This window comes from Calypte anna, chromosome 2 (assembly GCF_003957555.1).
Source record: "Calypte anna isolate BGI_N300 chromosome 2, bCalAnn1_v1.p, whole genome shotgun sequence".
In the NCBI taxonomy this organism is placed as follows: domain Eukaryota; kingdom Metazoa; phylum Chordata; class Aves; order Apodiformes; family Trochilidae; genus Calypte; species Calypte anna.
In genome coordinates this window covers 60,485,644-60,774,001 of record NC_044245.1, presented here as the reverse complement: position 1 = coordinate 60,774,001, position 288,358 = coordinate 60,485,644, and the positions used below count along the sequence as shown (strand labels likewise).

Below are 288,358 nucleotides of genomic sequence, written 5' to 3'. Positions count from 1 at the left end.
AGCTACTAAATAGGGGTGGCTAGAACACAGATGAAAAAATTTTGAAGCCTTATATCCAATCATATTGGATTCAAGTATTAAAGCTTCTGTGTTACAGCATTAAATTATTTTTCAAAAATGTAAGTTAGAATTAGAAACAGAAGAAACAAAGACTGATAAATCATCTCATTCATGTCTAATGAGTTATACATTTGCTCTAGACACATTTTCATTTCATCCTACATTTATTTTCTCTTCTTTATAAATTGATGACTCTTAAATAGGTTACATAGCTTAGGAAGCCAGCTACAATACCCTCTATACTGATTTACTTGAACTAATATTCTGAGCATAGCAAGTCCACTCAGGCACCCTTGCATGAAGCAACACAAAAAAAAGGAAAAAAGTTGTTAAACTGGGGAAGACGGTATCAGAAGTCATACAGAGAACTCTGCAGGCCCACTATTCACTTCTTTCTTTTGTTGCCCTCATAGTTGTGAAGAAGTGCTTTATAAAGCTTCTTCATTTGGAATTTTAACTTATGGAATTATAATTTATGGAATTTTAATTTATGTGTTTACAACCACAGCTGACTGTAGATATGGTTCTTTCTTCTATTTATCATTTCTTGACCATTTAGTTATATTTACCTTTATGTTAAATATAACCTCGGCTAATTGTACTTTTTCCAATTAAATTTGAAATCATGAGAGTTTTCCTGTCTACAAAACCACCTGTGAAGATTTAGAAGCAGTGAGCTCTCCTCTTTGGAAATTACCTGGACATGGCTTAAGAACAACTGTGAAGACTGATCAGTTTCAGTGATGTTTTGGTTGACTTTGCAACCTGTCAGCTTCAGGTTTACTGGTAACTTCTTAACTTCAGCACCGGTTATTTTCAGAAGTGCATACCTATGTCATTGTGGCATGTGTCTTAAGTTTTTTCTCAGTGAAAAACTTTTTTCCAAGCCTTTCTGCAGTGATGGAATATTCTGAAGAAATCCTAGCTTCAGCGAGTTTATTCATTACCTCATTGTGCCTGCTGTTATAAGTTGCCTTCATAGTATCAGAATATCCTGTGCTTTAAACTCACATTTTCTTACCCATTTAAGCATGGAAAAATGGTAGTTTCCACTGTTGCTATGAAAGAGAATGTTAAAAGAAGAAAAACTCCTTACAATAGGAGTCCAAGAACTTACCAGACCTCATCTAGGCTAAACAAGTCCAGTTCTTCAGCCTTTTCTCATACCCAGTCATTCCTCTTCTCTCTAGACTCTTTATGGTGTTGCACATCTTTTCTAAAGTGTGATATCCAAGAGAACTGCAGAAGTGTTATTCAACAGTGTGCTGTTTTGCTGTGGTGCTTACTATAAAATCTTATTCTTGTCCTTGATGAACTGTGACATGGTTTTTTTCCACACATTTTATCAAATATGGTAAGATTGGAATTTTGTCCTTGTTCCCGTTACACTGCTAGTCCTTTCTAGCACCATGACTTCTGTATGGGCAGCTGAGATTTGATTTGTGGTTGACAGTCTGTGGTTTTAGACTTACAGATATCCATAAAAGAACTAGAACATGAAGTTATTCTGAATACATTAAATATTGTATAAAAGTATAGTGTCACAAATTTATGTGGAAACCTGTGAGATTTCAAGGATTGTCTTGAACACTAGAGTGGCCCAGGGTCCCTGTCATATTATTCCTAAAATACTATTATTGATTCTGACATTAAACAGGTACCTTGTAACCCAATCATTTCAGTTTTTCTGTTGGAAGAGACTGACTTGTAATGTGCTTTGAGATCAACTGTCAGTTATGTAAAAAGAAATTAATGTTGTTGCATCTGAGCAAGACTGAAATGTTAATGTTAGTCTAAGTAACAAATTTTAATAGATCCCATTTTCAATGTTTAGCCATTTCCAACCTCAAATAAAAGACTCAAACCAACAAAGCATGACAGCTCCCTCAGTACTCTTCCAAGGCTGTGCATTCTCTTCTGTACTGTATCCTCTTTTGGCCTGCTGAAGTAGGACATCTGGATATTCCACAGTCAGTTTTCGCAGTCCTCGGTGGTTCCACTGGTTTTTGATAGCCACTCAGAAATAGAGCAATATGCAGTACTTTGTGTAATGAAAGAGGGAAGGAGATTCTGGAAACATGATTGGGAAATTTTTTCCTGTTCACTGACTTTAGAATGAATTTTTTGGCATAGGGTGGGAAAAAAAAGAAAGAGAATTTGAATAGTACAGATGTTTTACTTTGGCTATAAATATTTCAAATTACATCACGATACTGGAATAAATGCAATTTGTGAAAAAGCATTTAGTCCTTCAGTTAATTTTAGATTTTGTTTAAAACCTTTAACTCTCACAGCTAAATGTATATTGCTTTCATCCTTGTCTTCAGATATTCTCTGTGTTTTGTTGCTTGCTATATAGCCACAAAATACACGTTCAGGAATCTGTTGGAGGAAGACGTAATGTCACAAAGTGTCTGATTTCTGCACCTTCACTGTTGTGAGGAAAATCTTTGCATTAGATAAACTTTAAATTTTAAATGAGCCAGAAGGACGCGCATTTTTTGTGGGAAGTGGTGAAGATAATGTGGGCGATAAGAAAGGAATGTGCTAACAAGTTACCTTGTTTACCAAAGGGATGGTGGAAAACTACTGAAAAACAGTGGAAAAATACTGAAGCCTTGGTGGGAGGTTCTTGGCGGAGGGCACTGCAGAAAGGGCTAGGGTATATATATATGGACCTCAGTGTCTCTGTCTCAGCAAGGAAAGCTTCTGAGGCCATGAATAGTTTGACACCATTTTCTAGATGAAGTCCAGAGCAGCAGTTGGAGCTTTGTAGGTTTTCAGCAAGCAAACCAAATTCCTTTTCAAATCAGCTATAAAATATTGAGGAACACTTGCAAAACTGGAAAGCAAAAGTTGGGCTTTTGACCTGATTGTCAGCAAAACAGCCTTAAAAAGCTGTGATGCTAGCAAGCTGTCTGTTGACCTTGTACAGATCATGAACAGCTAAAGTGTAGTTATTACATGAGGGAGTGATGAGAGCTTTTTATTCCTAATATATCCATCAAGTTTGTAATTGTGAGTCTGATATATTTCTCTTCTCCCTACAATGGTATGTTAGACCAACTAACCATTTTGCTTTCTGGAAGGACAAGCTGATTCTTTGGAAGATGGCTATGGAGAAGCCACAAGCAACTAATGAGTCACAAAGTGAGTTAAGAGTCCTAATGAAGTTGCAGTCCTGTTACCCCCTGACTCCAGGTAACAGAGTGCTGTGTGGGGTGGGGGACATCCCAGGGGCCAGGAATGTAGTAGGGCAGAGTCTGGCAGCCAGAGTCCATCCTGCTATCCCAGCCAGAAGCAGGGCAGGAAGTGAGCGGAATCTCCCATGACTTGATCCACTCTGGGACTTGGGATGGTTGGTTGAGAGGGAGCTGAACAGTGAGGTAACAAATCCTGCTGACATGACACAGTTAGTGATTCACAGCTGAAACCGAGCATGGTGGGCAGCAGCAGGGTTTGCATGGTAGTAATGACTCAGCTCGGTGTCCAAGCATGGATACCTTGTGCTCTTTGAAGCTCTCTTGTGCATCTGAGACACTACCCACAACTGGTAAATTTTCCACATGACTTTTGGCACCTCTGCATTCTCCCAGTGGTGCTGTGCACCTCTATTTTAGCAACTAATGATAAAGGCATAATTATAAACATAGAAAAACCAGTATCAAATGTAAGTTGAAACGGTTTCTAGATGACTTAGTGCTTGTTGGAAGGGATGCATTTAAATCATAGCTAAGTTCACCTAGATGTGATAGAGTGGTAATCTTTTTAGTGAACTTCCAATCTGCCTCACTTTCTGTAGCTGCCCATCTTTCTACAGAATAAATACAGCATGCCTCTGATACTAATCTGCGCAAATCATCTGGGTTTGAGCTACCTGGGAAAACATAGGGGGCCATGGAAGAAGGTGTGCAGAATTGCAGTGGATCTGAAATTATCAGTCAGCTGTGACTATAACTATCAAAACCAGAAAAATCTGTAACAAACTTACACTGCAGAATATTTGCATAACTTAGCAATTAGAAGCTCTATTAAAAAAAAAAAAATACCTTGTAGAGGAAATTGACTGAAAGATTGTGATCAAATTTAGCTTTCCATCTGTGACCTAAAATAGGCTCTCATAAATAAAATAATTTCTCTAAAAAAAGAGGCATAAAGAGATCACATTGTTTGACATTGATTTGCTTCTGTCTCTGAGGATCCAGATCTAGTTTAGATTACTAGAGAAATTAATTAGACCATCTTAGCATCCTCCCCAGTGGACAATAACACTCCTGTACTATTTAGCAAATACTTTCTTCAATGGAAGGCAGGTATAAATGCTTTTAGAAACTGAATCTCTTCTCAAATTTCCCAGGAGACTTAGCCTCAAAATTGGCCTGATTGGTAGTTTGAAAAAGTGAATTTCTTTTCATTCTTTCACAACCTGACAATTTTGAATTACCACAGTTGAAAATAATTTTGTGTTATATTCTGTTTGGTCTAAAAGTTGATTAAAATTACATTTCTGACTTCTCAGAGAGCAAGACATTTGATATTGAGGTTCAGTAGATGCTTTTCTGGTTTCTCAAAGGAGAGTTTGTGTAGAGCCCCTGAACAGTGTACCTGAATTGTGCAGGGTCAAAATAAATTAAGTTTCACATCTCTGCATGGACTTTGGGAAATGCATTAGCAGAATTTTATGAGCCATTTAAACCCAGAGCATGCTGTAAATCTCATGAAGGAAATGCATTATCAACCTGGTGTCTGGATCAGGGAAACTTAGAAGTTTTCCCAGCTATATAGATTTTCATACTTTGTGAATAGTGAAGAAAGGATAACTGAGGATGCAAAGAGGAGAAGTGTATGCACCTGTGTTGAAAAAGGAGAAGTATATGCAGCTGGGTGAAGGCACTCCCATGCACCAATACAGGCTGGGAGGAGAAAGGATTGAGAGCAGCCTTGAGGAGAAGGATTTGGGTCTTGTTAAAAATGACTGAGACTCAATATTCTGCTAATGGTTTAATTTAATTAATAAAATGGTGGGCCAGAAGTTTAACATGACCCATCCATATATGCTTGCAACACAGAAATCCAACCATGTCCTGGGTTGCATCAAAAGAAGTGTGACCAGCCAGCCAAAGGAGGTTTCTCCCCCTCTACTCTGCTCTTGTGAGACCCCACCTGGAGTCCTGTGTCCAGTTCTGGAGTCCCCAGCATAAGAAGAATGTAGAGCTCTCTGAGGGCCTGTGTTTTAGCTTGGCTCAAACATCACCAGCTTGGAGGATTTTTGCAAAAGACTGCTTGGGAGGTTGTTTACTAGAACTGCAACCACACAGAAACATCGAGACATTCACTCCACTTCTACCCAACCACAAAGGAGCAGCTCCTGCCTCAGAAAGTACCAGTCCTGGTTTTGCTGAAATACACTGGACTAAGCCTTTGACAAACTGAAATGCTATGGCCTTGTCCAAATCCAGTCATGACCCAGCACAGAGAGATGTCCGAGCTATAGTATGCGAATACTGTGGCTGAATTTTAACAATGTGATGCATGTTCCTGTATTATATTAGCAGCTACTTAGAAGTAGTTATGGGTCTTTCCTTTAAGTGACTAGAATTTCTTTAACAGCTGAAGGCTGCCAAAAGCTAAGTATGCACTGGGGAACAAGAGTTTATGACAACATATATGTAGTAAGTACTGTTCAATACATGGGTTCTTTTTCATGATATATGGAAAGTTTCAGTCTTTGAATTGTTCTGAAAAGTTCAGTGCACTTTCCCAGGCAAGTTGGTTGGTGCAGCAGACTGCAGAGGAAATGATATCTGTAATACTGTCCAAGTAAAAGTTTTGATCTATCAAAAATTCATTTGGTATTAAAAAGAAGAAAAATGCTAAGTGAGTATAGTTGAGGACTAAAATATTAACAAAACTAATTATAATTGCTGTCAATTATAATGAAAGGTGAACCATTTTTCCAAACAAAATCAACGTGTAAAGCCTCAAAGATTGGGTTGTAAAGAAGATACACTAGAAGGGAATGTACATTGCAAAGAAGATATCTGAATGCCTACTGCAATCACTTTTGGTACTTGTTTTCCTTATAGCCTTCCTCCTTCAGCTCCTTATTTTAAGACTAAAGATATGAAGAAGTCTGTTCATTCTTCTGCTGTTCACATTATCAGGTAATAGAGTCATAGTGTGAATTGGGTGAATTTGGCATAGACTTTGTGTAAGGAAATGATGAACCAAGACAAAATCTCCAGAGATACTTCTGAGATGTCTGCCTGTGCCCTGGTGCTGGAGGGGCACAGGCTCCTTTGATATTTCTTGTCAGTCTGCAAAATAGTGGGGTTGGAGTTCCAGAACCTTCAAGAGGCACAATGGAAAACTTCTTGGAAAGAAGCTGATGAGAGACACCTGACAGTGAAATATCTAGGTGAAGCCAACGTGATTATTTTATTTTATATATAAAAATATATATATATATATAAAAATATATATAAATATATATATATATATAAAGGCCTTTAATATATAAAGAGGCCTTAAGAGAAAGATGGACAAGAACTTTTGACCAAGGCCTCTACTGACAGAATAAGGGGCAATGGTTTTTAAATGGAAGAAGGTAGGTTTAGATTTGGCATAGGGAAGAATTTTTTTTATAATGAGGGTGGTGAGACTTTGGGACAGGCTGTTCAGTTCTGGAAATTTTGTATGCTTCATTGAGTGTTCAACCCATGATGGATGAGGCTCAAAGTAACTTAATCTGGTGAAAGCTGTCTCTGTCCATGACAGAGGATTTGGACTAGACAATCTTTAAAAGTCTCTTCCAACCCAAATCATGATATGGTTCTATTACTCCATAATTCTGTGAATTTCCTCTGGTGCAAAAACCAGTTTGTTATGAATAACACTACATTGTCTCATATAGGCATACTCATATAATTGCATCCTCATGGCTTTACTTAAAAAATGCTTTCTGAAGTTTAACTTCCTTCAGTTTCATTGGGATTTATGGATTCTGAACGCTTCTCCAGCCTTGAGTAGTGCCAGCTTTGGCTGAAAACTAACTGAAGGAACTGAAAGGCTTACAGATTTATCCCTTAAGGAATTTAATATTTAATGACAAGTAGTTTGTTTTGATGTTGACTGTGTGAACTCAGAATGAAAATAAAACCTTTAAGCATGTCAAAGATGAAAGAAAATTCAACCACAATATAAGCTTGATTTTTATGCATCTCCTAATGCTCAAGTGTAGTTGGCTGTCCCCTTGTCAGCTGCTCTGTGTCTGACACAAATATTTTTTGTGGGTGTCATGTATTTTCCATTTTTTCAGAATACGTGCTTAAGAGAAACACAGTACTTCTGCCTTTTTCCCAGAATATTTTCCAGAGCAATCTGCTATGGAGGTGCACAATATTGTCTGGAGACTACGACTGCACAGAGCAGAAGGTCACCTTGAGGAATGGTTGAAGTTTAAATAAGATTGTAATAAATATGAATTCAACCTCTGAGCTGTTGATACATTTTGAAGTATGTAGCCAAACAGTAGGATCTGGAAGGTATCGTTTACAGAAATGCTGAAAATTTCTAAGAAGGAGGTACCACCCCTTCCTTGTCCTTGCTTGACTAGTGAGAATGTATCTAGGAGTATCTTTAGATCATTCATTCAAGGATAAAATCCTTCGTGTCTGATTTGGAAAAACTCTTGTGAAGTGAGTAGTCTGTTGAATTCAGGTAAGATATTCTCATGTTCGAAACGAAGCATCTGTTTACTGCCTCAGACATATAGTGCATAGAATGGATTTTGCAAGTTGCTGTTGAGGAATAATTGATCAAGCAGTTTGGGATCTGCACCTATGTCACTAAAATTCTAGTCCTAAATAATTAGTCCTAAATTCAATTCAACAGTGTCTTTACACAACCTGCCTGCTTAATAATAATTTGAAAATAATTACATGACATGCATCACTGTTTTCTGACTCTAAAGAACCATAGCTTAATCGTGTTAGCAACTTCCTTTGATTTCCTCTTTTATAGTGGGCATGATTTTGCATAATAGCACACTTAAATAAGCTTAGGCTGCTGCAATGGTTTAGTTGTCACACTATTACCCTTAATTTAGTTGTAGTTTTAAAATTGTATCTGCTTGTCCTTGAGAAAGTGTGCATTGATTTCTCCTGTATTTTCTGAGACTAAATAATTCTTTTAAAGCACACTGGAAGGCACAAAGGTTCTTATGATGAAATGATAGCATTGTTAAAAAAAAATCCGGTGTTAGGAATACTGAGGAGAGGAGATACCTACACTAGAGAAATATTTTTCAAATGTTTCTTTTTTACAGAAGTCTTGTGCATATTTGTAGACAATTATCTGTTACATACATGTATACTCATTTTCTGTTGATAATAGGAATGCATGTTAAGTGTAATTTTTCTGAAGGCCAATGGCATCCTGGCCTGTATCAGGAACAGCGTAGCCAGCAGGTCCAGGGAAGGGATTCTACCCCTGTACTCAGCGCTGGTGAGGCCACACCTCGAGTTCTGTGTCCAGTTCTGGGCCCCTCAGCTCAGGAAGGATATCGAGGTCCTGGAGCAGGTCCAGAGAAGAGCAAGGAGGCTGTGAAGGGATCCAGCAAAATTCCTGTGAGGAAGGGCTGAGGGAGCTGGGGGTGTTCAGCCTGGAGAAGAGGAGGCTCAGGGGAGACCTCATCACTCTCTACAACTCCCTGAAAGGAGGGGGTAGCCAGGGGGGGGTTGGTCTCTTTTCCCAGGGAACTCTCAGCAAGACAAGAGGGCATGGTCTTAAGTTGTGCCAGGGGGAGTTTTAGGTTGGATATTAGGAAGAATTTCTTTACTGAGAGGGTGATCAGGCATTGGAATGGGCTGCCCAGGGAAGTAGTGGATTCTCCATCCCTGGAGATATTTAAAAAGAGACTGGATGTGGCACTCAGTACCATGGGCTGGTAACTGCAGCGGTAGTGGATCAAGGGTTGGATCTGATGATCTCAGAGGTCCCTTCCAACCCAACCAATTCTATGATTCTATGATCTGCTTTATGAGGCTAGGCAAAATAGAATGTTTTGTGTCAGTATGACTGCAGCAGCACCTGCAGCAGGCATCTTTCTACAACAAATAAGCGAAGCTGTTGGTAATATCTCAGACATTACTTTTTTTTGCATGCATATCTCTATTATGCATGTGTAGAAAAAAACTAAATGTGTATTGGTCTTGAAGCAAGGTATAGTGAAAAGTAATTTTAAGAAATGTATTTGTTTTCTTTTCACAAGAAGGTGCAGTTAGCCTTGATGGATTAATGAGATAGAAGTGTCATTGGTCAGGGAGATTTTTGGAAAGGAAAACTATATATTATTAGTTTTCTAGTGCATTTTACTTATACAATTTACTTGTAATCTATCAGTGTTGCATTATTGGTGCTTGTTGAACTTTGATGTCTGAGATTCATCCCCTAGTCAGTGATAAAACTGAAAGGCTGTTTGGGGAATGGAAGCACAGTGTCTCTGCTTTTCAAGGCATAGTTCAGAGCAGAAGTAAGTCAATCTGAAGCTACTGCTTAGCATCCTATTAAAGAAGGGGTCAAAAAGGCATAATAAAGCATCTTTCATGAACAATGTTTAAATTAGAGGACACTTTTATTCTCTGTCCCAGGACTCAGATTATGTCTGCGGGTTAGTCTAGTGCTTTTCTGACTAAGAAGGAAGTTCTGCCTACCTTTTTCCCTGAACTGCAGTGCTTTTTTCTAAGGAATGCCTTATGTTTTCCAGGAGAATGTATTTCTACAGGTAAATTTCTATTACAGCTAAAATCTGAGAGGAGAGGAGAGGAGAGGAGAGGAGAGGAGAGGAGAGGAGAGGAGAGGAGAGGAGAGGAGAGGAGAGGAGAGGAGAGGAGAGGAGAAAGGAGGGGAAGGGAGAGGAGGGGAGGGAAGAGGGAGAGAGGGGAGGGGTGGGGAGGAGAGGGAGAGGGAGAGGAACCTCTTAAAGAGGTTTTCTGCCCATAAAAATCTGTGTACCTTTGTGTGTTGAAATCTGTAACACACTGAAAGTAAACATGCCAAATTTCAGATCATACTGGTATAAGAATTTTAGTGTTTGCAGTTGCTGACTTTTTTAATGCTTTAACAGCAAAACAGTGTATGTGCTGCTTTGTAATCTGACCCATAAAGACAAATATTTCGATGTGTGTGAATATGCATTTGCAAGAATTAACACTGAAATGCATCAGGAGGCTAATCAATCCTTGCATAATCTGGGGGAGCTCTCTTCACATGTAAGTGTTGTGATAAACTGCTTACCTCACAGGTAAGCTGTACCTAACAGCTTCTTCATGGTTTGTCTAGCATAGCTGTGAGAGTTTGACAAGGGCAGCGTGTGTCTGATAGGCCTGACAAAACAAACAAGGCTAAAGGAAGCACTGAGAGTTGAAGTTTCTTGAATAAGTGGAAAAATTAACATTTTAGAAACTGGATCCTACAGTGCTAACAAAATACCACGTCTGTGCTGAGATCTATAATGACTGTGAGTTGAACATATATTTTTGTGGGAATAACGTGAGTGGTTTTAAATCAAGCTGGAAGACAAAACAGGGATCTGCACTTAAGTATATGCATTGAAATGGGGTTGAAAGGGAAAGGGTAAAAGTAGCCAAAGTATTCCTGAAGAGTGTATGGGGAGGGAAGAAGGATGAATGGCCCAAGTATGAAGTCTTTCATTCCTGAGGTGATTTAGGCATGCAAGATTCTTTGATTCTTTGATTCCTTTAATTATGCACAGACCCTGAAGCCTATGCAGTGTGGATGCAATTTGGCCTGGAAATTCAGGTGCACTGCCATCCTACAAAATACTGTTTAAATATAGCCTTAGGGAATATAAGGTTTGTACCACTGACAGACTGAAATAAACTTTGTGCTTCCTAGTTTGCATGAAGGGAAAAAGTTTTCTTTCATATCATTCTGCTTCTCCTTGCCCATCCTCATGGTCACTTTATTTTTTTTTTCTGGATCTGACACTTGACATCCAGCAACACTTTTTTGTCTTTCTGACTCAGTTAAACTTTTACTGCTAGTAGAGTTTGTTCTTTTTTCTTTTTTTTCCCTTCTGCCAAAGACATCCCATTTAATTTAAAAAATAAAAAGTAGAATTTTGCTTCGTGTGTTTTATAAATATTTTATCAGCAGTTCTGCTAAAATGCTCCTAAGTGGGTGCTTAAAGTGGTCTGACATACTGTGTGAAAGCCCATAAGGAAAGAAAAAAAAAGCCTACAGACACTTAAAATGCCACATCCTGCTTGTCCGAAACTTAATTTTTATTTGGCAGCCCGATCTACCTCTTCCCTGCTGAAGGACTGTGTGTGCAATTAGTATATACTATAATGCATCTTACATGGATACATGTGCATTCATGCAGAAGTCTGGTTGCATCCTGGTGCTAACACATCTTACACTACCATTAGGGCTGAGTATCATTTTACTGAACTCTCACTGCAGTACACAGGTCATAGGCTTATAAATTAGCAGAGAAAAGGGTATGACTGCAAAAAATGCTTTTGCCCTGATTTAGGCAACTCTAGTCCTGATTTAAAGGTGATAATCCCAAAACAAGGTGTTCATTATTTTGCTAGGTATTAGCTTTTTGTATTTGAATGTTTCTAACAATGTGTGATCAAGAAGGTTGGTGTCTGAGGAGGAGCTAGGAGATCATACCACTTTCATAGTTTCACTTAGATTATCACTGGAAACGGTTTCCTCAATAATGCAAATTCCTCTTAAGGGCTCTCAGTTTCCTCATATATAGCATAAGGTGCAGATGTCATTCTGCATGTGCATTAAGAGGCCAATCCACATTACTGGGTACTTATTAAATGAAGTGTACAATAATGCATACAACAGTGTGCATTTACCGTGCATTACGGAAAGGATATTTACAACTTTGAGGTTTCTTTGTTTTAAAATATAATAGCAGTGGAAGACAAATGTACAGATTTATAACAAATATAATGTGATCACAAGATGTAATCTAAGATCCACAGCAAACTGCTTATTTCCCATGCACAGTGTGCCTGCCACTCTGGAGTTAATTCTGGGCATTGGTTGAAGGCAGCACAGTAGATACATGTTCCAAAGAACACAAAATGCTCCTGGCCTCCATAAACTCGACTAGTAGTAATTTTATAACCAAAGACAGGTAAACAACCTACTCATCTGTTCACCATCATTTGCAACCTTTTTTACTCAATGTTCCTATTTAAGAGGATGTAGTTGGGAAGAGTTCCTTCCAAGACTCTGCTTTGTGTGGGAGCCACTCACAATTATTGTGAACTGTCCCAGAGTTGACTTTCTTGCTCCAACAGACTAAAAAAGAACCCTACAATGACTAAAAGCTAAAAGCTTTTAGTTTCTCATAAGGTTAGACACAAGTCTAACCTTATCTAAAAGCTAGTTTCTCATAAGGTTAGACACAAGTGTAAGGCATCATTTGTTATGTCGTTAACTGTTATTACTGACTGTCTCCTGTCTTTCTGAAGTAGAAAAAAGATTGGCAGTCACCCTTATTTTAAGTATGAAATCCTCTTTCAATAAAGTTCTTCAGTTAAATTGTCAAGTCCCTACCCAGAAATTATCTCTAATAAGCACTCTGCAGAGAAACAAAACCCTGGCACGTTTCCATTTTTTAAGAGTTTGCAGCATCTATTATGAATCAGACTCTGTCAATATTAAGAAGCTACCTTATCCATTTCTGTAGTGTTTTTGAAACATTTAAGAATAACTTTCTTAGGAAAAGTGGGTTGTGCTGTCTGTTAGCATTAGCTCCCTAAATTTAGTGCATGCTGTTACCATCAAAATCTCCAGATTTACCATACACCTCCTCTAGCTCTAACTGCTTATTGCTGAAGTCCAGAATCCACTGACAACTTGCCCAGCATCTTGAAGACTCTCTGCAATTGTCAAGTGTATTTTAAGTCCATTAGGACTGAATAACCTGGTCAGCAGTCATCATTTAGAGATGACAGTGCAAAGATGTTCTTTTCCAAGAGACCAGGATTGGCACTGTCTAGTACTTCAAAACCAAATATATTCCCATACATCATTTCAATGGATCTCCAGTGTTAATCTGTTTGAAAGGCTATTTGTTTGCAGCACTTCAAAGGTGATTTCTTGCTGGTTTTTACTGATGTGATTAGGCAGTGTAACCTAAAACTAGGCAGCAGAGAACTGCCTATAGAGGAGTTAAGTAATCTTTCTAAAGCTCTTTTGCAGCCATCTGTGACACTTTCTGGTAAATCTGCTTCTTCTGTTGTATTAAATCAATGAGTCTGTTTTTAAATAGAGTTGTGTCCATTTGAGTATAAAAGCTGAGAAGCTGTAATCTAGGGAAGTATTTTCCCTTCTTTGCATGTCAGATATTGATTTGGTGACCTCCATATCACACTGTAAGATCCATCCATTTAATTCTCTGGGCTTTTTATTTGAAAAATAGACAGGCAGGAGGGAAAAGGACAGCTGAGGCACTGATGGTAGTGAGAAGTCAAGCTCTCAGATGTTATATGCTCTTTCTTTTTTGTGGTGGTGTCCTGGTTTGGGCCAGAATAAAGGTAATTTTCTGTCTTGTAATTTTGCTTTTGGTTAAATTTCTTGTAAGTATTTGCACTTGCTGAAATTAACAGCAAGTTTCTCAGTCAGTGTCTGCTGCTGGGACTGATAACACTCAATGCTTATAGTTACAGCTAGAGACTGGTGTGCAGAGCCAAGGACACTGCTCAGCTCTGAGGAACATTTTACCCCCCCGGAAGGAGAAAAGGAGTAAAGAGGTCACACCTGAAACCCTCCCTTAGGGAGGAACGGGCAAGATAGATGGCCAAAACTGACCAAACAGAGTATTCCATCCCCTATGCATCATACTCAGTATGAATTTGAGGAATCATGAGGGTCAAACCCCTTTCCTTCCTTCCTTCCTTCCTTCCTTCCTTCCTGCCTTCCTGCCCTCCTGCCTTCCTGCCTTCCTGCCTTCCTGCCTTCCTTCCATCCTTCCTTCCTTCCTTCCTTCCTTCCTTCCTTCCTTCCTTCCTTCCTTCCTTCCTTCCTTCCTTCCTTCCTTCCTTCCTTCCTTCCTTCCTTCCTTCCTTCCTGCCTCCCTTCCTGCCTCCCTTCCTTCCTCCCTTCCTGCCTCCCTTCCTCCTTCTTCCCCCCTTCCTCCCCCCTTCCTCCCCCCTTCCTCCCCCCTTCCTCCCCCCTTCCTCCCCCCTTCCTCCCTTCCTCCTTTCCTCTTTTCCTCCTTTCCTCCTTTCCTCCTTTCCTCCTTTCCTTCCTTCCCTTCCATCTTCTCCTGTCCCTGTTTCCTTCAGCATCCTGGGAGGATTCCATCCATTCCTCTGCCTGTGCTCCTGATCCATGCCAGCCCATATCTGTGTGTTCCTGCCTCCAGCTCCCGACTGCTGCCGACTCCAGGAATCCAGCCTGGACTCTCCCAGGACTGCCCTGCAGCCTCAGTGGTGATGTGAGAGTTACTGGGGGAAAAAGGGGGAGGAACGTGGTATCAATTTTCCTGTATATTTGTATATATTTAGTAATTTTTCCTTTTTATCATCACTGTTTCATTAAAGCTGTGCAGTTTAGTTTCCAACCCATAAGTCTCTCTCCCTTATTCTCTCTCTTTCTTTAACAGGGGGAGGGGGATTAATAGAGAGCATCTGTCATGTGGTTTAATTGCCGGGCCAGTGTTAAACCATGACAGGTGATTTTTTGGGGTTTTTTACTTTTCCTCTTTTTTTCTTCTGTTTTCCTTCTCCCTTTCCAGCCTCCTGCCCATCTTAGTCTGTAAGTCTGGAAGATGAAATCATCATACTTTTGTAAAAATAAATAGGTGACAGTTATAACAATTGAGCCTGTAAAGTCTTCCACTGCTCTTCACATATGCATGCCTGTATATGGCTCTCTGTATGTATTTCTGTGTACACCTCCTAGTAACTTGGAGACGAGCATAGCAGATAAATAACAGGATTCATACTATAATTTCCCCAATGGTACTCCTGGGGGAGTAGGATCCATTTCACACAACCTCTAGAACTGCATACAGCATAAATTCTGCTCTGACATTTAGCTTTAAGTTAGTACATTGCATTATGCTGTCTTATGGTTAAATTATGAATTAAAGCAATTTATGAATCCTTTTTAATGAATTAATGTAAAAATTCAAATATATTCTTTAAAAATAAATAAATACACATTGCTCACAATTTGCAAGTGATTCTTGGAAAATAGTTGTTGCTGTCATCTTGGCTCTTGATAAAATACTAACAAAGTTTCATAAGATATAAAGAGACATTACTTCTGCCAGATTTCAACACCTACTGCAAACAATGGAAGTGTGAAGATAATTTAAAACACAGGCATGAAGACCCCTTTTGCACAGTAAAAATGTGACCACATTAATCTATTCTTCAGAACTCCTTATTTCCTCTTTTACAGCAGTGATCCCTCTTCTTGCAATGTGTTTGTTGTTGTTGTAGTTTTGGGGGTTTGTTTATTGTTTGTTTGTTTTTTGTTTGTTAGTTTTGTTTTGTTTTATGTAAAGCATTGCATATGCTAAATGAATCATATGGTACAGACAAGCACACATATGAATGTGATACATGTGCCTCCTGCTCTATATATGTATGTAGCATATAGCATGACCCAATAAAATTTTTTAGTAATGACTTGAATGTATCACTTTTCAGGCCTGCTCAGTGGCTAGAATGCAAACAGATGTACACAGTGCATGCATCTGCATGAAAACCAGCATTTTGAAGCAGGGAGACAGAATGACTTAAAGCAAAGCTCATCGTGTTACTAATGCACAGCAGCCATCTTTAAAATGCATTTAAGTGCTGCAGAAGTTTTAGGGTGCCTGCTGTGTTATGTTTCATTTTCACAGTTCATTTCTTTCATGTAATTGGCCTCTTAACTTGTCTTTTCAGCAGTCTGGAGTAAGGTGTGCAAGCAAATGTGACGCTCAATATTGACAGAAAATCGTTCCCTTCCTCAGGATTAGAACTTCTGGGGTAGCATTTTAGAGTGACTGAGCTGTTGTAAAAAAGGGAGGAAGAAAGATTCTTGCCTGACATAAAAAAGGCAGTTGAGTTGTTAACTGTCTGAGAATCTAGGTAAGGTCTAGAAACAGTATCTCAAGGAGATGTTGGTGTGACTTGGCAGCATATCTCTATGCAGGCAATCATTGCACTCATAGGAATTCAGTTATCCACTAAACCAGAGACACCAACACTTGAAAGTAAGCAACTTGAAACACACTGGCAAGTATCTGGAACAGCAAAGGAACCATTCAGAAATGAGCTGGGATCAGATTTAGGATGTCAGTAAACTGATACCAAACATAAACGAAATGAAATAATGCCTCAACATGACGTTCAGTTGGAATATCAATAAAGATCTCTTAAATCTTGGCATACTGGCATGAGAGAAATGCCTTACATATAAAATACCATTTCTTGTAGTCTTGTTCATGAAGCATTACAGTGGATTCTGCATAACACTTCTTTTGCTAAAGCAAATTTCTGGTCAGACATATCCCACCAGAGTCTTGTAGGTCTTGTAAGGAATACTCTCCAATTCCTTGACTCAGCAGCTATCTGAAGACAAGAGTTTGATCTGATTCATGCAAAGGTGAAGGCAATCAGATATTGACTGGCAAATTGAATGAAGGTGAGGAAGGGATAAAGGACATTCACATGATCTGCTAATAATGGTTCACAGGTAATGATATCTAACATACAATTGGCGTGATTATGCATGAGACTTAGGAGTTACCTGCATCAATAAGCTAATGTTCAATTAAAACAAAAAAAACCCACTTCTTAATTTCATACATTTTTCCAGTGCATACATACATACATACATACAAATAATTAAAAATGGGGGGAAAACTGAGTGAAAAAGAAGATACAAACTTTGACTGTAGGGAGAAATGATGTGCCTTTGTATCTGTGCTTTTGGCAGTCCCACATGACATCCTGGTCTCCAAGCTGGTAAAAACATGGGTTTGATGGATGGACCACTCAGTGGATTAAGAACTGGCTTGATGGCTGCACCCAAAGAGTGGCTGTCAGTGGGTCCATGTCCAAGTGGAGGAAAGTGGCAAGTGGAGTCCCTCAAGGATCAGTGTTGGGACTGGTTCTGTTTAACATCTTTGTTGGTGACATGGATGGTGGCACCTCAGCAAGTTCACTGATGACACCAAACTGTGTGGTGCAGCTGACACGCTGGAGGGAAGGGATGCCATCCAGAGGAACCTTGACAGGCTGGAGAGGTGGGACCATGCCAAGCTCATGAAGTTCAACAAGACCAAGTGCAAGGTCCTGCATCTGGGTCGAGGCAATCCCAAGCACTGATACAGGTTGGGCAGTGATTGGCTTGAGAGCAGCCCTGAGGAAAAGGACTTGGGAGTGCTGGTGGGTGAGAAGTTCAACATGAGCCATCAGTGTCCACTTGCAGCCCAGAAAGCCAACCAGATCCTTGGCTGCATCAAGAGAAGCGTGGCCAGCAGCTCGAGGGAAGTGATTCTCCCCCTCTGCTCTGCTCTGGTGAGACCCCACCTGGAGTACTGCATCCAGGTCTGGAGACCCTGTTACAGGAGGGACATGGATGTGCTGGAGTGTGTCCAGAGAAGGGCCAGGAGGATGATCAGAGGGCTGGAGCACCTCTGCTATGAAGAGAGACTGAGAGAGTTGGGGTTATTCAGTGTGGAGAGGAGAAGGCTCTGAGGAGACCTTATTGTAGCCTTCCAATATCTGAAGGGGGATACAGGAAAGCGGGTGAGGGACTTTTTAGGGTGTTCAGTAGTGATAGGAATAGGGAGAATGGTTGCAAACTAGAGGAGGGTAGATTCAGATTAGTTATTAAGAAAAGGGTCTTCACCGTGAGGGTGTTGAGACACTGGAACAGGTTGCCCAGAGAGGTGGTGGAAGCCCCATCCCTGGAAGTTGTTAAGGCCAGCCTGGACAGGGTTCTGAGCAACCTGATCTTATGGGAGGTGTCCCTGCCATGGCAGGGGGTTGGAACTAGATGATCTTAAAGGTCCCTTCCATTTGAAAACTCTATGATTCTATGATGACAGATTACTTCCCATGATTAAAACATCATGCAAACTTTTTATTTTGAAACTCTTATTTACATATGAACTCCATACATCACATTTCTAATGAGGAACAGGAAGCTATCCCCAGTGTCAAACTGAATAATTTGGCTTTGGTTTTCAGAACTGCCAAGGAGACTCAGATATCTAATTAAAATTAATGTGAATAAGATGTCCAACTCAAACTGCAGCTCTAAAAAAATACTCTCGTCTATTTGATTTTATCTTCCAAAAAAGATGAATTCCACAAGTTCAGAACATGACCTAATTTGAGAGAACTTAATTCCCTCTCTAGGTAATTCATATGAGTAAAATCTTAAAGGATATACCTATGTTTATAAACTAAAGCAAGCCTTGATACCATTTTGAACACTGGTATGCTGTTGTCCAGTATTGTTAAACTGCTGGCATATGCCCCATCATAGTTCTGGTCCAGGTCTCCAAAGTAATTCCCAGAAACAGCCTGGGGAATGGAATGGGTCCTGTTGGGTGAAGGCTCTGCTCATTTGGTGGGCTTCCTCTAGCCCAGTCATCAAACATTCAACTGCTACTCCCTTATCCTGTTCAACTGCGTATACACCACAAGCCTCCTCTTCCCTGTCCACATGGTAGAAATCTTATCTTGTTTTTTTTTTTTGAGGGCTGGTGAAGGGTCACAATAAAAGGTTTGTAAATGATCAGTGTCCTAAGCAGTGGTATGCTGTTATAGCATGCTTGTGGTACATTCTACTAACCCTGGGCTAGAGGTAGCTTGTGAAGAGGATGTCTGGCACCAACACAAACAGTGGAAGTGGGAGCAGGAGAGGTGCCAGAAGCCACTGAATTTGGAACTGTGGCAGGAGCCACAGGTGACATGCAGGAGTACCTACCCCTCTTCTGGGGGTGATAGGATGCAACAATCTGTTTTTGCTGTAGGAATGTAGAGCAAAGATGGGAGAGAGATGAGGGGCAGAGATGAGGAGAGTGTGGTATGTGTTACGGTCTGAGGTAACATAAGATTTATTTTTGTTTTGGATACACGAAAGTCCAACCGTAGAAAGGGTCAGGTGCAAGCAGATTTTATTTGACAATTGACACAGGCAAAAATACAGAGCCAGGCAAAAGAGGGAGAGAGGAAAAGAAGATATAAAACAGAGAAGAAGTAGTAAGAAAGAGGTAAGAAAGAATGAGAGAGAAAAGTGGAGAAATAAAGGGTAAGAAAGAGGGAAGAATGAGAAAGAGAGAGAGAGTCACCACCAGGGGTCCAGCTGTCCAGCGAGGTTCTTCAGCATGGTGCTGATCCTGGACAGGGTCCTGTGCAGAAATGGCAGTGGGTCAAGAGATGATGCCAGTCAGAGCGTGGACAACAATATATACCCCTGAGTGCCTTTTGTTCCAAAGGTCAGTCAGCCAGGGTTGTTAGAAAACAGGCTGTCTGCAGGAGAGCAGAAGGGTGCAGTCCTCCACCCAGTCATCAATTCTTATCTTCTTCCAGATACCATTCCTCCTCTGTTCCAGCCACCTTAGCCAGGTACATAATCGTGCCTCCAGGGGTGTCCCAGCATTGCAGGCTGGCCCTCAGGAAAGGGGAGTAGTCTCCACCCATTCATCAGTTCTTATCTTCTTCCAGGTGTCATTCCTCCTCTGCTCCAGCCCCCTTAGCCAGGTACTTTGCAAGTACAACCAAGGTGGCTCAGTCGTGCCTGGAGGGACCACCCAGCACTGACGGCTGGTGCTCAGAGTAGAGGAATAGCCTCCACCCAATAGGTCTTACAACATCCCGAGGTATCACCCCTGCTCAGCTCTGGCCAGCCAGGTCCTCCACCCAAGCCAGGGCTATTCACTTTAAAATTGCTCCTTTGAGACAGTTTCAAATCGGTGAGGTCAGACTCACAAGCATGTATATAGGGTTAGAAAATCAAAGAGTAGAACGATGCAGAGGCCTGTAGGATGAACTTCCAGTTAGGGCTTTGTACACCACTTTGCAGTCAGTATATGACCACAGAGGAAGGAGAGTTAGTGTATAAACACAGGGCATATCATGCCATGTGGCCTCAGGCTGAAGAGCATTCCTAGACCCATTTCTGTTACTCAGATGTAACTTTCTGTTACTCAGAAAGGTGCTGAGAATGACAGTGTAATTCTGGTGAACCAAGAAGGCTGATTTTGGTCCACAGAATGGCAGGAAGGACATGACAATGTAAAATCAGGCATGGAAAGAAGGAATGTGTATGGAAGGAAAATGAGGCTGGAGAAAGATAAAATGAACAAAAGAATGGTGGGAGAGAAGAAGAAGAGGGAAGGAAATAAAAAGGCAGAAAAAAGAACAGAAGGTAAAAAAGAAGGTAAATTCTTACTTTCTGGTTAATGAGCTTTAGTTTATTTATTCATATGATTTATTATATGATATTTCCACAGTGTAAGGCTCACATTCTTATTTAGAGAGAATGGAATGACAAAATACCATGCAGCAGGGATTTGCACATTACTTCATCCATTACTGGGCATACTACTGTTTTTCAGTTTATGCATTTTTTAAAACAGCATGCTCCAGCTGCAGGAAATTCAGTGTTTAAATTTTAAACAGCAGATTTGAGTGAATTTAGGACTTCAGTCTTGACACTCTCTTATTTTAAACAGCAGATTTGAGTGAATTTAGGACTGCAGTCTTGACACTTTCTTATTCCTCTCTGTATACAAGTCTCCTGTGGCTGGATCAAGAACTGGAGATCTGCAGAAAAAACACTGAAGGGCAGTGTAGATATAAAAAGATATTGTCATGCTGTTGAAGAATATTTTAATGCTTTTCTCAACTTGCTCACAGTACTATCTGTTAGGGGTCATTGGGCTGTTAGTTAAAGGCTTGGTTAAAAGGTTAAAAGGCTTGACTGTGATTCTTTTATGGAAGGGGCACCTGACTAATTCAGGAGACAGGATTCTTATTCTAGCTTCTCTGTTAAACCCTTAGAAATGTATTGACCACTCTGGAACTTAGAATCAGGGGATGTATTTGGAAAACATACTGATGTAGAATCATAGAACAGTTTGGGTTGGGAGGCACCTTAAAATCATCTAGTCCCTCCTCCCCTTCATGGGCAGGGACACCTCCCCCTAGACCAGGTTGCTCAAAGCCCCATCCAACCTGGCATTGAACACTTCCTGGGATGAGGCATCTACAGTCTCCCTGGCCAACTTCTTCAAGTGTCTTAAGTGTCCCCTAAAAAATTTCTTCCCCATGTCTAATCTAAATCTCCTCTCCTCCAGCTTGAAATAATTTCTGCTTGTCCTTGTAAAAAGTCCCTTCCCAGCTTTCCTGTAGGCCCCCTTCAGGCACTGGAAGGCCACTGTAAGGATCCTTCTCTTCTCCAGGCTGAACAACCCCAACTCTCTCAGCCTATTATCCTATTATCCTATTTATAAATCCCAAATCCCACTCAAGATTTTTGACACATTTTTTACTGATAAGCACTGTTTCATGTCAACCTAAGTCCACCATTATATAGCTCGTTTCTATCCAGGTACTTGCAGTCTATAAAAAAAAGTGTTATTATTTCCTATATGCAATTCTTCTTCACCATGGTGGAGATATGTACTGTAGGTATTAATCCAAAACCTGTAGGTTGCCTGATTTAAAATATTAAAGAGTGTACAATATTCCTCAAGAGGCAGCAGGACAAATGCTTTCTTTCTAAACCTTTAAAACTGGCTCCTTTTCTTTTGTCCGCCACACAAATCAGTGGGCCATTAGCACATCCCTGCAGTTAGATGAACTGATGAACTGGTCAATTCCAGAAGTACATCAATGTTATCTCTTTTCTTTTTATTTTCCTTTTTTTTTTTTTTTTTTTTTTGTTTGTTTGTTTGTTTGTTTTGGTTTTTTTGGGGTTTTTTTTGTTTGTTTTTTTTGTTTGTTTTGTTTTGGGTTTTTTTGGTTTTGTTTTTGTTTGTTTGTTTGGTTTTTTTGTTATTTAATATACTTTATTGCCATTCTCTATATAAAGATTTTAAAAGTCTCCTTCATTTATATGAAAGCTCTCTATGGGAAAGGCAACTATGGTATTTGCTGTTTTTCAGCTCTCAGTTGTCTGTCAGCTCCAAAATACTCTCATAGCCTGTAGGAGATAAAGACCTTTCACAGTCGTTGATACAGTATCTTGATGAGAATGGGTTATTGGATTGTTTATAACTGCATATTTCAGTATGCACTGATAGAAATTGTTTTGGTAGAACTTCATGCTGTCTGAAGCATTTTTAATTTTTTTTTTTTTTTTTTTTTTTTGAAGATGCAGTAAACTTAGCTGGTCAAACAGGATTTATACTAGTTAGTTTGGAGCAAGAACACCTTAAGAGTGAAAAAGAGTGTTATATCATAGAATGGTTAGGTTTGGGAGAGACCTTAAAGCTCATCAAGATCCAACCTCCCTGCATGGGCAGGGACACCTCCCACTAGACCACGTTTCAGAAGGCTTCATCCAACCTGTCCTTGGACACTTCCAGGAATCAGGCATCAACAACCTCCCTGGGCAACCTATTCCAGTACCTTACAACCCTCATGGCAAAGAATTTTTTTTCTAATATCTAACTTAAATCTATCCTCTTTCAGTTTAAAACCATTGCCTCTTGTCCTGTCACTACTTTCTCTGGTAAGAAGTCCCTCCCCAGCTTTTCTTCAGGCCCCATTCAGGTACTGGAAGGCTGCTATAAGGTCTCCCCAGAGCCTTCTCTTCTCCAGGCTGAATATTCCCAACTCTCTCAGCCTGTCTTCATCGCAGAGGTGCTCCAACCCTTTGATCATCTCTGTGGCCCTTCTCTTGACGCTCTCCAATAGGTGTATGTCTTTCCTGTGCTGGGGGCTCCAAAGATGTAAGGAAGATATTTTTGTTATATAGAAAACTGTTCTGTGTAAACTCAAACCCAAGTCAGGAGCATCTCTCTGTATATCATGGCCTTAAGTGTCATTAATTCCGTCTGTCACAACTGAAATGAGATTTGCAGCTGAGCAAAATCAAAATTAATTTCCCTTCAGTAATATAGGATACAAGTATAAATCCTGACAGCTTTCTGCATATATAGAAACTGAGAAGAAACCATCTCATTAGGAAAGTCTCAGAATGGGTATTTGATGCTTTTTTTATTACTGTAAGCTTGATTATCTTTCTGTAAAAACTCACTGTCATCCACTGTAAAGGAACCTATTTTTTTCAATGTATTTTTCTATATATCAACTAAAATATACTGTTGCCACATTCTATGACTTTAACATTCATTTTGTAGCATTTACAGTCTTATCTTAAAGCCTCAGTTCCTGAAAATATGAGATCTCCCAGAAATCTTAGCTTTCAATATGAAAAATGTGAAGACATAGATTTCATAATTGTAGAGAAATAGCCTGAAAACGAGAAGTTAAAGGCTTACATTACTTTAAAAATTCAATGATTTTAAATGTGTCTCATTAGTACAGGGTCTGTTGGGGGAAAGAAGGTAAATATGATTCATGGTTTTGAATGAAACAGTATTATAATACTAAAAATATAAGCACAATTGTAAAATACAGATTCATGCTCAGTTTTCTTCCCAGATGTTTCTGATACATTGCTAATACACTCATCTTTTTTTAACTAACCTTCAACAGAGAAACAGTCTAAAAACACGGTGGATTCTTAAACACATAAAGACTTTAAGTGCTAAAGAATCTCTTTCTAAAATATTTCTAATGGCTTAAACAGAATTTAAGAGTTTTCTGCATACGTTGTGTAGCACAACTTCACATTATCTGAAAAGCTGGAAAAGACTCTGCATGTGACTTCTAGCTCCAAAATCTGTTAGCTGAGAAATGTAAATAGTGATACCTATAGTTGTTGCTTTTAGAAGCATTATTCAAAGGTGATTAAAAAAGACAGCAGCATTTCATTATATTCCAGGCAATTCTGCCTGAATATATTCAATTAGCCATCAGGAAATGCAGATCTGTATCCTTATTAAAATTATAGCATCTTATTTTTTAACAAAACCACATTTTGCATTCACACACAGGTATGTGCTTTAATACACTAACTGCAAAATAGTTGTAAAAACTGACTATTTTTCATGGATGGGGAAAATATAAGTCTAAAAAATGTTGTCACACTCTTTATAATACACTGCTAAGAAAAAGCCTGTGGAGCATTTTAGTCTTATACATGGCACAGTGTATGTCTGCTAACCATTGCACATGGTTTGCTCCCACTTCTGTAGAAACCCTTGTTAGAAGATACAGGTTTTAAAGTTTCCATGGGCTCAAAGGAAGACTGAGAAAGGTCACAGAAGAGAAAGCCTATAAAATACAGACCAAATACATCCAACTTGGTATATGCCTTCAGTGAACAAAGATACTTTCTGGGAGAGTATTTTATGGTTTTAACCATGTTACTTTTGCCTGTTGTCAGAGACATGGTACTGGACTAGATGGACCTGTGGTCCGACCCAGAACAGCCATTCCTTTCAATATTAATTTCCTTCAATTTTCTTGTTAATTTGATTAAAAATTAGTATGCATAATCACTGGTGTGACTGGAGTTTTACCGTTTATGGTAGAATTTACTTAATGTATTACTATATTCTGATGGATGAATATAAATAAACTTAAGCAACAGAGTCAAGGGATGCAGTGCTTATTTATGTAAATGAAAAACACACTCAGAAAGAAAACACCCTTGTTTTTTTGTTCCTGGGAAGGCTTATGATTGATTCACTGAACATTGACAGCTGTGGGAAAAAGATCATCATGCAGTGTCAGGCCAGCATCTTCATTAAAACCTGTCATGTAAAAATTCAGGGGTGAGAATCAATTTTTTAATGTTTTCACAGCTAAAACCAGAGTATCTTAGTTCTATCTTAGCCGCATTTAAATAAAAAGAATTATAAATATGTGTGTGTGTCTGTGCAAAGAATACAATTCCAGAAGCTATTCTTGAAAATTGCTGTGGAGGTGAAATTCTGCTCTTGCATTCATGCTATGATGCATGATTTTTGATGGGAGTTCTAAAGGCATTTGCACATTTTTCAGGCATATACATGTTGCCAGACAATCCCAAGAGAATCTCCCTAGGATTTTTATTATTTCATGCAAAAGATCATGTGTATTCTATGTGTGCAAAAACACCCATCTGTATGCAGCTTTGTGAAGCCTGCCTTGCTTGGTGTCCCCTACCTTCTGCATGCAGGTGTAATTGCCTACAAACACTTCCGACTTCCTCCACTGCTGTGTGGTTGATGCCCAGACTGAGAAAGGACTGGTTGTCAGTTCAGACTGGGATGTCTGTCAGATTTTTTACTCTGATGTCCAGAGAGGGACCTCAATTTCAGCAACTCTCTCAGAGTTAACCGCCTTACTAACCCAACGAAATGTCCCCGTTTGTCTGTTTTGTTTCTGTATACCAGCAATACAGCTGAACCTAAAAAGAGTCTGGTTATGTTCAAGTAACCTAGGAAATAGACAATTGTTAAACTAATAACTCTGTGTTGAAAAATGGAGGGGGTTTTGAAGCTACATGATATCGGTCTCCTGAGGCTTTTCAGATGATGGGTTGAAAGAATGGAGGAATCAGAGCTAGAATGATTTTACCTGTGTTGGTCATGAAGCATAATATTGTAAGGCACAAAGGCTAACTCTATTGTAGTAATTTTTTTTTCCATTCTATATTATCAGTTTTGTGGTAGGTTTGACAGTCACCTGTCATAGACCAGGGAGCTGCTAGAAAGTACTTTCAAACAGAAACAGAAGGGGACTCCTGCTCTACACGAATGCAAGGAGTGTAACTGAGTTTGGGGTTTTAGCATTCAAGAAGCTGAAGACTTGCACAGAAAGCATTTGTTGACTCAGTAGAAGGCATGAGAATAACAGATGAGGAACTGAGGCACACAGTGTCTCATTGGGATAGGTAACATCTTAGGGGATGTCTCTGCCAGAAATTAACCTACTCATCTCCTGGAACTAAGCCAATATCACATACTCAGGATCATGGGAAATCTTAAGGCAACTTCCTCCATAAAGCATGACAGTAATCAGATTTCATGCCATGGAAAACATCAGATAACACTAAAGAATAAAGTTTCCAAGATTTATCAGAACTAATTTCCATGTTGCAATGTTCAATGGATAGGTGTCAAGTCAGCTATACTCGTAGTTTTTGTTCAGGAAATTTCTCTAAATTCTCCACCAACAGATCAGCTTAGTCTGAAATAAATCTGAAAATATTGTAGCTGATCATAAGGAATACTTTTCATCTTTTTATTATAAAGCCACAAACATAGCACTTAATCACATTCTTTTGTGAGGATGTTTGTATTTATTTTCCATACCTTAAGGAAAACACTGCTTGGAAAATCAGATGACTTTTAATAAGGGACTCCCACTTACTTTTTATTTAATTAAATCAAGCAGTTATGCTTGGATCACCTTGCTACTTAAATTTATCTTTTTACTCTTAGACATGCAGTACCTTTTCAGGAAATAAAGATGAAAACTATATCAGTATATAAATGTTTAACATCAGGGTAATAAAATATAATTTCCTTCCATGATATTGATGAAATAGAAAAGTTGCATTTCTCCGTATCAGAACTAATTTTCATACTGAAAATAGATACAATGAAGATAGAGTAGGGAAATTATGCTCTGGAATAACTGAAATGTCCGCAAAAAGTGATAAAGGAACGGAAATATCAAGAAGAGTATTTTCTTCTTGTTCACAACATAAAATATAGCTTGCTGTTGAATAATGCAGTATGGTTTCAGCTGGAAACCTTAAAGGAATAAACAAAACAAAACTTCACCAACAGTAAATTCTTTGAAATGCTACCAATATCACAAGCACAGGCTTATGACTTTCCAGCATCTGAAGGGCACCTTCCAGAAGACTGGGGGAGGGCTTTTTCCATGGGTGTGTAGCTAGAGGACAGGGGAAATGGTTTTAGACTTGAAGGGGGGAGATTTAGGCTGGTGAGATGCTGGAACAGGTTGCCCAAGGAAGTTGTGGCTGCCCCCTCCCTGGAAGTGTTCAAGGCCAGGCTGGCTGGGGCTCTGAGCAACCTGGTCTGGTGAGAGGTGCTCCTGCCCATGTCAGGGGGGTTGGAAGCAGATGATATTTGAGGTCCCTTCCAACCCAAACCATTCTATTATTGTCCCTGGGGTCTGAACAAAATTTTTGTCTTTTTATGTAAATTATTTCTGTCCCTTTAATTAAATTGAACCCTATATAAATGTCCATGACACTGGAGTACGTATCTGAAAATGCTATGTAATTACATGAAAAAAATGTACATGACAGCAATTAGAACTACTGTATTCCCTGTGCAGAAATACCACCTAAGTATGGATGAGGGGAAAAAAGAGTTTAAATTCATTATCTTGGACCGCTAGTAAGTAATAAACATCTCAGTCTTTTCCCTTCCATTTCATAGTTGAGTAATTCAGGCCTTTACTTCTTGCTTCTAGTTAAATGAGTAATTTTAATTACAATCAATTGCTTGAACTGTGTAAATACACTTCAGTTCTACTTAATATGGTTGCATTATGGGGTGTATTCTACATATGCATCTTTTGTTAATGTTTCTATAGGTTTTCACCCTCTATTCGCTACAATAAATGGGAGTTTCTGGATGCCTTTTGTTTCTTCAGAAAACATGGTGTTAAGTGCTCTAGGATGTGGTATTGTAGCAAATTATTAGAAGGTTATAACTGAACATGTTTTAACAAGATAAGGTTCTTTTTACTACAAAAGCCTTGAATTTTTCCATGTGTTTCTTTGAGTATCTTTTAAATTTCAGTGGGAAAAAAAAAACAACTAAAAGTAAGGCGGGGTTTGACTAATGCATTATATGATGTGCTCTAATGCATACTGGCTAGTCATAACATTTTTACTGGACATGCTATCCCACTCTCCATTTGGTCTGAGGAAATTCTTTATTAATTTTTTTTCACCCAGGATTTCCTAGTTGAATAAGGATTACTATGTTTTCTGCTTGTCTTGATGCTGCTGTGAAAAGGGCTGTATTTAGTATTAAATTTGACAACAAATTTATGCCCATTACTGCAAGTAGTCTACAAACTTCTCATCATTCCTCCCCTCTAATTCTACTCAAGGTTTTTTGTGCTTGCATTTGCTGGTCATTATATGCTAGCCTTTATACATGAGGGAGGAAAGGGTGAGCAGCAGTGATTTTTGCTTGCATTTTAGTGCTTGAATAACTTTGTCTTCAAAATGTTTCTTTCCCCTTCTTCTCACAATCATCTGGGAGATGTGGGAACCACAGTTATTCTAGTGTTATCTACTTTCATTATCATCTTCCTTTTACCAGTAGGAATAAAACCTGATTTCCAAGTGCTCATATAAAAGAAAAGGAAGTTTACTATCATTAGAAATAGAGAGTATACAGAACCATCAGGCTGCTTTCTCTGTTTTCACAGAACACTATTACTTTTGCTTACCTGATGTATGTTTGCCTGCCTTTTCATTTTGTTATCATATACTTTTATATAAATGTATCATATATATAATATATATCTCATATACCTGACACTAATTTGTAGACTAGGCCATTTATGAAGGATTTGGTCGTCTGTTCCTATGACACCTGAAATCTAGAGTGCTATGACCCTGTTGCTTTTGGATACTGTTATACAAATAACTGACCAATAGCATGTTGACAAATGCATATTTGTATTCTGTGTTGGGCACACTTCCCTAAGACAATAGTTCAGAAAGTCCTATAAGTAAACGTGCTGGAGTCTTACAGAGGATATGATCACCTGGTTTCATATGAAGGGAAAAATCTAAGTAAATTTCAGTAGACAGCAAATACCCTTACCTTTAATTTTCCTTTAATCGTTCATATGAGGTAAACAACTGTTTGGATAGTGCTTTTTAGTAATGCTGAAATTACTAGTTCATTTTTTTATCATTATTTTATCACCACACTAGAAAGTTCACTGTAGATTGGCCTCAGAGAAGTGGCTGTGCCCTGTTTTGATGTCAAGTGCTGCTAATGAAAGGATAACAGGAAGCAATCTGCTCGTGACATCTATTCTCTGTCTCTGGCAATTTAATGCCATTGTGTAACCTCAGTCTGGATTGCAGACTTAAACTGCATTTTAAATTTATGCCAGAGCACATACTGAAAAGTTTCTTCAGTGACAGAGATGTTCACGAAGAATTTTGTGATACTTAAATAATACTTCTAAAGAAACTGATTTCTCTTTCTCTTTCCTACCCTGCTTAGACACCACTGTTCCCAGCTCTGTCAAAACTCATGCTTGGGATTTGAGAGAGACTTGAGATAAGTCTTGGGTTTCAAAGTAGGAGAAAGGAGGAAAGAAGCAAACAGGTAACAGAAGCCTACATTTTAGGTTCATTTGGAAAAATAGTGTTTAAAATATATTTAGTACTTTTCTAGGGCCTTCAAGTGATCACTCAAGCATACCTTTCACTCTATTAAAAATTCTCATATGGATAATGAAGTTAATTTCTTCCAGTATGCATCCAGTTTTGCCTCTTTGAGTTCATCTCTTTGAAGATATCTCACCAGATCATCTGTGGTCAGATGTTATCAGGAGACAGGACATCGCGGCACTGATATTTTTAATGTGTTTTTATATTTTATATATTTTATATATAATACATACATTCCATATGTTGTCATTAAATAGCAACTACAGAGAAAAGTGTAGCTTCCTCTGTGTTTCAAAGGCACTGGCCTGGGAAGGGATGGAGTTACTATTTCAAAGAACTAGGAGGCAGAATCTCCAAGGCAGCGCTGCTGGTGAGACAGCATAAATTATCCAGTATTTTTTAACTACTCCATATATATGCTGCATACCCATGATAATATAAGAAATTTCAGTCTAGTGGTTCGGAGATGTAAGTAACACTTGCCCAGATGAGATGATCACTGAATCAATCACATGAAACTGAAGAAGCTTGTAAGGTTGGAAGTCCTTAAAGTTACTCAAAAGGCCTGACAAATTTGTGGGATTTTGAGGGTTTTATCAGCTCCCCAAGGACTATGAACAAGGTACAAATGCACTTTGTCTTACAGAATTAAAATGGATGGAATGTGTCAGAGCTAAAAATGCTAAAACATTGTCAGCAGAGAGCACACCTGTCTGCAAAGTTGTGACATAATTTTGTAACACAACACTAAATACACTTCTTCAGTGTGTGTGGCATACTCAGATGGAAAGGGACGTAACTGTACATTAGTGGGTTTCTTCTTATCTTCAAAAACCTCAAAAGTCCTGAGGTAGAAATAAAATCAGAGAACAAGAGGATTCTCACTCATCTGTAGCATGAGGGAGATATTCACTCTGAAATTTAGTCACATTTCTTTGACAGCTTTTCTGATTTTCAATGCATACTCTACAGAAAAAGCCAATGAAAAAAAAAATCTTTCACTGCCTTTACTAATAGTTCTCAGTGGGTTTGAATTTTTATAAATGCTAGAGATATTGACTTCTTGTTTAAATGAATATCAAGTCTCAGAAAGTTTCTGACAGTTTCATCTGTAATGTCATATGATGCTCTCTGTGTCTTTCTCTTCAGGACTTTTTGTAGTATCTTTCTGTTAGGGATCCCTGGAAGACAAAACGTGTGAACCATGCTGCTAAGTTTAAGAGTCTGTTTCACATTGTGTGAACATCCAGGCCTCAGGATGGCCACCCTAGTGGAAATAAGGCACTCCATCTACACTATTAAGCTTTTTTGTGATAACTGTGGCTGAGTGTTGGCTTCAAGTTGGTTCTAGGCCACATGACATAGTTCAGGGAGGAATGGACTGAAGTGAATACAGAAAAAGTGATGGAAATTTCCAGATTATCCAAGATGAATATTTCCAAACTTCACTGATGTCTTTCTGGTTTTGAAGTCTTTTAATTCTTTCATTATTTAAAATTATAAAATCAAACCTTGAGCTATATTTTGTAATCTCTGTATTTTGAGGTAGAAACCTTCTGAGGAATTTTAACATTTCCTAAAGCTCTTGAGGTTTAATGTCCAGTGGCATACACAAAACCACAATGTGATTGTATTCCATGTATCAATGTAAACTTCACTGTAGACTTTTGGTTCAAGTTCAGTCAGAAAAAGGAAAAAACAAAGTTATTCTATTTTTTCCCAAGTACAAGGATGCAAAAAATGGCCATATCTGATTCACTTCACTTTTGTCATCTAATGGACTGACTTAAATCTCCAATAATTTTCTATCATTGAGAGTAATGCATGAACTGTAACTAACCCACTAACTTGATGGGTTTCTGTGCTATAGATTTCATTGCTATAGAATGTTACTGTTACAGTGAGAAATTTTTATCCGTAGTTCCTGTAGATATAAAAAATATTATTTTGCATTTGTGATGGGGAGGTGTTTTTTTCCTTGTACAGAAACAATCCCTTGCTGTTTACAGGACCTAAAGTGTTCCTGTGGAGTACTTGAACTACTGACATAGAGTAACATGTCTTTTTGTAGACAAGCAAAATAAATGGGAAAGCAATGAGCATTCTTGGTAAAACTCGTAATTCCTTATTACTTTGTCTTTAGTCAGAGCATAACCTGCTTCCATCATCTCACTAGAACAAAAAGAAGGAAAAAAAAAAAGATAATTAAATTTTTTCCTTTTATTTTAAGAACTTCATGTTAATTTCATCACTGGAAATTGGTTAGGTGTCATTTTCTTCAGCTGGAGTTCACTGGAATTCTTAAAGTTCTTTTCAAGTCCAATTTGTGGAATAGTTAAGCCAAAAAACCCACCAGTTTACTCAAGGAGGTTTCTTTTTGTCTTTAAAAAATCATTGCCAGATCAAGGTGACAATAACTTACCGTAAGTCTGAAGGTTTTTTAGAGTCTTTAGATGTTAGAAGGTTTAGAACACTTCAGTTATTGTTTGCATTGCAGGTTGAGTATGAAGATTGGTAGGATAAATACATGTTAGGTTCTCTATTTTTAGCACATGTACTTGTGCTTACTTTGGCAAGCCTTTAGTATTTTCGTGTCTACAGGTCTTTTCTATGTGAGTCCTTAAAATAAGTCTTCTGTCAGGACATCTGCATGCCATGTGGCAGTGAGTTTTGCAAAACCAGTTTTATAAGTATGCATACATACATCCATATTTCTTTTATCATCAAAAGGATTTATTTGTATTTTCCCAGTTTAGGCCTGATGTGATTCGAAGTGGCATAGAAGACTGTGAGTAGGCACATGAAGAGAGCTTGGGAAAATAAATGTATATTGTTATGTCTATTCAAGAATGACATTAATAGAGATGGGACTGAGTAGATTATATCAGGTTCCATACATACAAGTCCCAGAGAAGAGGTGAACATCCGTAGCTCCCTGCTATAGATGAGGGAATTGAAGACCACACAGTAAAATGTTGGGCCCCTGCCTCTTTGGTAGCCACAGTAATAGAATGTGCCTTCCTGGTTAGCCACATAAAGTGCTAGGGAAGAGAAATAGCAAAGAAAGCACATTGTGCCTCTCTAAATTCAGATGTCAGGTATATGCATGCCTGACCAGAGAAAATTTTTAAATGTATGCATGTGTTACTAATTATTTATATACTTCATCAAACATTTACTGCATTTAGCTATGGTGAATATACAATTCAGCACATTTGGCCACTTATTCCCTTCTTATATTTATTTAATACTCTTTCCAATAAGAGTAGCTGAAAACTGTAAATGAAAATATCACTCTTCTGAAGTCAGTGGAGTTGATAATTTACTGCTGGCTTCTAAACCACTGCCTTGTGGTCCAAGTAAGTATAGTTTAACACAAAGCCATAGGGGATTGAATGAATGGGCACTGCTGGTCTATGTCTTGAAATTACTAAACAGATAAACAGACACAAGACAATTGTTTGCTTCCCAAACGCAGTACTTTATGCTTAGTATAAATATTTTTAAACATGAAATTCAGGTAAGGATGAGAGACTTTTTAAAATCCCTTCTAATCCTTCTCTAGAAATGACTAACAAATTTTCTAATATACAAGTTGGGGGATAGATAGTTGCTGGTTTACTTGTAATAGTTTCATCTGTCCTTGTGTGTTCACTACATTGTCAGTGTTCAAAAGAACACACACATAAATAAAAAGAATACAGAAGCTATCTAATTGGTCCATAACAGTCACCAGCTGTTGTATTCTATTTCTCTGAGCAATACTGTTGGAAACACAGTCATTAAAACTCTTATTCTTCATATAGAGAAATATCACATACATGCAGTACCATTAAATGTCAAAAAAAGAGGCACTGACCAAGTGTCATTTGGGAAACTTGTTTTCTTTCAGCTTGTGATTCTTATTTCGCTTTTTTTGCCTATAGAAACAGTTTCCAGAAGAAAAATTATACTCTTTGAAGTACATTTACAGTTCATATATGAGAGCATGGATATTTTTATTTTGTTTTTCTTCACACTCACATATCTCTCTATAGTCTCTCCTTCCTGCTTGAAAAGCAAACCTAAACAGAATTACACGAGATGTGCCAGCTATGTAGTCTTGTAGTGCCTGTTCTTACATTCTTGTTAGTTTTAAACAAAGTTGAATAAAGTATAACGGCTGGGAGAAACTTTCCATTTCATAATTTTTTACTTGTTTTTTCTTTCTCTCTTGCAAAAAGAACTTAACTGCTATATGATGCCAGTATTTTTTTTTAAGTAGCGGGATCTTCTATCTTTCTTACATTTTTCCATTTAGATTTTTACAACAACTGGATATTGATGCTGGTTATGGATTGAAATTTTCTTTTTCCCAGCTATGACAATGTTCTTCATCAATTCACATCCTGTGATCAATTAATGAAGGCCACATCTGCTTTTTTACTACTGCTGACAATTAGTGGGCTCTCACCTTATCATTTCATTCAAAGGGCATGAACCTGTATTTTATAATAAAAAGATCCATCCCATTCCCATGGCTTCACTCCTCAAGGTCATACGGTCTCAGACCTCAAGGTCCTCAAGGATTCTCCAAGAGTCCTTTGCAAGGACTTTTCTCCAGTTCCACAGTGCCAGCAAATTTCATGAGTGAATATTGACTTGTGTATCAATATCATAAAATGAAAGTGTCAACAAACTTCATCCCATGTTGTTTTCTCAAGAAACTCAGTAAGTGCCTTACAGTCCCCAAATTTCCTTTTTTCAGTATAACTCATTTTGAGCTTTCCCTTCAGCTAGTTGGTCATTTACCTTGTACTTCTTCTAGACACCTATACATGCCAGATTTTACAATGATTTCTCATTTGTCACAATAGAAACATAAGATGTTTAGAGAAATTGTATTTTCTAGTTCCCTGTATGAAAGTAAATGTCATAGTGAAGAAAATACTTATAAAATATCAGAATTATCTTTCTCTGGTAGAATCCTATTTATATAACATCACCTGCCATTTATCTCCCAGTCTTCTGAAGAGCAAAATAACAGACCTGTAGTAGAGAACACCTCTGGTGCTTAACTACTCTCTGCTTATACAAAATCATATCTGATTTGGATTAATTTCAAAATATTGTGGTTCAACCTGAAATTTCAAGTGCCAGGGTTATTTATTTATTCAAATAAATAAATAAATAGAAATATATGCATTTATTTTCTTGCAGCACATCTCTGCCCAAAAAGTCATTGTCATTGTGCTGAGATCAAGCAAAGTTTTGTACTTCTCTAACAAGGTACTTTTTCTGAGACGAATGCAAACTTGATTGTGAAGCAGTATTTCAGAACGTCTGCTTCAGAAATTGACATAGACACCAAATTGGCTTGATTTTACTATCTAAAAAGATCTTCTATGAGGCAAACTAGAAAAACTCAACTGAGGCAGGAAAAAAAGAATCTTCCACCTTTCACAGAGAATTTTTCAAAGTTTTCCTGCAGCTTTTGTTCAGAGCACAAAGGTGGAGACTTGCTGGCTAGAATATCTCCACGAGGTACCTATTTATATCAGAGCTTTTGTAAAATATTTAAAGGTCTACTGAGATTTCTAGTGATTTTTATGTATCCTCTCCAATTTATGTTCGTGTCTAAGTAGCTACTTTGACCACCTGCTAAGTAGTAATAGAATGTGGGAACAATGCTCTCAGTGATGGCTTGACTTTTTAATTTTTTTTAATCCCATAGCATAGCTCCATATTTTTTAATAGCGTGGTGAAAGCTATGTAAAGACTATGTATAGTGTAAGATGAAATGGAATAACTGAGTATTTCAAATATTAACTGCTCAGAATGAAAAAAAAATGTCAGAAATAGCTGGAGACAAGGCTAATGTATTCAACCAGTAAGAATTTTTTTTTTCCATTTTCTTTCTCCATCTACAATGTGAGAAGGAAAAACTTAGAACTTTCATCCTTGGATCTTCTCATTTTCGAAAAAGTTATTATTTCTTTTTGTCTTTTTGAATGGAACTGACTAGCATTAATTTAAATTTTACTGAAAAGTCTGCTTCGAAAAAATGGCCAAAAAAAAAGATCAGCTAGGTTCAGAACACCCTGGATGCAAGAAAAAGTAATACTGATATGTCATTTCCAAGCAGTGCTGAAGCAAGCCCTGCTGAAGCTTGTGATTCATTGAGTTGTGATTATGAATTTACAGTGTCAGATACTATCTTTAACAGCTTTGTCTGGCTTGATGTTTTCTGTGACATGCAGGAAGGTTGTGGCACTGAAGATGCATCCAGCAGTAAGTCTGTGGGAATGCAGAGATGGCAGCAGTGGTCTTGATAGCAACTCGTATCAATGGCAATGGTTGATTCTTGCTCTGCTCTTCTTGCCCTGCTTGTGGCTCCCGTTGTGGCTCCATTTCCCTAGGATAGATTAGTTCTGTAACTTCACTTTGAAATAAAGACAGTGGTTTATTTATTTAAAACTATATGTGAAGTCTCTAAGCCCATCTCTGTGGTTGCTAACTCCATGGAACACTAGTCAGTATCCACTAGTTCACAAGTCAGTAGAGAGTAAGAAAAAGAGCAGTTTTTTTGTTAACTTATTCAGCTTTTAGGAGTAATGTGTGTCTCATACATGTAGGACAATCATTTTTTGTGGGCTAACCCCAGTAGGTAGCTCAGCATCACACAGCTGCTTGCTTCTCCCACAGATTGAGGAAATAATCAGAAGGGTAGAAGTGAGAAAACTCATGGATTGAGATAAATGCAGTTTAATAGGTGAAGCAAAATCTGTGCATGCAAGAAAACCAAAATATGGAATACATTCACTACTTCCCAGAAGCAGGCAAGCACATCTTCAGCCATCTTCAGGAAAGCAGGGCTCCATTAGGCCTGATGGGCACTTGGGATGAAAAACATTGTTACCTCTGAGTGTAACCATTTCATTCCTCTTCCCACCAGATTTACTGAAGAGCATAACATCTTATGGCATGGAATACCTCTCTTGTTAATTTAGGTCAACTGTCAGAGTTTTATCCCCTCTCAGCTTCTTGCCTACCTCTAGCCTAGATGCTGAAGGGGCAGCATGAAAAACAGAAAAGGCATTGGGGCTGTGTAAGCATTCCTCAGCAATAGTGAATTATCAACACTGTTTTTGTTACAAATTCCAAACATAGCACCATACAAACTACCATGATGTATAGCAGTATATTACTTCAAAAAACAGAAAATCACCTTCTCTGGTAAGGTGGAGGATAAATTTCTTTGATTTCACACAACTTTTTTACAAAGACTACATGTGCTAATAAAAATTAAATAGCTGTATATTTTTACCTGAAGAGTCCATATTGTGAACAAGTCACCATTATCTTGTATGAAGAGATATGGTATCACACTTTCTTCTGCCAATACATCTTCTTATAAGAGCCCTCCGTACAAATTTTAGTCTTGTGCCAGGGCTTACACTGTTAGTGTATTTTAGGTGGCTTTCTGTTTAAGAACTATTCTTCCATTTTAAGAACAGACATAATGAGTGAGTGACATAAGTTTTTAGAAATAATATGCTTAAAGCAATATCAAAGCATATAAATTCAATATTGTGACTATATAATGTGAGATGGATCAAAACAGGTAATATCAGCCTGAGGTGATATCAGGAATAGCGAAGTTTAGACAGATAGAATTCAAAGTCATGGCTTTTACTGTTTTGTTTGGGTTTTTTGACCTGTGTGCTATTTAAATCACTAAATGAAATATTAGTAAGGCTGCAACTCAGCTACTCCTTTTCTGCCATCAGTGCAAGTTAATTAATTACCATTGGGGCTAAGCTGCTCTTCGAGTTGAAGCTTCAAGTCAAGAAAAGTTGGTTGCATATACAGCATGTCAGAATGGGATGGAAAGCTACCCTGGTCTGAATTTCACAGCCTGATTTCTCCTGTTGGAATGCATGTATGTGTCTCCATGAATAGAAGGTGCTGTCTGGGGACCTGAACCTTGAGAAAAGAGGTGGGCAGAAGAAACAGGATGCATGTATGGAAGTGTATGTTCATAACATACTCTCTCAAGTTGCAGCGCAGTGACCCTGGCCAGCAGTTACCCTCTCACCAGTCACTCACACACTTTCCAATGAGAAAGGAATAGCTTAGCAATAGCTAAAACACCTTTGTGTTGTCACCACTGTTTCAGCCACAGCTGTGGAAATGGCAGAGAGAGAGAGTGCTATATTATTGCACAAGAACTGTGAATTTATCAGTTCCTTGTACCATAGAGAACAAACATAAGGCAAAGGTTTATGACTGCAGGTAATCTCTTTAGTACTCAGGTGTGGCAAGACTACAAACATGCAAACTTCATTTCATGCCAGGCAATGACAATGACAACTTTATTAATAGCAGGCTTATTTTTATATACTTTTTCTTCTGTTCATGCACATATATGTTGTATTTCATTGGTTCTCTGTTCTTGTCCAGCCCTCCAAACTCCTCTTCTGATAGGTGGTCTGCATCCTTCTGCCTGCTGGCAAGTCTCAAAACAACACCTGTTATTTACCTCATTTTCTCCTTTCTCCTTGTACATATTCACATTCTCTTAACAACTTTACAATTCCAACTCGAGGCCAAAGCCACCTGCAGCTAAATCAGTTCCTCCAATCCCCCCATTTTGTTTTACTGCCACGAAAGCTGAATTTATCATCCTCTGTGGGGCCCTTTGCAGAAAGGATAGTAAACACAGTAGCAGAAACACAACTATTATGAGCACTAGGAAGCAATAAAGGCCTAGTTTTACCAGTTGTTTAATCCAGGCACTAAGACCCAATCCATTCAACCACCCATCAATGCCAAAAAATCCTGTGTTATCTTTTGAGTTGCTGCCTGCAAGTCTGCTATGCTTTTATGTATGGATTCAGAATGATCTGATAGATTCATACAACATATTCCTTCAAAATCTTGACACTCGTGCCCGTGTGCTAAAAGCAAAAAATCAGTAGCAACTCTATTTCGAAACATGGCATACACTATCTACATCTGTTGCCAACTGGTACAAAACTTGAGGGGTTTTACTTGCTTGCTTGCTTACCCAACGAGCCATTCTATTTAATGTTCCTAATGCTTGAGCTGCTGTTACTCCGTGGGCAAGCACTGAAGAAGTTACAATTTCACCATGACTCCACAATCATATATCATCTTTACAAGTAAGTGTCAATACTAAACTACACTTATATTGTGTATGTGCATGAAAATGTGATTTAATAAAAGTTTGAGTTGGTTTCAACATGTCAACAGTCCTAGGCAACCGATGGTACAAGGTCCTCCTCTTATTTTTCTGTGAATCCTCGGCCAGGCTCTGAGTCCACATGTAAGGAACAGGCCACAAGGTAATTGTCTTGCAATGGCAACTCCTGGGAGAGGGCTCACCACAGTACACCCCAGGTGCTGACACCAAGAAGAATAATTTAAACAAAGGAGTATGTTGGGGGAAACATCTTGTATAACTGTAACATGATTTTCATGTATGTCATGGCCAACAGTAAAGCTGTTTTACTTTTGACTGCCCTTCAACAATTACTGCCATCAGTCATTCTGAATTTTTGCAACTTTTCTGTTTTCTACTTTAGGGTGAGTCCATTCCCTGGAAGTACCAATTCTTCTCAATTTATTATAAGTAGGCCTAAATAATCCCATCAGATCTTTCAAAAGGTAGAAACTACTAGTGATGATGTGCTCTTGTAGTTGGTGAAACTGATTCCCACAGGAAGCACCAGACTTAAAGACTGCCTTAATTTTTAGAAGAAGGATTTGAATTCTTTTAGAGCACTTAAAAGAACCCATGTGACTCTTGGAAGGCATTAAAAACTTACAGTAAACCCAGCTTTCAGCTGGCAAACTCCCTAATATGTCTGGCCCCTGAGGCTCCAAGACAACTTTAAGGGCATGGTCCCACAGATCCCAATTAGGTGTGCAATTTTACATAGCTTTGCACAAAATCTTTGTCAAGTGCTTTTTCAAGTCAGCAACAATAAGGCTGGATTCACTGCCATTTAGCAAAACTCCTACTAAACAGGTGTGAAGAGGTTGTTCAGGTTGTGCAAGTGAGGCACAAAAGGTGGTTTAAGGCCTTCATCAGAGTAACCTAAACATTTTTACTGTTCCAAGGAGTCAGATGTTGAGGGTTCAGATTGTGGAAGTTCAGATCACTTCTGGTGGGGTTCAGGTCACCTTTGATCACCACCATGGCTAACAGCAGGATGCACACACCTGGCAGGAACCCACCAGGGTCCAGCATCTGGAAACACAAGCATACCCATGTCCCCAGTAATAAGCTCCCACAAACTGTCCCACTCTCACATTTGGAGATTGCAGACCATTCCTCCAGCCTTAGTTCATCCCCCACTCTCTGTAACAATAAGAAATGTGTTAGAATTACAGAATTTTCTGCATTAGGTGGTACCGTTAGGGGGTTTAGCATGTACACCACTTTCCATATGCAATTCTGTGGTGTTTCACCATGCATTCCCCCTTTTTGTTTTTCAAGCATACATTTGAGTGTATGATGCATTTGTTTAATCGTGGCTTGGTCTGTGGGGAACGTGGGATACCTGTAGCATGAGAAATGCCCCACTGGCTAAGAAAGGCAGAGGTTTTAGTTGCAGTGTAACCTGGACTGTTATGAGGTTTATCGAGATGGAGAACACCCACAAGGCTACAAAGGCTTGGTGCCAGTGTGAGATGACATCTCTGCTGTTTTCTCCAGCATGGACAGAGGCCCACAGTGCAGCTGAATGAGTGTCAACTGACACATGGACATCCTTGAGACGACCAAATTCAGGCATGTGTCACATCAGTCTGCCAAATCTGTAGACTCTGTAAACCACGGGGATTAACACCTGTCAAGGGTAAAGGCGTGTGATGTTGACAGTCTCCATAACACACAATAATGTCCCTCACTTCACCTTTCTTATGGTCAAACTGATGCTGCAAAGCACGCTCACCTTTATGAAAAATGGCATGAGAAGATACTGTTTGTTGCCATTTGTCCAGTTCGGGAGCAGCCCACGCAAGAGCTGCCAAGGCATCAGCCCATGCATTACCCTCATAAATGAATTCAGGCATACCGGTGTAGCTAGAGATGTGCAGAACACCATAGGGCTGTACTCGATGCTGTAATTCGTGCCAAAGTAGCTTTAACAGATGAAACAATTGCTGGTTATTTACATCTTTCAACGCAGCACAGTCTAGGAGCTGTGAGCCACCTGCCACACAGGCAGAGTCAGCTACAACATTCAGGGCCACACAAGGAAATGTTGGGATGCCACCAATGTGGTGTGTACCTCTAATTGAGGGAATCCATCTTCCTGACTATCTTAAGGCACTGAGGGGATCCATCTTCCTGACTGACTATCTCATGCCACTGACCTTGCTCCTGACATGTAACCACTGCTTTCCCTGTCCTTCCAGATCTGTCAGTAAATACTGTTAGTACCTTAACTGGGACAGGGGATAACAAAGGCTTTTCTATCACATGTAGTTGCAAATGAAGCTGCAAAAATTTGTGAGAGGACATGTGAAACAAGACCTCTCCTGCAAAATGCTAATTGAAGATCAGTACTGTTTGCCAAACACCTTTCTAGGCAATCCTGATGCATGGGCAAAACAATATTTTGGGGATCTCTGCCACTAAGCTGAAGATCAGGTAACACAGGAGTTGTAGTCTGCCACTGCAGCTTAAGGGTAGATTGCTCAGTGCCATCACACACAGTGACCCCCAGGAAAAATCCTTTTTGTCAATTCCAAAAGACACTCCCCACTAGGTCAAAACATCACTCCCCCACAAGTTTAGTGGTACCATGACAACAAAAGGCCGTGTCGTTGCTACTTGTACACCAGGGGTCACAATTTGCACATTTACTCTGAAATATTTGAGTAGCTCCGCATACTCCAGCCATCCCAGCTCCTGCTGACACCATGGGCCAGCCTTTTGGCCAGTCTGTATGTGCTATGATAGTAACATCAGCTCCAGTGTCAATCATACCCTTTATTCACATGGCTTTTGAACTTCCCTGTGTTTGTCTGACCACACGGGTCATAGCTGGCCTATCAGAACTGATGACTGTCGTCCAGTAAATATGTGGAGCACCTGTGGACCCAAAACCCCCTGTATTTCACACACATGAATCTGCTACCGGGACTTTCACAACAAATGGTACCAGTTGTGCTATTCTGCTTCCTTCTGGTATAACAACTGGTGGGGAGGGGGTCCATACCACGGCTTGGATTTGGCCCATATAATCCGCATCAAAAAAGAACAAAAAGACCCTGTATTGTGGCACTAGAGTGTCCCACTAGTAAGGCACTTAATCCCTATCCTAGTGGCCCGCTGCTTGTAACAGTAATTTATGCACCTTAGAGTCTTTGATTGTAGTTATTGCTTCCATTTCCCAAAGCTGACTGACTGCTGCTCCACGGGTTGGCCCTGGAAAGTGAACTTGGACTAAAACTGTTTAGCAAAGCACCCCGCGTTATGATATCACACACAGATGGCATCAGCAGATGAGTGAGTGGCAGGGAATTCTCTACAGGAACATCGGTTTTTAAAGTGTCCAATTTGTCCACAATGAAAACATTTCTTTTCCACTCATATCGCAGTGGCAAAGGTTTTAGTAAGTTCCTTCATCTGATGGGCTACAGATCCAACTTTAGCGCAAGCCTCAATCACATCAACTAGCCTAGCATTTGTTGGAAGAGGCAACAGCCCACGTTCACAGTCCTCTTCATGTAAATAAATGGTAAAGAAACAGTCTTTGAGATCAAAAACATAAGATCGACAATTTTGAGGAAAAGCAGTAGTGGAGTCAAACCCAGAACCCTGGCATTAAGAACCCTGTGCTCTACCAACTGAACTAACCAGTGGGCAGACAGTCCACGGAGCAGCATGGTTAAAAACAGAACGCGGGAGCGGAGTGGGTGAGAGGCCAAGAGAAAGAGCGCAGAGAAAGGAAGGATCTCACACACAATAACACTCCCTTTCTGGCTCGGCGGGGTCTGTCGGGACTGGGGGAGGTGGCGGGCGAGGTAAAGGGAGCAAACGAGAGGCGGCTCATCCCGCCGCCGGGCGCCATCCCCCTCTCAGAGGCACCGGGAGCGGCGGCGGCTCCGGCGCGGAGGGGGCGGCGAAAGAATCGTCAGTCGCACCCCCTCGGGCCCCCGCTGCTGCGGGGGAAGCGGCCGCGGCTCCTGCACTGCCCATTGTCACCATTCCGTCCCCCTTCCCGATACTGCACTGGGAAAGCTCGGTCGTTCGTGGCGTGCGGCGGCAAATCAATTCTAATTTTTCCTTGGTCGTCTCCGTCAGTAATTAAATCAGTTATGGCAGTTTTCAGTCGAGAAGTCACAGGCGCTCCCAATTCACGTGAAACTTTTATTGTTTGCGTCAGCGCTGAAAGCGCAGACCCCTTTTCGGACCCTCCCCCTTCTCTCCGCCGCTGTTCTCCCCCCGCTCTTCCTGGGGGCTGCTGCGGGAATATTTTTTGCAGTCACGGCCACAGCAGCGGCGGCTCTAAGGAGCGGCGGCAAATGTTAAAGAGGCGAGAGGGGTATACAAGTCCGGCTCTTTTTCAGGATCCATTACCCCTGGATCAAAAAGATCCTCATCGCTTGAAAAAACAGTCCCCCGTTGCAAAGTTTTGATGCAAAGTTTTAGAGTCAGTCAACAACGCATCGCTAGCAGCAGGTATACCAGAAAATGCAGTCTGTGCAGCTGCGTCATGAAAAAGCGGCTTGGCCGCGGCTGCCACGTCCTCTACAGCAAATGACATGAGCTCTTTTTCTGGCTTTTCTTCATCGCCCGAGATCTGAGTCTGCCCTGCCTTTTCCCAAGTATCTATGTGAAAGGCAGTTCCAGCATTTGCATCTGACCCATTTCGCTTGCACCAAACAAAAGTACGGTGCGGAGCGCTCGTTCCTCGTAATTAACACCGCTCTTTTCGAAAACCTTAGCCAAAATAGTCACAATGGATTTTTCTTCTATAGACGCTTGCACTCCCATTTTGTCCCACCGACTCACCTTCTCCCCAGGTGTCTGCAGTAATTTATATCCGGACTTCCAGCTCGGAGATCCGCCGGCTGCTGCTTCGCTGGGTTCTCGCTGCCCCCTCATGTCTCCGCGGTCCTTTCCTGATCCGTCAGCTCGGGGTTCACCACTTGCGGCGAGACTACAAAGGCGCAAACTTCATTTCTTGGCAGGCAATGACAATGACAACTTCATTAATAGCAGGCTTATTTTTATATACTTTTTCTTCTGTTCATGCGCATGTATGTTGTGTTTCATTGGTTCTCTGTTCCTGTCCAGCCCTCCAAACTCCTCTTCTGATAGGTGGTCTGCATCCTTCTGCCTGCTGGCAAGTCTCAAAACAACACCTGTTATTTACCTCATTTTCTGCTTTCTCCTTGTGGATATTCACATTCTCCTAACAACTTTACCATTCCAATTTGAGACCGAAGCTGTCTGCAGCTAAATTGATTCCCACAGTCAGGTAAATGTGCATTTGCTTCAGGGTAATGAAACCCAAGAAGAATATATGCTTTTCTGGTTAACATCTTGAAACAGAGGACTTAAGCGACCAAAGACTCACAGTCTGTCACTGAACAAAAAGCTCAACTTTGAAGGCCCCCAGTCTCTTCTGAGGTGAACTAGGGATGTAGGTCAGGCGAGGAAAACTCCCTTGCTATGGAGGTTTTTGCAGACTCTATTTGCTGAGCTGTCTGTGGGGTCAGAGGGCTCCTGCTTGACACAGGCTCTGACTGAAAGATGTCCTTGATGCTCGCAGAATGTGATGCTCACAGAATGTTATGCTCACACACCAGTGTGCTTCATGCTGTTTCAAAGAGGTGAGCACTTGAAAGTACTGCATGGCATTAACATCCATTGAAAGCAGCAATGGGGAATAAGAATCAAAATGACCTTTTGCTACTGGCTTTATGCTGTGCCCATATAGAGTTATACTTAATTTATGTAACCCAGTGCTTCCGTGGTCTGTTTTGAGAGGCAATATCATAATTTCTATTCACAGACAAGGATAGTCCGCTACTGTGGCTGCACTGCAGGCATTCAAAGGATAAAGCTGGAAGCAGAATCTAAGTCATCTTGATATCCCAGGTTCCATCTTTTATCATCACAGGAATCCGCTGGAAGATAAGGTTTTTTTTCATCACTGAGAACATGAATATACCCACAACTTCAGAAGTAAATCTAATGTAATTTCCTATTGCTTTAATTTTCCATGTAATCAAGGCAGCTAGAAACCTGGCAGGTATTAAAACTTGTAGTCTTATGAATTTTATCATAAGCTAAGTATACTTTAAACTGTTTTTCAGCAATTCTTGCACTGTGATCTTGAAATTTTGGCACTGGGTGTTTTGCTAGTCAGATTGACTGAGGGTGGAGCAGCTCCAAGCCGCTATACCAGCACTGAAGTAGCACTGAAGTCAGTAGGTGATTGTGATAATTCTGTGTGTACTAGTCACACGCTCATGAGTAGGGTTAATCTTATATTTTACCCAAATTAATATCTAACCAACGTTAATTAATGAGATTAAATTATTCTGTATCTGAATAAGCAGATAGTTAAAGCTAAAAATGTGAGATAGTATGTGTAAAATGTTCCTTTTTCCTTGCAATTAGACTTGAAAGGCTTAACATTTGCAGTAACTTACCTTAAAACTCTAGAACTTCAGTATGACTGGACTAAAAAAACCAAAGCAGCTGATAGAGCTGAGTGTCAAGCACTGTTTTTGGAAAAAAAACTGGGTGCAAAAATTTTTGATGTGCATGAATCATGTTCAAGGACAGCCATTCACACTGTGCCAGCTCAAGATGCTCATCTTTCCAGGAATGAGTTTCATCCCAGTTAACATTAGTGAAAGAAAAGTTTTGCACTGCTTCAGCAGTATAAAGTCATTGGGGTTTTTAGCACTGCTGTATGAAAACATAATTTCCTTTCATATTCATCCACTTGTTATTATCTGTCTGGTTACAGATGAAATAAAACATTTGTATTTCAGAAGGAATAGTAGTGCTTTAATTTCTAATTAATTTTGAATGCTGTTTGCAAGATTAATATGAAGACTTGCTTTGGTAGGTGGTGATGGTTATAATACCTGATTTTATAATGTTGCCATTTACAAACAAAAAAATAATCTTTCCCAGTAAATATTTTCATTCCTTTTTAATGTTGTTCAGTGGAGGATAACCCTTTTCATTCTGATATTTCCAATATACAAGGATTACAATGACATGCAAACCTGTAAGTCAGTCTTGGAGATGTTACAATTAACATAGCAGAATAATTCAAGGAATCAGAAATACTGTTGGCTATATTAAGAACCAGGAAGGAGTGAAGATACAATTAATCACATAATTAATTATTTTATTAATTTTGACATTTTGCCTATATCAAGAACAAAACTCTGGGTTTTAGTTCACTGTTAAGTGGCAACAAGGTCAGTTAGGAATTTATTGAGTGGAATATTTGGTGCTGAAAAAACCTGATAATTACCTAAGACCAATATACATGAAACAGAAGGAAACCAACACAAAACTTGCCTGTTGTTCAGTTTAAGTTGCATTGATTTCTAAGCAAATTATGTACTGGCTTCTTTCTAAAGTTCAGTGAACAAGAAATTTTAAAATAATAATTAAAAGGCCAAGAACGATCAAAACTTTTGCTTGGTTTTAGACCTCAATTAATGTCCACATTGTAAGGTAGAGCAGAATTACAAAATACAAGAGATATTTTGATGAAGAACAAGAAAGAGTTTCTCATAAATATGTCATAATAGGACATTTTTATATTTCAGTTTGGGGACTGTTTTTTGTTTTGTTTTGCTTTTCTCATTTAAATACAATGCCAGGCAAATTAAGCTCCTTTTACAGTGATTTTCATTAGATGTATTTGTCCATTCCATATGAACAAGATTTCATCCATATTACTCTGAACTTGTTCCTTTTATCAGAAAGTGACAGTTTCTACAAGAGAAATAGTTTTGCCTTTACTTTTTTCTTCCTCCTTTCTTTTTGTGTTGAGTTTCTGTGGTGAGTTGACCCCAGCCTGTTCTTTTTCCAACCCCAACCAAGTTCTCTCTCAGGAGAGAACAGAAGGACTGAAAGAAAAAACCTCACTGAGATAGACAGTTTAACAGGCATTTCATTGAAAGGAGGAAAATAAATACTAAACAATGCAAACCAGTCCTTCACCACCTCCACCAGGCAGACTGATGCCCAGACAGTCTTCAAATAATGGCCACTTTGGAACTCCATGCCTTGTCCTCCTGCCCCATTTTTAATGCTAAGTGTGATGTTATATGGTAGGGAATACTCCTTTTGCAAATTAGGTCAGCTGTCCCAGTATCCCCTCCTAAATTCTCTCTGACCTCTGTCTTACTTTCTCTGGAGCAATGGAGGTGAAGAATGGGAAAGAAGGAACCACTGACCCTGTGCAAGCAGTGTTTTAGCAACAGTCAAAATACTGTTGTGTTATCAAAACTGGTTTAGCCACAAACCCAAACCACACCACCACAAATGTAACTACAAATACAGTCAACTCATTACCAACCAGAACCAGTACAATCTTGTCAGTCTTACCAGTACAGCTTGACAATTTTCCAGGCCACTATGTGACTGCATATTACCTACCTATACCTTTTTTTAGCTTCCATTAAAAAAAGCATACACCACTCTTTGTTTTGAATTCAAAGTCTTTTTAAATTTTTTATTATTATTCCAGGATTGAGAGGTGAGCTGGTGTGATCTTTTGAGATGATATTAAAGAAATCTAGTAAGTTAGATTTGTTTCAAGTAAAGTTTACTCCTTCCAGGTCTGATGCTTGGTTGAAGAAGCATCAGATAACCACAGTTTTGGAAATGCAAAAGCCCTAGAATAAAATAAAAACTAATTTTCATATTTAAATTTATGTCTGTCTTAAAGATATGGAGAGATAATGGAAATGGAGAGATAGTGGAGATGAAAACCATTATCATTCATGTAGCAGCCCTTACCTACTCAGATAGTTTTGACACTTTCCAGCACCCAGGGCTGCTGAAAGGAGAAACTGGGGAGCTCACAATTACCAGAGAGCTGGGACAGACAAATGTGGGGAAGGTGAACTTCCATGCTGTGCAGATTAGCACTGAAATTACACTGGCCTCTTGTAGCTACTGTGTATCCAGCATTTGCTGCTTTTTCCATGAGCTAAAATGAATCGTAATTGAGAAAAAAAAAGTGATAATTGACTGCTGTGTTCTGCAGCTGAGCTTCATTAAAATCTTTAATCTAAAGCACTGCTATGGGAAGGCTCACAGAGCTAAAATGGGAGGTCTCCTAAGAATTTTTCATCTCAAAGCCAGGTCAGGCTTTGTAAGCACTATTTCTCGCTCTTTAGGGTTTGTGATGACTTGGGGATTTGTTGTGGGGTTTTGTTTTTTCGGTTGGCTGGTTTGTTTTTCATGCGTATCTTCAGCCCTTCTGAACATTTAAGAAAGAATCAAAGTCACTTTTGAAAAATAAGGCTTAGTTCACAAAACTCAGCTTTAATGATGGAACTTGGAATTCTATTCAATTTAGTACTGAGGACATATTTCTTAAAAGGAGAATAAGAATATTTTAAAATACCCAAAACCCAGTAGCTCTCTTTTATTTTACACAAGGCTATGCATAAGTAAATAAAAAAAGAAAATAGCAGGGCAAAGCTTGGTAAGGCAATATACTAAAATCACGGGTCAGGCAACAACTGAAAATGCTGTACAGGTATAATAAAATTACATCAACAGCTAAGAAATCCTAATAGTTTTGCTGACTTCTTAGGGCAACAAAGTATTGCAGTACAATGCAGTACATTTATTAAATGTATTATCTGAATGCCATGTAGAATACTGTTATGAACAACAGCTTTCCTCAGAGGGACAGAAAGAATAAATCTGGGAGGTGAGGTAGGGACTAACCAAAGCAGGAGCTGACTGTGGTTCAACATTCACTGCTATAGAGTTGGATACAATCTGGGGGAGGAGAAGATGGAATGGTCACTCTGTGATAAATATATTTCATTTCATTCCACATTTCTGGGTTCTTTGGGATGGGAAAATGGAGAGTCCTTTTACTAGTGTGGGAATGGTGCACCCTTGACTGGACTTGCAGATAGAATAGGACATTTTAATCTAAAATTAAAAGCTGGTAGGCCAGCCTCATGATTTTTAGGTCTGATACAGTGGAAATACTTAAAAAAGTGACTGATTTGCTGTTTGATCAGATATTTTGATTATGGCTTACTTAATTCTTCCAGATTGTCTACCATTGTTCGACTAACAGGTCACCAATTCTTCACATTGCCTATGCCCTCCTAAGCTTGTATTTCATGCAGAGAAGAGATAATAGAGAACTCAAGAAGATTCCGTGTTGCCTTGCAACTGAAACAGCAGCCTGGATTTCACTCTTACCAGAATTCATCATCTTGTACTCATTTTTCATGTATATAAAAATTAGTATCTTCTGTAATACACATATTATTGATCTGCTTATCACCATGTTCTGAAATCCATTTCCTCCTCTTCTACTCTGCTCTGCAGGTCTCTTTTTTTCATATTTTTTGCAGTTTTGTTTTCCCTTTCCTGAATATAGTACTTACAGAGGCAATCCACATTATCGTATCTGCTTGGCCCTGGGCAGAGGTGGGGCAGGGATTGGAACCAGGGGAGCTTCCAGCAGCTTCTCACAGAAGCCACCTCTGTGGCTCTGCCCCTCGTCCCCCTTCCTCACCTTCCCTCCCAAAATACCTCTGCAGTTACCCAAGACAATTGGGTACATTGAAAAGCCATGTACATTTCCAATGGGGCTTGAAGGGCAAATTCTGGACAAAGCTGTCTAGAACTCTTGAGAACAGATGCACTTTCTTGGAGGCTGAAAATCCTCCCTTCCAATATCTGTGTTAAAAATGAGGAAATAACATAGACTAGGCTTACAATTCTTTAACATAATCAGGGTGTATTCATGTGAATACATAAGTACCATTTATTTTAAAACCCCCAAGGTATGATTTTTATTAGAAGAAGCAAAGAGGAAGATGGAGTGATGTACGAGTGTATTTTGAATTTTAATGGAAAAAAATCTATATCAGATTAAGGAATTAAATTTTAGAACTAGTTTCAGAGTTACTTTTCAATGATATTAATGTGATGAAAATACCAAAAATCTTTGAGTTCTCATCATGGCTTCAGTGGAATAGGAGAAATCTTGATATCAGGTGAACAGGCAAAATAATTAGCTACCCTCTTATTTATGGACAGATATTGGTTTAGTATTTCTTAATTATATTAATTTTTAGCTTGGATGTTGATGGTATTACTCACTTTAAATTAGCCTTCTGGCTAATGTTACCTCATTCCATCTTTGTTATCCTTAAATTAGTATCAAAAACTAATTTTGATTACTACAGTGGTCTGACCATTATTTTACATAGGGTTTGGGGTTTGTTCTTAAATGCTTAAATGCACATTGGCAGCGTGAACAAGACATTAAGGGGAAGTGGGGGTGGAACAAGGCTGGCAAAATATTGCTAGGACATCCAGCAAAATACTTACTATCCAGAGTGGAAGTCCTTTCACAAAGTACTAGTCTTTTTGGAGCGTTTTTTCTCAGTGCTTGAAACATGGACTCTGCCTCTCTGGAACCTTTGGAAATAATTGATAAAATAAAGCAAAACTGATAGATAGATAGATAGATAGATAGATAGATAGATAATAGTGCAAAAAAAGGTAGAAAATAATCACAATATTGATTAATCCATGACAAAAATCAGCATGAGACCATTACTTGAAGGAAACCAGTAGTTATATGACTAAGAGAAATCCAGTTATGTGATACTTTGCCCCAGATTACCAAAATGTCCTGTTTACCCTTCTGGGTGTCTGTGAGCAATGTCAAATGCCTGTTTTTTAGTCTTTCATTGTCTTTCAATGACATTTATAGCATGTTGACCTACAACAACAACTCTCTGAGTAACCAGCAGATCATACATGACTCATACAGAACTTCCTCTACATAGAACTTTCTATCTATGGCATCACTCAGAAACTACCTGTCCTCTTTCAACCACTTTAAGAATAGTTTTTATCTGCCAGTTCCATGTAAATCAGTCTCCACGTGTGCGTGGTACCTCTGATGTTGCTTAAGGTAAATGTGAGAATCAGACTTTGATTTTATATTGCTCTCATTGTAAAAAGGTTATGTAATTTTGAAGTTAAAATAATAAAATTCTCTCAAATACTTGCATAACAGGTGGAATATATGATGGTTATAGAGTGTTTATAGTTGTTAACTGCCTCCCAAATCAGAGGGATTATCTTTTCCCTTGAATTAGGCACTATGCATCAGAAAAGCAGTACAACTTGACTCCTTGAGAAAAGTTCTGTGTGTCTTTGTTTGTATCATAGACAACACCACGTCTCTTGTTTGGATTCAGTGCTTATCCACCGGTGCGAAGAAACATTGCAGTGCACTTGGGTTGGACAATCGAAAATGAAATCTTAACCCCAGGGGAATTTTTTATTTTCAAAAGCAAAAAATACCAGTTTTAGATAGAAACTTACTTGCTGCTTGTACGCATATATGTCAACCACAAGGGAAGCAGTATATAATTTTGTAATAACAGATAGGATTATACTGGACTTGTGTAATTATGTAGTAAGCCACAAAGTGCTCAGTGGAAATCCCTTCTCCATGGAAGTCTGATTTTGCTTCCAACTTAACCTGTTGGATTTTCCCTTCATGACATGAGCAGTCAGGGACAATCCATAGGCTGAGATGTACTGATGAAGACTTTGCACTGTAAAGGCATTAATAATGCAGAAAAGATATTGAAGCAAAATCTGTGAATAGGAAGGAAGGACCACAGTTAAACAGAAAATTGTGTTTGCAGTGATTAGTACAGGGAAAAACTACTTATTGGCAACCTGTTTAAGTCAATTAGCACATTCATTAGAAGGCAGATCACCAGATCACCGCTACTAATTTATTAACATTGAAAACTAAGATAAGTCAACCCTGAGGGTGCTGGATGAGATCAGTTGGGTGATTATAAAACTGACCCACTACTGCTTCATGAATTATCTAATAAGGTTAATGGTGGAGGTGGTATTTCAGAAATACTTGTAAAGGTAACTGTTATAATGTCCAGGAAAGCAGAAATTCCAGGGATAGTATCAAAAAGCAGGAATAGGAAGATGTGAAGCTGGTGGTGGAAAGAGAAGATATGGCTGAGAAATCTATCATATCATGACATTTTGAGAGAACTTTTAAGCTACTCTAAGTTGGGGTAATTCCCTTGACTTCTGTGGAACTGTACACATTTAAATGAGCTGAGAAGCTGGCTTGATATTTGTCACTGTAACTGGGAATGGAGGTAGGGTTTTTGAGAGCAGGGTAGGGACATTTTTCTATAGCACTGGTGAGACTGCAATCTGGAGTGCTGGGTCCAGAGAGTCTACACCTCTCAGTATGAGAGATGGACATATTCGAGTGATTCTATTAGTCCAGAGGGCCACAAAGATGGTCAAGAAGTATCTGATATACAAAGAGAGGCTGAGGGAGTTGAGACTATTTAGCATGGAGCAAAGAAAAATCAGGGGATCTTAGCAAGGTGCTTAAGTGCCCAAAGGGAGGGAGCAGAGAAGATGAGCTTGAGTCTTACCCGTGGTGTCCAGTGAAAGGGCAAGAGACAATATTTGCAAACCAAAATACAGAGAATTTAAGTGTAAGTAATACATCCTGTCTAAGTAGTGTAAGTTGTACATCCTATACTCAGCATTGGTGAGGCCATAGCTTGAGTTCTGTGTCCAGATCTGGGCCCCTCAGTTCAGGAAGGAGATTGAGGTGCTGGAGCAGGTCCAGAGAAGAGCAAGGAGGCTGTGAAGGGATCCAGCACAAGTCCTGCAAGGAAGGGCTGAGGGAGCTGGGGGTGTTCAGTCTGGAGAAGAGGAGGCTCAGGGGAGACCTCATCACTCTCTACAACTCCCTGAAAGGAGGGTGTAGCCAGGGGGAGGGTTGGTCTCTTCTCCCAAATTGCTAGCAGTAAGACACAAGGACATGGACTTAAGCTCTGCCAGGGGAGTTTTAGTTTAGATATTAGGAAAAAATTCTTTACAGAGAGGGTGATCAGGCATTGAAATGGGCTGCCCAGGGAGGTGGTGGATTCTCCGTCCCTAGAGGTGCCATGGGCTGGTAACCACAGTGGTAGTGGATTAAGGGTTGGACTTGATGATTTCAGAGGTCCTTTCCAACCTGGATGATTCTGTGATTTTTTCAACTGGAAATAGGTGTTCAGAGAGACTGGACGTTCAATGCTTGCAGACTCTCAGAATGCTGGATGGGATCCTAGAGACATTCTGCCTAGAGTCATTGGTCTGGATGATCTCCAGAGGCTGCATCCAGTCTCAACCATTCTGGTATTCTTTCATTTGAGAAAACTGATAAAGGGGTGAGGGCTGAGGAGGTTATAGGGTTTTTTTCCATTGTGAAAATTTTTATTCTTTTCTTGGTAAAGAAATTGAAAACTGATTTTTTTGAAGCTTGATATGCAAGGGTATGAAGGAAATGCCTAGATTTTTTTTCTTTGTTTGCTTCTGATATGCTTTTGGAAGGTTTTCTAGAATTGCAGATGGCTTTTCTAGAATTGCGGATAGCTTTAGAAGTGCTTACAGGCATGTGGGCAGAAATAAAAAGTAATTTGAATTGCAAATTAAGCAAGTACTGTACTTATCTCTTTCAGCTCTTTCAGTTTGCATTGTGCTTGTACAGTACTTACTGCCAAAATTAAAGAGGCAATATCGGGGAAAAAAACCCTGTTTTTTCAAGTGACTGATACGCTGAGCAACCACCAATAGGAAATGTAGGGTATACTGAATGGCTTGGAGAAGATAGCACAGGAAAAAGAGGACATGCACTGGAGGCAAGATATATTGTTATCTGCTCCAGTCACAGAAAAGTCACTGAAGAGAAATGAAGATGCTCCTATTTTTTCATGCACAGTAGTAGAGAATTCTAAACAATTCAGGTTTGATCCTCTACTTCCTGGAAAGTAAATTTGCCATTCATTTTTGGGGCATGTAAGATTGTCTGGAATTCTGATAGCCTGTGACTGGGAAGGAGTCTCCCTGTTTTAACTTTTAACTCCCTGTCTAATGTCCTGTCTCATCAAACAGGATGCTTCCTGTTCTGTAACACTCATATATTTAAGCAGAAATAAAAGAAAACCAGTTTTAGCTGTTCAGTCCAGTGAGGCAAGCAATCCACCTAAAAATTTTCTTCTTTCCATATGGCTGCCCATGTTTTTATAAAGCATTTGTTCTCACAACACATCTGTAAGGTGCTTTTGGTAAGTCTTGCAGGCCTGTTCCTGTGCAACAAGAAAGCAAATGATTTGCTCAGCATCCTATGAATAAGTTATGATGTGCTGACTTGATCTTTTTGGTAACTGGGGTACCAATTCAACAGAGAAATCCAGACAGGTGGCTACCTACTAAATATTTACTCTCTCATTACCTTCCCCCTCTGCCCCATTCCCAGCCTCTTTTCCACTCTCCCACCAACAACAGGGAGAGAAAGTAAGGTAAAAAGACTGTGTGCCAAGATAAGGGCAGGAACGTCACTTATCAAATGCCATCATAGGCAAAACAGACGATGTAGATTAAAAAACCAATTAATTGATAATTAAAATAGAGTTGGGTGGTTAGGAAAAAAAGACAAAAAATGAAAACACTATCCCCCATCCACTACCACACCCTTATATCCAGGTTTATCTTTACCCTTCAACCGCTTCATTCCTGATTCCTCTACTTTGTCCTCCAGTCCCTGAATGCCACAATGGGAGTGGATAATGGGAGGCTGCAGTCAGTCCAGAGCAGATTACAGTCGGTCTATTACAGTTCCTCTCTGCTAATCCTTCCTCCTTACACTTCTCCCCTGTTCCAGTGTGGGTCCTATCCATGTACTGTAGTCTTTCAGAATAAACCTGCATCATCATGGGCTGTATGTGGGCTATAGTTCCCCCAGGAAATAATCCACTTGCTTCAGTGTTGGATCCTACATAGGCTACAGTGTGGATATAGGATCCATCGCTGTTTCCTCCACAGGCAGTGAAGTGTATGACTAAGTACTACCCTTATTTCTAAAGAGCTGTCCCATTCCAAAATCTGGAAACATGGAAGTTCTTGTTGAATCCCACCAGGACAGAGTAAAGATAACACTGCATCAGGTGTAATTACACAACTTTATTGAACATACACAGTACTGATAGGCATTAAAACTGTCATTTTTACAGGCAAATGGTAACTATGAAAGCTAGTTCTATAGAGAAAGAGAGAAGAGAAAGGGAGAAGGAGAAAAAAAAGTAAAAGTGAAAGAATTTAGAGAGGTAGATAGCAGAAAATTACCTGTCCTTTGGCCATCATAATGGGGGAGGTTTGTGGAAACTTCCCCCCCCCCAAAAAAAAAAAGAAAAAGCCCACCATCACAACTCCTTCTGTACAGCACTCAAACAATTGTTTTACAATGATAAGACATATCAGATTGAGCAACTGATGGAGCAGACCTTTGCCCTCTTTGTTCCTCAGGTGTTATCTCTACCACTGTCTCCATATGCAGGCCCCAGGACATATACCGGCCATTATTTCCAAAGGCACCAGACAGTCCTTTAGGAATGTTAACAAGTATTTATTCGAGGGCTTAAAATGGTGTTGCAACATCCCTCCCTGCAGATTAGTCCCTTAAAATCATATCTGTAGAAGAGAAAAGAGAGGAAGAACGGGACATGACGAATTTATAATGAAGTCACCACCTAAAGTTTGCACATCCAGATCAAGGATTTATTCCTTCTCAGCAGAATGTCTTTGTTGCCTCCCTTCTTATCAAGGAACTGTCTCTTCTTAAGGCCTTCAGACTGTTCAAGACAAATGCATAATGCATCCTGTCCATTACATCACTTCATGGCTCAAACAGTCTGATGCCTTTATCTAGGTGGCTGTGAAATAAGAATAGAATGGGGAAAAGAGAAAAGGAGCAACCCACTCTTTGCAAAAGTGAACTTTTTTTTGCTATGCAAAGTCTTGAATTTGGAGCTATATAATGCTCATTGATTAGACAGAAAGCAGTAAACTGTATAGATGGGTGAAATGCTTAATCAGAGTGTTGAGAAACAGGAAAATATCTTTCCTGGAGAAAAGGATTTCACTTCTGTAGTGAAATGAGGCAACCAGGTGCCACTAATTGCCAGGTAGAGGGCGTGAGCTTGTGTCAAGCCCACCTGTGCCTGATTAGGGCAGGCCCCCACTGCGCATGAGCAGGATTAGGGGGCCAATAAAAGGTGAGTCTCGAAGCACAGGCTCGGTTCAGTCCTGAGCACGCCTGCAGAGAGGTCAGTTGCTTCTCTCAGCACTGCACTACCTTCATTGTGCCACTAGCACTCACCGCTCTTAGGGTGAGGCTCTGATGAGTCTCGCACCCACGGCCTCGGCATTGCGCTACTGCGTGCTAGCCGGCTGCGCCACTCAAGCCTCACTCATGCCCACTACCTGGCAATTAGTGGCACCTGGTTGCCTCATTTCACTACACACTTCCACTGTAAAAAGCTTTCTGTTGGAGCAGAAATATGTGGCAGAATATCACTGTATCAAATCAACACTACATTTCCAATGTTCATGGGCAATGAACATCCATATGCCATCCATAATCTTCCTAGTAAAATTTCATGCCCTCCGTATAGCCCTTCAAAGGCAGAATTTGGCCTGAAACGCCTTTATTTTTTTTGTTATTATTGCCCATTTATTAAATTCATGTACTGCTAATTTATAGCCTGCAGAAGTTCCAACTAAAAATTGAACATCACAAAAGCCTTGCTGAATGTTGTTTGTTTTATTGCTAAAGTTGAACCATACTGTCTGGTTTGCTACAAATAGTACAATTATTCCTAATGCTGTGGGGTGTGTTGATTGGCAAGTGATAACTCCCTCACTAAAACTATTTCCTTGGACCACTTATGGCAGCCATAAAACAATGATTAATTGATTAGTGTCTGTTCTGTAGATAAAAAGTCCTTAATTCATTTAGAGTTTCATCCTCTAATGCTCATTATAGTCTGGAACAAGAAAGTCAATGCACTGCTAACATTGCTTTACTGCAAAAACAGTATGCTTCTGTACTTAAAATAACCAAGCACTGATGACTGTCCTGGTTTGGGCCAGGACAGAGCTAATTTCCTGTCTTGTAATTTTGCTTTCAGCTAAGTCTCTCATATGTAGCTTCACTTGCTGAAATTAATAGCAGATTTCTCAGTCAGTGTCTGCTTCTGCAACTGATAACACTCAATGTTTATAGTTGTGGCTAGAGACTGGTGTGCAGAGCCACTGCTCAGCTCTGAGGAACATCTGATCCTCCAGCAAGAGAAAAGAAGTAAGGAGGTCACACCTGAAGCCCTCCTTTAGGGAGAAGTGGACAAGACAAATGCCCAAAACTGACCAACAGAGAATTCCATCCCATGTGTGTCAGACTCAATATAAATTTGAGGGATCATGAGGGTTAAAACCCTTCTGCTCTCTTCCTTCTTCCTTCCTTCCCTTCCGTCTTCTCCTGTCCCTGTTTGCTTCGGCATCCTGGGAGGATTCCATCCATTCCTCTGCCTGTGGTCCTGATCCGTGCTAGTCCATATCTGTGTGTTCCTGCCTCCAGCTCCTGACTGCTGCCAACTCCAGGAGTCCAGCCTGGACTTTCCCAGGGCTGCCCTACAGCCTCAGCGGTGACGGAGGAGACCACCTTTCCTACTCTTGGGGAAAAGGGGGAGGAACACAGTATAATTTTTCTGTAAATTTGTATATATTTAATTTTTTTTTCCTTTTTATCATTATCGTTTCATTAAAGCTGTGTAGTTTAGTTTCCAACCCAGAAGTCTCTCTCCTTTATACTCTCTCTTTTCTTTTTCAGGGGAGGGGGATTAATAGAGAGCATCTGTCGTTTGGTTAATTGCTGGCCCAGCATTAAACCATGACAGATGACTCTTTCTACATTCATTTATCAGAAGAAAATGGTGCAAATAGCGAATATACTCTTCTGTTTCTCAGAAAAAAAAAATCTTGATGAAGGGAAGTATCATGGAAGACATTATTCTGCATTCCTGATGAAGATCATAGATTTCTAAGGGGCAATGCTTCTGTCAATTATTTTATTCTCAGAGGTTTCCTTTAAATCAGGTTCTTAGACTGTTGCATGTCTATTCTTCACCTGTAAAATAAGAAACTCAACATCTCCTACGTTCTCCATTCCAAATATGAGTTGCAGTTAGGAAGATATCAAATACAATAGAAATAGCTGTTATATTGACTGATTAATTAAAAAAGTCTTAGAAGTTACAGAAAGGCTAAGCAACACAACTACAAACATACTATCTAATTCATGTGACCTATCAAAACCATGCTGCTTTGTTAAATGTTATGGGAAGATGTAAAAGAGGTATTTTTATATGGATAAAGAGGAATTTCTAATAATACCAACCAGTTTTGCAGTTTTTTTCCTGAATATTATTCACTTTCTGGAAAGCGCTGAAAAATTCTGACTGTGATAGTGCTAGAAATGAATAGCTGTGAATACTGAGGGGCTTATTAGAAAGTTTATGTGTGAATATCTTGAGTTAGTTGAATGGATGCTGAAAGAATAACTAACAAGAAAGTAAGCCCATTCTCAGCAAACACTTCAGAGATGTTACGAGACCAGGGTAGGACTGGTAAATACCTTGGAATCAGAGCAAGTACAGCTGAATAGGGGTCTTTGTCCTCTGTGTGGAGACAGTAATTCAGTACTAGCATCAATATACTTTTCCTGCTGTGGTGCCTACACAAACTAATAATCTCTAGGCTACCTCCAGGTGCTTCTAAGCTTATACTATCATATATAAACAGTATGCTGTTTAGAATATGTTTTTCTTGCAGAATTAGTCCCTTCTGTTTTAAATTCATGGTCATTTCTTTCAAGGCTAATACACATTACCTGAGCTGTACTAGACTGCTGTTTTTATTTCAGGATACACTCCTTGTATGGCTTTTGACCTTCATGATCTTTTTCGAAGGATCAGATGGTGTCACAGACTTCACTACTGCTTTCCAGCTATGGAGACGTGTATGGAGATGTGTATTTTTTAGGACAGCACAGAAAGAACTGGCAAGGGTGTTTTACATGTTGTATTTTCCATGGCACAAATTACTAAAGGACTTCTAAAACCAGATTTACAGTGAATACTTGGCTGACTGTAGTAATGTTTTTTAATTGCAAGAAGCTATTATTTAAAAGCTTAATTATTATTTTTTTATACCCAAGAGTTGATTTTACACTGATAACATGAATATTGTCAGTGTTATAAGATCATGACAATAAAAGGAATGTTTGATACTTGATCATGACAATAAAAGGAATGTTTGATACTTGTGACTGTTAAAGAATGGGTAGCACCTGCCCTAAGGAATTATAGCTAGATCTCATGGAAAAGGGAGATTAAAGGCATAGCTTCCTTTTGGCAGCTCACCAGTAGTGGAAATGTGCAAGGACCAGTGCTTGTAAAAGCAAGCTTTAATCATTGTTTCATGTACAACCTATGGGCCAGTCTATTTCAAGTTTAAAATAGGAATATTTATAGACAGAATATAAGAGGGTTTAATTTTTATCCAATGAAATTAGGGATCAAAAATTTTATGCATAAAATTTCCTGCTAAATAAACCAATTAAAGTTGTAGTAAAAGAAAAATGGGATGTTTCTTTCCTTTCACGGCTTTTATGATCCCTTTATGGATCTGTTTGGTTCTCTGCCTCTTTTCTGTTCTTGTTCCTTCGCCTCCTTGGTTTTTGTGAATATTTAAAAATATATATATTTAATGGTGTTCTTCAGTCTTCTTACTACTTTGTCAACCACTTACCAAAGATTTAGAAAACCAACATCTGATCATAAACACTGCCTGCCTGTGATAGTTCATTAGACCAAGGAAATGAAAGTAATAGTACCTAACTAGAATTAAACAATATAATTATAAAGATAGCATAGCCTTTTATTTGTATTAAACATGAATTTTTAATAATAAACTTAATAAAATCAAGTCTATTCAGGAACAAGCAGTAAAACTAGCAGTATTTGATAAGATGAGTGTGGTGCACTCATCTGTGTTGAACTGTATATTCTGTATAATTCCATCATCCTCTTCTTGTATTCAGAAAACACAGAATGATGTAAACTACCAGTATAAAGTAAACACAGAGAACTCTGGAAATAGCAATCATTAAATACCATTCTCAAATGTTCTTCAAATCTGTTGTCCCTTCTACCTTGCTTTCTTACAATTTCTTTTTAATATTTGTTTACAATTTAAAGTGAATCTTTTAAAATCAACATTAAATTGGTGTTTATTGAGAAGTGGAAATGCTTGTTATTCCTTATAATACAAAACATTGGGAAAAAATTATCCTCAGTGTGCACTACATTTGAATGACAGATTCTCTAGAGAAATGTGTTGCTAAAGGAAACAGCTAAGTAGCAGAGATGCTGTGTAACTCAAGATAGTTGATCATTACGAGGTAACAAATGGATTTATTAGATTTATTTTGCATAATGTTATGAAATATAGTATCATGTTGTAGTAAAAAATCCTGGAGGCAGTGAATGACATTGTAACTAAAATTGATGTAACTACTAAAAACCATTCTACCTCCTGTAGGAAATAAATGTATAAGTAAATAAATAAGAAAGATAGGAATACTCCAGGGTTAATTAAAAATGTTATTTTTATGCATCATGAAAAGTTATATTCCTGAAAAAAGATTTTGAAAGACTTTGTGATCATCAATAGATAGTACCAGAAATTAAACGTATTCCTCACAGAGTACTTAATGCTTTATCCTTTTCCCTTACAGACTACATCAGATCTCGTTGGTGTTAGACTGACAGTTTGATCAATACCTGTCACAAACTGCGTGTTCAAACATGTGTTTCCTTAATTTCTGCTCACTAATGGGGCTTTATGCTTTTCTTGGGCTATTGAATATGTCTATACTCACTGTATTTTCTGGTTCAGCAACTGCAGACTGAAAACCTTCCTATAGTACTCCTTAACTGAGATACTCCAAGATCAGCCTCTAGTGGGACTTTGTTAGCATTTCTGGCCATGGAAGTGGTAGATTAAAATGTCAAAAAGCTACAGAACCATGATGATGTCTTGCTGCTACTATTACCGTTTTTTTTTTTTTTTTTTTTTATTGCAAAGAGAATTCGTTCCTTACATACTCTGGGAAATACTAGAATTTGTTCTTACGACTTGACAGAAATCACTAAAAGTTCTTCAATAAAAGACCAAATTTAGCTCTGGATGAAATTGCAGCTTTATTGAGGCAATGACAGTGTTATTGTGACCTCTGTGAGAAGGACTGTGATGTCAGATGTTTAGTCATTCTACTTTGCCTTTCATCTAAGGGCACAATACAAGATTAAGTACTGTGTTAAAAAGTCTACTGTGATCAAATCATAGAATGACAGAATGGTTGATGTTGGAAGGGACCTCTGAAAGTCATCTGTCCCAACCCACCTCATCAAGCAAGGATACCTATAGCAGGATGCCCAGAACTATGCCCAGAGTTGTCCAGATTTCTAGAATTGTATTAGCAGGTACTAATGTGTAAAATCCAAGTGACCTGTGGTGAAGGCCAGGAAGGTGACTGGAACCTTCACTGGTTGTATTGCCTACCTGCCAAAACCCAAACCATTCTATGATTTTATGATTCCTCTCTTTTTCCTAAGCATGAATCTGAAGAATGAAGTGCAGAAGACTATGTCACTGAGGGGATTGTTGTCTAATATAATTTTTTATTTTACTTTTTAAAGCACATCAATTTTGATGACTGAATAAACAGACCATATATATATGCATATATATGCAGGATTTTATAGATATTTACTCAGTACAGTTCTGAGTTTCATTTGAACTATACCGTGTGCTAATTATTAATTAATTCATTCATTAAAAATACAACTCTATCTTGTATTTTCTGCCTTATGAACATGATGACTCATGACATGGTACTAAACTAAATCCTTATTACTATGAAGTTTTATCAATGAATTATGCTTTCAGTCAATAAGCATGGGGTTCTTCTTTTCAGTATTCTTTACATTTGCTGAGACTTTTTATAACTTATTTCTCAGATTATGCCTTTGAAAGGTAAGTTTCTTGTTATTTCACACTTCAGTTCAAGACCTGTCTCTCTTGCTTGTGGCAACAGACTCATTTCTGTGACCATCTGGCAACATCAATGAACACAGGGAAACAAGAATCACTAAACCTCACCACTACTTTTTTGGGGTGAGGTTGTTTAGTGGGGTTTTTTTGTTTGTTTGGATTTTTTGCCAGTCTACCTTATGGTCACAAAAGACTTGTGATGCCAAAACCAACAGAGAGAGATGTCTGGATGGAACAGGGAGGAGACAGAGAGTGGACAGTTCTGCTTCTTTCTGTGAGTATTCTGAGGTAGTGCATACTGACATTGTAGCAATAGGTGTTGAATTTTAATCTTGTTTTTGGATTGCACATCATAGTGGCATTTTAAGAGACACATTCAAAATTAATCCAGACAAGTAATTTCAGTGTGAGGGGATATATCCAGAGCATCCCCTTTGGGGCAACTATTCTAGTGACCTAGTTTCCATTTGTTCCTCCTAACTTCTCCAGGTTAGAATCCCTATGACAAGGTGTGTGCACTGGGTTGCAACCTAGAGAAGCCATGTTCTCTCTTTAGCCCATGAAGAAAATGGAGAAGCTGCAATATGGGCCCTGAAGTCTATGCTTGTTAAGTACAGGAAATATGCTCAAAGCTGAACCTGCAGCACATGACATCTGTGCTTTCCTGAATCTGCACAAATGCTCTAATTGCATAAAGACTGCATCCTCGTGCAAAACACCTGTGCTTCGGAGTTAGCCATCTACCTGAGTGTGATACCTCATTCCTTCAAGGAACTAGACTCTGTTTTTGAGGACACCTGTGCAGAAGAGGGCAAGGGGCCAGGAAAAAGATAAGAACTAATGGTTGTTTGAAGATTTTTTATCTTTTAAGCACTGCCTGAAAAAAAAAGACTTCTTGAAGAAACTCACCAGACAGCTGGACCCCTGGTGGTGACTGACTCTCATTCTTTCTTTCCCACTTTTTTACTCTTTTCTCTCCCATTTCTCTCGCTCTTGCTCATTTTTCTCGTATCTTCTTTTCCTCTGTCCCTCTTTTGCCTGCCACCATATTCCCCATACTTTCACGGGGTTCTATCAGTTTGCTGATGCTAACTGTCAAATAAAAGTTTGTGCTTGCACCCGACCTTTGCTGGTTGGACTTTGTTCTCATGGATCCAAACCAAAAAAATAATTTTAATGTCAGTCCAGACCATAACAGATATGCTGGAGCATACTAAACCCATTCACAGTGTTACAATCCTGTTCAGCACCTCAAAGAGAGAAAGTGAAAACAAGAAAATATCAGTTCCTTAAACCTCCTTGCTTCTGCCTGTGAGTGCTCATGCCCTGGGCTATTTCAGAGCAAAATAAAACATGCTAATGCAAAATCCTTATGTTTTTAAATAATGATATTTATAACTAACTTGGCATACTTGGCACAATTTTAGCAGTAGAAGCCCTTGCACTGTCAACTATAGTGGGGTAGAAAATTTCTTTTAAAGACTGTTTCCAGCTTCCAAGCTAAACCACATTATTAAAAGGTTTCACAGTCCCTTTTATCTAGCAGTTATGTTACGCTAAGTTATGCTGGTGAATTTCCACCCTCTCCACTGTGCTATTTCAGTATTGTTGGGCACCAAGTTTTCCACAGTGCAAATGTGTAAATGCAAAATGTTTGAAAACAGCCGTACAGTCTATTTATATGTGCCTGTGAATCTGTAAGTGTATGTAGAAAAGGCAACAAGCTATTTAAAGATACAGAAAAAAAGAAGAAAAAGTAAGTACTGTAAGTGAGGAACAGAGAAGGCAGTGTAGTTCCCAAGGCAACTAATCTTTTCTCTTTTTGTTAAGCTCTAGAGCTCATGTAGGCAAAGAGCAATATTCTCATCTCCTCAAATGTATTATTAGTTTTTGAAGAACAACCTTTGTCATCGGTCTAACATTTTTGTCCAAGACAGAATTTGTCTGTTTAAAGTGAGAGAGACTGCTGATTCCAGTGATGATGTATTCCATGTTTAGTCTGCTCTCTTTAATCCATTATTTTTCAGTTCTTGAAATTTTCCCTGTTCTAGCGGTACCTATCTGAAGGCAAGAGGGATTTTAACAAAGTAATATCAGTATGTCAAATTAGGTATTCTCATTTAGATTATTTATTCTGGGTTGGTTTTTTCTTTTGGTTGTTGTTTTTAGGGGGGGGTTTTTTGTTTGTTTTTTTAATATAAGCCAGGTAAGTGCTACTGCAAAATCCCATATGTGTAGAACATTGCTAATTATTCAAATTACTCAAATTGCAGTACAGCTTTATTAATTCTGTCACCTTAAACTAGCAAACATTATGATTCCTATCATGAATAGGTGTTTCTATTTATATTCAAAACTTCAGCCTCCCTTCTTGAACTACTTTTATTCCATGCAAAGCGTGTGCGTGTTTAACTTTCAATGGACAAGAAAGTGCTTTTCATTTCTGACTGCAAAACCACATTTTTACCTGCATGAACAAAAACTTACTTTACTTTCTGCACTGTGTTTAATGTGACGATAGTGAAAAGAGAATGAAAATCAATTGATCTTTTTAAAGTTACCTTGGTTATTCCTGTTGAATGCTTGCTTTTAGGTGCTAACATAAATGTAGAGAACACAGTAGAGTAACGGAGCTGGTGATAGCACAGACAGTTTGGAGCATCCATCTCATGAAAAAGTTATGAAAGTAACTAGGATGGAAACAAATTTAAGACAGTATGGAGAACCTGTCTTAGAGACTTACTTTTGAGGTTCTTGCATATGTCTTTCCAGCCTTCTGGAGGATAGATCAACTTCAATATAAACTTGTAAGAACTCTTGGCATTTTGGTCACTCATCTGCTTTTTGCCAGGACCCTTAGTTTACTTGTTGGCACCTTGCTAGATTTTAGCTCATGACATTCAGATTTTAATGGAGAAGACTGATCTACAATGAAGTCAGTGAGTTGTTAGAGAATCAAACTGCATAGGCTACAATGTGTAGAAGGAAACCCATCAGTACCCAGCTTTTAGTCCTTTCTTTCTAGGACTGAAACCACATGAGTCCAGGTAATACTGTTCCAGTAGTACAGCTATCACTTGCTAATCTAAGCTGTAAAAACATCATAGTGCCCCGTGTTGAGATAAAAATTCTAGAGAGCAAACACAGGTTTTTCACTGACCTGACAAAGTATATTTAAAATACTAAGCAAAAGTAAAGCTATTTTGAACTCTGCTTTTCTCTTCGAAATATAACTATATGTAACAAATAAAATGTTTACAATTTCTATATTCTTCAATTTAAAGGGAGCAAAATCTCTATAAGACTCTCAATCTGATATTGCCTTATCAAAAATGCTCTGTAGTTTCAAAAGCAGATATGATTTGAAAAAAAAGAATTTTGGAAATGAAGTGTTTTTCAAAATCAAATCTGAATTGCAAAATCAAGTCTTGATCCAGATTACTCCACCATGTGTAGTTGTCATGGTTTAACATCGGACTGGCAATTAACTGAACAACAGATGCTGTCTATTAATCCCCCTTTCCTCCATGATAAATAAAGGAGAAAGAATAAGGGAGATACTTAGAGGCTGGAAACTAAACTACACAGCTTTAATGAAACAGTAATGATAAAAAGGAAAGATTATTAAATATGTACAAATAAACACAAAAATTATACCATGTTCCCCCTTCCTTCTTCTCAGTAACTCTCACATCACCATCAAGGCTGCAGGACATTCCCCAGAAAAGTCCCAGGCTGGATTCCTGGAGTCAGCAGCAGTTGGGAGCTGGAGGCAGGAACACACAGATTCAGGATGGCAAGTATTGGGATCACAGGCAGACAAATGATGGAATCCTCCCAGGATGCCAGTGATGGACTAAGGAGCAGAAGGAGGAAGAAAGAGAAGGAGTTGACTGTCGTGATCCCTCAAATTTATATCGAGTACAATGCTTATGGGATGGAATACTCCATTTGGACAGTTCTGGTCATCTATCTTGTCTTCTTCTCCCTAAAGGAGGGTTGCAGGTGGGGCCCCTTTACTCCCTTTCTCTTCCTGGAGCATAAGATGTTCCTCAGAACTGAGCAGTGGCCTTGGTTCTGCACAACAGTCTCTAGCTGTAACTATAAACATCGAGTGTCATAAGTCCTAGAAGCAGACACTGACAAAAAAACTTACTATAAATTTCAGCGATTGCAGCTTCTTAAAAGCAACATAGCTGAAAGCAAAATTATAAGATAAATAATAAGTTCTGTCCTGGTCTGAACCGGGACAGTGGTGGTTTTTGCCAAATTGTGTTAAGTTTATTTAGATTTTTTTTGGTTTATTCTTTATTTTCTAACGCAGATAAGGCCTAATATTATCAACTTAAATGATCATTAAAGCTGCAATTCTCCTAGGAGCATTTTTAAGTAGAATTTTGCTTTGTGTAAGTTGACTGCCAGGTAAGACACAGCAGAAATTGTGGACGGAAATACTAAGATTTCCTCAAGTAACAATACAAGCAAGACATTGATAAAACTTGAAAATGTGTATCATGGAATGGACTTCTAAATAATTCCCAGGATAAAAGCATTAACTGGCATTTAATTAACCTGTGGCAGGAAATGCTAATGCTAGGTTTTGTCTCACCTTTATCTGTTAACTGCTGAGGTGCAATAGTGCCTCATGTGTCCTGGGCTTCACAAGGATGAGGCTGTCCACACGTGCCTCTGGAGCCTATTGTCAGGGCTCTATTTCTACTGACTTTCTACAGGTCAACCAGGTGCTTTCATAATTGATCTGATACAGATCGTGCCCTGGTACATTCAGAGGTCACTTGCTTTCACTTGCAGCCTAAACCAGAGTAGAAGAGGATTTCTCATAATCCAAAATAAACATACAGGTCTCTTAAACAAAGTGTACCTGTAACCCTCTTTAGGTTTTTTTTCCACTAGTCCTTAGTAGAGAAAGAATTTACTATTACTACTCTCTGGATTATCATACTAGTAATTCATTGTACAACTATAAAAGCTGTATTTATAAATGTCTTTTAAGTGGGACAGCAACCCTGAGGGACTGCCTGTTGGAGACCATGGTGAGTTTGAGTGATTTCAGCACTGAGAGACAGCCAACCCATTGCCAAATGGAGGCAATCTTTTACTGTTGTGGTTGCTTCCTCAATGCTGCAATCTGGCTCAAAGCCTCATTGCTTCAGGACTTTGGCAGGCATGCTGTTTTGCTGTAGCTTTCCTAGCATCACTTTGTCAGTGGCTTTACGTATCAGTGAGAGATGGACTAGAAGTCAATTACATTCCCATTCTTTCCAAGGGGGCAATCCAGAAAAATGGAAGTCTGAAAGCATTCTGTTTCTGACCTGCAATTTAGAAAAAGTCCTTTGGTTTTCCATGTGTCCTTTTTTATTTGTTCGTATTGCAGCTCACTATAGGGATTTCATGAGAACAGACGTCTGTAGAGATTTTTTGGCCCAGTCTCCCACACTTGAGAGGTTTGGCTGGTTCAGATAAACATGAATTTCTGAGGCAAAAGCCTCCTACACTCACATACTTAAAAATTACTGTCTGGAATACAATACTGCATTGACAGGAGACATTCTTGTTAAATGCCATCAGGATTAGTGATGATGCCACATACAAGGAAAGTGGGTGGTGAAACAAGCAAGTAGGCTCTTTGAGCTGTGTGTATCTGTAGGAAGTGGCTGCAGCTAAGTAAATGTGTCATTAATGTTTAACAAATGTATCTTACCCACATCATTATTGTTAATTTCTTAAAATGGAACAAATCATAGAATAATCTGGATGGAACTAATCTGTATCTCTGGGTCATCTTTGAGTGGTAAAATCCCTCCTTTTGTCCTTCTCAATCTACTTGTGAAGCAGATCACTGACACAAGCTACACAGACCAAATCAGAACATTCAGTAAAAACTCGTTTTACCCCTTGTTGTTAGGAATAGAGAAGTCCATTTAACTTCTTTCTATTTGAACATTATTATTTTTTGTCAGTTTTAAAGACTTTAATGTTCTTTGATATTTCATTGTGAAAATGACATCTGAATTTATAACCTTCTCACAGAAAGTGGCAATTTTTAAAGGACAGAAACTCAGTAGTGACAGCCTTTATTGTGTCACTATATATAGGTCAGTGGATTATATTTGACAGTAGATGTCTGCAGAGAGTATGTAATCTCCCAGTGCTTTTATGCATTTGAAGAGACTAAATGTGGATTTGTGTAAGGATGGGGGTGGTTACACAGCCATGTGTACATAACAAACACAGAGTCATAGTACTCATTAAGTTGCAAGGTTCCATCGGAGATCTAGAGTTTAACCTCCAGATCAAAGCAGGACTAACACTGACCTGAGGCCAGGTTGCTCAGGGCTTTATCCAGTTGAATCTTGAAAAACTCTGAGGCTGGATACTGCATAGCCTCTCTAGGTAGCCTGTCCTCACAGGCAAAAAGTTTCATCAAACTGAATCTCTCTTGTTTCAGCTTAGATCTATTGTCTCTCATCTTCTACCAACAGGAGAGTTGCTCGATAGCCTTCAAGTCCCCAGCCTGTACTGCTGCAGGGTTAGTGTACACAAAGTTGCCAGAAATATTTTTGTTGACTTTCCTGCAATTCCTGTTGGCCCATTTCACCAGCCTGTCTTGCCATGCCTTAATTTCTGCCTTGCCTCTGAACATAGTGCCAGTTTACCTCAGTTTGGAGGGCTTTACAAACCTGATGGCAGGGCACTCCAGATGCTCCAGGTAACCAATAAAGATATTAAACTACTATAGGCCCCTGAGCTACTCTGCTTTTAACCAGTGTTCAAGTGCAGCACAGAACTGTTTATCACTAGAATTTTGAACTGTTTTTTACCTGTCTAGTAGTCCTATCTCAATTATAGTGTTCTAAGTTCGTATTAAGGATGCTGTGAGGGACCATGTGGAACTTGGCTAATGCCAAGGTAATCAATCCATTGCTCACTCCTATGTTTCAACATAGTAATTTCATCATAGAAGGCAAATAGGTTATGTTTGCCTCTTTCTAGTTACCTTTCCATTCCATCATCTGGCTAGAAATGTGCATCAGTGATTATCTGGGAATTAAAATGAGGCAAAGCAGCCTGGAGGTTCCCAAGTCATCTTTCTTGCCTTTTTTGAGTTGAGTGTCATGTTTGTTTTTCTACAGTCATTGCGGGCCTTCCCCGATTAACTGACCTTTAGAAGATGCTCGAGAGTGTTACAGAGATTTCAGTCAGCTTTCTTAGCACCCCCAGATACATCTCATCAAATGCAACAGACTTGCATGGGTTGGGATTTCTCAATCAATCAACAACTTGATCCTTTTCCACTCCTGGTAGACTGTCTCTTTTCTGAACCTCATCTCTAAGCAGAAAGGCCTGGGAGATTTTGAGGGTGAACAGTGAGATGAAGAAGGCATTGAGTACCTCAGCTTTAACTGTGTTATTTATCATACAAATAAACAGGGCAATATCCAAGAATAAAAGGTTGAAGACGGACTCCAAGTCCTGTACCATAAAATGTGTCCATTTTACAAGACAATTACTACTACAAAGTTTCCATGCTTTTGGAAAGCAGGAACAAAAATGAAGAACACTTTCAAAGCTTAAAATATGCAAGCCAGAAGTAGGATTTTCTGCCCACATTTTTTCTAAGTGTTAAAAGATCCCCTTGCTCTTAAGTTTCCAAGACAGCCTTTTCCAAAGAGGGACATCCTCACTATATGTTGGATGTAGTCAAAGACAGAATTTGTTGACTAGGTGTCTTCACATATCTTCCTGACATATTATCTGCATTATCTATCCATGTGTGTACATTTATATATATAAGCATATACTTTTACTTACATACTTGTATGCTTTATGTATATGTATCAGTGTATATAGACAGGTCTTTCATGCATGCTGAGAAGCAAAAGGGAGTAATAGGATTATTAAGGTTGGAAAGGACCTCTAAGATCATCAAGTCTAACCATCAGTACAAGACAACCAGCTAACTAAACCATGTCTCAAAGTGCTACGTTTTTGACACCTCCAGGAATAGCAATTCCTCTGTATCCCTGGGAAGCTTGTACCAATGTATGATCACTCTTTAGTAAAGAAATTTTTCCTTATATGCAATCTGAACCTCCCCTTGTGCAACTTGAATCCATTTCCTTTTGTCTTATGACCAGTTAAGTGGAAGAAGAGACTGACACCTACTTCACTACAACTTCCTCTCAAGTAGTTTTAGAAAGCAATAAGGTTTCCCCTCAGCCTTCTCCTCTCCACAGTAGACAATCCCAGTTTCCTCAGCTACCTCCTTGTAGGACTTGTGCTCCAGACCCTTCAGCAGTTTTGTTGCTCTTCTTTGCATGTGCTCCAGCAACTCAATATCCCTCTTCTAGTGACAGCCCCAGAACTGAACAACGTATCTGAGGTGTGGTCTCACCATTGCAGAGTACAGGGGAACAATCACCCCTCTTAGTCCTGCTGGCCACATTATTTTTCATGCAGGCCAGGATCCTGTTGGTCTTCCTGGCCATCTGGGCACACTGCTGGCTCATGTTCACCCAGCTGTCACCCAGCACCCCCAGGCCCTTCTCTGCTGGGCACTTGGCCTTGTAGAACCTCGTACTGTGGACCTTGGCCCATCTATCCAGACTGTCCAGGTCCTTCGGTAGAGGCTTTCAGGTCTCAAGCACATCAACACTCCCACCCAACTTAGTATCATTTGCAAACTTACTGAGGATGCTCTCAACCCCCTCGTCCAGATCACTGATAAAGATACTAAACAAGACTGGTTCCAAAACTGAGCCCTCAGGAACATTGCTGGTGACCAGCCACCAACTGCTTTTAATTACATTCTCTACAGCTCTCTGGGATGTGCTAACCACCCAGTTTTTAATCCAGAAAAGAGTACACCTGTCCAAGCCATGAGCTGCCAGCTTCTGTAGGAGACTGCTGTGGGAGACACTGTCAAAGGCTTTACTAAAGTCCAGGTAGACAACTTCCAGAGCCTTCCCCTCATTCCCTATGCAGGTCACCTGGTCATAGAAGGAGATCAGGTTGGTTGAGCAGAACCCGCCTTTCATAAACCCATACTGGCTGGGCCTGATCCCCTGGCAGTCCTGTACATGCAACGTGACCACATTCAAGAGGAACTGCTCCATAATGTTTCTCAGTATTGAGGTCATAAAGGTGGGGTTTGAGCATGTTTTGAGTCAAAAATGAGTCCTGGAGGGGTAGCACATGGCATAATTAAGACTTTTCAACTTATAAATTACTCTTGTCAGGAAGTATTCTGAGCTTACATCTCTGTAAACCCAACTAGGGTGCATGAAGCCCAATCCAACCTAATCTAGTAAGTACAATAATACTAATATAATAATAACAGATAGACACTGTAGTGAAATGAGGCAACCAGGTGCCACTAATTGCCAGGGAGTGGGCATGAGCTTGTGTTAAGCCCACCTGTGCCTGATTAGGTCGGGCCCCCACTGCACATGAGCAGGATTAGGGGGCCGATAAAAGGTGAGTCTCGAAGCACAGGCTCAGCTCAGTCCTGAGCGAGCCTGCAGAGAAGTCAGTCGAATCTGGAGCAGTAGCACTGAGCTAGGCTAACCAGTCCTGAGGGCTATAGACTCAGAGCACTATTCATGAGTTTCGGCTGGAACACCTGGTTGGGCCTTGGAGTGTCGTACCCTAGGAGAGGTTTGTCTTGCAATAAGACACTGTTTGTGGGGCTTAGCAAACCTAAATATTCTCTTAGGACCAGTCATCAACTTTACAATATAAATATACACAAAGATCTGTATTCTTATACAGTTCAAAAAAGAATATAGTCTAAAGAAGAGTAGAACAAAGGGGAAATGGAGAGGGGACAAAATACGTCAACTAAGTTCATTTCCACAAAATGGTTCTGCAATATGTAGGACAGAGGGGAATTTAAGACACTGAAAATTCTTTCTCATGTTACTGTTCATTAGTCCACCTTACTTGCTGCTCCTTTATTCCAGGCCCCCATGTGTTGCAATGAAAATTTTATTAACTATTTCAAAACTTTCTTATGAGGAATATTTGTTGTGAGCTACATCTGCAAATGATCATTAGAAAAATAAGAAATATTTAAATGATGTAATCTCCTATATTACTGAATGTGCAAAATATTACTATAATGGCTTTGTGACAAAAGTCTGACATAGTTACAATGAACTAGCCTTGTTGCAGAAATAGTGCCCTTGTGGGAGAGGTTTTGACACACTTAAAAATCTGTGTAAAAGAAAAGGTGATAAAATGAGTAGGGATAAGTGTTGTGATTAGTTTGGTAGTTTAAAATCAAGCTTAAATCTATGTCAGGAGTTGTATGACCAATTCCTCCAGAATCCATCAATCTGTGTTAAGGTTTATATCAAGATTCAGATCTCAATGTAATTTCAAGAGTCTGGATATCATTTTATGCACCAGCATAGATAGCCTGTAGTGTAACAAGGCAACCAGGTGCCCCTAATTGCCAGGGAGTAGGCATGAGCTAGTGTTAAGCCCACCTGTGCCTGATTAGGGGCACCTGGTTGCCTTGTTACACTACAATAGCCAATCTGCTTATTTTTGTGCACCTTTATGCTAAAGAAATATCGAATCAGAAATTTTTGCCTCTTACTGAAAGAGAGAACATACTGAGAAGACTGCCATTGTTGTTGCATGATAAGAAAAATATGGGCTGCAGAAATCTGGAGTGCTACTGTGTCTTGGCTCATCCATACCCTGCTACCATCTGCATGCACAATGCTGTGGCCTTGTGAGTAAAGAGGAAGAAATTACCTCAGAACTGGATGGCTCGCTGTTAAAGGAACTACTGGAGAGAGCTGCATGTACACTGCCTAGTTAAGCTGAATAAAACAAAGCAATAGCCCATGGAAGAAGGCTGTAAAGATAACCAAAAGCATCATGCCATTCAGCTGTTTGACAAAGACATCCAAGCTCAAATAATAAATGTTTCCTTCTGAAGTATCTGGATTGCATATGTGAATTGCATGTCTAAATTGAAAATTCTTTCTGTGGAGCAATAGTTTTCGTATTCTATCTATACCTTTTTATTTATCCTATTGGTATGGAAGAAAGAGTGGATACTGAAGAAAAAGAGTATTATTCTGAGAGATCTTCTGCTTAACCTGTAGCTTCCTGTAGTTTTTTTCTCTCATTTCTTCTCTCATAATCTCATCTAATCAGATCAAAATTGCTGTAGTTATTGGAATAAAACAAGAAAATAGTGGAGGTTTAACTTTTAACTTGATGTTTTCTTCTACAGTGAACGTCTTGTAAGATCACAACAAAAGGCTCCCAGCATAAGGGAGATGATCTTTGTGTACTGAATTTAGAAATTAATATGTTGATCCGTCCTAAGATACCACTATTGTCATATATTAAGAATGTCCTCATCATACTACTTATTTACAGTACTTCCCAGTGTATCTAGGGATTCTTAATACCTGCAGAGCTACTCTCAGCAACAGGAGTTTGATTCTGAGATGATAAAAAATAGGATGTGAAAGTAGATGTTTCATCTAGAAGATCTGGTCAGAGGGGCCAAACAGTGAAACCCAGTGGAGCACCAGGAAAGCAAAAATAAAAGCTACTAGAGCAACAAAATAAAAAAATACCTGTATTTAATATATACTGAATTTGATGGAAGACTTCTATTGATTTTCATAAGCATTGTATTTGTGCTGTCAGTCTTTCTTACTTGTCTGAATCTGTGTGCCAATACTACCACTGTCCATTACACGTTCACATACTGTGAAATACATTTTATATACCACATTTGCAGCTGACATTGGAGGCACTCTAGCTGGTCTTATAATTTCTTGGGCAAAATGCTAAATGCTATTCCAAGTTCCCTTTGTCCATGATAACCAGTTATCATCTAGTACTTTGTATAGTCTCTTCTTAAGGCTTGTTTGAAATAACAAGGAGGAAAGGGAAGAAAGAAGCAAGGAATGGTAGGATTTCTGCTGGCAGGCTATTTATTTATTTATTTTTAGCTCAAATTCTACAGTCAATTGCTAAACACCCTGATACATAGGACAGGCTAGGAACTATATGCAAGAAATTTCCACTGGTGTGATGTTTACGATGTGAATGGTCAGCAGAAACAGGTATTCTGATGATTTTAAGTGGGATTCTACTCACCAGTTCTGATACCATGTGACTGCAGAATTGTTCTTACTTTCTCTTACCTTATACACAATTTTTAAGCCCAAAGCAACAAAAAAGTAACCACTCTATATTAGAAAATATTTTAAAGGCCTACTATTATTGTCAGGTGATCCAAAAATCATAGCTCTCCCAGATTCAGACTGGTATTTCAGTGGATATTTAGATTAAGTGCCCTGTTCTTATTAATTGTAATCCTGCTAGAGACTTGTCCCAGCTTACACAGGTGGGGGTAGTATCACTTCTGTCCTCCATTCTGAGATTGCTTCTCCCATACTCCCTGGCGTAGCCAGAGTGAGGAAAACGCTTCTTTGTACCTTTTTTTCCCAAGTCAGAAACTGTTTGTTGTAGAATTTTTGAAATTAAGGTAGTGATAAAAAAATGAGAAACTCATTGCACCTACAGCAATTGTATTCCCACTACTTAGTGGCGAATTATCTCCTCCCAGTAAGTCAATGTAAAACCCATTGAAAAGAATTCATTATGTGAGGATGAGAGTGATCTGCATACACCAATTAAGAACCCAAGCCATCTGGCTCTTCAGCAATACTTTCTGCTGCTTGACTTGGTGTAATACATTAAAAAGATGATTCTGTGTTCATACTCAGGCCAAATGCATCTTCTAAGGAAATATCTGCCATCCTAGCCACTCATTAGGTCAAACAGGAGTTTTTTTATCTTGTGTTTGTTACTGTTCTGCATCCTCCACATTCTCAGCTGACATCACCTCATGTTCCCCTAGATAAAGATGTGAAACTCAAGGCTTATTTTTCACACCAGAAACTGTTTACTCTTACGTAGCGAGGAGAGTCTTCTGTAGTGAGGAGTCACAGTCCTTAAGTTTCACTGTTACATCACAGGGGATTTTCCTAGAACTGGCACTGATTGCACTACATCATCCTTGAATAGTTATGCAAAGCTCCAGTTTCTTTCAGCAGCTGAAACATTTCAGTATATACCAAAGCTAAACCCACCTCACTACTTCATGTAACCTCCAACCATAAGCTAGGCATCTGTATGCTTTCTATGAGGTACTTGTCTGAAGTAACAAGTAAAAGATGATAAGGTAGAAGTGGGACTTCAGTAGTCAAGTGAAGTACTAGAATAGGATGCCTCCTTTCCCTCGGTATTGACAGACAGGACGTTTCTCCTTGACTTACAAATCTGCCTTTCTTACATAAAACGTAAGTTCAAGCTAGTACTCAGTAGCAGAAAACGTCTTGCTGTATTAAAAGAATTTGAATTTGGCTTTCCAGTAAGAGTGCTATCATGACCTGCTGATAGACAAGTGTGCACTAGGCTCTCTTGCTGAAACTCTTTAAAAGTTAAGTATCCAGCACACCAAAAAGTTAAGTATCCAGCACACCAGAAAGAGGAAAGAACAAAGCAACTCTTTGTGGCTAAGTGCTGATGTGAGTGGAAAAAGCCTGTGTTTTGATGAACTTCAATTTTCAAAAGATTTTTTAAAAATAAATTCAAAAGAAGAATGGTTTTGTTGGGTTTGAGCTGTATGTTAGATAGCCTGATGATTTCTACTTTCTCACTGGGTTGAGACCCCTGGCCCAGAAGAAATTTTGAACCTTGAAATGTATGTTTTCAGCAGGTGCTCTGATGCCTGAGCTATATGTGATGACACAAACAGCTTTCCCTAACTCTGTGAGGGTGTGGGAGAGAATGAGAGTAATGGAGAACCAGTAGTGGGGAAGAAGGAGTAGCTTTTACAGATCTTCACCCTGGAGCAGGAACTATTCAAAGGACAGCTAAGCACATATATTCACAGCCAAAGAGCAGCAGTCATAGCAGACTTGGGTAACATAATTCAGCATCCATTAAATCTAAAATTCCAGCCCAGAGCACACTGGTAAGGCTGCAGAGCTCAAGCTGTGTCCAGTTCTGGAGCCCCCAGCACAGAAAGGAAATGAAGCTATTGGAAAAAGTCCAGAGGAGGGCCACGAAGTTGATCAGAGTGCTGGAGCACCTCTCCTGTGAAGACAGCCTGAGGAAGTCTTCAAGGCCAGGTTGGATGGGGCTTTCAGCAATCTGGTCTAGTTAAAGTTGTCCCTGGTCTTACAGAACTAGATGACTTTTATTGTCCCACCCAACTAAAACCATTCTATGATCCTATGAAATGACTCCTTCCATTTTCATCAGTGATGGAGTACTAATTTCTCTAGTGATATCATCCCAGAACTCCCATTCCCTGAGGGTTGCAGTAGGTTGTTTTGTGGTTCTTAGCTATGAAAAAATATTAGCTTGCAGATCAGGAGATCAGGAAAGCTGCTTACTCTGTGAGAATGCATAGAGCAGCTAATGCACCACAGATTTCCATTTATTATTCTCACTTCATTGGTGAATTCTGCCTGAAGCAGAGCAGCTTAATGCAGTTGGAGGATGATAGTCTTGCACCTTTAGAGCAATGTTGTCTGCCTTGAGATGTTAAGAAATTTGTGCCTGTGGAAATATAGCTAAATGCTTCTGGGGCAATGCCTGAATAGGAGCGTTAAGGTTTAAATTTTGAATATTGATATTTAAAGGCAAAGTTTGTTATTATCTTCTTGTTCATCCATTTCAAAGAGATTTTCCAAATTAGGCTGGAGGCCAGATTTAAAGACTCCGGCTGCTGCTGTTTTGATCTACTTCAAGTGAGACTTTAAATCATTTTTAATACATCTCCAAACCCTGACTTTTTAAAGTCCTCTTGGGCATACCATCTCTCTATGGAAAGATGTATTTCAAGATTTGTGGATGGATAAAGAAATCTTCTAGCATGTTTCTGTCCATTTCTAAAAAATATTTGGATGCCACCAAATATTTGGGCTTGCCCATCTTGAAAAGATTTAGATCCAAAGCTTCTCTTTCTGTGGCACTACTTTCAAAAATAGTGAACAATATCTATAAGAACAGTTCCCACCTAAAACAGAGATTTGAGGCTTGTTGCTCATCCCTAGCAACACTACACATTCATGGGACTATGTCAGAATTTTTTTATCCGTTTCTAGTTAAGTGTATCAGTTGTGTAAAAAAAAGAAAAGTAACAAATAATGCTTCAAGGAAATTATGACAAGTGGGATGTGGTCACCACCCAAATAGTTTACCAAGGGATAACAATGCAGTCTTTAAAATTTTCAGCTATAAACTTGGCTAGATTTAATGTTTACAATATATATGCTACTCTTCTTTCTCTCTTCATAACAGTCAGCCCTATTATTATGACTCTGAAAATAATATGCATGTAAATAGGAACTGTACAAGTAGTTTAGAGGACATATTTTTTTACCTTAGCCACTGTTTTCTGGTGCTTGGATGTATATGACAACAACTCAGACTGGTTTTGTGATATTTGAAAATAAGGCTTAACAGGCTATGACACAATATGTATGCTAATGAGTCTGTCATACAACACATACTCCAATTTTGTCCCTTGTAAGAGTTTGTGTTAACTCTTATGGCAACATAAAATGTTAGAAGGAAGGAAAAAGGAGTTTTGTATAGATCCCTCAAAACCATACAGGAGGATTTCTGTCACCCAGTTCTACACTCTAGAAGAGGTTGTCGTGTTTGCTGTGCTGGAGCCCATGTTTCCCAGTCTTCAAGAAGTTCTAAGCATAGAAGTAGATGCTCAGTGCACACCACCACCACCAAAGATGGATCTGTCCTCCATGTGGACAGATCAAAGGACATGTATTAAAGGAAATATCTTCCCTCTAATATTGACAGAATTGAGTGAAAAAGTAGTCTGATTCCATTGTCTTCTTCAATAAGATCCCACCATGTCCTTCCTGGAGACCCCTTGCAATGCAGTGAACTGCTTAGGTGATAAATAAACATAATATTAAATTCTGGAAGGCATCACTATTTGACTGATGTTTTTAGGCAAGCAGGTGCATCTTTAAGTTCATTTTACTGCTCTGCTTTTGAAGTTAGTGTTTCACCTGCATATCTCAAAAAAGAGAAAATAACAGAAGAGATGGGGAGTGTTTCAATGTTTGTATGCAAGGACTCATCTTTATCTGTTTAAATAAATAAATCCTGTTTTGATCTCTGAAATGTGGCTGATTTACAATCAACAATATAAATTAGTCAGAGGGCATTTTAAAATTTTGACAGAGCTATTGATAAAACAGGCAGCCTTCAGTGAAGCAGGAATAAGGAGGCCTATTAAGGCTGCTGCTTTCATAGTTTGAGCTTTCTGCATTGGCAAAAACAAGTCATCAAAGGACAGTCCTGTGTTGTGTTTTATTTGTTCAGGAACCAGGTGCAGCACATGTTTGCAATTTTAAAGTGCTGACATTCTGAAATTTCTGCAGCACAGGTGAAATCTGCCACAAAACAGACCTCACTGTCCAACTCATTTTTCTTTTGGTTAGTCGGCAATGTGCCTTTTAACTCACTAGAGTTCTCTGAAAGAATGACTCTCTAAAGACACTTTACACAGAACAAATTATTAGCTTAGCTTTCCAGTTTTCCTGGATATAGATAGTCATGGCTTTTGTATTAATTTTCTGTTACCTTATTAAAAATATGTGAGGAATCATGTCAAGTCTGTTTTGTGGAAAATGGAATAATTAGTCTCTGACATTTTGGTGATAAATAACCAAATAGTCATCAATAGAGAGCAATAGTGATACATAAATAAATATTCTCAGTTTCTAGATTTCTACACCTTATAAATAGTATTTACAAAGACGTCATCTAACTAAAGCTGACTTAAAATTAATTCTGTTTTGCTTAAGTAAAAGCATTCATTTCTGGCAATTAGTTAATTAGTAGTCTCAGCACAATAATGTACAGTACATATTCATGGAGTTATTTCAAATATTTTCCTCTTGTTTATAGTATCCATCTTCATAATTAAAAAGCACACTGGGATGCTCAATTATGAATTGTTTTCTTCTAGATTAGAAATCATTAAACAAGGAGAATTAAGACTTCACAGCACTAGGTGAAATAGGTATGCAGGGAGGTAGGAGTAGGTGGGAGGTAGAAGGTAAGACAGCCCTGCAGTAAAGCCAGTGGGCAGTGTTTGCACTGCACAGTGTTTGCAGTGTTGGCACTGGGCTCTCAGAACCCTTCATGAGCCATGTCCACCTCTACTCTCTTCAGTAGCATGAAATGTCCTCATCATGGGATGGATGGGGTTGAGAATGAGGAAAACAGAAAAGTTGAGCATCAAAGGAAGACACACACCATTTGTGACTGTTTTACTGCACATTTTGCCACATTTAGTGGCTTTCCTGCCTTTAAAGAAAAGTGCCACTTTTACCTTAAATGATGCCTTTAAGAGGAAACTTTTAACACTAAGTATTGCTATTAGTTTCTAAGCTTGACTTCTAAATAATCTTAAGTGTAAATTGTAGGAAAGGTAAAGAAATCCTGAGTTCACCTTGTTAATATTCATTTAGACTGGTGTTTGAGATTCTCTGAATGAAACTAGCTTATGAGAGTAGCACAACTAGGTCAGCATCTTTTTAATATTTACAACCACCAAGATATAATAGAAAGAGCTTTGCTAAAAATGCTTGTATCTTGCACTAGATGCAAGGTTTTGAAAAATATTAGAGAAGCCACATTGAAAAGAGGATTTGGGGTCCTCATTTGCTACTTTACTGTTGGGCGTGCCAGCTTAAGGGTTTAGCATTTCTCAGAATGTACCAGAAGGGTATGCCTAATTCTGCAATAAATCACCTTATGTGTGTAGTGCCAGGTATCTTTATCCCTGTCCTTATGATGAACGAAATCTGTCCCAGTCTGACATGCTATTGAACCCAACTTGACTAAAACAACTCTTGGATTTTTTTTGTTTCTTTTTCTATTTTTTTCTATTTTCACAAATGCAGACTTTCGTGCTCAGTATTAAGAACAGTCTTACAACACACTGGGGAGCATTTAAAATTAATTAGGAAGTAAACATCTATTTTAAATGATCTAAGAAGGATCATTTAAAGTAAGTGTAAGTGTATCTTATAAGTACCTCTATTAACTATTTCCAGAAAGGTTGCATGATCCTAAGTGCATTAATTTCAGAGACTTAAGAGCAGGTTCCATCAGACTACCAACGTGTGAACAGTTAAAGATCAGTGACAATACTGCAAAATAGGAAGTTAAAGGACAAATGTTCTGAAATCTGTATTTTCATGGTCATTATGCCTGCTAAGTGTGTGTTGGAAATGTTGTTTGTTGCAGGTGCTCAGTGAGGCTAGGCTATACCCTATTTACTTAGATATTGTAGAAGTCTATATTTTTAAAATGTAAGACCCTAGAAATTTTCTTGAAAATTTTAAGTTGACCATGATACCTGCTGGTCTACTAAAATCCCATTACCCCAGCAGTTAGGATATCTAAGATTCCTCTAAGGTACTGAATTATTAAAAACTGAATCACAGGTGTGTACATGGGCAAGACAAATCCTTTTGACACCTCTTCGTAAGTGGAGGAGCTTAAACGCAGAGGCAAAACGCAGAAGGCCCTTTCTTTGAAACTGCTGAGATGCTGGATGTGTGTGAGAAAAAGACATGAGACAAGTGTTTCCAAGCTTCAGGCAAGCACTGAAGTTCCTTATCTTTTCTTTATACAGACCTTCTTAGAGTACAGCTATTATTTTCATCACTGCTTCTGCAATACATGAAGGGTGAATTGCCATAAAGCCTTTTATTGCTGTTTTTAATGTATATCTATTTGTAAAAACAATATTCCTCATTTTCTTTACAGTTGTTGAACATGTGCAGATTACAAAGTTTTGTTGCCTGTAAATGGTAAGACTCAAAACATTTTTAAGTAAAGCCCATCTTATTGCCACAGGCTTATGTGATTTCCATTATTAATTATGAGGACAACCGTGTAGAATCCTTTGAACTCTAGATATTGAAGTAAACTGTAGCGGGAGGAGCCATTCTTGCTCCTGAAGCTCGACGAGCTGCTGGTCTCTTCCAGGACTCCAGCCACCACACAGCGCTTCCAGGGTAGAAGTGTAGTGGGAAGAGCCTTTCTTGCTCCAGAGGCTCGACGAGCTGCTGGCCTCTCCATGCCTCGCACCAGAGTGAGCTGAGGTCTACTCTGTGGGTGTGTGTCCCACCTTTATTGGCCCCCTGGCCTTGCTCATGCCCAATAGGGGCCTGTCCTAATCAGGCACAGGTGGACTCACACCCACTCACTGGCAATTCAAGGCACCTGATTTATCTTATTTCTCTACATTTCCCCCTTTTTTTTTTTTTTTCTTAAAGCTTTCCCGGTTTGCCCTAGCTTACAGACATTTTAACAAACATACAGGATTTTTGCACAGGATTTTTAAACATACATATTTTTTTTTCTACTGACACACAGGATTTTTTACACAAAAATACACATTTTTTCTTCAGGCCCCGCGGGACACTCAGCTAAGAGCATCGAGGGGGCGCACAGAATACAGACATACAGGATTTTTCTTCGGGCCCCGCAGGACACTCAGCTAAGAGCATCGAGGGGGCCCCGAGTACAGGACTTTTACACATACATACAGGATTTTTTACAAAAATACACTTATAACTTACAGGATTTTAACCCTAGCTTAGGCAACCAAATGTCAGCCCAGGCACTTTTTCACAAAGTCTCTGCCTTTTGTTCTTCTCCCTCCTGTTTCTGCTCTTCTCTTGGTTTCCCTCTGCTCAGGGGCTTCCAAAGAGAGAATCCTTCTCTTGGCTTTCCTTTGCCCAGGGGTTTCCAAAGAGATTTCTGGTTCCTCATGGGTTTCTGGTTCCTCCATGGGATTCCATACTTTTACTTTTATTTACTTTTACTTTTTTATATTTTTTTTTTTCTTTTTCCTCCGTGGGATTCCATACCATGAGATTCCATCCTCCTAGCTTCCCTCCGCTCAGGGGTTTCCAAAGAGAGAATCCTTATCTTGGCTTCCCTCTGTTCAGGGGTTTCCAAACCAAAGAGCTTTCTGGTCATACCTTTCAGGGAGAGTGTTAGCCCAGGCATTTTTTCAAATCGGGGATAATGTTCCTGTTGCCAGCTTCTCACACTGCCGCTTCTTTATGTTGCCCGCATTCTCCACCAAATGTAGCGGGAGGAGAGCGAGGTTGGCGTCGCCGGGCTGGATAGATGAGCGACGTAGCCTAACGTAGAGTTGCTGCGAGATTAGCCTGCTGCTGAGGATGCAACCAGCCACGCTCGAAGCTAGCTCTGGAGTGAGCTCCCTGGTGGATGTGAGACTCACTATTTATTGGTCCACGGCCTCGCGCATGCTCCGTGGGGCCCTGCCTCAACTGGGCACAGGTGTAGTGGCTCACACCCACTCCTTGGTGATTAGCAGACTCCTTATGTTGTTCCCCTACAGTAAACATTGTGTGAGTAATGTTTCAAAGTCAGAAACTTGCCTGAAAGTCCTCTAGGCCTTGAAACAGTTTGTCAATTTCAATGGACGGATTGAGAAATTTCTCCATTTGTCCCTTGTATTGTTTGATCCTCCTGTATTACTTAAGCAGCTTTTCCAGTTAGAAAGCAAGCAAGCTAAAAAAGTAAATGTTTCTGCCTTAAGATGTTTTTCTTTGTATTTAGGCCTTTATGAACGATGATGTGTGATCGGTGCATACCTCCATATTCTCTGCTCGTACCTCTCCTCCTCAGCCGTGACTGAGTTGCACTCTGGTGCTGGGCCAGATTAATTTCTCTCTGCCAGGGGAACCACCTCATGGTGCACCCAGGGAAACAGGAGAGCTGGTGGCAGGGCAGGAGCATCTTGGGAAAGACATGAGGAAAGAGATGGGACAGACAGTTGTGCAGGCTGCAGGGCTTTTCAGCAATGCAAGTAGACACTTTCAAGTCGTTATCAACAGAACATCTTTTTCAGAAGGTGAAACGTGTGTGCCTGTGATAAAGTAAGATCTTGAGGTATGAAATTAGTGCCATCATAAAGGAGATAAATTAAACCTTGCATGAGGGATGTGTGGAGGAAGGGGATATTTTTAGGTTGGCAATCACATAGTATAAACTGTTACTGTGCCTAATGAGCCCCAGCAGTTTTACTGGTCTTGCTGATTGTGTGCTAAGCATCCTTACTGTTAGTTGGCTGTGGATTATGTTGCTCACCACAGGAATTATTATCTCTAGCTATGAAACCTGCAGCACATCAGAAGGCTCTAAATAGTTTTCTGCAATGGACACCTGAAGGAACTGCCTTTTTTAGTCTGACTGATCTTCAAAAAATCCAAAAGCCTTTCAAAGAATTGCACAGGAAATACCTACCTCGGTGATAGCCTGTATATTATTCTTTCCATCTATTTGTAGCTGCTAGTCTTTTAAAAATTGTATTCTGGTAAAATCTTCTTAGGCACTCTGAAGCTCAGAACTGGGGGAATTTTAATAAAGTAAAACATTTTTTTTTCCATTCTCAGGAACTCTTACTGAATTATATTTGTTTATGAGTCTTCTGCTGACAGTACCAATTTGTATGTGAGGCCAAGATGTTAAAAAGAAGAGATGCTAGGTACTTATGCACGTTTCATTTCTTACCTCTTGTAAGAACCACAAGCAAGTATCTAATACTCAGAAATCAGACAACAAAGCTCAGTTTTGTGCATGAGGTTTTATGGAAGTAGTAGTTATTAGATATGTGAGGGCATACTTGGTAAATAATATCTTGTCAAGCGTATTACCTGCATAACATTGTGTGGCAGTAGAATGAACACAAAATATTTTATGGTCTGTACTGTATATGGCTAGGATCACATATGATATAAACAAAGACCAACCCTGTTTGGCAAAATTGGGCTTTACCCTGTGGAAAGTTAGTTGAAAATTTTTAACAATTTTTTTCTTCCCTGTTTTGTACACGGATGACAAAAAGTATACCTCTTAGGTACTCAAATATTTTAGGGCAATTTGCAACTTGTTAAAATACTCTTTCTGCTGTCTTCACTATCATGAGGATTGCAATGTCAAGACACTGTCATTGCTATGGCTGGAGTATCACAAAAGTCATATTTGCATTCTGAGTGTAAAATATACAGCAGAAATACAGTGATACTTCTGAACAAGATAAGAGGACTATTGTGATGTCTGCTTCCAGCATGCCTGCTGTCCATGCAGGATAAAAAGTTCAAGTCAACAAATAAAGTCTATGTCAGGTCTGGGGAAATAAATGCAGTAAAATTTCCAGGTAAAGTCTTAGGTCTAACACAACTTTTATCTGAAAAGACCTTTAGAGGGTGATGGAAAGATACAGCAGGCAGCCAAGACTGAAGAGAACAACACAAAACCAAAGAGATTATATTTAGCCACCTGCCATGCAATTCTGAATGTATATAGTCACAGTTTTGTGTAGCTGTGCAGAAAAGGTTATGACAGACTCTCTGGTAAATTAAAATGCTTTAGGGAGAGAGAGAGAGGGAGAGAAAGCTGTCTTTCTGCCTGTCAGCCTTTGGTATACCATGCATGACTGAACTCACATGCTGGAAGAAACAGAATTAAATCAGACTTCCAAAAGTAATTGCAATTGCAATGTTCATACAAGAGTCTGAAATCAGCTCTGTCTCACTGAGGGACACTTGAGTGTTATTTTCTGTTGATGACAAAGGTAATTTATTTTCCATTGTTTGCTGTATTGAAATGACGAAGCTACTGGAAAAAAAAAAAAAACTTTTTTTAGAAGTGCATGCATTTTAAGTGGTCACATTCTGTGCTCCTGTGATTCAGCATCAGAACTGTATTCCTTTCTCTCCAAACTTGCAGGGCCTTTAACATGCAACTCTTACAGAAGTTCCCATATTTTTAACACAGACGATGTCAAATCACAACAGAAAGGAATAGTATGTTCAGTTATGCAGAGCAGGTTTCTTAATTTCTCTGACAATGCAAAGCATGCACTAGTAAAATTGTAAAACATGATCAACTAACATAAATGGTCATAAATGTGAAATTAGGCTTTACTGCCAAGAAAGCATGGTAGAAATAGACCAGATTTTTACTTTGGTTGTCTGGCTGAAATCCCATAAATTCATTCTAGTTGCCTATGCCAATAATTATTCCAAAATAAAATAGTCTCATCCTCATCTGCTCTTAGTGACACATTTTTAACCCTATTGTAGCCAGCTTCAGTTCTGTGGCATTACTTAGCATCTAGGAAATGACTGACAAATGTGTAGGAATACAAAAAATGATGTGGGACCTGCTGTTTGTCTTGGTGCAAATATAGCCTGGACATTATAACAATTCTATTCTAATTCTAAGTGCTATTATTCTATAGTACAGACAGGTCAAATGCTAAAGTAGATCTAGTAATGACTAAGAAATGTGACACTGATACACTGTATGACAATTTTGATGCTGTGGAAGTAGAATCAAAACTCAGTAGTCTGGAAGACTATTAGGCAAGGTATTCTTTATGGCAGTGCTGGATGCACAGGGGACCTCTCCTCCTAATGTGAGCACTGATATTAGTTAATTACATGGTTTTTGTACAGGTGTAAGATAAGATACATATTCATATACTTTCCCAAGAAATTATTAACATATCTGTATTTTTTCCAAGAACTAATCAACATAGGTTGCCACCCTTTTCTGCATGTGAATTACAGTCTCCAGGTGGTCTTGGTGGTTATTCCTTCATCATCTTAGTCTTCATTACTGTGTCCTTTGGATGTTCTGCAGCATTTTTCTTCCTTTTCTTAAAGTCTGAAACCCCCTAATTAGTTTTGCTCAGTTTTGGCTCTTGAACCTCGAGACATCCCATTATCTGCTCTCATAGATAAGTTTTTCATAGTAACTACATTCCATTATCAAATACACCCTTGCCATACACACATCTACCTATGTTAGTCAGCCAGTAAATTTCCATGAGACTCCTTTAAACTATTGCTTATGCATTTTTAGTACTTCTATTTCTGCAAAACCATTGCATATATATTTCTTTAAACTACTACTTTTATTTCTGTAAAATTGCTGCTTCAATTTGAATGATGTGAATACTGAAGCAATGGTTCATTTTTATTCCAGTCATGTTTCTGGTCATATAATGTTCTTTTATTTATTTATCTATTTATTCATTCATTCATTTATTAAACAGAGTAGTGTGGGTATATAGTCTCTCTATACAAAGGAAAGTCCTGATGAAGAACAGGGGAAGAGTGGGAAGAGAAAACTGATGCCTAGCTGCTCACATGGAAAGTTCTTAGTGATATCAGATCAAATTTTTCAGTATGTCTTCTCAAAGTTCAGAAAGTCAAAATCAAGAGGGAAAGACAGCCCATTACTCAGATCAGTGTAGCATTGTCTTACTGTCCAAATGACAAGAAAAAAGAAATCTGAACAAAATGCATGCTTTTTCTAGAGCAGGGTGTATTTGCTCTGTTTTTCATAATGTGAGCCATTTGCCCATCTGAGTAAGCCAAGTCTTGGCAGATGATATGGTGAGAAATAGAGAAAGATTTTAACATACATTGATTAATCTCTCAAACTCTGTAACTGACTTAATTGGAAAAAATGCTTGGTTTAGGATTTATCTTCACTTTGGAGGAGGATTATTTACAAGAAATATTGCCTGAAGAACACCTTCCATAGGTAAACACAATACCTACATAGCTTCCTGTTGAACTCCTTCTACTTAAAATCCTGGTGTTTGGGATTTTTCCCCCTCCCTTTTTCTCCTTCTTATTAAGCAGTCAATAAAGCCATGTCTTTGCTTTTTTTTCCTAGAGATTTTTAAAAAAAGTGAATATTTTATTTTAGATAAAGGTACTGGTAGTAACTGTGTACATGTGCACCTGTGTCACTAATATGACCAGGATAAAATTGCTATGGGACTCCTTAATAGTTTTTTCTCACATGTACCCATTTTTCCATAACCACAATGTAGAAGATCAATGAAATTCATTCTTCCTATATATATATATATATGTATTCTACTAAGTACATTTGACATACTTGGAAATGTTCAAAATATGTAATGGCTAATATGTCCAGCATAGACAGAGAGCTTCTATGTCCCCCAGCACTGGTAGCATTTTAGAAGGTGTTTTCAGTAATTTTAAGCAGATGAAGAGAAAGAAATATGTCTGTCTTTCTGTCTGTCCTTTTTCTGTTCTCAGACTAGCACAAAATCCTTGCTTAAGTGCCAGAAGAAGAGCTAGAAGCTCAGGTAGATCAGAATTTCCCAAGAAGGGCAAAACTTTCTGTAGAGAAACAAGATAAACCAGGTGCCTTGAGTTGCCAAAGAGTGGGTGTGAGTCCACCTGTGCCTGATTAGGGCAGGCCCCCTATTACCAGGGGGCCAATAAAGGTGGGACACACAGAGAGGAGCTCACTCTGGTGTGAGGCGATGGAGAGGCCAGCAGCTCATTGAGCCTCAGGAGCAAAAAAGGCTCCTCCCGCTACAACTTTCATAACCTATCATAGATAGAAAGCAGTATGTGGTTATGAGGTGCCACTGAATCATTTTGTCATCTCTCTCAGGTTGATGCTCACACCTTCTAACCCTTTCCAGTGCCCTAACTGGTTCATACCTTACTTCTGTCAGTCCTCTCACAGTTTCACACTGTTTCTCCCTTTCTCACCCTACTGAGGATCCCTCTGTAATTCAGTACAGAACTTCATGCTCACCTTTTGTATTTTTTCTGGTGGTGATTTAGCAGTGTGGTTTTATTCTCTTTGAAAATAGAGTAGCAGCCTTCTGACTGGACTCTAGCAGCAAAATAAATAAATAAATAAAGTTACACAAAATGAAGCCAAACTCAATAAAAAACTGAATAGGAAGAGTTAATGGGAAACTGCTGATACTGTTCAGCCTTGTTCCAAAGTCAGGTTCCAGTTGACTGTACCTAGGTCTTGTTGGTGCTGGTTTGTCTGGGCTCAGTGGCAGCCACGTCTTGCCAGAACACACAGCTCATGTCATTTGTACTTGGTGAAATCTTTTTATATCATTCAGCTGGTCTCTGAATATTTTTGTTTTACTTCTCTAAAATAAGTATAGGCAAATATGTGGCAGAAATCCTGCACATTGAGAGTTTTCTTTAGCTTAATGTTTGACATTAGGCAGAAATTCTTTAATTTGAGGGTGGTGAGACACTGGAACAGGTTGCCCAAGGAAGTTTAGACTGCCTCCTCCCTGGAAGTGTTCAAGGCCAGGTTTGATGGGGCCTTGGGCAGCCTAGTCTAGTGGAAGATATTCCTGCCCATGCAGTGAGGTTGGAAATAGTTGATCTTTAAGGTCCCTTCCAACCTCAGCCATTCTATGATTGTATGATGATTGATTCCTGTCCTACTGAAGCTACTGGAAGTAAATGTATGAGCAACTGTCCTCAACTTGGCAACACTGAGAGATTCAATCACTTCTTAAAATGTGAGGGGGAATAAAAATAATGTTAAGTTATATTGTTTTAAAAATTAAAACATTATATTTCAAAAACACTGATACAGTATTTGGACCCTTCTACTCTAAGCCTACCCAGGTTATGGTAAGTATAGCCATAGTCCAAGAGAGCATGATTTGCAGGTACTCAGCAATTAACTTTTAAAGCCTTTTCTATTGGAAAGCAGAGCTCTGAAATCATGCAAAAAAAATCATGCAAGGTGGCATTATGTTATGTTCCTGTCCTACATTGCTCAAATTACTGCTAATCCTACCACGTAGACTACCAAGAGCAAACTCAAAACCCAGAGGTCTTCAACTGGTTTTGTGCATGAGTTGCTCTTGTTTAAAATAAAATAGCCACAAAAATTTGAAGTTCAAGTGATGCTAGTTTTATATTCAGAGGAGATTTTTATGTGTAAGAGTGCTTGAAGGCACTCACAGTTCCTTGAATTCATCCTCCTCGCTTTCTCACTGTCAGAGAAACAAACCTAAGCTGTGAAGATAGAACACCTTAAAATGAAAGAAGAGCCAGCTTTTCAACAATTCTGTTCTGGGTTGATATGATGCCATTTCTGGTAGTAGGAAAGGTGTCTCCCAGGGGGGTGGCTCATGTAAGTAGCTCCAATTAGCTCTCCCCGCCCCAAGAACTCCACACAGCAGAGAAGAGACAGTCTAGGAGATTCCTAGAGTGTATAGAGGATCATTCCCTGCTCCAGCTGGTAAATGAGCCTACCAGGGATGGGGCCCCACTAGAGCTTCTTTTCACAAACAGTAAGGGGCTGGTGGGAGATATAGTGGTAAGAGGCCATCTGGGGCACAGTGACCATGAAATAATAGTTTTCAATACTCAGGGATGCAAGGAGGGCCCTCAATAAAACCTCTACACTGGACTTTTGAAGGGCAGATTTTGGCCTATTCAGAAGACTAATTCAGAGTGTAGCCTGGGAAACAGCCCTTGAAAACAAAGGGATCCAGGAGCGATGGACATACTTCAAGAAGCAAGTCTTGAATACTCAGGAGCAGCTGTCCCTGTGTGCTGAAAGGAAACCTGGCAGGGAAGACAACTGGTCTGGCTGAACAGGGAGACACAGAAGGAAATTAGGGTAAAAAAGAGAACTTACAGACTATGGAAAAAGGGCTGCCTACTCAGGAAGAGTTTAGGAATATAGTTGGGTCATGTAGGAAGAAAATTAGAGAGACAAAGGCATGATTTAAATCTTGCCACTTCTGTTAAGGATAGCAAAAAGTCTTTCTACGGATAGATCAACAGCAAAAAGAGGGGCAAGGAAAACGTCCATTCTTTGTTGGATATGGAGGGAAATAATTATCAAAGATGAGGAAAAGGCTGAGGTATTTAACACTGGGTTAGGAACTGCTGGAGGCCCACAGAGAGTGGTGCTGAATGGTGCTGATCCAATTGGCAGCCGCTCACCAGTGATGTCCCCCAGGGATCAGTGCTGGGCCCAGTTCTGTTTAATATCTTTATCGATGATTTAGATGAGGGGATTGAGTCCATCATCAGCAAATTTGCAGATGATACCAAGTTGGGGGGGAGTGTTTCTGCAGCCAGGCAGAGAGGGACCTGGGAGTCTGGATTGACAGGAAGTTGAACATGAGCCAGCAGTGTGCCCAGGTGGCCAAGAAGGCCAATGGCATCCTGGCCTGTATCCAAAACAGCATCACCAGCAGGTCCAGGGAAGGGATTCTGCCCCTGTACTCAGCACTGGTGAGGCCACAGCTTGAGTCCTGTGTCCAGTTCTGGGCCCCACGGTTCAGGAAGGAGATTGAGGTCCTGGAGCAAGTCCAGTGAAGAGCAAGGAGGCTGTGAAGGGATCCAGCACAAGTCCTGTGAGGAAGGGCTGAGGGAGCTGTGGGTGTTCAGTCTGGAGAAGAGGAGGCTCAGGGGAGACCTCATCACTCTCTGCAGCTCCCTGAAAGGTGGGGGTCGGTCTCTTCACCCAGGCAGCTCTCAGGAAGACAAGAGGGCATGGACTTAAGCTCTCACAAGGGAGGTTTAGGTTGGATATTAGGAAGATCAATTCCAGTGATCAGGCACTGGAATGGGCTGCCCTGGGAGGTAAGAAGAGACTGATGTAGCACTCAGTGCCATGGTCTGGTAACCACAGTGAGTGAGGTTTTCCACAAGAATTCTATGGGGTTAGACTTGGTGATCTTAGAGGTCCTTCCCAACCCATCTGATTCTATGTTTCTAATATGCCTGTCCCTGCCTTAGGCTATGAGTGAACAATAAGGTTGTTGCCTCTGCAATTAACATATTCAGGAGGGAGAGAGTTAAGAGCAATTAAGAGCAGGGCAGAGGAGAAGATGTAGGTAATAGAAAGCAACTCAGAGAGAGAAAGCACACAACCACAAGACACATCACCAGCAAAGCCAGAGCAGGGATACCAAGGCCGCTGAGGAAGAAGAGGGAGAAGGTGCCTTTAAGGGTTGGACTCGATGATCTCTGAGGTCCCTTCCAACCCAGCCAATTCTATGATTCTATGATTCTATGAAAGAGATTATTCCATACATCCCATGGTGAGACAGCAGCCTGTCCATTACAACCCATGGAGAACTGCAGTGAGGCAGACCCTGAAGGATCACGGTGGAGCAGATTTTGTGTACCTGCCACCCGTGAGGAATCCTGTTTGAGCAATTGTGGACCTGTAGCCTGGGAAAGGTCACAGAAGAGATGTGGAGCTGCAGCCGTGGAAGGGACTGATCCCCAAGCAGTCTGTGGCTCTGTGGGCCACCAGCACCGGAGCAGTTTGCTCCTGTGGGATTGTACCTTGCGGGAAGGACTTGCATTAGAGGGGTTAATGAAGGACTTTCTCTCATGGGAGGGATTCCATGTTGGACCAGGGAAAGACTGAGGAGGAAGGAGCAGCAGAGAACAACATGTGATGTCTGTACTGTAAATCCCTCTCTGTTCCCTCTGTGCTGCTTGGGGGGTGGAGGAGGTATAGATACTGAGAACAAAGTACTTTTTGCTCAGGAAGAAAGGAAGGGTGTACGAAGGTAAGTATTTAAGCTCTGGTTTGTGTTTTCTCTTTGCCCTATTTGATTTGATGGATTATAATTTAAATAGATTTATCCCCAAGTTGAGTCTGTTTTGCCCATGAGAGTAATTGGTGAGTGAAAACCTCATAGGCCTTGTCTTGACCCACAGGGTTTTAGGTGGACTTCTTCCTTACCATACTGTAATGGGGAAGAGGGAGTAAGCAGCCACGTGGTCCTTTGTTATCAGCCAGGCTCAAACCACGACAAATACTTTCAGAGTAAATACCATAATACCATCAAACTATATTAAGGATGATATTTAACTTTTGGTGCAGAAGAGCATTTCAATAAAGCTTTTTTTTTTTTTTTTAAGGTAGAAAAACATCAGTGTACATTTCATATTTCAATGGTTTTTATTAGTACCACACCTCATGTCTGGGGATGTGAGGATGTGATGATGGATTGACCCAATACATAGTGAAGAACATTTTTTTTCTTAATGTTTAGGGAATTTAGTGAAGACTTGTAAATGTCAAGAAGAATGAGTTCCCTTGCAAGCCAGATATGTTCAGGAAACAAGCTAGCAACATATCTTACATGCGCATGTATCTGACAGCTGTTGTCTGACTGCAAAATTTTATTTTCTGAAGAGATGCCAGCAGAGCTTTACTGAATAGGAAGGAGTTTTGCAATGCCTATGTGTCAACTTCATTGCATTGCACTCTTAACCTAGATATTTTAATGTTAGAACTGTCAGTTTGGTTGTGATGCAGAACATCAGAAGACCAAAGGAAAGGTATGCCAGCTTTCCTCATTTCTGTTCTGTAAGGTCTGGATGATAAAAGGCTTGGACAAAACTGATCTTCCTGATCCAGGAATGGTGAGAAATCTGGGCAAGTTAAAGATCTGGACAGTTTCTTCCCTTGCCATAAGCATCTTCCTTTTAACACTCATGTAGTAGAATGTGTTAAAACATCTTCCCCCTACCCCTTCCTGCTTACCAGGCTCAATTTCACTCCCATTTTCTCTACCTCCTCCCTACCAGCAGCTTAGGGGGAAGGGAAATGGGGACTGTAATCAGTTCATTACAGTATCTGCCGCTCCTTTATCCTCAGGGTGAGGACTCCTCCCACTCTTCCCCTACTCCAGCATGGGGTCCCTCTCGTGGAGACAGTTGTCCATGAACTTCTCTGACATGAGTCCTTCCCACAGGCTGCAGTTCTTCACAAACTGCACCAATATGTATCCTTTCTAAGGGGTGCAGTCGTTCAGGAACAGACTGCACTTGTGTGGGTCCCTCAAAGAGTCACAGGTCCTTCCAGCAAACCAGCTCCAGCACAAAACTCTCCCAATGGGGACAGAGGTCTCGTCCAGAAGCTACAGAGGGGTGAGACTGCCTCACCACAGACTTCACCCCGTGCTGCAGAGGAACCTCTGCTCCAACAACCTCCTCCTCATCCTTCACTGACCTATGTATCTGCAGAGTTTTTGCTTAAACACACTCTCATTTCTCTCTTGCACTGCAATATATTTTGCACTTGCAACCTCAACGTATTTTTTTCATCTTCTTAAATAATTTATATCTTCTCATATCTTTAATTGCCATCACTGATTGGCTAGGTCTTGGCCAGCAGCTTTGTCAGACACAGGGAAAGCTTCTAGCAGCTTCTCACAGAAGCCACCCTGGTGCCCCCCTCACTACTGAAACCTTGCCACACAAACCAAATACAGCTAGAAAATCTTCCTTCTCCTGTCATGGCTTCTCCATTCTACTGATATTTTCTGTTCATAACTTCTCCTGCTTCCACTCTTCTATCCTAGATCAATAACCTGCAGCCATTCTAAGCACAAATATTTTGAGCACAAATATTGTACAGCAGACACGCCACATTCGCTTACCTTCCAGAGTTAGTCTATTCGGTTTACAGTGTGAGCAGAAAAGAAACATCTTCTCTAATAGATTGAATTGTTTTTTCTTTATGTTTCCAAACAGAGCCTTCATATTTGTTCAGATTTCCTCTTGACTCAGTAGCAAGTAGCAGCAGTGCAAGAAACTGCTACAAAGATACGTACAAAGATAGAAAATGAAAAAGTGTTCATACTGGCTCTACAAGAGTAAAAAGTTGACTTATTACAGGGACCATTACTTCCCTTCATTATTGGATGTGATGCTGTGAGACCATAGGGTTTCTGCAGGTGGAGGAAGTGCTTAATTCATACAGTGAAACCTAACATCAGAAAACTATCTGGTATCAATTTGAACTTTACCATTCTGTCCAACAGTAATAAAACTTACCTGAACTGTTGTGTTCTCTCAGTAGTTCATTTGCTTTACAGCTCCAAGAAAGAAAAAAAAAATAGTGTATCTCAATCAAATTAGTGTATCTCAATTAAATAGCACTCTTGTAGTTTGTAGTAAAAGATGGCATAGCCTGACTTTTCATTTGGATGCCAGTTTTCTTCATGTTTTCTGTCACAATTTGCTCTAGCTTTTAGTAATTAACAGTATTCATGAAAAATGCCTCTCCAGATTGAAATATAGTCTTCTATATATGTATTAGACATTAAAAGAGAAAGCTTAAAAGTAAACTTCATACCCGAGTAGGATATCGGTATCTGAATATTTTAGGAATTAAATTTTCACCTACGCTTTTCTAGCTTTCAACCTCTAAAATCGTTGCTATAATCAGGAATATAATATATAATGGGGTGTAATACATTTCTATAAACAAGTAAAATAGGGATGTGTCTGGGAATCAGACTTGGTTTTCAGTACAAGATGATGCAGACCATGTAAACTTACAGAACAGGATACAAGTATGCTGTAAATAGAAGATGTAGAAGCCAGAGAGTTGTAGTCAATGGGATGGAGTCCAGTTGTAAGTCTGTTTCTTTTGGAGTCCCTCAAGGGTCAGTACTGGAACCAGTGCATTCTGGGGTGCATTAGAAGGGGGGTGGTTAGTAGGTCCAGAGAGGTTCTTCTCCCCCTCTACTCTGCCCTGGTGAGGCCACATCTGGAATATTGTGTCCAGTTCTGGGCCCCTCAGTTCCAGAAGGACAGGGAACTGCTTGAGAGAGTCCAGTGCAGAGACACCAAGATGATGAAGGGAGTGGAACATCTCCCTTATGAGGAAAGGCTGAGGGAGCTGGGGCTCTGTGTGTTCTCAAAGGAGGCAGCAGCGTTATGGATGGTGTCTCTCCATGTCTCCCGACTGGAGGCCAGAGTGGACCCCTGATGGCAGTCAGTATGGCCAAAGCTGAGGGATTGTTTCAGGGAGTCCTTGGATCTCCTCTTTGGGGTGCCTCTGTTGCAACAGCTGGTGGCAAGTTCACCACAGAGCACAATCTTAGGGAGGAGGTGATTCTCCATCCTGGAGATGTGCCCTGCCCAGCACAGCTGTGTCCTCAGTAGCATGGCCTCCATGCTGGTGACCCCTGCCTGTTCAAGGACAGTGACATTGGTCACGGGCTCTGTCCAGTGGGTGTTTAGGTTTGTATGAAAGCAGCACTGATGGAAGCATTCAAGGAGTCACAGGTGGTGGCAGTAGATGACCCGTGATCCAGACCCATATAAAAGTAGACAGTACAACATGTACTGTCAAGCACAAGATTGCTACACTAATCTTTGTACTTTTCTTCAGGTGTTTGTTGCTCCAAACTCTTTCATGAAGTCTTCCAAATGCTCTGTATGCCTTTGCTAACCTGTTGTCTATCTCTTTGTCAATCTTTGCATCCAAGGAAATAATGCATCCCAGATAGCTGAACTGCTGGACTGATTCACCTATGGTGATGTGGGGATGGTGGAAGTCTTCCTGTGGTGGAGGTTGGTACAGAACTTCTGCCTTCTTCAAGGTAAATTCCAGCCCAAAAAGGTCTGCAGCCTCTGCAAAGCAGGATGTTATGCACTGCAGAGCTGCTTCTGTGCGAGGAACAAGGATGGCATTGTCAGCAAAAAGCAACTCTCAGACATGGTGATTTAGGGTCTTGGTGTGGTCCTTCAGTCACCTTAGGTTGGATAGGCTTCCATTGGTATGATATCAGGTGTAAATGCCATTTTCTTCATTGAAGTCTGCCATGGCCCTTTGGAGCATTGTGCCGAAAAAGATCATGAATAGAGTGGGTGTGAGAACCCAGCCTTGTTTCACACCATTGATTATTGGGAAGGATTAGAGTGCATCATTGACTTGTCCCCACTGATCTTCATGTAGCAGGATGATCAATTTGAGGAACATGGGTGGGCATCCTAATCATTCCAAGATTTGCTACAGGCCCTTTCTACTCACAGTATCGAAAGCTTTAGTGAGGTCAATGAATGTCACATAAAGACCTTTGTTCTGTTCCCTACACTTCTCTTGCAGTTATCTGAGAACAAATACGGTGTCTGTGGTACTCCTATTGGCTCTGAAACCACACTGGCTTTCAGGTAGAACTTCCTCTGCTATAGCAGGCACTAATCTATTCAAAAGTATTCTTGCAAGGATTTTTCCAGCAATGGAGAGCAGAGTTATACCTCAGTAGTTGGAGCAGTTTGACTTTTCTTCTTTCTTCTTGTACAGGGTGATGATGACTGCATCATGAAGATCTGGTGGTAGTACACCTTGTTCCCAACAACTCACAAGGAGCTCATGAAGTTTACCATGGAGTGTTTGGCCTCCATGATTCTATACTTCAGATGGGATTCCATTAACCCCAGCTGCCTTGCCAGTTTTCCGATGCTGTATGGCCTTAAGAGTGTCTCCCAAAGTAAGGGCTATGTCCAATTCAGTTTTCCAGCCAACTGCCATGGTGGAAATAATGCATGAGTTCAGGGAGACAGTTTGTGTGTAGGCTTCAGTCCCTGTTTATGAAAACTCAGGCCTCTCTCTCCCTCCTGCATCAGCCTTGGAGGAGTAGAGAAACTTCTAATATAGGGTGACTGGCAGAGTTCCTTCAGCAGGAATACAGGTGTGCTTGCTGCCTGCACTGTATTTTACACTTGTTCCTAGTTCTCTGCATGCACCCTTCAAGGTGTTAGCAGCATGGATAACAGAAGAGGCAGCTGTGAAACAGTTTTTAGTTGTGTTTCCAATGACAAATTTTGCTATGGTCTTTTTGGAGGATGTTTGGATACAAGGGACCATTCCTCTAGGCATCTGTCCTTGAAAAAAACCATATGCCACCCATCAGTTTTTGTTTATCCCTGCTGCACTTCCCATAAAAAGGAAGCTCAAACTTCTCTTTTATTAATTTAGGCCAAAGAGCTAATGCAGCTCCAAATTTGCAGGAGAAATAACCTTGAACTTAAATAGCTGGATAAAAATAGGTTTTTAATACAGTGAGGCAGCCACCTGAAATATGCTTTCTGACTGCCACTTCATCAAACAACCTTTAACACTGCTGTTATTGCCTCTCAGCATCCTGCAAGCAGGTGAGGAGGGATTCCTTTTGCCTCCTACTGCTGGAGGCAGAGCAAAGGCCAGCAAAGCCCTGCATGGGGTGCCCTGCCTGCCCATGGTTCATGCCAAACAGAAATATTTGTGTTTCCTACCCATCCAAAGTATGGTCTCATACTTTTCAATCCCCAGGTTAAGTCACTTGATGATAACCCAGGTAAAGATGTAAGAGAAATAGAATGCTAACCCAATTTGTTCAAAGTCATCCAGACAGCACAGAAGCTATGCATAGTTTCAAAGCCTCCTTACTGATATTACTATGTCTGCTGCAAACCTTGTTGCTTAAGTTTTAAAAAAGAAAAAAATTTCTTTTGGAAGCCCTCCATCTCCACTGTCCACCCTCCCTCATTTCTCCTTTCTCTTCTCTGCACCTTCTGTGCCAGATGCTGAAAGAATTGAAACTCCTGTACAAACTTCTCCTTGCACATGAGATGTAGAAGAATGTGAGTCTACATTAAGCAGATGCTGTCTGATGTGCTAACAGTGTGGAGGTCTTTTTCTGTCTTTTGCAAGAGTTCAGATTTATTACCTTGGGCAATGCAAACAGCCTTCCTGTGACCCCATTTCCCCTCCTAGGGAAGATGATTAATCCTAACACTGGGGATTTTTTTGAAGCGTAATCCAATGACTATCATGAAATATTTCTGATTAGAGGAAGTAAAGATATGAAAAGAAATGAAACAGTTCTAATGTAGCTGTCTTTTTGTCACAATATTAAAGAATCTGATCATGGGCCATGGGCACTTAATTGAAGGAAATAAGAATTATTACTAGTTAGCACTGAAGCAAGTATGCAATCCGCAGCCTGATGAGTATGTAATTCCACACTTTCCTGAAAATAATACAGAGCCATGACATTGGCATATTTTTATGTGGTTGAAGATAACTTTGATAACTGCATCTAGGATTTGCTTTTTGTTTAACTTCTGTATTGGAAGACCTTGTGAGCTTCTGCAGTGCACATCCTACTCCACAGAATGAACTGGAGCTGCAAGTACAATTGCTGAGCTTACAAAAAGGTTGATGAGGGAGAGAGACAGACTAAAATTACATGTATTTGAACAAGAAACATTGCTCTTGCCTTGATGTTTTGTTATGCTGCTCACAACCTGACCTCCAGTCAGACAATCAGTGATCTTGCAGCTGGTGAAATGGTCACTTCCACAAAATTGTTTGGCTAGAAAGGACCTCTGAGATCACCAAGTCCTACCATAAACACACACAACAAGAAAAAAACCCAATCCCCTACAATCTCAGCCACTAGAGCATGCCCTGAAGTGTCACATCTATATGTTTCCCAAATACCTCCAAGGATGATGGCTCAACCAACATCCTGGGCAGGCTGTTCCCATGCCTGACCACTCTTTCAGTAAAGAAATTCTTCCTAATATTTAATCTAAACGTCCCCTGCCACAGCTTCAGACCATTTCCTCTGGTTCTGTCATTATTTACTTGGGAGAAGAGGCTAACACACACCTCCCTACAACCTCCTTTCAGGTATTGGTAGAGGGCGATGAGGTCTCCCTTCAGCCTCCTCTTCTCAACATGCTCAACATGCCCAGTTCCCTCAGTCACTCCTTGTATGACTTGTTCTCTAGTCCCATCATCGTCTTGGTAGCTCTCCTCTGGACAGGTTCCAGCACCTCAATGTCCTTCTTGTATTGAGGGGCCCAGAACTGAACATGTTATTTGAGGTGTGGCCTCACCAGTGCTGAGTACAGAGGCACAATCACTACCTTACTGTGTTCTAAAATCTCCACTGTTTTGGTGGTTTGGTGGCTTCTATCCCCTCATTTCCTTTGTCTGTGCACAGCCAAAAGTTTACTAAAGGAAAAAACTCCAGCAGGGAAGCATGCCAGTGTGTCAGTCCTGCTTCTGGCTATACTTGTAGGCTGCTTCAGGATGTTTATCTCTGTACACACATGGTGCTTTGTACTTTTGCTTACTGGTGTCTTAGACTGATATTGTCTGGTATAACATAGATACAACAAAGATGTGGCAAGATGTCTGAGAGCTGAGCAACACTATTCCACAGACACAAGCAGTTTGCACAGTAGGAGTTTAACATTCCTCCTCTAGTCAAATGCCTGGGAGAAATTAGGGCAGCACTTTGGTCTCCCTTAAACTACTACTGAATCCCAGACATCTTTAAATAGTATAACAAGATGTATTTGAGGATGGAAGGAGGAGATTAAAAGTAAAATAGATTAATTTGTTCATATCACTTTTATACAGTAGGTTATGGACAAGTTATGGATGAGCTGGAGCAAGTCCAGAGCAGGCCCATGAAGATTATCAGTGGGCTGGAGCACCTCTCCTACAAGGACAGCCTAAAAGACTTGGGCTGTTCAGCCTGAAGGGGAGAGGGCTCTGGGGAGATGTTATAGCTGCCATCCTGAAGGGGGCCAACAAAGAAAATGGAGAGGGTTTTTTTACAATGGTGTGTGATGATAGAATGAGGGGGAATGTTTTCAAACTGAAAGAGGGTAGATATTTTTAAGAAATTCCCTAGTGTGACAGTGGTGAGGCACTGGAACAAGTTGCTAAGGGAGGTTGTGGATGCCATCCTTGGAAGTGTTCAAGGCCAGGCTGGATGGAGCTTTAAGCAATCTGGTCAAGGGGGAGGTGTTCCTGCCCATGCAGGGGGGTTGGAACTAGATGATCTCAAAGGTACCTTCCAACCCAATCTATTCTATGATTCTTTGATATGCCTGGAGGGTTGAGTCTGCTTGACTGAAATATAAAATGTGAAAGTACTTCATTAGTGTTTTTCTTCTCATTGGCAGATGCCTTCTGCCTCTGGGCATCTTGCCATACTTCCTACTCACCTTTCATCCTTTTGTTGCACAAGGCAGTTTTGGTGCCCTTCTTTGCTCATGATCCTCTAAACATTAAGCAATGTTACATAGAACAGAGGAAAAGTGATGGCCACTTGAATAGTCTTATGCTAAATGTTCGCTTTTAAATAGTTATCCCAGAAAACTTTATAACATTGTCCATTCCACTTGTGTACCATCTGCTAAAGATTTCCATCATCAAGGCTTGTGATATCTTGGCATGATATCCAGGAGAAGGCTTCCAGACACTTGCTGATATTTTAAAGCCCGTGATAAGGAGGAAGGAAGAATTGTCACCAGCTTACAATTAGGTTAGTGACTTTTTATCATGGTAAATTTGAATTAATTTTGCATCTCCAGTCAATGAAGTAAATACTGAGTCTGACAGCTAAAAAATTTTTGGATTTTAATTCCATAGTGTTGTCACTGTGCTCACATACATTTTTTAATAATATTTCTTCAGACCCTCACATGTACTTTCTTCAAACACCAAAAGACCTGCAAACAACCTCAGTCTGATTTCATGATCACCCCATCTGTCTTGCATTATGTTTCCATTTTACATTGACATAAGTAGAGGAGGAATGGATTTGGAGTGAGGCTTATTCCCTTCCCTTATTCTGAAGCACTGACAGAGAGATTGATTTTTCTTTATTCATCTTCAAACGTTGTTTTTTCTTTAGGTTTTTACCACTTCCTTAGGCCTTTGATTTTCCTACGCTAGATTTCTTCACTTCTCATGTCTTCCTTAGAAATGCATTTTCCCAAGTACATACTGTTCTATCTGAAATGGGCCAGAGATATCTCTGGTGTAAAACATTTGTTTATAATTCCAGTCTCTGGAATTGTGAAAATATAATAACTTGTGCCGGGCTTCCATTGCACTGTAAACCCTGTCTGCTTTTTTGCAGAACCATTCCATAGCTTCATCTTGTGTTTATAGACTTGAAGATTCACAGTAACCAAAATTTACAATAATACTGAGAGACTGAACAGCTTAAACATTACATAATTCCAATCAAAGAGTTACCAGTGGAGTTAAGAGTATCAGTATGGCCTTTCTACCTTTGTGCTGTGCAATATGCTGCATCTGTATAGAAAATAAAAGCCCATGGGATGCTTTGAGGTTGAATTTGTCAGTTCTGTAGTGTTTGAGCAGTAAGTATGATTTACTGCAATGAAGAGTAAATAAGGAGTCATATTTTCTCTCAGTTTTGAAATCTGTTGCAGTGCAGTTCATTTGGTTTATATTTTCTGTTTATTATTTTCTGTTAATTATTTTTTGTTCTCTCTTTATTTCTCCTTTTCTAGTGAAAGAGCCAGCTGGGATAGAGGCATTAGTTTCTGAGGTAGTTACTGATTGTCTTATGGTATAATGGAGCTAGTTCAGCATCAGGAAACATAAGGCGGTGTCAACTGCATCAGCCCTGAATGACAGTAAGACAATGTTAAGAATACTGGGAAGAATTAGGAACCCAGTTCAAAATAATAATATGAAAGATATTTGCAACAGACAAAGCATTGTTTTTTAATCAAGCTACTGCTGAGAAAATTTAAATTTTTATTTATTTTTATATTCTGTTCCTAGTATCAGAACCTTTATATTCCACAAAACTTACTTTGACAATAAGGGATGAAAGTATGCAGCAGACACAGACTGCAATAGACCAGTTCTTAACAAAATCCTGTGTGTGTACCCATAACCTTACTGACTATTATTTGTTTCTAATAAGACCAACAACACAGAAGACTAGTCTTCAAACTATAATGCTAATTTAAGAGTACAGTTAATGGTACTAACTGCAAATAAAATAAAAACTTTTGATATTATGCACATAATTGCATAATTATATTCATACATGTAACAATATTAATACACAATACATAATTATTCAAAGACATAAAAACTGAAGAACCAGAATCTGGATGTTTCCATTCCTTTCCTGGCTTCTGTCATCTCCTTATCTTCTCCCTTCTTAAACCCAGAAAAGGATAAAACCCAGTGTAAAACTGCTCGTAAAACACTGCTTCATTATATGTAAACCAGCAATGACTCCTGCATGCCCACAGGAAAGAGCAGGACACCTTCAGTTCTGTCAGGGCAGCATAAATGTGCTTTTCAGAAAAGCTTATTGTCATCCAGCTGAATCCTCCTTTCCTTTTGTGTTGGAGACCACTTGGAAATGGGTATTTTTTTGCTGTTCTTTTCCTAGAGTGTTTTGGGCTCTGCTGACACTAAGGGCATTCACTGACTGTGTCACTTGAACTGTTTCTTCCTCAGGATTTCAGGCAACATCACATCAGCTGGTATTTCTGGTGCCTGGCTGCCTGATAACACTCAGAGCCAAATTCGTGTCTAATTTGGTACAACCATTTTGTATACATATGTCTGTATGAAGAATGCATTAGTTGAGCCTAATGGTGAACACAAGGAAGAAAACCTAAGTGGAAGGGTATAGGGTGTGATACTTGGAGCTGCATGCTATCCAGCAGATTACAACCTCTCACTAGCACTGGTGGTCATGGCATCCATTTCTTGGTACGTGAGATGGATGAGCAGGTGATGAGCCCACAGCACAGCCTATGGGAGCTTTTCACCACCAGGACAAGAAGCAGAACTGGACTGTGGCTTGCACAGTCACAGGACTGAGAAAAGGATGGGAAAGGCTTGTAATGTGTTTGCGTAAAAGAAAGTTGTAAGACAAGTATTGCCAACCTGGAGAATTTAGTTGAGAGAAATTTAATCTCAAACATTTTTTGTGTATGAGTGATTATTTGCTTGTAATTACCCTTAGCTTCATTTTTAGGGCTTTTAGGAGAGATTTGCAAATTTCTTTTGACTCTACAAAGACTAGATTATTTTTGCTTTTAATAAAACTTGAGATGTTTATGCAGTCACTGGAGGTTTAAGAAAAATGTCAGATAATGAAAAATGGCTTCAAAATCTTAAAAGGGGAAATAAGCACTTTTCTGCCTTTGTGTTTTCTCTCATTTCATGGTAGGTAGTCCAAACTGAAAGGCAAATCCTCACAGCTTTGAAATTAGTAATACACAGATAACACTACATTGCTGACAACAGTTTTATCTTTTGCTTCTGGGTCAGCCAGACCAGGCTACTATTTCAAATTTTCTGCACAAAATCTGTTACTATCAGCTGGAAAACAGAAAGTGATGCAGAGGAATAAGCAGGGGAACTTTGCCTTTCAAAAATCTGTGGTATTCAGTATCTATATAACATAGTATAAGCACTGTCATAACAATAATGTACTTCTTAAGAAAATCTTTTTCTTACATCTTTAATTTTTGTGACTAATTTTAGGTTGAGCTATAAAATAAGAATAGTTGTGTTTCCAATGTTAGAAATAAAATTAGAGTTGGAACTTACAGTAGTTTTTTGGTCCAGAATCAAATTTTAATACATTTTGGAACTAAAGGAAAAACCTACATGGAAAAAAAAATTATTGTTGTTTTTCCTTTGGAAGCTTATTCAAGACTATGCAGTAAGTGTGCAGGGCTATGAAACAAAAGAGCTGATCTCCAGGTTTCCCTCTTTTGTTCAACTTCAGTAGGTAATCACGGTCACAGAAGCTTACACTGTAAGAGAATCCTTAAACAGAAAGGTTGCTGCAAGCAACAGATAGCTGTGACCAGTATTTGATGTTTCCTCTTCTGTTCCAGAAAATATGACATACTTTTCTTTCTGTACCAAAAAAATCAAGAGCTGGGCTTTGAAGAAGTCAGAAAGCATTAAACAGGCACTTTTCACTTTTCTATCTATGTATGGATGCTTTCCTTTCATGCTTTACTAGCAGTAGTTGAGTAAATTTGGACAAAAAATAATAAAAAAAGGAATAGCTGCTTCAGGAACAGACTGTGCTCTTACACATATGGTCCCAGCATGCTCTTAAAGCACAGGAAAGCAGAAGGAGCATGTTTTCAGAGTGCTAAAGTCGTATTAGCTCTATGCAAAAGTTGCATGCTGAGTTGCAACCCGTTGCAATGGGTAAACAGTCAGTGTTAACAATGTGTTTTCCTTGAGCTCAGCCCCCTCCAGTGAAAGGTTGACTGGGAGGGCTGAAGAGTTTGCAGTATGTTTTGCAGTGCAAGCCTGAAACTCCAGACCCCTTTGGAATATCCTGCTAGGAAATGCAGTATTTTAGTTTGGATCAGAGTCAGAGTATGAATAAACTGCCAAGAATACAAAGCAAGTGAAGAGCAGCAGCCTCAAAAGTGTCTAGAAAATATCAAGGCAGGAGCCTTTGCAACATCAGTAGTGTCCTGGGAGAAGAATTGATAATGGAGTGTGAAGACTGGAGGCAAAGTGGAAAGATTAATGGTCAGCAGCACTGGTTGTACTTCCATAACCATATTACAATTATTTGGGTGCAATATTTATTTGATGTGTGCTCATGAGTCTCTGATAAAATCCTCATGTGCTGAGATAGGTGAGCCTTCTCATTCCAGTAGACTCAGTGATGCATATAGTGCTCCATGGTCAAAGAACCCAAAATCTTGCTGATGACACCAGTCCCTGAGCCATGACTTCTACTGATTCTTCCTGTCAGTTTCCTCATCCATCACTGTCATTAGAGGGATGGAGGAGAACACAAGCTGTGCTCCTGATCCCTTAACTAGTTGCCCCAGAGCCCTTAAATCCCTCTGATTCCTTTAGTTGATCTTCATCACCTCCTACCTTGAAGCCCAGAAGTGGTTAGTAGTCTGAAGGCCTCACCAGGGTGGGAAGTTTACTTGTGACATCCTTTACCCTGGCCCCCAGGAAGGCAGCAGAACCCCCTGTGAAGTGGGTCCAGTCTATATCTTGGGCCCTCTGCACCCCTCAGCAGGGAGTCACCTACTACAATGACCCATTGATTTTTCTTACCAGGGTCAGTTTTCATGTCTGGCCTGAGGCGAGTCAGCCTTGGTGATTCTTCTGGTCTTTGTGAGCTCTCGATCCTGCTCACAACCAGATCCTCCTGCAGAGCCCCATACCTGTTCTGGAAGGGTGCTGCAGGTGGTTCACTTCTTAGAGGAACACGTTTGCTCTGTTTCTCCTTTCATTGGGCAGTGACCTGTTCCCATTGACCCTGGAGGGCTGGGGGGCTTGCATATGAGAGGATATTGGATCCTCTGCTCCACTGAAAGTTACCTTCTCTTCTGGTTTTGGAGAGATCATTTGGTGACTGTAATCAATTTCCCTCTCACTCTCCCTGGTGTTTCTTAGCCTACTCACCTCTTCCCTGAGCTCCATCACCTCATCTTGCCATCAGGTCACCAGCCTGCTCACACCACACACAGCCACAGTCTGAGATGTCCCCTGCTGCCAGTGCAAGGCTGTGGCATTCCTCATAGCCTGTGTCCTGGATACCAATATCTATTTTGGTGGGTGGTGGGGGCACAGTCTTCCTCTGAGTAGCCACCATCCCTCCTGGAGTAAATTGCAGCTCCCTGCTGCTCTCCTTGCCTGGGCAAACTGCCCGGTGCCATGTCCCTGTTCACCACACTCCTTGGGGATGTTTAAATCTCCCACAGGGCTCCTGACCAGGCCTCTTCTGCATCCACATGGCTGCCACAGGGGTCCTGGTCCCGCCGGGGTTCGGCCTGTGCATGGGGTGATCCGTGAACTTAGAAAGCCCTTAGCACACGTGATCAAAGCAGCTTTGTGGCCTCTTGAGGAAACACTTTCACACTTGAAAAGTTTTAAAATAATGCGTAAGTTCAGAAAGACTGGAAAAATGCTACTGCTGTGATTATGTCACAGGGCATGCAAATGATACAATGAATTAAAGACTGTCACCAGCTCAGGCAAGGGAGTAGAAAAACAGATATGAGAATCATTTGATAGAAAAATTAAGGGATCAGACTGTAGCTGCAATCAGCAACATAATTTTATGGAAAACAGATATCCACAAGCAAATCTGACTGCATTCTTAAAACTCTTTGGTCAATAAAGGTACTTACAGTCAGACTTTAAATGAAGTATTTGAATAGTAAATTCTGAACAAAGGACTTTGAGGACTTCTACAAGCTCTAATGAAGCTTGTGTACCTAAGAAGGTGTGCATGCTACCTGAGATTCTTCTCTCTTTTGTATACTCTTTGATGAAAGAGTAGTAGCTCACACTAAGGCTTTTTTTTTTCCTCAGCCAAACCTTTGAAACAAGCTGTCTCTCTTGTCTCCAATAAGTCTGTTTCCACAAAGCTATAGAAACCTTTTAACCCAGACAAAGCTAAAAATGGTTAAATTATCCAAAATTAGGTTGTGGGCACACAGGTGGATGAATGACACAGTGAATACAGAAGTGAAATGGAATAGCTACAGTAGTAGCCAACTGTAGTATCTATAAAACTGTGATAATTTTTTCCACATACAGCTTCAGCTACCATCTTCAAAGCTATCTCTGTGCCTCACATGGTAGGTTATCTCTGGTGTTCCTAGTAGAAATAAATAGGTGCTATTGAAGATTCAACATGCTGAAGATAACACACACACATGCAAGCATTCATGCATGTGATAATGGCATTAATGTTGTGTCCCAGGGTAAATATTTCATGAGGCTTTTGTTACAGAACATGGTGAAAGTACCAAATTCATCTGAGATTTCTCATGGTTTGATATATGAAAGTGTTGATGACCTGACTTCACATGTCCATTGACTTCTAGAACAAGAGAGATTTTTTGTTCTTTCACCTTTGGCTTTACATCTACTGCATCACAGAAGGTCTGGGATCTTCACCTTTACATCACTGTGGCTCTTCCAGGGGTTTGCTTTGTCATATTCTCTTTCAAAAAAAGAAAAGCTGCTGACCTGTTAACATGGTTTGGTACTGAGAAGAGTAAAATAATGCAAAAAGAAAACTTTTAAAAAGTTATCATGGTACTGAAATTATACTTCAAGCCCCTGTGAAACAAACAAAAGTTTTGATACATATACAATTTGTGCACATCTTTTTTGCTTACCAGTATTTTGTTCATCATTCCACATCATGCTGTCAAACATGAGTATCCATGGTATGTTTTATGTATGTGCCAAAAGCTCAGTGTAGGTTTGTGTGCACAGTAAAGAGGGGATCACATCTCTGACTCTCTGGAGGCTCTTGTTTTCTGGTTTGAATTTAGTCTTCTCCATAAACTGAAAGAAATACAGACCTCTCATTTACATGGGTTTATAAATTCAAACTTATTCTTCTGGGTAGAAACAGCTGGGATTCAAAGTTTATGCTCTCTTGCCCAGCTAAGTACAGCACAAAACAGGGTTTGTCCCTGTTGTTTAGGTGCCTTTCTTCAGATAATCCAACTGAGTCAGGGAAACCAAATTTCTGCCTGGTTTTGTTATTCCAGCTTTAAAGCAAATGAATCAGGGAGAAGCAGAAAGTGTTAGGGAAGTGATTCTGCCCCTGTACTCAGCGCTGGTGAGGCCACACCTCAAGTACTGTGTCCAGTTCTGGGCCCCTCAGTTCAGGAAGGAGATTGAGGTCCTGGAGCAGGTCCAAAGGAGGGCAACCAAGCTGGTGAAGGGACTCGAGCACAGACCCTATGAGGAGAGGCTGAGGGAGCTGGGGGTGTTCAGTCTGGAGAAGAGGAGGCTCAGAGGAGACCTCATCACTCTCTCCAACTCCCTGAAAGGAGGGGGTAGCCAGGTGGGGGTTGGTCTTTCTCCCAGGCAACTTTCAACAAGACAAGAGGGCATGGTCTTAAGTTGTGCCAGGGGAGGTTTAGGTTGGACATTAGAAAGAATTTCTTTACCAAGAGGGTGATCAGGCATTGGAATGGGCTGCCCAGGGAAGTAGTGGATTCTCCGTCCCTGGAGATATTTAAAAAGAGACTGGATGTGACACTCAGTGCCATGGTCTGGGAACTGCAGCAGTAGTGGATCAAGGGTTGGACTTGATGATCTCTGAGGTCCCTTCCAACCCAGCCAATTCTATGATTCTATGATAATCTCTGCTTTTTAAGCAGGTGGCTCCTAGATATATTTTATTAGCAGACAGTACTACTCCATAGAGTCCATATTTAGCCAACCTGTAAAATGCAGCTGCTAATCAGGGGTTAATGTAGTAGTGCTGGCAGAGTCCCAGTGGTTTCCTTCATTTGAGTCAATAATCAGTCATCCCTGCACCAAACAGACATGTTGGAATATGTTATACAGATGCCAGTCACTGGAAAGGTGTTTTACATATAATGAACTCTGCTTCTCAGGTCAGCAGTTGAGAGAAAGGTATTTGGCATTCAAAAGAAAGTATATTTTGGAGATATGACAACTCTATTGACTACACTGTGCCAAAAACAAAAAAAAAATACAAAACCCAAACAAACCCAAAGAGAAGTACTTAATGCTATGAATTTCCCTTCTTAAATTCTTTTCCTTTCTCCTTTCCATAATCTGTTCTCTGAGTGTTTTCTGAGTAGTTAGGTATTGCCAACATCTGCTTGGTTTGTGCTGTCATAGTAGATTGTAATGGCAATAGTAGTCATGTAGATGACTGGTTTAGCTAATGTCAATAAGCTAGACTGAAACATATGCTGAATACTAGGAGTTACTCCTGTGTCCAAGGGAATGGATTTTGCCTGACAATTCTGTGTGTTGGCCTGCACCAGGTGTAACTATAAACTGAGAGAAAAATGCCACGTAGTTCCTCCAAATTCTAAGTATTATAGAAGGAATCTGAATAGTGGGGAGTCAGCTGAGCTGTGGTGGACACTCTGCTTTTAAGAGTAGGGCAATTAGTGCAGGGGGAAACTCTACCAGTAAATGGCATATCTGGTGAAATTTTCAGCAGCAGAGTTTTTCTGAGTTTCTGTTCTGGACAACGTTTACAACTTCTGTGCAGTTTATGCATGGTATTGTGTGTTTACTAGCAAAACATCTCATACTTTTTAACAGCCTATCCCCAAAAGAAAACCTTGACGTTAAACTTTCTCTGATTTTCCCTTCCACTTCTTTACCTCTCCTTCCAAAGTGGGAGTCAAGCTTTCTCTCAGTGTTTTGGCACTCTGCCCTGACTACACATTCATTTTGTATAATTTCCATTCTTGGGTTTTATTCTGTAGGGTTTAAGTAACTATTTCCTCTATCCTTTTTGAGCTATTTGTTAAACGCTCCCTTTGGTTTTTTTTTAAATTTCTTCTCACACTCTCCAGTGACTGTGTGAGAAAAATTTGGATTCATTCTCATGTTTTATGTATCACTTTTCATTGGGTTTGATCCAGGAACATTACTGTCTCTCTGGCTCTTGTCAGAAGACAAAGCATTTCAATTCTGTGAAACTTACAGTTCAGGCACACCACTGCACATCTTAAGTAGCATGCATCTGAAGAAATAAGGATGATAGGTAAGTAAATTAAAACCTCCCCTAGTACTTTTCTTTTTTTTTTTTTTTTTCCAAGTGAAAAATGCCACCCTTGCCATAAGGATCAGCCTACTGAACTCACGCCAAGCATGTCTAGTTTTAGCAGTGTTTCTGAAGCTTAAAAAGAGTGTGATCAAGCTGAGCACTTGAAGAAAAACTTCTCTGAGTTACGACAAATGTGGTTCCTTGTTGCTTCCAGTATTCTCAAATGCATACTCTGGACTCCTTCGGACTGTTTTTGTTCTTGAGATAAATGGAGCTGGTGTAGCTTCCACTTTGGCACCTCTGACCACAGCAGACACAGTCCACACTGGACTGAATTCCTGCCAGTGTAGCCACATTGCTTTTTGTGGTCTATAGTCAAGGTGCTGTGGATAGCAGCATGCTGCTTGTTACAGACACCATTCTAGTGTGTGTTCTTATCTTTGCTATGCCTGTGGAGACAAGCTCAGTAGCCTTGGTGCTGCAAGACATCATGTAGTACTTAGCAGGAAATGCAAAGTTGTAATGCTGCAGAACAAACCCAAATCAGACACACACATATGGCCCCATTTCCTCCTGGAGGAAGCAACTCCTAGAACACAATTCTCTAATCTGTACTTGTGCTGTGAAGAATAAAGCCCAAGGACAATGAGATCAAAGAGACCAGAGTTTCAGTTTTACTGAATTTTTTTAGAAACTATAAAGGAGAGGCTGTGCCAGATTTTTAGCATAGATATGTGCCGGCCAGTGCAAATGTATGAATGATATAGTCCTGTTAGTACATCAAAATAGCCATTGCCTTTTTTTTTTTTTTTTTTTTTTTTTTTTTTGCAATCTAGGCTGCAACTCTAGGAGCTGCTGCTTAGCAAATTACTCTCAGTAGCATGGGCAAGTGTCTATTGATTTTCTTCTGACAGCAAAGCTTGCTCCTAATTGTAATGTTACTTCTTTGTCAATCAGTTTCATGTTTAACATTATTCAGTTTTGATGAAGTTTTATTTGCTGCTTTACCACATGTAAACACATCAGACCATCAAGATTTTTTTTCTGTTTTGGCTCTAGCATCATAAGGGTAGTTTCCAAGGAAAAGGGTCTAGGTGCAAAATCATGGCATCCTGGCAAGTGACAGAACTGTCTCACCCTTCAGCAAGACCAGCACAACACTCCAGCTGCTGTACCCTGAACAGACATACCTTAAAAGAACCACCAAATGTAAACAGTTGTGAGCAGAGGAAAGAATACTTCATTCTCCAGCTCACCAACATGTAAAAGGAGGAAGGAAAGGAAGGCAGAAGAAAAAAAAGTAGGGCTTGCTGAACAATAATAGAGGAGAGAAAAACATTTGAATGTCTTTGTTGTCTTCACCAGCAGACATGAGTATGAAATCTGTCAGACTTTATACTGAGAAATTAATGAAGAATAATGCAACCAATATGTCAGCTCTTAAGTATATGATACATCAATTTATAGATAAAATAACAGCACAAGATTTATACCAAAGGAAAAAGAGCTCCTGTTCTGAAGAGAGGCTTCTTTGTTGTCTGAAATTCTGGAGAAGAACTACAGTAATAGGTATGAGCACATCCTTGTGATAGTTTCATGTAATTGTATTCATGTTAAAAAAAGAGAGCTAAACCATCCTTTATTGCTGGTAATAAGTATCAGTGAGTGCATTATTGTCATTATATCAGAGTCAAACAAGTGTCTCAGGATTCACAGACTATTTTTTTTTGCCTTCTACTGAATAGCTCATAGCACATTTTTAAAAGTACAGAGTAATAATACTAGTAAAATCATGTTATACATTATTCTACTTGTCTGTAATGCATCCCAGTTTAGATCTACGCCCTTTTCCCTGTTTTGCCCTCCTAATACACGTATTATCTAGATCACTGGTTCTGGCAAAGTTATCGGTGCATCAGAATTAATAGATACAAGAAGCAGGAAAGTGCCATTGAACTAGATATGCAAGCTGAGACATGGGAATGAGGACATGTTGCAGCAGTCTGAAATTGTAGCATTTTTATATCACAGGAATGCAAAGAAGTATCAGCCAGTAGCCAGCATTACCTGTGGAATCATAGATGAATTTAAAAAAAAAAAAGCTTTCCTTGTATCCAAAACTTAAATTACTTCCTTAGTATAAAATAAATAAAGGCTTTGCCCATGACAAATGACTATCGATGCAGAATTGAGTGGTTTTTTTAATTCAGTTTTTTCAGCATTTAGCAGGTGGTATTGGGAAAGTCATTGCCCCGCCAAATGTCCTAATTTATCCGTATTAGGAGAAGAATGGTTTACTTTGTAACCATGGTTTTCCTGTAAGAATTATACAATATTTTTGAGTTTTGGTCTGTACTTTTAAGGGAAGTTTCCAAGAAGAAAGCCCAAGTGCAAAATCATGGCAACTGTAAGAGTAAAATATCAGACATTCTGTGATTATAAGAAAAAAGAGTAAAGTAGTGGTATGGACAATGTTTCTAAAATTGCTGGGTTTTTTTTTAATTTTACTTTCCTGTAGTTCTGTTTCTCCAGTGCAGAAAAAAGACCATATTATCTAGATCTTTCTTTCATCAGTCACACAGCAGTTGACTGCAATGAAATGAGACTTTACTGGGAGATATCATTTGGTGTGCGTATGTATGACAAATCTCACTTTTGCTTACTTAGTCATTCTAGCTCATATTTTTTTATCTATTTTACCATGAGTACTTGACTCCATAAACTGAACAGATATGGAAAATGGGCAGTAGGTAACCTGAAATCCCTTTATCTTTGTTTCATTTTGTTGTTGCTTTCTTTAAATGTTGTTTTTTTGCCTTTTTATTTCTTTTTTAAGGTGTTTATTAGTTGTTGCAAAACTATAACAGGCAACTTAAACTGTAATTAGCATTGGAACATTTAGATAGCATTATCTTTAAGATCCTTTCCAACCTAAACCACTCTATGATTCTATGATTTAAATTACATTGGAGTATGTATTACCTAAGCCTACTCTAACCAATAGCACATATCTATCTTTATGTTCTTGCTTTTTATTATATGTCATAAGATTTATAGGCCATGTCTGCTTCCATTAGGCTTTATTAGCTTTACCAGCTATAATAAAAACATCATGCTGTTGATTTTTAAATTTTCTTTTTTTTCCTTGCATTCCCTTGCATTTCCTTGCATTTTGTAGGACAACATCCTGCAAGGAGAGCTGATATCAGTGGTGCTCCACCCAACCTCCAGCACCTCATATTGAGTGAAAACTCAACACTCTTAATTGTGATTAATGTCCACCAACTTCCCTCTATTATTTTTTTTCCTGAAAAGAAATGCCTTGTCAAAACACAGTTGCCTAGATAATATGCAGTAAAATAGGTTTGTTTTACTAATTGGGAGACTTAAATTATTTTCATCACATGTTTAGCCTGTTTACTTCTTTTAGCAAATATGAAAAAAACTTGTTGGCTATTTATGATAACTTTCTTGGCTGTTTTCTGTGTTTGCTGCCAATCCTTGCCCTTGCTGTCTGTGGCTTGGGTGGTCTGGTTTGAGCAATTGCCAGTAAACACCAAAGCAAAAGAAGTTGTTGAGTATTTCTGTCTTCTCCCTGTCCCAGGTAACTTATAGAAAGGACCTGTATTTTCCCATGTCTTCCATTTGTCACCAACATACCTATAGAAGATTGTCTTTTTTCCTTGATACCCCTGGCCAGCTTTAATCCTACCAGGGCTTTAGCTTTCCTAACCTGATCCCTGGCGGCTTGGACAGTTTCTCTGTATTCCTCCCAGGTTATCTGTCCTTGCTTGCATTCTCTGCAGGCTTCCTTTTTGTGTATGAGTTTGTCCAGGAGCTCCTTGTTCACCTATGCAGGACTCCTAGCATTTTTGACCCTCTTTGCTAGGGTGCATTGCTTCGGGGCTTGGTGGAGGGGATCCTTGAATATTAACCAGCTTTCTTGGGTTCCTTTTCCATCCAGGGCTTTCTTCCATGCAACTGTACCAAGCAGTTCCCTGAAGAGGCTGAAGTCTGCTCCCCTGAAGTCCAGAGCAATGAGATTGCTGTGTGCCCTCCTTGTTGCAATAAGGGTCTTGGACCCCACCATCTCATGTTCATAGTATTCCCTTTATCTTCTATAGTATCCTCCAGCGTAGCTTTTCAGGAGTGGATTTATTATATAATATACTTTTACGGAATTTTACAGCTGGTTATGGTAGAAATTTTTTTACAATGAGAGTGGTGAAACATTGGAATATGTTGGAATATGGACAGAGAGGCTGTCCCATCCCTGGAAATATTCAAGGTCAGGTTGAAAGGGGATCTGAACAACCTGATCTATTTGATGTTTTTCCAGTCCAATGAAGGGGGGTTAGACTAGATGACCTTGGGGGTCCCTTCTGACCCAAATCATTCTATGATTCTATGGTATTAATAAAGCACAAGTCATTAATGCTAAAGAAGAATAACTGCAATAATACCATAGTTTAATGCTAACAGTTTTGTTAGAGTAAACAACACTCTAAGTCCTTTTTTTCTAAAAATATAAAGTTCATTATTGCTGCATTTTGTACTTCAGATCATTCCTAAGAAGATATGACTTTTTGCTGTTCTTACATTTCACTAGTTCTAGATGTAGAAGCAAAGTAAGTAGAGGAACTCCACTCTTTCATTAAAAGTGAACTAGTTGCTTGTTGCCATGAGTCCTTCGTATATTTTCAGCTGGTGTCTTAAAGGCCTATGCACTTTTACCTGTCTTAAATAATATACAAATTAATGTACAAATAGATAAGTGTAAACAACAAAATAGCCAGGTGGGAATTTAATGGGCAATTAAAATAAACCCTTAGGGCCAAACCCAGCTACAAGAAATAGATACAAGCTTCAGTGATTCACAAATGATAAGCACAATACCATTTAGCAACCACATCAAATATACATAAGGTTGTTCCTCTGGCAAAAGCTCACAACAGCAAATTCTAGTTCCCTACGGGAGACAGTTATGATAATAAAGTAATTGGTAGGACAGAAAAACAGCTTGGCTCCATTTCTAGGCATGTTGTTTCTTTGTGAGCAAAAGGTTTTTTTCATTTCTGTCCAATGCAATATAGAGTTCAGTGTCCAATAACTGGAGACACCTAAAAAGGTAACTGAAAGACCCCCCACCTTATGTTCTCTATTCCTGACTCTCAAAAAATTGAATATCACCCTAAGTGTAGACACATGAAGTTTACCAGCACAAGAAGAAAGGAAGAATAGGGTCTAATACTGAACACTACTCCTGAAAAAAATAGAAAAGGGAGTCCTTTTGGAGCAACCTACTTGACTCAGTGTTTCTATATATATTTTATTTTTCCCTCCACACAATTCTTCCACACTTCAGTATTCCAGGTATGCCAGCTGTTGTTCTCACCTTTTTATACAGAGCACTTAATTTGATATTGCCTTCACTGTTTAGAATCATTAGATGGAACATAGAATCACAAAATTTTAGAATAGTTAGGGTTGGAAGAGACCTTCAAAGGCCATCTGTCCTCCTGCCATGAACAATTATATCTTTCACTAGATCAAAGGTTGATCAAAGCTGTGTCCCAGGCTGTGTCTTGATTGCAGTCTCATGGGATATGTCCTATGTATGTATTCTCTCATGAACTGCTTGCACTGTAAAAATAAAACTTGTTCCAGATTAGAAGTTGCTAAGCTGATCTAGTCAAATCATGTCAAAAATGCAAAGAAGAAAAGATGTCTGTTTTTATTCTAAATATCTCTAAACCTTAATTTATCCTGCTAGCTCAAAATAAAGCCCAAGTGTCTCCCATTCACTGACATTTTAACCAAGTTCATCTATATGAAGACCACTAAGCTTTTCCTGGTTTGTTTTTTTTTTAATTAGTCTACTAGAATACTCCTAGTCTACATTATAGGTGTGCCAGCTTTTAAATATTTATGAAAATAAAGGTTTGCTTTTTGACAGGTATAATAGCTTGTACTCATTACCATAAATATATGCATAGGTTAAAAGAAGGTTCCCTTGATAACAAACAGGTTTTGGAAATCTATTCAAAAGCCATGTTGATCCATTTCAAATATGGAAATTTTAGAAGGGCATTTATTCTACTGCATGTAATTGAAATACTATATAAAGTAAAGAGGAACATTAAATGTGAATGGATCTGTGAGGAGTTTCACTGAAATCATAAAGACACAATAATACGAAGAACATTTAAGAGTTACTGAACCAAAACAAATGTTGTTCAGATGTAGTGGGTAAAGAGTATCTCATGCTGTTCACAATATATTTAAAAGAGGAAATAATACTTCTGTACAAAATGCAAAGGCTACAAAATCAGATCATTAGATATGGTAGCTTTTGAAAAGGAATCATTTTAAGGTAGCTTTATAGTGAAGTTTTCTTATTTCTTTGCTCATGTACACAATTTTTCACACTCTAAGTCATATCCTGTGAGTGATTTAAGCAACCAAATTATGAACCTAAACGCAAATTACAGATCTCAGATCTCCCATTCAAACTGCTGTATAAAACTGGAGTGCTAAAACAATGTTTCCATATGTCTCTGCAGATTTTATAGGAACGTGTAATTTTCATCTGCATCTAAACCCTGCAGCATCAGGTGTACTAGAAAATGCAGTTATATTTTGTACTTTGCAATCATTAGATATGTTTCATAGGGCAGATCTTTCATTATCCAATTGCTTTTTCTCCAACAGGTAGATTAATTTTATTTTTTTTTTAACACAATGTAGAAAATGAAGGAGACTGATCCTACACATAAACCACTTGGAGTGGGGTTGCATTAGAGTGGTGTGTAGCCCCCTCCCTACATATATGACAGAACTGTAACATCACAGGAGAATTGAGATTGGTAGAGAACTCTGAATGTCATCTAGTCCAATCCTCCTGCTTAAGCAGGGACACCTAGAGCTGGTTACACCAGGACCATGTCCTTGAGACTTCTGAGTATTTCTAAAGATGGCAGCTCCACATCCTCTTTGGGCAACCTGGGACACTGCTCAGCCACTATTTCCTGATGTTCAAGAGGGAATCTCCTGTATTTCAGTTTGTGCCCATTGCCACTAAAAAGAGCCTGCTCCCTCTTCTTTGCACCCTCTGTTCAGGTATTTACAGACATTGGTGAGATGCCCCTGAGCTTTCTGTTCGTCAGGAGCTGAACAGTCCCAGCTCTCTCAGCCTTTCCTCACAGGAGAGATGCATATTTGTGGCCCTTCACTGGACTCATCCATGAGTCTCTTGTACTATGGAGCCCAGAACTGGACACAATACTCCAGGTATGGCATCATCAGTGATGAGGATGTTTTGCTGATTGAGGATGTTAATGAAACTTGGACACCAGAGTGAAAAGAGTAGATGTGTTATTATTTACAAATAATACAACCAAGTAAACCGGAACACAGTAAGAAAAATACAGAATGAAGCACTCAAAGCAAGCAAATAGAAAAATAGAGTAATGCATCAAATCATAAGAAAAAAGATAGTGATTAAGAAAGATACATCACCACTCGCATATATTACCATCATTCAGATCCACAGTCACTGGGGAGCCCTGGTTACAGTGAGAGTTTGGAGAACCCTTCCCAACAAGTGGGAAAATCCAATGTGGTGTGTCCATGTGTAGGTGAAGCATCCAAAGTTGTTGCAAGAGGGTCCTGCCTTACACCCTTAAAAAATAATCAAATCAGAATGACTTGCATATTTTGTTATGAGGAACTATCTGGTAGGGTTTCCTACAATATTATCTACAGACTTCAAGACAGTATAAATGATATTTATATGTGTTGCTGGCATGAGCATACTGATACTAGGGTTTGCTGCTAAGTTATTGTTATAACTTAGCACAAGACTCAGTGGTATAAAGGTTATTAGTAAAAAGGGACAGGTTTCATCTATAGTTGAACTCTGGCTTGGGCCTGTTGTGCAAGCCTTAACACTACAGAGGATCACTTCCCTCAGCCTGCTGGCAGAACTTTTTCCAGTGCATCCCAGGATAACATTAGCCTTCTCTGCCAAAAGGAGAAAAGCCACATCAGTGTTTTATGTCCAACTTGGTGTTCACCAGGACCCCCAGGTTCATTCCTGCCAGGTTGCTTTCCATCTGGCCACTACATGGCCAGCATGTAGTGGCGTGTAAGATGATGCACGCAATCCCTGCACCATCAGAGATGGCACCTGAGTTATCTATACCCTCAGGAACTACTATCAACACTTTTCTGGAATATCACTGCTGTCCCTTCCCACCAGGTCCTTAGAGAAAATTCCCTGGGATGCCTGGGGAAAGAAATCAACTACCTACAGGTGAGAATTTTTAATGTCTAGTCAACAGGGCACTTCTCTTCAATATTTGCTTGGTGGGTTGATCTTTTTCAAGGCCACACTGACCTCCAGAAGCACGTTCCTTACTACAGAGGCTGTTGCAAATCTCACTGAAGAGATCTGTCAGTCACATATGCATCTTGAATGTGGAGGCCCCAAAGATATAAACAATGCATAAAACTGTGTACACCTGGCAGAAAATATCCAGTTGGCTTCCTAATGTCTGGATTAAGCCCTGTAGGGTAAGTTCCAGCTGAAAGCAGGGGGAATTTTTCATAGGTGGTGTAATGAGCAGAGCTGACCATCACAAGGCAGAATTCATCACTGGGCACTACAGAGAAGCACCTGGGGCTATAAAGGAAGTGGAAGGTTCCCCCCAGCTTTCGGTGAGTGCCTAAAGGGTATGTTGGTGCTGGACAAAACTGTAAAACCTACTCACAGAAATAAACACAGGTTTCGTTCCTGCAATGGTAATAGAATCTTCCTACAGATATTTTATTTTAATGTTAGTTTTGCCTTGCCTTCTGAAAAATCCCTCAGAAATCCTTTAGGAAAATACATTCACCCTATAGCATCACCTGATACCTTTGCAGTAATCTTATAGTGACCTTTCTCCCACTTAACTGTAATATTTAAACTGACCTGACTACCCCTTCATCTTGCTAAGAAGGATTAGAGGAAGAGAAATAGCACTTAACCTTGTTTACAGATGGGAAATACAGTTCAGACTAGAAGATAAGACCCAGTCTATAATAGATGTAGTCAGACTTAGCTCAGTCTAGAGTTAAAAACAGCTGTAAGCTCTCCTCAAAGTAATGTGTCTCTGTGCTTTAAAGTGCCATCAATGCTAAGGAGGGTAAGAATTCTCAAGGATTAACTGCTAAGGTGCTACAAAAATAGCTATAACAAATATACAATTAACTTCTAGGCATGCAGACCTACATTTAAACTACTGTATTTTTTTTTTGCAAACAAAACTTAGGAGGAAAAAAAATACCCATTTTAAATAAAATCTAAGCATAATTTTAATTTCGTTTGAAAAAATGAGACTAACCTTATGAGTCCTTTCCGACTCAATATAGTTCATGAGATTTTTAATTTAACCCGTAGGGTTTTAAAGAAAGAACCTAATTATCAGTTGCAATCTTTACTGATAAGCAAAGAGGTTGTTGAGCAAGTAGCTAAAACGACAAAAAACCAAAGGAAAACTGTGTTTGAAAGGTATGAGATGCAGTTTTAGTAACATCACTACCTGACTACATAACTCTTAACTTGTCTCACATGACAAAAAAATGTTCCCCTTTTTTGTGTTTAAAAAAAATAAATTAAAAAAATCCTGATTCTCTGAATTTACAAATATACACATCCACATACACACACACACATCAACACATCTCCAGGAACTCTTGTTATCTGGGGTTGTTCTTAAGGCTCCTATTTTAGCATTAGATCAGAAAAACTTGTGTTTCAGCCAACCACTTATAAGAATAATAACACTTATCTCTTAAAATTTGAGTGTACGATTTTTTCACTTTCTCACACACAGACACATGCACAGCATGTAAGGAGGAAGAAAGAATGAGACAAGAAAAGAATCAAGTTGCTTTACTAAGCTGAATTTACAGTCCCTCTATTTATAGTAACAGTGGGGCATAAGCTAAATAGCATTATGCATGTTTATGCAAATTGTTTAGGATGAAAGGGGAGCACAGCTGACAAGAAAGCAAATATCTTACTGAAGGCCACCGGAAATCTGCCTTAATGTTGAGCAATGATCTGACTAAAGTAACAGCACACACAGCAAAACATGAAGGGTTTTTTTGTATGTGTAACACACAATAGTTGTTACTTTAAAGAAAAGGGTGGCTCCATCTTGAGGGTTTAAACTCAAAATAGATCCAGTAGCACATGTGCTGTTAATTTGACCTAATTACTTGTTGCTAGTTGCAGGACTTACATGAAGAATCTCATTACGTAGATTAGATATAATACAGAAGAAATCTTGGCTCTTGATAGAGATCAAGTGGAACAGCAATTTAAACTCTAACACATGCTGTTTCTGGATACTTTTTTCAAGGGGCTGTTGGAGGAGGTGAATCTTGTGTGTTGTCTGTGGCTTAGCCTTTAGCAACAAGCTTATCTTTCTATTTGAAAAGCAGCCTAGGATATTTATTTAAAATTCCACTAGTTTTGGGGTTTGTTTCCTTGTGTTGATAAAAAAAGCAAAATACTGTATTTGTGTTCTCTTCAGTCATAAAAGCAAATACTAAATGGCAAGGAATATACTGGTTATCTGTAGTATGCCATGTCTTGAAACTATTGTTATATTCATAGTTATCATCAGAAAACAGTAAAATTATTATAAAAGAGCAATTTTTTTCCTCCAGCGGGAACTGGCTACAAAGATATTACTTCTTATTGGGTGCTTTTCACTCTTTGACAGGCAGCTCTGCAAACGAAAATATGCAGCCTTTCAGAACAGTTACTCAAGAAAAACTCCCAAATGAAATCAATGTGGAGTTCTGCCCAAATCAGAAGTCCAGAAGGAAGCCTCAGGTCTGGCACTTCTGACACTTGAAGAAGCTATTTATGGAACTGCTAATGAGTGCACTGTGATAGAAAGTCAGAGAAGTGCATGTTCTGAATATTACCCAGAGTGAAAAATTGATGTAACAAAAACATAGATGGGATTCAAAAAAGTCAACTGATAAACAACAAAAAAATCCACCAACAAAAAACTGATAAACAGTGAAAAAATCCACCAACAAACTGATAATAATAATTATACCATGATAACATGCTTTGTATAAAAGATTCAAGAATATGTGTGCACTGTAATTTAGAGATGAGCAAAATAGGAGGAAATCACTGCCAGCACATATTAATTACTATTAAATTGATATGTTTCAAAAATGTTTGTATCCGAAATATGGCTAGGAGTCAACTGGGAAATTCAGCTATACTTTCTGTCTTTATTTTTGCTTACATCTTGGGATTCAAAGGATACACACTAAGAAAAATGTTTGTCCTTACAAGCACTTTGAATTGTATCTAAACTACATTTCATTAGGCAAACAAGACTTCTATAGGGTCTGAAATGAGCCACACACCTACCTTAGAAAATGGCAGTATGAATATAAAGAGGAACAAAAAGCTCCTTAGGAAATAAGCATGGTTATAATATCAGAAGTACAGTTCCAAACACAGCTGCAATGGATATCAAAACTTCCCTTGATTTCACTGAACAGAATCACAGCCAAGTAATCTTGTCAAACACTGCCAGTGCCCTGATGCTAGGCATTTGCAGAACAACAAGAATTGAAACAAGAATTGAATGTTTGGCATGAAAGGAGAATTAAAAATATTTTCTTCCAAGTGGTCTCAATTTTACTGTGTTTTTACGCCTAAGGAATTTTGAAGAATGTTTTGGTCAATCAGATCTCCTGCATAACAGAAATTACTATCAGATCTGCTCACTGCTTTTGGAAATATTCATTGTTCTGCTGCATGGACAAGTACTAAGGTGCTGGGGGAGAAGTGTTAGGTTTGTTTCCTTTTCTTTGTTTTTCTGAAAGATTTTGCAAAAGGAAGCTTGTAACAATTCAAAAATACTTGTATTTTGCCTGAGAACTGATCCAGCTTTATATAATTGTTGTTTTCGTGAGATAACGACTGTGGAGTTGGCACAATAAAACCTCTGCTAACCAAGGTGAACAGGAAAGATAAAATAACAGCTTTATTGAAGCAAACAATCAAACACAACTGCTTGGGCTGTATCTGGTCTTGGATAGGAATGTGATTCTGAATACTGATGTAAGTTTTTCAGCTACTGAAGTCTGATGTGGTATTTCTAGTCTTCATACTGCAGTGCAAAGATCGCAAGGCAGTCCTGAACAAGCTGTCTCCAGACCTGGTTACTGCACAACTGTGTAAAAATACAGTATGAAGCCTGAGCTGGTTAGCTCTGACACAAGGGCTAGACCATGACCAGCTAACCTCTGCATTCAGCTGCATTGCACCAGGAGGGTGTATGAGAACATCCACAGCCGACTGAAAGTACCTGCATCATATCCTCTTGTGCACTATTCTCCTCTGAAAAAGAGTATGCTATAACTTACACATTGGAAAAAAACCCAATAAAAGTAGGTGGTGTGAGTGCTTTGTAGGTGGTGCAGGTGGTTTATAGTGATTTATTTTTTGCTGTTCCATACCCCTTGGCAAAGTATGCAGCAAACTGCTTTGAAGCAGCTTTGGAACCTTTCCTGTGTCATTTCCATGCTGTTGCCATCCACAGGCTCACGAAGGAAAAATCCTGACATTTCCTGAGGCAACAGGGAGTATTCAGTACAAAATGGTGAGACAAGAGCATGGCCAGATTGGGTGTGGTATTTCACTAAGCTCCAAGAACTGTGGCTTACTAGAGATCACAAAAGGAAGAGTAAATGAGTTCCTCATAAAAATGCACCAATCCCTCTCTTCTTAAATTTTGCCTAAAAGTCTTAAGACGGCTCTAATTTCAGAGGAAGAATAGATAAATCAGAGTAGATGCAGAACTGATGGAGGAAATTAATGACTTGCCAAAAGCTTGAAGGATCCAGCTGACCTGCTTTACACCCATGCTGGCTGAAAAGCATGATGCTTGGTCACTGGAAGTATTCATTAGTACTGATGTAGAAGTTCAGTAGGTCACAGAAGTCTCATGCTCTCCTGAATGGCTTAGAATAGAAGAGAGAAGCAAAGGATTCAAATGGTATTAAATGTCTGTACTGTCTGCTAAGGAGAGGTCTGTGAGAGGGAGACAACCAACACATCCTCATTCTCTGCTGGCAAATTAGACACTTTAACCATATAACTTTTGGTCAAATCTCCTAATTACTTCAGTAGTTGTCTTTTCTGACAAGTGACTTGAGGTCAAGACCTTAGTGTAATTTTCTTCTCACCTGATTTTTTTCCCCCAGTAGATGACACAATTAAATATATTTCTATATAGACAGAAGTGTGATTAAAATACTCTGAGTGTAAAAACACTGAGTGGTCCAAAGAAAACTGAAAAAGCAAAAATGCTGTTGTTAAACCTGAGCAGAAGGCACAGGTTTGTCATTGAGCAGTTAGTGTTAACAATGTAAATCTACCCTTGAAGTTCTGGTTGCCCTAAAATTTTTTGCCTCTTAAAACTGGTTCTTGTATAAAAAAGCAGAAAGTGAAATTTTAAACCAAGTTGTTTTGGAGAAGAGTGTTGAGGTTAAATGCTAATCTTTCCTAATAACTAAACTTGTAGGTGACATAAGGCTTTCACTTACTGTAACTGCACAAAGTTTATTTCAACTCTGTAGTAGAAACTCCAGTTAGGTGAATTCAAACTTGCACCTGAAATTGTTTAAGTGTCGAAATGGTGTATATCAGCACTTTTAATTTCATTTGTTCTCCATCAGAATGCATGCAATATAAATCAAACTTTAAAGCCACAATTAATTTTAAGGAACAGTTATTACAGAGCTCATGAAATTCATTCAAACAGTATTTCAATAGCTTTATAGAAAACTAGTCCATATTTCTTGAAATAGGAACATGAATGATGTCCCCAAACTGATTAAAAATGAAATTAATTCATGATTTAAGAAAAAAAAAAAAAAGTTTCTGTATTTCAGAGATCCATGAGGGAAACACTCAACACTCTTGAATTTTATAGGTTTAAAACTAGCCATTCCTATCATTTTTCTACAGGACCTCTTCTGTCCTGCCCACATCACTGCTTTTCTGTCTCCAGACACATTTCTGTGGTGGCATTAACAAACTGTGCCTGCTGGAATGAGTCAGCAGAAATTTCTCCACAACTTTATGCAGAGTCCTTACTTATACTGTCAGAGGAGTTGAGAAAAGAAATTTATCCCCTGCCTCAGATTACAGAGCATGGCACTCTGCTACAAATAGGCAATACTAAATATGGATGGTAAAGATGTTTGCAATCCTAACCTAGATAAAAAATAACCCAAGAAAAAAATTATACTGATGCCAAACTTTGATTATGCTAAATAATAGTGATGCTGAAAAGCTCTAGTTCTATGAAAAGTATCGCTTCCAAAAATGATCTCCAGTCAATGCATCAGACAGTGAGTGCTTTAAACCATGGGAGGTGAGAAGATACAAAAAGCAAGTACCAAGTTCAGTAATGCAGAACAAGATGGCCAGTGAAAAATAAATAATTATTAAATGGATAATCTATATGCACAAAATAAACAAAACCAGATGTTCTGAAAAACTGAGTAGCCCTTTAGTTCAAGATTACTTTTAAGATCTAATAGAAAGTAGTTAGACTTCTGCTTAGTGTAACTGAGATGCATATAGTGCTCAGCTCTCCACGAAGAAATATTTTCTGCTTCCACTGACTCAACCAAGTCACCTTGCTTCTTAGGAAGAAGCTGAAAAAGAGATAGGTTTTGCAGTGCAGGTGGTGGTAAAGCTGAGTTCTAATTGCCCTTCTGTTAGAACTACATTTATTTCCAGAGTAGTCTCTGGGTGCAAAGATGAGGGAATTCAACAGGAAGAGTTGGTTTGGGTCTGGCCGACATCCAGAACTTTGAGGGCATTATATATTAAAACTAACCATTTTTCTTCCTTAGAAAAAAGCAAGGACTGCACTACAGACCACAAAGTGCCATTCACAGTTAAAAAGCTCCAAACAGGCTGCTGTCATCTGCAACAGGTAAGTTTGGTCAGAAAATGCAGCATTGTGCCAAATGAATTCCATCAGTTCTATAGCTGGCTATTTGCTTTAATAAGATGCCTGCTTCAGAGGAAGGTTCCGAAGTTCCTTCTTTACACTTCTATCATCAGGTCGTAAACACTGGGCTCTTCACTATGCAGGGTAAGGTGAGGTATTTGCTCTTCTGAGGTTCCTTCTTTACATTTGTGTCATCAGGTGGTAAACACTGGGCTCTTCACTATGCAGGGTAAGCTGAGGTATTTGCCCTGTGGTGTGAAACAGTGTATAAAGCATGGAAGAGTTTCATTAATCACTGTGTGGCATTTCCGTATTCCTAGTATCTAAGGGAGATGAAGCTGCAACAGTTCATTGCTTCCCCTTGACCCAGTAAAAATGAAGATGTGCATACGTCGTACATATGGGCCTTCTCTGCTGAATGAACATACTAACTCACCCAGCCTGAGATTGTAAGAAGCATGAAAAGAATCTAAAACATACAGTGTCCTGTAGGAAATTACTTTCCATTTTTCCATCAGCAAGCTGAAACACAGAGGGAAGAAATGCTAACTGCTAGCAATGACAGCTCTTTCAGAGCACTGTTCGTAGGTCAAGGCAGATAGATGCCACCTCTTATGCAGTGTGAGATGTGATATATTCGTTTATCCCTCAGGATATATGAGCTTAGAAGAAAGCTGAGGACAGGTGAAAAACTAACAGGTGTGCATTTGTCTAGTAAATGTGTGACTGACGTGAATTTATGCATCAAACTGAACAAGGAGGTTGATTTTAACTTTAGGTTAATTAGCTTTAAAAAGCTAATGTTATTAGCTTTCCAAACACAGCAGATACTACAAAACAAAGGAAGCATTTCTTTTGTTGGATTTAATTTTATTTCAGCTAAACATCTCTTACTGTTTCCAGCACTCAAGTGAGCGAATCTAACCCTTTTACTCTCTTCTTGAGGGAAGTTAGAGAAATCTAAATACAAACTATTTTTACAGTTCTACAGTGTTTCGGGATCCAAGTCATAGTCTACAAAACCACCATGGGTGGAGTCACATGAACACACAGTTAACAGTCAGTGGCTTAAGTGTGAAATATTTTGAATCTGTAAGACACAAACTCCAGCAATGTTGATTAATCCCCTGTTGCTAATGAGGTCTGTGCAGGTTCAAAAGACCCCTGCATACCAAGTCTGGAGGGCAAAGAATAAAATAAAATACTAAAATAATAATGTAAAAGACTATGTTGCTTTAGATCATGTGTCATAAAAGCTATTATACTGTACAGAAGTCAAGTACCAATAGCATTCACAGCCATAGTAAATGTTAAAGAATCCTTGCCTCCTGTGTATCTCGAGGCTCTTCAGCCTTAATCTAAAACCAGAATCTGACATCTCTGAAACAAAACCTAGCAATTATATCTTCGATGCACCAATGATAGTAGGATTCTGATTTGATTCTGGAAAGTATTCCTGCACTCTTTCAAGAGCCAAATATATGTAATCTATTGAAGTCTTCAATATGATATTTTCTGTAGTGAAATAAGGCAACCAGGTGCCACTAATTACCAGGCAGTGGGCATGAGCTTGTGTCAAACCCACCTGTGCCTGATTAGGGTGGGCCCCAACTGTGCATGAGCAGGATTAGGGGGGCAATAAAAGGTGAGGCTTGAAGCACAGGCTCAGCTCAGTCCTGAGCAAGCCAGCAGAGAGGTTAGTTGAATCTAGAGTAATAGCACTGATCCAGGCTAGTCAGCCCTGAGGGCTATAGGCTCAGAGCACTATTTGTGAGTCTCTGCTGGAACACCTGGTTGGACCTTGAAGCGCCGTGCCCTAAAAGAGGTTCGTCTTGATACAATTTTCCTTACCCTGATACTTACAAATGCTCAATCCAAAACTGAAAGTGGAGTCCTTTCTGCAATCTATACAGAGTAGGAATCAGTCTCATAATCTCAAAATTAGATGAAATGGTTGCAGAATATTGTTGTATTCTTTGGTGACAACTCAGTAATAGTGGCATGTGGTAGTAGCATTATAAGCAGAAGTAGAAGGGTTTTGCAGAAATCGACTCCAGTTCAAATTTTTGATGAGGTTGATAATTAACTACCATCACAAGAGTAGCCCTCCACAGCTACTGACTTGATTTGTACTCCCAGGAAGGCAGAAATGCACACAGAAACATGTTTTCTTGAACATTTTCGCATTCACTGCACTTTTTCCAACTGCTTCAGAGTCTAGAAGGCAAACCAAGTAAAATTAACGTGTTTATTCAGGCAGGTAATAATTTCTCAGAGGAAGCAGGATTTACCTGTATGTATAAATTTATATTAATATACACATGTAGGTATACTTACATGTATTTCCATGCGTTCGTATACAGATTTTGTACATTTATATACATTCAAATGGATGTAAAGGCAGGAAGGAAACACCAGCAGGCTGCCAGGCAGCAGCCGCAATCCGAATGCGGGTGTAGCCGGAAAGCTGCAAAGCCCCGGGCTCCCGGTGGGGAGGGGCGCAGAGCGCTGGGCGGGGGGCGAGCAATCCCGGGGCCGCGGAGCCTCCATAGGGGATGTGTCCGCCTTTCGAAGCGGGAGGCGCGCAGGCGCCACTCGCTCCCCAGCCCCGGTGAGGTGCTCTCGGGCTTGGATAGGGAATCGCCCTGCCTTTCCATGCCTCCTGCCTTCTCTCCGGCCCCGCTGCCCCACTTTTCCTCCTCTTAGTTCAGTCCCCAGGATGGGTTCCGCTACTATTTTTTTCATTGCCTTTGTTTGTTGATGGTGGGTTTTCTAAATGTTGCCCACTCCCCAGGAGCCCGTTTGCCACCCACTCTCCGTAGCTCCTGTTTATCCAAATAGCGGTGTCTGAAGGGAGGGAGACCCGTCTGTTGATATCCCCAACTCCCCTTCTTTCCGCTTCTACCCACCCTCTGCCCCTACCCCTCCCTTCGCTCGCTTTCAAACCTTCGGATGGTGTTTTTGGTGTCATTAGGAGATTAAAATCCCTAGGGCACCAGGGGAGGAGGAGGGGGGTGGAGGGGAGAGACAGCAGGCAGGAAGGTTGGCATATTAACACGAGCGAGGCTCTCCTACAGCCGTCCCAGCCATCCTCGGCTCCTCAGTGGCAGCGGAGGGGGGCGTTTGCCGGCGCCGCGGGTTGCGGCCGGCGGCTGGCGGGCTGCACCCGGAGCCCGCGTCCGCGGAGCTGCGGCTGCTGGCGGGCGTGTGGCCCCTCTCTTTTATGAGCAGCGAGGCGGAGGAGCAGCAGCGGGAGACACCAGGAGGAGCATTTCTTCCCCGGGGTTTATGAATGGCACTGACATGGAGGAAATACCGTTTCAGAACGTCAAGACCAAGAGGAAGAAATGCTGTCACTGCTGTTGCTCCCCGCCAGCTGCCGCGGCTCCGGGAACGGGAGCCGGGCTGGGAGACCCCCCTCCCTTTCTGCTGCTGGATGTCATCGCCTGCGAGGACGAGTTTGACTGCAAGGAGCTGGAGGCTCTCTTCCAGAGCTACAACCTGAAGCTGGAGCAGACGTCCACCCTTAAGGCGCTGGCCGTACTCATTGTGCTCACCGCCAGCCTCGCCGTGGTTGAACTGCTCTCTGGACCCAGCCTGACCATCTCCAAAGGCTCGCACCCGGTTCACTGCATCATCTTCCTCTCCCTCTTCATCGTCACCAACGTCAAGTACCTGCAGGTCACCCAGCTGCAGCAGATCGTCAAACTCACCTTGCTCTTCAGCTTCACCTTCTCCTTCCTCTGCTGCCCCTTCTCGCTCGGCTCCTACGGCATGGAGCCACCCAGCGCCCCCGAGCAGGGAATGTGGCAGCTCATGCTGGTCACCTTCGTCTCCTACTCGCTGTTGCCGGTCCGGACCCTGCTGGCCATCGTCTTCGGGCTGGTGGTGTCTGTCTCCCACCTCATCGTCACCGCCACTTCCGTCAGTGCCAAGCGGCAGCAGCTCTGGAGAACGGTGAGAGAGGGGCTGGGCCGCGCCGGGCACTGCAGCACCGCGCGGATCGTGACCGGCGGGCGGGCGCGGAGAGGAGCGGAGCGGAGCGGTGGAGGCGGCATGCGGGTCCCCGCGCTGCCAGACGGGGTGGCGGCGGCGGCGGCGCCGGGATGTTAGTTGTTACCGTGATGTTTGTTACCGGGATGTGCCCGGTGTGTCCCCGGCGGGGAAGGGGCGAGCACGCACCTGAGCTTCAGGCGGTGTCTGTAGCTCCCGAAAGTTTCGGGGAGGCAGGGGGGAATTAGGTCGGCATCTGGGAAACGGGTTCAGGGGCACTACATGCACAGCCAGTGCACAGCCAGTATGTATAGGTAACGCCGCTTGACTCAGTACAAATTTGGCATTATGGCAATAACGTGCCTGTGCTAAGAACACTTCGGTGGAGTTGATTCGTATTCTCGCTGTCTCTCTCAGACGTATACCCTTCGGTCTCACAGCACATCTCAGGGGGTCTCTGTAAAAACGATGTGAGGTAGGTAGGTGGTCAAACTTACCTGGCGGGGCATTCCCCTTTCAGTTTTCCCAGGGCAGCTACTGACCCCCTTCCACAGACATTACCGTGTCAGTGAACTTCCGAGCGGTTCCCTTTCCCCCGCTGAATTAATCCAGGAAAACCCACCTCTGCAGCAAGCATCTTTGGAAGCGTGCTGCTGCACTCTTCCCCCCCTGCCTCCCTCCCTCGAGTAGCTATTTATAGCCCTGCAGGGCTTTCTCCGGATCCCGTGGCCTTACGGGCCGCACTTGCAGGGGGAGGAGGATGAAGATGAGGTGAGAGTATGGGAAACGCTGGGGCTGAAGTGGAGGTTTTGCTGCTTAAGGCTCAGTTATGTGATGCCCACTGAACCACTGGGGAAGAAATTGAAAAATTATTGTGTCCTCCCTCGTGTTGAATTGATTATGGCTGCCCTCAGGGGAATGGCTGTTCTCAGGGGAATAGCAGAGGTTCTGGGGTTTAGATTGGTGTTAAACAACAATTTAGCGCATAATCGAAGTACTTAGTATGTTACTTCTGCTGAATCTTTGTATCATTCATTCTCCATGGCTATGTAAGGCTGTGTTGTGGTGCTAGGACATGCACACTTGTTATGGGCATAAACACTGCCAAAGGCAGAATTCTACACCTTTGTGCCTGGACCTCTGGATTCCTTCTTCCCTACGTGCTCATGCAGGAGCACACACAAGCATAATGGAGATACACGGGGACAATCAAAAGAGTGGGGTTGATGAGACAAACAGGATTATTCATGACTTCACACTGATGAACTTGTGGACAAACCAAATTGTATGTTTTGAAGGGGAAGAGAGAGATAAGCTGAGCTTTATGATTTACCCAGATAATCTGATGGTCTATTTTTAAATGCATGATTTAGTTTCCATGAGAGGGATAGCAAATGAAATGCAGGAGCACCGAGAGGAGCCTTCCTTAAAAACATATAAAAGGATGCTAAAAACACTGGACTATTTCTTTTTGAGTAAAGCTGAAGACAGCTGTTCTTACTGGAGCACCAGTTAGTCCTTATGGGAGTCCAGGCTATCTTGGATGCCCTGATGCAGTTTTTCCTTGATGCCAAGTCACAACTCAGTGTGGCATGTGCTGTTCTAGATGAGCAATGTAAAGAAAGAAACTGAAAATAATGTCTGCTCACTAAATAATCTAACCTAGAGCTTGAATGTGAAGCATTTTTAAGGCAGGAAATCTTTTAACTTAGTTTCTCCACAGTAGTTTAACTCTCCTATTAAACATGACTTAAAAAACATAAAAATAACTGACTAGCAGATAATGCAACACACCTGTTTCATCTTCATCACACTCTCCCACCACCAAAATAATTTCAGTGATTTGTATGCAGTCCCTACAGAAATACGTTTTGCTGATAACAGGAGGCAGAAACCACCTCTGAGTCAAGCCAAATAACTGTTCTGTGAACTTGTGTAGCACAAAAATGCACGTTAATTTGTTGCATATTTGCGAGCAAAAAGTCTTCTGATTTGGAGACTACCTCTTTGTATGGCAGAGACTGTTCTCTTACAAAGAAATTGGGTTTTTTCCTTTTCCAAAGAACAATTTCATAAAGGTTGGAGATTTAAAGCTGTGTAAAGACTGCATCATTTTAATTTTTTTCCTTTCCTAAGAGTAGCTTGAGACCAGCCCAACCTTTTATGTAACAGTCTGAATCTGCTTCCTAATGCCAGTGTTTTTTATTATGACCATCCCAATGCTTGTAGACACAGCATGCCATCAGCCTGTCAGTAAGGCAGGACTGCTCTATGAAGAACTGGACTAGCATGAATGTCTCTGTTCTTTGTCCCCAACCCTTCGCCTGCTAGCCCCTAGCACATGGTAAATTTAAATCATAGAATGATAGAATATGTTGAGTTGGAAGGGATACATCACAATGAAGTCCATCTCCTGTCCTTGTGTAGGGCACACCCAGGATCACACCATGTGCCTGACAGCATCAGCCAAATCCTTCTTGAACTCAGGCAGTCTTGGTGCTGTGACCACTTCCCTGGGGAGCTTGTTTCATTGCTCTAGTGTCCTCTGAGTGAAAAATCTTTTTCCTAATGTCTAACCTAAACCTAAACTCTGATTCAGCTTCCTACCATTTCCCCAAGTCCAGTCTTTGGTCACTGGAGTGAAGAATTTAGTGCCAGTCCCATCTCTTCCTCATGAGGAAACCATAGCCTGCAATGAGGTCACCCCTCAGCCTCCACTGCTCCACACTGAACAATCCAAGTGACTTCAGCTGCTACTCATAACTCATCCCTTCCAGACCCTTCACAGAAATCACATAAGGTGAGATCCCTTCCAACCCTTAACTTTGAAAGATCATCCAGTCCAACCTTCCCTGCCAGATCAGGGTCACCTACAGGGTCACCACAGGACCAGGTGGGTTTTGAATGTCTCCAGAGAAGGAGACTCCACAACCTCCCTGGGCAGCCTGTGCCAGTGCTCTGACACCCTTGGTGAAAATGTTTTTCTTCACGTTTATGTGGAACCTCCTATGCTCAAGCTTGTACCTGTTGACCCTTTTCTTATCATTGGACGTAACTGAAAAGAGCCTGGCTCTGTCCTCCTGGCACTCACCCTTCACATATTTATAAACGTTAATGACATTGCCTCTTAGTCTCCTCTTCTCCAAGCTGTAAAGACCCAGCTCCCTCAGCCTTTCTCCATAAGGGAGATTTTCCACTCCCTTAATCATCTTGGAGGTTCTGCACTGGACTCTTTCAAATCTTTAAGTAAAAGCACTGTATCCAGAAATGTAGAAGCAGATGCACCAACCACTGAGGCTGGTGTTCTGTTAAAGAAGCTTTTGACTTATGGGTGGTTCAGGCAGGGAAACTATTTTATTTTTGTTTGGCATAAGCATAAATCTAGTAACTTCCACTGAAGTTAAATTGGCAAGTTAGATTGTCAGCAAGACCAAGCACTTTATGTTGTTTCGGATTCAACCAGTTAAAAAACAGGCATAGCCCATTTAATGGATTTGTGATGAAGTGGACTTTTGAATGCATTTCTTCTAATTCCTTGCTACCTGAGCAATCACCTTCTGCAAATCTTTGTATGGCAATACCCTCACTGACTTCAGAAGTGCTGAATCAGACCCTGAGTGGCTCTAATGGCATGCTTAAAATTTGCAATATAAATGTACAACCACACCAGCATATAAAAATCAATAGATCAGATCATCGGGGAGGATTTTGTCTACACAGCAAATGACATTTAATTTGCAATTAATAGTTTTCTCACAGTACAGTGTTGTCTATGGGTGGTCTGTGGAGATCACAGGCTCATTTCTTCTACTTCTTTGCACCATTATGTATTATGCATGTCATGTCCTGAGACACAGGTATTAGTAAAAGCAAGAGGAGAGGAAGAATGGAAGTGTAGACAGGCATAGAGAGCCAGGGTAGTAATGTAGCAGAACTTGAGCTTCATCTTTCATAACTCATTATCTGTTTTTTCATCAAATGCCAGATTACCATCTGCTAATCTGTCTGGTCATCTCTTAAGAGAAATGTAGTAATAGATAAAACATATGTAAATAAGTAGAATATTAAAAATATGCAAAGTACTTGTGGGCAACCACAACCCCATATGGAGTAATTAATGCTAAAAGACATGCTGACTTCATAGCTGCTTTAGCATGTTGTATTTGACACTGTGCTAAGGATGTAAACAGTGTATATAGCTAATGTAGGTGGCATAAGTTGGACTCTTTCACTTCCTTTAGTGGAACAAAATGCTTATGCTGTATAATGTGGCAAGGTATCCATAGGTGTCTGAACCTACGAATGAGGCTTTAACAGCTTGGACTCCAGTTTTGTTTTGGGGTTTTTTTTTTGTTTGGTGTTTTGTGGCTTTTGTTGGGGTTTTTTTTGGGGTTTTTTTTTTTGGAGGGGGGTGGGTGGTGTTTGTTTGCTTGGGTTTGGGTTTTTTGTTTGTTTTGGGCTTTTTTCATAATTTTTGGTTTTTGTTTGTTTTCTTTTGTTTTCTCCTCTTACAGCTTCCTGATGTTTGTTAGGTACTTCAGAGAAGATAGAGAAATACAGAACCCTGCCCCAAGGAGCTCACAATTTTTGTTGTGAGGTAGTGCGTGGGTGCTAGAGATGCTAAGGCCAGATGGGGTGAGGAAGGAGGCAAAGGCTGCTCACAGAAATTGCTCATTGGTGGCATATGCACAGTTTAATGATTTATTGCTAATTAATTTTTTGTCACTCTTAAGTAATCTTGTCCCCTTGCTTGTTTGTTTGCTTGGTTTTTTAACGTATGCTTATTTCCAGGAAAATTCAAAAGCAAATAATATACCACTAAACTGCCCTCAAACATAACAAAAGTCTTTGTGAAAGAACAAACCTTTTGTGAAAACCAAATCTCCAATAAGAGTAACAAAGAGTAGAAGAAAGATACTGTCATAAATTAGTGATTTTTTTTCCTCCGGCAGTGTGTTGAAATAAGTGTTGTAATATTTTTCTGTTTGTATTTAAAACTGGTGTTATGCATGTATTTATTTATTTGTATGATTAACATGTCTATTGATTCACCAAGTACCAAAACTGTAGTGTGAAATGGGTTGACTAGGAAAAGGATAATGTGGACAAACTGGCAACAGTTATTTAAAATAATTTATTTAATACTTACAATTTTATTCTATCTTAAGTCCTTGCATATTAGTGTCATAGTAGTCTGGAATATCACAAGCAATTGTCATTATCATGCCAAAGTTAATCTTGTTTTTGTTAATGCTGTTTAGGCAATTAGCAATGTAATTAGTAAACACATCACTGACAGCTGATCTGTACAGCTTTGTCTCGTATACAGAAGGCAGAGTCTAGCAGTCTAATGGAAGGGTTGCAAATCAAAGACAGCTCAGCCCCATTGTTGGAATTATTCAGTGCAGAACTCAGTTTTCCTCTGTCATGCATATGAAGTACTGCTGAGGGACTGTGCTAGCTCATTCTCTGTAGTGCTTTTCAAAGGTATTATCAAGAATGTCTCTACTGTTGAAAACATATTTATGTGCTAATGATCTGTTTAAATTTACAGCTTTCCTCTCTTTCCAAAGATTAGGACTACTGTTCTTAGAGATTCCCAATATCTGTATGTAACTCTAAATTTTGTCATGTAGTCTTTATTAAAAGATAGGTAAAACTTTTTTTTTTTTCCCCTTTTTAAAGTGGGATTTTTAATCTTCATTTGGTGGTGACGTCGTTCTGCTGGTGATGTTAGATGTCTTGGCAGTATCCTTTACTGGAAGGAAGGGTATGATCATCTTAATGGTTTCTTCTTTGCTCTAGGGTCTACTAGGGGACATTGTTATGTTTGCTTACATGCATTTCTCTTTTTTTACTGTTCTAGAGTTACATGTTGCATATGAATTTACTACAGGTGCTTCCTCTTACATATGTTAGATACTTGCTCTTTGTTACATCTAAAACCAGTAGTGTCCATCTTCAGCTCTGCATTTCTTTAACTGACCATCAGTGTCTTTATAGCAGCTATGGGTGCTGGCTTCAGTTCCAAGCCCACACCCCCTCTTTTGTCATCCCATGCCTATACTCCTCTACACCATCTCCACTTCTCTCCACTTCTTGAGGCCTCTGCTACATTTCCATAGGCCTATGTTTCTGCATACTACATTATTGTGTTATAGTTTGTTGTTCTATAAACTGTTGTGCTAGCATACAAAGATAAGCAACCCTAACAAAAAATAGCTATAGATAGCCAGTGAATTAGATCTTAAAAATTGCTGTGATGTCTAAATGAGCTAAACCAAGCTGCAGGGATAGAGATAAAAATGTAGCCTGAGTAGCTACACTTCTACCTCAGATCAACCCTAACATGCTGCAGTCCAGAAGTCTTGCAAAATCATTACAAGGCTTGTGACCTTCTATATGGGAATGGCAATACAGTAATAGAAATGACAATACAATATTACAGGACTGTGTTTGCAGTCCTTGGTAGTATGTGTAGGATTTAGACTGTCTTCATGTGTATTACTGTTTTCATTTTAATGCTAAAAAAGTGGGCAAAATGGTGGCTTCATTTCAAAATGCTAATGTTTTATTGTCTAGACCCTGTTAATAAGTTAATCTGTTAAGTTTATAGCAAAACATTGCAGGTAATGCTAGAAATTAGCAACTCTATTAATTTAATTTAATTTAATTTGATTTAATTTAATTATAATAGTGCAGTACTTTGCTGGACAGAACCAATGCAATATATCATCTAGCTAGTGCAAGTTTCTATTTATTTTCATCTACCTCAAACACAGACCTGAGTATCTGCATGTCTATATTAGATGGCACTTACTAACTAGAGCAGAAGTTTTCTTTCTAGCTTTTTGTTATCTCATTCTGCCAGTTTAGATGCATGGCATTCTAATGTGCTTCATCCTGCTGTTGCCATTTCAGAAACCATCAGCTTGCATAAAATAATGCTTTCTGTCTATCATAGTTAGTTATTCCCTTGTTGCAAAAGTTCATATTCAAAAGGCCATATAAGAAGGCTCCTGTCTTTCTTACAGGAATAAAACAGTGCCTAGCATAAATAAAAGCAAATGGCATGTATGGAAAGATGAGCCTGGCCAACATTGTTCGTTGTTGCTTGTAAGCTCTTGGTGATGCCAATATAGAATAATTTTTAAAAACTCTTTTATGAGTGGTGTAAAGGGATGTTCTGATTAATTCATAATATGTTATGAGAAACTTTAAGAATTAAATGTTTGTGGTTTACACCTCTTGAGCTTTGCTGACAGGAAAAAATTAGGCAGTATTAATTCCTACAAGACCTTTCCTGTCGGGAACAGGAAGAAACAGTGCAAGTACCTCCCTCCCTCCCTTTCTCCCTCCCTCCCTCCTTTCCTCCCTTTTTTTCTTTCTCTGGGAAACTTTTCATGGAAGAAATTCTTAGCTTCACATTTTTAAGACTTGTACCTGGAGGAATTTGTGGAAATGACATTGTTACTACTCTGTCCACCTCTTCTTTCTGTATATCTGGAACCAGCGTTGCCTTTCATTTCCTCAATTACAATCCAAGTAAATCACTTCCCTGCAATGCAGGTTAATATAATAGAAATCTTAACTCATATACATGTACAACAAGTATAAGACAGAAATATTTATTCTGTATGAAATTTCCACTTGAGCAGATACCTGAAAGCAATCAATTAACCAAATATACAGAAAAGCTGTTTTCTCCAGCAGAATTTGAAGTAGTGAAAATCCCAGAAACATGGATCTAGTGTGGCTCTAAAGCAGGCAATAAAGTGCACCAATGCTGTATGAAATACAGGTATTTAATCCTAGTTTAGGCATCACAGAAGTTCTTTGTCACCCAAACACTACCTTTCAGGTGTTCATTCTGGAACAATGTGTTCATTATTGGATTCAGTAACAAGTGGTTGTGAATCCTCCTCTTCAGCTTAATAAACATAATAAACTGTTCTTTACAGAAGTTAGCAAATAAAATTAAGGGGTGCTTGTAGCCAAACTGGCCTTTTTGTCTTTTTGCACAAGTTGCTCGTTCATATGCTACACTGGCAGATAGGTTCTGTTTCCATAGATCTGCTTATTATCTCTTAGAAGATTGAATTATCCACCTACACAAAATCAGGAAATGAAATAAAATAATGCTAATAAATGCAGTTTTAAAAGATATTTTCATAAAATATCCCTTTAACAAATTATCAAAATAAAAAAAGACTAAAAATCAAAAAGATCAATTTTTAAAAAGAATACTGTGCTTGAGCAGAGCTTGTGAAATTTGTTCATATGAAACTGAGGTTATGTTTATGCCTTCTAAGTAAAGAATGTCTCTGTTCCAAGTCTGAGCTACCTCACAGGGGTTTGGGAAAATTTATGTGATGTGCCAGTAATTCTTCTTGATTGTCATAATTTAATCACAGAAGAACTTAGCTAAAAGGGCAGACCATTTGATGTCAGCTATGTAGGAAGTCAGGATATATTTGTTTACTTCATGACACAGTATTGGTAATGGCAGAGGAAAAATATCTCTTCTTTGTGGGCAAACAGGCTCCTAAGAGAGAGAAGCTGTATCTGGACCAAATTCGCACTGGTCGCTACTGCCATGGCTGTCAAAGATTTGGATGCCACTCCTTACCTCATTTTATGTGTCACCAAATTTAGATGCTATGCTCTGGAGGATGAGGATGACCCCTCATGGATGTCCTGTATGATTCCTGGTACCAGACTCAGAAGCAGTTGTGCTGCTATCTCTGCTGATCCATGCTGGTTTAATGCAAATCATCTGCAGCAGTGCTGTGGGATTTGAAGAAGCCTAGTTTTTAAATTCATGCTTGGATTAGCTACCATGATTCTTATTGTGTAAAAAGTCACATTGACCCTAAATCAGTCCCAAGGAAGAACTGAGGGCTTTGACTTATCAGCAAATTACAGTGGTGCAACATGTAAGTAGACATTGGCAACAGCACAAGCTCATTCTGGGCATACTGCAATGAATGCAAAATATTTTGAAGGTATTGGTTTTTTCTTTTAAGGAACCCTTAACGTGTCTGAAAACTACCAGGTATAGCTGTTCAAAAGCTGGCATGTGGCAGGCTTTCTTGGAGTAGATGTAGAGGGAAAAAATTAGATGTCAGGTTACTCATCCTCAGGAGAAGTATTTCTAGTATCTGGAAGTCTCACAGTTGTTTTGAGGTTTGAAAGCTTCTTGGGTTTGGTGTAAATGTCAAAGGTCTACTCGTGGCCTAGAAATAATGCTGTATTACTCTATTATATACCTGGATGTAACAAAATCTACAACTACAGATGTTGATTGGTATTATCAGTCTGTAGACTGAGCTATTTCTTGATTGAGTTCTTTTGAGGAGTTTCATGTGACAAAGAAGTACTAAAGGAAAAAAAGGATCTAGTTACTTTTCTTAGTTGTCCAGCAGGTAAATGCTTCACCTCTCCTGGTCTCTCCTCAGGGTTGAATTTCTAGTCTAGCACACATGAGCATTGTGAAGAATGGAAGAAGTAGGGATTTTTTTTCAAGAAAAAATTACTGAGATTTAAACAGATTTCATTTTAACAATTAACAAATTCAAAAGTTTTGAATGAATAAATTTAATTATTCTCTTATCAATTAATTATTTAATCTCTTATTTTAATTTTAAATTTAAAAAAACCCTAGCAATTAATAAACACCAGAGACTTGGTTCTACCTTCCAGTTTACAAATTAATTTTGAACACAGAAGGCTGTCAGTATCAGTAAAAAATAATGCCAAACAGAAGTAAACTGGTCTGCAGCAGCCTTTCAAGGTTTGGAGCCCACTGTTCCAGCATGGGCTGCTTCATGTGCAAACCCTAACTCTTGTTTGTGCCACCTGTATTAGTGTCTGCAAACACAACAGAAACTCCAGCCAGTGCATTTTTTCCTCTGGCTTGAGGAAACTAGAACACATCTTTTTATTCAGAAGAGGAGAGCCTTGTTGACACACCTTGTTCTGGTGCACTCACTCTCTATGCTCTGGAGTCCTTCCATTCTAGGTCATTTATGCCTTTGCCTTCTCTGAATCTGTCAGTCAAGCTTAGTTGCATGAGCTTACAAACTGCCATATGCCAGGTTCATTTTGGCAGTAGAACCTTCTCTGTTGTAATCTCATCTCTGTGTGGATCATAAAGTGGCAGAAAAGTGCTAACACACATCAGATAATAGGTCAGGAACAAAGCCTGGTGATAACTGGCAATAGTCATACCTGCTGTGTATATCCTGAACAGTAAACCTGGAAACAATCAGCAGGTGTGATGATTTGTGATGCTCAATTAATGCCCTCTGAACAGACATCAAAAATCTCCAGTGTTGAAAGACAGTGCCTAGACTTTTTTTGGACTCCCTGATCATCAGATATCCAAAGTCTAGTAGGAAGGAAATCTCCAAGGTGAGTGATAAGTGTAAGACAAATAATTAAAAGGCCATCTCTTTCTTTCTGGGTTTCCTCAAGCTGCTATTAATGGCATAGTGTTACTCTCAGGCTGTATTTTAAGTAATCATTACCATTGAAAAAAGTAATCCTCTGGGTGAGGACAGCCATCAATGGGTCACGTATTTTCACTACTCAAACACAGTTAAGTAGTGCACTGAATGGACCAGGGAGCTGTTGTGGATTAGAACCAGCTTGGTAGGATGGGCTCCCAGGTGGATGAGTTTGCTAGTCATGTTCATAACTGCATGGTCTTCTGTGCTGTCATGAAGAGGCTGGCAATAGGAATGAGCAAGCAGTGAAAAAAAGAGGGCAGAACTGCTTTTTTAACTGTTCTGTCAGTTTCTGTCCTTTTTTGTAAGAGCAGCTGTGCTGTCTTCACTGCTATGTGAACTTCAATGGGAATAGCAGTGGCCTGATTACATCTTTCTGTATTTGTAACCTAACTTTGTAGTGAAATGAGGCAACCAGGTGCCACTAATTGCCAGGCAGTGGGCATGAGCTTGTGTCAAGCCCACCTGTGCCTAATTAGGGTGGGCCCCCACTGCGCAGGATCAGGGGGCCAATAAAAGGTGAGGCCTAAGACATAGGCAGAGCTCAGTCCCAAGCTAGCCAGCAGAGAGGTCAGTCGCTCTTGGAGCAGCAGCACCGATCCGGGCTAGTCAACTCTGAGAGCCGTGGGCTTAGAGCATTGCTCGTGAGTCTCTGCTGGAACGCCTGGTTGGACTTTGAAGCGCCGTTCCCTAAGAGAGCTTCGTCTTGCTACACCTAAGAGAGGTTTGTCTTGCTACGTAACTTCTCACTTTACAGCTAATCATATTTGCGTTAATTTAGGTATGAATAAAAATATGGAAATGAAATATGGAAAATAAGCAAAACAGGTGGTGTAGCTAAAGGTTTGGTTCATTTAGTATCATAGAATCCTTCTGTTTGGAAAAGACCTGTAAGATCATCCAGTCCAACCTTTAACCTAATTCTACAAACCTACCTATGTCAGCTGACTGCTAAACTGTGTCCCTAAGTACTGTATTTATATGATTTTTAATCACATTCATGGATGGTGCTTCAACCACTTCCCTGGAAGCCCATTCCAGTTTTTGAAAACCGTTTCTGTAAATAAGTTTTTCCTAATATCCAACCTAAATCTCCATTGGCACAACTTGAAGCTGCTTCCCCCCGTTCTATCAGTAGTTATTAATGAGAAGGGTCTGACTCAGCCCTCTCTACAGCCTCCTTTCAGGTAGTTGTATAGAGCAATAGGGTCTCCCCTCAGCCTCCTCCAGCTCCAGCTAAACAACTGTTCCCTCAGATGCTCCTCATCACATTAGGTTTGTTTTTCAAACCCTTCACCAACTCTGTTGCTCTTCTTTGGACCCCCTTCAGCACCTCAATGTCTTTCTTGTAGTGGGGGATGGAAAACTGAACACAGTATTTGAGGTGTGGCCTCACCAGTGCTGAGTACAAGGGGACAGTCATCTCCCTAGTCCTGCTGGCCATACCATTTCTGATACAAGCCATACTGTTGGCCTTCTTGGCCACCTGTGCACACTTCTGGCTCATATTCAGCTGACTGTCAACAAACACCCCCAGGTTCCTTTCTCCTGGGCAGTTTTCCATCCCCTTTTCCCCAAGCCTGAAGTGTTGTATGGGATTTTTGTGGCCTAAGTGTGGGAACAGAAAACTGGATTTGTTGAAGAGCAGGAGATCCACAATATATTTAAATTTGTTTTGTAGTGTCTTATGTAGACATAAAAGAGCACTTGCTGAAAATTAATGGTGCAGTGTGATAAAATACACAAATTGTATATCTGGAAACCCATCTCACTTTGCAGTACTCTCTCAGGGAAGCACTGCTTGCTTAAGATGTTTCTTCTTCAGTTCTTAATTTCTCATTGCAGCTGAGAAAACTGTAACACAAAACAAAGGAGGGATTGCTCAGGAAACCTGCATATCTAATTTCAGGCTGAAATTCAGCTTGGTTTTTACCATTGGTGTTATGCTAATGTCTACAGGTGCCAACTTGGATTAGCTCCTCTGCTCAGTCCTTGCTCTACAAGTACGCAAATAACATGCAATCTATTGTCCTCCACTAAGACATGGCAAAGAAGAAAAAAAGACTAGAGATAGATAACCAAGATGATTTTCCAAAACTGGTTGGTCAATTGGTATAGCTTGTGAGTCTCCTGACTCCAGCTGCAGTTGTCTGGGACAAGAATTTCATAAGCGTCATCAAGAAATAGTTTATATTTTTTCTGTTTCCTCTGGCCTAAGTTGTACTGCCATATTATGCTATTTTCAGTTACTTTGAGACAAAATTTCTCCTCTAGTCAGCATGACTTGGGGCAGGCTTTTCATGAAAGAGTGCAATTTCATAATATAGTTAAATGGAGCATGTTTATGAGCCACTTAAACATTTTTCTATGTATTTGCCTCAGTAACTGTGTTATTAACTGCACAAGATGTAGATGAAATGTTGATTTTATTTATCTAAAGCACTGGTAATTAATATACACAACCAAGAATACCTCTAAATCTATGTATTTTCTAATAGCAGTAGGAATTGTTTTACTTACTTTTTTTCTTTCTTGGGCAAAGTGGATGTACAAATATGTTTTCCATCACATTTTAGAAGAAACTAGCCATAATTTGTATATTATAATGGCTATTCATTATAGTTCTGTATCCCAGATATAATGCTGAGATATAGATGAATGGCATAATGCCTGAGCATATTGTGGTTTGATTCTGCTATGATCTTTAAATTATATTTTCTGCAAATATTATTTTAATATCTGAATGGCATGTCTAAAGAAGTATTAACAGGCTTTTTGGAGGCAGTACACTGGTTTACCAGCAGAGGATTTGGGCTTCATTTTGCTCCACAACATAAAAGAAATAGGTATAAGATGTGTGTACATGGCCAGGTTGAGAGGAAAACTGAGACAGTCAGTGGTTAGTTAAATGAAAAAGAAGAGGGAATCTGTCCTATAACCCACTGCTAACTGATCATAATTCCCATCAGCAGCTTCACAAGCACTGAGTTAGAAAAATATTGTCCTGCATATTATGGACTTTTCCCTGTAGCTTTATGACAACACATGGTTGAGGCATTCTTTAGCAGTAAAAATCCAAATGGTCAAAGAATGGATAAAACGTTTGTGATTTGAGGAGTATAAGTGGCATTTTGAAAAATTGTTATTTCCCTCTTCTTGTCTGCTCTAGTTTGTGAAACTTTCAAAGTGCTTATTTTTTGCTATTTGAGTATTACATTTAAATATTGGAAATGAAAGTCTAAAGTATATGATCACCTACACAAAGACAGAGTAGATTTATTCTGAAAGTTATTGAAAGAGGAATCCTGCCTGTTTTCTATTTTTTCTCTTTCTTACAGTTTCCCCCTCATAAGGGAAATGAGTCAGAGGACTCTTAAATTCTCATTCTGTCTGTCTCTTTTCCTCATCTGTGTATTTGCACAGCCTTCTAACACATTTTCTTTCAACTGATCTCTAAGCATCTCTATGACTAGGGGAAGGCCTCTTTTTCTGACATCTTTTCTGAAATCTTTAATTACAGTTAGAATATGTTTGGATTGTATCTATAAAAAACCAATATTCTTTGCTATTGACATCAACACTTGTACTTCCCATGTGAAAGAAATCATTGTGATAAAGTTTGTTTCACAAGCTCTGTGTACACTCATATACCACTTGACTAACATTCTCCTGGAACAATTTAATCATTTGCAATGACCAACACCATTTTCAATGTTTAGGCTCTGAATCAAATTCTTTATTGTTCTGGTTTTTTTTGTGGTACAACTACTTCATGTCATAGCTGCATTACAAGCTGAGCTTTTGCATGTCTTACATAAGTATTAATGCAGGACCAACAGACAGTATGTAAACCCTATCTTCTTCTATAGCGTAATCAATGAAGTTTATGAACAGATAATTAATGGACTTGCTGGACATAAATGACTTGTCAATAGATTAAAAGTCAAGTCAAAAACAAAGACACAAAAATTGACTGCCTTTTTAATACATTTGGGTAATGTATTTTCAGTGTCTGCACTGCACACACACAGCAGTATGATTAGGCCTGGTGAATTTTTGAGAATATGGTAAACTCTATGGTACCATTATTTAGCTTTCTTATGCAACTAAAGAGGTATTTTAGGCACATTAATTTTGGCAAATTAAGCAGATCTTGTCCTCAGCTATATATGCCTAACTCTTTCTTGATTTCTGCACTAAACGCGTTCATGCATACCCAAGTACTATACAAAATAGTGACCTAGATAAAAAGCTTGTTTTATTTATGTATACTCAATTTAGTACATTTAAAGAGTTACTCAATTTTTTTACTAATTTTAAGTGAGATGAGAAGTAGTGCTTATTTGTAAAGACATTAGAGACCGCATTATTTCCTGTTTTTTTTATCTTTGTATATCCATTTTTCCCTCTGCTTTCCCTCCCCGTTCCGTTTTTGTCATTCCCTCTTTCTTTCTTTCTCGGATGATAGGAGTACTTTCAGGTACAAATGTTGTCTTATCTCTGTTCATGCAAACTGCTCAGATGATGTTTAACACAGGACTAGCACACTGGAAAATCTGCAGAAAACTGCATAAGGCCAGAGCCTGTGATATTTTGTAGGAAAGAGTTCTGTGTCTGACTTCACTAGGGATTTTGACTAGAAAAGCCTAAGTAAAGAGTAAAGATTTCAAGATTTGCTCTCCTGGCTGCTTGTAGTCTTTCATGGATTAAAGCATTTTAACTTCTGAGGCTTGAGGCAAATTCTTGGGGGAGTTTTTTGCACAGAGAACCAGTGACCTATTCAGGTCTCATCACCAAACTAGTTGGTAAATGTAAAGACATACAAGTATAAATTTGTAAGATACCCTCCAATATACCTTTAGGAATAACTTAAGACGTGATGGTGACTATGTTATATATCAGATATTACATTACCCATGTATTCAATAAGACTTGAATTGTGATGCACAGGTCCTCAGAGGTATTTATGTCTTAGAGCCCCTAGGCTGATTTTTAGACATCTAAATACATGTGCAGGTTTGCACCCAAGTCATCCCATGGTTACCTGCTCTCAGCTGCCTCTGGTTCACATGGAAGCAAGTGTTAAGAATAGGAAGGAAATTTTTCTTTTTATTTATTTTTTTTTACCAGTTGGGCTTAGTTTGATCAATGTTGACTCAGGAAGGAATCACTTGCTGTTCACATACAAGCTGTGAAAAACAAATGAATGCAGAGAGAAATGGCTCAGTGTGTCCCTGTTAACATTTATTGGCAACAGCAAAGCAAAGGTGGCTTAACCTTGAAAAATGGCTTTATATGCCTTTCCTCTGCAGAAGGAGGTCTGAATCTCCCTATTCCATGACAGAAAACATTGGGCCTCTAGCTTGGGTCTGAAATGGTCATTCCTGGATGACTTGTGTTGCTGGAGGTGTGTTATGATAATGCTCCAGTAATTCTGCAATCTTGGTAGAATTAAGCCTCTAACTGTAGGAATAATTCTGGTAAACAGAAAAAGATCATAAGCTTGAGCTCTTGTTTTGTGTAGAAACGTTATAGCAGCTTCCCAAGACTGAGTTCCCAGTGTGGTGCCCATGGGCATCTCCATGAGTACCACAGGATGCTGGTTTCCTTAATGATGAAAACAGGCTCTGTGTGGACCAACTAGTCAGTTTATGATAGACCTTTGTTAATTACTAGACTAGCAAGATGATAATAACTGTTAATCAAATAACCTGAGAATACATTTGCCATCATTGAATTAGTAGTTTGAAAATACTTTAAAAGAGGCATTTAAAGACTTTTCTTGTGGCTATATGGTCTGGAGTAATATAGTTTACTATTATTAGATCATACACAGAGGAGAAAGAAAGGCATGATCAGACAGAATCACACAGTTAGAGTGCTATCTGTGTTACCAGGAGGAATCATGACTGGGCTATCATGTGATCGCAACTGCACGGCTTAGGTTTTTGTTCTTAATCACACTGATGAACACAAGCAATACAGCATCAAGGCCAGGGATTTCCAGAGCATTAGCAATCACTGAAGACAGAGCATATGAGAAGCATGTGCCAAGCAGTCTGACAAATCTCTGGAAACTGGAGATTTGTATTAACTTGGTACAAAGATGTTTTCCCTTTAGAAAAAGAATAAAAAATATTCTCAGAATTTTCTTTGGCTCCACTTAAAAGCAGTATTATGGCCGATGTGGTCCTGAAAGGGGAAGGTTTCTTAAGCTATGATGCAATAAAGACAGCATGGCATGTAGGTTATCTTAAAATAGAGGCTGCTCCTTAATCACCTCCCACTCGACTGTCAGAGTATATCACAGAATCATAGAAATTTAGGGGTTTTAAGGGACCTCTGCAGATCATTGAGTCCAATCCCGGTGCCGGAGCAGGATCACCCAGTGTAGGTAATGCAGGAATGCCTCCAGGTGGGATTTGAATGTCTCCAGGGAAGGAGACTTCACAACCTCCCTGGGCAGCCTGTGCCAGTGCCCTGACACCCTCACAGTGAAATAATTCTTCCTTATATTTATGTCACGGTCTGTAACTATTCATATTTTATATTTGGGTTGTGAGGAAATATTAGCCACTGCGCATGTGTCCTACAAATTGCAAAAGTAACCAGCTCTATGGTTTGAATGAATCACACTGGTTTATTTCGGGGAAAATAACACCATGCTGAAAGGAGTCTTAGGAAGGAGTTAATAGTGGGAGAGTAACACAGGGAAAACAGGCTTTTAAACAAATTTATCACCCCAGGGTAAGGGCTATTAAGAAAAGAAAGAGGACAATTAGCATTCTTTTCACCCTCAGAAGAATCCCTTCCTCATCTCTGGGATCAGTGTCTCTTGGAAGTCACTGGTGGGGATGCTCTCTGCTGCTCCTGGGTGCTGTTTCCTCTTGTCCATCTGCTGCTCCTGGGTGCTGTTTCCTCTTGTCCATCGCTGCTTTTTGCTGCTCTTCAGGCTTCTGGTGTGCAGCTTATTTGTTCTGTTTGCTTCTTATTTTCCCCCTTTTCCTCTGAATTTTTGTAGTAAAAAATTCCTTCTTCTCATGAATTATTGGCAGGGGTTGCAAATCGGTAAATGCAGGTCTTCCCTTTGTATTCAGGAATTCTTTAAATCTTGTATTTGCTACCAATTTGTATTAGCTGTCTAGTGGCTTATCAGGAGTCATTCTGATGAGCATTCTGATGAGTCTTAATGCATTTAAAGACTGTAAACGTTAAAGGTGGTGTGGAAGGAGTTTTGCTCATGGAAATAAGTTTGATTCATTTTAAATAGTATATATAGAAACAGTGAAGCCAAGGTTTTGCTGATTCAAGAGACAATTTTTCTAGTTTCACTGTATCCACATTACACTTTATACAGAACTGTCTGTGCTCCAGTTTATAAATGTTGCCCCTTGTCCTGCTGTTAGTCACCCCTGAGAAAAGCTTTAATCCATCCTCCTGGCACTCACCCCTTACATATTTATAAACACTGACAAGGTTCCCCCTCAGTCTCCTCATCTCCAAGCTGCAGGGCCCCAGCTCCCTCAGTCTTCCTCAGAAGGGAGATGTTCCACTCCCTTCATCATCTTGGTGTCTCTGCACTGGACTCTCTCAAGCAGTTTCCGGTCCTTCTGGAACTGAGGGGCCCAGAACTGGACACAATATTCCAGATGTGGCCTCACCAGGGCAGAGTAGAGGGGGAGGAGAATCTCTCTGGACCTACTAACCACCCCCCTTTTTAATGCACCCCAGGATGCCATTGGCCTTCTTGGCCACAAGGACACATTGCTGGCTCATGGTCATCCTGCCATCCACCAGCACCCCCAGGTCCCTGTCCCCTATCCTGCTCTCCCTCAGCTCAGTCCCCAACCTATGCTGTACCTGGGGTTGTTCTTTCCCAGATGTAAGACTTTACACTTGCCCTTGTTGTAATACATTAAATTTCTCCCTGCCCAACTCTCCAGTCTGTCTGGGTCCCTCTGAATGGCAGCACAGCCTTCTGGGGTGTCAGCCAGTTTTGTGTCATCAGCAAACTTGCTGATAGTGCACTCTGTTCCCTCACCCAGGTCATCAATAAATACATTGAATAGCACTGGTCCCAGTACTGACCCTTGAGGGACTCCACAAGAAACAGACTTCCAACCAGACTCCATCCCACTGACTCCATCTCTCTGGCTTCTATCCTTCAACCAGTTCCCCATCCACATCACTACCCAATCATCCAGGCCACACTTCTTCAGTTTAGCTCCAAGGATGCTGTCAAATGTCTTCCTGAAATCAAGGTAAACTCTGTCTACTGCTCTGCCATCACCCATCCACCTGGTTACATCCTCACAGAAGGCTGTCAGGTTGGTCAGACATGACTTCCTCTCAGTAAAGCCATGTTGACTGCTCCTGATAAGCCTCTTGTCCTTGATGTGCCTGGAGAAGCATTAAGAATGAGTTGTTCCATCACCTTTCCAGGGATGGAGGTGAAGCTGACAGGTCTGTAGTTACCCCAGGTTCTCTTTCTTGTCTTTCTTGAAGACAAATGTCTTGGAGTGACATTTGCCTCCAGTCCTCAGGCACCTCTTCTGTTCCCAAGGTCTTACCAAAGATGATGGAGAGTGGCCTAGCAATGATATCCGCCAGTTCCCTCAGCACCTGTGGGTGCATCCCGTCAGGACCTATGGATTTATGGATATCCAGCCCCATTAACTGATTCTTAACCCAGCCCTCATCAACCAAGGCAAACTCATCCTTTACCCTGACTTCCTTGGCTTCTTAGAGGTCTGGGAGAATTCTTAACCCAGCCCTCATCAACCAAGGCAAACTCATCCTTTACCCTGACTTCCTTGGCTTCTTAGAGGTCTGGGGCTCCTGGGGATAGTCTCCAGTCTCAGTATGCACAGAGGCAAAGAAAGTGTTCAGCAATTCTGCCTTCTTTGTATCCTCTGTCACCAGGGCACCAACCTCATTCAGCATTGGGCTTACATTGCCTCTGGTGTTAGTTTTATCTGCTCTGTATTTGAAGAAGCCCTTCCTGTTGTCCTTAACCTCTCTTGCAAAGCTTAATTCCAGGGAGACTTTAGCTTTCCTCTCTGCATTCTCAGACAACAGTTTTCATATTCCTCCCAAGTGGCCATCCCTTCTTTCCACAATCTGTAGGTTCTCTTCTTCTGTTTTAGTTTATCTAGCAGTTCCCTGTTTAACCATACTGGTCTCCTAGTTCTCTTTCTTGATAAATATAGTACTACCCCTTGTATTAGTAACTGTATGAAAATGAATGCCATGCAGAGAAATGAAAGGGGAAGAGAAAGTCAGGGCTTCATCAGACAGGAAAATCAACCCTCAAAAACCTTTCTCTCTCCTTTTTCCCAATACCTTTTTTCCCCAGAAAACTCAGTGTAATAAAAGATATTTCAAAAATTCCTCCAGAAAAGCCATGCACCAGGATTTTGTTGAACTTGGTAGTATATTAATGCAAAACAGAAAGATGGTAGCTGCATCTTCCCAAATAAATTATTTTTACCGTGCTTGATAGTAAACAGAAAATATTAAGGCACTGAAATTATTCATATCATAGCAGTCATGTCATTCATGCATTCATGTTTCCTTAATGTACATGTAAGTACATTTAGAAAGAAACTGATTTCAGAAAGATGCTACAGAACTGTAGCATCTGTTCAAAAGCTTTATGTTTCTTCTGCAAATAATTCTTTCTGTCCTTATTGACAGTCACTGTGACACCATGTCCCTTACTTCCCTCTGTAGGATCCATCAGAGTGATCCTCAGAGCACTTCTAGTTCTGCTGAAAGGCTTGCTCTGTGTGTATGTCTGGCACTGTTCTTTTCCAGGAGTTTCTCCTCATGGGTCATGGTCACAGCTCCCTGCCATAAATATAGAGATTTATATAGTAAAAAGTGTAAAAGCACTACAGCAGAGAGAGGGAAAGCAATGGGAGCTTTTGGAAATAAGTTCAAATTTAAACTCCTTTAAGTAGGTTAAGATATTCCAGTTATCTGATCATTGGAATACAGTCGCTGACCTACATTTGTAAGGAAATAATTTTTCTGAAAATGCTGTTGTAACTTTAAAAGGATCATTAATGGAAAATATCTGGCACATAATTTGCATTTTAGATAACTCAGAATTATTAATTACTGTGTTATACTCAGGCAAGCTTCTAATTTCTGTAGAGAGGTTTCTAGGCTTTTACAGCCTGAAAAGAGATAGCAAAAAAGAACTATGTAGCAACGGATAATTGTACAGGATGCAAGGGATTTACTCTCCTATGGATTTCCTACTGTGCTATTTTGAATCTCTTGACAGGGTTACAGGGCTAGCCTCATTTCTTTCTCCCTGATCTATTTTTGGTTTTGGTCCTTTGCCAAGTTCCATTTCATAGTGGAATTTTGGGATTTTTTAGGATATTTGTGTATATATATACATACATTTTTTCAACAGTGAAAACATCAGGTTGCATATCCAAAACACTGTGAAACTAAACCTGTTTTTTCAGAGCTAGTCTGCAGCTGCCTGTTGTGCATCAGCCACTTTTCACACCAGGTCTGTTTCCCATATCACATTGCTCTGTGGATGACTTCTATTTTAGGGGGTGAAAAAAGAAGAAACCTTGCCTTTTTCCACAGATTATTTTTCCAACTTAATTAGTGTGCAGAGCATGGCATGCTACTATTCCCAGCAATTTCTTATGAGAACTGGAGACTGCACTGCTTGGCTCTGTTTTGTTCAGTCTGTCCCACTGGTGGTTTGGTTTATTTAGTTTTTTCTCACTCAGCAGAACTGTTGAGCAGGGGCTGTGCAAAAGATAGAAACAAACAGAAGGACCTATCACTTCAACTGCTAGATACATTAAATCAGTTTTGTCAGCAATGCTGTGATCCCTGTGCAGAAACTGACAGAGGGCAGAAACTGTCTCATCTGATCTCGGGAGTGAAAAGCATAATTATGTCTTGGATAAAGGCAAAAATACAAATTTCTCTCATCTTTTCCTGGGCCAACCTGTTGATGGGTCATAGGTCCCATCAACTGCACCTGGGTCAATTCAGTCCCATGAATGAATAGAGGTTGGGAGAAGGAAAGACTGAGGACAACCCTAAAGAGGACTTGGGGGATGATCGTGGACCAGAAGCTTAATGTGAGCTGTCAAAATATTCTTGCAGCCCAGAAGACAAAACATGTCCTGGAATGAATCAGAAGAATCATAAACAGTGGATCTAGAGATGTGATTCTCCCCCTCTACTCTGCTTTTTTGAGATCCCACCTGGAGTACTGCATCCAGGTCTGGAGTCCCCAGCATAAGAAGGACACAGAGCTCCTTGAGTGTGTCCAGAGGAGAACCACAAAAATCAGAGGGCTGGAGCACCTCCCTTATGAAGTTAGGCTGAGGAAGCTGGGGTTCTTCAGCCTACAGAGGAGTAGACTCCAAGGTGACCTTTTGGTGGCTTTCCAATAACTGGAGGGGACCTACAAGAAAGCTGGGGTAGGGCTTTTTGCATGGGTGTATAGCGAGAGGACAAGGGGACATGGTTTAAAACTTGAAGAGGGGAGATTTAGTTTCAACATTAGGAAAAAATTCTTTCCCATGAGGGTGCTGAGACACTGGCACAGGTTGCCCAAGGAAGCTGTGGCTGCCCCTTCCCTAGAAGTGTTCAAGGCCAGGTTGGATCGGACTTTGAGCAACCTGGTCTAGTGGAAAGTGTTCCTGCCCATGTCAGGGGCGTTGGAACCAGATGATCTTTAACATCCCTTCCATTCTGTGATTCTATGAACTGCTTCTAATTGCATGTGACAAAATACTAGTTTGTTTTGTAATTTTCCTCAGATAGTGGTCTTGATATTAACTTTCTTCAGTGGTTCTAAACCAGTCTCTGTCTCACAGCACATGTGAAGTCCTCACCAAGTTTACCAGAGTGCCCATGTAGGGTAAAAATTTCCAGAACAAACTGTGGTTTGACAAAGAAAGCCAGAGGTGTGGAAAAAATTGTGGGTTTTTGTTTGTTTATTTGTTTTTTGTTTTTTTTAACAAAAGGAGATGTGCAGCAGCAGTATTCAACATCGCTGAATAGAAACTGTATGATGTACCTTTGCAAGATATATATGTTCTCCTCTCCTGGGGTTCTTACTTAAATGCAAAAAAATGTCAAAATACTGCATGATACTCATAACCTTCAGCAAGTGCTGAAAACATTAATTTTGAGCTTTGATCTTTAGTGAAGGATTTCTTCTGGGAACTGTGGGCTTAGCTGTTTCACTTCTTAACTCTTCATGTAATATCTGGGTTGTGTGGACATCTCTTTACTAGGTACTGCAGTTAGCTTCATTCATCCCTTGGTCTTCTGTTTGGTTCTGGTAGTCCTAGAAAGAGATGGCTGACTTGCCTTGCTTCCTAGATGACTGCAACCAATGCTGTTTCCTTAATCTGTATTGGATGGTTGAATTGTGGTTCTTTGATTCTGGTTACCTGACTGGGTTTTTCAACTGAACACCAGATAATTGGCAGTATGGCTCTTGTCTGTCCATCTTAAGGCCTTAAAATTCTGTCTAATACTGTCTAATACTGGTTGTCTAATACTTGTCTGCCCATATATGTTTAGAGCTTGGACATAAACATTTCTTTGTTTGCAGCTGTCTCTCTTCTTTACTTGTAACTTCATGACCATGGCCTTGATTGTAGTCTGTGTAGCTTTCAAATACTTGTGTCTGTAATTTGTGCACCTTTAATATTTTTGAAATATTTTGAAATGTTAAATACCTTAACAAAGTTAGAAGGTATGTTACCTTTATGTGCCAAGACAAGATTAAAAACAGAGACACAGAGAGAGAGAGATAAAGAAGAGATAGGAAAGACATCACCACCCTTGGATCCAGTGATGACCTTTGTAGGAAGCTGTGGTCCTTGGATGGTGGGCACACATCCAGCACTTGGGGTGTGCCTCTTCTATGCCACCTGACCCCATCTTTTTAGTGGCACATCTTGCACAGCCAGGTGTTCACTTGGGCCCCTCCAGATGGGATGACACAGCAATAACCCTGATTTCTGTGCTTGCACCCTCTTCAGTGGCTTTACCTGGGGCACACACAAGATGTCACTCTGCCTCTGCAGGGCACAGCTTGCCTGCCCCTGTCCCTTATGGAATAAGGACAGTGTCCTGCCTGTCAGGGTACCCATCAAACAGAGCTCCTCTTGCAAGGACAGTGTTCAACTGATCGGGATAGACACCAAAGGAGGGGCTGCTCTTGTGAGAACAGGGCCCTGTTTATCAGGGTGGTTCCCCAAAATGAGGGTCTCTCCTTGAGAGAAGAGAGTCCAGGTGGCTTTTGAATGAGGCCTCCACCTGAGTGCAATGTCCATTTTGTCAGGGTGGCTGTTTTGAGACAAATATTATTTTGGGGATTCTACAGCATGTGTAGTTTGGAGAAGAGGAGGCAAACCTCATTGCTCACCACAACTACCTGGAAAGAGGTTGTATGGAAGTGGATGCTGGCCTGTTCTCCCAAGTGAATAATGACAGGACTAGAGAAAATGGTCTGAAGTTGTTTCAGGTGAGGTTTAGATTAAGTATTAGGAAGAATTTCTTTACTGAAATAGTGGTCAGGCACTGGAACAGCCTGCCCAGGGAGGTGGTAGAGTCACCATCCCTGGAAGTATTTAAGAAACATGCAGATGTAACGCTACCTGGCATGCTCTAGTGGCTGAAGTTGTAGGTTTGGGTTTTTTTGGCTTATTACGTGTGTGTGTGTGATTGGACTTGGTGATCTCAGAGATCCTTTCCAATCACAACAATTCTATGATTCTGTTAAACAGTGCCAGTACTCTTAACTTTGATGTTTGAAGTCCTTTTTTATGTTCTTTTGTCAGTATAACTAACTTAAATGCATTAAGCATCTTCAAAGTCAGCACTCCCATAATTGCCATCAGCCTCCCTGAGGAGGAGAAAAATAACAACAACCAGCATTTTATGATTTAATGGAAATATCTATAGCATAATACTTTATTAATTTTGTTCAGCTGGAACAAGTTTCCATGCAGTAGTGCATCTCATGTTGCTTACTATTGAAAAACATGCCATCTCTCAAGGGCCCCAATTTTGAAATATAAGATTATTTATAACAAGTGGGCTATTTTTGGCCAGATGACATCCCAGAGCCAGTTAAAGATGGACTTCTGCCACAGGATAAGAACAAGAAGTCAGCAAATGAAAGTATCAAACTGCCTTTGTGCCCTTTGCCTCGCACTCCCCATTTAATCCATATACACCAGCACTAATGAGGACAGGGTGCAAAGCTTACAGAATCCATTAAACAGGACTGCACAGATGCACAGGACTGCACTTGGAAGGAAAAGCTTTCCTAAGAGAGAGTTTGGAGTCTCTCAGGCAGATTGACTGTGCTCCTTTGGATAGGCAGTTTCCAGAGCTCAGCTGACATCTTTGCAGTGCTGTGCCATACTCAGGAGACATACAAGTCAACCTGAGGTCATGTGTCTTGGAAGCATGTTAGGTGACTAACTTTCTATTTGTACTGTTCAGAGAAGTCTTAACTCCCTAAATAAACCGCCTCATTAAATTATGCAGGGCCTTTTGCTAAAAACCTGCACTGCTGAATCAAATTACTGATTCACTTATGGTTGTGTTCTACTTCTATCGGTAGTCATGTCCTTAAAACTCAAAATACTATGTCATATTGTGCAGGCACTACTTATTAAAAAAGAACCAGAGAACCAATGGTGTTCCCTGCCAGTAATTCCAAGGACTGTAGTGGTAGGGTCTAACACGCTGAGTGTTTGCTGCATGATGTTGTGTTACTGGAGAGAGCAACAGATAGGTTTCCTTGATTGTGCAGTTGTACAGATGGTAAGTTAGATTTTCACATACATTGGTCTGTTTTAAAGCATTGAAAAGACTTAGAAGAATTATTTTATCTACTGCATTACTGGAAAGCTGGTACTCAAGGTAAAACAGTAGCTGCTTAACAGCTGGTGGATTCCAGTAATCAAGTGAACCTGCAAGGGGTAATTTACGCAGGTAAAAATGTAATTACTTGGTATATTTCCTGCACTAAAATAATTATGCACTGCCTTACACTGAAAAAGTATCTCACTCAATGTCCCTGTCAGCATAACTCTCTAAGGGTAGAACTGTATACAATTTATGTAATCTGCATACAATTACAAACATGTAGTAATATGTATAAGGGTATTTAGAATTCTTTCTAAAATTGTAATCTCAATCCTTGCCTCAGCTCATGTGTGTAGTTAAGTCTGACTATAAAAATATACCCTTTACTTACTCAATATGAAAACCTGGCTATTTTAAAGAAACTGTTTGTTTTTTTTTTTCAACATGCCAAAGCAAAGCAATATAGTAAATGCAACATTTCACAACACATTACAGGAAGGCTAAGCTACTAAGGCAGAAAGCATAGTATAATTCTTTCACATAGATACGCAGGTGAACCAGATCATGTGAAGTAAGTACTGGAATAATTTAGTCAACTGGTTATAGACTATGCATATAAGGTTTTAGAGGTAAGCAAAATAATTGCAATGGGGCAGTCATTGTGTCTCAGTGTAAGGAGTAGTGCTATATCTCTAAAGTTGTCAGAACTTTGAATGAACATGATGGATTTCATCTCCTACTAGTGTTTTAGCTGGCATTTGGACTTACTGAAAAATACCACTAGCACTTGCTGGGGACTACAAGAGAACAGAAGTATAGTTCCTGTGATTAGTGCCTGTGTCAGTTCATATTAATCTTTAAATAAAACGACCTACTGAGACAGACTTCATGTTTACAGACTTACCTTTCCTCTAAAATCATTGTATTCACTTTTCCCTGACTGTGCTTTTTCTACAGATTCTAGCTTATTTCATAGTTTTTACCACTTTTCTCAATATAAAAGCTATTGTTCAGTAATGTCACAGTGAGGTTTTGTGCAAATGGCTAGCAGAGCATGGCCTGGTCCTGTCAATCTGATCTCCCTTATTTGGGCATTTTTTTGAACCTGTTTTATGGATAATACAGTCTTTTAGTCCTGCAAGGATATTTCTAAGTACTTTGTGCTTACTTTTACTTTGACAGTTACATTTTGAACCAGATATTAGGAAAGAGGGGAGAAAAACATTCAGTAGTGCTTCTCCTCTTGTTAGTTCCCCATGTAGCTGCTTCAGGAAGCAGTCATTTTGGGAACCTTAAGGTTTGCCTCAGTTTCATGGTCCAGTTTAATAGTTACTGGGTCTGCATGGGAATGACAGAAGCCTCCTTTTACTCTGTATTCTGCAGTGACAGCCTCTCTGAGAGCTCCCAAGTGAGCCATACTCCCTCTTTCCATCCTCCTCAGTCTGGCATAGCATTGCCTTATTAATGTGATTTTCCTATGTAAGTATCAAGTTTTAATCTATGGAGATTTTGTTACATCTTGATGCAGTTAATATAATCATTGGTGGGGCTGCATGCTTCCTTTAATGAATAGCACCATTACTGTGGCCTTGCCTATTATTTTTAGTCCACATACAAGCCCCCATAGTGGCCCAACTTGGAATCTTTGTAACTGTTAACTCTTTTCTTTAAATAACAGTGTCCCACTGGTTATTTTCCTTCTAGTAGCCTTGTAATGTGCTATTTCTCATTCAGTATTCAGTTTTAATTCATCCCAGCTCCTTCTTCTGTATTGGCAAAGAAGCACATACCCACTTAGTCTGACCACCCGTTTTCTACACTCTGGATGGGACTTGACTGGTTCAAACTGTTCTTCATGATTTCTTCATTCAGCTGTCCTTAGGCTAAGTAATCCTTTGGTACCTCATCTTTAAAGGATGTGTAAGATTGAACTATCTGATATTCCACATTATCAAAACTCCTCAGTTCCTAGTTTTGTTTTGACCCAGTTTTTGTTTCTATGAAGATCATAGCTTGTAAAAATGCATTCTCTTCCAAAATTACTAATTTCATGCCCCAATTTCATAAGGGTCTTCACTGACCTTCTGCCATCACCTCAACTTTCAAGTAGACCATGATGCAGTGTTTGATGCCAAGAGGTATTTCAAATTACTTCATTGAGAAAATTAGAATCATATCACTAGTGTTTAGTTCTGAAGGCAGGAACACTACCCCTGATGAATCTGTGTAAATTAGGATTTCTTACATAAGGATTTTTGAACAACTGAAGTGGATACTTTGTCAGAGAATTTGGGCCAATCCCTTCAGAGATATTCAGTGCATAACAATCTGGAAAAGAAAATTTTTGAACCATTTAACATAAAAACTTTTAAAATTTTATTACATATTTTCAGAAACATACATTAAAAGAGTGTAATTATTATAACAGTAAAGCATAATCTAACATGTCCAATTATTTACAATCATAAAAATGAATGCAACTAGTAGAGCGTTGTTGTGAGAATGTATATTTCACATCTATTTCTATTCTTAAGTACAGAAAGGGAAAAAATGGGAAAAATTTAAGAAGCTGCAGTGTACCGTGAAATTATATTTTCTTATTTAGACTTGCTGTTTAAAAAAAAGTTGAAATATCTTCACAGTTATTACAAAGCTTTAATTCAATATGACATATCTCATTTTTAAATCCCCTCTTGTAGACTTGTATTTTCCCAGATTGTTTTTGACAACATCCTATAATGACTTAGGAACTACTTAGTTCAGGAGATTACTATTATCAGGAGACATTAGTAAATATTAAAATGTCTGACAAGTTATTGAAGAAATAGATGATTAATTTTTCTGTATGTGGCAAAGCTTTGCCATGAAAAACCAAGCATCTGCCAGACTTCTGTGTATATTGTATCATGCATATAGTATAATCAACAGTGGTATATATATTTCCATTATGAGCCCCTTTTGTACACGTTTTCACTTAGCATGATTAATCACATATCTCTGTGGGGCAAGTGCCATCTTTTCCTGTGCATGCCATCCTGCCATGCTTTTTTTATGAAGCAAGTTTTGAGACTTAATATCTATTTTTTGTGGCATTAGGGGAAAGCCTGTATGTCTTCAAAAGCATCCTGTTGCTCACAAAATGTGCATATTTCTCTTTCTAAGATCCTGACCTAGTAATGAGCTTTGTATGAATCAGTTTGGAACACTACCCAAGAAAAATCCTGAATCTCTTTTCTGTATTCTGATAAAGCATCTTTGCCTTTAGGATCAGAGACTTCAGTGGGAAGTGGACTGACCGATGTTTAGCACATAGAATCAATCTAGACCTCATCCAGAGTAATGGATCCCCCAGAATGCACACGGTGTCTGCTTCCTGGGGACCACATCTTTACATCTGCAAGTGCAGTTTTTTTTTTTTTTATTTTTCTGTTGTAAATGCAGCCAAATACAGTCCTGAATTTATCTTACTTTGGGGCCAGAAAAAGAATAAAGAATAGAGAAGAAAACAAAAATATAGAAGCACTGAAGAGTATATATCCTCACACAACAAAGAATAGCAGTCCATGATCCTTAGCTAGCATGTCTTCCAACCAAATAAAAAAAAAGAAAAAAACCCAGAGATTGTTCTAATGAAGCAGAAAAAAAGATGACAATGTCAAAAGAAAAAGAACTCAGCAGTCTTCAAGACTGTGGAAAATTTTCTCTAAGTTTTTCATCATATATGTAGTTCTAGTCCTCTTCGTATTCTTTTGCTCTTCTTTTCTTCTCTGAGTAAGCATGTTTCAGTTCTACTTTTAATCATTAAATCATTCTTTTTCTTTTTTTTTTTTTAATGAATTCAGTTGTTCAATAGAAGCATTAAACAGAAGTATGTCCTCTTGATTTCCTAATAAGTCTCTGGAGTCCAAATGTGACCAGAAATATTTTTTTTCAATCTTCTATTAATTTCTTGTTTAAGTTGCTTAGTGATATACTGTATATTTGGCTGAAAATTACAAAAATAGTTTTCAAAGTTAAACAAGAAAATAGATAGCATTCTCTCTCTCTTCTGCTTAAATCACTCCTTTTCAACTTTGACAATATAAAAGCTCTCAAGTAGCAACATGGGCAGAATATGCTATATCTTAAAGGATGCTGTTGACTTGAGAATTTATCTGCAGAGGCAGCTCTTGGAAGTTTAAAGCACAATAGGAGAAAAGTAAACAGGTTCTGTGCCATAGGACAGTTTCCTCAAGGCAAATACTTTCATCTTTTCAGGACATTTGACTAGAAGTAACATCATGCATCAACTGTTTCAAATATATGCATGGAGAAGGAAAAAGATGGATATTCCTCAGGTCTCACAGGCAATCTTTCTGGTGGAAAAGGAAACTGACTGAGATCTGTTTAGTCCTAATGCAGTCGTGTTTTCACTTAGCAGTACACTGGTGGTCACAGCAACATCATATGCCCTTTTTCCTGTCTTTATCTCTATCTGCCTTCATTCGTTTGGAAAACAATCAGGTGCTTTGGCAGTGAGTGAGAACCAAGGCCTCACGGTGTTGTCATTCAATTTAATATGCAAGTGACTTGTTAGAAGACTGCTGTATGCTTTTAACGTTTGGGGGGCAATTACTGGCATAAATATGAGATCCCTTGCTTGATATAAAAAATGTGTACCTGGCGCTGTTTGGGTCACCACAAATGACCATAATCTGATATATGACATCTTAAGTTATCCATGTCATTATGATTTCCTACTGACACATTTATTACAAGACTAATATTTGTACAGATGCTCTATCTTAATCTGTGTTTATTTTCTCCTCTGCAATATGCCTGTGATTGTATCTAACTGACATGCACTGCCTTGAGAACCTGGTTGTATCCATGGCTGTCTCACAGATCTTGTAAAAGTCCCCTGCATTAAATTCAAAATGGGCACTCAAAACGGGTTTTAAGAATGGGTGTTTTATGCACCCAAATTTCCAGGAACAAAATTTAAGCCCTCTTTGAAAGTGTTTTTTACAGAAAACACTTGGACAACTCAACTAAACCTGACGAGTGAGAAGTCCTGAATAAAAATTGTGTTCCAGCTGCCAGGATGCACAGGAGCTCAGCACATAGCTGTCAGTCTTCAGAAAACTGAGTCCCCTGAGAGGCACATTGTGGAGTATGTTTTATGGATATAACCAAATCATGCCACAGGAGCAAAAGACAACAGGGAGTTCACTGTGCTGGTGGGACACTGTGGGCTGCAAAGGGATAATGGCTGGGAGCCTGGGAAGGAGGCTGGCTGGGCGGTCTACCTCCTGCTTGTTATAGAAGTAATCTGAAAACATCTTCCCTTTCTACACTGATGCCATGGCCTCAATTTGTGTCTCTGCAGTCCAAGAACTGGTCAAATGCTTCCTGTCTACAACAGCCAGGTGCCAGTTTGAGCATGCTACATGATGTTTCCTAAGCATGCACAGGGCCAAATGAAGAAAAACTGCATTTAAAATCTGAAGGTCCAGTCACCTAGCAACTATAGTCCCACAAAAGCAAAACCAAACAACAACAAAAAAACCAACCAACCAAAAAAACCCAAAACCAACCTACCAAAAAACCAACCAACCAAAAAAAACAAAAAACCAGACAAAAAAACCCAAACCACACGCAAAAACCTCCCAAAAAACCAAAAAACCAACAAGCACTGGAAAAAAACCATGTGTTGCACACAGCAAATGCAAACAAATTTTGGACAACGGATTACTGTACTATGCTCTTAATTGCACAACATGATATTATTCTAACTAACTAATAGGAAAAGGAGAGAAAGCTGGTTTTTGTTTGATGTAGAACAGCTTCAGGGTCTGATCACCTGGAGTCTGTCAAGCAGGTAGGTAACAGGGACAAATAAATAAAATATATTTCCTATAATTTCTATAGAAATTATTTCAACTGGTTTTGACAACATATTCCAAGTCTTGTGATAGATAGCAGTTATTCATAATTCTAGGGAACAATTACCATGTCCAAAAGACCCTAAACCAGAACAACTCACCCCAAAACACAGAACTGAGTGCCTGTTTGTTCTGTGGTGACTTTAAGTATGCTGTAAAAGAATGCAACAGCTAATCCAGAAAGGAAATACAAGTAACATTTGCCTCTCAGCACAAGGGAATTTGTTGGCTGTGACATGTAAGCCAGTTAGCAAGAGTATTTTGACCTTTTCCTGTGTGCAGCTTTCCTCAGATTGAAGTGACCAAGCCAATATATTTAAGGTGTATGTTCTAGGAAACTGTTACACACTCTAGACATAATATAGTAACAAAAGGAAGCTACAGGTATTATCCCACTCATATCTTACCTTAGAAATATTTGTAGCCTCACGTATAGTGAAAAACAGTGAAGATCTGTCAATTTTCTTGTGTGAACTAGACAATATGGATGACTGGGAAATTATTTTTTTTCAGTTGTAATATTCTTCAGGTATTATCTTTTGTCTGTAATAGCATCAGCACTTCCGTGGACTTCTGAGTGGTTTTTTGCCTCGTATAAGTAACCTCCAATTATCTTGCTTGTAAGTGCTTCTTTCTATCTTCCTAACAAATAAAACATTAAATAGGAACTCCAGAAGTCTTAGTAGATCAAAATAAGGATTTAATTTTTTGCTAATGTAGAAAAGTGAAAATGTTGGAGTTGTGAAGATTAAGAAAGGCACAACAGCCTCATATCCCCAAAGCAGGAGCCTGAAGTTAATGTCATAGATTTGTTTCACATACCTAAGTGAGAGTATTGATGGGCAGGCACTTGAAACTCTGCAACTTCAGCAAAACAAATATACGGTATCTAAAGTAATCAGTCACTGATATACTTATCAGAATTTTTTAAAGCTGCAGTAATATATAAAGCTCCGAAGGTTCCGAAGTTATGATATAATATGACCTAGTTCTGAGCTTCCATTAATCTCAAAGTTAAGTGTTTCTGACATAAAATAAACATCCAGTGGTGTATAGTGTGAGAGGGAGATGTTTTCCCTCTACGTTTCCAAGTTAAAAGGACATATGCTTTTGAGAAGGATGCAACAAATCAGCTTTTTAATACTGGGAAGCTCAATGGCTCTTGCTGGCTCTGCTTTTGATCTGAGCATTTTTTATAAAGATTAATGGCATGTATTTTAAGCAGTGGTTATATATGCAGAGGGAGAGACAAAGAGTGTATTTCTGCTATTAAAGATTGGGCACATACAATTAAAAAACACTGTCTGTGCTTAATGGGCATAGCATCCTATACACCCTAAATGTCTTTCTTCACTTCTATGTTTGTAGACACCCAGGTGCTACTGTCTTTTCCACAACAGTGGTATCACTCCCATTCAACACATTGTCACTGATACAACTACTCACTAATCCCCTCTTCAGAGTATGCTGTAGATTCAGGAGGGGTGCAAATGAAGACAGAATCCACAGAGTATATCACAGTAGAACAATGTCAGTAGCACATGGCATGAACCAGTTAGGACAACTAACAAAAATAAGGGAGTGACATTTATTAAAAATTGGAATACATGTATTCAATTGGGAGAAAAATTGTTTGGATGACTTCTCTCCTAGGAGAGTGGACTTTTGGGTATGAAGTAAGGAACTAAGAAGTTCTGTATTGCTTTGTGAAGCCACTTCAGCAAGTGGAGGGATCAGATGTAGCACTTAAGTGTTCTCAAAAGGTTGTGAAGTGTATTGATTAAGTGAATTACTAAACTTAACAAATCCATCTCAGGATCAAGAGGTAATTAGGCATTCTCTTTTATGCAGTCTTGTGCTGTAAATAAAGAACTGCTCTAATGGTAACGTTTCCCACGACAGGAAAAAGATAAAAGTTTTTTGTTTAAACTTGTGAAAGCTCTTGTTCATAATATCAACAATTTCCATGAGCAGCACAGTCTTACCTTGTTCTTCAAGATTTATAATGATGGAAGCACTGACCTGTTATGGCAAAGTGTTCAGGACAGCAGACATTCAAATTTTACAATCATGCATTTCATTGTCATATCTTAGTATTTTGACAGAATGAGTAAATGATACACTGTTTTCATAACAGGAGCAATGATAGTGGCTCAGAAGCTACTTGCAGTAAAATTCAAATAACAGAGAAAACTGGAAGTAGAATTCAGGCCCTTCATACCTCTCATCTTACCAGGTATTTGAAGTTTAAGACATACACGAATCAGGTTGATCTTATCTTTCCTGCAAATATCAAACTTGACCTGGAAATGCTGGCCACATTTTCTACATATTCCACTCTTCTCTGCTTCATGGGATATTGTGAGAACTCATGCTAATGAGAGTACATTTAATATTGGTATTAACCACTACATTATAATAATGATAACTATTGAAATCCCTTAGAGTCTCATTCACAACACAAGCCCAGCTTTTAGAAAGAACAATGAAGTTCTGAAGGAGTTTTCTAATTTTTTTTTTCTGGTAATATATTTTTCTCATTTAGTCTACTTCAATTGTGTATTTCAATATCCACTCACATGAATGCAACTTTGTAAAAGAGTCCTCAAGTGACCAAGTCGTTTATATCTTTGTGAAATAGGCATATTTTTTCCTATGAGGCAATTTTGTGAGACAAATAGAAAGGTACTCCACAATGAAAACCAGCCTCAGATGTGAACCATCCACTGTGCAACTGCTTAGCTGATAGCAGAATTAGTCTGCTGAATAAGCAGTCTCTTCTCAAAAAGCAATTATTAACACGGAATAATTTTTCATTATTTGAGACAGGCAAGAGCATGCATGAATGCACACATGAGTAGTCTTACTTTGAAGGAAAAATCTGGTGAGCAAAATCTATCTGGAATAAAGAAAAAAGTTCTGAGACTCTCTTTAAAGAGTCTCTCTGTTAGTCCTCAGGGTCACTAAGTGTGAGATCATCCTGGGAGAAAAAAAAAAAAAAAATCTTTTATTGAACTCAAGCTCTTTTTTTGTGTGTGCATGTTTCATACTTCTTACCTTCAGACATAGTTACTCAGTCCTAGATGTGCACTGCTGTTTTGCACAGAGTTCCCTACCTAAACTAACTTGAGACCCAAGAAATTCAGAGGGGGAAAAAAACCAGGAGAGAGATGTAACAAGTCTTTATCTAACAAGAATGTAGCAAGTCTTTCACCCATGCCCTTTTGAAACCCATTTTTCTTTTTTCAATTTCCAACTTTACAATATTTTCAGTTAAAAGAAAAATTTAAATTTTTCACACAATGGGCGCCAATTATTCTGTCATGGTTTAGCAGTTTGGGCGGGACACAAACCTAACAACAGAACCTCTCTCTATTCCACCCATCCTCCCACCATCCTCCCTTCCCCTCCCTTCCCCCGAAGGTAAGATAAAAGGGGAATAAAGACTGGAGACCTTAAGTTGGAAACCGAAAACAATTGGATACAGATTTTACTAACACAAGGGAAAGGTAATAACATAACGAGTTCGGTAACAAAGAATACAAATATATACAAATATATATATATTGTATATAGCTTGTGGTGAGCTGGGGAGAACAAACAGTGTCATGGGCAGCAGGAGGTGAGATGAAAAAGACAGAGGAGCTGCTGGCTTTATGATCTTTTGTATTATAGAGTATAGCAGGAAATGGGAGGAAATAGATCCCTCCCTTTTGGGTTCCACCCCTCTCAGAGTCCGAAAAGCCCTCCATCTTTATTTCCTCCTGTTCAAACAATGACAAAAGTGTACTCTCATAAGGACCAGGCAAGCTTAAAACTCAGGATGTTGGTACTGAAGTGTAGCAGATACACGGAATGCACAATACAAGATTCTGTGACAACAAGAAATTTTTAAAAGTAATTTTAATTTTAATAACGCTGCTGAATGAGATGGATGCCCTGGTGACAGAGGATACAAAGACGACCTTCTTTTTCTATACTGCTGGAGACTGTCCACAGAAGCCTCAAACCCCTAAGGCCTCAGAGAAAGTTGGGGTAAAGGGGGGAGTTTGCCTTGGTTGATGAGGACTGAGTTAGGAATCAGTTAAGCAATCTGAACATCCATAAATCCATGGGTCCTGATAGGATGCACCCTCAAGTGCTGAGGGCACTGGCAGAAGTCATTGCTAGGCCGCTCTCCATCGTCTTTGGTAAGTTGTGGGGAACAGGAGAGATGCCTGAGGACTGGAGGAAAACAAATGTCACTATTCAAAAAGGGTAAGAAGGAGGACCCCGTCAACTGTGGACTGCTCCACCTCACATTCATCCCTTGAAAGGGGATGGAACAACTTATCCTCAGCATTGTCTCTAGGCATATCAAGGACAAGAGGGTCATTAGAAGCACTCACCATGGTTTTACCACAGGGAAGTCTTGTTTAACCAACTTGGTAGCCTCTTATGAGGGCATAACCAGGTAGATAGATGATGGTAGTGCAGTGAATGTGGTTCATCTTTATTTCAGTAAAGCATTTGACACCATCTCCCACAGCATCCTCATAGCTAGACTGAGAAAGTGTGGTCTGAATGATCAGGCAGTGAGGTGGATTGTGCACTAGTTAAAGGAAAGAAGTCAGAGTTATGGTCAGTGGGACACAGTCAAATTGGAGACCTGTATCTAATGGAGTCCTTCAGGGGCTGGTACTGGGACCACTACTATTCAATATATTAATCAGTGACCTGAATGAGGGAACAGAGTGCACTGTCAGCAAGTTTGCTAATGACAGAAAACTAGAAGGAGTGGATGATATACCAGAAAGCTGTGCTGCCATTCAGAAAGACCTGGACTGGATGGAGAGTTGGATGGTGAGAAATTCAATGAAATACAGCAAGGGTAAAGTCTTACATTGGGGAAAGAACAACCTGTATGGGTTGGGGACTGACCTGTTAAGACACCAATGAAGAGGAGAGGGACCTGGGGGTGCTGGTGGATGGAAGGATGACCATGAGCCAGCAATGTGTCCTTGTGGCCAAGAAGGCCAATGGCATCCTAGCGTGCATTAGAAGGGGGGTGGTTAGTAGGTCAAGAGAGGTTCTCCTCCCCCTCTACTCTGCCCTGGTGAGGCCCCATCTGGAATATTGTGTCCAGTTCTGGGCCCCTCAGTTCCAGAAGGACCAGGAACTACATGAAAGAGTCCAGCATAGAACCATGAAGATGATTAGGAAGTGGAAAATCTCCCTTGTGATGAAAGGATGAGGCAGCTGGGTATCTTTAACTTGGAGGAGACCTCATTAATGTTTATAAATATATAAAGGGCTGGTTTCAGGTGGATGGAGACAGGCTCTTCTCAGTGATGTCCAGTGATAGGACAAGGGAAAATGGGTGCAAGCTGGAGCACAGGACATTCTGCCTAAATATAAGAAAAAGCTTTTTCATTGTGAGGGTGACAGGAAACTGGCACAGGCTGCCCAGGGAGGTTCTGGAGTCTCCTTTCCTGGAGACATTCAAAACTCATGTGGGTCCTTTCCCAGGTGACCTACACTGGGTGATCCTCCTCAGGCACAGGGGCTGGACTAGATGATCTTCAGAGGTCCCTTCCAACCCCTAACATGCTGTGATTCTGTTGAGTTATATATGCATGAGTGTATATATGGAGGTACATATTTACATATTAAAATGAAAGGGGCCAGCATTTGAGAAAACTGGTGATAGAGACATATGTAGTTCGTACTTTGGGAGATAATACTGATTTTGCAGAAAATGGATTGTGAAGGGAAGGAACTCTTACCTCAGGAAACAATCTCCTTTACTGCCTTTTCATACATTTTGAGGCCTATGAATCTTTTACTTGCTTAATCACATTTCTTGATTCCCTGCAGGCCAGAGCTGGCAGGTAAGCCTATGTTTTATCTTAAACTGTTCAAAGAGTATCAGAAAATGGTTTATCCTGCTGAGTCTGAAAGTGGCTGTGTGATTGCTGGAACACACCTACTGGCTACCCCCAGTCCAGGTGATCACGTTTGCTCAAGTGAAATCATAATGACAGTCACAGAACAGCTGGCAGATTTTTACAATACATGGTCTTTTACTGATTCCAGTGGAAGACCAGAAACTGAGTTAGCTTTTTTATTTTCTCCAGAAGTAATTATTCATGTCTTGTTCGGCTCTGATATCAGTGCATAAAGACAGTATTAGTTTTTCACCCTTTGTTACTAACAGCTGTTTTATATATGAAGAGGGTCAAACAGCTGCACTGCATTTAACTGTCTTGACTGTTTATTCTGTGGACTTTCTCTACTGCCTTTGAATACAGCCTTTACAAATCCTTTCTATTTTTATCCTACTACATTTGCAAGAATTAGCTTTAAATGTACTGTTGTCACTACACTTTAGCTTGATAAAATGCAGGGATAAGGTGAGAGTGATTGCAGTCATGTATTTAAAAATAGGATTCTACTGGAATTTCTCCAGTAATTTAATTTGAGTAGTCTCTAACTTGTGCTGAAAATTGATATACCTCAAACAGTTATTGTGATGAAACAAAACAAAGGATGATAGGCACTGCAAACCATTTATGCTCAGCCTGTGTCATGAAAGCTCATGTACTGCTTTTCATCTTCAAAGTTTTACCATCCCTATTACCACCTGAGAAGCAACATGTGAATAACTGGTATATGAGAGCGTTAGGTTTAAATTTTTCTGATTGATGACACCTAAACCCACATTTTGCAGTTCTCAAGAGGAAGCTGTAACACCATTCTTCACTGGTATTTGCTCTTATTAGATAACTGTTTCTTTTTGGTTATCTGAGGCCCAGCTCTCAGGCTATCTTTTTCTTTTTCCACTGGTGAGAATGTTTGCAGGAAAGTTGCTGTTGTTGTCTAAGTTAACTAATAACAAAAAGGAATGAAAGAAAAAGTTAAACGACTTGTGAATCAATTAAAGTCTGGATAAACCATGCAGAATGAATCTTTCAACTCTCCTCACTATGCTGAGATTTGTTCTTGCCAAGAGGGAGGAGTTGATGAGACAAGTGAAGCTCAAGGGCAGCCTTGGCTCTAGTGGCTATCAAATGGTGGAGTTCAAGGAGGACACACAGAAATCTCATTCCTCTGGACTTCAGGAGAGCAGAATTTGGCCTCTTCAGGGAACTTCTTGGTAGAATAGCATGGAAGAAAGCCCTGGAGGGAAGAGAGGCCAAGCAAGCTGGTTAATATTCAAGGATCACCTCCTCCAGTCCCAGGAGTCTGGTGAAGTTCCCACTGACTGGAAAGTAGGAGATATAACTCCCCTTTTTTAAAAGAAAAACAAAAAAAGACACAGGAAAATACAGGCCAGTCAGTCTCACCTTTGTGCCTGTCAAGTTCATGGAGCAAATCCTACTGGAAACTATGCACATGGAAAATAAGGAGATGGCTGGTGAAAGCCAACATGCTGTCACCAGTCAGGGAATAACAAGTCATGACTGACAAATTTGATGGCCTTCTACAATGGGACTGGTGAATAAAGGAAGAGCAGCTGACATCTTCTACCTGGACTTGTGCAAAGCATTTGAGACAGTCCCACATGACATCCTTGCCTCTAAATTAGACATCAACTCAATGGACCACTTGGAGGAGAAGGAATTGGCTGGATGGTCACACTCAAAGGGTTGCAATCAGCAGCTCAATGTTGAAGTGGAGATCAGTGGGGAATGTTATTCCCCAGGAGTCAGTATTGGGTCCAATGCTATTCAGCATCTTTGCCAGTGACATGGACAGTGTGATTGAGTCCATGCTCAGCAAGTTTGACAACAATACCAAGTTGTGTTGTGTGGCTTACATGCTGGAGGGAAGGGATACAATCCAGAGGGACCTTGAAAGGCTTGGGAAGTGGGCCTGTGTAAATCACATGTTCAACAAAGACAAGTGCAAGGTCCTGCACAAGGGCTGAGGCAATCCCAAGCACAAAGAAAGTACGGTCAGCATGTTGATGGAGCTGGTTCTCCCCCTGTACTCTGCTCTCTTGAGATCCCACCTGGAGGATTGTGTCCAGTTCTGGAGTCTGTAACACAGGAAGAAAGCTAGGCAGGGACTTTTTACAAGGGCAGGTAGTGATAGGACAAGGAACAACAGTTTCAGACTGAAAGAGGGTAGATTTAGATTAAATACCAGTAAGTTCTGTCCTTTGAGGGTGGTGAGACAGTGAGCCAGGTTGCCCTGAAGTGTTGTGGATGCCCCATCCCTGGGTGTGTTCAAAGCCAGGTTGTATGGAGCTTTGAGCCACCTGGTCTAGTAGGAGGTCCTCCTGCCCATGGTAGTGAGGTTGGTACTAAATGATCATTAAGGTCTGTTACAACGCAAACAATTCCATAATTCTATAGTTACTGGAGATTAAGATGTATACTGCCATTAGTTACACACATAGACTTCCTGTTATTGTAGAATGAAAAATTTCCCAAAGGCTCTCCAACATCAGCAGGGATTTTCTGGACATCATGTTGGATTTTTACTTACCGTACAGACTGAATTCAAGCCTTAGTCAGTAAGCCTTAGTCTGTTAGTCAGTAAGTATTCCCTACAACAATGTCAGTGTGTTTATTTATTTATTTATTTGTAATTTTATTGTGTTTCTGGCACAGCTGAGCTCACTATGCATTTCAAACAAGGCTAGTGGTCTCCTCTTGCATTTACATAAGCAAATCATGGAACAGTAGTGATGTACTAATTTGAAATGTGTACCTGTCAGTTATATGGTCTTTATGAACGATTTTAGGTGCATGGGAATTTAACATGGATTGTTGTTCTTCCTGTTATGTCTTTCTTTGCTCTTATTAAACCCCATCTTGGCCAAATTGTATGACAGCTATTCTGAAATTCAGGAATATATGAGTCCCTTGCATCCTAATCATGATGCAGTGGTAGTAACCACAGTAAATCTGGAGAATGAGACTGAAAAGATATTGGGTAAACAGGCCTTATTGCCTCCTTTGTAAACAAACACTCTACTTCATTGCAGAATTTACTATCTGAAGATAAGTTTCAGACAGGAGAGATGCAGTGAGAAACTTGGACAGAATTGTTTTAGATAAGGAGTTTGTGTTCAAGCCACTGTTATTTAGGTTAACTGAATAACTTTATCATATATTGTAAAAAGCATTTAAAAAACATGGAAGGACAGTTTGATAATTTAGGCATCCTGCATCAAAGCACAGTTCATAGAAGTAATTCCAAAGTAATTCATTGTCCTTGATTATAACATTTCAAGGGCTTAGTTTGTGCAAAGGACCGTACTTCAAAAGCACTCAGCACCTTCTGCTGCAGGTCTGCTGCAGGATAGTATCAACAATCTTTTGTATTATTTATCAAAAAAATACAGTATGATTGCTAATAGTATGGAAATGGGAAAGGAAGCAGATTTTCCAAGTGCAAACTGCACAATATGAAAACTTGGGGTGCCCAGACACACACTTTGATTTAGTCACAGATGGTATTAGTGCCTTGATTCTCAACTCTAAAAAAGGGACAGTAATATCCCTACTTTATGAAGGCCTAAGAAAATAATTTCATTCTGCTGGATGTCTCACGATTTAACAAATTCTGAAGGTATTGCTTTCCTTATTGGGTGGACAGATCTGCCAAAAAGCTGATGAAGGAGCTGATCTGAATGAAAGCAATAAATTATAGATCATCATAAGAGAAGTCAAATTCAGCAGATGCAAAGTTCTGTATTCTGCAATACAGAGTATTGCCTGGACTTGTGGTAGCTGCTAGAATTGTTTCACTGCAGTTGGGTTGTAGTAAGGGGTAACAGTGACAGGGCTAGTGAGGCAAAGTTTTTAAAGACAGCGTTGGCTGGGGGGGGTTGCCTTTCTTTTTAAAATTTTGCTGAATAGAAGTTTTAAAATAAAAATATATATTTTAAAATAGTAATCTACTTTTCTTTCTTTCTTACAGCTTGTGGCCAATGCAATCCTTTTTGTTAGTGTAAATTTGTATGGGGTCTTTGTGAGGATTTTGACAGAAAGGGCTCAGAGGAAGGCATTCCTACAGGCCAGGAACTGCATTGAGGACAGGCTGAGGCTGGAGGATGAAAATGAAAAACAGGTAAGTTTCTAAGCCTTATTTCTTTTTCTCTATTTCTTCTGAGATGACTGTAGTTATGTGAACTACAGGACAGGACATTGCTGATGAGTGCAGGATAGACCATGTCTGTGTTTTGATTGTGAAGGGAAGGTGCTGTCTCCCCAAACTGCTTCAGCTCTTCCTCCTCAGTACAGGCACAGAGGCTGCAATCTGACCTCACAGCTATTGCAGCTCCAGAACCAGAGAGGATGTATTTTAAGGCTAAGGAAAAGTTAGCATGCTATTGCAATCTAAGGCCTTGTGGGGGGGTCTTCTTCATGGATGTTTTTGGGTGGGTATTAGATAGGCTGTAAAAACTTCTCTTCTGTCTCTGTGTGCAATAACCTCTTTGCATTCGTGGCACCTATAAACAAAAGTGTGCAGTTTAGGGAGAAGGGGCTGCACTGATATAGATGAATAACTGTGATAACAATTGATTCCTTTTCTCAAAGCTGTCTTAGTACCGTGATTGTTTATTTCAATCAATCAATCTTTTAAGCAGATTTGGAAACAATTAGAAATACTGATATATTGTGAAGCTTCCTGATGTTACTCACAGGTCTGAATCTTTAAGCTAAGATCTGCTCATCTGTAAGGTTTGGATTAGGTTTTATTTTTTGTCCAGGTGATAATAAAAGGCTGCTCTAGCATTCATAGAAAAACTCCATTGACCTCTGTGGAATGATGGTTACTTATGCCAATCCAGGACTTAAGTGGTATTGAGACCTTGCTATATAGGATGCTGGGGTCTTGGTTGTGCACCTCGCATACTTCCATTCACTTGCAGTTTCTCTAGCAAGTATATTTCTGTTGTGAAGCAGCATAAGTCCGTATGTGCTTTATGTTATGAATTTAGTGAATGCATTTTTATGACCTGAACAAACTCTGCAATAAGTAGAACAACTTTGTATCATGTTAACTGGCTGTCAAAAGTACCACCAAAATACTGTCTGTTGCTGCTCTTACAGTATATTAAAATACCTCTAAAGCAAGGGTAAGAATTAAGACATGATTGCAGGCTATAAAATTATTCTGTAGTTGTTGTGGCATAATGAAGACCAAGTTTCCAGCTGGCAACACTCCAGAGTGTTTGCAAAAAGATATTGCTGATGTAGTTCAATTTTTGTGATTATTCCTGTACTTTCACTTTTGAAGTATCAACAGTACATGTTAAAAAGAACTGATTTTTTTCATCAGACTTCCTAGTGACATTCAAATGGTTGACCCAAATACCATAGGCCTTTTACACTGAGAACTGTAATCTAAAAGGCTAAAACCTTTCCGTGGTATTTCGGTGCAAGCCTCTCTTGGGAAAGGAAAGAACATGTTCTTGACTTTTGAACATTCACAGCCTTCTGGAGTTGAAAGAGTTGACTGTGTGAGACAGATACCACAGGTGAAACTGTAAGTGAGATTACTTCTGTTGTGTCCTACTTACAGTGATTCTTATAAGGTATGCATATGTAGTAATAGTCTCATGTGATAATTTTATTAAAACTATTTTTATGAGCAAGACCAAAGATCCTATGTTGTAGAATTTTTTTGAATCATCATACAGGAGTCAAATCCAAGAACTAAATAAGTTTTAGACCATGAGCAAATAATGATAATAATTCACTTAGGATAAGATTCTTCTCTTTTTTTCTGTAAATCTCAGCAGAAAGACCATCCTCTGCAGAGCAAGCAGCTAAGAATAAATATGGTGTTGCCTGGAACTGTGCTTGGTCTGTTACTGCTCAGGCAGAGCACCTGAGCACTTGCCCTTTTACTCTCATTTTGCCATCTCTCTGTGTTTACTTCATTAATTACAAATCATCCTTTGCTCGTAGAGCAAGCAAGACATTGCCACTCTGCTTCCTGGAAGAATCCCAGTGCTAGATGCCCCTGCTGATCCTAAGAGCAGCCTCCAGGCAGTGCTTCACACCTTCCCAAGTGAGCAAGAAAGGAGCAGAGATGAGGGAGGGGGGGAATGCATTCAGCATAGAGAAAGAAGTAATCAGCTGTTGTATGAGGCTGCTTGCCATCTGATTCAGAGGGGAAGGAAGCTGTGGCTCACCATGTATTAATTCCCAGCCTGGCAGCTCCTGAAGTGGTGTTGTACTCTAAGGAAGTGGTAGCATCGTAATTCTGAGGTCATCTTAATTTGAAATGCAACTGGACCACTGTGTTTAATGACCTGTACACTCACATTTACCATTTTTTTCTAGCCTCTTTCAGCATGTGTATAGTTTGGTCCTCCCCACAGTTTTGTAATAATGGATTTCACTCTGATTATGCAGTCTGTGAAACAGAACATTTGTCATAGACTTGTTGCATGATGACTTGATTGGGTGCTTTCCAGCTCTTGTTTTATGACAAATTATGAGTAATCGTTCTAGAGTAACCTATTCAATGCCACTCACAACACTGTAGACTTTTCTCATAACCTGCTTCTCTCTCTTTTCATGCTGAAGGATTGAAGCCTGTTTAGTCTCCTGATACGTGGAAGGTCTTTCATACTCCAGTCTTGCTAACCCTGTAACAAATACACAAATACTATCTAAATTCTTTATGCATGTGTGTATTTGCATGTATTTGTGTATGCATTTCAAATGTCTGCTGTATTTTAAGCCAGTATACTTAACATATATAGTATAGTAACTGGGTCATCCCTGGATCAGAGATTGGATTAATAACTATTCATAGAAAATGGAACAGTGTCAGCAAAATTGTCAGCATGAGTCTCACTATAAAATACTTTGAACTGCTGTATTTTGGGTTCAAATTTCTTGCTGAGTTCAGATCCTCCTTCAAATCAATTTAATCTAGATATTACACATTTTGGATATGTGTACTATCTTCTGTACAGAAGAGGATAACACCTTTAGCAGCCCTTTAGTAGTTTTGTCCATTATGTTTCGTTTCAAGCAAAAGGGAAAAAAAATTGCAAGATTATGTTTGAATAAAGCAAACCATGTTGAACTTCGATTTTTTGTAATGGATAATAGGTTGTTGCTTTTGTTTTCTTTCCTTTTAATGCAGCAACTGGCCTGAAGAATTAGTTATATGTACATCTTCAGACGGAAGTAATTTCTAGGGGCCTGACAGCATGCTTATCAATGCATAATAAGGTTCTCTTTGTGTTTGCCATTCCTTCCATTCTCAAAATCTTGCATATTTTTTTATTGCACAGCAGAAGAAAATATGAAATTTATCATTAAAACATAGGTCCTGTTTCCATACTGCCTCTGAATCAACAAATTGCCCTGCAGCAGAAATTTCATCTGGATTATGTGTGGGCACAAAAACATGTTCTTGGTTCAAATTATCTAGTGTGCAACAGGGGAGGTGATCCTGACTGTACACAAATTGCACAAGCCAGCCAGTGCAACCTTTGAAAATGTAGGAACTATCAAATTTTGGCTGGCAGGGTGAGCCTGTACCACATTAGCACTGTGTTCTGTGTTACAGGGAAGTTTTACATTTAATTTATTGTGCATTCAAACAACCTTACACAGGAAGGTCCACATTCAAAAATCTATTTGTTCTTTTCTATGATCAGGAAAAAATGTAACGATACAGCTTCAGTTTATCAGTTTGAACTGCTGGGATTCACACCCACTCATGTACACTGGACAGCAGTGCTTGTTAGCAGCAGAGATGGAAACTTGTCCTCCTCTCTGCTTCATTTGCCACTTTTGACTGTTCAGAGCCTTACACTGAACTGAAATGAACTGTTGACCACCTTTATCCTGCTATGTAACACCCACAGTCTGCCTTTCTCAGGTAAAAGGAGTTGTTTCCACCAACTAGCATATGGTAATTCCTATTCCTGCAACAGTCCTGCACGTGTCTATCCGTAATACAGCAAACAATAAATTTTAGACCACTCAGGTTAAATGCAGACCTTCAGGTGGAAGGCTTCAGCTTCAGTGTGAAGCCATTAGGAACTGCTTATTGCCTCTTGCAAAGCAGGAAATAGCAAACAAATAAATGTGCTCTGATTTTACAGTTCTATTACACCTTTCTTTATGCAGAATAAATATCTCATCTGAAAGTGGTCAGTGCCAGAAGATACATTGTTTTATATACCATTGGGATTCTGCTTACCTAACTTTAGCCAAGTAAAAGTGAGGCTTGTAATCTAAGCTTTAAACCTATGAGCAATTATAGACTCATACAAGGGTACTGCATCCTTTCTATCCTGAACACTTTGCTGAAGATGAGATGAGATGAGACGATGAGATGAGGTTTTTTCCTGAGAGTGGCTACAGGGGGACACCTAAACTTAGGGCTACACAGCTATATGATAAAGATGAGAGATGCCTTGCAGCTGGATTTGCAGTGTCTAAGTGTAGAAACTCAGTATAACAGAGGAAAAATCATAGCTACGAATGTTACAAAGTACATATATTTTTATTGAATTGTAGTTGTATTAGTCTACCCACATGCCTTTAATTTGCTAAATGTAACATATGGCATTAGAGAAAAAAAGCCACACTTAAAATGGTAAGGCAGATCAATACTATAACAATTTGGTTTAACTTTTTTTCGCCCCCTGAAAGCTTCCTGATGTTAGTAAGTATATCAATTAAATCAGTAATCAGTCATTTCATTTTCTGACAAAAGGTGTGAAAAAATTTCCAGAGAAGAAAGTAGGATATATCAACTTTGCTTTTTAGCTTAAGTCTATGTAGTCACTCATACTCATTCTAACAGAGTTTAATAGCAGCCTTGGACTACTGTTTGTTGCAGGTTTTTTTCTATAGATGTATGTATCACATGTAGTCAAGATGTATGCATCACATATAGTCATGCTGCCTACATTAAGCTCTTATAATACTACTTACACTGAGCAGAGTAGACAAACATATACAGCAAAGTTTAAAAATGACTGTTAGTAGTTTTGAAATAAATATTGGGACATCTCTAATATTTTACTTCAAAAACCTGTCAATAATATACACTGGTGTTGTTTGACTCTGAATTTTTTAACTTATTTTTCCAACTTGCTCTGTGTATTTTCCATAAGAGAGAATAGAACAGGAGGAAGAAGTAAGAGAATACAAACCTGTCATTACATGATTAAAAATAGAGGACATTAAAAAATCAATTAAAAGATTAAAAAACCTACAGGTTGTGGATCGCAGTTGTTAAGGTAAATTATCATGGGTAAGAACACTGGCTGTAGTGCATCAGATCCATAGATTAAATAGTAATACAAATACTTCAGAAGTACTTTTGTATGAGTGATTTCTAATGCTAGTCCAGTATACATATAGCAGTACTGTGTGGACTCTCATGGTATGTATTTATTGGTATGTATTTTTAGGATGTCACAGTATAAAGTATTGCATCCTCAGGAGTGTTTCCTGATGTTCTTCCCTCAGCAGCAGGATTCATAAGGAGCTTTAAAATGTGACTATGGAAATTCTCTCACATGCATTTTTATTGCTGTCCACTGAATTATTTTGACTTCTTAAAGTGTCTTAACTATAACAAAAAGCTAGTTAATTCTTTAGCACATACCTGATACAGCTTCTGTGCCACTTGGAGAAGCAGCTCTGACACATAGGTACTTCCAGCAGGTGTCCTACCCACCCAGGTAGTTTGCCAAATTGTTCCAGAGCTGCTATGTTACTGCTTAAGCACAAATTATCTCCAAGAACAGGATACTGAGCTGGGCACTTTGCTTTCATTCCATTGTATGATAGTATATGCTGGTTGCACACATGTACTTATGTTTTGCCTGTTTCCTTTGCTCAGCCTTCTGTGAAGGAAAAGAGAGACCACATCCTGTTAAATGGCAAAAAAACAAAAAACAAAAAAACAAAAAAAACAGTCTAAGATGTTTTGGGTTTTTTTCAGGTGAAGCCTTTATACTAGTGCAGGAAGCAATGTGTCTTAATGGTCCTCTGATTCTTCCCTTTTTCTGGACCCTCAGCTGCAGAGTGTGTCTGCTCCAGCAGCAAGGAAAGAGGACTGGAGATGTCTGTGGCCTTTCTCCCCCTGCTCCTTGATGTTGAGCTTATTTCCCTGTAATGTGCCAGAACAGACCGCAGCAGGTTTGCCACATATCTCTGTGGAGCTGATGGAGATACCTGAGTTTTGGAGAAGAGTGTGGTGGGGAAGGGTGTCTTATCTCATGGGGCAGACAAAAAGCAGAGAGTGCTACAGTCCCAGTATCAGGTCGATTCCACTTCCTGCAGACTTTGTACCATCGAGGAGTTTTATGCCCACTCTCCAGTCCAATGCTTTTGAACTACATGCTGCCCATTTATGTCTGTTTTAGCCAAGATACCACCCTCCCTTATTTCTTTCAGAAAGTCATACCTTCTCTGTTGGAACCTTTCAATGCCTCATTAAACACTATACTGATAATATACCCTGCCTTCTTTTTACTTAAGCAAAAATTATAAGTTAACAGAAACCACAAAAATCACAGAAAGTTAGGGGTTAGAAGAGACCTCAAAAGAGCATCTAGTTCAACTTCCCTGCCAGAGATACCTTACTATTAAGTTAACTTACTATCTAAAGATATCAAATTGGACTAGTACAAGTCTACTTACCCTGAATCCATGTTGCAGCTCATACATGGTATATCAATCAGCTTCTAAAAGTATTTTTTAACCATCATCTTATAAAAAAAATAAAACTCAAAATATATGCATTAAAATGCAACTTTATGGATTTTATTTTATGAATATGATCTTAATAATTACTTGCTGATAAATAAAATTTTACAAGAAATCTCAGGAATGTTCTGAAACATTGCCACCTTGTGGCGTTCAAAAAATCACCATCTCGAACAGTATTTTTTTTTATCTACTTGGAAGAAATGGCATAGCATAGTTTAATTGAAAATAATGCACTGATGAAAGCTCATTTTCATTCATAATGAAGGCTGTCTTTGTTTTCCATCTTAAAGTATAAATGAATCTTAGTAGTTCTACACAAAGTTGTTCTTTCATTCATTGTACTAGGTTTTTTTCCTCTCATTAATTGTTTTACTGACAGGGAATTAAAATGCCTGTGCATTACCCTTGTAATATAGGGATGACAGAGACCAATAGCCCACTAAACAGTAGTTTTTAAAATGACACAAGACTGAACTTTCCTAGGTGTAATTAAATAGCAGGTGGTAATATTTAATGCTTTGGAGTCCCATATGATTGAATAGAAGCTGAATCTCAAAATTAAATAGACAAGTTGACTTTGAAAATGTCTTCTTAATATTTCATATGCATGTCTGCTGCTTGTATTCTCCAGGAAAAAAAATGCTTTCTAGTTATAGTGACACTTTCCATTAAATATAGCGATAACAAAAGATCTGTGGTAAACTGCAAAAATTGGTGTGTTACTATAAAAACCAAAAATATTGTTATATTTTCAGCCAGGAAACAAAAGTGCCAAACCTGTTTTTGTTACATGTTTCTTCTTTCTTTCTTTTTAAAGTCCTTACGAAAATCCAAAAAGCAGGGAACCATGGGCGTGCAGTCTGTCCTGAACAATGGGCTTCAGTGCCATGGAATGTGAGAAAAGGACAGAATCTGGAGTGTCATCCGGAGTTACTGGTTTCCAGAGCATGAGCTTGGGAACCTCTAAGTCCTATTTTGAGCAAGGTCCATGGCACAGAGCTGTCTACCGGGACACATGTAAGGCCCAGGTTCCCTGTTGGGTGAGGGTAGCAGTACCAGCAGGCTGGCTGTAAGAAGCAGCTCAGGAGAAAGTCAGGAAAGCTGACTAAGAGACTGAGTTTAATCCATTGGAGTCCTGTTCTCCTGGGACTGAAATACACACAAAGCAATAAAATTTTTCTGCAAGGCTTCAGCAGGTACAGACTGTAACTTCATTCTCAAAATGAGTTTCATTAGTTGTGCATGTAGAGTAACATGGGAGAAAAGGAGAAAAGATATTCAAAGAGCCAGAGAAATGTGAGAGCCCATAGCTTTGAAGCAATGCTACAGTTCCTCTGGTTGCATCTCTCATGTAACTCAGAAAAATGGCATCAACTGTTTCCTTTGATTCTGTACTGACTATACATGACAAACATTCTGTACTGACTATAAAGATGATTTCCATTCTGTTTTCTATTTATCTCATATGATAATCTACAAGAATATAATTTAGCATGAAAAAGGTAAACAAGTGCATCCTGTTTATGGGTAGAAATTTGTGAGGGGTTATCCAACTGCACAACAGGTAATACGAAGAAATGAATTGGCTGTGAACATTAGGACATTTTTCTGCATTTCTGCCTTCTTTTCTGATGAAGGGAAAGTGAATTCATAAGTGATTTACAACTTGATGTGGGAATTTGAAAATGTATTACAGTCATTTCCCAGATAGAGGTAAAAATAAATTTGTATGACAGGAATAGATTGTGGTGTTGCACTGGGGAAGTATATTTTGAGGAGCTGCATCAAGTTATAAATCAAAGAGAAAATTTCAAAGGGACTCAGAAAGTAATAAGTGTTCAGAAGAAGCAGTAAATTAAGAAAGGGCGTTATTTTCAATATGGGAGGGGAAGGGCATCTTTATGTGGAGATAGGCACAAGAAACGTATTGGAAAGATGCGCTGGGAACTCCTATAAAAGCAGAGCTGGGGATTGGGTGAGAGAAGATGTCCAGGCCAGGAATGGGAATGGGAGAAGGGGTTGTGCTGAGAAGCCTCCAAATTGTAGAAAGCTAAAAAGAGCACTGGGGCAGAATACAGCATACAGATGAGAGAAATTTGCTTGAAGAGTCTCTGCTGTCTGCTTGCTTCTTTCAGCTTCCCATCTCAGGAAAGAGAAACCATAGTACTGCTTAAGCCAACTGAGCCTTAAGCTCCCCTGCTGTTTTAGAAGCCACAATTGTGTGGGAAAGGATGGTGTGATGGCTTCTGTACTCCCCAGGAACCCGCAGGCACTCCTGGTCCCTGTGATGTTTTCTTCCTCGGTACACAATAGTCAGAAGGGATCTCTGGAGATCAGCCAGTCCAACCACCCTCTCACAGAATCAGAGAATCACAGAGTCAGTCAGGTTGGAAAGGACCTCTGAGATCATCAAGTCCAACCCCTGATCCACTGCCACTGTGGCTACCAGACCATGGCACTGAGTGCCACATCCAGTCTCTTCTTATAAACCTCCAGGAATGCAGAATCCACCACCTCCCTGGGCAGCCCATTCCAATGCCTGATCACCCTCTCTGTAAAGAATTTCTTCCTAATATATAAACTAAACCACCCCTGGCAGAGCTTAACTCCATGCCCTCTTGTATTACTGATGGCTGCCTGGGAGAAGAGACCAACCACCCCCTTGCTACCCCCTCCTTTCAAAGAGTTGCAGAGAGTGATGAGGTCTCCCCTGAGCTGCCTCTTCTCCAGGCTGAACACCCCCAGCACCCGCAGCCCTTCCTCACAGGACTTGTGCTGGATCCCTTCACAGCCTCCTTGCTCTCCTCTGGACCTGCTCCAGCACCTCAATCTCCTTTCTGAACTGAGGGGCCCAGAACTGGACACAGTACTCGAGGTGTGGCCTCACCAGGGCTGAGTACAGGGGCAGAATCCCTTCCCTGGACCTGCTGGCCACGCTGTTCCTGATACAGGCCAGGATGCCATTGGCCTTCTTGGCCACCTGGGCACACTGCTGGCTCATGTTCAGCTTCCTGTCAATCCAGACTCTCAGGTCCCTCTCTGCCTGGCTGCAGAAACACTCCCCCCCCAGCTTAGTGTTGTTTGCGAATTTGCAAATGGTGGACTCAGTCCCCTCATCTGGATCATTAATTAAGATATTAAACAGAACTGGGCCCAGCACTGATCCCTGGGGGACACCATTTGGTGCCAATTGGATGCATCCCCGTTCAGCACCACGCTCTGGGGGCCTCCAGCAGTTCCTAACCCAACACAGAGTGACCCTGTCCAAGCTGTGGGCTGACAGCTTTTCCAGGAGAATGCTGTGGGAGACGGTGTCAAAGGCTTTGCTGAAGTCCAGGTAGACTCCATCCACCGCCTTCCCCTCATCCACCAGGTGGGTCACCTGATCATGAAAGGAGATCAGGTCGGTCAGACAGGACCTGCCCTACCTAACCCTGTGCTGTCTGGGTCCATCCCTTGTCCATCCTGTAGGTGCTGTGTGATTGCCCCCAGGATGATCTGCTTCATAACCCCGCCAGGCACTGAGGTCAGGCTGATGGGCCTGGAGTTTCCTGGGTCCTCTTTCCATCCCTTTTTGTGGATTGGCGTGACATTCGCCAACTTCCAATCATCTGGGACCTCCCCAGTGAGCCAGGGCTAGTGATAAATGATGGAGAACAGCTTCTTCTGGCAAGCTCTTCTGCCAGCTCCCTCATCACTCTGGAGTAGATCCCAACTGGTCCCATAGACTCATGAGGATCCAAGTGGCTCAGCACGTTACAAATTGTTCCCTCCTGTATTATAGGAGGGCTGTTTCAGTTTATTTCTGTCTACAACCTCCAGAGGCCAGCTGTCCTGAGGACAACCTGTCTTACTGTTGGAAAATGAGGTAAAGAAGGTGTTAAATACCTCATACTTTTCCTCATCTTTGATAACTGTTTCCCCCATGTCCAACAAAGAATGGAGTTTTTTCTTGCCCCTCCTTTTGATGCATCTGTAGAAGGACTTTTTGTTATTCTTAACAGAAGCGGCAGGATTAAGTTCAAATCATGGCTTTGTCTCACTAATTTTCTTCCTACATGACCCAACTATATTCTTAAACTCTTCCTGAGTAGCCAGCCCTTTTTCCATAGTCAGTAAAGTCTCTCTTTTACCCTAATTTCCTTCAATATCTCCCTGTTTTGCCAGACCAGTTGTCTTCCCTGCCAGGTTTCCTTTCGGCACACAGGGACAGCTGCTCCTGAGTATTCAAGACTTGCTTCTTGAAGTATGTCCATCCCTCCTGGACCCCTTTGTTTTCAAGGGCTGTTTCCCAGGGTACACTCTGAATCAGTCTTCTGGCCAAAATCTGCCCTCCAGAAGTCCAGTGTAGAGGTTTTATTGTTGGCCCCTCTTGCATCCCTGAGTATTGAAAACTACTATTTCATGGTCACTCTGCCCCAAATGGCCTCTTACCACTACATCTCCCACCAGCCCCCCTCTATTTGTGAACAGGTGTAGTGGGGCCCCATCCCTGGTAGGCTCATTCACCAGCCGGAGCAGGAAATGATCCTCTATACGCTCTAGGAATCTCCTAGACTGCCTCTTCTCTGCTGTGTGGAGTTCCCAGCAGACATCTGGCAGGTTAAAGTCACCCACAAGAACAAGGGCTGGTGGTTTTGAGACATCTGCCAGCTGCTTGTAGAATAATTCATCACTCTCATCATCCTGGTTGGGTGGTCTGTAACAGACTCCCACCAGGATATCAGCCTTGTTGGCCTTCCCCCTGATTTTGTTTCACAAAAATCTCAGTGCAGGACTGCCAGCAACAGTAGGTTTGGTCAACTGTATCTTTGTCTAGCCAAGTCTTGAGTAAATACAAGACTTAAATTTTTTCCTCAGGTCCAATCTGGGGTGAGAATCTCAGTACAGTAGCTTGTACTTACAATTAGGGTTGAGAATGTTTCAAGCAATAAGTAGTGATATAGGGTCTTTTTGACCACTAACAGTGGCAAATGTGGGGTTTTTGCCATTTGTCTACTTTTGCATATTTTCCTTCTTTTTTGTGTGCATAATGGTGCTAGTTGTTGAATAGTGCCAAGGTAACACTGCACAATTCCTAATGGGATTGCTATGCACATTTTGACTTGTCTTCAGGTCAAATCAATGTTACTTCTCTTATTTCTAGCAATGCTTCATATCTAATGAAAACTGATGTGAATGAAGAAGATATAGGTCCTCAACTGTCATTTTATTTTCTTAGTGTGATTTGTTCAGGGAATGTTAAATAATTGACAGACAACTAAGGCCTCTGCAAAGAATTTTTTTTTTTAGCATGATTTCACTTTACACCATATAAAGGCTGAGTGAAGATTTACAGTAGAAGAAGAGAGTACATAGAGCATCATTTGGTCATGGGGCCAAGATATAATTTTCTGGTAGAAACCAGCTGTAATTAGCCCAAACACCATCAACAGGTAATTAAGAAACATGAAAATATGGAAATATTTTTCTTTCTACTAGACCCTGTGTTTTGGAATATGCCACATGTTGAGGCCACCTCAATACAACATCATTTGTCACCTGTAAGAAAGTAAGCAGCATGAGTGTTGTTTTATTCTAGGACACAGGAAGGGGATGGAGAATGAAGTCATCATAATTAAAGAGGAAGTGGTCAGTGAGCTGCTACACCACCTGCACACACACAGGTCTATGGGGCCAGATGGGTTACACCCAAGGGTGTTAAAAGAGTTGTCAGATGTGATTGCCAAGCCATTTTCCATTTACTTGAAATCCGGGATAACTGAGGAGGTCCCAATGGACTGGAAGGTAGAAATGTAATACTCATCGAGAAGAAAGGCAGAAAGGAGGATCTGGAAAACTACAGACTTACCAGTCGGACCTCGACATCAGGGAAGGTCATGGAACAGATCATATTGAGTGCCATCACAAGTCATATAGAAGACAACCAAGGGATCAGGCCCAGTCAACATGGGTTTATGAAAGGCAGGTCCTGCCTGACAAATCTAATCTCCTTATATGACAAGATGACTCGGCTATTGGATGAGGAAAAGGCTGTGGGTATTGTCTATCTAGACTCTCAGAAAGCATTTGACATGGTTCCCCACAGAATTCTTGTGGGAAAACTCACTCACTGCTCATGGCCCGGATGAGCATTCAATCTGTTGAATCAAGCACTGGCTGGGTGGAAGGGCACAAAGAGTGGTGATGAATGGAGTTAAATCCGGCTGGTGGCAGGTCACAAGTGGCGTTCCTCACGGCTCATTTCTGTTTAACACTTTTATTATGATCTTGATAAGGACATAGAGTGTATCATCAGGAAGTCTGCAGATGATGCCAAGTTAAGTGGGAGTGTTGATCTACATGAGGATAGGTAGGCTCTACAGGAAGACTTAGATGGACTGGGTCAATGGGCCAGCATCAACAACAAGAGCTCCAAAAAGGCCAAGTTGCCAGGTCCTGCACTTTGGGCCGCATCAACCCCATGCGACACTATGAGCTTGGGGAAATGTGGCTGGAAAGCTGCCAGGTAGAAAGAGTCCTGGGAGTTCTAATTGACAAGCAGCTGAATATGAGCCAGCAGTGTGCCCTGGTGGCCAAGGAAGCCAATGGCATCCTGACTTGTATTAGAAATAGTGTGGCCAGCAGAAGTAGGGAGGTGATTGTATCCCTGTATTCAGCACTGGGGAGGCCACACTTTGAGTATTGTGTCCAGTTTTAGGCAGCGAGTGTACAGGAGTGAAGAAAGCTGGTGAAGAGCCTGGAGAATAAATGTTAAGGAGAACGATTGAAGGATCTGGGACTGTTTAGTTTGAGGAAGAGATGGTTAAGGGGAGACTTCATCTCTCTCTATAACTACCTGAAAGGACACTGTAGAGAGGTTGATGCTGGTCTCTCTTCACAGGTAATTAGCGACAGAACAAGAGGAAATGGACTCAATCTGCAACAGGGTAGGTTTAGATTGGACATTAGGAAAAAAAAATCCACAGAAAGAGTGGTCAGACCCTGGAACAGGCTGTTCAGGGAGGTGGTTGAATCGCCAACTCTGGATGTGTTTAAGGGTCGTTTAGATTTGGTGTTGGGGGATATGGTTTAGGGGAGAACTTTGTAGAGTAGGGATGATAGTTGGACTTGATGATTCCAAGGGTGTTTTCCAACCTGAAAGATTCCAATCAAAGCTGTTGCTAATTGATTAGTGCTACCTGTCTCACTTTTTCAATTCTTTTCTGTCACCACCCATGCCCATCAGAGACAACAACTCAAGCATGAATGTCACCACAAACGTGACCAGCCTCACATCAGTGCTGTTACTTGTTCCATTCAGTGCACTCTGCAGCCATGCACATCTAGTTTTTCTTTTAGTATGGTTTCAGATTGTTTTTATAATCAAATCAACCATACAGGTGTAAATGAAAAAAACCTGACAACAATGGTAGGACTTGCTAAATAGAGATCCAGGTGGAGCTCTTTCCCATTAATTCAATCTTGCCACTCCAGTCCTCTGAGTCTTTGATCATTCCTTAGGCTTTACCTGAAGGTCAGTACTACTTTGCTTAACAGATTAGATTTTGCACAAAAATGTGAGATTTCTCTTATATTATTTTCCAGTAATTTCATTTTTTTTTTTCAGTGATTTGCTATTTTCCATTCTGGGGTTCTTTTTTACCTTTTCCAGTCTCTTTTCCAGTGACAATTGTTTATAGCCATGATGCTACTTCCTTTCTTGGCCTAAAAGGTCAGTAGTGATAGTCCTTTAGGAAAGCCATGCCTGAGTCTTTCTTCACATGGGGAATCTGAGACTGCTAACTTACTTTGTAAAGACTGTACAGTTCTTCCAGTTCTTCTCCAGTAAACTCCTTTTTTTTTTTCCTTTTTTTTTTTTTTTTTTTTTATTAATCTTTAATGAAAAATGCCAGCCACCACAATTTGATACAGGGTTTCCACCAAGCTCTAAAAAGTACATAGGCCTTTATAGTCAATACTGACCAGCTCTAAAACAGAAGTCTTTTTTTTATGAAGGTCAGCAACTCATGCTAAAAATTTTTCTGTGTGTATAGCAAGAAGATACCTGTTTAAGCAGGGGTTTGTTCTGATGCATGCCATTACCAAGCTGGTTGGAACAGACATTGACCACACTAAATAAGATACCACTAAAACTGTACACTTATTGCTGTTCTGGTGAGTCAGACTGTGGATAAGTCTATCATCCACTCTCGCTGCATAATAACCAGCTGCTGTAGTCCTTGTAATGTAACACTTTCATTAGGTTCAGAAATAGGACACACAAAAGGATAGCAAATGATCCTGGGAAATCTTTCCCAGGCAGATAAATGCTAGTAATAATAAAGTAAGTTGTTATTATTGTTATTGACGTTAATGAAATTTAGGGACAATTGTCTGCGCTGAAGCTAGCTTTTCCCTTTTGGTATAGTATTTCTATACTTTTTTTTTAATGAAGAAGTCTTTAAAAAGGCTGCAGAAGTCTGAGAGAAAATAGTTCATATTATATATACAGCACAAATTCTCAGAAAGCAGACTAGGTTAGGAAAATATTTTCTATGCTAATTTAAATAATGGTCAAATGCTATACTACAAAACTAATGTTGTTTACATTTCCTTTTAGGAACGTCTCTTGATGAGTCTTTTGCCCAGGAATGTTGCAATGGAAATGAAGGAAGATTTTCTGAAGCCTCCTGAAAGGATTTTTCACAAGATTTACATTCAAAGGCATGACAACGTTAGGTAGGATTGATGTATCCCATTAAACAAGCTCAGTTAGAATTAAATCTAGCCAGGGAGATCAAGGGGAACAGCAAAAATTTCTATAGGTATTTTAACAGTAAAAGGAAGACTAGGGAAGGTGTAGGCCCCCTCAGAAAGGGAAGAGGTGAACTACTGACAAGTGATATGGAGAAGGCTGAGGTTTTCAATTACTTCGTTACCTCAGTCTTCACTGGCAAGGGCTCCAGACACACTCCTGAAGTCACAGACAACAATTGCCATGGTTGGAAGGAAGAACTGCCAATTACAAGTGAAGATCAGGTTTGTGACCATCTGAAGAACCTGAAAGTGTACAGTCCATGGGACCCAATGGGTTACACTCATGGGAACTGAGGGAACTGGCAGATGTGGTTGCTAAACCACTGCCTATCATATTCCCAAAGCCATGGCAGTCCAGTGAAGTCCCCAGTGACTGGAAAAGGGGAAACATAACCCCCATTTTCAAAAAGGGAAAGAAGGAAGATCCAGGGAACTATAGGCAGGTCAGTTTCACCTCTGTGCCTGGAAAGATCATGGAGCAGATACTCCTGGAGGCACTGCTGGAGCAGAAAAACAGTGATGAGGTGACTGGATATAATCAGCACAGCTTCACCAAGGGCAAATCATGCCTGTCAAATTGTGGCCTTCTATGAAAAGGTCACAACATCAATAGACAAGGGAAGAGCAACCAACATCATTTACCTGGACCTGAGCAAAGCCTTTGATGTGCCTTCGTATCTGTGCTTTTGACAGTCCCACACAACATCCTGGTCTCTAAGCTGGTAAAACATGGGTTTGATGGATGGACCACTTGGATTAAAAACTGGCTTAATGGCTGCACCCAAAGAGTGGCTGTCAATGGGTCCCTGTCCAAGTGGAGGCCAGTGACAAGCGGAGTCCCTCAAGGATCAGTGTTGGGACTGGTTCTGTTTAACATCTTTGTTGGTGACATGGACGGTGGCACCCTCAGCAAGTTCACTGATGACACCAAACTGTGTGGTGCAACTGACACACTGGAGGGAAGGGATGCCATCCAGAGGGACCTTGACAGCCTGGAGAGGTGGGAAATGCCAGCCTCATGAAGTTCAACAACACCAAGTGCAAGGTCCTGCATCTGGGTCAAGGCAATCCCAAGAACTGATACAGGCTGGCAGTGACTGGCTTGAGAGCAGCCCTGAGGAAAAGGACTTGGGAGTGCTGGTGGATGAGAAGTTCAACATGAGCCATCAGTGTCCACTTGCAGCCCAGAAAGCCAACCAGATCCTTGGCTGCATCAAGAGAAGCGTGGCCAGCAGCTCGAGGGAAGTGATTCTCCCCCTCTGCTCTGCTCTTGTGAGACCCCACCTGGAGTACTGCATCCAGGTCTGGAGACCCTGTTACAAGAAGGACATGGATGTGCTGGAGTGTGTCCAGAGAAGGGCCAGGAGGATGATCAGAGGGCTGGAGCAGCTCTGCTATGAAGAGAGACTGAGAGAGTTGGGGTTATTCAGTGTGGAGAGGAGAAGGCTCTGAGGACATCTTACTGTAGTTTCCAGAATCTGAAGGGGCTCTACAGAAAAGCTGGTGAGGGACTTTTTAGGGTGTTCAGTAGTGATAGGAATAGGGAGAATGGTTGCAAACTAGAGGAGGATAGATTCAGATTAGATATTAAGAAAAAGGTCTTCACCATGAGGGTGGTGAGACACTGGAACAGGTTGCCCAGAGAGGTGGTGGAAGCCCCATCCCTGGAAGTTTTTAAGGCCAGACTGGAAAGGGCTCTGATCTAGTGGCAGGTGTCCCTGCCCATGGCAGGAAGGCTGGAAGTAGATGATCTTAAAGGTCCCTTCCAACCCTGAAAATTCTATGAAATAATTTGAAGCAGATAATATGTAGTACAAATACAGTGACATACAGTTGCAGTTAAGTTTCCAAGAAAAAAGCAAGCTGTCAAGTGGAGATTTATCATTTAGGTAGAAGGGGAGAATGGCCCCACTAGGAAGACTTAATAGTCTTTTCAGAAGGTAATAGACTTCTCAGAAGAAGTCTGCATCAATAAATGGCTTAGAGAACTGGTGGTAGGAGGCAGACAACTATTTTCAAATGAGTAGTCATTCTTTTTGTACTGTATTGTGTTTGGGGCCAAAAGGAGTACTTAGTCTGTGTAGTAACTTGTACACATTTTTATTTTCCAATAGATGGATTACTTTTAATATAGTATCTTGCATGCAAGATTTTTCTGGCTTAGGTGCCTCCTACTGTCTTTGTTTGTCCCTCTGGTGATCACATTACATGTATAACTATAACCATTGTGTTCAGTGGTGCCATCACAGTGCTGTGAAATACGTATATACTACTGTTAGTTGCACTTAGATTCACATTCAAGACAAGCCAATAATTATATCCTGATTAGTACATTTATATGTTGTATGTGTCTCTGCATTAGCTACAGTGTAGGTAGTCTTAAATGACATTGCTTTGCAGATGGAGTGGTTGATTATAATGCTTCTAATGCTTCCAAGTTCTCTCTTGTGCTGAGATCTTTTTGAAATGTAACCCCAGGAGTACCCCTTTTTTCTTTTCTTCCTATTTTTTTTTTCCTTCCCGCTACATGAAATAGTGTTTCATACAGCCACTAAAGCTTCTGTGGCTTACTCACTGCTTCAATGTGGAGTTCATAGAAGATCTTAAACCTGAATATTATTTCTGGAGTAGTGCATTCTTTCTCTGACATTATGAGGGCAAGATGGAGAAAAAGTAAGCTGTTCTCATTTTAATGTAAAAGGAAAGATCCTCAGAGAAGAGAAGTGTAAACAGGAGACATCCTTATTATCTGTACTATAAGAAACTATTACTTTTTATTTCAGCCACTCAACTCCAGTATTTAAAAAAAAGATAAGGAGGGGAGCCAGTGTCCCAGCAAATAGCCAGCAAGCTCTTGCTAGCAGGTCCTAGCAGAGAAGAGTTTCACCCAAATAGCTGTGTGACTCTACAGATCTGAACAAGAGAACTCCCTGCAGCTGCCATCCTGTCACCAGGTGTGGAGAGCAGCACCTCTGGGAAATGCTGCTGGTTGCCAGTGGCAATAACATGTGCTTGCATTTTTAAGAAAATGAACAGAACTTTTTTCCTTTTGAGTAGTGGTAGTTCAGTGCTATACTGAGCAGACCTGAGAGACCATTCCAATATTCTTATGACTGACCCTCTTGTTCTGTAAGACATCACTACTCTAACACAACAAAAAAAAGGCCCCTTTACTGTTCTAAATTCCTGGAGTTTTTAACCTCAAAGCTACACAACGGAAAACAGAAACTGAGCTGCCCTTTTGCCTTTCCTATTACAGCACTTTCTTTTTCTCCCATAAAATATCTAGAAGTGTCAGAGAATTGTCCTCCAGAAAACCTAGGGTAGAGCACATAGGCTTGCAATTAGTAAGCTGCAACAACCTCCCAACAACAATTTAAAAAACCTCACCAGCAACCAAAAATATAAGTAGATTCATACAGCTACATTCCCCAAGAAAAATAGGGTATACAATACAGTGGATATATATATATACACATTTATACCCCTGTAAGAGTGAATGACAGACTGATAAAACATACTTGCTTATTTCAGATACACCACGTGCACAGCCCTGGTTTATCAATTAATTGGTAAATATTTCAGCAACTATCAAATATCTGTTGTATGCCTGTAACTGACTGTACCTCTGGAATGGAATGGAAACACATCTCTTCATGCTGAGGGCAGAGCCCTCAGTTCTATGTCATGCTTCAATGAGCCCTTCCCAGATCTTCAGTAAAGAGAGGAATTTATTTTACTCATAAATAACTCTCTTCAGTGAGAAATCACTTCAGGCCTCCACCTTAGTACCTACAATTTTATTTTTCTTTCTTTAGTACAAGGCAATAAACTTTTCCAACATTAATTGAAGAACTCTGTGTGGATGGTGGGCCAGTCTAAAACTTACTTTGTGTTTCCATCTGAGATTGTTCTAAGGATATCAATGAATAAGGGCCATAGAATAGCACTGAGTGGTTGAGTCTCCACACAGGACAGTTCTGAATGGCAGAACTTGCATGGGGCCTGGGAACTCTAGCGGTTTGGGGGGAAAAGCCTTTTTCTCCTCCAAAAGCCCTCCATGTTCCTCCAATTCCAGAGTTTGAATTTTTTAGTTCCAATAGAACCAGAGCCTTTGCACAATGCTCATGCTTACTGCTTGAGCTTGCAGAAACAAATACTGACAGTTCACCATCTGAAATGTTTTTTCGCCACTTGATATTTCTTTTCTTGTTCTATAAATCATTTTTTTTCATTTAGCTTTTATATTTCTAAATTAAGTGCTCTTATTTTTTTATGTTAACCTTTTATCACCTTTATTTGCATTTCCCCCACTTTTTTTTATTTAGTTTCTCCTAATGCAATTATTTGGTGGTTCTGTAATTTTTTTCTGTATTATTTGAAGGTTAAGTGAACCATGCAAAAAAACCTGGTTTTTTCTTCTTTCTAACAGTCCATTAATTGGTAACTTTCAAAGACCATCAAAGCTCTCTGTTCACTAACAGTTTCATGTCTAAAGGGTAAGATCTCTAGGCCCAAGTTCAGTTTATTTGGAAGTGAGATGATACAAGAAAATGTTGTTATCCATTCCAACCTCCTGTATGTTTTTATGACTTTGCAAAAAGGAACAAAAAACATTTCCCAAGCAAGTCTGATTATCTCCTGTGTACACTGTGTAAAGGGTAGTGGTTAAAACAGAATATATTTATCTATGGAAGGTTCCCAAGATAAAAAGGAATCATCAATATCAGTAATTTACCAAGAAACTCTGCAGATACTCTGCTTCTTTTTGTGCTTGTTTTCTGTGGAATATATGTATCCTACACAATGATCTTGAAAAAGATTTAATTTTTCTTGAAGAGGAAGAAATAAGGCTCTTTATATATCTGCTATCTTATGAAGTTTTTGAATGTAATTGCTACATGGTAGGAAATGTGTGAGTGCATGTGTTTTAAATGGAAACAAGTAACTTTATTCAGATGCAGTATGAAAAACAAGGCATGCAAATGCATATCCAAAATAATTATAGTGTGAACTCAGTGAAGACAGTAAATTCAAGTATCAGGAAGGTGAAATAATCACAACTGTGATCCATAGTCACAATCTGTACCTCATGAGAAGGAAATAGTCTATATAGAGTTCAGGAGCCATTTTAACACAGTATGGGTGTTATCTTATGTGGGGTGACCACAGCCCAAGTTACAGTGAAGGATGTGAGGACCAGGTATCATTTTACTTGTGAAGACTCCCCAGCAGAGCAGCTCTTCAGTGATGCTCAGGAATATGGTTTGGAACATACAATAAACAACTCTTTCCTAAGAATAGGTTAAGTAATGTAGGATTTATCTTTCTTAAGACTTAACTGGCCCTACAGAGTTGAATTTACAGATTAAATATATATATATATATATACACACAGGGGCTACTATAAAAACATATTACTCCTGACTAAGAAGCTGTAATTCCATTAAGTAATTTCAAGTTGTGTTTCAGTTCAAGTATATGCCCTGAGTGGAGCCCATTCAGCAATTCAGCCCATTCAGTAAAAAAAAACAACTTTGTCTTTGTTTTTAGTTTTAACTTCTCTCTTTAATTTTCTGGGCATCTTCATCACTGCAGTGTTTTAGATAAAATTATTAATAATTTTAAATTTTGGTTAATCTCTAAGGAAAAAAAACAACCCTACAAGTTCCTTTTGGAGAAAACTCCATTAAAATACTATTCAACACCATTAAAATATCATTCATGTTATAAGTTGTAGTTTGATTAAACAAATGATCCAAGTAGAAAGAAAAAAAAGGGATATACAATCCCTCCTTATTTTGCTGAGTATTTGTTTATACAAGTGGCTCCGTGTAAACCAGCAGGACTATTCAAGTGCACAAAGCACATGAATGAGCACTGTGAAAAGTAAGAATTTACCATCTACAAGCTCTTAAATGTCTTGTGTAACTTGGCAGGATTTCTTCTTCTGACCACCACATAGAGTGACATATAAAAGGGTTGCCTCCACCTGAACCAAGCCACAGGGTTCCAAGGAGCAGTTTTAGCAAGTGCAGCAGCTTCCTGCAGTGCTGCAGGAGGGCTGTAGAGTCCCCAGGAAGGCTATACCTTCCTGTAGGGATCATGGGAGAAATCAGAGTATAGAAGGTCCTGGAGGGATGACTCAAGGCTTGTTGATACGGAAATGCTCTAGAGAGTCAAGAAAATGAGATAATGATGTATGTAACTTGTATGTCTGTGCTGAACAAGCTCAACTCATCTGTGACAGAGACAAGAGAAATGGCTGTTTATAGTGCTTTCTTTCTGGATGCTGCCCACTGCAGTATTGCTTTGCTTTATTCAGAATTTTTACACCAGAAGCAGTTAGAAATAGCTCTTTCCATATCACAGCAAATATTCCAGGTATTACAAAGCTCAAAGGAAACCACCAATAAAAATTAGAATCATGGAGCCATGCAATAGTTTGTATTGGAAGGAGCCTTTAAAGATCATCTAGTCTAATCCCTCCCTCATGGTTTAGGGATATCTTTCACTAGATATCCTCAATACCCTGGTTCCTCAATACCCTGACCAGCCTCGCCTTGAATACTTCCAGGGAGCAGACATTCACAGCTTCTCTGGGATACCTGTTCCACCCTCACAGTAAAGATTTTCTTCTTTGTATCTAATCTCATGTTTTAGTTTAAAACCATTATCCCTTATCTTCTCAGTACAGACCCAGGTAAAAAGTCCCTTTCCATCTTTCTTATAAGCCTCCTTTTTAAATTTAAAAGCCACAATATGGTCTCTATGAAGCCTTCTCTTCTCCAAGCTGAACATCATCAATTCTTCTCCCACCTTTTCTTCATAGGAGAGGTGACCCAGCTCTTTGACCATTTTCACTACCCTCATCTGGGCTCGCTTCAACAGCTCCATGTCTTTCTTGTGCTGGGGCCTCAGAGCTGAAGAATCATCTCCCTTGACATACTGGCTGTGCTTCCTTTCATGAAACCTGGGTAACAATTGGATGTTTAAGCTGTTTTGGCTGTTTACAACTCAAGTCCAGTACTTCATACACCAGTACCCCCAAGCCCACCTCCACACGGCTGCTCACAGTCCATTCATCCTCTAGTCTATATTGGGACTAAGGTTTTCCTTGACCCATGTGTGAGACCTTGCACTTGTCCTTGATAAACTTCATGAAGTTCATACGGGTTCACTCTTCAAGCCCGTCAGGGTCAGTCTGGTTGGCATCCCTTACCTGTAGCATTTCAACTGCACCATTCAACTTGGTGTCATCTGCAAACTTGCAGAGGGTGCACTCCCTCTCTCAGGCTGTTATTGATAAATCAGAAATATTCAGAAGAAAACTATTGATCTTCAGTGCTTAAAAATCTGTATTTATACATGAAGTTGCAGGTATCTATACATATACTTTGTTACAGTAGTCTGTGGAGCATACAGTCTTATACTAAATTTATGTGGATATTAGAGTGTAGGCATGTTGCCTGTGTGTGAAACATCTAGCAGAAACTGTACATTGGTAATTGTAGAAGAAATTACTGTACACTGTAACTGGAGAAACTCTTTTCTTGGAGCTTTTTAGAAAAATCTTTTTTGAAGCCTTAGTTTTTCAGAAAGCTAGGTGCATTTCACCAAGAAAGGAGAAAGTATTCAAAGTGGACATTTCTGGTTTGTGTGTATGTTCTTCATTGTTAAAGACCTTGGTGATCAGGTACCACTCTTATTACCTTGAAGGCCTACATCCCCCCTGTGCCACTCTCAACCCCCTGCTTTCTTTCCCTTCCACTCTCCTCCCCTCCAGCCAAATGCTAATTTTTTTATCAAGTGAACATTTAAGGTGTTGCAACAGACATTACTGTAAATATAAATGTGGTAAGACATGAAAAAAATGCCTTTGCCATATTTGAAATCAAAATATAAAATAAACAAAATAAAAATTTAGAATGTAATGAGAAATAAAATGACAGAGATGTTAGAAGAAGCTGTTCTAAAATATCTACACTCCCCACATACTGGTTAAAACCTGGAAGCTGCATGATATGTTAAATTGCAGCATTTCAAGTTGTTTCTTCCTTTGTGGTTTGTTTTGTTTTTTTTTTCAACTGTATGAATTCCAATTTGAATGGTGGTTCAAAAATGCAAACTGTATGAAAGCCCTTGATGCACATTTTAGTGCATTTGAAAATTATAAAGAAATTTAGGAGGATGATTTTATATTAACTGATTAATTTCTGGAAAGACCATTCTAGGTCTGTCAAACAATAAGGATGTAAGTCAAGAATTAGGAGAATAAGTAGGTTTTTACAGGCAAATATGCAGAGCACTTTGCTGCTGTGATTAAGTCTGTAAATCCCTTTTTCCTTACCCATCACTTGACAGGGTCACATTCATGATAACGGAGTCTCACATCACTAAATTTGACTAAATGCTGAACATTTTATTTTTAGAAGACTTTTTCTTGTGTTTAAATAGCATAGAAGTGGAATGGCTATTTTTTCAGCTACTGTATACATCAGAGAGAGAAGAGCATAGGGAAAACAGCAGAGAGGGAACAGTCAAGCAGGTTTTTAGTGTGGAGGGTAAATTCTTGGTGCAGCTGGTGGGGGACCCAAGCAGGCAAGGTGTCCTGATGGACCTGCTGGTTATCAAGAGAGATGGACTTGTGAAAGATCTGATGTTTGGAGGCCCCCTTGAACATAACAACAATGAAACAATTGAGTTCTCTATTCCTGGAGAAGTAAAGAGGGAGGTCAGCAGAACTGCCACCTTGGACTTCCAGTTGGCAGACTTTGACCAAATCATTAGAAGCTGATTGATCTCAACTTGAAATCAATCTGGCTGCAGCTGTCAAAGATAATAAGAAATGCTTCTACAAATATATTAGCAACAAAAGGAGGACAAAGGAGAATCTCCATCATTAATGAATGTAGTGGGAAACACAGTGATCAAGGATGAGGAGAAAAGTGAGGTACTTAGTGACTTCTTTGCCTCTGTCTTTAGTAGCAGGACCCGTTGTTTGCTGAGCTGGAAGACAGGGATGGGAAGCAGCTTGAAGCCACCATAATCCAAGAGGCAATGGTCAGCGACTTGCTGCACCACTAAGACACACACAAGTCTATGAGGATACACCCAAAGGCATATCCCTTTTGGTATGTCCCAGAGGGAGCTGGTAGAAGTGTTCACAAATCCACTTTCCAACATTTACCAGCAGTCCTAGCAAACTCAGGAGTTCCCAGCAGACTGGAGATTAGAAAATGTGATGCCCATCTAGAAGAAGGGCCAGAAGGAGGATCCAGGAAACTACAGGCCTGTTAGTCTGACCTCAGTGATGGAGGAGGTTATGAAGCAGATCATCTTGTGTGCTGTTATCCAGCATGTTCAGGACAACCAGGGGATCAGGCCCAGGCACCATGGGTTCATGAAAGACAAATGCTGCTTGACAAACCTAATCTCCTTCTTTGACAAGGTGACACACTTAGTGGATGAGTAAAGGCTGGACCTTAATAAAGCCTTCAGCGCTGTTCCCACAGTATTCTTCTGGAGAACCTGTCTACAGATGGCCTAGACTAGTGTGCTTTTTGCTAGGTTAAAAGCTAGGTTAAAAATTGGCTGTACAGCTGATCCCAGACTGTTGTGGTGAATGGAGTTAAACCCAGCTGACAGCCAGTTACAGGTGATGTTCCCCAGGCCTCATCACTGGGGCAGGTTTAATATCTTTATCAGTGATATGGATTAGGGGATGGAGTGCATCCTCACTAAATTTCCAAATAACACTAAGTTGGATGGGAGTGTTGATCAGCCTGAGGGTAGGAAGGTTCTACAGAGGGACCTGGACAGGCTTGATAACTGGGCTGAGGCCAATTGGATGAGATTCAACAAGGCCAGGTGTTTAGTCTAGTCCTGCAATTGAGTCACAACTCCATGCAATGCTACAGGTTGGGGAAGAGTGGCTGGAAATCTTCCTAGCAGAAAAGGACCTGGGGGTATTGATTGACAGCTGGCTGAATATGACAACAGCGTGCCCAGGTGGCCAAGAAGGCCAGCAGCATCCTGGCTCATTTGAGGAATAGTGTGGCCAGCAGGACTAGAGAGGTGACTGTACCCCCTGTACTGGGCACGGGTCAGGCTGTACCAGCTCTGTTCAGTTTTCTGTTCCCCACTCCAACAAAGACATCAAGGTGCTATAGCAAGTCCAGAGAAGGGCAACAAAGGTGCTGAAGGGTCCAGAGAACAAGTCTTATGAGAAACATCAGAGGAAACTGGGGTTCTGTAGTCTGGAGAACAGGATGCTGAGGGGAAGTGTTATCATGCTCTACAACTACCTGAAAGGAGGTTTTAGTGAAGTGGGACTCTTCTCCCTAATAACAAGCAACAGAACAAGAGAAAATGGTCTCACGAAGCACCAGCGGAGGTTTAGATTAGATACTAGAAGAAAGTTCTTCACTGTAAGGGTTATTAAACACTGGCATAGGCTGCCAATGGGGTGTTTTAATCACCATCCCTAGAGGTGTTTAAAAGATGTACAGATATAGTGCTTAGGAATATGTTTTAGCAATGGTCTCTTTACAGTTAGTTTAATGCTTGGACTCTATGATCTCAAAGGTCTTTTCCTACCAGAATGATTCTGTGATTTTTTTTCCCTGAACCAGTGCCATCTTGAACAATGTTCTCATAAAGCATGCTCAGAGAAAAAGAGAGGGGAGACTGCCCCAAGGATTCACGTGACAACACAGAGGCTTTGTAAATTAAAGACGCTGAATTTTGGATGAGTTGTTTCTGTGATGTCATGTTACCTAACCTGCTCTGGTGAACAAGTGATTTTATCAAATTGGTTAAATCATAGAATCATAGAATGACTTAGGTTGTAAGGGACCTTAGAAATCATCTACTCCAACCTCCCTTCCACGGGTAGATGCACCTCTTATCTAAACAAGCTTTCTCAAGGCCTCATCCAACCTGGCCTTAAACTCTTCAGGGGAGGGAGCACCCACAACTTCTCCAGGCACTCTGTCTCAGAGTTTCACCATCCTTGTACTAAAGAACTTCTTCATAATATACAGTCTAAACCTATTCTTCTTCAATTTAAAACCATTTCTCTTTGTCCAATCACTGACACTCTTACGAAAAGTCTCTCTCCAGCCTTCCTGTAGGTTCCCTTCAGTTACTGGAAGGCAGGTATTACGCCCCCTGAAGTCTTTTCTTCTATAAGCTGAACAATCCCAGCTCCTTCAGCCTTTCCTCATAGCAGGGGTACTTCAGCCCCTGGATCATCATTTTGGACTCGTTCTAATGGATCTGTGTCTTTCTTATGGTGGGGACACCAGAACTGGACACAAGTTGGGTCTCACAAGTGCAGAGTAGAGGGGGAGAATCACCTGTTTTGATCTGCTGGCCATGCCCCTCTTGATGCATCCTAGGATACAGTTTGCCTTCTGAGCTGCATGAGTGCACTGCCAGTTTATGTTGAGCTTCTTGTCAGTCAGCACTCCCAAGTCCCTCTGTTCAGGGCTACTCTCAACACACTCTACCCATCTTGTAATTGCACCTGGGGTTGGTCTGACCTAGATGCAGGACCTTGGACTTGGATTTGTTCAATCTCGTGCAGTTGACACTGGCCCATTTCTCAAGCCTGTTAACGTCTCTCTGGATGGCATCCCTTCCCTCAAATAAATCCATCACACAGCTTGGTGTCATCAGCAGGCTTACTGAGGGTGCACTCAATGCCATTGTCTACATCGCTGACAAAGATGTTAAACAGCACTGGACCCAGAACCCTGACCCTGTGGAACCCTGCCACTAGACCCTGAGGAACCCCACTTGTCACTGGTCTCCAGGTGGGTGTTGAGGCTTTGATCACAACTTTGAGTGTGATCTAGCCAGCTCCTTATCCATCAAGTGGTCCATCCATCAAACCCATGTCTTCATCTTGAAGACAAAGATGTCATGTGGGACACTGTCAAATGCCTTGGACAATTCCAGATAGATGATGTCTGTTTCTCTTCCTATACTAGAGTTGTAATTCTGTCATAGAAGGCCACCATATTTGTCAGGCGTGATTTGCCCGTCGTGAAGCCATGTTGACTGTCACCGATCACATCGTTGTTTTTCATCTGCCTTAGTACAGATGGCAGGAGGATCTGCTCCATGATTTTACCTGGCACAGAGGTCTGAGTGATTGGTCTGCAGTTCTTCGGGTTTTCTTTGCTCCCATTTTTAAATATGGGGGTTATATTTCCCCTTTTTCAATCTGTGGGAACTTCTCCAGACTGCCATGACTTCTCAAATATGATGGCTAGTGGCCTAGCAAATTCAGCTGCCAGTTCCTTCAGGACCCATCAACGTATCTCATGAGGTACCCTGGACATGTGCACTTTCAGGTTCTATAGGTGTTTGCAGACCTGATTGTTGCTTATTCTGTGTGGTTGTTCACTCTCCCAGACCCAGTCGCTGCCCTCTGTGATAGTGTGGCTTAAGTACTTACCAGCGAAGACTGAAGCAAAGAAGTTGTTAAAAACTTCAGTTTTCTTCATATACTTGGTAACCAGGTCACTTATATCCCTCTGGAGGGGCCCCAGATTCTCTTGATTTTCTCTGACATATCCTTAAAAACCTCTTTTTGTTATCTTTCATGACCCAGGTCAGATTTTACTCCATCAGGGCTCTAATTTCTCTAACCTGGTTTCTGTTTTCAAAAACAATTTCCTTGTAATCCTCCCAGGTTACCTGTCCTTGCTTCCACCCCTTGTGGATTTCCCTTTCATGTTTGATTTTGGCCAGGAGTTCCTTGTTCATCCATATATGTGCCTCCTGGCCTTTTTTCCTGATTTCTTTTTTAGGGATGCAGTGCCATTGAGCTTAGAGGAGATGATCCTTGAAAGTCAACCAGCTTTCCTGAGGTCCCATTCCTTCCAGGGTCTTGTCCCATGGAAAGCCTTTCAGGAGGCTCCTGAAGAGGCAAAAATCAGCTCTTTGGAAGTTGAAGGTTTCAAGCTTGCTAAGCACCTCATTTTGTGATACCCTGAGAATCCTAAACTCCATATCCACTGCAGCCAAGGCTGCCCATAAGCTTAACATTCCCTGAGCCCTCCTCGGTTGGTGAGTACAGGGTCTAGCATAGCACCTCTCCTCATTGGTTCCTCTATCACGTGGAGGATAAAGTTATTGGTGCATTCCAGGAATCTCCTGTACTGGTTGTGCCTTGTTGTGTTGTCTCTCCAACCCATGAGGACCAGGGTTTGTGAGCAAGCAGCAACCTCTGTCTATGAAGGGCCTTATCCACTTGGTCCTCCTGGTCAGGTGGTCTGTAGCAGACCCCCACTGTAATGTCCCCTTCCCTTCCTTTCATGCTCACCCACAGGGTCTCCGTCTTTTCTTCATCACTCAGGAGGTGAAGCTCCATGCATTCTAGTTGTTCATTGACACAGCAGGCAACAGCCCCTCCTCATCTCCCCTGCCACTTATTCCTGAAGAGCTTAAACACTTCTAGTCCAACTCACCTGTCATGGGAGTTATTCCATCATGTTTCTGAAATGCCAATCAAGTCATAGCACTGGAGGCACGCAGGCATCTTCAGCTGCTCCAGTTTATTGCACTTGCTGAGGGCCTTCACAGAAAGGCATTTGAGCTGTGCCCCTAATGAAGTGTCTGGAGCCCCCCATGAAGTATAGTTGGAAGATTACAACCCCTTTTTGTGGGTATGAGCTCTAATTCCTACCTGTCCCTTTTCAGGTATTCCTCTCCTTCCTAAACCATTAATAACTTCTTCATTTCCCATTGCTTCTCTGTCAACCATCACAGCTGAGATGGGAAAATGGGAGTCTTTGCTATCACACCATCCTACAAACCCTGGCTTGCTAGCCCCAAACTTATGCCTAGCAGGCCTAGTTTTATCCCTTTACCGCTTCAAATCTCTATCTATGAGCCTTGATAACTCCTGCCCCAAGATCCTTTTCCCCCTCTGGGACAGGTACATCCCATTTGGTGCCAGCAGGCCTAGTGACTTATAGAGTGACTCATGATCAATAAATCCAAAGACGTGCTGATGACACCAGCCCCAGAGCCATGAATTGATCAGTTTTCTCTTCCTGTTGATTTCCCTGTTTTTCACCACTGTTGGAGAGACGGAGAACACAACTTGCGCTCCTGATCCTTAACCAATCACACCAAGACCCCAAAATCTCTCTTTATTGGTTTTGGGTTTCTTGTCACCTCATTACTACCCACCTGAAAGAGCAAGAGCAGGTAATAATCTGAGGGCCTCACCAGTGTGGGACATTTACCCATAACATCCTTCATCTGCACCCTAGGGAGGCAGCAGACTTCCCTATAAAGTGGGAAGGGACCCCTGCACCCCTCAGGAGGGAGTCTCCCACAACAACAACCCACGTATTTTTGTTTTCAGGGTTATTTTTGGTAGCTTGCCTGGGATGAGTTGGTCTTGTTGGCACTTCTGGTCTTTGAGAGCACTCTTCCTCACTAATAGCTGGTTCCTTCTGCAGGGCCCCATAGCTGTTCTGCAAGGGCAGTGAAGGTGCTGTGTTACTTAAGAGAACATGTCTGCTCTTTTTATTTTTTTTCTGTCAGGTAGGGACATGTTCACATTGTCTCCATTCCTGCAAGTTGGTGTGGGAAGGCTGGGAGGCTTGCTGAGAGGATATGGAATCCTGTGCTCCACTAATAAGGGTTACTTCCCATGCCATTTTTGTAGAGATCAGGTTGTGGAAACACTCAATCTAAGTCCTTCTCACTTTTGTAGATACTCCTCAATCTGCTCACCTCCTCACTGAGCTCGATCATTTCATCCTGCAGCTGTGGTCATCATCCTGCTCTCACCAGGCACAGCCAGAGTCAGCTACCCCCTGTTACCAGTGAAAGGCAGTGGCACTCCTGACAGTCTGTTACTTGGATATGGGAGCACCCTCTGAGTACCCACATCCAATCTGGTGGGTGCTGGGAGCATGGTCTTTCTTTGTTGGATAGACACCATTGTACCTGGACCCTGCCCAAAGGCTGCCCTTGCCAGCTGCCACCATCACTGTCCTCGTCACTCCCTATAAGCTCAGCCCCTGTTTGCTCACTCTCCTCCCTGTGGCTCTCTTGCTCTGCTCTGCACACTACTTTTATGAAAGCTGTGCTCTCAGCCTCACACGCCAGAGCTGCCAACTCCAGTAGAAGCCAGGTATCTTCTCTGTCCCTCTGGCTTCCCTCACTCTGGGAACCCCCCTGTTTGACTCAATCAAGGCACAGGCACAGAGCTGAGCTGCTGCTGTTTCTACTGTCTCATTCTTCATGGTCTGAGGTTGCAGAAACAGAGGCTGAGTCAGGAGTTAGAATCATAGAATCATAGAATTGTCTGGGTTGGAAGGGACCTCAGAGATCATCGAGTCCAACCCTTGAACCACCGTTGCAGTTGCTAGACCATGGCACTGAGTGCCACATCCAGTCTCCTTTTAAATATCTCCAGGGACGGAGAATCCACTACTTCCCTGGGCAGCCCATTCCAATGCCTGATCACCCTCTCGGTAAAGAAATTCTTTCTAATATCTAACCTAAACTTCCCCTGGCACAACTTAAGACCATGCCCTCTTGTCTTGTTGAAAGTCGTTTGGCAAAAAAGCCCAACCCCCACCTGGCTACACCCTCCTTTCAGGTAGTTGTAGAGAGCGATGAGGTCTCCCCTGAGCCATCTCTTCTTTATGCTGAACAACCCCAGCTCTCTCAAATTGTTTCTCAAGTTGTTTTAGCTCTTTTTGGTAGCTTCACTGGAGAGTTCAGACTTGGTGGTGATGAGTGGGAAACAGTAGACTTGTTAGTCCTGTTTTTCCAGCATTTGCTATTTTATATATAGTGTAAAGGTTTATTGAGGGGAAGAGGAATACTTATTTTGACTTTGTATTTGCAAGCTAAATTTTACACAATGTCAGGTATACCTAGAACAGTAGCATGGAACTCTTTGTTAACATTTTCATAAATACAGACTTGTTTAACATTAATAGTCTGTGTGTTAGAGATAAAGGCATTTGATTTCTGCAGCAGACTCTGGGCATCTACCAACAGATGAAGGAATCTAAATAATAAAAAGGATCACAGTTCTGTACTCTCTCGAGTTTCAGGATCTGCACAACAATTTTTTTTTCTGTTGTGGTAGTCTCTGTGCTACTTTCAAATGTCTCCCCCTGCCATCACAGATGGGTAGGGAGTGTTAAGGGAGATTAAATTGTTGGGCATTTAGACCTTACAAACAGTGATGAAAGCCAGAAACTGAGGCACACAGCATGGTACCAGGAAACCTGGCCGGACACTAGGTTGCTAGATCCTCAGAAGAAGCAGTAAAACCACATCATGAAGCTACTGCACCCAGGTCTTTCAGAACTCAGCAAATCTGATGTGAGGTTTATCAGTTTGGATGTATAACTCTGACAGTGCAAAATTGTCTTTGAAAGCAACAGAGCTGGGAATATTCCAGCTTTAAAGGGGAGAAACTGTTGTTCTCTGTGCTCCTGGAGTGCTTATGAGAGAAACTCATGAATTGGGTGCTTTGTCATATCTATACTGAATAGGTATATAGGTATATAGGCATTGAAAGTGCCAGTATTGTCTACAACAGTTAACAGCAACAGACTGAGGCCTGTTTGTCTGAATCTTTGCCATTTTGATTCCACCTAGCACTTTACTGGTCACATATTTTTTTGCTATAAAAGAGGATCTGAAGGTGGTTTCTGTACTGATATCTGTCTTTTTTCTTCCTCACAGCATTTTGTTTGCAGACATTGTGGGATTCACTAGTTTGGCATCACAGTGTACTGCCCAAGAGCTAGTGAAGCTGCTGAATGAGCTCTTTGGCAAATTTGATGAATTAGCTACAGTAAGTACAATATCCTTATTTCAATTTATTTTGAAATGCTTTCTGAAAAATGATGCATGAGTAACACATATAATAAATCTTCAATAGACTGATTCAGCCCCATGTATAGTGAATTTCTAAAGCAACCTCTTTTCTGGAGAGAAAACAACTTATTTTAATTGTTCAGGAAAGAAGCTACATTGCTATTTTTAAATGCATTTTTCTTCCTCTTCCTCGAAGGCCACCAGTGTTCTTCATTAGTTTTGTTTGCACAAAACAGAAAAAAGATTTCAATATTTACATTTCTGTCCTGCATGGGAAAAAAACCCCAAACCCAGTGTAATGGAAAATATGTACTGGCAGTATGGCATAAAACTACGTTCTGTGATAGTAAGAAGCTAGAGAGCAAAATCCACTCTTCACAGAGAGAATTTCTTGTTGCAGAAGTTATGGTAGCTTTTCAGAGAGGCTATTAAAGTGGAATCTGTATCTGTCCTGGTTTGGGCCATGACAGGACCCAGTTTTCTTTCTTGTAATTTTGCTTTCAGCTAAGTCCCTTGTGAGTGGCTGCACTTGCTGAAATGAACAGCAAGTTTCTCAGTCAGTGCCTGTTTTTAGGACTGATAATGCTCGATGCTTATAGTTACAGCTAGAGAATGATATGCAGAACCAAGGCCACTGCTCAGTTCTGAGGAACATCTTATGTTTCAGAAACAGAAAAGGAGTAAGGAGGTCACACCTGCAGCCCTCCTTTAGGGAGGAGTGAACAAGATAAATGACCAAAATTGACCGAACAGAGTATTCCATCCTATAAGTGTCATACTCAATATAAATTTGAGAGATCACAAGGGTCAGACCCCTTCTGCCCTCTTCCTTCTTCCTTACTTTGGCCTTTTGCCTTCACCTGCTCCTGTTTGCTTTGGCATCCTGGGAGGATTCTGTCCATTCCTCTGCCTGTGGTCCTGATCCATGCCAGCCCATATCTGTGTGTTCCTGCCTCCAGATCCTGACTGCTGCTGACCCCAGGAGTCCAGCCTGGACTTTCCCAGGGCTGCCCTGCAGCCTCGGTGGTGATATGAGTGTTACTAGGGAAAAGGGAGGAAGGTGGTACCATTGTTCTGTATATCTGGATATATTTAATAATTTTTTTAATCATTACTGTTTCTTTAAAGCTACATTAAAGTGTAGTTTAGTTTCCAATCTATAAGTTTCTTGCCCTTATTTTCTCTCCTTTCTTTATCAGGGAGGGGGATTAATAGAGAGCATCTGTCATTCAGTTTAATTGCCAGGTCAGTGTTAAACCCTGACAATATCATAACTGAGGCTTATGTTATGGCCATTGAACTGACATTCTGCCAGATTCCCCAAGGAAATTAAAATGAGAAAAATGTTCCTTGCCTATAACTCCTAGCAGTCTAATGGTACCACAAGCATTTGACAAGAAATTAGAGGAATGGCTGTGCCTGAAATAGCCACATATTTTGTTTCAAATCACATTTAACAAAAGGCTGAAGATGTGTTCTCCCCTTTAATAAAGCACAACTTCATCAAATCTATCTTTTTGCCAGCCGTGTCCTCAGCAACTTCATTGCTGTGAAGTATCAGCTCACATAAATTATGCTCCTGCACTACCCAGATACTTTGTCTTCAGACTCCATGCAGCAGCCTAGAGAACATTAGTTCTTTAGGTCTCCAACATGAACAGCATCCACACTTTTTCAAGTTGAAACTTGCTTCTCCATTATGTAGTCTTCCATGAGAGGTCAGAAGCCTGTGGACACTTAGCATCTATGTCTCTCTCTTGATAAACAGCTGTTAAGTACCCCAAGGAGAAAGAAATATTCTGATCCACAAGATGCAAGGTTTGAGGAAGACCTATTCTTGGTTACTGATTGTACCAGATCTTCAGTTCAAGTCAGAACAGAGGGGGACTATTGCATGTTCCCTTTCTCCACAAAACACAGAATATTAATTTTGATGCTGAGTAGAGATGTAATGGAGGTGTTTGGTTTTAGTATAAATTTCTAATACACTTATAAGCCTTTGTGCAGTCAATTTATCACTGGAACTGCTGGCAGTACCTTATAAAGAGTGCACAGGGTACTTCAGAGATTTCTGTTTTAGAAATATGAGACTGCCATGTAGATGGTTATTAGCAAGAGTTTAAAAGGCTTAAAAAATTCAAATAGTCTCCTTACTTTCCTTTTATTACTGAATTTAATCCTCCAAATGTCAACCAGTCATCTAATAAGTTCTTTAAATTTAAAATGCTGTAATTTGTGGAGTTACCATAGCTGTGTAACACAAGGCAAACTAGTAACATGGGAGTACTGTGACATAACACAAGATCCCACATATGCACACAGAAATGCAGATAGTTGGGACGTGTGACAGGGCAGTGATGCCCAGAACAAGGCTCCTGCACCATGCTTCCTTGGCAGTGGCCAGGTGCAGCCAACTGGAGATGTCCAGTTGGACAGAAAAAAATCATCTCCAGCCAAATGGAGATGTCAGTGACACCTGAAGCCAGGGTACCAGGCAGTTGTCACCTTTGGTAAGAGGCATGAGTTGTTTGTTAGGGAGGAAGCAGATCAGAGGTAGCAGAAGAGCCCAAAAGCCTTGGCTTTTCTGTTTAGGCTGCATGCATTCTTTTTCCAAATTTGAAAAAAAAAGTCTCCGTTTCTTTCAGCTGTGATAGTCAGATTTAATGTTTACTTGTCTTAGTTCATACTGTGCTGCATTTGGGTATGATTAAGGACAGAACATAGGAGCTCTACTTGGCACCTTCTGATGTGGTAAAGGGAGATGTGTTATAGTATCTCCTACAGTCAGAGGAAATGTGCTGAGAAATCCTTTTTAAGAAGGATTCTGATCTTCTAGTTAAAACAACTTCTAGGTGTTCATTCTTAGGTCAAAACAGAGGATGACTGCTTTTAGAACAGTGTCATCCTCTAGTATTCAGAATTCTGAAGGAGGAAATGGCAGGGACTTCAAAGGAAGATGTAATGGTATATAGGTTATGTTCCCTGTGATTGCTGAAGTCTGATCTGTGAGTGTGTATGCTGTGTATTGCTACTCCTTAGGAAGTAATGTCAACTGGGAGGAACAACTTATGTAAGCTCTTGTTAAATGAATTGTCCTGTCTTAAAACTGTAATAGTTTATAAAATCCCTGTCACTGCTGTGGGAAGTGTAGTAAGTGTAAGACATCATATATTTGTTGGGAAGTCTCATGAAGAGTCTTGACATTTGGGCATTTTTGCTGTTCATGTGTCTGTAGAAAGACTTTTTGTTATCTTCCACCACTTTTTTTTGTTGTCTTCTACCACCTTTTTTTTTTTCCATTTGCAGTTATGTATACCTTCAGGCTTTCAGTATTTGTAGGCTGAGTCTGTTTTTATTTCTTTTCATTTAGTATCCTTTCCTGATTACCGTCTTTCCTTTTAAAAATTTTTACTTTCTAAATTTCATGTTTAGTAAAGTGATTTTTTGTACCTATTCAGCCTCAAAGCTATTGAACTTAACAAGGCCACTGAGCCTTAGGGAAAGGGTCAGTAAACAGTATTTTTAATCAGCTACTCTGTTGGGTTTTTTAACTGTCAAGAACAGTCAGTCCTTTGTTGTGCTTTAAACTAGCTGTTCCTAGAAGCAATCATTTTAAGAAGTTCATTCTGCTGAATCTATGTAATGCTTTTAGTTTATATGAAAATAATTACGATTTAAAAAAAAATATAACATTATTGAAGTTTTGTGGGCTGGTTAAGATGGGAAAGTTAGTGCTGGAAAACAGATATGAACTTAGAGAACATAACCCTTATTTGTTGAAATTTGTTAGCGTGCATCTGGAGGGTATATTTATAAAGACTAATTTTAAGCATATTTTTCACCCCATGTGCCCTTGATAGTAAGTGCAGACACAGGATCACACTGAGGCAGATTATGCATGTAAGTGTGAGTACAGTTCTGAACAGCCATCTGGAGAGGTCTCCTAGAGAGATCTAAGGAAGCAAACTTTCTTAAATTAAAGTAGCCTTAATGAATATGCCTGTGACTCTATAGGATCCGGGACTACTGATGAGTGTATGGTGTGAAGCTAAAGTTCTCTTTGGGGCAGTTTTCCAGAGAGGAAGATAATTTCACACACTGTAAGTGTTGTAGGAACACATAAATAGGCAGGTACCACAGGGGTTAGGTCTTGCCTAACTTCCCTTATGGTGCTTTTCAGGTAAGATGATTCTGTGCTTAGCATGCCTGTTCTTGGTCATAACTTTAGTCATAATTTGTATGCTTGTTGTAAATTACCAAATTCTCTCTTAGTTTGCTGTTAATCTGAGTTGCCTTAGTATAGGATTGTGCTGGATTATTCTGATCAGCTTTAGGGGCTGTCACTGTGGCCATTTGTACTGAAACCATTTGTTTTGACTAATTGTGCAGTTAGCATGGAGAAAGATATTTCTGAAGTTCAGTGTTTCATCCACGGGAGATGTCTAATTGCTCTCCAGATGTGCCTTTTCCATGTCATTCTTGTAGAGGCAGTCTGACTGATAACCCAGGTGCATATTTTATCTGTCTAATGTACCATGTGTATTGTTGCTATGAGTATGTCTGTTACCCTGACAAATTAACCTCTGTGGAGTACTGCAGTTAATTCATTCTCAAGTTTGTTGTTTTTTGGTTTTGGGTTCTTTTTTTTCTTTTATACTGGGACTAAAAGCTGTGCAAGAACTGGTGTAAACTTTTAGATCTACTATTTGTCAGCATTATTCTCTTAAAAAAAGTTATCAATGTAATTGATTAAATTTTTAAACCCACAGTTTAAAACTGCAATGAAATGAAAAGTTAAAATTTGTATTCAGTAATTAACAGGATTTAATAAAATTTTCTAATGGGCTTGAGAGTTTTCAAAAGTGTATTATCACTACTGGCAATGTAATGGAGCTGGCTGTAGTTTTCATGTCACTTCATTACACTCAGGATTTCACTATAATGTTTATCTGATAAGCTCGCTTCAATAATCTCACACGTTGTGACCCATATTCAGCATAGTCATTAAAAAGGATTTGGATACTTCAAAGCAACCATGTTGGCAAATAATTTGTTTTACTGAAAAAAAAAAAAAAAAAAAAAAAAAGAGTAAAATAAAACTGTAAGTTCAATTACTGTTTGTCATTAATTAAAGTTGCACATGGCATGAGTAAATTTTGCATCCAGATCAGGGGCTCCAAGCACAAGAAAGACATGGACCTATTAGCATGGGTCCAGAAGAGAGTAACAAAAAAGTTCAGAGAGATGAAACACCTCTCCTAGGAAGAAAAACTGAGAGAGTCAATGTTGTTCAGCCTGGAGAAGATAAAGCTCCAGGAAGACCTTATTGCAGCCTTTCAGTATGAAAAGGGAGCTTGTAAGAAAGTCAGTACCAGGTCTACAGTAATAGGACAATGGATAAATGTTTAAACTGAAAGTAGATTTAGATGAGCTATAAGGAAGAAATTCTTTATTAATAGGTCTGAGACACCAGAACAGGTTCCCAAAGAAGTTTTTGATACCTTTATTCCTGAAAGTGTTCAATGTCATGGATGGAGCTTTGAGCAATCTGATCTAGTGGAAACTGCCACTACCCATAACAGGGAGGTGATCTTTGAGTGTTCCTTCCAACCCAAACAACTCTATGAATCTTTGAGTCTATGATTTTCAGAGATTTAGCTTTTAGAAGTTAACCTAATTAGGCTTGATTTTAATCAGCAAAGAAAGAGGACAAATGGGCAAAGAGGATCTAAAGGGGATTTAAAAGGGGATGATGGCTGGTACAGATGAGTTCCTTAACAGCAGAACTGCGCCCTTCCAAAGGTGCTTGGAGCTGTAATGTGTTAACTAAACCTCTGAGTAAAGGAAAGAGACTAGTAATGTTGGCAACATTACTAGAGAAGTTTAGGTTGGATATTAGAAAGAATTTCTTTACGGAGAGGGTGATCAGGCATTGGAATGGGCTGCCCAGGGAAGTAGTGGATTCTCCGTCCCTGGGGATATTTAAAAAGAGACTGGATGTGGCACTCAGTGCCATGGTCTGGCAACCGCAACGGTGGTTCAAGGGTTGGACTTGATGATCTCTGAGGTCCCTTCCAACCCAGCCAATTCTATGATTCTATGATTCTATGAACATGTAACAACACCCACATATCTTCTTAGCAGAGAGTGTTTGAATCTCCTGAAAGGAGGGGTTCAAACTGTCCCATAACTGAAAGGCTCAGCTTGGTTAGTGTAAGAGTAGTACAGTGGATGCATGTTAAAATTTGCATTTATGGCCTATGTTGTGTATCTGCATTTAAGAGGGGACAGGTAAATTTTCAGACCTATGTCTCTGCACGCTGTACATATACATACATAGGTACAGGCACATGTATTTGTACAGCGTGATAGCTAAAACACAGGTTTTTTCCACTTCTGTTCCAATCTAATGAACAAATTTCATTAAATCGAATAGAAGTCATTCCAGCCTTAGAGGTTGTAGTAGAAAATACTATTACTTCTACTAGTCTCTTTTATGTCTCCATACACATTTGTAAATACAGATTCTTAACTTCTAGAGTGATTTAAAGCTCTCTAATGCAATTTTCTGTTGAGATTAACACTTTGGCTTAAAGTACTATAAATATTTAATATATATTGCAAATGCAAAATTGATTGAAAATAAGGTGCAGTAGTGAATTCTATCTTGTCCTCTCTCAAGACCTCTTTGGAAGCAGAATGAAGTTCTAAGTTCATGAAGACAGATGAGTAGGAAATGTATTTTATTGCTATACATTTTTCCAGAGTTTTAGAGGTCCTTTTTTTCCCCAGTTGTAGTTTTATACTGTAATGAAAGGACTGTAATTGTTATTTGGTTAGCTTGGATTATTGAATTATGCCTTGGATCCCTGAGGATTAGAGGTACAGCTGGTATAAATGAGTGTAGTTTCCCTGAAACCCATGATGCCATGCTGATTAATATGAACAGAAAATTTTCTGCCATTTGTATACCTGATTCAAACAGCTCAGCTCTGAGCAGCTCTTCAAAGCCGTTGAAATGAGTCTTTCCAAATTAAAAAGTATAATAAACCAAGAAGGAAAGAAAAAAAAAAAAAAAAGGAAAAATATGGAGTGGAATACAAGTCAGAAGTACTTCTGTGATGGGGCCCTTTCCTGATCTTCCTCTTGGCTCACTGAACATCTGTGAGGGATGGTGACCATGGTCCTCTGTGGCACTCCCTGGGCTCAGTGATGAAACTCCTGAAAGCAGTGGAAAAGCCAGGAAAGGCTATATTCCTTCTTCAGCCCTCACTGTTCACCACTATCCCCCTGAATTAATTCTCCTCTCAGTGAAAACTGAGCCATCTGAGATTTTAATTCTGGTTGTTTCCCCCTACCCAAGATGCCTCTTGGAGTGAATAAAATATATAGCTAATAATGTTAGGAGTATCAGGAAGTAGAGCTATGGTATTTTTTTCCCCACAGATTCAAACAGCTAGGATAGGGAATAGATGGGAGGGAGGCACATTTGAGCTCAAGAGCAAACAATGTGCCCTGTACTGCCTGTGCATCTCCTTCAACTCCTCTGCTGCATGCTGTGCTGTTCTTTTACTAATTTATGGCTATGTGTGGCAATTCCCAGAGGAATTACCTGAGATTTGGTGAAGATACCAAAGGCTTTCCCCAACAGAGTAAAGTCTAAGACCAGACCTAATAGATCTCCCCGTTTTACCCCAAGTTTTAAACAGCTGAACTTGGACATGTATTGGCTTTTTTTTTCCTCTCTTTTCAAGACACTAACTTTACAATTACTAAGGATCATTGCTATGACCAAACTCTTGTTCCAACTTTTTTAGCCTAAACAAAACTAAGTGTTATTAGTACTCATGTCCAAGAGCATTTTAGGAGAGTGTAAGTCTTACAGAGTCTGAGTTAGGGGAAACAGGAATAACTGTTTATGTATCATTTTGTAGGTGTTAATAATTATTTCTCTTACTCTTCACAGCATAACTAAACCCAAATTGGCTCAATGTAGTAAACAATCCTTTACGTACCTTAGTTGACACAGTTTTTATTAGTAGGAACAGCAAAAAGCACACCTACAAATCAGCAGGCTTTGCATAAAAAGAAGTGGGTGTGTATAATAAGCATAAAATATATTTTAATTGAATTACATGAGGTCAGACTCATCCATGGTATAAATCCCCTGGGGTTAGTGTAGTTATGAGAAAGAGAAATTTAACATTTAGCTTTTAAAATCTTGCTTTTTAAAATTGTAGTCTCTCTGACCTTCCATTTTATTTCACTTTGATAAGTGCTCACATACCATGATTACACGTGAATACTCAGAAATACTCAGACTGTTGCAGTTACAGAGGGCAGAGCAGGGAACTCTTCCCTGCATCAACATCTCCCATCTTTAAAATAAATAAAAGAACCAAACCAAACCAAACCAAAAAAAAAAAAAAAAAAAAAAAAAAGAAAAAGAAAAAGAAAAAGAAAAAGAAAAAAAAAGCAAACTGGCAATAGCAACAAGAATTGTTGTAATCTGATATGAAAAAGATCCTCCCAAAAAAGATTTTGGACTTAACCATACAATCTCTCAACTCAAGCGAACATGTAGGTGTCTGCTTATGTATTCTGCTAGGAGAGGCCTGAAAGCACCTTGAAATTTGTTATTTCTTTCACTCAACCATTTTGATACACATATTTGTAAACTATGACATCTTTTTCCTTTAGTTTTTTAAAATCCTTATCCTAAGTATGCAAAGCAATGTATCTTGTACAGTACAAGAATATGGAGTTAATGGTCTAAATTTCCAGTCTTGCAGTCTAAGTTGGCAGACTTCTCTCATTCTGCAAAATACATTTCAATATAGAAATACCAACAGCAGCAAAAACCAGTGGAGTTGTTAAAAGCAGAAAGCCCCCACCCCCTCCTGCTCTACTGTTCTACTTAGAGGTAGGATGAACTGCTTTATGAAGGGTTTGTTGCAAAGTCTAAAGAAAGCTCTTAGCAACTTTCAGCAGTATTCACTGCTTCCCAAATTGGCCTTCAACTTCACACTGACAAACCCTGGGACTGAAAGCTGTGCCAGAGGAAATTCTGCAGATCCACTTGGAAATGCCTCAGTGAGGCACTGCAGGTGGGCAAGATGCCTGACTTATGCAGTGCTCGTAATCTCCGGTGCTTTTTATCATGTGCATAAACCAAATTCTCAGCTGTTCCTAAACAGACAGTGTTTATATCAGCTGTGACTAGCATTCCTAACTTTCACACCTGAGTTCATCACTGTCACAAATGATAAAATATTGTTGAGTCAAGGGCTTCTTTGGAAGTTGCTGAGGAATCAAAATGAAGAGGAAAAAGATTTATTTTGTTAATTTGCATATCAGTCCCTAGAAAGATTGTTCTTACAAAGTTGCACAGTGTCTGCCCTTCCTGAAAGTCTACCTCACATGTCAAGAAAAAGAAAACTATTTTGCTAGACATTACTTTATATTAATTGATTATTATAAATAAAAATAGTGAGAATAACATCTGATAAGGAATACAGTGGTTGTTTAAAAATTGCAGTTGATTTGGTCATATGTTTTCCACAAAAATTCTATAGTTCTTGTTGCTTTTTCTTTTATTTTTTCCCTGCATAAGTAAAATCTGACTTGGGAAAGAGGTAATGGATCAAGCTCTATTTTTTTTGCTCTCTCTTAAATTATCTACCAAGCTTATAGACCATGCTGTGCCTGTCTGACAGTAATTTTGTGTGTCCCATTATAAAATATGCAGTATTATTCTATTACACACTAACCTCTCTAACTTATTAGAAATGAGATATTTTTAAGGAAGGCACTGAATAGGAGAGAGTGCCAATTACTTAGCATATATGTGTTGCCCACTTCACATCATTCAAATGGCTTTTTTCTTAATTTGGCTAAAATTTGGCTGGATCAAGATGTCATTGCCTGGCCACAAACCATGCATACTGATTTTGAAGATGTAAAGGGTTTTATAGAGGACTGAAAGGTCTGGGTCAGAACTGGATTTATTTTGGAAAGTAGCTTCCATCTTTAACTCCTGAGTAGTCTCTGCTGCTTCAAGAATTGCCCACATTTTAAAAAAAAGGCTAATTTTGGTAGTATGATTTAGTGTTTTCTACTAAAAAAAATAATGGTTTCTATAATCTTGAGATGGAAGACTCATATTGTGTCAGTATAGATTTTGAGGTCTGCATACTACTTTGTACACATCAATAACTATTTTACTTATATAGTACCATTTAGCCAAGCATCTCAAAAATAACCAGTTAAAACTCTTTAAGCAAATTGGTGAGACATTTTGTGGCTATAGGCTGTGGAAATACTCTAAAGCCTTGGTGTTAATGCTTCTAGAATAATTATGTTCACACATTCATTAAAATAGGTATCTATAGCAATAACCAGTGGTATATTTAAAGTCCTGGTGTACAGCAGAAATGTTAAGTAGTCACTCTCAGAAAAGCCTTCGTCATGGTCCATAACTATCATTATTAGTTATTATTAAGTTTTAATAATTATTTTATATTTTGTTTGTGAAAGAATATTGGCCTCTGCAGGTATGCACCACAAATTGCAAAGCAGCCAACTTAAGAGTTAAACAAATTGAATGGTTTATTCAAGGAAAAGCCTCCAGTAAGAGAAAGGGGTTTCAGGAAGGGTAAATAATTAGGTAAAGAATTCAAACAATGCAGAAACAGGTTTTCTTCTACTGCTGCTTCTCCTTCTTCTGTTGTTTCTGCTTCTGCTTCTTCTGTGCACCACTTGCATTTTATATCACCTGCCTGCTCCTTCAAAGTGTCTGTTTATCATATGAAAAGCAGATCCTTGAAGGAGTAAACAGAAATAGCAGAGATTGGCACCTTCTACTCAAGCTGGCTGGTTATCTTTGCTGATTCAGGAGACATTTTTTTCTATTCATTGGCGGGTATTCACCACAGCCTTTTATACTACTGAATAATTATGCCCCAAAAGATGTCTCTCTTCTGTGATTCAAGATCTGAATTTATTGCTTAACTTACAAAAAGAAGTAGAGAAAACAATTTTAACAACAGTGTTAGTACTCCTTCTTCCATGCTTGATTTTATTGAACTTGTTCAATGCTCTTAAACACTGGCAAGGGAGACAGGTGTGGAAATGCCTGCTTCTGGAAATATGTGATAATAAGCCCAGAATGCCAGTTTTGTCAGGCCAATGGGGCAGGGCTTTGGTAGCAGGAGAGGAGCCTCAAGGGTGGCTCCTCTGAGAAGGTGCTTGAAGCTCCCCCATCTCCAAATTCTGGCCCCAGCACTGGCCAAGGCTTCACCCATCAGCAATACTGGGATGTTCCTCTGCAATTACTATATTCAAGAAGGGGGAAAGAATTGCTCTAAGACCTCAGGGCAGAGGGGGAGGTGAGCTAAGTACCAAAGGTGAGAGCAATGCAGGAGCAGATTTACTGAGATCAATGAGGAGGAAAGGGGAGGTGGTGCCCAAGCAGAGGTTTCCCTGCAGCCCATGGTGGGACAGCAGGCTGTCCTCATGCAACCCATGTAGCACAGTGGAGCAGCCCGGGAGGGACTGTGGTGGAGTAGATGTGGAGCTGCAACCATGGAGAACCCTGTGCCAGGGGATGTGAGTGTTCCTGAAGCAGGCCGTGACTGGAGCGGTCTGTGCCTGAGGGCCTGCACATGGCAGGAGGGACTCTGCCCCATGGGAGGGACCCCAGGAGAAGAGTGTGGGGATGCTTCCCCTCTGAGGAGTAAGGAGCAGCAGAAAACATGTGAAGAAACTGATCACAACTCCCAATTCCCATCCCCATGTGCTGCTACTAGGGAAGGAGGTAGAGAAATTTGAAACAATGGGCATGGGAAGAAGGGAGGGGTGGGGATATTTAAGATCTGGGGTTTGTTTATTCTTTGTCTCGTCTTCATTCAATTAGTTTTAAGTTAAACTGTGGTGGTGGTTTTCCCCAACTGAGTCTGTCTTGCCCGTCACCATAATTCCTGACCCTGACTCAACCCATGATGTTCTACTAGGATTTTCTCCTGCCCATCCTACAGTATGGGGAAGGATGAGCAACCACCTGCCTGGCTTGTTGTTCCCATTTGGGCCTAAACCACAACACAGGTGTATGAGGTATCAGAGAAAGGGATTGCCATAGACATGACCATCGATTCTGAGCTGGAATACAGGCAGTGATGTGGAGGGTGTAAGGCTCAGTAAGAATATAAAGCTCAGCAAGAGTGTAAGAACTCAATAAGTCTTTGATCCTTATGGATAGGAAACTGGGTGAGAAACAACATGATTAGATTTGGTTTGTTTGCTTGCTTTTCAGAAATTTTCAATTCACCCACAGGTACACTTTTTTCTTATTCCCACCCTTTCTGACACTGAGGTAAAGTCTACGTAGTACACTGCTGGGAGAGGAATCAGATTTTTGTTAATCCTCTCAACTATTCACACTAATTTTGCATTGCACTTACTGACATAGTCCCAGGTGTGTAAGTTGGATTCATTTAATCAGGTTATTTAATTTTCTGTGCTATATTCTAAATGGGCCATAGTGTAGCTGTTGTCCTGAAAGCTGGGTCCATTACCCATTACCCGGCATGCAAAAAGCCAATCAAAACACAGCTTTAATATCCAGTATTGCATAGAAAAGAGAGCAAACTCAGTTTCCTGAAACACAAGTGCTACTTCTATGCCCAAGAAAGAACTGTAGAATTATTTGAACATTTGTACACATGAATAGTTAACTAATTCCTTGCTTCCGTTCAAAGTGGCAGTGCTCAAAAATTGCAATACAAGTGCTCGAAGATTAAGGAGCTTTTTAATAGTAGGGGTCCCCCAACTTGTGAGTGGGTATTTTAGTATGCTAATAGCTCCTTGATATGTTAATGTATGCTAATACAGCAAATTGAATTACTCCACATGTTTCTACCCAGTCCTCAAGGCTGTAACCAAGATAAGTTCTGGGGAGTGCTCCTTCCCACCCCTTTCATCTATCATGCATGCCTGTCTCAAGATTGGGCTGTTTACTCCTTGCCATGTGTTTTTGTCTAATTGTGATCTGGTTTAGACTAATTCTTTCTTTTTCACTGCTTTGAAAGCCCTATTTTTAATCTGAGTGTCTCTCTTGTTCTTTTTTATGTGATTTTTACACAAATGTAATTGTTTTCCTAAAATTTTTACTTTTTTCAGTTAATAGCTGCCATCATCCCTTGATATCCCCTCACAGTTTATTAAAGGCACTACCTCGTTAAAGGCTTTTTGTTACTTGCTGTCTGTTTTAAAATAATTCTTCTGTTCAGACCAGTGTAGTAATTGTTATGTCATCATTGGTTTTTCAAAATGAGAGCCATTTAGCCAGATTTATTTGGCTGTAGAAATTTAAGTGTATGCAAATGGTGGATAAAGTTAATGTTAATGTAAACTGCCTGTTTTTTCTGATCTGCAAGTGTGTCATATTTACACTGATCATGCTGTATTGTAAATTGCTATTTATGAATTGGTAATGCACAAATGTGTGTACTTTTACAGATAAATGCATCATCTTTCCTGGTAAGTCAGAACTTGATTTGAACTGAAAGCTTCTCAAACTACAAAGAGTTCCTGGTAGAGTTGTTTGGCTTCAGTCCTTTGGTTTGTATTCATACAGAAAAGAAGTCTCATTGCAACTCTTGGATTTGTACTGACCTAATGTGAGGGCAAGAGAATAATATTTTTTTCCAGAACTATAGTTTTAAGCAGTGTTACCCTATTTATGTGTGTTGAATAATGTGAGGCTTATCTCCAGTATATATATGTATGTATTTATAAATAAATAAATAAATATGTGTATGTCAGCTGTTCTGAACAGGAAACCCAAATCTCATGAACTTAAGATTACTTCATTTGACCACAAAAGGATTTTGTGAATGGTTGCATAGTACTGAAGAATATTTTTTCTGTAAATACTGGAATATTTATATGAATAATAAAGTTTTTCCCATTACTTTTTGATTAAAGGAAAACCACTGCAGAAGAATAAAAATCTTAGGGGACTGTTACTACTGTGTATCAGGATTGACCCAGCCCAAAACAGATCATGCCCATTGCTGTGTTGAAATGGGACTGGATATGATTGACACCATCACGTAAGTACTGTTCTTGATGAACCTGGAAGGGAGTGCTACAACAATTCCACGTGGCATTAAGGAAGTGCATTCTCAGAAAACACATTGGTGTCTGCTTGCAGTGCTCACCTAGCAAGTCACACTGTTGCTTTCATGTCTCACAATACCAATTTTATGAAGGGTGATTATAGACATTGATTTTCCACTCCATTTATTTGCTGTGAGAAGAATGTACACAAGTGTGAGAATGTAGAAGCAGATAGAGGTTCTGATTTAGGAACAGAAAGATACTGGGAAATAACTAAATATTCCTATGGCAAATTGCCACAAAGAAATTAATCCAATTTCTTCTTTTAGCTTGCTGATTTCACTTCCCTGTATGTCATGTTTAAACCTCAAATTTACTCTACTTTTTGGAAAACTAATTCAGAATTTGCTTTACTGATCAGAATTATTTCTTTATGCTTGAATGGGCTGCACTGATAATTATTTTACCAAGGCAAAAGGTGTGAGTGTGAGAGAACTTTGAATGAGCTTTTAGCAGGAGCTGAAGATCTCTTGCATTACATAGGAAGAAAGGGAAAAAGACGAGAAGATTCTTCACTACTCTATTGCTCTGTGTGTGTGCATGTGTGCATTATGGAGAGGCTAGAGAAGGGAGTAGGGAGTGCACACCTGTATTTGTATATAAATAAATACTGCTCAGCACAGTGCTATTTCATTTGGAATAAGCTTGAATGAGTAAAAGGGAATGCATTACATGTTGTAGAAAAATGTATCCTGTCACAGAGTTCACTGTAAGTTTTACTTGGGAGACTGGTTTATCACTGTGGAGATCATAACTGGTTGTTCAAACCTCGCCAGTGCCTTGGGAGAAGGTGGACATTGTGTACATTTTTTGTTGTTTCATATCAACCTTAAACTTTTATTTGATCCTGGACTCATTGAGCTTTTCTGAAAGCATAGGAAAAAAGGAGATAAGTACTTAAACCAATTGAAGGCCAATTCTCACTTCTATCTCAACTCATGTGTTTTTAATATAATGTTAATTTATAAAATATCTCAGGATGTGAACAGTTGGGTAAATGAAGCTATATTCTCACTCTCATTTAATGCAAGTTCATAATCTTTGTAAACGTTACAGAATTGATAGAAGACTTTGAAATCTGTGATTATATGTGATAGTCTATGATACTATAAAATAATGACAGAATATCCAAAGTCTGCAGTTTATGCATATGTGCATTTTTCCAGCTGTATAGGAATACTCAGTTTATAAGGAAGCCTTGGCCTTTAGAAGCATAGCTAGATATGCGGGCCTTGTACACATTTTCCAAAATCCTTGGCTTTTTAAATCCTTGTGAAAGCAGTAGGTGATGCTGTCATCCTCTTTTGGATCTAGCATTTGGACCTACAATTGACCTTCAATGTATTAGTAATTAACTGATCCCTTTTTCATGTTTTCATGTTTTCTGATCTTTCCATTTTAATACTTTAGTTAATACTAAATTAGTTTAATACTAATATACCAATATTAGGAATGAAATGTTGTAGTTTTATATTGTCATTTGTTGGCAAAAAAAAAAAAAAAAAAAACCAACTTGAAAAAGCAGTGGAGTTAAAAAGGAAGGAATAAACTCGGACTGTTCAGCCTGGAGGACAGAAGTCTGAGGGGCAGTCTATTCAATGCATAGAAATACCTCAAGGGAGGGTGTAAAGAAGACAAAGTCAAGCTTTTCTTAGTGATATCCGGGGCAAGAGGAAATGGCCATAAACTTAAATATAAAAATTCTACTTAAATAGAAGAAAAAAATTTTTATTGTGGACTTACTACAGAATCTGGAGAGGTTGCAGTGGAAGGCTGTGGAATTTGCATCCTTGGAGAGATTTAAAAGCCAGCTTTTTTTCCAGAGGCCTCTCAGTATCAGCAATTTTTTTATTCTAAGTGGATGCTTTGTATTGTGTTATCTAGAAATGTTTAGTTAGAGGCTGTGGTAACTAATTGAAGAATTTCAACTCTTTTTTTTGGGGGGGGGGTAGGGGGAACTTGGTGAACTCTCTAGAGTGTGTAGTAACTGGTGAAAGCATAAGAAGGCATGATGGAGAATATGCAAATTATTTTTAAGACAGGGACAGATTTACTGTTGTTGGATGGCTAGAAACCCATTTTCATTTGCAAGACCTGTTCCGTATCTTTTGTACATAAGCACAATTAATTAATCCCTTCTTTTTTTTCAAGAAGTAATTAGTAGTGTGAGTAAGGACTGTAAAATCTAGGATCACTACTTATTCCTTCTTAGTTGAACAAGTATCTTTGTTCAGCTGATATTAGGAAAAAGTAAGATGGTGCATTCCAAGTACTGTTATCCTTGGTTGCAGTAGTATTTTTTTCTTCAGTAGAGCATCATCTGCTCAGATATTGTTGGATTTTAGGTGAAGTTCAATTGGTGAGAGAAGCACATGGTAAGGGCAACTGCAGAAAGAGTTCCAAACCAGGAATATAGGTCTGCTGAAGATTAGGAAAAAATTCTTCACACTTAAACATAGACCGAAGTTAGAAGATGTATTCCCCACATTAATCTGTTTAAAAATACATTTAAAAAAATTTTAAAAGAAGTGAAGGGATAATAATGGTTAAATTGGAATGCAAAATTTTTTTTCTATCAGTTTGATTGTTAGCTGTTCTTTTTTATCAGTCCCATGAGATGCAGAGTCACTTTAATTTTTTAAACTTTCTCCTTTCATCCAGAGTTAGCTGCCAGTTAGTTGTCTTCTAAAAGTCTCTTCACTTTACTGCATAAATCAGGTCTTGGCATTGAAAATTTATGCTTGGAAGTCATCATCCCTAGTCACAGCTTTGTCATCTTACCTGGTATAAATATATAAATAAACAAGATCACTTGAATTGTGATTCAACTGATGGATCTGTGAAAAGGGCCTGTCCCAGAGATATGTATCACCAAGATGTCCCTTTTCTAGGAAATCAAGGAACAGAAGCTTCCAGTGGGTGGTTAATACAACTGTGGTTTAGTTGTGTTGAATGTTATATGAGTTCATATAAATTTTTACTGTTTGCTTTCTTCATATTCTGTGAAACTATTATTTGAGTACCCTAGAACATATGCTGCACGTATTATCTGAGAATGTTGCATCCTTACATTTAGATTGGGATTTTTTTTATTTAATAAGATTATAGAATACTTAAAATTGTTGCAATCTCATCTACCTTTTATGAAATATTTTTTCATGGTCACAGTTAAAGTAAGATCAGAATCATTATGGAAGGATCTTTTATTTTCTTAAAAAGAAAACAAAGTAGATAGTGTTCGCATCAGTGTTGATTTCTTCAGGTGAGTTTTAACTGTCAGATTTTTGTTAGCAATATAATTAAAATAGTCACGTCCATTGGCACATCTAATGTGCTAGATACTGCTCTAGCATGGCAGATGTCTTCATCTTTGTTTAGAACAGTGTGTTGGGCCAAATACCTTCTTCACCTTACTTAAATTGCTTGCCTTTGAAAGTTCTGCTCTATTTACTACAGTTTTTTACTTTCTAGTTATATTTATTAGCAAATTTCCATGTCAAAAAGTTTTGCCCTACTCAAACTTTTCCCTCTCTTGCCTATAAACTGGATAGAGTTCTGGCTTAAGCTAGTGTTAGGGGGGGAGTTTTGAACATTCTTAATAATAGCTTGTCTTTCCTTACTGAGCACTGCATCAAGAGATATAAATTATACTAAACTACTCCATCTCAGTCCAGAAATGTAACTTCTTAGAAGATGAAATGTGATGAAATGGAGGTGTTATTTAAACATACTAAATAATGCCCCAAGCAAGACTGTTTCCAATTGGAAATGAGGAGAGAATCTGGGTGAGTGGGAAATAAATACTGGATTTGGGACCGGGATGGAATATGCATCTTAATATTCATAAACTTGTCAAAAGTGTAATGGGATCATTCATGCAATCACATAAATAATTCTGTGAGAGGGGTGGCTGACACTCCAAAGGGCTGTGCTGCCATCGAGCATGACCTGGACAGGCTGGAGATCTGGGCAGAGAAGAACCTGATAAGGTTCAATAAGAGCAAGTGTAGGGTCCTACACCTGGGGAGAAAGAACCCCAAGCACCAGTATAGGTTAGGGGTGGGCCTGCTGGAAAGAAGTTCAGAGGAGAAGGATCTGGGGGTCCTGATAGATAGTAAATTATCCGTGAGCCAGCAGTGTGTCCTTACTGCCAGGAAGGCCAATGGAATCCAGGGTAAAGAGGAATGTGGCCAATGGAATCCAGGGTAAAGAGGGAGGTCATTCTGCCCTTCTACTCTGCCCTGGTGAGGCCACAGCTGGAATATTGCATCCAGTTCTGGGCTCCCCAGTTCAGAAGAGACAAGGAACTACTGGAGAGAATCCAGCGGAGGGCAACAAATATGGTTGGCACATTGGAGCATATCTCTTAAGAAGAGAGTCTGAGGGCTATGACTCTAGCTTGCAGAAGAGAAGGCTGAGGGGAGTTCTTGGTAATGCCTATAAGTATCTAAACAGTGGGTGCAAGGCAGATGGAGCCACACTCCTCTCTGTAGTTCTCAGTGGCAGGAGGAGTGGAAACAGGCACAAGCTGGAACATAGGAAGTTCCATTTAAACGTAAGAAAAACCTTTACTATGAGGGTGACAAGGCACTGGAACAGGCTGACCAGGGTGGTTGTAGAGTACCCTTCTCTGGAGGAATTCAAAACCTGTTTAGAGGCAGTCCTGTGTAGTGTGGTCTTGAAGATCCTGCTTTACTGGGAGAGTTGGACTAGATGATTACAAGTCCCTTCTAACTCTGATAATTATATTTAAGAAAAAAAGTAAGTGGCACATTTTCATTGTTCTCCTTCCCTGAATGTCTTACTAGGATGCCATTTTAGAAGTCATTTGCACCATTGGTTGCATCACTAGCTATGTCTACATAAGCAGGTAGGAGGACAGCAGGAACCCATCTATAGAGCACTGTGTCTGATACTGACTTCTTCAGTTTAACCTATACATATTGCAGGGGAAGATTTACTTTAGAATAGGTCTCATCTGCATGCCTGTATAGAAAATTCTTACAGCATATAGAGGTTGAAGAGATCTGAAATGTCTGTGAACCTTTGCTTCCTGAAATCTGGGAAACCCAGTGACGTCTATCAGGAGGTCTATCAGCTATTCCCTGTGTCAGAGAGGTGAGTTTATCCCATATGGATGACTCCATCTGATATAGATGACTCTATCAATCATCCATGTAAGACCTGATTGATAGACAGAGGTTGGGCTTATTTTGCACCTACACATTGTCTTGTTTGGTTGCATGAGATATTGTGGAGGTTGCTGCTTGAGCTGTCTCCTTCCCCTGGGTTTGGGCATCAGCTGGCCAAAGGCACTGGGGAAGAAAGAGGAACTACAGCAGGCAGTTTGAGGAAACCAGACTGAAATGTCAGGTTTTACTGAGTGATCTTTTGTCTGAGGAAGAAGGCAGAAGCACTTATTTTACTGATGTCAACACTTTTTCCCTGGTTCTCCAGAGGTTCAGGCCTGGGAAAATTGGGACTGTCAGGAGTGAGTTGCTCTGCACTACCTGATCTCCAGAAGTCCCTTCCAACCCCTCTCACTTTTTGATTGTGTGATGCTATTACCTTACTTAAATTCTGGGAGAACCAGCAGCCTCCTTTCCAGCAGTGAAGATGTCTACCATGAGCTTACTTCCACCATCACTGGTGAAAACTTAGCTTGCACCTCTGTCAAACTGAGCCTCTTGACTGTTGAAGCCCCCAGATCTTTGGAGCCCAGGCTCTACTCCCAGACTCTCTGCTGCCATGCTCCAGTGGAGCAATGTATTGGGAAAGTCCAGATATGGTCAATATTTAAAAAAAAAACCAAAACACTCCAAAAACAAAAAAAAAATTAAAGCCAAAAACCAAACCCAAAAGTGACCCAAAGAAACAACTGTCAAAACACATATAGTGAAAGCTGTCAAAACAATGATAGCAAAAGCTTTAAAACAACAAAACATAATTGCCTGAGAGGACTAATGTGCCCCCTTCCTTGTGGAAAGGCAAATCTGAGAGAGGGCAAGGGAGCTTCTTGTACTTGGTACTCTGGGCCATAGCCTGCCGAGCTGACACAGTAGTTCACAGAAAGGTGGCCTCTATCATTAACATTCAGGAATTAACCAGTTCCTGATTATGTTTAAGTGGAGCTGCCACAGAAGTATTTAGGGAGATATGCAAAATTAAAGGGCACGTTTATCAGAGAACTGTGCTTATATAAAAAGCAAGTGTGTAGCTGAACCAAAAATCTAGTCAGGAAACATCTATTGCTATACAGATTTCTTTGGTTTTAAAGAAAAGCTGTAAATAACTTACAAGAAATGGGATGCTGATCTTTTATTGTTCCTTCAAATTCAGGACAGGTCTGGAGCTGTTCCAGAGATTATCTTAAATTACTTTGATGGTCTGTAGCAGCAGCATATGAAATATTTGTATCTAATGAGAGAATTAAAATTTAAAGGCTTGATAAGATATGTTAGCTGTCAGGGTTGATGATTATCTTATCAGTCACTTAGACTCTGCGTACTTCTAGTTTAAAAAGAAAATGTTTTTTGATTTATATTTCTTTCTGAGAATGCTTTTATGTTAACATTTAGAAAACTTGAGTAAAAGTTATAATGAACAATTTATTTGGGGGACTTCTTTTTCTAATTTATGGCTATTCAAGTGCTGATATTTCTTCAGAAATTTATTTATAATTTAAATAGCACTCGACACTTTTGTGTTATTTTAGTTCAGAAATGTTGATGTTGTTTGGGAATAGGGTTGTGGTGCTGCTTTAATTTTATGTTTGAAGCCTGTTTTTTATGTATTACTTAACACTCCTAATTTTTGATAGTTCAGTAGGGTGTATTTATGGAAATTAACTGCATAAGGGGCACGCAAGTCTTCAAGCTAAACTCATAAAGTTTAATGAACTGTTCATGAGGTTTTTTTTCCCTACTAAAATGTAATAATGGTGAAAGCACCCCTAAAACACACTGTAGTTTCCAGAGGATATATAGAAATGCATTCTCAATTTATATTTTTTTACTAAGTGACTACTCAGGATTCACCAATGAAGATAATAGCATAGGTACTTTGTTGTGCAGGAGAACATAGACAGGTAAGCAGGGTGTAATTCTTAAGGGCTTTGGCTTGTAAGGTATGGTCTGTGTCTAAGGCCATTCTCTTAATGGCATGATGTAGATGCACAGATGAAAATACAGAGTTTAAGTTAACATCCAGTGGCTAATTATTGTCAGCTTATTTAATATCCTCAAGGCTTCATCAAGCAGACAATATGCACAAGAAACCCTGTGGCACTTCAGTCCTTGTTGGAGTTTTTGAGGGTTAAATGGGAATAGCTACTGAATAATGGAAAGCTGACTTGCAGTGAGTAGAAATAGGACAAGAATATATATTTAATCTTTCAGAAAGCTGTTCTTAAGTCTTTCTGTGCTGTTGCATAAAATATGACTGAAATATTCTATGACCATATTCTCTGTAGGGACAAAAGAGATCTACATATGGCTCACATTAGTGACGGCTGACATGCTACATACTTAGGCACTTCATGGCTGCAGAATTCCTTGCTTTAAGTGAGGCCAGATACCTTGTACTGTTCAGCCCACATCTTGTCCTATGCTGCCCTTTCTGTTAATGGTATTTAAACAAGTACAATTATAAAAAAAATAAATACAGCAACTACTCCTGAAATAGTAGAAAAGTCCTCCTATGCACCTCTGCCAAATCTGGTGCAGATGGGCAGTACTTTAAAAATTATAATGGTCAGTGAAGATCAAGGGAAAATTAGAGCCAGAGATGCAGTGTAAGGTCTTCACCTACTAAATTTATTGGAAAAATTAAATTTAAAAAACTACTGTGACTCATAACATACACTGATAAGCCAGACTAGTTTATTCACTGATATTATCTCTTTTTGGACTGCAACTTACCTATGGAATGCCAGGTGTTGGTAAAAGAAAAAGCTGCAAAGATTTGTGCATGTAATGTGTAAGACTATTAGCTACAAACCCCTTTTCAATATTCAAAAGTCAGTGTAGGGTGCATGTTAGAGCATTACCTACATTCACTGAGATGAGGAATCCTGCCTTACTGTGGCACCAGAATTGAAAGTGCTTTTAATTATGATTTGCCAATTAATTCTTTCTTTCCTAGCTACACAATAAAAAAATCTCTGAAGGTTAGATTTAATTTACAGGTACAAATTCATAGTTACAGGTGGCTTCTGTGTCATCCTTGCAAGAATTTTGGAAAGAGATTTGTGTTTATAATAACTCTTCATCAGCTATTCTTTCATTGATTTATTGATTACATCGTTTTCTTTATCCTGTACTCCTGTAACTGAGTAATTAAACTGATTAGAACAGGAGAGTGGAGTCACTGCTTATCCACTTGCCTTTTCAGCTGTACCTTTTCATATGTCTTTTCTCATAGCAATGGTAATAGGATTTATATATAAGACTGTGCCCTTTCAGTTCCACCATAGGAAATTATGGTTAGCTGAGCATATCATAAATGCAAAGGCACAGAAAAACTGTGTGTGATTACTAGTAGTTGCAGCAGTTACTTAGCAGTAGCATAGGGTGAAAGTATCAGTTGGAAAAATATAATCAAATATTAATTATCACCTAAGAAGACTGCCAGTCTAAGACACATAAGGAAAACAACAATAATTTTAACTGAGTAGGTTTTTGTTCATGTGGAATTTCAATTAAATGGTGAACTTAGAGAATGTCATAAATCTAAGCTGTGACAACATAAACAAAACAATAACTTTTTATAAATTATTTTCAACCCTCTGTACTGCACAGGAAGTGTTGGGATGCATACTATGCTGTTTTTCCAGATTATTTTATTTTAATTGCAAATTAAGTGTTTTACACTATTACCTTGAGATCAAACTACTGCAAAGAAAATGTGTAAGGAAAAGAAAGTATTATTTTTATATTACAGCTGGAGAAATGAAAGAGGATCATATTGCTGGAATAAATATGCGATGGGGGAAAGGAACATTTGTGAACAAAAACGTAACTATGTATGAGACACAAGATAAACAGGAAAATGCAGGAGTTTAGATGGCTGTCTCCTAGTTATTTGAGTTACAGCTAAAAATTTATTTCCTTATTTCCCAGTAAAATATCTAAGTTTTTGTAGGATCATGATAGCAAATAAAACCTAAAAGTTAGTCTTGGGGAAGATCAGTGGCAAAGCCTTTTACTATACTTGCTTTATTTTCCTGTTCTTTTATTATTTTATTAATTGTAATGAAACATAACTATTTCTGGGTTTCCTTGAAACCTGGAAAATTAAAGTTTAAGATATTAGGTCAAGAAATTTAGAAACTAAAAGGTTTTGGTTAAACAGTAATAAAAATACTTTCAAGAAAATTATTTCTTTTGCAACTGGGGCTTTGAAAGTAGTGAAGAGAAAGAACTGTACCTGAATATATCATTTGAGATTTTTATAAGATCCTCTCTACTCAGGCATGTATATATATACTTGTTCATTTGTGGGGAAGGGGAGAAAAAGAAGAGGGCAATATCAGTGTTTAGAGACTAATATTCTGACACTGTCTATTCCAGGTCTGTTGCAGAAGCCACGGAAGTTGATCTCAACATGAGAGTTGGATTGCATACAGGCAGGGTGCTCTGTGGGGTCCTGGGTCTCAGAAAATGGCAATATGATGTCTGGTCAAATGATGTGACTCTAGCTAATGTAATGGAAGCAGGAGGACTGCCTGGGTAAGTCTGAGAAAGAACCATAGAAAAATAAACAGCAGGCTGTATGAGGGAAGAATTTATTTTTATCTTTGAAGCATTTGCAATGGAATTTCAATCAGTAAGAAAGAATCTGTTTGGTAAGGGCTATCAAAGTATTATGTGGTTTATCCTTTGTAATTCTCCAAATTGTCTTGATATCTAAACTAGGAACAGAATATTAGAAGCAAAACATTTAAAAAAAAAATCCTTATTAGAAGCTGCCAAATATAATGATATATATAATGATATAATATAATAATATATAAATATAATGATAATATATAATATAATATAAGGCAGTGGTAGGAATGTGGGAAAGCTACATTTGAACATTGAACATATAATGTTATAAAAGTAAAACCCTCTAATTATTCCAGGAAATTTTTACCCTTGCACCTCTACGCATGGTGGGGAAGTGTACCATAATTCTTTTACATTGCAGGATTTCCAGCACTAGTAGTGTGCTATAGAAAAAAAAAATACCTCTTTATGCATTCAGATATTGACTGCCTATGCAAACAATACAGTAGCACATAAGCCTGTAGGAAACCCATGGGGCACCTGCTAGAATTTTAAGTACTCCTTGGACCAAACTTAAGTGTACACAGTGCACTTTTGCAAAGGTGCAAGTGAGTGCATCTGTGTGTAATTCACATGTGGACTAGTAGCAAACCATCTGGTAGATTTTTACAAGGTCATGATTTGCTAAACAGGGGGACAATCTTAACTTTTCTGGTTGAGTGAATTTCTGCTCGTTACCTGTGTCTGTCTTAGAAAATTTTGGCAGTGTATTTTGTATATTCTATTCCTTACCTTAAGGCTTTTAAGAAGAAAAAAAAAATCTGAACACTTTGAACAGAGGAAAGAAGTAATAGCTTCTCAGATTTGTGCCTTTCAGATATTTCAATATAAGAAGTTTTCAGAAGAGAATGTGACAGCCATTTTTAGGATAAGAAAACCACAAATATTGTCAAAGATGGCTGCACTGCCAAAAAAAAAATGAATTGTATTACAAGCAAAACAGAATAAATGAATGAAACAAGTCACAGATGTGGAGGGAAACAAAAATGAAGTTTCTCCTCCATGCAGAGGAAAGATTCACAGTGTGAAGCCACAAGTTTCAAAGAGCAGGATGTTTTTCCTAGCAGGTAGTGAGGTAAAGACTTGAGGAAGCCACACAATGTAGAAGATAATGTGCAGACTTCCACTGTCTACAAATCAAAAAATCTGCAAGTGTCTTGGATAGTCAACAGTTACCTTTCTGTGCATTCTGCTGAAGTTTAGAAAATGTATCTAATAGAAATATTTCTATGTTCTATTCAGCTGAAAAAACAAAGCAAGCCAACTTTTTAACATAAAAAATAGGGGGTTATACATAATTTGACCACTTTATCATCTTCTGTACATGCGTGTATTTCAGTACCAACTAGCTCACAATATGGTTTTGCTTTAAAAAATGTCTGGTTTTTCTCTTCAGGAAAGTACACATTACAAAGACCACGTTAGAGTGCCTAAATGGAGACTATGAGGTAGAACCAGGATATGGTCATGAAAGGAATAGTTTCTTGAAGAAGCATAATATTGAAACATATTTTATTGTGCCATCCCATCGTAGGAAGGTAAGATCCAAAAATTCTAGCTTAATAGTATGATATATTTTGTAACTTAATCCATTTTCTGTGATATTCTAAAAGCAGAGGCAATACTGGTATTTCTTTTTTCTAAAAGCTCTTCAAACACTCCTCAGATTAGATCCTTTGGATTTAAACCGAGGCCAGAATGTTCAAAAACCTAACACTGGTCATTACAAAGATGGTCAGTTTACTTTTGAAACTTAAAAATTCAGTCAACCCTTCCTTCTCCCTACAAAAGGGTGTTTTAAAATATTAATGATCACAGCTTGACTATGTCTCTTCTAGTTTTCTTTACTCTTTCATTCCCATATTCCCATGCCATTTCATTCATTTTCTCATAATCCTATCTGCGACCACTTGTGATACTGGTGGCTCCTTTACTGGGCTTGGAGGATTCCCCCTTGAGTAGAGACAGAAGAAATAGTATTTACAGATATGTTACACCCACAGCAGAAAGGTTAGTGAAATGAATTCAGCAGTGATTAAACTAACATTCCCTGGAAGTCTGGAATAGCTGACATGTTACCAAGCTGTACAACACAAGCCCTTTTATCCAGGTCAGAAGAAGAGGTGGCAATCAACCATCCTGATTTTGAATGTATATACCACTGATCACTGATCAGGTATTTATGCTGATGCTGAGTGAATTTTCTAAGATTATTGCACAAATAATATATTGTCTGTCCAAAGCAGAAAGGAACTCTTCATGAATTTTACAGGTATTGGCTAGCTTCTCCACTGGCCTCACAGATCAATCAGCATGTCACTTTGCTGCCTCTCAGAGTAAATCAAAGCCCTCCAGTGTCTTTTTGTGCTTGCATACTGATCTCTGGATTATGAGCTATGTAGTAATATATTTATCTTCAAAATAAATATCTGCTGTCCTCTCCTACTTTAATTCAGTTATTAACTCTTCAGAAATATAGAAGCAGAAGACTACCCATGAGACACAGGCAAGATGGAGTGTCTCTAGGTGAATTCAGATATCTGCTAGTTTAATACTGTATTCCTTCCTCTGGAGCCTCAGCTGAAATGCAGAGACATTTTTTATTCTTCATCCATCATCTTGGATATTAATATGAATTGGCTTTGGCAGGTATGATGCTAAGAGGACTGAAAATCAATGAGCAGCAGATGGTCAAGGATGTGTTGAATTTGAAAGGTAAATAGGCCCTATTAGAGGCCTAAACCCCTTAGATTTTTAGGTTTTTGTTTTTGTTTTAATATTTATTTATATATTTAGAAGACACATTCTCTGCATTCTTACATATTTGGTCTGACAGGAAGATCTATCACCTGGGATTTGGCTCTCCTAACCTGATTGTGTAGCTGCTTGGACAACCTCTCTGTAATCTTCCCACGGTACCTACCCTAGCTTCCACCCTCTATTTGCTTCCCTCTGAAGTTTCTCTAGAAGCTGCTCGCTGATCCATGCTGGCCTTCTAGTGTTTTTTGCCTGATTTTCTCTTGGAATATATAGCTCTTGGGCCTGGAGAAGGTGATCCGTAAATATCAACCAGTTTTCATGGGCTCTTCTTCCCTTCAGGATGTTATCCCATGACAGTCTCCCAAGCAGATCCCTGAAGAGGCTGAAATCTGCCCTCCAAGGGTAGTAAGGGTTACTCTGAGCCCTCCTTCCTGCCTTAAGGATCTTGAACTCTACCATTTTTTGTTTTCTACAACCTAGGCTGCCCTTGAGCTTAGCATCCCTCACCAGTCCTTCGTTGTTGGTGAGACCAAGGACCTGCATAGCACTTCTTGTTGATTTCTTGATTACTTGGAAAAAGAAGTTTTCATCTACACTCTCCAGAAACCTCCTTGATTGTTTGCACTTTGCAGAGTTGTTCCTCCAACAGATATCAGGGTGGCTGAAGTCCCCCATGAGTACCATGGCTTGTGAGCATGAAGCTGTTCCTATCTGTCTGCCCTCATTCTACATGTCCTTACTTCCATTCCTTGTAAAGTTTCTTTTTCTGTGATACTGTGTCCAGGAGCTCCTTGTTCATCCAGGCAGGTCTCACAGCATTCTTTCCTGCCTTCCTCTTTGTTGGTACATTTGGCTCCTGGACACAGAAAAGGTGATCCTTGAATACTGACCAACTGTCCCGAGCCCCCCTTCCCTCTAGGGATTTGTCCCACAGAACATTGGCCAGCAGATCCCTGAAGCAATCAAAGTCTGAATGCCTGAAGTCCAGGGCTTTAAGCTTGGAATACATCTTCATAGATGCCCTGAGGATCTTACATTCAAGTGCTTCATGATCACTGCAGGCAAGGTTGTCCCTGAGCCTCATGCTGCTTACCAGCCCCTCCCTGTTGGTGAGAACAAAGGCCAGCATAGTTCTCAAAATCTGGAAATTTGGATAGAAAAAAACCCTATGTACAAGTACAGCTAGGAACAGGTTGGACCCAAAATTCTATGAAAAAGAATACGACATCTGTTTGCCTTCTGGAAACCAGCAGTTTCTCTGAAAAGGCTGACAGTTCCCTTCCCTGCCTTACTGTCACACTTTAACACTGGCCTGGCCATTAACTGAATGACAGATGTTCTGCCTTCTCTGCATTTTCTGTTATCAGAGCTCCCGCCCCATGCTCTGACAACATCCCTATAGCTCTCCCAGGTGACCAGTCCCTTCTTCCATGAGCTGTGAATTTCTTTCTTCCATGAGACTTTTTTCAGAAGTTCCTTGTTGATCCATGCAGGTCTCTTACTACTTGTAGCCATATTTTTACTCAAGGCAATGCTCCTAATCTTGGGCTTGAATTAAGTGGTACCTAAAACCTGACCAACTTTCTTGGGTTCCTTTCTTTTCCAAAGCCCTTAGCCCATGGGATTCCCACAAATAGATACTTAAGGAGTACAAAGCTAGCTCTGAGTAAGTCTGGGGTTTTAGTCCTACTTATAGCCCTTCTTCTTCCTTGTAAAATACTAAACTCTACCATGTCACAGTTACTGTCACGAAGGCTGTTTAAGGCCTTAATGTCCCCAACCAGACCTTCTTTATACAGGGTCCAGCAGTGCACCTCTCCTCATTGGTTCTTCAAGTAGTTGCATCAGAAAGTTATCACCAATGCACTGCAAGAGCCTTTAGGACTGAATATGCCTGACCATCTGGGCTTTCCAACAGATATCAGGGTGACTGAAGTCACTCATAACTACTGAAAAGTGTGATCTGGTGGCTACATCCAGTTGACTGTAGAAGGTCTCATCAGTATCCTCTTCTTTGTTGATGGTCTATAGTAGACACCCACATCAGTTTCACACCCATTTTCTTGACCCTTAATTCTTACCCACAAGCTTTCAACCCCTTCTATCTCTCCCCCTGGGTGGAACTCAGTACATTCCAGTTGCTTTCACACATAAAGAGCAACACCACTGCCTCGCCTCATTAGTCTATCTTTTCTAAATAGTGCATAGTCATCCCTGAGAATATTCCAGTCACAGGAGCTGTCCCACAACATTCTAGTGATTGCAATTACATCACAGCCATGCAACCTAACACAGATCTCAAAATCCTCCTGCTTATTCCCCACACTCTGTGCATTGATATATATAAGTGTTTCAGGGAGGGAGTCAGGCAATTAGTTTTCACTTTTGGTATTTCACCATTCCCAGACACTTTTATGGCTACTAACCTAATAGTTAGCCCTGTGTTTTTCTTGTCCCAATGTATATGACCATTTCTCACCTTGGGACAGCAGTCCTGAGGTTCATCCTGAGCCTCATCTCTAGTGATTCTGGTTTTATCCCCTTCCCCTGTTGAGCCTGATTTACAGTTGTCTCAATGAATTGATGTTGAGGAAGAGGAGAGAACTTTGGTAATTTTGCAGTTTCAGGAAAACTCAATTGAAAGCCTTAATGTTCCAGAATCCTCTCAGGAAGGAAACACAGATCACGAGTGTCCTCTGGAAAATACTATTTAAACGTAAAAGCTTTTGCAAATGTCAGAAACATCTTGAACAATTATATACACTACACACCTATGGCATAATTTATTGTGAACTTCAGCTGGATTTAAGAGCTCAAAAGCATGATTGGTTAATTTTTTTGACTCATGGTCACATAGGCAGCATATCCAGCAACCTGAGATTCATTATAACTTCCATGGCAATAGCTGCAAGCAAAATGACAAATGCTGTCACATCATTTTCATACATTATTATTTCATTGAGCATAAACAGATGCGATTTTAAACTTCCTGCATTGCAGCCTTGTCACCAAGGAATAACAGGGAAATAAATGAATTTTTGTTTGCTCTGCTCCTTGAGAAAGCAGCATTTTTTACTTGGAATACAATATCCTCCTTTGCTGTTAATCAGCCTAGCTGTGTTGCATGAAGCAGATGATCTGTCTTCTATGTTAAAATAAATGACCAGGCTTCAAATCTTTCCACCACCACCCCATGTGTTTTGCCTGCTTATGTCTTTCCTGTGGCTGTTTTGATTATTTTTCCTTATCATGGAATGAACTTTTTGCAATACATCAGATAAAAGCAACATAGATTCACAGTGGCTTTTTTGCTTTGCATAGATGAAATACATGGTAATTACCTGTGCTTGCCTTTTGACTTTATTGGTCAGTCACTTTCACCTGTGAATCACTGTTAGAAACTAGAATGTTTAACAGGTGTATATATACTGTCTTAAGATGCTTACTATCATGTCCTAATAAGGCTTACATCTAACTTTTTAAAGTGAAGAAATTTGATATATATAGCCCATGTACTATGGATTTTTGGCAGCAGGTTGTTAGATTTTGTCTGACCTGATTAAAAGACGTCATCGTGGAATCATCATGTGAACAGTAACAAAAGAAAAAGGAAGTTGCAGAAGGAAAAAATAAGCTGAGTGAAGCAATAGGTCTAAAATTACTGTATTTAGTTCTTTTAAAGTTATATCCATTCAAATTGAAGTCTGTAGATTTCCTTCTCCGCTAAGGTGATGTGATTTAATCACTTCGGTTGGGTCAAAGCGAACATGTTACCAAATGTGTAAAAATTGTGTTTTTCATACAGCATTTATTGCCCAATAAATCCATCCATATGGCTTGCAGCTCCCTAGGATGTTTTTGCATCTGACTTTTCTGAAAATACCCAGTCCACTTTGTGTCAAGAAATTTGTCATGGTCACTGTAAGTTGTCAGATTTCTGGACTAGTTCTTCCTGAGGATGTTTTTACATAAGTGACCATATGCTGCCAGTCCTTATAGAGCACTAGGACTCTGACCCCTAAATTCTAAGTAGTAAAAGAAGAGTGGTACTGTTAATGCAGTGCACGTGAAAACTTTTCCTGCTACTCAAACTCTTTCCTTTGCTATCACACAGCGAACAAAAATGTATTTGATAAAATTGTTCTAATTTGAAATGCCCCAAATTAGGTGTCTGAGTCCATAGCTGGGCACATGTTTACAATTTCTGCTTTCAAACTGATAACTGCCTACAGCTACTGCTGCTGCCATGCCTAAGAGAATCCGGGATGGTCTTTGATCTCAGTGGCTGATAGCTCCTACCATGTAACTTGAGATCTGAATGCATAACTTGGGCATTTCAGGTTTTAACACAGTTACATCTTAGCATTTCTGATTTCACAGATAGATACACAGCCTTCTGATGGAAGCTCTAGCTTGTATCTGAACAGATTGTGTTTTTCTGCATCTGTTTTCTAGGAAGCTGCTTGTTCATCATTGTCAATGTGACAGCCTGCATCTTGAGTTGTCAGTGACTATGGAATTAGCTCTAAAATTGTTCTCTTCTTTTTCTTCGTCAGAACTCTGGCATCTGTAGAATGGGGAAACACAGGGCACTGGTATAAGATGTTGTATGTTCTTGATTTCCTGGAGATTGAGTCATAGAATGGTAGAATTGTTTGGGTTAGAAGGGACCTTAAATATCATCTAATGCAAATCACCCTGCGCTGGGCAGGGACACCTCCCACTAGACCTGGTTGCTCAAAGGCCCAACAAATCTGCCCTTGAACAATTCCAGGGAGGAATTGCATCCACAATTCCTCAGGGTAATCTGTTCCAGCATCTCACTAGCCTCACACTAAAGTATTTCTTACCAATATCTAATCTAAATCTACCCTCTTTCGGCTTAAAACCATAACCTCTTGACCTATCTCTATGTAGTCTTGTAAAAGGTCCTCCAGCTTTCCTGTAATCCCCCTTCAGGTAACACTTGTAAGCTTTTGTGTATTCCCTTTTTTATCTCTCTCTCAAAAAAAATTGAAGCAAAATTGAAAATTGTACAGAGTTTAAAGAAAGTTACTAATTGTTGTTTTATCAAAAGGTTAACGGGGAGACTGAGTAAAATATACAGTACTCCTAGAGGAAATAATGACTACATTAGGGAAATCTTTAAGTGGAGTATCTGTCCAAAATATATTTCTTATCTGTTAGAAAAGGTAGCTCAAAAGTTAATCATATTTGCTGTACTCAAGCCTAACAACTACCTACCTGGTATTTGATGTGGTGGTACCTACGTTGGGCATAGTTAGGTATTTCTTAAGAATGTCTAAAGGTTGAGTAGTATGTGTATATGTCTGGTGCCCTGGGTGGGAAAGGAGCCTAGGAATGCTTGTCCATTTTCAAGGATCACCTGTTGCATGGCCAGGACATGTCCCCGTGAAGAAGGTAGGCAGGAGTGCCTAGAGGCTGGTGTGGATGAGCAAGGAACTCCTTGACACACTTAGGATGAAGGCAAGTTTACAGAGGATGGAAGCAAGGACAAATACCCAGAGATAAGTACAGAGAAGTAGTCAGAGAAGCAAGAGATCAGGTTAGAAAAGAGAAAGCACAGAGAGAATTGCACATGGCTAGGGGGGTTAAGGGCAACAGAAAAAATTTCAGTAGGTATGTCATTAAGAGGAAGAGAAGGGAAAATGTGAGCATTTCCCATGAACACATTCCACTTACCAGAAACATGAATAAAATTGATAAAAATATTGAGAATAGAATAAAGGATGGCTCCTGTTCTGATGTGTGAAACTATCTACACGTGTGCTAAGGGTTTACTAAAGTTGGCAAGAGTTAAATACAGGCTTATCTATGGTAAAATAGTAGATTATCCAACCCTTTAATAATATTCCTCTATGGTAAGTTAATTTTTTTCTTAAAGAGATAAGATGTAAGATACCATCTCAGTGCTACACAATATCCTTTCAGGGCATGTATGTAAGTGTATCTTTACTATCCTCTACTGATTTTAATGGGCTTACCCGTGGCTGAAGTAACAGAATGAGGAAATGAGAAAAAAGATTAAAATTATTATCTTTAACATCAATTAATAAAAATTATAATTTCCTCCTCCCCCCCTCTATTTTTCCAGAATATATTTTAAGGTTAAAGAAATACTAGTATTGCCTCTTTTATGCGTTTGTCATTATATACTCTTTTTTATAGTTTATATTGCTATGTAGGAAACAGCTCCCAAAATGCTAAATATGTGTTCAAATAATGTCTGTTCAATAGATTCTTTGTACTTCTGGTTAAAAAAAAGGTGAAGTAATCTTCATCTGCAAATATATGTTTATCAAAATACATTATCTCTCATTAAAATACTGTTTTGTTCTGACCACTAGATGGTGTCAATGTCTGCAGGTATGTATGTCTGTGCAGGAAATGTGAAAACAGTTACAAATATTATTTTTCTGACCAACAGATATTTCCTGGACTGATTCTCTCTGACATTAAGCCTGCCAAAAGAATGAAGTTCAAGACAGTCTGCTATCTGCTTGTTCAGCTCATGCACTGTCGTAAGATGTTCAAAGCAGAGATCCCTTTCTCCAATGTCATGACGTGTGAGGATGATGATAAGGTAATTCATGTCATCTCCTGGGGCATCAGTTCCAGGGCTACATCAAGCAGACCTGCTTTGAGAACATAGGGGGTAACCTGACCAACTGGCTGAGATGTTTCTGGTGTTAATGCTGGAGCTAGAACTGTCTAATGCCTGCAGCCTTCTCACAGAAAAAAAAAAAGCTTAACAGGCCTCAAGTTTGGAGCTCCTCTTGAACAAGCCATCCCAGGTAGCCTATGTGGCTTCTATTAAGGACTTCCAGCACAGGAGCTTTTCTTTTGCATCATGAGTCCACTGCTTGAAGATGATGGCAGCAAATGCAAAATAACAGATTTTTTTTTTTTTTTTTTATGTCTAGATGGTTTTCTAAAAACTAAAAGTCACCTGATTAGCCAAAAAACCTCTTAGTCCCTGATACAAATCCTAAACACGAAAGTTCCTAATACAAATATGAATACCACTTTCCTGGATGGCTTGTAATGCCACAACTCATAATTGCTTTATTTATTAGTAGCCTGGTTTCCTGCCTTTTCTTTATGTAGTTCTACGCAGACATTTATGGAGAAACATGAGAGTTGCTCATTCAATTTTTTTTGCCAGCAGGTGGCAGAACCACCAGTGCTGCAAAGCAGGGCAAGTCTATATTGTAGTCAATAATCCATCTTGACTGACTGCTCCACCTTTTTTGTCTGTTGTTTTTGTTTGAAATGTTGTATATTTACTGAGTCTCAACTTTACTTTAAGGAAGCATTTAGATTTTGAATTTTGAATTTTACACGTGCTTGTGTTTCTCCTGCAGGAAAAGGGAGCAAAACACACCATGAGTGAAGACTTTCAGAAATGTCAGATTTGGTTTTGAGACTGGCCATGTACAAGGCCTTCCAATTGTGAATTAGTACTGTTCTTTGTGTATTTAAAAAAAATAACCCACACTTTTTTTTTCAGCATATGCAATAATTTACAATGTGTCTTGTGTATCTGTATGAATAAATATGGTAGTATACACAAGAACATCCTGATACAGGTTTGCTAGGCATCTGATGAAAATTTTCTCGTGTCAGAACATTTGCTGTGAAGTTCTGCAATGCTTTCTGTTACTGAATCAGTTCTGAGTTTCTTTTCTTAATATGTGGTATTTATCATAGAGGATGATGCATTACTTTAATACAAATCTTCTGTGTTGCAATGCAAGGTTGCTTCACAGATATGAGTACTCAAACCATGTAAATCCAGCTATGGCTATAAAGGCTTTTGAACCTTTATAGGACATTAGTGTAGCATATGTTTATTTATTTAATGTCTGAGAAATACTGGATCTTGATCACGTAAGACAGAATGTAAGTCTACTGTGTGAAAAAGTAATAGAGACAAAACCTAGTGAAAATAACTATATGTAACAAGCTATTTTAATACAGCACGGTAACTTTAGCCCTTTTTCAAAATGGCAGAATATATAATATAATTTATTCCATATGTCAGAATAATTCCCATCATCTGCCCTCATTCCAGATTTTTAAGCGAAGAAGCATTTTCTTTGCTGGTTTGCTTCCCCTAATTATTATAATGTAGGTTTAAATTTGGGTTTTAAAAAAAAACAAAAACCAAAGGTGCACTTTCTGCTGTACCTTAAGCAATACATGTGCTAACTAACTGTTCTGTGAAGATCAAAATCCTATTTTTCTGATGATATTGATGAAAGCACTCAGTTTCCGTACAAACTTGTGGGACAAACATCTTCTGCAAGACAACAATTTTATCTCTGTTCAGAAATATTTAGAATGGTTATTTGGCTGACAATTTAAGATTTATGTTGTGGCAAACAGAGCCCAGAAGACTGGATTTGAAAACTCTAATCCATGTGTATCCACAAGATTATTTTTCATGTTGAAATAATCAGTTTTTACACCGCAAACAAATTAACAATTAATGGGACTTGATAGTTTGAAGAAAAATGTTTCAAGTAGCCTCATAATTGTTTAATCTTGTAATTTAATTGTAATATAATTGTAACCTAGCAAGGAAAAGACTGAAACCAGCATGGCTGAGCTGTGGCCTGCTGGTCAGACTAAAAGGCAAGAGGGAGCTTCAGAGGGAATTCAAGCAGGGACATGTATCTTGTGAAGAGCATAGAGATTCTGCCCAATTGTGTAAGGATGAGGTCAGGAATGCCAGGGCACAGTGGAGCTGAGCTTGGCAAGGGATTTGAAGAATAAAAAGACAGTATTCTACAGGTACATCAATGAAAAAAGAAAGGTTAAAAAAAATGTATTCCCCCTAAAGAGCAAGTCTGGTGACCTGTTAACAACAGATGAGGAGAAGGCTGAGGTTCTCAACAACTTTTTCTTCAGTCTTCACCAGCAACCTTTGTCCCAGGACCTCCCAAGTGTAGCAGACTGCTTCCCACTGTATGCAAAGATCAGGTTCATGACCACCTGAAGAACCTGAACATGCATAAGTCTATGGGACCTGATGAGCTGCATCCCAGCATCCTGAGATGCTTCTTTTTACAGAAGAAACAGCTTTTAGAAGAATTTGGATTATCTTCTTGCCTTTCTTTAAGACTTCTGTTGCTGTGTTACCCCACATGATGATGCCATCGATCTACTGTAGATGTTCTGGAGCTCCACTCCTCTCCAGAAGAGGTTCAGTCCATAACAGATGGTTGGGCTGTGTTTCCACCCCTGAGGCAGCCAGTTCCAGGTGTACTGGGCATCCCTCCAGGTGAAAGCAAATGGTGGTCTGCATTCTGGTTCTAGAAGAACAGCAAAAACAGCATTAGTAGTGTCAATAGTAGCATACCAGTTTGTACTGAAGTTCTAGCATCTACGTCACAGAAACACTTAGTTGTGGTGTAACCTCATTTAGGGCACGATAGTCCACTTCAGTCTCCACTCTCCATCAGAGTTTTGCACTGGCTGTATGGGACTATTGAAGGGTGAGCAAGTCCTTCTGATCACTCCTTGGCTTTCTACTTTCTGGATCACCTTGTGAATGGGGATCACAGCATCTCCACTGGTGCAATATTGTCCTCTATGCACTATTGAAGTAGCAATTGGCACCTGCTGGTTTTCAGGTTTCATCAGCCCCACTGTAGAAGGGTCATCTGAAAGGCCAAGCAAAGGATGCAGCTCTTCTGTGTTCTCAGACTCTACGGCTGCTATACCAAAGGCCCACAGGTACTCTCTTGGGTCCTTGAAATCTCCTCCCTTGAGGTAGTCTATGCCAACAATGCATGGACCATCTGGGCCAGTCATTATAGGGTTTATATTCCACCTTATCCCAATGAGGCTCACATCAGCCTTCATAACACTCAATTCTTTAGATCACCCAATCACTCCAGAAATGGTGGCAGATTCTGTCCCATAGGATACCTCTTACTGCATTCTGTATACAGTACCTCTTACTGTATTCTGTTTCTCTTGATTCAGTCTCATAAGAGGGTGCCTCCTTTTAATGGCTGCAACGTGGCTTTTCCCTTCCAGGGAAGAATGGGGTTTACACAGTTTCTCAGTCACTTTCTTTACAGTTGAGATTCCAGCCCAATGAGGAGTATTGACAACATCTACATACTCTTGTACTTGTCTAAGCACATCATTCATGGTTGGTTCAGAGTATCCAGAACCCATAACATTGCTGATAGTGTATGGGTACACGATGATGGTGCAGCACGCACAAACTTGCAGAGTGTAAGCTTAGGGCATGGCATTTGATAAGGATCTACAATGTGATCATTGGTATAGATCATATCTTGTACAGCAAATTCCTTCAGATACCCAATAGCTTACTCAAGCATGGCTGCTCTGATCTGTGGGCAGTCTGGTTTGTCTCCTTTACAGCTGACAAGAGTCATCTCCATAGGCTGATGGTTCCAGTCTTTTTCCCAACTGCCTGATCAATACCTGCATCTTTGGCCAGGCATCCCAGCTGCCTGGCTTCTCTGTCATCTATTAGTTCTACCCTGGCCCAAAACAGGACACTCATTGATTTTAATGAGAGTGGAGGTTAAGATAAGGAGTTTTTAAAGGGTAGCAATTACAAAGTGATGAGATCTCTCTCTTTTGGAGTGTCTCTGCTTCGAGAATACCTCATTCTGTCCGTGACCTTGAGATAACATGAACAGCAGTGAAAAATTTCAATATTAATAAAATCTGTGCTTCTTTCTTCATCTGTGTTACAGAGAAGAGCATTAAGGACAGCCTCTGAAAAACTCAGGAATCGTTCCTCTTTTTCTACCAGTGTTCTATACAACACTCCAGGAACTCGAGTAAACAGATACATCAGCCGCTTGATAGAGGCCCGGCAGACTGAGTCTGAGATGGCTGACTTGAACTTCATTACCCTGACGTATAAGCAAATTGAACGTGAATATAAAGTAAGGATTTTCTTAATTATTTTGTTTATTTCACAGACCATAAACCAACTAGCATTGGGGTTTTTGCTGGGTTTTAGACGATATTGAAATTCTACTCACTGCTTTTAAATAATCCTCTGGACTTTTTAAAACAGTCTCTCAGTAAAGAAGGAGACTTTAGTTCCACTTTCTAAGGAAGCAATTGAAGAGGATAAAAACAAAAATCAATTTCTTTCTACTCATTAAGATCATCCCCCATAAAGTTACACATCCTGTGTTTTGGCCTCCCTTTTGCTTCTCCAAACCTGCATCACCTGCTTGATACTCTATCATGGCAATGTGGATGAATACAGATTCATTTGCTCTGGAGAAGCATTAATGATAGGATTTTTCTCCCTGCATACATAGCTTGATAAGTATTGATCCCATCAATTCTAGAAAATATTAAAAAAGAAAAGTTAAACCTCTGGGCAAGATTGTGGTGTTACGACAGTGTGACTGTGCTGAAAGCAGCAGAATTAAAATCATGCATGTAGGCTGAAAAAGAAGAAGAGCTGTTTATTTCTACCTTCTACTGTAGTAGTTTTGTACATACAAGTTTCTTAATTGAAAAAAAAAAAAAAAAAAGAAAAAAAGAAAGCCTTTAGTTAATGTGTTTGAAAAAGCAAAAGTGATATGATTATGGATTAATTTATCAGTACCATTTATTTTTTCACTTTGAGTCACTTTGTAGTCTTTTAATATTTCATGTCACTACTGTTTGGAGTCAGAAGGATGTGAGCCACAATGGACTAAATTTCTTAAGATCCTGAGCATTAACTTTGATTTCCACAAAGTTTCCACAGTGATTTGTTATTTGATTGTAATTGTTTTATTTCAAAAATAAGTTTTTTGGTGTAAATGAGGTTGAAATTTGGATCTTTATAAGGAAATGTGTGTGTTTCCACACTTGAAAAGTATTCTAAAGACTGTGGCTTAGTGGAATCAGCAACAGTAACTGGTGAAAACTGAGCCCATGTTTCCCATTAGCAGCCTTCTCCAGCCCAGCCATTAGAATCATAGAATCATAGAATCAGCTGGGTTGGAAGGGACCTCAGAGATCATCAAGTCCAACCCTTGATCCACTACCGCTGCAGTTGCCAGACCATGGCACTGAGTGCCACATCCAGTCTCTTTTTAAATATCTCCAGGGATGGAGAATCCATTACTCCATGGGCAGCCCATTCCAGTCTCTGATCACCCTCTCAGTAAAAAAATTCCTTCTAATGTCCAACCTAGTGTCCTGTCCTGAGTAGCAGAAGTGATAGGATTCCTTGAAGGAAATACCAAGGGTATTTTGGCCTTTATTTGTGATGAGTAAGTGGAAAAGGAGAGCAGGCTACTTCCTTCTGGTTCAAATTGGCTGAATCATTTTTGCTCTGAAAGATAAACTTACGTCTGAGCCTAACCTAGATTTGACTGGTTACAGGGTGAAAACTGAGCAGCTAGGCCAGCAGGAAACAGAAGCTGAAGCAGAAAGCTGTCAAGAAAAATTATGTATAGAATTGCCTCGGGTTTGTTTGGTCTTTTTTTTCTTGTGAATTAAACACTGATTATTTGTATGCTTGCAAAATGGGGCTTGTTTTCTTTTAGGCTATAGTTATTTTTTTACTGAGAATGGAGAGGTATGGGTAAGTGGCTGTGTATAAAATACTCTCTGTCTTAATTTTTTTCTTTCTTTAACAGTACCATCAGCTTCAAGATGAGTACTTCACCAGTGCTGTAGTTCTCTCACTAATTCTATCTGCCTTATTTGGCCTTGTCTACCTTCTAATAATACCACAGTAAGTTTCTGTCTTTTACCATTATAATTCAAAGTGGAATATTTTCAAGCATGCTGAACAGAAAAAAACATTTACATCTTTGGAATGGGAATTAGCACCCAGGTTGGTATCTTTGCAAACAGGAGATTCTCTGGTGTTATGCCCTCAGTCTAACTCTTCTATTTGTCCAGAGTAGACACATTCTGCTATCTCATTTAGAATAATTCCTTCCCTCTTTCTCTTTTTTTTCTTTTTCTTTTTTTCTCTGAAATCTGCTAAAATTTATTTAAAGCATATAAAAAAGGTGTTAGCTGCAACTTTTCTAAATATATTTGTGCAGGCTTTCAACCAGGTATATCGGGTACTTTGATAGCAGCAAAGATAAAACTAAACAGAGCTTGATGGGAACTAAATACTGAAGTATCCATCCAGGTTTTCAACGCTAATATGTAGTCTCCCTTAAGGTTCTTGGTTTCAATGGCACATAGTTTGGCCATTGCCACATTTTGCAATCAGACCTTGGCTACACTAAAACAGACATGACCAAATTCTTATGATGTATTTCAGAAATGTCTGGTGCCTGTTGTTGAGTAATACAGTTCAGTGATTACTTCAGATTTTGTCAGTTCTGTGTGAATACTTGCTAAATAAAACAACAATTACACTTCACTTTCAAATCTAGGGTTTAGAGTAAGTAGATATAATTGTGTTCAATATATAAAAATTATTAGTAGTAAGATTTTTCAGATTATAATACCAAAATATTCAAAACAAATTTTACTCATTTTCACTAATTCTTAGGATTTCAATGAGAATAGAGCTGGCCACAGCATAATGCTTTTGAAAATCACATTTTAAATTCTGGTCTTCTTTACTCACAAATCCCAGTCAGAATAATACTCCTGTGTTCTACTATTTTCAATTGAAAGTTTAAGAAACACTTTGTTTAAAATCATCATCATCATCATCATGTAAATATTATATAATATCTTTTCTCTTGAATAATTCAAAGTCACTTACAACACTCACCTAACTTCCATACTAACGACCTCTGCTGATTAATTGGAGTATATTTAATTTAACGTAATGTAAAGTAATGTCCAGCTGCATGGCAGCTTAGAAGATGCCATGGCACTTTAGAACAAGGAGAGGCAAAGAGTAGTAGTGTAGCTGAAAGTAAAACAGATTTCCAAGAATCTATGATATGGTAGTTGTTAAATTTTTTTTTTAAGTACTGTTATTTCAAAAGCAGATGAACAGAGATTCAAATTAGCACAATGTGACCACTGAAGTCCATGAGCAGGTTCATCACTGGGCTAGTTAGAAAGGAGCCTAACTCAATGGTTTCAAGTTCATTCATCTGGTGTCTGTTTGTGTTGTCTTCATACAACCTATTATTCTTCTCAGGCTCTTCCCTTGCTGTGATCCAGAGGGAACCACGAGCTAAACTAAAACTTTGGAAGTATTGGAAAATTTCCTCTCTTCACAGAATGTCATGCTTTAAGTTGTTCTTCAGATCTCCAAAGTAGTTACATGTATGAAAAGATAATTCAAAAGCCAGGACAGGAAGTGTAATGTATTACAATTATAGGAGAAGTGGTGTTTGACATGTATCATGATGTTCCAAGGAGGAAGTTCAAGATCTAGAGAAAATAAAATGTAATATAGACAGTTGCTGCATAAATACACAGAAAATAATGAAGAGAAGATGATGTTGAGCTGCTGTCATGTACTTCCATTCTGGCTTGGGAACCACCCCCCTGGTGCCATGGCTGGCTTGGGGCCAGGCTGTTCTGGAACATAAATCAAAGCACCAGTATTGGTGGACTTATTATTGTCAACTTTCTCACGTCCATAAGGTACTGTTCAAATTACACAGGTTTTCTGGAGGATGCAAGTGCTTGATCTGCACTGCTCTTATGAAGAACAAGCCTATTTTGAAAGCTCAAGGGAAGGTTTAGAATTATAAGAGTTGTGGCATCTTTGTGAAACCTATGATTTTTGTAACTGTTGAGGTGGACTCAAAAGGAGGTAGTTTTTCTATTTAGTTAGAAGAAGGGATTGCAGGCTCGTGTGATTTTATCTAAGTGACTGGGTTTACTGATCCCCGATTTCTTAATCTTTGAGGGGACATTAAAAGGGAAAAGCATCTGGTAACTGATACACAGCTGCCCAAACCAAATGATTGGTTTACACACTACACTTCCAAGAGTCATTATGCTGAATATTCTGCATTATCCTACAATTAGAAAGTGTCTTTTTTAACACACTATACAGCTGAATTTTTTACCTCCTTGCTGAGGTAAGAGTTGGCACCATATAAAGAGCATTTACTTATTTGTCATTCTTGATAGCAGTGCATTTCACTGTGAAATTTCCTCTGCAATGGTATTACAGCAAGGGTGAGATCCTCCACCATTCATGCAAAACACTATTTCAGAAGGACACCTGTAATGTGTGTTCTTATGTGCTACTGAGTTGCACTGCTTTACTTCTATTGTGTTTTGATTCTAGGAGTACCATAGTTCTTGTTCTCCTGGTGTTCTGCATATGCTTCCTAGTGGCTTGTATTATGTACCTACATGTCACAAAAGTACAAGTAAGTGATTTCAGATTTTATGATTATTCCTCCTTTTGTTGGCTATGCTTTGTTTTCATTTGGAATATAAAGTCACATACTTCATTCTGACTGGTATCTGGATGTAAAGTGCTGCTAACTTCTCTGTTTTCAAACTTTTTTTTACAACAAAGCAGCAGGTGTTTTGATGGTGAAGAACAATGATTTTCACACAAAATGCTTGTCCCTTTCAAAACCTTTCATAATGATTTGTTCTGCATTATATTTTCACAAAAGTAAAGGTGCAGAAAGATTGTTGTAGGGGAGAACTAGGTCTTGCCAGGTGAGAATAAAACATCTAGACTATTTTCTGATGAAAGAAATATGGAGTGGCTTAATCTACATTTAATCTTTTCCAAAAAAATATCAGGAGAAAACATCTACATCGTTAATCATCTTTGCTGATTAGCACACACTCTAGTTAAGAAAAAATACCTACAGAAGGAAAGTAATTGCTTTCATTGAAAAATAAGTAGTATTATAGCATTGAATCTTGTACAGCTCTTTATTTATAAACTTACACAATTATTTGAGAGTAATTATCTCCTTTGTTTCATTAAGGCACAGTAGTTTATCATCTGTTCTTATATTTATGGATGGTAGAAACACAGATCAAGTTGGTTGGAAATTGCTCCTTTATGTGCTATTTCCCTGGGGCTAGTGCAAACTTCAGGTTTGTTTCACCTGTTTGGCAGCTAGTGGAATTTTAATTTATTCCAGGTTCCTCTAGAAGTTCAGTATCTTAAATAAAAAATTCCAGCACAGAAAAATAAAGAAATATAAAACCTCAGAGTACTGTAATTTGAAAATTTGTGGTGAAAATTTGTCTTAAATAAGATAGTGAATATGCTGAGTATAATTAATATAGAATGGCAAATAAGCCTTTCCCTTATTATTAACCTATCTTCTGTCACTTGATGTTTTAAAATGGACAAGTGACTCAGCCTCTCCATACTTCAGCATCAAGTGTCTCACTCATAAAACCAGTATAGTAATGTTTTACTGTACCAGTTACCTAACATTTTGGGGATCTGACAGTATTCATATAGTTAATAAAAATTACACAGAAGAAGTAAAGCAAAGAAAATTAAGCCCAAAATGCTATGCTATAACAAAAAAAAAAACAGATGGAATCTTAGAAAGACCACAAGTCAGAAGTGTCAGAGTTTTAATTCAGAAATGCCTCATACCTTACCTTTTAAAGGTTTATTTTCCTTTTTAAACCTATAGCCTAGAATGTCAACATTTGGAACATAAACATACCACTCACATTAAAAAAATATATGTCAGTATGCATTGTCTTTGAATCTGCAATTTGCCTTGTCACTATTAGCCATGCAGCATCATATTTCAACTAATGGGATACTATCTAAGTAGATAACTTATTTGGTTGTAGACAGAATTAATGCAATATAAATATTTCCTTCAAACAAAACTTTTTTTGTATCATATTTATATCAATAAAACCACACCATCATCCTCATGCATGCACAGGGTTCTAGTCTAGTTGAGCAGACAACTTGATCTGTAAACAGACATCTGGATGATCATATAGAGAGCACAGCAGTTTATGGTCATACTCTACATGGAAGCCAGTGATAAGGGGGTTACCACAGGAGTTTATCCCAGGACCTTTCCTGTTGTATATTTTAATCATTGACCTGAAGAAAGGCTTGGAGTGTGCTCATACCAAATTTTCAGGTGACTGATTTTGTGATGACAACACACTTTTGTGATGACCACTGAGGGAAGCCTAGATAGGTTTGGCCTAAAAAAAGGGGCAACAGAAATACTATGAAATACAACATGGATAAATGCCAAGTCCATGCCCTAAGAAGGAAGAACTCACTGCAGTGTGACAAGGCCACAGAAACTGCTTTCCGTGGGTGCTTTGCTGCCTGCTGGAAGCTGTGCTTTTGATGAGGATACCCATGAACTCAACAGCTTTTCTTCAGGACTGGTGACTTTCATTCAAAAATTAGGTGTTTGTTTGCTCCATTTATCTTAAGGCAAATTCAGCCTTGCTGAGTCTGAGCCCTCTCATTTTAAGGGACATCTTTTGTTCACCCTTTAAATCTGACTGTCTCTTAGAGCTGATTCTTGCCTCTTGAAGACACTGGAAGATAGCCTGTGGTCTGAAAGCTGTGTCGTGGATCCAGTGGATAATAGATGCCCCAAACATTCTTAATACAAAGGGTGAAAAGCAGCTTTCTCAGAAACCAGAGTAGATCAGTATGACACAAACAAGCATAAGTACTGGAGACAAACTTAACCTTCCTCTCTCACCTTCTGTCACTGGCTTCATATACGATCATACATGAACAAGCACTTTATACTTCACAGTGGTGGAATCAAGGTAAAAATGGAAATGAGCACGAGATTCACAAGATCATTCCACCACATTTTTGTTCTCTGCTGCTTTTTCTACTCTGACAAAGTCAGGATTTTTAATGAGTTCTGGCAATTAAAGCTACTTTGGCATTTAACTTGACAATTATAGCAAAGACACAAATACCACTCTGATATTCTACATTAACACAATATGATCTCTTGCATCATTATTTGTAGCTGATGATTTGCAAAGCAAAAGGTGCTTTGGGTATTTTTCCCCATGGAAAAAAAAATCAAATATCATCGTATTTTATTATTTGAATTATGAGCACACATCCTTTCAAAGAGTTTTAATTGTAGTGAGACACAATGTATAGTAATAATAATTTCACATTTATTACCCAAAAAAATACAATTGCCATTAAAAAAACCCACACATGTGTACGATAATAACTGCATTATTTTGTAATTTGCAGTGCAGGAAAAAATTCTGTATCCTTTATTCACTTCTTTTTATGGACTACTTAAAATAACAAACCCACTTCAAAATATATCTTAAATTCTTTTATTTATAAATCTTTTTTTTTTTCCTTAGTGTTTTCCAGGGTGCCTGACAATACAAATTCGTACCATTTTGTGTATTTTTATTGTGATCCTTATATACTCCGTGGCTCAAGGATGTGTGGTGAGTATTTAAATCAAGTATCACTTAATTTAGCTTTCTGTTTGAAGAACAACCTGGTAGGGATCCATTAAACACATTCCATATTCTCATCTGGTGTATTCCTACTCTTTAGTATTCATGCTTGTAAAGCATGTTTCCTCAAATTTAAAGCTCTTTGCTATAACTTGAATTTTCACTGCCCTGAGTCAGGGTGCTGAATTAGGAATGGCAAAGCAAATATACAGATAACACTTACAGAATTTTTTATATTAAACTTTAGTATCACATAATCTGATACACTTTATTGAAAATCTATTTTTTAATGTTCCACTTACTTGATAGGATAATGACTAATATTTTGTGACAGAAAAGGCATGGTGTTAACCAACATTACATACTTCTATATGGCAACTTATAGAACATATTGTTATGTAGTAATAGGGGGATATTTTTAATCCAGGCAGATTAGAAAAGGTAATGAGATCTTTTTTGCATAAAGAGATCTTTTGGACAGTATTGTGTAACATTGTCTAGGAAGCTTCTCTTGTATGAAGTGAACTTGTTCAATACTTCTGAAAAATTGAGTTTCTTTTACTGTAGATTAGAAGCTAATTCTACATGGTGGACATGAATGTCAGATGGTATTTAAACTTCCACAAAAGTATTTGGCATTTACCTTGTCAGATTCCTAGTGCACAATTTCAACATTCTGGATGATAATGTTAATTAACTGAACATGTTAGGGTACCCAGAGGGAAGAATCCACACACAAAATAGCACCCTAAACACAACTGGACATCTTGAGAAAGTAGATTGCCTTCTGTAGGATTTAGGCAAAGTGTTCTGACCCAGAGAGGGATTTCATGAGCAATTCACAGCACTAACTGAGATGCCAAGACCCTTATTTTCTATTTTGTTTATTCACTTGACCCTGGATCTACCCTGAGAAATTCTATTGAAATTAAAAGAATGGGCAGAGGATCCCTTTGCTTATGAATTCCAATGCCCTGAGAGGTACCAAGAATTACTAATGTTCCAAGATTTCTGAGAATTCCTGAACATCAGCTGTCTGGGTAAAGCAACCCTAATAGCACAACAGATACGTTGTTCTTAATGTACATTTAATTCCAAAATGCACAATGATGTGCAGTGCCTCCAGGCTAGCTAGCATCTCAGAAAGTTTTGTGTTTCTGATTTGGGGACTGAGATTAATATGACAACTGGAACCTTTGTGGATCAGCCCCCATAGATCTGGTAGACCAAATGAAAAAAAGAACAATTGTTGCCACTTAAAGATGGTGAAAATGAGAAACAGACACCATAAGGCCTAAGGCAACACTGACCATTGGTGGAAGAAGGCAGAATAGAATTCTGTGCTCCAACAAGGGAGTGATAACTCAGGTAAAATTTAGAGTAGGTCATAAATATAACTTTATCAACACAAAATTAGTCTGTAACCATTGAAAAACTTAGGAGAAATGTTTAATGAGTGTACTAATTAGTTCCAGCAAAGTAATTCCTCTAGAATTCTCAGCTAGCAGAGAAGCTAGGTGTTGAGGTTTCACTCTTAGCTGTAGAGAAGATAGTGTTTTCCTGGATGAATTGCACAATGTTTATGAAGCCTTCAGGCTTCAGCCTCTGTTTTCACATGAGCTTAGTATGAATAGCATTTTCAAGTATATTGAACAAAATCACATTAAATTGATTTTTTCTCTTAATTTTCTCATTTCTTAATGTTATCCACTATGAGTTTAACTCACCTTTTATTATAGCTTTTTAAAATTACAGCAACCCCATGTAAAATGTGTTGCTTAATAACCTTTCAGGTTGTGAGTTATTTTACAGCATGCTATAAAATTTCATTATCAGTGGGTAGGATGAAATAAAGAGGTCTAATAACACACTTCAAAAGAGAAGCTGAAGTACAGGGCAGGGCATATGTAGCAGTACCTGTTAAAATCGGTTTCACACAACCATCCTGTTCTCCCAGTTTATGCTCTTGTCCTCTCCCTTCATAAGAGGTGAAAGGTTGGAAAGGAATTAGAAGTGTAGCTCTAGGGATCTGCACTCTTTGCCAGAAATTCCTCCCATCCTGGGATAACAGCTCTGAAATGTGTACATGACATTGACTTTGGAAGAAGCAGGTTAAATTTCCTCAGACTTCCCATAGCAAATGCACTACAACATTTTTCTTACTTCCCAGTCAAGGGAGCAAATGGAACTCTCTGGCTTACTGAAGTGGCAGGGATAATTAAAGCTAAGACGTGTTTTAATCTGCAGTAGCCCTGAAGTCAAGAACAGATATCATTCATGTTTAGCTTTTCAGTTAAATATTAAAATGCATTTTATTTTATATTTGTTTAATTGAAATCGATAAAATTTGCATAGTCATTAAGACAAAACCCCTGGTCTAGTCAAAGGTGTCCCTGCCCATGGCAAAGGAGTTGGAACTGGATGATCTTTTAAGTCCCTTCCAACCTAAACCATTCTGTGATTCTTTCTGTGCTCTGTGCAAGAACCCACATAGCCACATTTACCTACAATGTTTACTGAAGTTCCTGAATTTTTGCGGGATTATGTTGGTTTTGAGCACTATTCAACTAAGTATAGACCTTACTGGTATCTAATGAACAAAGAGTGTCCCTCATCTAAAAGTGAGTAAAGCATTATGGGAAAAGGAGAGAGATTTTTATTAGAGCAGTGACCTGGATGGGAACTCCACAGCCATATTTTCCCAATCAGAAATGAACTAGAGTCAGCATCCATAGCAGCTGCATTTCTGTTTATTTCGTATTTAATTTTCTCCTTTTTTGCCTCTCCTGTCTTTTCTAGGTTGGCTGTATGCCTTGGGTTTGGAATACCAATTCCAGCAGTTCAATAGTTATAATTTCTCCTGGTGGAACAAATAAAACAATGAATGAACTTCCATGTGACACAGCCCACTATGCTTTCCTTTCCTGTGTAGTGGGCACTCTCACCTTGGCAATATTTCTACGTGTATCTTCTTTGCCAAAAATGATCCTTCTGCTTTTTGTTACAATTTTGTACATAGTTATTCTGGAACTCAGTGATTACAGAAAAGCAGTGGGGTAGGTACCATGTAAAGTTAAAGAAATGTGTTCCTGTGTAGATAGTAACAACATTGACTACTCATCTTGTGAACTGTTCTCTAGCGTTCACTGCTGCTTAGGGCAACATTTACTCAGTAGAGCATAAGAAATACTTAGGCTATCCTTTCCCTAGCAATTGCAGGATGTAGTAATGTACATCAACAGGAGATAAGATTTTGGGAACTAACAGCTGTTGCCTCATTCTGTAGTTTCGTGCTAACATACCTCAGCTGAACACTTGTCAGTCTAATTGTAATATGAACTAGAAAAACACTGCTAAACATTTCCATACTTGAGCAGCCCTCAAACAATTCCAATTTAATTTAAGCTTTTGGATTTTTAAGTGTTTTTATATTTCCTAATTAAAACTGTGCATACACATTACCATAATGTAAGGCATTATAAAATCCTCATATAATTGAATGTTGGTGTGATGCAGTGATCACATTTACCCATATCCTTACCCATATGAGCCTTTTCAGAAAAAACTAGTGATTAGGGAGTACCCATATGTTCTAAAATAAAAATTTAATTTAAAATTTAATTAAAAATATGCAGTGTTACATATTAGACAACTTGTAATAATCTGTTTACCTTCCTTTTATTTTTAAGAGGTGGCTCCTTTTATATGCGTGGCTATGAACCAATCCTTGCCATTTTGCTATTTTCTTGTGCTTTGGCACTGCATTCCAGACAGGTGGACTTGAAGCTGCGTCTGGACTACCTCTGGGCTGTGCAGGTAAGTCACAGGATTTTTCTTTCTAACGTTTGTGCACACAAAATGATGTCTGACTTTTTGAATTGGCTTGCAAATTTTTGCAGAACAAATTAATTAGACTAGAACATTTTCAAAATTTTTCATGTCCGTTGGTGTTTACAGAGAAAAAATATTAGAGGTTCTCCCCACAGACTTATAAAATTGTTTTGCTTTGGAGTAATGATTCTTACTTTGTTTGTCCTTGTTCCCTTAACAGAATATTATTAATAAAGTCATATATGTGTATATACGGTTCATTATTAATAGAGAGTATTTTGAATTGACTGTTAGCAATATAAACTTGAGATAAAGAATTTAAATCCATGGGTTTCTTTCATCTTATAATACAGAAAGGGTTGAAAATAAGTTGATGTTCTGGTAAACTGAAAAGAAGGAAATTAAACTGATAAAAGGAAATACTTATACCCGTGTCATTTATGAAACTGTGCAACACTGGCAAGGGAAGAGCAAAAATTTATTTAGGTATCAAGTGCATGGACTTTTTTTTGAAAATGTATTTCCTAATTATCCTAATCACAGCAAAATCTATGGAAATTATATTAATCTTAAGTAGGGGTATCACAAAATGTCTTAACTCCTGCCATGCCTCTCAGCAGTTGAGTTCCCACTTCCATAGTGTTTACCATTGGCCACTGAGGGAAAGAGAAAGTTGAAGAAGACGTAAATTTTAGTGGAATTTTGGAGTTGCCTTTTTTTTATAAAACTTACACTCTTACAGTCTTGTAGTTCACAGAGGTCACATCTGGTTCTCACTTACACCCTACTAACTATGTTGTTAAGAGGACTGCACATTGCAGTGATTGCTCTTAAGTGTAAAATCAAGACTGGAACCCATGGATTAAACTCATCCCTAACTTTACTATGTTACCTAGAATGGAGAATTCAAGAATAGATGAACTCTGTTACCTTCTGCTCTTGAAGTTTTTCAGCCTACCAGTTAAGCTCTGTTAAGACTTTGTGCTTGTCTTCATGTCCAAGATCATGTCGTATCTCCTTTATTATTTAGATTTATCTTGTTCTATAATTTCTGTGGACGCTGGGCTATTTAACTGAATGAACAGAGCACAACCACTTAATCTGATTTTTCTCCTGTGCCCTGCAGTATTGACAGACTCTCACACAGACTCTCAGACTCAGAAGTTTGTTTTGGATAATAGTAAAGGAAGAAATACAAACTTTTTTTCTGTTTTCTTGAGTCCAGTTTTTACAGAAATACATTTAAAAAACCATTGTGCACTTACTGTAAAGGACAATAATGAGTTGCCTATCAAATTTCAGTAATGTCCAGCATCATCTTCTGTGCCATTTGAAAAAGTGCTTTCCATCTGAGAAGATCAGATCTCATATTCAGATATTTCTGTTGCAAATCCAGTACTTATAAGGTGCTATCTTGTCTGTGAGATTAGCATTATAATAATCATAAAAAGGAAAAAAATAAGTGTGGGTAGAAAATTGAGAAATTAAGTATCACATTACTAGTATTCTTTGAAATTATTATGCTGGGTACATGCTTGGCCTCATTGGTTATCTGGGCATATACATTTGTTCTTCATAATTCCACATGGATTCCTTGTACAAAAAATAGTGGATAACATGTTGGAAGGAGTGTTGTTCTGGTTCCCACTCCATATATTGGGTATAAATTAATACAGCACTAATTAACATAACATGCAGATGTACCATTTTGATGAGTGTCACAGAAATGCTTAAGATACTTGCCCATTCAAATGGATAAATAAATGAAACATTATTTTCACATTAATTAGGGTCTTTGGCACAGTGAAAATCTTAATACTAAAAAGCTCTGGGAAGGCTGTTGATTGGAAACATCAATTAAAACTGCCTTTGAATAGTCAGTGATCTCCAAGTCACTAATTATTGAACAACCTTCAAGAATAGGGACAAGGGTAAAAACCACATTTCTGAATAACAGTTTCCTCTAGCTTCTGGACTGCAGAAGCCATGCATGGGGTTGAACAGTGTTCTTGGTCATGTTTCTCTACAGATACAGTACTACTTAACCACTTAAGCATGCTGACTTAGCTTGGTTACATTCTTTGTAGCACAAGTTTTAGAAAGCCTACTGACTTATTGCAATGGTCGAGAACTGTGGAGATTTTCTTTGGTTTTACTGAGTGCGCTGATTCTTTGCACAAACACTGAACTGAGTGAACCACTACCAGAGCTGGAGACTCACGACTCCCAGTAGCCAGCCACTGCTTTGTGAAACATGTGTCAGTATGGTAAAACATGGATTTTTAGGAAGTTTCTCAGTCACTGGCTTACAAAGGAGAGAATTTCAGAGTCAGTAGTTATTCTGGAAGTTGTAAGCACTTGGTTTGTGTGCTTTTAGTAAAGCCCATTGTGGGGCTGATTCTGTAAAAATCTTCTCAGATGCTTTATAGCCCTATGTTTAAGCAGTAGATTTCATGTGGCAACTTCAGTCAATGGCATTGCTACAGCATTTTTTTGCTTATTATAATGGAATCATAGAATGGTGACAGTTGGAAAGGGCCAGATCATCTTCATTAAGCAGACATCTTCAACTAGATCAGGTTGCTCAAAGCCCCATCCAACTTGACATTGAACAATTCCAGGGATGGGGCATCTCTCGGGGCAACCTATTCCAGTGTTTCACAATCCTCATTATTAAAAAAAAAAAAAAATAATAAAAAAAAAAAAAAAAAAAAAAAAAAAAAGTTACTAATATCTAGTCTAAATCTACCCTCTTTAAAACCGTTTTCCCTTGGTTTAAATGGTTTAAAACCATTATCCCTTGTCCTGTCACTACAGGCCCTGGTAAAATTTTTGTCCCCTTCTTTCTTATAGGTCCTCTTTAAGTACTGAAAGACTATAATAAATTGTCACCTGATAGCTCTGGTGATACAACAGCTCAGAGCACTTTATGAACAGAAGATGAATAACCAATTACCAGCACTGTAAAAACTGTGAGATGCTGCATAACTTTTTAAATGCAATAGCTGCTAATTACATCAAGGTCAAAAGCTGCAGCACCAAAGAACATTATAAATTTTGTCACCAGGTCTGAAGGAAAAACAAAGCTTGCTTTTAAATACTTCAGCTCTGCAAACACAGTTAAGTTTTACAAAATGATCTAACTGCCACAAATGCCAAGCAGGTACAAACAAAAAGTGAAATATGAAAAATATTGTTTATCATTCCTATGGGTTTTCTTTCTTGTTAATGTTCATAATAATCTGCTTTGGGTTTTAAGCCAATAGCTGTTGCATAAATATTATAGAGCAGCTTTCATTAATTGACCAGTAGGAATAGGGACAAACAGAGAGAGGTTTGGGTGCCATTTAGCTGTCTGTGTCATTTTTCCACTGGGAATGTAAAGACCTGTGTTCTGGGCTATTTCAAATCTTTCTCCAGCCCCAAGTACTCCTTCCTTTCCAGTATCTGTTTTGCCTGGGAAAGGGTGATGCCTACACATCCTTTTATCTCAGTTCCTGAAAGAGTAAGCACGGGGAATTCAGGAGTCACAAGGAGGAAAGAAAGTTTTCATTGCATCCCCCTGAAGGGCAGAAAGCAGGAAGCTGGAAAAAGGTCCAAAAATACCAGTAATCAGTTTACTTCCCTCCCTGGACCATATCAGAGTCAAAACCTTGGTTCATAATTTTGCATCTGAAGAAGGGAAGAAACACTTCCTAGGCATATTGGAAATGTAGCTTCTATTGTGTTTCTTAGCAGTGGTGACATCCTTGAGGCCTTTTCCAGTTCTTAGAGGATTTTGCAACACCTCCTGTCGTGACTTGGATAATTTAGTTTTAGCCACTAGCTCTTCACTGAAGAGCTCAGTTCACAGCCTCTTAGCCATTTCTCTTGTTATATTATTGTGAATATTGTCACGCCCATACCTGCAGACACAAAGTAGTATCATGGGCATTGCTCTCCCAGTAGTTTCATGACCATATTGAACCAAGATTTTAAAAAAAGAGAAAACCCATGAATGCCTTAAGATTCTGACAGAAGGAAACCAGAAAACCAACAGGCTAAACTGTCCTTTCTTATTTATTTTATGTTGCTGTATTAGAATTTTCTTTTACTTCTATGTGCCAAAGTCTGGACAGAACTACAGCAACATGACAAAGATTACCAGGGTCTGCTTCAGTACTGGCAGCTTTATCCTTGTGCTGTGCCTTGCTCTAAAACCTTTGTTGTGAATTATACACAGTAATAGGAAATGTAATGTTTGCTGGAGAACCTTCTCAATCGTGTCTTCTCATGACATGTCTTCTCAGTCATGTCTTTGGTCCACAGCTGGGCAAGGCAGAGGAATCTGATCACACATCAGAAATGAAGAGCATCTGCTAGTGATTGACAAACATCAGTATCCATACAATGCATCAAACTGATTACTCCCCTTATCTATCCCTGCTTGATTACTTTGGCTTGCCCAGAAATCTCTACACCCTGTCCCAAAGGTGTGTTATTCCTTAGGCTGCTGTTCTGCCCCATATTGTGTTGGGAGCTTAAACGAGAGCCTTAAAATATCCCTAGGAAGAAAGTAAAAAAAATAATTCTTACTCAAAAAATAAAGGCATGGATAAGCAAGTCCCAAATGGATTTTTAATTCAAAGCAAAATTCAGTTTGCAAATCAACTTGCTGCTGTCAGAGTAAAATTTCCCATATTCCAGTGTGATGTAAAAATGGAGTTGTATGTTTGATTTGGATTTTCAGATGGAAAAGGCTTTTTATTTACACTTACAGAACTTTTAAATTCCAACATTCAGACTAAACATGAGAGGCCATCACATATTTTCATAGACACCAGTAAGTCAGAGGCAGAGTTATTCCACCTAAGTAGGGGAAGGATATTTTAAGAAAAACAGCATGTGAAATATAAACAGCAAAAAAAAGTGTCAGGAAAACAGCTCATGACCAGGAAATAGGTACTTGCTTAAAATAAAAATTTCAGGTGTATTTCTTGTAGACTTTAACTGCTATTTAATGTTTACTGATATTTCAGCTCTGGAACAAATTCTGATTCTGATAAAGAAATTAAAGGACTTGGAATTTGTTATTTTTCATCATTCTTTCTACTTGTAAATAAATTTAAGAATACAGAAGTAAGCTGCAAGGCAAAGCGGACTGTGTGATTTGAATAAAAAGGTTGTTTCCATTTTGTCATGGAAAAAAGAGAACTACATGATAAAAATATTCTAAGGCTATATAAAGTTAAGAGGTGACTGGTTTTCTGCTACTTAGACAGGACAGTGAAAAAAGTATATGGACTTTGTAAAAGATCCACATAGTATATTCTAGATATAAAAGTGACACCAACCAAGATTACAGCAACTTCTTCAGTGGTTTACATGGCTGTAATTTCTCAATATTGCCTGAGAATTTGGCTTTCCTCTGTTCTGTTGACTGTAAGTAGAAAAACATCATTTGTGGGTCATGTCAGATTCATGTTACAGTTTTTTGAGTGTGGTTGAAGAAGAAAGAATAAGTTGTGATTTCTGTGAGAATAATTATAATGGTACTCATCAAACCTTGTGTAATCAAAATCAGATGCAGGGCCAAATGTCACTCTAACAAGGACCAAATTCCAGAGAAGTAGTTTTGCAGAAGACTTATAAGGATGAGGCTGTAATTTGCACACCTGGGAGTCCCAAGTGAGATCCCTAGATGTTCAGTATTTTCTCAGTAAGATGTCTGACTTTTAGAATTGTTCTCTAATGCATAATTCCAACTAACTCTTGTAAATCAAGACACTTGCAATGAGATACCAGTATCTTGGATTAAGCCTCTCAGCTGCCTTAACCCCTAGGTACTCTTTCTTGATACTATACTTCACATAAATCATGGAATTTCTGTTGCTGGTGTGCACAGAAATTTCTGTGTGCAGGAACTGTATATGTTTTCATGACAAATACCAGAGTAATTAAAAACCACTCTAGAAATGCTGTTTTTCATAATAAAATGTGAGGGGTTTAATTGCATATTATTCTTAAGGAAGTTCAATTTTAAAACATTTTTTTTCACTGTTGGAGTTACTGTTTTACCAGTTTGGTTTTTTTTACCATTTTACTGCAAAATGATGTAGATTTCCTTTAAACACTGCTGATTGTCCAGGCTTCTCAATTTTGAAGGTGGAGTAAATACTACTGTCACTGGCTCCACCTACCCAAGAAATAATTGTCCTCCAATGCCAATGTGACTTAGGTGGGATTGTTGTAGCTTTTTAGTCTGTAAAAATATCAAGGCCTATATAAGAGAAAAGAGAACTACAGAAAACACCAATACACTTGGCTGAAAGTAGTGGTTGACCCAGAGAAGCTGACTTCATTATGAAGTATTTCAAGAGATTTTGCCCTGATGTAAAAACCTGGTATGGAGAGCTGTTCTCACTCTACATTACAGCCATAATTTTGCACAGTTTAATTTCAAAGAATGTATTAAAAGCTATTTCATAGAATCATAGAATCATAGAATTGGCTGGGTTGGAAGGGACCTCAGAGATCATCGAGTCCAACCCTTGAACCACCGTTGCAGTTACCAGACCATGGCACTGAGTGCCACATCCAGTCTCTTTTTAAATATCTCCAGGGACGGAGAATCCACTACTTCCCTGGGCAGCCCATTCCAATGTCTGATCACTCTCTCTGTAAAGAAATTCTTTCTAATATCCAACCTAAACTTCCCCTGGCACAACTTGAGACTGTGCCCTCTTGTCTTGTTGAAAGTCGTCTGGGAAAAGAGACCAACCCCCCCTGGCTACACCCTCCTTTCAGGGAGTTGTAGAGAGTGATGAGGTCTCCCCTGAGCCTCCTCTTCTCCAGGCTGAACACCCCCAGCTCCCTCAGCCTCTCCTAATAGGGTCTGTGCTCGAGTTCCTTCACCAGCCTGGTTGCCCTCCTTTGGACCTGCTCCAGGACCTCGATATCCTTCCTGAACTGAGGGGCCCAGAACTGGACACAGGACTCGAGGTAATTTAATGGCTTCAGCTAATTTTTTTGCTTTTTGAAAAGGCTCTTTTTCTTCTTCACACAGGCAGAAGAAGAGAGAGATGATATGGAAAGAGTCAAACTGGATAACAAAAGAATTCTCTTCAACTTGTTGCCAGCACACGTTGCACAGCACTTTCTTATGTCTAATCCAAGAAATATGGTAAACCAAGATAAAATTTAAATTCATGGTGATGTTGTATGAGTGTGACCCTTTGTAGCTTGATTCACTTTCCTATACATTTTCAAGAAATTCTTGGACTTAAAAAGTTTTATTCATGTTAAAAGGAGTAGCTTTGTAAAAAGTTGTGGTCAAGAATTCAGTTTGAATTATTCCTGTCACTGCAGTGTCCTTCTCTGAGGAATTTTAACATAAAAGCAGGATAAGGGAACATTGTGTTAATTCAGCATCAGTGCACTTAAGTGTCTGCATGTAAATAACTAATTTTGTTTTCAATCACTTTACCATTTTAGGGTTTAATACTGTATTTCCTGAGCTCAGTTTGGTTCTGAATGATGGCTTATGAGCTGCCAGACAATGAACCACTCTAGTTCTTGAAATATGCTGCCATTACCAAACCCATCCATTTCAAGTTAAAAGCAGAGAACTGTACACACCCAAGGAAGACACAGTAACTTTTAACATCAAAGGCTGCAGTGGTTAAATGAAGTGCTTCAGGAAGGCCTTAATCCTCCAAGTGCAGCTTCAATACTTGCAGCATTGGAGTAACTGTGATGGCCATGATACTACTCTTGAGAGTCTGGATAAATGTATTTTAACCACAGAAGAGTGGTTTTACATTTCTTGATCCCCCCAAATTCTTAAGCAAAAACCTTACAGGACTCTGCAACTCAGGTAAAGACATAGAGGAGCAAGGTTGATTTTATGTTGCGTGGCACAATTGTTCTGTCTCCTATTTTAGTTACAAAGCAAAATTGAGAAAAGTTAATTCTATTTCTCATACAGTAGTAGTTCTGCAGGTGTTAAGATTTTATACAAAAATTTTGCCCACTGCTTTCATGTCTAAACAGAGAAAAAGTCTAAGTTGTTTTAAATGGGTTTAATATCTTACATGTTAATTTTCTTTTGTATTTTTGTGTGGAGAGATCTTTCAACATTTTTTTTGAATAAGACTGGCTTTCTCTCTACCAAAAATGATGGCTTTTGTCATAGCTATTGCTTGTCAGTAAAATAGATATCATAATCATTATGCCTGGTGTAGATCAATCATGTAGAATAAAAATTATATTTGCTCATGAACTGCAGGACCTTTATTACCAGTCATATTCACAAGTGGGAGTGATGTTTGCTTCCATCCCAAATTTCAACGATTTCTACATTGAATTGGATGGCAATAATATGGGAGTGGAATGTTTACGCCTGCTAAATGAAATTATTGCTGATTTTGATGAGGTAAGGTCTAAACATTTTATCTTTTCAATATGCCAGTTCTACCAATTACTATCAACAGAGAGCAAGTCTGCATATCTTGGACTGCCTAATAAACCTCTACTGTAAACTTCCTTTTTAACTGTAGTTTGTGTCCCTTTGGCTTTTCCAAATTGCCTAGTTTGTATTTTTAGGCATGTGTATCTAATCTCAAATTTCTCTAATAAAAGAAGAGTATTAAAATGGGAGTTAGCAGTAGTTCTTTTCAACGACCTCAAAGTGGACAAGCCGCAACTTGCCACAATTAATATGGCTTAATCAACTTGCACATAGTTTCTTGTTGCTTGTCTAAAATATTATGTAATATTTAACAGTTTTATGTTTTAAACAAAGCTTATGGACAAAGAATATTATAAGGACATAGAAAAGATCAAGACAATTGGAAGTACCTATATGGCAGCTGTGGGACTTGTACCTACTTCAGGAACTAAGGTAAGATTTTATAGAACAGTAATTTGTGGAAGAACCATTCTCCTTAAATTTTCAGAGGAACATCAGAAACAACTAACTCTGTGTGATTATAAATAACTTGTATTAGTTATTTACAACAATTGAAATGTGAGGTTCAAAGCACAACTGTAGCTTGAAAGGAAAAAATTTTATCCTAGCAGTTGCTCATGTGGCTTCGTTTAGGATTTCATTGTCTGTATCTCTGGACTCTCTGCAAATTAACATATAAATCTAACTCAGTTTCAAACCCAGTATCTTAGATGGCCCTGTAAGATGCAGAGATGGCAAGACTCCAGGCCAAATGAATGACAGCAAAACTAACACAAGAATATAAAAATGGGGAGGATGGGGGGGGGGTTCTTTTTTTTTTTTTTTTTTTTTTTTTTTATTCTCAAAACTAGGTGCAACACGAGTATCTTCTCCCAACCCCCATCACTGACAGAAACCTAGTGCTAGGTACATTGCTGCACTTAACCCTGATCACTCCAAATCAGGTCTTCTTTGTCTCGACTGTTTGCATTCTTTTTATCGCTTTAATTACTCAGCAATAAAAAAAAGTCAGTCATTTCCAACCCACTAGTTCTGGGGTACAATTCTGTATCTTCATTACTACTTGAGAGAATGTTTCTCAGCTTAAGTTTGTCTTGGTACAGGGATTTGCTAGATTTGCATGCAGCATCTGGAAAAGCAGAGAACCTTGTGGACAGTATACTGAGTATGCTGTATATAAGTTACTATGCACATTAATAATGATAGCAATAGAATTAATTTATGAAAAATTATTATTATGAGGCATAAATTAAAATTAAAGCAATCCATGACCCTTGTCTGCCCAGAATTTCCAGACACCTCTTACCTGTTCTGATATGCATGTATGTATGTTATATACTCATGCATATGGTTTAGCATTGCAAAATAACACTGAATTGGACACCAGAAAGGGCTAGACGATTGCCTGTGAACATTGTAGCAACAATTAGTCTTGTTAAGTAAATAAAAAACAAGGCCACATTGAAATCAACTGAGTTACGTAGGAGTGTATCACATGCAACTGACTTTCTGGAGGGTTTTTACAACTGATGCTTTTCTTTGTATTTTTCCTAGAAATCTACACATTACAAAAAGATATTTTAAAAACTCTGTTTATGATGAAATATTTGCCCTCTGGGTCCTGAAGCAAAAAAATCAATGTTTTCAATTTTGTTCTTTGTGATCTCAGGCAAACAGGCAACAGCATACTTGCGTGCCTGCTATAAATGCTCTTTGAACTATAATCCTGAAAACAAGTGTGTTGTTGGGTAACTTTGGCAGCATATGTTCCAAAACCTAGACACATTTATCTGTTGTATTTTATAGTCGGTAACTGAAGGGTCAGCTGAGTTAGCCTAGTACTGGAGATAATACCACTCTGAGATTATGATAGTAATACATTTTTAGTCACTGCAGAATATCTTATACGGGACTCCATTTCTTGAAATCCTGGGGTGACTTATGATCTTTTCTGTGCAGGCAGAACTTATTTAACACTCTGTATTCCAGAAGATCTAAGATCTTGTATGAAACAGCCAGTATTTTTTACTTTAACTTGGAGTTTCAGCTTATCTGTGACTGCTTCCCACTGTTCGTGTGATGCAAACAAATAGAAATTATTCACAACCTTTTGGCAGTTTCCATCTATTTCTTCAGCATGCATCTGTGTAATTAGAAGCCTGATGGTCCTGGGTAGTCCAACACATGCAGACAATCACTGCCAGCTGTCACACAGCCCTATGGAATTCTGTGTGTCCGTAAGAAGCCAGAAGAGACTCAAGTGCTAATGCCTCCCCTCTGCCAGGGGCACCCCAGCTTCATCAGAAAATCTAGCACAGCCTCTTATTGTGAGCCACCAATTTCATACTAGGATTTGGACATGAGCAGAAAGCAGTGGATGGGACTAAGTGTGCTCTAAAGTGAGGATATTTAGACACATAAGAACAGATTATCCTAATCAAGTTAAATATTTAAATCTCATATTTTACAGGACTGCTGTTTCTGCAGCTTGAATTCAGCAGGTAACTACAGTAAATGCACACTGCCTCTCTGTCAGAGTGGTTTTGATGTCATGCTCTGTGCAGTCCTCCTAGTTCATTCCTTTGATGTTTAAATAAATAATTGCTTGCCAGTTACACCATGAGGGCAGCACACAAACCAAGCTCTTTGTATATTTTTTGCACAGCGTAAGTGCATTGTGGGTGTGAATACCCTTGAAATTCCATCTGTGATTTCACCAGCATCCTGAATTCACTAGGGTCCTAACTTTGTGGTGTTCTTCAGTGTAGGTTCAAAAGTGTTTGACAATAATCCCTTTGAGAGGCATCCGTCACCTGCAGCACATTCAGTATTTGTCACCAAGTCCTCTTTCCTGCAACACTGCAGGGTATTGCAGGAAATCAAAGCACCCATGGGGCAGCACAGAAATTGAAGGATACAGACTATAAAGAAGATCAGAGTATTAAATAAAACTATACACTCCCCCCTCCCTCCTCCAGACTTTCTTCTTGCTTATCCAGGCTGTGAGCCAAATCAAGGTATTGCCCTCCTTCCCTGTTGGAAGTGTAGCCATCAGCTATTTAAACTTAATTTTTGCTCTTCCTTTGTCTTGGTGAGGATGAAAAAGAGCAGGGCTACTTGACATTGCAAAAAGCAGAATGCCAGAGACGCAGGCAGGTAAATAAAAATACTCTCCCTAAAACTTGGGACTGGCCCAAGGGTGCCTTTCATAATTTTTAGTCAGGACTGTTCTAATTTTTATAAATTTCACAGCCACATGAAGATACCCTTCCAAACTGATCCAAATAAAGCAAATAGAAACCCTTTTCTCAAGATTCCCATCAAATATCAAGTACTTCATTTATACAATCTCACATCATGACGAAAACCTATCAAGCTGTCAACTCATGCTGGATGCCACAGCCCTGTTGTGAAACACCCTACTGAAGCTACACTGCCACTGACCCTTATTTTCTTTCGCCATAATCTACCTTTAGCCCACTTTCACTTTGAAAATCTGTTCAAGAATTAATATTAATAATTTTTTTTTATTAAAATAAGAGCGCAGCAGAAGAGCAACCATACTGAATGGGGTCACTTCTACTTACCCGGTCTTCAGCCAATGTATATGCTGGGGGAAGGGCATGAGTTATAGGACAAGCATGCAAACCTTTCTTTTCCACTTTATAATGATATGCTGCTTAAGAAATTCTTGAGCTACAGATAAAATAATTTAGTGCTTTGTAGGAAATGTTTCTTCCATAAGCTTCAGTAATTATGTTTGAATCTAGCTAACTTCTGGAATCCACACTATCCTCTGAAAATGAGTTCTACAGTTTAATTAAACTGAAGTTCCAAAAATTATTTTCATATGTATTTCGAGATTTTTTACAAGTTCAGCATTTAATTTGATCCCTTCTGGTTCTTTTGCTTTAGTTAATTTAGATATATTTTATAACAAATCACTTCTGCTTGCCCAGAAAGGAAAGAAAATAGGGGTGAACTACATTTCACAAGATTAAACCTAGCAGGAGTTTTGTCAATAGGAACAGCATGTACCCTGTAGAGCTGGGAGGTAGGAAAAACCCCAAAGGGAGAAGAGAGCAGAAACTGTAGTTATTAATAAACATCAGGCAAATCAGGTTTTTAAGAAAGCGGGTTATATTCCCTGCCACTTTCATGACAAACATCTGCAGCTCTCTAGCAACAGAACTACTTTGCCATGGGAACTTTTGCTTTCAATTCTTCCCAGAAATCAAAAGGAGAGAGAGGAGAATTAAAAAAAAATATTAAAAATCCAATATTTGAGAAAAGAATGCATATGCTTTAGTGACCATCAAAAGTTTCTTTTCACAAACAGCAAAAGAGGTTAGATTTTTTTCCTAAGCCACCTAGTCTGAGATCTCCATTGTTTATCACTTTGGTATTTTACCTGTACCATACAAATCTAATGTGCAATACTACTTTGTTTCTAGGCTAAAAAATCAATTTATTCTCATCTGAGTACACTGGCAGATTTCGCAATAGAGATGTTTGATGTTCTTGATGAAATTAACTACCAGTCTTACAATGACTTTGTCCTACGAGTTGGTAAGTCATGTTTCTGCAGTTGTCACACAAACAGAACATTGCTGGCTTACCATGTGTTCTCTGCAAAGGATTACTCATCTTGCACTCATAATTAAAACTGAAAAGCCTCCTTAAGCAGAACAGTTACATCCATGCAGAAGGTCAGAAGGCTGTATGGGGAGCATCAGTATTAAGGAATTGCAATAGTGTCCAGTTCCAGTGTATTTACTAAATCTAGCCACCCCTAAAAGGAAAGCTGCACCAATAATTTTATACAATATTATTAGTGTATGCAGGCTTCTGGCTAACACTGCTTTGCACTGCTAGGCTGCTGAAAACAAACTGACTGTACTGCAAAAGCTTTTGTGATGGGAGCTTTTTGTTCACAGATGTCAGGCCTCCTCAGCCATTCCTGTTTTCTCCAACAAATTGAATCCTCTGGTCTTCACAATACACACCTTCCCATGCAATAATTTACATGTTATTACATCTTGTCTCTCAGAGTCCTTTCTCCCAGCCTTCTGACAGATCAAGTTCTCCCCTGCCTTCCCTGCATTCCTCTCATCTTCAATTTCCACTCCTGTTCTTATTCCATCGCATATTCTAACACAGACGGTTTTCTCCAGTTTCTTTCTCTATATATTTTCATAGTTGAATTTTGAGAAGGGGCTGGACAAGGGGGAAAGTGAGGTTTCTAGCAGCAGAAATTGAGAAAGACCTGAAACATCTAAGAATAGCAAAAGGAGAGTTATAAATCTTTGCCCTCCTGTATAGTCTAAAAGTTATAAATCCCAAATTCTCTTTGAGCTGTGTTACAACTCATCTTTCCAGGTTCACAAAGGGGCAGAAGACAAATATCTAACCCCCATTCTTCTGCGTACCTTGCTTGAGAAAGCACTTGCACAGAACCTCATGCAGGCTTTAGTATCTGCAGCTCCCACTCAGAAGAAAAATCCTCTTTTATCTTCCAAATAAGGTTTCAAAATCAGTCAGAAATGTAGAATTGAGCCTTGTGGTTTCCCAAAAAAGATGTTTGAGCCATTCCTATCTATTTCCAGTGTTTCCCTGATTTGAGTTGTCTAGTACGACAGCCAACCTCACATGCTTCCCTTATTCCATTCCTTGTGTCTTCCAGGCCACTATTTCTGTGCCACTTGGAAGATCTTCATTAAAAGGCTTTGTATGAGCAACCACAATGAACCTCAAGCAAATCTTTGAGAGTTTATCCTCAATTATTCTACAGCCAAACTCTGTGCTGCCAGTGCTTTTTTCTTATAACAAACAAAGAAAAGAGAAACCACAGATGAGGCCATTTTTTTTTTTGGTGCTGTCTATCACACATAACATTTCCAATAAGATATATCTGTGAATGTCTTTATGTTGTTTCTAAACCACTTACGAATACAGAATTCCAACTGGCATTAGTTGACATGTTAAGTCCTATGGCCAGAAAGATCCTAAGTCACTTGTGTTAAATCTATTTTGCAGTTTTCATGTTTTCCTTGGAGAATATGCTGTAGTTTTTGAAACCAAAGTAATTTTTTTGATTTCAGGCATTAACGTCGGGCCGGTAGTTGCTGGAGTCATTGGAGCCAGAAGACCACAGTATGATATATGGGGGAACACTGTAAACGTTGCTAGCCGGATGGATAGCACTGGAGTACAGGGGAAAATTCAGGTGAGTGCATGCTGAGGCAATTTTGTAAACTTTATTTAAATCCTGTTTGATATGCTTACATTTTCAAGACAACTTAGAAACTGCGGCCTTGCTTGATCTTGGGGTCCTTACGAAAAGGGCAAAATTCTTCAGATGATTCAAGCATCAGAGGTATAGTTGTTTTCCATTAAATATTTTTCAGTACTCAGAGGCAACAAAATCCTCATATAAATAATTTCCCATCAGAGGAAACAGAATTCTCAGAGGCATTGCACAAAGTTGGAGGCAAGCCTGGAAATGCCAACGCTGCATGGGCCAGTCCTTGTGCTGAGGGAATTTTGCCTGAATAAGGGTAACAAGGAAAGGATCTATGCCCATTTACATCCTGCTGCATTTTATGTAGCTTTAAAAATTCCTTGGATATTTTGGATCAGAAAAGATACACAGACAGAGAATATTGTTGTTCTGCCTCTCAAAATCACAATGAACTCTTGCAGTCCTTTATCCAAAATGCCTGTCTAGTCTCCAGGGATAAAAAGTTCTTCTGGAGTAAATTAATCACACTGGAAGTAATCAAGCTTAGAACAGTAGACAATTCATTTACAGATTTCTGCTAGAGCTTAATCTGGCTGTGTAATTATTCAGCTCAAGATGAGAAGTTCTGCTTCTCAGATTCCAGTTTGGTCAGGGAATTTAATCCCTTAAAAAAATTCTAAGTGAGCCCAAGAGCAGCATTAGGTGCTAGTTCGTTCTACCTTATGCATATTTCATGAGAGAGAAGTAAACTGGGGAAGGGTGCAGAGTTCTCGGTTTGACTTTATGTGAATGGCAAAAAATAATAGTTTGTTTTGTACTGCTTTGTTTTGTTTTGTTTTGGTCTCCAGGTGACAGAAGAAGTCCAACGGATATTAAAAAGGTGCAGTTATGAATTTGTGTGCAGGGGTAAAGTCAGTGTAAAGGGAAAAGGTGAAATGTTGACCTATTTCCTGGAAGGGAAGGCTGATGGAAATAATTCACAAACACGGTCTTTAAACTTAGAGCGGAAAATGTACCCTTATGGAAGAGCAAATGTTCAAACAAAACTGGGCACCAGCTCTGCGTCGGTGTCCTCACTTGCTAGCTTTACTGTAAAAGCTGGAGCAGGTCAAGTGTCTGCCACTCACTCAAATCAAACACTACATTATCTTCCTTCTGTGCCAGCAGTGAAGGAGGCATAAAGCAAAGGAGATTTGTTTGAGCCACTTACAGTGAACTTGGAGAGCAATGGTTGCCTGAATTTTTACTAAGAGATCAAAGACCATGGCATTAACCAAGGACCACTACAACCCAACCAAAGAGAACTTGGGAACTGTGTAACCAACTCCTGGAATGGAACATATATATAAGGGCTACCAACTCTGTTAGAAAAAGTCAGAACCTGATTTTCTGGAAATGAGGAATATTTTCATGGCATTTTTAAAGGGTAAATGAAAAAAAAAAAAAAAAAAGAGATAAACATGCAAGCAATTATTTATGTGTGTATATAGATAAGTTTTAATCTATATATGCACATATGCAAAAAGTATGTGTATATTTAATAGAGGTTTATACAGATAAAGATAAAATTATGTATTTATTTACACATCCACATGCAATGAGTTATCAGAGAGATTTCTCTTTCTGTCATAGGCAGTATTGTTTGGTCGGGGATTAGCAAAGCTGGATTCAAAGCTGGAAGTGTTGGGCAGCTGGAGACTCTCTAGGGCTACAGCTGGAGAGAGAAACTGTGTGCCCAGTGCATGAGTGAAACCAGTAAGAACAGTGTTGTGCTGTCAGTGACAGATTAAGGAAGGCTTGATCCAGCTCACTGATAAACCCCGTGTATTTTTTAGAATTCTCTTTGCATGCTCCAAAAACTTTTTAAAAAGTCCAATTCAAACCATAACACTAGGGTATGAAGTAGATACAGCACAGAGCTTAAAGGTTTGGCAGAACAATATGTATTCTTTCCATTAAATACAGGGTGACAGAGTTTAGAAGGTGCTGCCTCTTCACAGATCATTTGACTGTGCAAGACAGAGGAGCACTCTGCAAGCACAACAATATGCTTATGCAATATAGAAACATTCCTTTATGTACAGTAATAATTTTATTGAAGAGCAGAATGATGGTGTTATTTCAGGCTTTTGCAAACTGCACAGGTCCTGTCTCTCATTTCCAGAATTTAGCTTTACCTTTCCAAACAGCTCAAAGAAGTCCTGTACTGCTGACAAACATTCTGTTGCTAGGTTTGTGACATTGGTATGTTTGCCAGCAGAGTCTTACACCTTAATTTTGATTTTTAAATTGATGCCACAGTTTTATTATAACTTGATTCTACCAGGCTCACTCTGCAAAGTTGCACGGTTATAAAAACCTATAATCCTGAAAAACAAGCACAGTAAAACTTTCCCCAAACGAGGAGCGGGCTGGTAAACATGCCAGAAGAGCGAGGTCTGCTCTTAATCTGCACAAAAGAAAACATATTTCTAATGTTTTTCCTTTAATGCAGCCTACATCCTCTTGCTTATAATTTCATTTTGAAACAGTGCTCTGGATGTGAAACATAGAATGCAGCTCCAAATCTCAAGATGGGGGCATTTGGAGGGCATTCTGCTGAGTGAGACGTGCTCCATGGACAGATGCCATGTGCTCCTGATGCTGGTTGCACAAGCTACCCAGCTGCACTGCTTTCCAAATGAGAAGCAAAACTTTACATTACCTAAAAAAATGCAAACCTTCTTTTTAACTATAAAAAAGACAACCTCCCATCATGATAAAAAAATAAAATAAAATGTAAAACCCAAACAAAAAAAGAACAAAACAAAAACAGGAAAAAAAAAGAAAAATAAAGAAGGAGAAAAAGAAGAAGAAGAAGAAGAAGGAAAAGAAGTAGGAGACAAATAAGAAAATAAAAATAAAAAATAAAAATAAAAATAAGAAGGAGAAGGAGAAGAAAAAGAAAAAGGAAAGGAAGGGAAAGGAAAAATGAAAAAAAAAAAAAAAAAAAAAAAAAAAAAGAAAAAGAAGGATTCTCCTGCAATCCACATTTTCTTTTGATTGGTCACTTTTTCTGTTAAAAGTATCTGGACAAACATTTTTTGTTGCTGGTTTTACTATACAGAAAACTATATTTTTATATGTAGTCGTGGACTGAACAGACAGAATACAGAAGAAAGTTCAGCCAAGGCACAAATCAGTAATAAGCCACATAAAAATTACAGGCAGTGCTCAGCAGCCATTCCAACAGCAAAAGCTAAATGCCCTTGAAATCATGATATAATGAATCTGTGCTCTTTCCTTTATGCTTTCCATCCCTATTCATATTATTTTCCCCATTTTCCTTTTCTGTGTATATTTGTTTTATTTCAGATCTTGTGTGATAGCTTTAAATGACAGATTTAATCTCTGCTCTTCTGCATTCTTTGATATGTTCAGTAAGTTTATACACGGAAAGAGGTAGTAGTAATAATTCAATATTTTGCACATTTTTTTGCCAAATTACAGAAGCTTCTCATCAAATTTTTATTTGCAATTGGCTGAAGAGAACACGTGGCCCACTGCAATATCCCTGAAAACTGTCAGAAGTATTTCCTTGGATTTCTTTGGGATTTGGGTTGTGTCCACCTTAACGTATGCAATTGTATTTCCTATCTTGCATTTATTAATTTTCTGGCCAAGTTCTGTAACTCTTACCTGGGTGACCTTGCTGTAGCCCCAACAAGGAGTCAGTTCTGCCCCACAGTACATAAGTCCCTCACATTTACCCGAGGATAGCTGCTTACTGCATCGTGGGCAAAACAGCCTCCTGTACTTTTGTTCACTGCTTTGTGCAGCTGTTAGCTTAAAAAAATCAACAGGTGCACAGCATACTGATGCCATTTTGGCATGTCAATGTCTGTCAGCGTCGAGTACAATGCTTCTCATCAGTTTGCATGCTTTATCTTTCAGATAATAGTAATAATCAAACTCTTTCATTCTCTATATATAAAGAGACAAGCATCAGAGATCTTCCAACTTCACTGTCTTGAGAGCTGCTTTGAAGTGTTCCTATGCTACCTTTACCTTTAAATTATTTCTTAATTATTATTCTCTGCTGAGATTAAAAACTGACAGTCCGTTGAATAGGTATTTCCAAACATTCTCCATTTGCATTGCTGTTTTATCAGACTTGTGAAGTGCATTGGTTTTTGTAGCTGCGTCCCTCTGCGGCAGGTTGCGCTCCTGCATCGTCACTAAAACACATGCAAATCCTCCCTTGCTTTCTCTAGGTGAAAATGAGAGCTAAAGCTTCAGCTCATTAGGGCTGGATCTGCATACCTTATGTACCTGCAAGGCCTGCAGAAATCACCAGGGGTTTAGCATGCTTCTGAAGGTCAGGAGTTCAGCTAGGGTAAGCCAAGTTCTGCTCTGGGTTTACAGCGATGTCTCCCATCAGTACTGAACTGAATACTTCACAGCACAGTAACTGAGAGTAGGTCATGCACCTAAATCTCTTTTCACACTTTTGCCTGAGGTTTATCTTTAAGGCAAAAGTACTTGTACTCGTTTGAAGAGAAACAGTAAGTGACCTGTGCCGTTTCAGTGCTTTGAGGATTATGAACATATCGTTAAACAGCATGAATCATTTTCATGTGTTGAATTCCTGCTTGTAGCAGAAACGAGGCATTTACTTTACATCAGCAAGTCCAGATTCTGTATGTGTTCTGCCCAGGCAGGAGGACTATTTAGCCATAACATTCTTTCAAGTTACAGTTTTGTATTACAGTGAAAACTAACATTTTTTAATTTGTGATAAACCTGTATTTAATGCCTTATTTATTTTTAATCTTGTACAGTGTTACAAAATAACAGAAAACATTGGCCTTTCATGTATTATTCACTTTAAAAGATGTATTGTATTACAAAATTTTGTAAATACTTTTAGCTCAGACAGGTAATTGCATGTACACTTGTATAAAAAGAGGCAAAAGGCACACTTTTAACAAATACTGATTTTTGTAAGAGACATTTTACATGTGCATGGAGGTTATAAGTCCTTTGAGAATGGATGTCCTTTTGCTTTTCCTTGCAATCTATTGCATGCCATTCATGCCTGACTTCAGTAAAACAAACTGGTAAGTTTTTCTAAATGTTTTTGATGAACCACTTCTGGCACAGAGTTAAATCCAGTAGTTGCATGTGTGTTCAGCAAAGCAAAATCAAAAATTGAAACAGCAAATAAAGAAGAATAGTTGCGATCTGCCAACCTCAGTGTTCCAAGATCCATAATACTGTATATGAAAAGTGTTACCAACATCTATGCTGTCTTCATAAGGTACCTTCTGGTCATTTGAAGCAATAAACTCTTAATTACTGTAATATAAAAAGTAAGCGGATATTCTAGTTTATAATGGTATAATATCTGACATTCAGTGGGTATTCGCTTGTACTGCATTTGATGTAATATTTTCATTAAGGAAGACCAAGTGTCAAATCCATCATTGCTGTATGCAGGTGCAATGCTGTTGGTAAAGGAGGTGAATCTGGCCCATCAGTGTTACCCAGAGTATATTTCTAATGTGGTAATAAGTTATTGTTTGTGAAAAGTACACAATGCAAACAGATTGTTTTCCTAGATACATACATATGTGCATATATATGAATGTGTACATGTATATATATATATAAAAAATTTGTTGCCTTACTTTTGTTAGCTTTTTGGTCTCGCTTTCAGAATTTTCTGTTGCTAGGCAGAAAGTAGTGAACAGAACTATTAGGAGAAGGTTCACTAAGTTTTCTGGCTTTATGCCATCTGAGCTCTCTTCTGATGCTAGTCCTGCTCCCACTAAAGCCATGCTTAATGGGATGCCTGCCTTAGGCATCACAGCCTAACCTTCAGGCTCATGTCATTCAGTGGTACAGGAATAAGAAATCACTGTCCAGTCCTCTAGCTGATTTTTCCCATATTGCTGCTGAACAAAACTTTAAATTCTGGAAGTGTTTTTCATGTTTCATTTTTAAATTTGTCATACCTGTGTCACTATAGCTCAAGACTACTTCTCAAATTACTTACATAATTGCTGTATGATGAGTTCTAGAAGCATGACACTGATCAATCACAGAGAAAAAGGATATAGACTGGAAATACTTACTACTGTGGATTGATAAGGACTTCTTGCATTTTACAGATATGAGCTGGTTTTATAATTAGGACTTAGAAATCTGTGTATTTGTTTGTTTAATAAGGTGACTGGGGGATTAACCAAGCAGCAGAGCTTCTACAAGTACTTCTGTCATCATAAATGAAGATATAGTTTTATACAGCGTATTCCAGTTGCCTGCATACAAGAGCCACTATCTTGTACTGATGATTGGCTTCATACAGCAATTAAGGGTTTCTAACAGTCATAAACCATCTAATCTTAATTTCTGTTACAGATTTTGAGATTTTACATCTCAGTGTGGCATAGTTGAGGTGACTAATGACAATAAGGGCTCTGCCTCTTTACTCCAACTTTGTTTATGATTGGCTATTTCCAGAATTCTAGATAGGCTTTTTTTAGCTCTTTTGTCCTTTCAGTCACAGCATTCACTGAATTTTCAGGCCAAATCTAATCATTTATAAATATGCAAATAAATAGAAAAAAGTACACATAAGAGGGAGCTGCCTGTTGGTCTGTAATTATTCTTGAAAATGTCACACTGCTTGGGTGCCATGATGTGATTTATGAATCCATCAGTGCAAGGACAAAAAGAAAGAGAGGAAAAAAATCCCAACACACAAATAGAAGGAATACAAAGTAACGTGAAGAAAATAAGACTGTAAGACTGTGAGATAGCAATTGCTGAAAGGAAAAGTAAAAACTCTTGTGATGGCAGTGGTAAAACTCTCAGTGACATAGGAAAGGTCTGGAGTATCTGAGCTGGCAGAATACTCATCCAGATTCTTGGTGCAACGAAAATAAGTCAGGTGTTTCACTGCACAGTGAGATCCATTTTTGAGTCTTTTCATCTGTTTACATTCAAGAAAGTGTTCAAGATTTCTTGGTGAATGGCTTTTAGAATTTCAGAAGGAACTAATAGAAATCCTGGGAGGTTTTCACCTTTAATGCCTTTTTAGGCGTGATGAGGAACCACCTTGAAATTTGAATTAGCACTGATGAATGTATATAGCCTGTATGCTGAAAGGACTTGATTTTGCTTGTGCCTTACCACATGCTTGAGGACCTGACTCTTTATATTCAGATCTGCATTTTATGCCTTCTGTGGCATCAGGCAGTTCACACCTGAATAAAACTGAAGGAACAGTGAGGCATCACTGTGAAGTTTTTTATGACTTTCCCACTTTGGTTTCCTACCAGCAGAGCTATGTGGGTACAAGGAATGCTCCCTGTGTTTGTGGACAGAGGCCTCACATAGGTGTATGGGCATCCAGGTTATAAGAACAGATTTCCTGGGAAGCTCAACACACACCATGAGCTGAGTGCTGCAAAAAGTCTGCTGAAATTGTTTGGAGCTCCTTTTGAAAGGATGGCTGCCCTCCTCTTCAGAACAGTCTTACACAACACATCGATTAAAACTATTCAGAACACTTGCAGCTTTTAACAGCACTGCCATGTTTGATAGACAGCTGATGGTAAACCAGCCAGGAGTCCTGTTGGGCAAGGCTAAAGTGTGCTTTAATTTCTGCACTTGTGCACACTGTTGTGTCTTAATTCCAGGTGCCTCACCTGCTGCTTTGATCCTAGACCTGTCAATAGTGCCATTAGTTACCAGAAATCTTAGCTAGAAATTAAGCACAGAGAAATTATTTAGGAGATTTCTCATGTCTTTTACTCATTATTGCACATATGCACAAGCAAGAGTTATCTCTACTGACATTTTAAATGCCATTCAAGTGATATATTTGAAGAATTTTCAGTTCAATATAGATGAAAATTAATTACCTGTGCCATTATAAAATTGCTTTGTGATAATTATATTTTTTAATTGTGACAGTAGAAATCCCTCTTCACTTAGAATTCCTCCTTTTTTTTTACAGTAACATTACTAGAGTTCAACTAAGAAAACAGAAGTAGAGTGGTTGTGTGACTTTCTCCCATTTACAAATATTAAGTGTCTGCACAAATCTGGACAAAGCAAAAGTTTCATTTCTGCATTCAAGCAGCAAGTTAGTCCACAGAGGTAGCTTTGAAAAATGTGACAGAATACAGTAAGAATAAAAACAGTGCTCCTTGAGTTACCCATCTCTAAGCCAAAGTTCAAGAGCAGTTATCATTTCTAGTGCAATTTAACCTGGTAAAGAAAAAGTCTAGAACAGAGATATTTTCAGTGCAATTCTGAAAACCTCTTCTTGGAGGTTATTTTCCTGTAGCATACTCTTGCGAATATTAATCTGTGAGCAAGTTATTGGTTTGTACTCAGAATGTGGATAATGATGCAAAACAGTAGTAATACATCTCACAGTTTCAAGCAGATTCATCCAAATTCAACCCATCTCCTAAACCCCCTGCCACTAAAACTTGTGCTGCAACTCTAACTTGTCTGGATTCTCTCCACTGTTTAGTCCTTGTACTTTCTACTGTCAGAAGGTAATTTTTTTCCCATCTGATATATATCCATTCTGCTTAGAAATGAGATGTGAAGTATTTTTCTGATCTGTTAATTGAAAAGAGTTAAAAGCATATGTGATTCCTTCTTTTTGTAATGAAATCTTCAGCACCCTAAGGTAGGAATCAAAACCCACATAAAGCATCAATAAGAAGTGGTCTGCCTACACATGATGGCACAGTGTCCATTGTAGGTTTACCCATAATTTAAAGCATCCTAGAAATACTTACATTTAATAAATTCCATAGCACTAAGAGGAAAAGGAGCTAGGCATGCCTGCCTGCCTCTTAACACTACATAGTTCCTCTTTGGACATAAAACATGACCTGCAGCTCCTAAAACACTACTTCTTAGGAAACTCTTACCTTTAACTCTGTCAGTTGTTCAGTGCCATCACGTTTTTGCTGCAGTTACTGTCTACTCAGGCTTGCTTACCATCCCCTACTGTAGGTGCTTCATCACATAGTTGTCAAACTGCTTCATTTTCAAAAAGAAAATATATTTTCGAGTAGCAGATTTTTCATTTAATAGGGGGAAAGAAATGGCTTTGACAGAATCTGGTTAGGAAGCGATGCATGTGACAGCAAACCTGACAGGGTGAATAAATGTGCCCTGTGGTGGAAGTACAGGCACGAGCAGCTAATAGAAAGCTGGGAAGCTTCACCTTGCCAGCTGCAGGCAGAGCAGCATCTCTGCTCATTTCCCCAAAGAAGATGGACAGATAAACAAGAGTGGGGTGTTAATTCCTGTTCCCCAGTTTAGTAAACATGTGCAAACCCATGTCAAGGACAGTCATGTCATTTGTGTCTGGATGCCACTCTTCATTAAAAAAATTAGAGCAAGGAAAGATACAGTCTTGGGGGGTTTTTAAGGCTGGTTAAAATTAAGTATTCTATGAGAAGACCATGGCAAGAAAAATCTTACCAGCCATTTAACCTGGAGATGTTTGTACCAAATTCTGCATTGCTTCTGAACTAATTTGACTATCCTGTTTAGACTTTGGAAAAAAAAAACTGCATCAGGGTAGAAATAATGCATTCCTCAAAGGGAAAAAAGAATTGTGTTCTTCTGTCTATTTAATTGGAATACAAGTTTTCAGATGATCTTTTAGGCTGACCCAGTGAAGTTAATGGAAATAGTGACTTCCATGATTGTTGAATTGTTAGATCAGGCCTTATTTTAGGTCTGTCCCTCTCCCACTGAGCTCAAATGATGTGTTGCCAGTAACTACAAAGAGACTATGAGGAAGCCTATTGTATCACTGTAGAAACATCTGCATAGGCACATAAAATGAATAGTCCTAATTTTAAGGAATAAGCCAGTAAGTCAAGATGTCATCTTTCCTACTATTGTAGCCCACTGAACCTATAATAATTTTTTACATCTATATAGCTATACACTATATATATATATATATATATGTATGTATATACACGATACGATACAATACAATAACACTGGGTAACTTCTAATGATAGATTTGCATTAATAATACGGGTCTATTTTTATGTAAATAAAATATTGTAGAGTATCTTCCAGTCTTTTTCAGGATTGTTAAATTGAGAAAAGCAATTGAATATTTGTCCTATTTTTATGTTAAAAAGTGAATGGATCAAAACGTTAAATGTGAATGTAAATTTCTTATTGCAACTTTTATACTGAGTGTTTGCACTATTCTAATTTCTGAAATCTAATTAAAAATAAAGGAAAAAAATTGCTTGAATAAACAGCACCTTGGTGGTTTTGGTTTGGTTTGGTTTTTTTTAAATCATTTTGAAATCATTATTGTATAGCAAGCTGCCTTTCAGGTAGACACTTCAGAGTGTCTACCTACAGCTTCTCAGTTTTCAGTCTAAGAAAACATATCTAGAAATCCTGCCATTTTGCTCTCACAATTGCTTTGAACTCAAGAATCTTACAGGAACACTTCAGCTCCCTTGTGAGTCTTGTTGACTACAGTAGTAACCAGGTTGGGCCAAGTGCTCCATCTATTTTGCAACCACAGGAAAGTAAATGTGTGTAAATACTGGCAAAATACTGGCCACATGGATCAGAAGACAGGGTGGGGTAGTTCAGTTCTGAAGAAATAACTGGCCAAGTTGGACCAAGTGTAGATCATGTAAGCAGTTTATATTGTGCAAGATACAGAATCAATCTAAGTGCAAAATTACTTAAAATTGATTTGAAAAATTATAAAGACGTATCAGGTAACATGTCTCCCAAGAGGCTTGGTAAACTTAGGCACCAATTACCAATATAATTTAATTGTACTGCTTCCAAAGCACAGCAGACTCCCATCTGGCCAGCTCAGAACCCATGCAGGGATGCTCAGGTCCATCACTCCTGCCCATGAATATGCCCTGAGAGAACTTGGAAATGTTGAGTCCCTTGTGATGGAAAACAGCCTGGGCTCAGATGCAAGGGGGCTTATTCCAAGTGCTAGGCTAAGGCTCCACAGCTGTTTCGCTTGCAAGTTAGAGAGCACTGTGAGAGTTGCACAGTTATTGTGATGACAGTGAGTGGAATGGAACAGCTTTTGGTTTGCTCTTAAATCAGTGAGAAGCATTTGAGGCCTTATTGCCATTTTTCGTATTCTCCTGCTCTGAAAGACAGCATGCCAGATCTTTGCAAGTGTCAATCAGAACAGATCCCCTAAGTCCAAAAGACATAAACAAACTGAAATTCTGTCCTCCCTCTTTCATTGGACCTATTCTGCCACACTGGTATTTTAAGTCTTTCTCGTAATACTAAAATGTGCAACCCTCCCTGTGTTGTTTTGGGAGATTTTATGTCCATAAGTACACACAGAGCTATATATACTTGTGTATAAAATATGTACATACACACATATGTTAATGAGGTCGTGTACATTCTGGATTAATGACCCAGGTCAGGCACTTGAAAACATTTTTCTGCCATGCCCACACAGCTGACTCACTTCAGACACATAATCGCACAGTATGAGAAACTGTTCTGCTTAAAGAATGAGGTTATATTGGCAATGGCTTGCTTACATCCTCTAGTAACATTTTTGGACAAGAACATTGGTTCCAGTGTGGGTGGTCTGTGCTGTAGAAATGCAGTCCCTGAATCAGAAATTCCAGAGAGACTGCATTTCTATAGCATAAACCACCCAGGACTGGAACTGTTAAAAAATGTTATGAGAGGATGTTGGCAATTTAAAATAGGGGGAAGGGAAGGATGGAAAATGAGAGCATTCTGTACATTGTCTAGGTATCTTTGGTGCATGGCAAAGCCTTTCAGATTTACAGCCATTCCCAAGGGCACTGGGACATCTAGTGCACTGCTCCTGCTTGGCAGAACATAATGGTCAATGGAAGGAAACAACTTATACAGGTACCAGTCAGGTCCAAAGGAGGGCAACCAGGCTGGTGAAGGGACTCGAGCACAGACCCTATGAGGAGAGGCTGAGGGAGCTGGGGCTGTTCAGCCTGGAGAAGAGGAGGCTCAGGGGAGACCTCATCGCTCTCTACAACTCCCTGAAAGGAGGGTGTAGCCAGGTGGGGGTTGGCCTCTTTTGCCAGACGACTTTCAACAAGACAAGAGGGCATGGTTTTAAGTTGTGCCAGGGGAAATTTAGGTTAGATATTAGAAAGAATTTCTTTACGGAGAGGGTAATCCGGCATTGGGATGGGCTGCCCAGGGAAGTAGTGGATTCTCCGTCCCTGGAGATATTTAAAAAGAGACTGGATGTGGCACTCAGTGCCATGGTCTGGTAACCGCAGCGGTGGTTCAAGGGTTGGACTCGATGATCTCTGAGGTCCCTTCCAACCCAGCCAATTCTATGATTCTATGATTCTATGATTCTATGGTTCTATGGACTGTATTCTTGTTTAGGCCCTTTGGATGGGAAAAAAAAAGGCGTAGTTGGAAAGTGAGACATTCAGTGGAAATTACCTGTGACAATTCCAGCTCTCATTATAGCCACTGAACTGTGGAGAGAGCATTTGAGGATGGGCATCTTGAGGTATAGCCAGGATAATTAGGAGTCCTGATCTGTTCCTAAGCATCCAGCCCTGTGCAAGAACTTATATCACTACAGCAGTAGTTTGCATAGGTTCTCAGTCTCAAGGCTGAGAGAATAGAAAATAGGTTTTTATTACATTATTATGAGCCTCCCAGGCTTAAGCTGTTTCTATACTTATAACCAGACATTGATCCACTGTTATTATGTTTAACCATAGTGAGCTAGCAATGGAGAAGCAGAAGAAGGCAGTGATGAAGTAGTCATGATCATTATGGATGTTTACCTTTTCATTTGCTAGGCATAGTCTGAAGATGCCAGTGAGGGCCTTCATAATGAGTGTGTAACATACCAATTACTACAGAAGAAGCAGATGAGCTTTCCTATCACACGTGCTCTGCCTCCCTATGTCAGTGGAACTCTAATTACTTCATTAGCATTCCCTCATCTAAGACCACATGGGGATCCATCAGTGCAATTCTAGTATGACAAGAGCCATTGAAGAGCCATTGATACTCATTTGGCCTCACCTCCTGCACAGGACTGCACTCAAATAAGGCCACTCTACTGCACTGCACAAACACAGCTTTTTTTTTTTTTTTTTTTTTTGTTTTGTTTTGTTTTGTTTTGTTTTGTTTTGTTTATTATTAGATGCAATGAAGTAAAACAAATATATTATTTTCTGGTTGCTGAGATGTTTGAAGTTAGACATTTGTTTGGCATTGGCAAAACTCTGCATAGACTGTTGCCAAAGGTCACGAAAGCACCACTGAAGCTTTTCCCCCAAAATCTATAGTGACTCTGTATGTTTACTGGACTTTGGCAGTGTGCTCCTCGGCAGCACTGACAACATAATTAGAAAGAAGCAGTCATATCAGAAAACACACAGCACGTTACTGAGGAAAGGTCCTAGTTGAATATTAACTCAGATTGACTTCTGGGGTGTAGAAACACGTAGAAAGTGTATAGAACACCGTCTCGTGAATAAACAACATGCAGATAGAACAGACTGTCACACTCTGGTAAGACTGAAGTGGCTAAGCATATAATGAAGAGGATTCATTGACGTAATTACAAAGGCAGGTGGTGGCACGTTGATTTTATCAAGGTCAATGACCTCTACTGCTATTAAAGTATACCTAGTTTCTTACTACTGAGGTAATTAGATTTTCTGAAATCAAATATCAATGCCCCAGATCTTTGGATAAAAAAGATACTTTTCTCAATTTGGCATTCCCCACAATGGTTTTTAGAGTGGCTATTTGAATATTATGACCTTGTTCAATCATGAAAGGCAACAATTTTTACTGTCTTAAGGTTTTATAACTGGCCTTAAGATACTGGCAACTTTACAGATGTCTGTGCAACCTAAACCTCTTCTCAGACAGGTAACTAGCACTGCATTTCAGGGCAGAGCTGGTCCATTCATGGAGAGTATGTGGCACTGAATTTGTCTACAGCAGAAAAGGTGTGTTCCTTTAGGCTTTTGTTTACTCAGTCCTAACAACATATTAAAGCAGAAAAAATTTGGCTGTTAGGCTATTACTTTTAATTCTCTGCAACTGGTGGACCTAGGTGAAAATTTTACAACCTCAGCATCTAAATTAAAATCATTTAAGTATGCAATGGTTCAGTGATAAAGAGCCAAGTGTTGTTTTTCCTCAGACTGTCACTGAAATGCATCATAGGGTCTTTTAGACATTGAAATAAGAGTCTGAATATCTGAGTAGCCTTGAAACCCAGTTAGTGTATCATGATCATGGTTTTGAGTGCACTAAATCAGATCAGTTGTCCAGCTGGACAGATCCAGTCATAGTACAAGTGCACTACTCAAAATCTGTAGAAATATATAACATAAAGTACATTACATGAATCAATGTAATGCTAGTAGGGCATTTTTGCACTTTTGCAAGACTTGTGACTTCACAAACTAGACTTACATATCCAATTGAATATGGTATATTAGAGAAGCATATAAGCTAAGGGCTGGTTGAGTATCCAAGTTCCCTTCAGGAAAACGGTTTGGAAACATCACCAGAGTGGGAAATGAAGAAATGAACAGAGCAGCAATTGAAGAAGCATAGTTTCTCAGCTTAGACCTGAGGGAAAAAGGTGTCAATTCATATTCCTGTATATATGTTATTCTATGATAAACTGAAAAATAATTCCGGTTCTGTTCTCTTCCAGATAAGTCCTCCTCAAGCTCATGTCTCTGAAGTGAGTTTGTGCATTTAAGCTGAAATTAGAGGACTAAAATTTCAACAAAATAATTGTTGTTTTGTTTGTGCTGGTTTTGTTTCCCCCCTTTTATTTAATTTCTTGGAGTAAAAATATTAAGAATTAGTGTTTCCCACAAGATAATACAATAAAATAAATAATTTCTTATGTGGATTTTGTATTTTTGGAACAAGTTTGGTAAGGGAGATGAAGTTATCTCCTAAAACAAGATCAACAAAAGAATGATTCAAGCCATGAACATAAAGCAGTTGGAGGTTTTATATAGTATTTCTGGAGGTGCATAGCAGCTTTGCTAGAATTAAGTGCCATCATTCATCACATAGCAAAAGAGAGAAAGGGTGTGTAAACATAGATCAAACAGATGGGTCCATACCTATGGAGTTTTTGCTCAAAAATATCAGATAGACAAGGCTGACAAGAAAGACAGTCACACCAAGGAATATAATTTTAGTGATTGAATGGTTCATAATCAATAAGTGTGAGTGGAAGACACAGTACATGTCATTCTTTGAAAGTTGCAAGAAGCCTTCAAGGTGCCACTCATCCCAGAGTTTGGGTATTTCGTATCTAGGCTACCAATACACTAATGCCAAGGTAATGGCATTTCACTGGTATCACTGCAGCTGGTCTACATAGCTTTGCACACTTACATTAATTTTGGACTCCTTTCTCTCTGATCTCTGCATAGTTATGTTCTTCCTGTTCTCTGTAACATCCTGCCACCACTTCACAAAAAGCTCAATCTGTAGGACATACGAGAAAGTTGAGAGACCAGAAGCTTACAGTGAGAACAACTTGCAAATCTTGTGATTTATATCTTGAGATCATTTGGCAAGGAACAAGAAGACAAGTAATGTTCAGCAGGAAAGGGCAAGGGTATTTTAAGAGATTTGTAGAAAAAAAGCTATAGAAGGTAGGCACAAAGATCATGCAGCTAGAGACAGCACTAGTGGACTGTGAGATGCCATGAAAAGGACATATTAGCAAGTGGGGGAAAGAATAGTGAGGAGGGCAAAGAACAAGCTGGAAGCCACAAGGCCAGGAATTTCTGAAGGGGTCCAGTGAAAGGATGTCAGTTTTGCTTAGATCAATGAAAAAGCTCCTTATTGCAGGTTTATGCTGTGCAGCATTGCTTGCATCCCTGCCTTTCTGGGATACAGTGTCAGGACATCACTTTCTGCTCTGTGCTATATAAGGAGTAGTCCTGCAGAGCTCTGCAAGGTACAGCATGGCTGACCTGGTGAGTTCACTTACCAAGCCACAAGACCACTAGTTTGAAGACTAATTACTAATATTCAAACTGAGGCAAGAGTAGTTTTATTGTTTTGTTGTTTTGTTTGTTTGTTGTGGGTTTTTTGTTTGCTTTTTCCCAGCCACAAATATCTCAAAACAGGTTTTGTTTAGTTCTCAAAATATTCCTACAGGAACATCTCCTGGGAGTTTAGGAAATAAATAGCTTATCCTGGACAGACTATTTATTTCCAGGATGTTTACTCATACAATCCATGTGATTGTAAAGTGCCTCCATTTCTCAAGCTCTCTTTCAGTTCCTTAGGGGCACATAATTTAAATGTAGCAACTTTCCTTATATAACAACAGACTGTTATTCCTAAATATTGAGCTGGTAGTTCAAATTCTCTATTCATAGTTTAATTATTAATGAGGTAAAAGAGGGGGGTTTATGATTAAGTTTGAAAAGGCCAGACTCCCTGGAACCCCAATTTCAATCCCAGTGAGAACGGCCCTTCAGCTCTCTGTCTGCACTAGATGCACTCGACAACCTCAGGTCACTCAAATAGAGCCCTCAATTTAGGTTTGTCTGATCAGCTTTGATTTTTAACAGTCCCACAGGTCATGCTTTGTCCAAAGGGGCTACCCTAATATTTGTGCACATGCTCCCTCACACATGTGAGAGTGTTCTACAGAGTTTTGATAGCAGCTGTTTGCCATCACCCACCTACAGGCTGACTTGTAATTCAGTGGGACTGGTGCAGTCCAGCTGCTTTTCTTAGTAGACAAAAATCAGTCATCTACCTGAACCATACCATCTCACACCAATGCAGTCCTCATCTAAGAGCTGGTATTTTTAAATCACATGCTTCAAAATAAAATGCTGCTACTTCCACAGTCGTTGGCTGCAAACGTTGTGAAATTCAGATTGCAGTAAAACAATCTTCAATTTATTCTCATTATCTGTTCTCCTAAAATAAGAGCTTTTTCATGGTAGATGTAGCATTTGTTTATTTGGGGCAAGAAAAGCAGGGAGAAAATAAAATTAGAGTGGGAACAGATATACTTCATCTGGACTTGGCAGTGCTAGGTTAACAGTTGGATTTGATAATCTTCAAGGTCTTTCTGACCCAAACAATTCTATGATTCTAAGATGCACATGTCCATCAAAATATACACATTTTTGTGTATTGTGTATATCTTGTGTACAGATCCTCAACGAACCTTGAGCACACACAAGAAGCAACTAACCATGAGATGAATTTCTGTGATTAAAATAAGTCAGCAAAATAAGTGTGAAAGCAGCAGAGATTAAATAACAATATACATAGCATACAGATAAGCTGGTTAGCACATTTCCCTATGATTAATTCATGCTACATTTGTATTTAGTAGTTTGTTCAGATAGCAGCACCACTGAAACTGCTAAAAATGCTAAAGGTGTAATTTAATCACAGAATGGCTAGGGTTTGAAGGGACCTTGAAGATCCTCTAGTTCCAACCCCCCTGCCATAGGCAGGGACATCTACAACCTGGCTTTGAGCATGTCCAGGAAGGGGGCTTCCAAAACTCCCCTGGGCAGACTTTTCCAGTATCTTATCACCCTCATAGTAAAGAATTTCCTCCTCCTCCTAAATCTCCCCTCTTCAAGTTTTAAACCATTGCCCCTTGTCCTTTCACTACATATCCGTGCACAAAGTCCCACCCCAAATTTCTTGTATGCCCCCTTTAAGTCCTGGAAAGACACTATAAGGTCTCCTCAGAGCCTCCTCCTCTCCAGGCTGCACAACTCCATCTTCCTCAGCCTGTCTTCACAGGGGAGGTGCTCCAGCACTCTGATCATTTTTGTGTCTCTCCTCTGGACACACTCAAGGAGATCTGTGTCTTTCTTATGCTGGGGACTCCAGAACTGGACACAGCACTCCAGGTGGGGTCTCACAAGAGCAGAGTAGAGGGGGAAAATCACCTCCCTCAACTGGCTGTCTGTGCTTCTTTCAATGCAGTCCAGGACCCTGTTGGCTTTCTGGGCTGCAAGTGCACACTGACAGCTCACGTCAAGTTTCTAGCCCACGATCACCCCCAAGTCCTTCTCCTCAGGGCTGTCTGCAATCCTTTCTCCTCCCAGCCTGTATTGGTTCATGGGATTGCCTTGACCCAGGTGCAGAACCTTGCACTTGGCCTTGTTGAACTTCATGCAGTTTGCACAAGACCATTTCTCAAGCCTGTCAAGGTCCCTCTGGATGCCATCCCTTCCCTGCAGGATATTGACTGCACCACTCAGCTTGCTGTCATCAGCAAACTTGTTGAGGGTGCACTCATTTCCACTGTCCATGTCACTGACAAAGATGTTAGATAGCACTGGTCCAAGTACCAACCATTGAGGAGCACCACTCATCACACATCTCCATTTGGATATTGAGACATTGAGACATTGATCCCAGTTCTTTGGGTGCAATCATCCAGCCAGTTCTTTATCCGACGAATGGTCTATCCATCAAATCCATATTGTTCCAGTTCAGAGGCCAGAATGTTGTACAGGACAGTGTTGCATGCTTTGCACAGGTCTGGGTAAATGACATCTGTTGCTCTGCCTTTGTCTGTCCACCGAGGCTGTGACCCCATCATAAAAGGCCACCAAATCAGTGAGGCAGGACTTGTCCTTAGTGAAGCCATGTTGGCTGTCACCAATCACCCCTTTGTTATCCTCATGCCTTAGCAGAGCCTTCAGGAGGATCTGCTCCATGATCTTGCCAGGCACAGAGCTGTAACTGACTGGCTTTTAGTTCCTTGGGTCTTCTTTTTTTTCCTTTCTGAAAATGGGGGTTGTTTCCCCTTTCCCAGTCAGCAGGAGCGTCACAAGATTGCCATGACTTTTTTAATATGATGCACAGTGGCTTTGCAACTTAATCTGCCAGTTCTTTCAGGAGCCATGGGAATCCCATCAGGTCCCATGGACTTGTTCAGCTTCAGATTCTTTAGGTGGTCTCAGATCTGCTCTTTATCTATAGTGGGGGGATTTTCCTTTTCCCAGTCCCTGACTTTAGCTTCTGTACCAGGGAGGCTGTGACCAGAGTCCTTGCTGGTGAAGACAGAGGTAAAGTAGTAATTGAGTACACATTGAGGACATCTTGGATGACCATCTTTCCAGTTTCCTTCAGAAGTGGGCCCACATTTTCTCTAGTCTTCCTTTTATCACTGACATACCTATAGAAACTTTTTTTGTTGCTGTTGACCTGCCTTTAGGGAGTCTCTGCAGCAAAGGGTGTTGGGAGGCTATAAAGGCTATAATAAGTGAAGTAGCAGCTGAAGCCAAATCACCTGGGAAGCAGAGGAAGATATCAGAGGGAACCTGGTAAGTCTACCAAGGCTGTTCTCTGTTTTGAAAGCTGCTGTAAGATATATTTTGCATGGTAGACTGTAATATTCTAAAACAGTCTCTCTTTCTGTGTTGTTTTACACTTCTCCCCTCCTTTGTTGGTAAAGGCGTTATTAAAAGAACTGTACAGAAATAAGTTTGTTGCTTTTATGTATGTGTTTCTAAAGCAGAGGAAAGTGTGAAGCAAAACAAAACATTTTGTTCTCAGAATCTTTGATTGAACAAATTTTTTAAAGGCTATATTTAAAAAAATCTTTTATTTGACCATCTAAACTTTAATGAGTAAGGTGAAGGTGTCAAACTCCACAGTTAAGGATGAGCTTGGGCAGAGAAGGAGGGGGTGTGTGTGCCTAAAAACTCATTTTTGTTCCCTCTGTAAGCTTAATCATGAAAGGTTACTGCCAGCAAACCCCTATGGTAAAGACTGAGGGGTCAGTCTGACTGAATAGGAAAAGAAAAAGGCAATGTCTGTAGGTTGAGTGTCACTTATAAGTATCACACAATCTCTATCAGTGCTAAGAAGTGAGCAAAGAAATAGGTACCCAAATAAAACTGAATATAGAGTTTTCTTTCATACACAGACACCCCTTTTCTAAGGAGAAAAAAAATCCCAAATCACCACAAGCAAGACCCCTGACTTACTGTATTGTGGAAACAATGCCTCCTGTTCTATGAAACAAAAAGCAGATGTGAGTAGCTGCTGAACTCCAAGCATACACAGGTGCAAAACTTTTAAAAGGAACAGAGAACTGATGCCTCTTATTTCAGTAAACATACTTCCCTGTAATCCTGTGCCTCTTTTTGTTCTTGTGACTATACTCACCCCTGACAAGGCCTTCAATCTATGGGGCTTCAGATATGGGGACTTGAAATATATTGATGACTCCTGATGAGCTTCATGCAATCGATCTGCATGAAATATCTGATCTGCCTTGTGAAAGCAGAGTTCAAGTTACTAAAAGTACTTCATTGCTCATCTAATTAAGGTATTTATCTTAAATGTATCAGTTTATAATATGTTTATCCTAGGCTTCTCCATGTGTAACAAGTCAAGTTTCTTTTTATTGGGTGTTGGCAAACCCTTAGGTGAAATGCTACTAACGAAAATAACCAAGCCTTGTTTTAAGTTCAGTTGAAACCAGGATTGCACAGCACAGAGTAGTTTTAGGATCAAAGTTTAGGCAATAAAGTCAGAAGTAAGACAAATGTCAAGTAGGAAGGAGGGAATAAGAGGTTTGTGAGCCTGCTGGGAAGAGATAATGGCTTGAATCTAGAACATTTTCACACATCTTGATTATTTTGCTACATTATGGTAATCCTTCTGCATATAACAATTTTGATCTATCTACCCAGTGTTAGCAGCTACAACCCCAAAAGTATATGCTGGAGGACAAAACTCTGTCTTAATGATGTTGCAGTAAATGTGATATCTTAAAAAATTCCAGCACACATGGAACTCCACATTCAAAGGGCTGCAACAAGAATAAGTGCTGTATGTATGACAACCAGTCTTCTAAAAATGTTCTGTTATCAACATGTTTGTTCCAAGCTCCTGAAAAACTCTCATTGATATGAAGGGTAAATTCCATGTAAAGACATAGTGCAGATGTGTAGAGAAAAACCTTGGATTTGTTTGTGGAGCAGCTGAACTCCTGAACGTGGCATCTCTACGTGAGTAATGACACCATTTTCTTATCTTTTCAAGGCAATAAACCTGACTTCATGATGTCAGAGGAAGAAGATTCTTTCCTCAATGTTAAAAGACCTCTGAAAAAGAGAATGGTGAAACACAGTACTCCAGTGGACTCAATGCTTTCAAGAACCATGCCATCTCTTCTAGATCTGACAAATCAATCAATCAAAGCTCAAGATGCCAGCAAGACAGTTTATGGCTCTCCAATGCCAAAATCAAATCAAAGTAGATCAGTAGCTCAGGTATCATTAGCACGTGTTGAAGCTTACTTCCCTCATATGTCTCCAAAGCCGCTTTCAACAGTGTCAGATTTGCAAGAATTAAACAAAGAGAAGAGCCCAACCTCTCGGGTTGTATTTTCACGAAGGAGGCTTTCCACAGTGTTGGCCTCTGATGAATCATATGAAGAGCCAAGTGAGAAGGTGGTCCCAAATGTGGAAAGCAAAGCTTCATCAAAGTTATCTGAGGAAGATGAAGGAACTCTCGAGAGTGGACCTTCATGGCTTGTTACTGGAATACCAGGCATAAAAGATCTCCCAGCAGCAAAAACCAGAAAGAAGAAAATTGATAAAGCCCTTGTGGTGATTGCTTTCCCTTACTTATCACATACCTCAGGCTATACAATTTCCTACCAGTGCTGAATATATACAGACCTTTCTAGTGATAAGGGAATATTTCAGTTATGTAGTATTTCCACAACTTTACCAGTTATCAGGAGAACATATATTTATGAGTTGGATCATAACCTGCTCGACTTCGTGGTACCATTCCTAATCACAGATTAGTTGGGATGCAGTACTTGCTCCAGCTTGTGAATTTGCAAGACATGTTGTGTACACTACTACAAAAGTGATTTTTTTAAAATACAAATTTCTTTAGGAGATATTTAAGAAAGGGAAGAAATCAGTAATTTAAATTCTGGAGTTTCTTAATGTTGGCAAGCTAACTAAAACTAGAAAAAAAATCTAATTCTTTCCTTATTTAATCCAAATCATAGTGCTTTATAGAAAGAATGCCAGTCCTTTCAATTGGAGTCTCATGTGCAGTTCTTCAAATAGTGTACGGTTTTCTGGGGAAAGTTTAAATTAAGAGAACATATGCAGGTCTTTATTTTTCTGTTCTGTGGGCCATGAGAACTCAATTTCCTAGAATGTTTATTATTGGCATGGGCCCTGTGGAAAGCCCATAGAAAGGACAGGGAGGGAGTGGAGTGTAGACTCTGTAGGCTGTCCTGTCAGTGTGATGCCATCAAATTCTGCACTGGTTTGGGATTTTGCCCTGCACCTTTATTGGTCATGGGTGTGTCGGAAACTCAGAAAAGCTTGCCCATTATGTGAGTAAAAGCTTCTTAACTTAAAATCCATCTGGGTTCATAATGCCTTATAGTATGTTGTTCAGTTAGGTTTTGTGATTTATTTATTTGTTTGTTTGTTTATTTTAGTGGGTGGCATACAAATGGATTATGTTGACTAAATGATATCTTATTTTCTGTTAACAGCAAAGGAGAGAAAGAGAATGGCTGCTTCGCCAACTTAAGAATGTTCAGGAAGCAACTGAACACGAACTGACAATTGAAGAAGCTTGACTCAATTACCTATGGAATTGGTGTTATCATATGATTCTTGTGGAAATAGATGGTTCAAATAATTCACACATTTTACTGCAGTGTCTGTTGGACTGTCTCTTTTTTTTCCAAAATTACTTAATTTATTGTTTGTTTGTTTGTTTTGTTGTCCTCTTTGCCTCTTAAATCTAAGAGGAGATTGTTAATTTATAATGGCTGAAGTCCTGGAACAAATAAAGAAGTGAGAAATTTGTGTGGGAATCATTCTTCGTCCTCTTCCTAACTGTATTTTTATGTGTATCACTCAAACCTCCCAGGGTTGCTG

General features: G+C 39.4%; 2 protein-coding genes across 2 annotated transcripts; both read left to right on the top strand.

The window, feature by feature from the left end:
• Positions 1-127,315: 127,315 nt before the first annotated feature.
• Positions 127,316-266,554, top strand: ADCY1 (adenylate cyclase 1). The gene is made up of 20 exons (XM_008497154.2): positions 127,316-127,984; positions 169,248-169,397; positions 184,635-184,753; positions 201,569-201,680; positions 215,687-215,814; positions 225,451-225,609; positions 227,105-227,246; positions 234,917-235,072; positions 239,232-239,426; positions 241,131-241,228; positions 243,722-243,806; positions 246,751-246,840; positions 249,652-249,908; positions 250,542-250,668; positions 257,729-257,845; positions 258,950-259,096; positions 259,466-259,564; positions 263,587-263,701; positions 265,234-265,358; positions 266,222-266,554. The coding sequence occupies exons 1-20, from the start codon at positions 127,316-127,318 to the stop codon at positions 266,552-266,554; spliced, it is 3,423 nt and encodes a 1,140-aa protein (XP_008495376.2).
• Positions 266,555-286,501: 19,947 nt separating this feature from the next.
• LOC115597810 (coiled-coil domain-containing protein 201-like) lies at positions 286,502-288,054 on the top strand. The gene is made up of 2 exons (XM_030444653.1): positions 286,502-287,050; positions 287,968-288,054. The coding sequence occupies exons 1-2, from the start codon at positions 286,502-286,504 to the stop codon at positions 288,052-288,054; spliced, it is 636 nt and encodes a 211-aa protein (XP_030300513.1).
• Positions 288,055-288,358: the final 304 nt, after the last annotated feature.

Coding starts and splice junctions, on each gene's coding strand:
- LOC115597810 (XM_030444653.1), top strand. CDS start 286,502: ATGTCAGAGGAAGAAGATTCTTTCCTCAATGTTAAAAGACCTCTGAAA. Junction 287,051..287,967: donor AAATTGATAAAGCCCTTGTG/GTGATTGCTTTC, acceptor TTCTGTTAACAG/CAAAGGAGAGAAAGAGAATG.
- ADCY1 (XM_008497154.2), top strand. CDS start 127,316: ATGAATGGCACTGACATGGAGGAAATACCGTTTCAGAACGTCAAGACC. Junction 241,229..243,721: donor TACCTTCTAATAATACCACA/GTAAGTTTCTGT, acceptor TTTTGATTCTAG/GAGTACCATAGTTCTTGTTC. Junction 250,669..257,728: donor ACTACCTCTGGGCTGTGCAG/GTAAGTCACAGG, acceptor TTCTTCACACAG/GCAGAAGAAGAGAGAGATGA.